This window comes from Amblyomma americanum, chromosome 2, assembly GCF_052857255.1.
Source record: "Amblyomma americanum isolate KBUSLIRL-KWMA chromosome 2, ASM5285725v1, whole genome shotgun sequence".
Lineage (NCBI taxonomy): Eukaryota > Metazoa > Arthropoda > Arachnida > Ixodida > Ixodidae > Amblyomma > Amblyomma americanum.
In genome coordinates, this window is record NC_135498.1 from 44,825,901 (window position 1) to 45,110,267 (window position 284,367).

The 284,367-nt window shown below is 46.1% G+C and overlaps 11 protein-coding genes and 1 long non-coding RNA gene across 25 annotated transcripts; 4 read left to right on the plus strand and 8 right to left on the minus strand.

The window, feature by feature from the left end:
• Positions 1 to 807: 807 nt before the first annotated feature.
• LOC144121128 (proton-coupled folate transporter-like) lies at positions 808 to 4,374 on the minus strand. Its single transcript, XM_077654099.1, has 2 exons — positions 4,266 to 4,374; positions 808 to 3,455 (listed from the first exon to the last, which is right to left on the minus strand). Exon 2 carries the CDS (start codon positions 3,386 to 3,388, stop codon positions 1,733 to 1,735), a length of 1,656 nt encoding a protein of 551 aa, XP_077510225.1. The 5' UTR covers positions 3,389 to 3,455; positions 4,266 to 4,374; the 3' UTR covers positions 808 to 1,732.
• Positions 4,375 to 4,522: 148 nt separating this feature from the next.
• Positions 4,523 to 27,432, plus strand: LOC144121129 (contactin-1a). Of its 6 annotated transcripts, XR_013312534.1 has the most exons (8): positions 4,523 to 4,669; positions 7,214 to 7,492; positions 9,359 to 9,549; positions 11,038 to 11,167; positions 15,138 to 15,275; positions 18,066 to 18,891; positions 22,588 to 22,652; positions 23,680 to 27,432. XR_013312534.1 is itself a non-coding variant. In XM_077654100.1 (6 exons), exons 1-6 carry the CDS (start codon positions 4,600 to 4,602, stop codon positions 18,248 to 18,250), a joined length of 993 nt encoding a protein of 330 aa, XP_077510226.1. In that variant the 5' UTR covers positions 4,523 to 4,599; the 3' UTR covers positions 18,251 to 27,432. The 6 variants fall into 6 exon arrangements, 2 of the variants coding, with proteins under 2 accessions (XP_077510226.1, XP_077510227.1); XR_013312533.1 differs by having other exon boundaries at positions 18,066 to 22,652; XR_013312532.1 differs by having other exon boundaries at positions 22,588 to 27,432.
• LOC144121131 (uncharacterized) lies at positions 22,946 to 31,544 on the minus strand. The gene is made up of 2 exons (XM_077654102.1): positions 31,255 to 31,544; positions 22,946 to 29,063 (listed from the first exon to the last, which is right to left on the minus strand). The coding sequence occupies exon 2, from the start codon at positions 29,037 to 29,039 to the stop codon at positions 28,530 to 28,532; it is 510 nt and encodes a 169-aa protein (XP_077510228.1). The 5' UTR covers positions 29,040 to 29,063; positions 31,255 to 31,544; the 3' UTR covers positions 22,946 to 28,529.
• A 15,209-nt stretch (positions 31,545 to 46,753) lies between these two features.
• Positions 46,754 to 70,116, minus strand: LOC144121132 (retinol dehydrogenase 13-like). 2 transcript variants are annotated; one of them, XM_077654104.1, is made up of 6 exons: positions 69,783 to 70,116; positions 54,086 to 54,328; positions 53,237 to 53,522; positions 52,219 to 52,414; positions 50,936 to 51,154; positions 46,754 to 49,276 (listed from the first exon to the last, which is right to left on the minus strand). In XM_077654104.1, the coding sequence occupies exons 1-6, from the start codon at positions 69,934 to 69,936 to the stop codon at positions 49,265 to 49,267; spliced, it is 1,110 nt and encodes a 369-aa protein (XP_077510230.1). In that variant the 5' UTR covers positions 69,937 to 70,116; the 3' UTR covers positions 46,754 to 49,264. The 2 variants fall into 2 exon arrangements, with proteins under 2 accessions (XP_077510230.1, XP_077510229.1); XM_077654103.1 differs by lacking the exon at positions 46,754 to 49,276 and having other exon boundaries at positions 50,737 to 51,154.
• Positions 70,117 to 70,719: 603 nt separating this feature from the next.
• On the minus strand, positions 70,720 to 92,204 carry Nipsnap (protein nipsnap). Its single transcript, XM_077654106.1, has 9 exons — positions 92,048 to 92,204; positions 91,240 to 91,382; positions 91,104 to 91,149; positions 86,019 to 86,110; positions 81,639 to 81,850; positions 79,183 to 79,214; positions 75,749 to 75,837; positions 75,273 to 75,356; positions 70,720 to 71,407 (listed from the first exon to the last, which is right to left on the minus strand). The coding sequence occupies exons 1-9, from the start codon at positions 92,116 to 92,118 to the stop codon at positions 71,343 to 71,345; spliced, it is 834 nt and encodes a 277-aa protein (XP_077510232.1). The 5' UTR covers positions 92,119 to 92,204; the 3' UTR covers positions 70,720 to 71,342.
• Positions 92,205 to 92,980: 776 nt separating this feature from the next.
• LOC144121135 (uncharacterized) lies at positions 92,981 to 101,150 on the plus strand. Of its 2 annotated transcripts, XR_013312536.1 has the most exons (3): positions 92,981 to 93,381; positions 98,166 to 99,366; positions 99,416 to 101,150. XR_013312536.1 is itself a non-coding variant. In XM_077654112.1 (2 exons), exons 1-2 carry the CDS (start codon positions 92,994 to 92,996, stop codon positions 98,870 to 98,872), a joined length of 1,095 nt encoding a protein of 364 aa, XP_077510238.1. In that variant the 5' UTR covers positions 92,981 to 92,993; the 3' UTR covers positions 98,873 to 101,150. The 2 variants fall into 2 exon arrangements, 1 of the variants encoding a protein (XP_077510238.1); XM_077654112.1 differs by having other exon boundaries at positions 98,166 to 101,150.
• Pisd (phosphatidylserine decarboxylase) lies at positions 99,814 to 146,296 on the minus strand. Of its 5 annotated transcripts, none has more exons than XM_077654109.1 (8): positions 146,253 to 146,296; positions 121,241 to 121,476; positions 111,017 to 111,207; positions 109,284 to 109,520; positions 108,742 to 108,879; positions 107,525 to 107,666; positions 105,533 to 105,693; positions 99,814 to 104,300 (listed from the first exon to the last, which is right to left on the minus strand). In XM_077654109.1, the coding sequence occupies exons 2-8, from the start codon at positions 121,428 to 121,430 to the stop codon at positions 104,043 to 104,045; spliced, it is 1,317 nt and encodes a 438-aa protein (XP_077510235.1). In that variant the 5' UTR covers positions 121,431 to 121,476; positions 146,253 to 146,296; the 3' UTR covers positions 99,814 to 104,042. The 5 variants fall into 5 exon arrangements, with proteins under 5 accessions (XP_077510235.1, XP_077510234.1, XP_077510236.1 ...); XM_077654108.1 differs by lacking the exon at positions 146,253 to 146,296 and adding an exon at positions 146,026 to 146,216; XM_077654110.1 differs by lacking the exon at positions 146,253 to 146,296 and adding an exon at positions 122,595 to 122,774.
• Positions 146,297 to 148,741: 2,445 nt separating this feature from the next.
• Dna2 (DNA replication helicase/nuclease 2) lies at positions 148,742 to 196,496 on the minus strand. The gene is made up of 17 exons (XM_077654113.1): positions 196,352 to 196,496; positions 195,656 to 195,703; positions 188,860 to 189,476; positions 184,698 to 184,850; positions 181,644 to 181,890; positions 178,723 to 178,805; positions 177,217 to 177,508; positions 176,253 to 176,506; positions 173,221 to 173,412; positions 163,598 to 163,888; positions 160,632 to 160,936; positions 159,994 to 160,238; positions 158,830 to 159,023; positions 156,934 to 157,020; positions 154,340 to 154,640; positions 151,712 to 151,891; positions 148,742 to 149,065 (listed from the first exon to the last, which is right to left on the minus strand). Exons 1-17 carry the CDS (start codon positions 196,367 to 196,369, stop codon positions 148,880 to 148,882), a joined length of 3,693 nt encoding a protein of 1,230 aa, XP_077510239.1. The 5' UTR covers positions 196,370 to 196,496; the 3' UTR covers positions 148,742 to 148,879.
• On the minus strand, positions 170,329 to 171,286 carry LOC144121138 (uncharacterized). Its single transcript, XR_013312537.1, has 2 exons — positions 171,058 to 171,286; positions 170,329 to 170,418 (listed from the first exon to the last, which is right to left on the minus strand). It is a non-coding gene; the product is annotated as an uncharacterized LOC144121138 (long non-coding RNA).
• A 27,329-nt stretch (positions 196,497 to 223,825) lies between the features above and the next one.
• Positions 223,826 to 227,921, plus strand: LOC144118530 (THAP domain-containing protein 10-like). The gene is made up of 6 exons (XM_077651448.1): positions 223,826 to 224,344; positions 224,537 to 224,606; positions 225,062 to 225,244; positions 226,728 to 226,872; positions 227,112 to 227,222; positions 227,679 to 227,921. Exons 1-3 carry the CDS (start codon positions 223,970 to 223,972, stop codon positions 225,235 to 225,237), a joined length of 621 nt encoding a protein of 206 aa, XP_077507574.1. The 5' UTR covers positions 223,826 to 223,969; the 3' UTR covers positions 225,238 to 225,244; positions 226,728 to 226,872; positions 227,112 to 227,222; positions 227,679 to 227,921.
• A 277-nt stretch (positions 227,922 to 228,198) lies between these two features.
• LOC144118531 (uncharacterized) lies at positions 228,199 to 230,025 on the plus strand. Of its 2 annotated transcripts, XM_077651449.1 has the most exons (4): positions 228,199 to 228,364; positions 228,449 to 228,635; positions 229,147 to 229,263; positions 229,635 to 230,025. In XM_077651449.1, exons 1-4 carry the CDS (start codon positions 228,320 to 228,322, stop codon positions 229,961 to 229,963), a joined length of 678 nt encoding a protein of 225 aa, XP_077507575.1. In that variant the 5' UTR covers positions 228,199 to 228,319; the 3' UTR covers positions 229,964 to 230,025. The 2 variants fall into 2 exon arrangements, with proteins under 2 accessions (XP_077507575.1, XP_077507576.1); XM_077651450.1 differs by lacking the exon at positions 229,635 to 230,025 and having other exon boundaries at positions 229,147 to 229,620.
• A 26,597-nt stretch (positions 230,026 to 256,622) lies between these two features.
• On the minus strand, positions 256,623 to 271,530 carry LOC144121142 (uncharacterized). 2 transcript variants are annotated; one of them, XM_077654125.1, is made up of 6 exons: positions 271,441 to 271,530; positions 271,151 to 271,285; positions 270,531 to 270,606; positions 262,965 to 263,044; positions 260,205 to 260,276; positions 256,623 to 259,682 (listed from the first exon to the last, which is right to left on the minus strand). In XM_077654125.1, exon 6 carries the CDS (start codon positions 259,581 to 259,583, stop codon positions 256,806 to 256,808), a length of 2,778 nt encoding a protein of 925 aa, XP_077510251.1. In that variant the 5' UTR covers positions 259,584 to 259,682; positions 260,205 to 260,276; positions 262,965 to 263,044; positions 270,531 to 270,606; positions 271,151 to 271,285; positions 271,441 to 271,530; the 3' UTR covers positions 256,623 to 256,805. The 2 variants fall into 2 exon arrangements, with proteins under 2 accessions (XP_077510251.1, XP_077510253.1); XM_077654127.1 differs by lacking the exon at positions 270,531 to 270,606.
• Between the last annotated feature and the right edge of the window lie 12,837 nt (positions 271,531 to 284,367).

A 284,367-nucleotide genomic window follows, 5' to 3' on the forward strand; every position in this document is an offset into this window, starting at 1 on the left:
TTGGGTACGGGGTATTCGGCTGAGCTCGAATTACAAGTAGTTCAGATTTCTGGGGGGAGCAGGATAGGGCAATGCTTTCTGCACAAGGGTGGCCACTCATTGTAGTGTGCCCTCAATTTCGCAGTCTTTTCCATGTGTTGTCCATAGCGCGATGTCATTAGCATATAGTGTGTGGGAGAGATATGTGGGATAGTGGCTAGCTTATGGGCTAGGGGGATGAATGTGATGTTGTAGTGGTAGGGTGAAAGGACCGAGCCCTACGATGTGCCTTTGTTCCCGGAGTGAAAAGGAGCAAAAAATGGCGATGTTCTCTGTTGTTTCAGACTACCTCTGTGGCACTTCTCTCTTCTTTGCCCTGAGGCTTTCCACTAACTACCCCATTATTAAAGGTACACGCATGCCCCATTAATTTTAAGTGAGAAGCTAACTGATTTCTAGAATTACTATGAAAATCATTTTATACACAAGCCATTAACATACAAACCAAAAGAATAAAGACAGGAAATAGGCATTATTTCATTTGTTTACCAAAAATCCCAGGGATCATCTCTGCATCAAGTAACTGTTACCTACATTAATCAACTGGTTTTCTGCAATTTCGAAAATGATTTCTCATTTTGTGCCAGCCGAAACATCACTGGATGTTTTGTAGCTAATCTACTACAAGAATGCCTACAACACATGGCTCATCAGTTCTTAGTTTTCTCCAAATGTTATGTTGGCTAGCATGAAAGCATATTGTTTCAAGCTAGTGCTTCACCTGAGCACTAGTTTGGTTATGGAATGAAAAATTATGAACTAAGGGAGCCAGAAAATATCTACAATTTTTATTCTCACAATCATAAATCACTAATAGGAAAAATGTTTCAATTTTGCAAGCACTAAATAGTTACAGTGTGGTGAAGTTTCTTCTTGACAGTCACAATGGGCAAGATGGTGACAATGTACAATGATAGTGGTTGTCGTTATTCTCCACAAACATAATAGCAATGTCACCAGTATGCATTATACAAATGTTTGCTTTAAAACATTGCTATCATTACTAAACATAAACTCGCTCAAAGACCTCACAGCCAAACACAATATGCAGGAAAATAGTAAAACATTGCTTGCTGACTAGAAGTCAGACCTATAAAGAATGAACAAAAAAACCACAAAATTAACAACAAAGTGCACGACCACAGCAATTAGTTAAATATTTACTGAAAAATAAATAGGCACTTCTGCTCTTGGTCACTTAGGTTATAGGATATAACATTTAGTATATTTTGTTACCTTTGGTTTACAGGTGATGCCACATCAATAAATAAAAATCTGCATGTGCAAGCTCCTATCAAACTGTTTGTTACTAAAATGTGCAGTAGCCTACAACATGAAAATATCCAAGGTTCTCTTGACAAACATACAGAAAATAACAAAAACGATGCAAAATCATTCACAAGAATCCTGAATACCAGGAAGGCAACAACCCTCTTTCTTATAACATACGCATAAATGTTAAGAATGATGTGTTCATTCTTTGCAGTTTCTTCAGGTTTCACATGAAGAATGGCTGGAGCATTTTATAAAAGCAGTTGTCTTCCACGAGACTTGTGGGTTTACAAGAAATGCTTCTCAGAAGCATTTTGCTCCTGCAAAAAGTGTTTCAACACCAATAAATCTGTGACATTTGAACAACACTAAATTGCTAGTGGAAACCCCACAGCACACACAGAGAAACCAACAAACAACACTATACTCTAGGATTTTCATTTGCAGACATGGGATCTTCTGCCATCACAGTATACTCATTCTGTCGCTTGCGCCAGAAGTATATGACTACTGCAAGAGGCAGGAGCAAAAACAGAAGCCCAACCACAAATGACAATCCTGCAAAGAAACCCTTCGAAAAACCAAACAGACGCTCAAACATAACACGCCCTAGGAGTGGCGCAAGGGCTTCACATGCTGCCATCACTGAGAACAATCTTCCATACTCGGCATCCGGAAGAAGCCTAGAAACATGAGAACGTATGCAAGCAGGTGCAATGTTGCTCAGCATTCCAAAACCATACCCTAGGAAGAAGAGGGGACTGCCAGCAGCCCCTGAAGATGCATGGAGAATGTTCTTCGCACCAACACCCATGATGCCGACAACAGCAAGACCATACTCTTGGTTGGGTAGCCAGCGCAGGAACATCACAAGTAGCGGAACAAGGACGAGCACACTGGCCAATGAGAAAGCGGACGTGATCACCATGTATTTCGAGAAAGTCCAGTTGAACTGCTTTTTGGCATAGAAGTAGCCCATGAAGGACGTCTGGCTGTTCAACACAAGGAGGAAGACTGAGAGAACCAGCAGTGGAATTCGGAAGCGATCTACGTCGTAATGACGGCCAAGGACAGTGCGGATGCTGCCGACCAGATGTCGGGTGCTGAAAAGATGCTTGACCACCTTCAACGGCCTTGCATTCGATGATATACCAGATGACTCTCCCGAGGCCTGTACCGTTCCTGGAGCTTCTGGGATGCATGGTGCTGTATCTCTAACCAAAAATACAACACACAGCCATGACAAAGCAAGAATGCCTAGTGAGGAGCCCATCAGGGGAACAAATGTACGAGAATTAACATATGCGAGTGCACAGATGAGCTGCCCAACTGGGAGTGCAAGAACAAAGGCAATCTGTAAGGTGAAGAACCGCATAGTTCTCTGCTTCCTCGAAGATGACAAGGCAGTAATAGTGTATGATGACATGAGAACAGCCGGAAGGCCACCAAAAAGGCCTTCAGGGATTGCACAGATTAGGTTGTAATAGATTGAGGCATCTTCATACACTGCTGTCATCAGCTCTCCAGATATCTTAAGCATGCTGCCAAATACAGAAATACACAGTGGAATCCTAAACCTTCCCGATTCGTCACACCAGCTAGCAACCACAAGAGTAATCAGTGCTCCAGGCAGAAATCCAACAAGAGACTGATAAACAATGTATAAAGTAGCCACATTGCGCACCTTAACATCTTCCTTTGAATTCTGAGTCAAACTTTCGCAGACTTCCTTGGTCTCATTGAGTACCTGATAGCAGGCCTTCAGTTCAAGCAGGTTGGCTGTTGTAGCATACTGCATGGTGTAAGCAAGTGTGTACAGAAAAAAGAATGCCTCAAGACGCAGTGTCACAACAAAGTCCACAAACTTCCGACAGCGACTGCGATCATCTTGATCTTCAAATTCCTCAGGAGAACTGTCCTCAGCAAGTGCACCAAGGTTTCGGAAAGTGCCTCGCAAGCCAGAGGGCATGAAGAACTCTCTGAACCGCCGCCTGTAGCGCTGAGCTCGCCTTCGCCATGTGTGCTCCAAGTAATCTTCAACAAGCTCTCCAGCAACACGGGGCAAACCTCCTTCCATACTGCCTACTGAGCCACACAAAGGTGCTAGGAACAGGCAGAGGCTAGCTTTATGAGGAGCATGTGCTCTGAAAGGAAGAGAAAGAGAAGTGTTATTGCTAGCCCTCAGTATTAACGTAACACAAGCAAACACAGGCTTTGAAAGTAATTTGAAAGTAAGTCTTCACTGGCTTCTCTTGCGTCCACTATACAGATGTTTGTAGCAATTAAGACACCAATATATATGACTTTGGCTAGCACACTTGAGGAACATGATTTTTATGTAACTGCAGTCTTTAAGCAAATAAGGCAGTAAATTCTGCACAAATGAGCCAGGCTACAAACATTAAGTGTTGTTCAGTCCTATCGAACAATCCGTCCTTTCACCGGCCAGATAAAGAAGCGAAACTTGCAGCACTATTCGTTAAAAAGAATTGCGTACAGTCGCCCAGTGATTCACATCTCAACCTGATGTTCAGTTCTGCACATAGTAAACATAGCAGAATAGACTTAACGGAAATAGTTGTGTCGGCGCGCGGCTGAATGCGGGACTACAACAACCAAACCGAAAGCCATGCTTTTTCTGCTATCGCCGGCTTCTGCAATATACTGCGATTATTCTGTGGATACAAATGTGAGCGGTCGTGCTCGCTGTCGCTTGAAACCAGTGGTCTTTCCACTGTTCGTGACAACCGGCTTACATTACGTTTTAGCGGGAACGGCGCACCGACGCCTACGAAAAAAGTTCGAACTGAGAAATCAGGAACTATTACGTAAAGCGCGCCACGGCGTAATCTCTGCCATAACGTTATCTCTGCCGGCAGAAGGCCGCCCCGACGAGCATTACGAAATGTTCTGACAGCGAAAAGTCCACTAAAACATCGACAACTCCAGCTCACCTTTGGTCACAACAGCATACGGCCCTATACCGCAGGTAGCACACACGCACATGTAGTACTCGGCTATTCGTACTACCTGCCTGAAGATTCAATGCAACCGATACCGATACAATGCGCGCTTGAAATGAGTTCTGCGTTATCGAGATCGTTTATTTGAAAAAAAAAATAGCATCTGCACAATTCTTGTGGCTGCCCTGCTATGAGGCATAAAACCTTCGGAAAAGGCAATGTTTTTTCTTCCTCTTTTTATCGGATTCTTGTACAAGTTAATGCGAGCAAATTAGGGATCAGTGCGCCGATCTTCAACATGGCCGAAATGGACTCTTAGCAACTTATGATGTTCGGAAAAATCCTTCATAATTCCTTATTGCTGATTTTATCCTTGAATGATGTGTTTTTGGAAGGTGCGTAGACACATTTTTTCTACTTCGCCTCACGTTCTTGAGCACAGAGTGATCGGTTTGCGCGCGTCTTGCCCACCGCCCTATCGCTTTCACTTAGCTGTCAAATGCCAGCGCTGAGTCCTCCGCTTTCTAACGGAACGCTCCGTCCTCTGTATTTGTGTAATTAAATTCAATCTTTGATTTTAAAACGCGATCAGTTAACACAATGTCGCAGCCAGTTGCTAGCTGCTTTTAGCCACGCAGAGAGCGGTCTTGTGAATACGCTGCGACAGCTAACTCATTTAGGAGGATGCAAAGGGTTTCTTTGGGTAAGTCTGGGCGGAATGCATTCTGTGCTCTCGAATTATGGTCAAACACTAGCAAAAACTTTGTGTCATTCTCTAGGCGACGTCACGAGCGTATACCTTGATTATTTTATCGTGAAATTTTTTTTATTGGATCTTTCGCCAGTTGTTTTAGTCGCTCATGCAGTCCGAAAGCTTTTGCTTGGTGCGCGCTTCCAGCCTTTGCTTCCAGCGATCACGTTTTCACTTACCGGTCAATGGCTTGACTAGCTCACTGTTGTGCAGAATCTCCGCAGAGCTTGTTGCATAACCCGTTGCATTTACTAAGCTAATGTTTTGGCACACCATGCTGATCGAAAGTTTTTTTTTTTTTTGCCAAAACTGTGCAGCTGTAAAACTGTGCAGCTGTGTGTCTTGAGGCTCCGCTTATTTTGTAAATCTTAATATAATTTATTTTATTGAGACTCTCCCGTATCCGGAGGCGCGAACGCGGAAGACGTAGCTTTGTTGGAGCTCCTGTGATCGTAGTTCAGAGCACGAACCGATTTTATGAAGCGCACTCATTGCGCGTGTCATTTTTTGTGCTGGCCGCTAATGATAGAAGTTTTGCCCTTTTCATGGCATTATTATTATTATTATTATTATTGATGGTGGTTTAGAAAAACAAGGTTAAACGGAAGGAAAACATGTTGCTAGCCGCGCATCTGCTGTCGAAGCTTGAAGCACCGGAGCTGCGGCTAGTACAAATAAAGGAAAGAAAGAGAGGAGCGATAGAAAGAAAGGACGGGGCTTCATGGTAGTGCCACTGTTCAAGTTTGTATTCCAAACATTGCAGAAATATAGTCCCGCTGTAAAGACATAAGTGAATATGTAACACATGTATGCATGTAAGAAGAATCCCGTTGTAAAGAGAGAAGTGAATATGTAGGATATATATGCATTGCAAGAGGAAATCTCTATTGCCAGGGGCATATAGCTTGTGCTGCTTGACTTGGCAGAGGAACATACCAGTGGTGCTGTTGAGAAGCTGCGGTTGCTCTTATGCATAATTTGGCACGTGTTGAGTTCTGCGTTCCACCTCTAATAATTTTTCTGTAATGTCATCATCAGCCTGACTAGAAGATGAAATCTGGGTTTTAAATAAAGAACGGTGGTGGTATCAAGAAATGCCTTTTAAATTTCATGAGAAGTTGGCAAAAACTCGTGTATCCCATTGTCGCACATAACCTTGTATCTCTAAAACATGTTGCTGACGTACCTTTTACATAACAGTAACGTAGATAATGCAGAACCCACTTAAATAAAGTGAAGTTTGCGAGAGTTCTCCGCTGGAGTTTATTGCCACAGCTAACAGTGCCACTAATGATGACATTTTTGCCACCAGTGCACCTCTCGTGTGACTGCTACTGTAAGCAAAGCATGCACGTCGATAAAGATTGTGTTGATGACACGTGTATGTTGGAGAAGTGGCATTTTACCTGCACTTATGTGTCTGCAAACTTGGAAGCACTAATGATAGGACCTGCCTTGAGAGGCATTTTGTTGGTGACAAAGTATTCAGCAACAAAATAGTCTCTCTTGTTGTATTGCTCTGGTGGCATATTTCACATCATACGGTAGTGAAATCGGGCTTGGAAAAAGGAATCTGTGGGCAAGCAGTCTTGTTGTCAACTTCAGTTGACATCACATGGTCATCATTGATATGGACTGAAAAGCAGCATTGCCAGTAACCCTTTCTGAGACATTTCTGAAGCTGCCGTCTTCTTGTGTATCATAAATGCTTCTGTGCTGGCCTTGCCAATGAGAACATTGCTCATACTACTTTGCTGACTAATTTTCAGCATGCCTAGGATAGTCTCCTGTCAGCACCCTCAAGGCCAAATGTGGAATCAGCATGTGCATATTTGAATGTGCTGGCAGCCCTGTGTCAACACAACACACCTGCCTTAAGTGGTATGGGCCAGGATGATTCATTTTTTAGTTCTTTTTGATAGTAAGTCCCAGCATACTAAATCAAACAAACAAAACAACACATAAAAATGCCCCCTTACCTTTTGATGTGTGCCCTTTGCTGTTAAGCACTTTGCTACATTTCTTGTCAGCAAAGAGTGAAAATACTGATAAGAGTGATAGCTGAGGATGAAGGCTTCTGGTACTGAACCATGTTCAAGCCTTGTATGGTGCTGTCATGTTCACTGCTGCATTCACTGCTGCACTTTCCTATTTTTCACTGCTGCACTTTCCTATTTTTGGCCTGCAGCCTCGTATCACCACTTTGCAGCTGGGCTGCCGAGCCTCATTGAGAGAGACCTAGGCTCACGCCTCACCCTACAGTGCAACATTAGCAGGCAGCACCAGCAGGCGCAGCGTGTCCTTTGGCTGAAAGACGGCCGTGGCTTGGGGCCTGAGCTCAGCTGGACTGTGTACGAGTATCGTGGGGACCTGGTGTCGTCAGGGCTCTTGCTGTCTGATGCGGGGAACTACTCTTGCTACTTGGACACTCCGCATCCCCGAACCAGTGCTCAGCTTGTCATTCGCAGTGAGTGCGCACTAAAAACTTGTGAAAAACGCATTGCATGTTCAGCAGATAACTTATTACAAGGCAGGAATATGTCAGGATTTAGTGTACCCATTTGCCACGAGTTCAATTAGGGGTGACCAGGTAATGTTGCATCAAAAAGAGGCACCAATAAAGGCACAGGTGTAATGGGTGCACGGTGCCACTGAGTGCAAAGTGCTCATGCTGCACATGGCTGTTGTAGGAGCACTGGTTCCTAAACGTGCCTGCTACATGCATGAAAAGTGTGTATCACAACTGCTGTAAAGCTTAGGTTTTGCCCTTGGAGATTTGGTTTCGAATCCATTAGTGCCTTCTTAAACGTGATCTTCTTAGTCGTGCAACTTTTGCTAAAGCAGGTCCTGCTTGTTTTCATCATTCTTGGTTTCAGTGAAGCAAGATGTTTTGGCCGAGGGAGTGAGAACTTTATAATGGTTAAGGAACAGGGGTTAGCCTGAGGCAAATTCCTCTAGGGTACAGTATTTGGGAGGTTAGGAAGGATAAAAAGGTCATAATGAGTGACAAACTCTGAGTATAGGTACAAGGCGACAACATAGGCCTGAGACACTTTCATTTGAGGCTGAAGGCTTGGATGCGAGGGTGAAAGAGAGTTCCTGCCTGCTTGACTGGGGCATAGTAGCTATCATTACTGGGTGAGATCAGATGTAAATGGCTCTCAACAAGCAAAGTGTGTAGGCCTGAGACACTTTCATTTGAGGCTGAAGGCTTGGATGCGAGGGTGAAAGAGAGTTCCTGCCTGCTTGACTGGGGCATAGTAGCTATCATTACTGGGTGAGATCAGATGTAAATGGCTCTCAACAAGCAAAGTGTGTGATCTTTCAAAAGTCTATTGGTGCCGCATTTGTCCCAAGGTGTTGGTTGAAGTACAGCAAAGTGAGCTGCTGGCAGTTATTGATCCAAATGTGAAAGCAATGAAAGTCAGCTTAATTACAGTTTGAGGAAATGTACAAATTGCAATTGAACTCTGAGTAGTGTGAGGTATTTCCTTGGACTGGCAAACTATTTTGAAAAAGAAGCAGAGGGAAAAAGTGATTCGATATTTTTTGTCAATGTACAAAAGTGAAGACAAAGGACAGTTTTTTTTCATACTCAGCTGTTATAGCAGAAGAAATTCTTGCCAAAAGGGAGTTCACAGTTCAGTCAGAGAACAAGTTTTCTTTAAATCTTTCTTTAATATTGACCTCTGAAACCCTTGACTTTCCTAAAAGGTACTTGAGTTTCTTTATAAAAATTTCATGCTCTCCCTGCTAGCCACTCAAGGTGTCCCAACTCTGTTGCAACACGCTTAAAAGGGTAGTTCTCTTCCCTTGTATTCTTGTGCTGTGTTAAGCACTGGGTATGTTGACCTTGTGTAAAGTACACATTTCTTTCCAGGGATCTGGTGATAGTTCCTGGACTCAATAAGCAGTGGTAGTGAGCTAATGCTTTCATGCAGGCAAGGCCCTTGATACTTGAGTGTTTCAAACTATGTATAGTTGCTACTATAAATGTGCATTAAGAATTACGACTGCTACTGACTTCTTCTTTCGTAGTTATAGTTTGCTTTAGCAAGGTATGATGTTGGTGTTTATCTAATACCATTTCTGGATGGTCATTTCATTTTGCATTTAATTTCTTTCTTTACATGAGCAGTTACTAGGCAAAGCCTTGACTAAGCCTTTGGCCTTATTGGGGGAGCAGATGTTGCTGTTTGTATACCAGAAAAAATCGCTCATATTGTAACTGCAATGAAAATTTTTGTGCTTTCACAGGAGAGCTACATAGCCGTTGTATTCTTGCACATTCCAACCACTCTCACTTCTTACATTTTGCAATGCCTTTGCCCAGCTCCTCCTGGGCGCCTGGCAAACGTAACGGTCCATCCGTCAAGTGTGGTAGCCACTGTGAGGTGGCACGTCACCAGTGACGGAGGCTACCCCATTTCCCACTTCACTTTGGCCTACCAAGCTGCAGAGGCCCCTGTCAACAGCTCAGCAGCAGCACATCACTACTTGCCCGTGCACATCAGTCCTGCCGCTGTGAGCACAGGGGAAACATGGGCTACCTCCACTGCAGCCACTTTGTCAACCATTCTAGACTCCTTGTAAACTAGCTTGCTTGTGGGTTGCTTGTATTCATATTGCCACGAACGAGCAAAGACGAAGCAGTAGAAAAGAGAACGAGATGGAAGTTGGGTCGGTTCGATGCTATCGGGGACTGGATTGCTAGAGCAGGTCCTGCTTGTTTTCATCATTCTTGGTTTCAGTCAAGCAAGATGTTTTGGCAGAGGGAGTAAGAACTTTATAATGATGTTATGGAGGGAGACAGTGCATGAACCATTCAGTGCCGTTTAACCAACTGATGTTTTCAGGACTAGTATGAAGGCAAGAAAAACCAGCTGGGTTTGAGCTACATGTTTTGAGCATAACTGAAAGTTGTATGTTGTTGCACTGCCTGCTTTGTGCCGTTTATTCATTCTTTCGGTTACTCTGCTATGCACGATGTGCGACTGTTTAGCATCACTATCATCTGCACTATGTCATATGGCTAATGAGCATCACTGTCATCTGCACTGTCATATGGCTAATGAGTCGAACATCTCTACTCAAGCATGATGTCCTTGTCAATTTTAACCTCTACTCGTTTCAGATGCAGACTAATAAATTCTTTCACTATCTAGTAACAGATGAGGTTTGAGTTGCTATCATGTTTTCCAGACAGGCTTGAATGTTTAGACGCATTTGGTGCTCCACCTTTGAATGCAACTAACATTTTGCATGGGACTGTTTAGCATCGAAATCATCTACATTATGTCATATGGGTAATGAGTCGAACATCTCTACCCAAGCATGATGTGCCGACATTTTTCACATCCGGTTTAGCACTATAGTGCCACTACACGGTAATTTTCCAAAAGCTAATTTGTAAAGTGCTTTACACAGATACGTGATTGTCACTTTTATACATGATTGTGGAAGCAGCCACTACTAGTGCGCGAGTCAGAATTTGGATAAGAAGTGTCTGCAGACTTGCTTTCTCAGGGACATGCTGCAAGCTGAGTGGCTACACCTGCATGCTCACTTGCTTTTCTAGGCACTTGGTGTTGCTGCATAGCAAGAGAATTGCTGTAATGATGCCATTAAACCTTGCTGTAAAAGATTTTCTCAGCACAGGTGTTGTATACGTTGTTGCTTGGAAAGCCAGTTTTAATTGTGGAAGTCTGCTTCCAGCTTTCTTGAACAAGGAATTGGGTTCCTGTTTGCTTTTTCTGCTTAGGAAAAGGGTGCATGTTCTGTCTCACCATCACTGCATGATTTGGGAGCAGGATTCTCTAAGGCTGGAGTTGCAAGCTGTTTCATTTGTGCGGTTGTCACTGCTCTCAGGAAAGTTGTAAGCACTGTATAGGCTTTCCTTTGATGTGTGAAAGAGGGTGATTCATGTTTCATACTTGTTAGCATGCTCAGTATTGTGAGAGCTGCAGGTTATTTCTGAAATTTATGCTGTCCTCTATGTGGTGTCCCATGCAGAGGCAGTTCTTTGTGTACCACCTGGAGCCGGGCACCCCGTACATGTTCCGCATGTGGGCCTCTAACCGCCTCGGCCCCGGGGAGGCCACCACCGTGTATGCCTCCACTTCAAAGCCGCTCGACCCTGCAGGTTTGTTAACCAGTTTTACCCATGATGGAGCTCTTACTCTAGTCATAATTACTGAAGCTACAAGCACTGTGACAGGATGAAGTCTAAAACTATGAAACAAAGACTGTGCAGAAGGTCTCATAATGACTGTGCTCTCTAATAAAGTTTTCTTCTTCTTCGTCTGCTTCTTCTATTGCAGGTGGTTCTGGCATGCACAGCTATAAATTAAGATGAATAAATTAAGAGCAAGAGCAAAAAATTACTTGTAGTATCAGTAATTAGAAGAAAGTAGTAAATTAAGAGGAGGAAGTTTAGGTTGGTTTATGGGGTTTGATGCCCGAAAGCTGCTCAGGCTATGAGGGAATGAGGGACGCTGCAGTGGAGCGCTTCGGATAATTTCGACCACCTGGGGTTCTTTAATGTGCACGGACATCGCACAGTACACAAGCCTCTAGCATTTCACCTCCATCGAAATGCAATCACCGCGGCCTGGTTCGAACACTCATCTTTTGGGTCAGCAGCTGAGCACCATTACCACTGAGCCTCTGCGGCAGCTAAATTAAAATTAAGAGGAGTAAGGAATTACTCAGGGCATCAGTAATTATGAAATATTTGGAGTCATTAGCTTAGCACCGTCTAGTTGTGTGAAAAAACAAAAAGCACTACTTTTTTTTCTTTTCATGTGATTGCTACACTCTTCAGCTTCGGCACCTGTGTTCCTTCGACTTCATGGAATGTTTTTCAAGCTCAGCTTTGAAGGCTTTGGGAGATGATAAAATTTGTCTCCGTGAGGTTCATATTTATGTGGACGTGGACACATGAGAGCGGCACAGCCGATTGCAAAACAGAACATAAACTGGCGTGACCGTGGCCAAATAAATGGAAAATTCAAAGTCGTGGTTGTTTTTAAATTGGGATTTGCCATGTTTGCAAGTTATTTGCCCTGGTAAAGCTTGGTTTATGTATCCAAGCAGATACCATGTTCACACATGTAATGAACAAACTTTTCAAAATGAAAGCTTTACTACTCCCTTCCGTAACTTGTTCGGCACGTGTTTCATATGGCCTTGAACCGAGGAATGGGAGAGGAGGCCGAGGGCAGGGCCGCCTCTGCCGCCAAACTGCATCACGTGGCTGCCATGACGTCACTACACTCCAGCTGCACTGTGCTGCCATCGTCACCACGCTCGTGTTGCAGCGCTTCAGTCATAGCCTTGCAATCGCTACAGACTCTTTGGTTAGCAAAAAAAAGGTGCATAACTGGCCCACTTGGACAGTGGACACCTCAGTCACGCTGCAAGCTACATGGTGGTAGTAACAGATGTGTGCTGCAATCATTGGATTGACAACTTGTGGCAGAAACGCCACTGAAGCTATCAGTGTTCATTGTTCAGACTCGGATGATTTTGAGGAAAAGAAGGGCACATAACTGGTTTCCTGGGTCAGTGGACGCCTCAATCGCTCTTTGAAGTGGGTGTGGTGGTGGTGATAGAGAGACAGGGTTGCATGCATTAGCACTGACAACGTTGTTGCAGACATGCAGCACTGCAGCAATGGGCCACAGCATTCATTGGGTGTGCAACATCCCGCGATCAACCATTAATTTAACTGCCACCTGCCAGAGTGCGCGCTGCCAACCCATTGTCCAGAATGCACTCAACGTTAGAAATGCCAAGTGGCATCTAGTTGCCCGATACACCACAGCTTTGGCTCTCTAACCAGGTTCAGCAGTAGTTAAACTGCAGCTATTTTTTCTGAAAATATCTGTCAAAATTTGGCAGGTGCATTCATTACGTAGGGTTAAATGTTCCGGAAAAAAATTGAAGCGGTAAAAACAGAAATGGTGGGCTAGTGGAATAAGTACTTTATCCAGTACGATCCACCTTCAAAATCAAATAAAACATTCTCTTCAGCACGGTCCCCACGAGAGCATAGTCAAAAACTTTTATCTTAAACCCACATGTGCAAGTCTCGCAGCGGTCTATAATGCTTTGTAAAGAGAATGCAACTAAAGGTCACCCTGGTGCAATCCACAGCATTGAATGTGAAGCCTGACATCAAAAAGTTGCTACAATCTAATTCAGCAGGTTGAGTAGAGAAGCCCTTTTCGACCACCTGTGGCTTGTATTTGTTCTCAGATTACTCTTGGAACATTCTTACTGGCCGTTCGTCTGTATGGAGTGAGATATAGAAGTATTGACATTCAGCGCATGGTGGTTTATATTATCACGAAGTTGCTTCGGCATTTTAAAAAAAAAGGGCACCTGTTAACATTGACTATCATAAGCTGACTGTGTGCCAAAAGAAAGGGGTGCATTCATCATGCGAGGGGGAAAAATGGCACTGTCTTTTGACTGTCAAAGTAGGGGGCGCATTCATTACACTAGAGTGTTCATTGTGCAAGTAAATACGGTAAGCGTGCTGTACCAAAAATAATACAAATATCACCCACAAGAGAGTAAAAAGATATATTTAGTATATAGAGTAGCGTTCATTTCAGTTTCCACACCCAGTCGCTGTTGCGGCACAGTGTTTTACACCTCGTTGTCGAAAGTTTTAGTAGATCGTGGTTTTTGCCCCATTCAAGAAATTCAATACATTGTGGCACCATCTAGTGACAAAAGCTAAAAACGCATGGTCGATGATGCAAGGAAGCGTTGCTTGACATCAAAGGGCACTCTGGAGAGTGCAAACTATAAATAAACTTGAACACTTCTTAAAGAAAAAAACACCACTTAAAACGAGCGATATTTTACTGAGATGTGGTCACGTGGTGGGCTACAGTGATAATGACAGGTTTCACTGCAAGGTGGATTTTTATGCAATTTTAAATGCCAAATTAAAATTGTAAATCCTGGTTTTTTTGATATTGTAGTTCTCAATTCTTACAAGTTGAGGCACAATCTTTTCATTTCCGCCATAATCTCATGACACGGTTTGGTCAGTGTTCGGTTCCTTTAAAGAACCCCAGGTTGCCGCAATTATTCTGGAGCCCTCTGCCATATTCCATATTGCTCTGGGATGTTAAACGTCCCCATATACCATGCCATCGCATACTGTGCATCATAAACCTTGTTGTGTTCTCTGTGTCTTTGGAACACAGGGCAAATTTATTTATGGTGGGGGTCACCCCCCTTAGCACGAAATTTTACACCCCACAACCAACCCCACCAGAGTGGCCCATAAATGTGCTCCTATTGGAACACTCATGACATTTATTAGGGTGGCCAATAAAAATAAGAAAAATACTACCCTGCTGTCGCTAGAACACTCATAACAGTTCGTGGAGTGTGACTGCATATCTTAATGATAGCACTGAAAGAGTGTGCCAGAAAACACGAACTGTGTAGTGATGAAATAGTCAGCCATGTTGTTTTCTTTCTCCTTGCACCCATTTCTTTCGCAGTAATCATGAAACAGTGTCAGCTCACCTGGTTTGCTGTTTTGCTGAATGCAGACAGTCAGGATTTGCACCTTTCGTCTTACATGTTCAGCATATAGAGTATTGTCAATGTTAATGATGACAATGCAGTGCAGTGCCTTGCTTTGTTATATGCGAGTGTTCCTAGCTCATGAGTCGGCAACAAACCATGCGATTATGCCGCATTGTGATTTGCCTTGTTCTGTTTGTTTTCATTGCAGGGCTGCAATTTTTTTAGTTACTGCAAGTTTTGTTTTTGTGTGCTTCCTCGTGTACTTATCAGTCTGAGCCTTCCTTTTGCTTGTGCTGTATCCTGGTGCAGGATAATTCTCACAGTAATGAAAAACACTTACCTTTTGCAGCGATTTGGTTATTGGGGGTTTATGACCGTAGCGACATAGACATGAGAGTCATATCCTAACCCCAGCACTTGCTGTTCCATTTTGCTTTTTGTGTTTCTTTTTCAGTGCACCACCTAATCACTGATGTTAGAGAAATGGGGTACACTGTACATGCATTTAGCTATGCTGCATTGTATTTTCCGCGCCGTCCCTTGGCATCTTTGTGCAGAGGTCGTGCAAAAGATGTTTGCCAGTGGTGACGACTTCAGCACGGCAGCGTGGATGGTGGCCGTATCCATGGTGATGGGCACCATCCTCATTCTCTCCTGCCTAAGCTGCCTGCTTATCTACAAGGAAGGCCGGCATGGTGCGTTCCTTCATTTCAAGGCAGTTAAGCATCCTTGCAGGCTGCAGTAACTGGCTTTATCTACACAAATTATTTGGTAACGTGTCATGTTCTGCTGAAAACCATTTGTCAGGGCTCAGGCAGGAACTGTCTGGCCCTGGTTTCAGTTGTCGTGGGAATGACATTACATTGTCTGTTGTCTTGCCATTAGCTAAAATATTTCGCACCCCATAAAAAAAAAATCTGAAAATGACATGCTTGTGATCTGGCTCCAAACTGGCTAGGCAGACACCTCTTTTAAGATACGAACATTGTCTAAACATTTGCCATCTAGTGTTCCTGTTTGTTCTTTTACAGTCAAGCCTCGGTGGTATAACGAACATGGATATTATGAATTATTGGCTATATCGAACTCTTCGTAAATAAGTTTTACAAACGCATGCAATTGCTTCTTCATATATTGAATGCGGTTGGCCATGAAATGGATATGTCGAACTCGCCAGCACCAGCTGTGCCCATTTGGATGGTAGGTGGCAGGCTTCGCTGCACTGCACAAGTGACTGGTGGTGATGCAAGCGTTCGTGCCAAGGTTTGCACTTTTATCTTGCACTCGCCAGCTGCGGCGTGTAGGGTTGCAGTCCGGCAGTCAGCACGCGTTCATGCCTCTGGCATCCATCAGCAGCGCCGTGGAAGTAGCAGAGTAGGTGGTTGTAAGCTTGCAGTAACAATCCTGCGCTCATGTCGGCTGTCACGGAGGTGGTGAAAACGGCGATAGCTTTCGTTCTGATGTACCGCTTTCCATGCGACACTGCTGTGATGCAGGGAAGACACCGTAGCCGCTGCTTAACCTGCTATTGCTGTGCTGTCCATGGAAGCCAGCCTTACTGGCGTTCGGTTTTTTGTGGCCTTCGGAATAGTCTTCGGAATAGTGGCCGTCGGAGTGCTTCCGATATGCCGCCAAAACTTGGGAGAACGTCTCTTCATTTCTCTACTAAGGATTTCCAGAATTGCTGTCCCTTCAATGACATAATTTTACCGTTTTTGCACACTCTTCTGAAGAAATTTTATATTACAGATTTCGGCTATAGCGAACTATTTTATGATTTTTTACTTATTCGCCATAACAATGTATCACTGTACTCATTTGCATTTCTGCATAAATAGCAGGCAGCTGCGCAGAAATGTGAATTAGTAAAAGGATAAACACGGACACTGGCTGGCAGCTGTATGGACAGCAGTATTTTTTTTTTCTCGCAAGAGTGGCAGATCGGGCTAGTTGGTAATTTTCCATAATGCGATACAGCACGAATAAAGACGGGGACGAAGCGAGACAAGACACCACAGCGCTGGCAGGGTTGAGGTATCCACCAACAAAGTGAGCAAGTTACTGTGCCTTTTCTCTCCTCAAAACCAGTGGAAAGTCTAGAGTGCAAATAAGACTAGACTGGGAACTAGACTGTCTAATGGCGCAGCTTGTCCAGGAGCGGTGACTTTAATTTTGGCGGCAGGTTTAAAATGTCAGTCATGTTTGACCGATGGCCTAAGGTGCGGTAGAGAAAGAGTTAATTAGACGTCACATGCACCTTGAAAACATGATTCGGACGATGCGCCAGAAATGTGGCTGCTCCGACTATTCAAAGACTTTTGTGACATGCAGTGTGGCCATGCCAGACTCCATCCAGAACCTCTGTCGCTCCGCCATTTAAGCAGCAGGCAGCAATGCCTATTAAGCATTCTCATCATAAGGCGCTCACGCCGCTGCCCGCGCTGTTACCCCGGGTCCCCCAACATTCGCAGGAACGTAATTATTCTAAACCACTATTAAGCTGTAGTAATTTTCTCCAACATTTTAGATTAACGAGGAACGTATATGCTGATCCGCACAAAAATCTTAACAGGGTGCTCAGCAAGGGGTGATTTTAAAGAAATTGCAATCAAATACTTATATAAATCCTGTCAAATTCAGCTATATCTTTCCAAATTAGTACGATCCGCATTCTGCGAAGAAGTGGCTGATTTATACCATATGGTATGTGCATGTCGGAAAAACCCAGTTATACCAAAAATCAATAACCCAACAACTGAGGACTGGGAGGCGGCGTCCAGCTCACATTCAAAGGACCAGCTTTGGCTGGTGAATTGAGTAAGAGCGGCGGAAAAAGCCAGTGGGCTCCTGGAATGAGGACCCACCCAACCAGTCTATGCATTAAACATTTTCCTCTCTCTCATCATAAAGGAAAAAAATAAAAAATAAAAAGCTGCGCCAATCTGTCATTTCGAAAGGTTCCTGACAGACGTCGTGCAAAGCGGAGTGCGCATAATTTTTGTCTTAGAATTGAGGCCTTTAATGCATTATCCCTATGTTGGATTGCGCCCACGCCAATTTATCGTAAAATGCGGGTTGTCGCATGAACGAGGGACACATAAGGGGTTCCACTTTGCCTATATTGTGCGTAAAGATAAAATTTCGCAGACTGTTTCGCTTGGTGATACGTTTGGCATTAGTATGCGCCTGCGTGCATTCGTTAAAGTTAATGAAAAGTTGTGGTTCTGGGGAAACTAGCCACACAAAGCGGTCTCAAAAACAGCAGCAGGTGTGAGCCACCAGTAAACAAGACTGATAGTGCCATCTGGTTGAATGAGGTGGAACAAATGACCCTGCCATTGTCTGTATGCTGCATGTTACTTGCTCCAGGTTCTCACAACAGATACTCAAGTTTGTGGCCCAGAACAAAGTGAAATGGAATTGTGTGTATTATTGCATGTGGGCAAGAGTGCGTGACTGAGATTGAGTAAAGTAATTTTCTGCAGAGGAGCTTCAAGATGAAGTGGAAGAGGAAGAGGAATCGTCTGTTGTGCCCCACATTGTTGCCAACCCTGGCTTTGAGGTCGATCTGGAGGAAAGCTTTCTGCTTGATCGTCCTGACTGCAACGACAACAACGAACGTGCAGTCAGAACCAACAACAACTCGGTGGTGCGTCCATCGCACGTGTGACGACCGAGTAGACAACGCCAGTTCAGCATGTCTAGCAGCACAGCCAGTGAGCGCCAGAGCAACCTGTAAAGTGCCGGAGCTTAGTGCCACGAAGTTCTCGCACCTGTGAGCAGTGCGATGTGCGGCATCAGACTTGCTTATTTCTAGGCTCACTGCTCTAGTTTTCTGCGGCATGCCTGCCGGAGCAACAGAGGATCTCCATCATCTCTGTGTCTTGGCCAGTCAACTTCCAGCATCTTTGCAGTGCCCCAGCTCTGGTTTCGACAGTAGTCTGAACAGGCTACTGAAGTGCAAAGAGTACAATGTTCCTCGGATCTTTTTCTATGCTCGTGAAACATCGTATTACTGTCACCAACCAGCTCGCTCGGATTGGATTGGAGTGCCCTTGTCTTCATTTGGCTTGCACAGGTCCACGTCTAAGGCAAGTTCTGTAGATATGGGATGCGTTTGATCACTGGATGTGCGGATTTATCAAAGCTTTCATTTTTTTTTGTAGTGTTTGTTGCTCCTGAGGGACATTTGACCAGCGTTATTTGTCGAGGCAGCACTGAAGTGTGAAGACGCAAAGGGGACAGTGCCAGTCATGGTTGAGGTTCTGTGAACCACTTGCAACTGTCGGCGGTTTGTGCCACTTGGTCCACGTAAGTCTGTGCTGGCCGGGGAGTGTGCAACCCCATTGTGCATTCCTCCGTTGTTTACCGTCGTGTGGTTTTTTTCTCGAGAGCTGTGGCCGTGTTATGCTCTGCTTTTCAGAAGTGTACCCACAATTTTCTGAATGCCTTTATTGTGAAGTGCGCCCCCGACCTTGACATTAAAGACAATTAGGAAGGCCATTGCATAGGCATTTTCTCTGTCAATGAGTGCTGAACTTTATGCTCACCACTTACTGCTGCGTAGCTGCAGTTGAAGCCAATGCTTGCTAACTAGCTCTTGCAAATTGCAATTGCTGGATAAACAAGAATAGAAGAACTGCACGAAACAGGAAAAGTCTACATATGGAAAAAACTTCGTTAAGAGTTGTAGTAGAAAGAGCTTATTATTGGCTTACAGATCAGGTCATTCTGATGAACCCTAGTTTATTGTTCTCGCTGAAATCTTGATCAGATGACTTCAGATTTATTTTTGCGCATCATATAAAAGAAGTATGATGCTTCTTTACTTGAACAGTGCCTTTTGCGTCGCCTTCTATATCGTGAAAAGCATATTCATCAACTACAAGTTAGCACGCTTTGTGGCCATAACAAACCGAAGTGCATTCTGCCACCTTTTTAGTCAGGATTTAACTGTAATGCGAAGCAGAGCAGTGGTGTGCATTGATTGCACTTCAGTGAGATTTTGTTGCTTGACTGAGCAGTGGGTCTATTCGCAAGACAGGAGTGTGGGATGCTTTTTATAGCTCTCAAGTTTCCTCCTGTGACTACTGGGCTGTTCTTACCAGATGTGCGGCTTTTCAGGCACTGTCTTAAATTATGCAAAGCGTTCCTTCCGTCTGACTGCATGGCAGAGTGCGTTTCCTGGGACAGCTGTATTGCAACTACTATTGCTTTTTAAATGATTGCACTAGTGCAGTTACGAGTTTCGTTTAGAGGAGCAGAAGCATTGAGTTCTTGTTCTCTTTGCTCAAAACAGCACAAATACCATTTTCATCTTAATTGTAGAAAATGTTGTAAATTTTCTGGATGCAATGCAGTTTATGAACTTTTCTTTCTGAGTAGTTGTTTCAGTTTAAGTTGCTTAGAGTCGGGCATTTCACATGGGTTCACGTTGCCTTGAACAGCCTGTATGGGAAGGTATTTGCAGTTGTGATGTGTGAACAGCGTGGCAGTTACAGGAAATAGTTATGTCTCATTACTTATTTCACACTGCTATCCTAGCTACAGAGCATGTGCGTTTTTGTAGCCGATTTTCTTAGCTGGTGTCGTGCGTGCAACCTAGGCTTATTGCTATAAAGCTAAGGAATGATACTGATTATGTCTCGGCCTTCAGAAGTTTTAATTGCCATTAAAATACACGGGCCACCTATGGTGTGCAGAGTTGGAATGGCCAGTTTCATTAACACAAAGTTGTATCATGCTGTTACCAGTATGCGAGTTATTTTTTGATTCCGTCTCTTATTGGTGAATAACCTGTCTGGTCACATGGTATTTCATCATTTGCATGTTTTTGCCTAAAAGCCACCATGTATAGTTTAGGAAGGCATTGTTCCTTCAGTAGTTTTTTTTTGTAATTCTCTTGGTGCAAAATAGCTTGCATGTTCTTTCAGCCGTAAAGGATTATGGATGTAAAACTTAAATAACGGGAGCAAAGTATATAATTTTTTTCCTTAGGTCATCAGAATGCCACCAAGCCAGTTTCATTAGTAGGCATTAAATAGAATTTCATATAGTAATATTTTTCGGTGTGCTGGTGAACAGTTTGAATACGTCATCCTCACGCAAGTTCACAAAAATCGTGATATCGCTGTGTCCGTTAAAAAAAAAAAAAAGACTTGAGCAGACCAAACAAACTCCTTCTCACGTCCGAGATTTCCGAGCCCACATAATCAGCGATACTGCAGTTTATTCAATGTTTCATCATGCAGGAGTTGCTCGTTGATGCTGAGCAATACCAAAACTGATGAAAAAAAGATGGCTTGTAATTATTCGCTTTAGATGTTGAGTTCTTATTTTTTTAGTCACTTCACTTGTCACCAGCACGTAAGAACTTTATCGTTTCAAGAGGATTGTTCATTGGATGACGCAGAAGTTGCAGAAAACATCTCTATCTGCCAGTACTGCAATGTCTGCATAACAGCAACTCGTTGTGCAGAGATAAGCTAAGCAAGGCTGTGCATGAAAAATTAGCAGTTTCACAGGCGAGTTGTGTAAAAATTTTTTCATGGCAGCCTGGTCTTGCAATGCCTTGTGTGCTTTTACTGCATTAGGATGAGCGTAGTAAGATTATTAAGCAAAAAGAAAACTGTGACAACAGTAAAAAAAAAATCGAACGTCTCTTGTTGCTAAGGGTATACATAATTGTAAAGTGCTTGGCTGTAGATAACTTAGTGCTACTTGTCACTAATGAAAGCGGCTTGGTCATGTTTTGTCGTATTTCATCATTATACTCCTACTGGAGCTGACCCATTTAGTTCCTATTTTGCAAGCTTTTGCTTCGATGTCCATAGAGATGAAGAAATTTTGAGTGACTCTGCTTCTCACGACCTCGCGCGTCCACCGCATGTTTACACCACGGATTCATTATTCTTACAGAGTGGCATCACAATGAGGCTCGCAGGGTGCGAGAGTGGTGATAGACTCTGTAGACACGCCTTTTAAGTCTGGTAATGCTATTGAGATGCTCTGATAGATTTCTGGCATGCAAGGTTCGCTAGGGCATAGCATCTCATCTATCACTCTTGGTGTTCAGCTTAGTAGAGCTGTGCTCAACCTCTGCTGCTGGTGCAGTCTGCATACAGACTTCATGAACCTTGTGCAGATGAACATGTGTGACCGTTGTCTTAGGGTACTCGTAGTTGCCAAAACAAGTTTTGTAGTGCACATGTGACAGTTGTACGAAGTGTCGTATACAGAGAGAGTTACAAAAAACTCGCAGCCGTGGAAAGGCTGGCAGGCACTGTTGTAGCTAGCATCAGTTCATGTTTTTGTTGCCTTTACAGTGCCTTTAATGCCAGAATTGTAACATAATTTACCTCCAGTGGGCAGCACTGCAATAGAATACTTTGTTTAGCATGTATGCTTTGCTGCCATTGGATGGGTGGGTAATGTCACCATTGCTTAATCACGTCTGAATTTTATGTCCAGATTGGAGAACCTTGATTAGCCACTTTTTTTTTTTTTGTAAACAAAAAGACGTCCTCTCTTTATATTATGGGTTAATGGGGTTTAATGTCCCAAAGCGGCTCGGGCTTTGAGGGGCACCGCAGTGGAGGGCTCTGGATAATTTAGACCACCTGGGGTTCTTTAACATGCACTGACATCACACAACACATGGGCTTCTAGCATTTTGTCTCCATCAAAATGTGACCGCTGCGGTCAGGATCGAACCCGTGTCTTTCTGGTCAGCAGCCAAGCACCATAACCACTGAGCCACCATGGTGGCTCCCTCTCATAAAATTGAAACAGTTCATACCCTTATAGTAAAACTTCTGTTTGTGCTTTTTGTTGCGGGCAGTTCATACAGTTCACATAACGTCGAAGATCTCTCACGACAGAATTTCGGTAAGTGCGAGGAAAATTGCATCAGTACTATAATAGACTCGACCTTTGGTGTGGCATATTAGCAAACAGACAGCACCGCTGATGAACCATTTAAAATTATGTAGGGCGTATTATGTGCAGGTTGTGGAACCTATCCTGGTTGTTCCCTACCCGTGGTAGCCGTATTGGAAGTGCTTTTTTAAAGGGTAGGTGTATGTGTTCTTGCTTATATACCTCTAAAGGTCCTTCTTTTCTCGCAGTCTGCAATTTGTGGACTTGCTTATGTTGTACAAAGGTTGCGAAGTGCTGTCTATGATCTCATTTAATTTCGGTTCATATTGTGTGTGCCAACTTTGTGACGGAGCTTAATGGAAAGCTCTTGTCATCATGGTTCTCAAAAGCCCTTCTTTCTTATGGGTGCCATTGTAAGCTGAAGCTGCTTTTCAGTACTGGAGTGCTTGGTGAAGGAAGAGTTGCATTTAAACACAATGCAAGTCTCTTAAAGGATGAAGAGATGGCCGTATGTAGGCCACAGTTTATTTTAAATAACTTCTGTTCTTCCATTCTATTTCCTGCTTATCAGTGGTGTTCGCAATGTGAATTTTTAGCATTTCAACGCATTTCTTGGAGGTAAAGTGTCCCAAAAGGAAGGGTTTTACGACTGTTCTACGAGCAGTTGATCTTCAGAAAAAAAAAAAAATGTAGCCATCTTTTAAGTCAATGTAACATTATCATTGTAGTTATGCTCTATTTATATTCATAGATGTTAAGTAATTGCATTCCATTTCATGAGCAAAAGTGTCCAGCACATCACTATCTTTGTTTTTTGGTGTAGGCACAGGAGCACCTGTCTCTGGAGTGGTTTTCTGTCGTTTCCCTTGCATGTATTTTGTGTCCTTCAAAGTAAAAACATTTTGCTCGCTTGAAAATGCAAGAAAAGTATAGGGATTCTAGCACAGAAGCAGTTTTCCTAGAACTGCTAAGCCAAAATTGTAGCAAAGCTGCACCAGCTTGTGCTGAGTTTTTTGTCCATAATTTGCTGGAATAATTGGGACCAGTTGACTTCTGCTAATTCATGATTAGTTAATCCATCTATTCATTTCAACTCACTCTTGTGCAAAAGTTCCAACTCTCGCTTCTTTGTTTGTGGAGAAAGATTATAATTGTTGCCAGTTGTGCTAAATGTGCTAACCAAGATGTTTTCTATTTGTTGTGTGGTGCCTGCTCTTACAGATGGAGCCTTTATGTACTACTGCATGTGCCATGCACATCAAGCGTGGCAGCCACTGAAAACCACATATGAACAGATGCAGTAGACCATTGGGTTGTGGGAGGCACACGGATGCTGACTGTTTCCAGAGAATAATGGTTGAGGGATCATTGACAAGGAAAAAGCAGCATGCACACACTCACTAAAGCAGTGCACACAATAGAAAATTAACACCTAGTGGGAGCTAATTAGTGGCCAAATTGTAACGTGTTCACATGTAAAAACAATTTTCGATTAGTCGATGCTCTTCCATTCACATGGCTGGTCCAATCATTGATTCTGTCTGGGGACGCAATAGCCATGGCTAGTTCTGACAGGAGTTTTGTGAACTGGGTACCTGATTTATTGGTTATCAGAAAATGAAATGCACGGTAACTGTCTCACTTCAAAGTGGACACCTCAACCGCACTTTGAGGGAGGGAAGGAAGGTGAGAGTGAAAGATGGTGCGAGAGAAAGATTTGCTGACACTGTCTCTAGCATCTGCGTTGCTGCATGTGGTTTCGGGTTTGCTGACGATTGATCTTTAGCATCCACACTGCTGGGTTGTTGAAGCAGCAGTGATGGTGATGGAAAGAGTAACATCTAGCATGTAGCTGACTACGGCTGTAGTCAAAGCTTTTTTTTTTTCCAACTCCTAGCACAGTTCACTACATGCAAAAGCAATGCGAATCGTGCTTTAGAGTGCATGTCGGTGTTCAAAGGTAGCTTACACATGCGAAAAAGAGTCACAAGATACTTCTAGTGAGTGAAGGATTAATTGAAAGCAAGTTTGTAGCACATCATTTGATTCGAACTGATTGTTTATGTCCCATCCAGGTTGAATTAATGGAAGGTGGCAGATAATGGCATTTAGGCACCTATATGACTGTGAGACCATCTTTGTGATGTGCTCATTACATTCAGACTCTCTCGCATTTGAACATTCCTGTACTGGCAACAGGAAACAGTGGCAAGGCTCTTTTATGAGAACTCATAAATGGACACAAAAATTTCTTATTTGGACTTGCTAAGCTTGTACAGGTGTGACATGTCTAACATTTTACTCAAAATATATTGCCACCGCTAAAATCCTGCTACTGGCTGCTGCCTAAACTTTTCTTCCTGTACTGAAATGTTCCTTTACATATGATAGCCAACGGTCTTGTAAAAGGTGTGGTGCAGCTTTTTTTTTTACCTCTGTACCTTCTTACAAGGTGCAGGAAAGTTTTTAACTTAGTGGACCAAAATGTAGGCTGGAAAAGAATTCTCCACAGGTTACTGTCTGTGCAGCTGAAATGAATCGTGTTGCATGATTTTGACAGCTCATTCAAACAGTGATTACTGGTTGACGTGTGCAGTCAGACATCTCTTGTACAGCTTCTTTCCGCTCTTTTTAACAGGTTTGTGTCTCGGTATCAGTGTCAGTTTTTGTCTCGTTTCAAGTAGTACACGTCAGGTGCTGTAGGCTCAGTGTTGTCAACACGTCTGTGTGTCAGCCTTCAGTCCAGCCCTAACAATCATTGCAGATTAAACAAAGGTGGTTTCATCAATTGTTAGACTTGCATTTTTGATTAGCACTCTTGTGCTTGACTGAGTAGTGCTTGTTGTTACTTCTATTTAAGGATGGCATGTATGGGTTGTCGTTTTGCTGTAAAATGTTATGTTTGTGCTTACTAACTTATTCTCCCGTTCAGGGACAACACCTGGTGAAATTTCTAACTGTGCCATTTCTGTGTTGCCCAGTTTTTGAGGTGCATTGTGTGAAATAGCTCACAGTGGGCTGCTCGAAGCTGCATTATGAAACACCACACCACACTTGAGCCCTTCCACTGTGCCTGGGAACATTTTTTGCAGAAGGCTGCTAATCAGTGTATAAAATAAGTCATGTATATCTGCTATACTTGCATATAAAGTGCAGCTTGCTTATGGCTTGTACCAGCTGCATAATGTGTGAGTAGTAGCATTCCGAAGTACTAGTTGTATTTTTATTGTCTGATTTAAATAAAACTACCTTGGCGTTAAGTAACATGCAGTAGCTGGAAGCACATCAATGCTTAACCCTTCAACCATTAAATGAATTCCCAAAAAACGTACCAAAATCGCCAAATTGTTTTGCCAATTTCTGGCAAAACTGACTGTTGTCAGGCTTAAAACGTACACTAAAGGTGGGAAACACGTTTTTCATGGACAACTGCCACTATCTAGTGTTGAAAATTACAACCAACGCGATTGCCGACCATAACTCATCTTTGGCTGTGGGAGCACAGCAATATCAGGCTGGATGAGTGTGACTTATCATTGGCAATATCGATACAATCTCTCATCACAAGTACAGCTTGGGGTTGGTGGTTAAAGACGTAATACTTCCAGCACTTTTTTTAGGTCACTGTAACCTAATCTATAAGGCTGCCATTTTTGCTTTGGTTCTGAGCTGACAACCCAAACATTTGCACAAGGGCATTGCAAACCTTTGTTTTGCGAGTAGCAGTCAGCATAGTCTGATGGTACTCTCACACAGCTACCGCTACTTTGGTCTCTATTGCAGGTTCAAGTTTCCTGCATTTATAGAATGCTCGGAACAAAGTGCATTTATTTCATAAACATTTGAAATGTTGCATACGTGTTTGTGAAGCTTGCTTATTTGCAAAAAGTTGCTTGTCCTCTTCATGTAATATTTAGTTCATTGAGAAGGCACCTTCCTGTGCCATTGAACTTTTGATTGGCCCAGTGAGCATAGGCACACACACAGGAAAGGCAGGTAGTGGAAGTGCCCCCCCCCCCCCCTCCTTTTATAGGCATGAAAAAAGGGGATGTAAATTTTGCCCATATTGTTCCTTGCTACCCAGAAGACGAAACACGTGCTACCACAAACTTTTACCCCTCATTATGGAAAGCTGTGCACACCTATGCCAGCCGTTACGCACATATTACTTTCTGGGAAACAAGAATCCAGTACTGAAGTAGTGTTCACTGATCTCTCACCACGAGTCTCAACCAATTTTACCATTTTGCTGACTAGCCTGTTTGACACATTCCTCACGCTACAAGTTGCCTTGTCCATCCTTGCTAAAGCTTGATTTAATGCATTCACCGAGTCTGTGTGACTTGCAGGATGGAAGTCCTGGACAGAAGCTAAATGGTAGATTGCTTTAGTAGCAGAACTCACAAGTGCTTATGGTGAGTGCACGCTAACATCCAGTTCCAAAAATGCATGTGCACTAGGTTTCTTGGTGAGGGCCGTATATAAAGCGCGGATTGATGTGCTAAGTGCAATAAACATACAAGCTAGCATTCTGTTACTGTGCTTGTAGTAATAAAGAAGTTGCAGCTCATCATTTTGCTGTTGTCTTGACGGACATCTCACATAGTGGTGGCAATTATGGTGGTGATCGTGGTGTCCAGTTATGTGCGAATGGTGCTTTCAGATTGATTGTCTCGCCATATGTAACATGTGCCACTATTTTTTTATTGCACCTGTAGCCAGCGCCTGTATGCATGGTTAATATGTGCCAGGGTAGCTTGGCTGCCATTTCTGTGCCACTTCTTGCATAACTTATCGTGTTTTTTTTTTACACCTGATGTTGGTGGTTAGAGCTGAGTCTTTCTGCATTGCTGTCAGCAGTTTTGTTGCGGTCAAGTGAAGGATGCATGTGTGTGAAGGGATGTGTGAGGCCAAGGATATGAACGATGCCATACTCAGTTCATTGTAATAAAAATACTTTGCTTTTTTTCTTTACTGTGTAGTATTTTTGAAAGCACAACACAAAAGAAAAGAATACACAGACTGTATGATAGTCTATTGAGTAAGTTTTCTTTTCATTGACTAGCACTCCTCAGTTGGCATTGTCAGCTGCCAACAACAATTAGCACTGGTTATAACATGAAGCAAAGTCTCGTGAACGTAGCATTGCCTATGCTAGAGCACATTACACACTGGACATAGCAGCAGTACCGTTATGTTACACTTAACTTTATATTTTCAGTGTCTTGGTCATCCACACTCCGGCACAGTAAATAAAAATAATTATTGGCCTTTGGCAAACTTTCATGCCACAAGCTGATATTTTAGCAGTGCTTGAAAGCTTCAGCACGTAAAATGACAGTTGTGTAAGAATTTACCTTGATGAAACTAAAAGCATTTTACTGTTCATATTTCAATTTCCCTGTTCATTTCATTTGATGTCGATACATGCAGTTTGAGAGAAGGACATAGCTTGTTTCAAAACAACCGCTTTTGCATTTGTGTGTTTTCTGTAGCAAGCAAATGCCAGTGCTCTCAGGTGTGCACCATTTACATTTTGTCAACATCAGCTGAAGCTCATAAGCACTGCATAGGTTTTTAACTACAAAACCTAAAAAAAGCCACATAACTATGTAGAGGGCACATGGAGTGTGGCCATGCTTTCAAGCTTTGCTAGTGGAGCAGAGTAGCTGGGCATGCTGCGAGGACTAACATGAATACAGTCAGTCTTGAGGCTTCAAAGACTTCCTGTGCCATATTTTTTCTTCTGCATGCCGTATTTAAAGGGGTACATGCAAGTATTTTGTGCACTGAGGATGGAAGAGCACCTGTGGGAGTTAAATGCACATGGCAGCTTGCACGCATACACGCCACATATGAAAAGCAAGAAAAATAGAAAAGGTTTTAGCAGACACACTTGCACCAGGCACCACATGCGTTGATCTCGTCAGCGGTGAAACAATTAACAGGGATCTTTTTTTTTTCGATATACCTAGTGCACACTATTGGTTGTTGCTCATTTTCTTTGTACATATATACTATGGTCAATGCCGTGTGCAAGAAACAAGCATGTTTTAAGAATATCCACAAGTTCAACTTTGACAGTAGAGGAAAGTGGGGCACTTGTGGCCCTTTAGGGAGCGCGCGAACGCCATCATGGTGATCCTATCCGTGACCAACTTGGACCAGTTGTCGCGTAGCCGGTTCTGCAACCGACAGACACTCTCCTCTGCTGATGCACTGCCTTCTCCGGGCTCGCTTCCTTTTCCGCAGTAGTTGTCACCGCCGGTTACGCTGTCTCCTTTGCACGTCGTTAAGGTCGGGTTCTCGGAACGGTTTTCGTCGCCCTTGTGCACGGTGCAGTCTGCGGGGCTCGAATGTTCTGAACTCTCTGTCAGTGACAGCGTACCGGCAGGAGAACTCTTGGGCATTTCTCTGCCATCGTTCCTGTGCTGCTGCCTTAGCCTAGTGCTGGCCGCGGTGAACTGGTTGCTGGGCTGAACGTAGCTTTTGCAGACGCGGTTGGTCTTCGTGCACTGAGGCTGCACGCAGTGGTCAGGAGGGCGAGCTGGTTGGCCAGGCTTCTTGCGTCTGATCGCCATGGTCGGACACGGGAGTCGTCAGCCCTGCAACGAAGAATGCGAAACGCGGTGTCACTGCCGTTGCTGCCGTACTGCTGTCATGTTGTGTGTAGAATTTACACTGGCGCCTTGGCCACTGGAGTAAAAGAAAAAAAAGGCCTTTAGAGATTTAGCGTTCCGGAGGCGTACTAGCAGAGATGTACTGGTTTTACGTAAGGGAGCTGCACATGCACAGTGGCGAGTGTGTGGCCGGGGCGCAGCAGGCGGACGTAAAACCTATATACGTATCTGCTAGTCCGTCGCCGGTATGGTAAATCTATTTTTGTATGCTTTTTTTTTTAAAGGTTGACGATTCGCGTACGCCACAGGTATGTGAGGCTGTGAATCTCGAAGGCACTGAACATTTGTCTCGTCTGTATCGACAGTTCGAAAACAGCGGTGGGCAACCAATACCAGAAGACTGACGAATGTTCGGTTTTGTGCGTGTGTGTATTGCTACTGTACGTCGGTCCCTCTACGGTATACAGTACAATACACGTGTTGTCTACCAGCAGCAAAAAATTATGCCGCCACCGTCTGGAAGACGAAGTAATGAGCATTAGTTGTTAGCACAATCTATCGTCCATGCGATGTATTACCACTTGATTAGGCTACTTTTGCATACCTCACGGCGAGCGTTTGCCTACCACCTTGTGAGCTGCCGAGTGCTGATGTCACGGCTGCCATGTTAAGGCTAACCATAACTAAATATTAACCTAATTAGGCAATATTGGTGTCTAACATGTGTTCTACTCATTGAGCCCATTACAAATATGCCATTAGTTAGATCATGATGTCATCGGTTAATTATAAGCAATTAAATTTAAGCCTAACCATAACTAAATATTAACATCATCAGTTAATATTGGTGTCTAACGTGTTCTACTCATCTAGAGGAATCCAAATATCTTATTCGTTTTATGATGGCCTCATTAATTACTGGGTTATAAGCGATTAAACATAGTCACGTGACTAGTTAATTATGGCGTCACAAAATCAGTGACCTCACCAATCAATCACCAATTCGATATACTAATGACGTCACCAACCAATCACCAATTCGGTTGCTATATCGATTTACTATGGGGGCCGCCATCTTGAATTCCTCGGACTTTGAAAATTTCACACCGAAAGGATGTGGTAACAGACCCCAAGAAATCGAGAAACGTGATAAGAGCTAACGCTCTTAAAACTCGCACATTCGCAGTGCTTCACTAGTGCAGCTGGACACGAACCAGAAGTGACATTCAACGTACTCGCGTTCAGCACAGTTAATCACGTTACTCGGCCCGTATAAAAGAAACATAATCGGAGCTCGTTAAAACGGATGCTTGGGCGAGTTGGTAAGTCATTTTAAACAGAACTGCGCGCACTTTGACAGGGTCCGAACAACGTCTGTGTCGTGTCTCCCTCGTCCTTGTCAAACTGCGCGCTGTTCTGTTTAAAATAATCGGAGCGTCTTGTCGACCCATCGGCGTGGATACTTTTCGTCTCGCGCTAGGCTAGGCCGGACGACTTGCTATGGCGACTGACGTCTAAGAATAGCGCAACGCAGCTTGTCCAAGCCGCTCCAGTCGTTGCACGGAAATAAAGAGCGGATATTTCCGCACCACCGATTGGGCTAGCTAGTCTACACTTGACGATCTCTGGTGCCAGTAAAGTGCGTCTTCTGTATGCTCTTGCCCAGACGCGGTACTCGGGGCTGTCCAGGTTGAACTGTTCTAAATGTCGTGGTCACCGATATGCTAGGAAAACCTTGAGGCATCTACGTTCTATAACGCGCTCTGTTGACCTCCACATGTGCCGCGCGGCATTTGATAAGTTTTGAAAGAATACCTGAACACAGTCACAGCTCGTACGTGAGCCAAGCCATACAGTGTCGACGTCTACAAAACGTATACATCTTTGTCGAAATTATTTTGTAGTGAACAGGTACGTGCGTACGACGTCATTCGGGTGGAAAGTATGTACATACACGACAAAAGACGTGCCTTCGAAAACCGTGCGTTGGGCATGCATGAGGGCTTAATGTTCAAACGACTCCGTAAACTATACCACCAGAAGGCAGCATACACACAAGCTTGTATAACGGCATGTGGCCACCAGGAGGTATATACAGTGCGCACGACTAGCAGTGGACCCTGTCCACCACCCACTTGCACAGCTACGTAATACTTGCGCCTTAGCGCGTACTCACCCGTAATAGAGGAAGGTCAACGTAGGGTCGCAGGGCAACGATCGACAATGAGTGCGCTGGGCGGCGCACTTGGGAAAGGTGACAGCATGCCCGTACCACGGACAACCGTGCTGAGATCTGCTCGGTGGTGCGCGCTGACTTCTAGGTTCGCTGCAGAAGCGGCAGCAGGAACCACGGCGTGCGGTGTGCGAGAGCGGAGTTCAGGCGCCACGCAGCGGAGAGCCCACGGCCCACTCGGAGCGGTTCCAAAAAAAGAAGCCGCACCGCGGCGGTCCCATTTGGGAAACGGGCGTCCCGGGCAAGAAGGCAGCAGCAGCGACGGCGATCTCTTTTTCTGCGGCGCCGTTTTCCAGATGGCCTGCACGCGCTCGCTGGCTCTTCTGTGCGGTGCGGACGCGCCACGTTTACGGAGCGTTCTTCTTCGCATCTCCGCGGCCTCACGTGGCCGCGACAGAAATACACCGCGCGAGCCAGTGCGGTTCATCATCGCGTGCGTGTGTGTACGCGTTTGGTGTGCGCGCGTATAGTTCGTAAGAGGGGGAGAGTTTGCTCGAAAGGGCGCTTGTGCCTTGTTCGGTCGTCATCGCATGTAGATAAGAGAAAAAATTAAGCAAAGGTTTAACACGGCTAAGCCTATATACACAAAGAGAAAGCAGAATTAAGGTTTGCGTAGTTCTACTTGGCTAAGCTCGGTCTTGCTAAGCTGTGGACCCACCGCGGTGTCTCAGTGGTTAGGGCGCTCGGCTACTGATCCGGAGTTCCCGGGCTCAAACCCGACTGCGGCGGCTGCGCTTCGATGGAGGCGAAACTCTAAGGCGCCCGTGTGCTGTGCGATGTCAGTGCACGTTAAAGATCCCCAGGTGGTCGAGATTATTCCGGAGCCCTCCACTCCAAACACAAAACCTCCTCAAAATTTCCCAGAAATATCCCATCAGGACATTTGGAATGTCCCCAAGAGGTGCCCATTTTCCCGAAGACATCCAAAAGACGTCCCCACAACTAGCCGTGTCCAAAAAGTTGTGTGTCCCATGGACGGCCCAAAAAGGTTAATGCTAGATTTCTCGGCTCTGGCTCAATAAAATTATTCTTTTTCATGCAGACTTCAGGCATCTAAGCGCACATATGTGCCAAATTTCAGGCACATGCTTACGTTACAGGTGGTGTAATACATCTTTCCACTCGCGTGAATGCTTGCTGGCTAGGCCATTCAGACTTACCTGTTTACATGAAATGCGCTTTAACAAGGTGGAAATTTGTGCTGGTTGGTGCATGATCTTCTGACGGGAGCAGCGCAGCACGAGACAAAGAGAGGCGGGACACGACGCTGAATAACAACCAGATTTTTAATGCACGTTCGTCGAATATAGCTATGACACCTGTCTTTCTTTCTTCTCTTAGTCCCTCCTTTATCCCTTCCCTTACAGCGCGGTTCAGGTGTCGGCCGATATGTGAGACAGATACTGCGCCATTTAAATGTGGTGAAAGGGCCACATACGACCACATTCTGTGGAACTGCGCATAGGATCCGCCTCCGGCGGAGTTGATGCAGCTCCCTTCTCCCGAGCGGTGGGAGGCCGTGCTGGTCAGCTCGGACCCCAAGATTCAAGTCCGGGCAATCGAGCGGGCCAAGGAGGTCGCCGCCAGCTATGGGCTAGCGACCATCTAGTATGTGTCTCCTGCAACCTGCTCTCGACGCAATAAATGTTTTACAATCCAATCCATTCCCCAGGAACCAATTCTCATTTTCAAGCTGCAGTGTAGCGGGCAACTAGACGCGGCTTGGCGTCTGTAACGTTGAGTGCGTTCCGGACACTGGATAGGCAGCGCGCCCACCTTGACACCCTAGAAAATTGGTTTTTGAGGAAAGGAAATGGCTCAGTAACTGTCTCACATATCTCGGTTGTGGAAAACCTGTCCCACCCTGCGTTTCGACGCGGCCGACCATCTCCATCGTCGTGCGTCAGGACAGCACCGACGGGGCGAGGAGGGAAGCCTCCCTAACGGGGGAAGCGACGGGAGCGCCACCTCATAGGTTACGCGGATTTCCGCGGAGCCGTTGAGTGTCTCTTTGGGATCCGGCCACCGTTACGAGCGGTTGCGAGAGAGAGAGAACAACTTTATAATTGCCACTTGAGGGTTGGGAGGGGCAGGTGGGCTGAGTGTGGCCCCCAGGTGGGGGCGACGTCTTTAGCCCACCAGACGAGTGCGAGTTGTGTCTTCTTGTCTGATCTTGCAAGAAGTTGGATTCAACCCTCCAAGGAGGGAGCTGGGAGTAATGTTTTTGGGGGCGGGTTACCCTCGCATCCCCAGAGGATGGGTGCCTGAGTGGCAAACACTCCGTGGTCGCAATTAGGACAGACTGGGTCATATTCCCCGTCAGTGATGAGGTATAGCCTCGAATGACTGAGAATCGAATTGGTCTGCAGTCTGCGAAGCATGGTGGCTTGCGCTCGGTCGTGGTGGGGGTGGGGAGGCGGGTACACGCGTCTTGTCTCCTTGTAGAAGTTGGTGATTTCCGCATAGGATACGGGGGCCTCGGCGAGAGCATCCGGGTTCGAGGGGTCGGCTGCCCGGTTGGTTAGGCCTCGGCTAAACGGTCGACCCCTTCGTTCCCAGAGTTCCCCGCGTGCGCAGGTACCCACACTAAGCTTATACAGTGCGGTCGAGAGTGCAGCCGCGGGGGATGTGTGCGGTAGGTAGACAAATTGAGTTCGTCGAGAAATTTTAAATTGCTCGTTTAGAGCTACTGAGAATCGTGCGTGTGCGGGGATCTGCGATGGCCAGCGCGATCGCGAACTCTTCGGCAGCGGTGGGGGAGTGTGTGCGCACTGTGGCAGCGTTGATGAGGGTGGTGGTTGGCGTCGCTACGCAGGCCACGTATGTGTTGGAGACGCATTTCGCCGCGTCCACGTACATGGCGTGTTCGTCAGTGGAGTACGCGTCGTCCAGAGCCTGGGCCTTGAGTTGGCAGACGCACGCTCTCGTCACCTTCCGCGGCAGGCGCACAGAGATCCGTCGTGCCTTGCCGCTGGACTTCTGGTTCCAGGCAGCGAAGTGAGCGCAGCAAACGCGCGCTCTCGTCACCTTCCCCAGCAAATGCTCGAGGATGGCTTTGCCCCAAGAATGCCGCGCGCACAGGAAAACCCGGCCGCCATTGTCGGCGCATAGAAATGTTCGATCGCCGCCGATACCTCTGAAGTCGCGCCCCTGCCCGAGCCGGTAAGTCGGGAAGTCCTTCTTACGTAGCCTTCTATTTCCGATGAATGCCTCATGTTGTTTTGTAGCTAGCTGGCCCGCTCTGTGTATTAATTTCAAGTGTAATTAATAAATAGCATATGAGTGTTCACGCATTGTCGTTCCCTCCCTTTGTCCCCGCCATATTTGCACCAATGGCAGCGCAACGTGTGGCAAGCTCGTGGGACACGGGACGACAGTCAGTTGGGTTCGTGGAATGCCCGCCCGGATTTGGAACAGCGTTAGGTCTGACGCGAATTCGGAGTTGCTAGCAAGGCTAAAATGCTTTCTTGACAGCGAGATGAACGTAATAGCAGCATGAGAGAATTGCCGTGCATGCTACGCTTTTGATGAGCCATTACAAAAAATAAAATATTTTATTAAATTGTATATTTTAAAATTAAATGTTTATAAAATGAAAATAAATATTTAAATACTTTACAACGCCCTGTGTCCTTCTTGCCAGCACTTTCTTAAGGATTTTGTAATCTACGTTGGTGAGGCTTATCGGCCGATAGGAGCCCACCAACAGTAGCTTCGTTGCATCGCCACACTCCAGAATCAAGACATGAGCCCTCCTAAACAGAGGGTGACAACTGTTCCGTTTCGTAAGCTTCCTTGAAGACTACGAAAAAAGGGGTCTGATCTCTCCTTTGAAAAATTTGAAGATGGCGCCTAGGCCATCAGGTCCAGGAGACTTTCCTGCACTTGGCTGGTCAATCGCGCATTCTTTTTCGGTAACACTGAGTGGCGCTTCCATTCCTTCTTTCACACTCTCATCTAATTTGGTCATTCGTCGCAAAAATTCACGCCCAAGTCTTTCTTTCCTTGGATGCTACTTTCTCAGTAAATCACGATATTGATCGACAAAAGCGCCTTCTTTAAGGTTTGGGTCAGTGGTTTCCTTATTTCTGCACAGTATTTTGTGGGTTTCATTTTTCCGAGCATAACTCTTCGTCACTCAGTGATCGCTTAGCGGGCGTCTCTTCCAGCCATAATTGCTCGGTACGTGCTCGCACCACTGCCCCTTTGTGCTTATCTTCATTTACAATAATAATAATAATAATAATAATAATAATAATTGGTTTTTGGGGAAAAGGAAATGGCGCAGTATCTGTCTCATATATCTTTGGACACCTGAACCGCGCCGTAAGGGAAGGGATAAAGGAAGGAGTGAAAGAAGAAAGGAAGAGAGAGGTGCCGTAGTGGAGGGCTCCGGAATAATTTCGACCACCTGGGGATCTTTAACGTGCACTGACATCGCACAGCACACGGGCGCCTTAGCGTTTTTCCTCCATAAAAACGCAGCCGCCGCGGTCGGGTTCGAACCCGGGAACTCCGGATCAGTAGTCGAGCGCCCTAACCACTGAGCCACCGCGGCGGGATTCATTTACAAGCTCAAGTTCGCTTTTCACTTCGTCTATCTGCTTCATGCAGAAACCAGGCTGCGCGCGTTATATATGTTCAACATTAACTTCAGCTGACACTGCAAATACTTTTAATAATAATAATTGGTTTTGGGGGAAAGGAAATGGCGCAGTATCTGTCTCATATCTTTGGACACCTGAACTGCGCCGTAAGGGAAGGGATAAAGGAGGGAGTGAAAGAAGAAAGGACGAAAAGGTGCCGTAGTGGAGGGCTCCGGCATAATTTCGACCACCTGGGGATCTTTAACGTGCACTGACATCGCACAGCACACGGGCGCCTTAGCGTTTTTCCTCCATAAAAACGCAGCCGCTGCGGTCGGGTTCGGACAATACTTTTTCTTTTTGCTTTTCCTTGTGTCGCAGCGCAGTTTCTCTCTGGATTGCTTTCAGTTTTACGCTGGCTTTAAAAAAAAACCTTCCCAGCTAGCTCCAAAGCTGCCATAACCATTCGCAGCCGTCTGCTGTAGTTTTTTTTTTTTTACATCGCTTATAAAGAGATCATCGTCTAAGAGTTTGGTACCTAATTTCCAAAGATCCCAGCTAAATGCGATCTCCTTACTTTGGACCCAGGCTGAACGGTACTGGTATAACGTCGTAGTTTTCACAGAAAAGTGCCAGATCCATCGATATATACATGCGATCAAACCTGGCATGGCTCACACCTTGGAAATGCGTGAAATCCACACATGAGTGCTTGTGGATAAAAGACAGCCAACATCAATGTACTCATAACCGTCAACTAGTCCATTCAAAATTTTAACACTTTGATCTCTTACTGGCCGAACATTGGCTCGGTCCTCTGGCCTACAAACACAGTTGAAATTTTAAAGAAATATAATATTCCGGTCGGATTTCAGATAGGACTCGAGATTTTAAAAAAAAAGACACTTTGCGCTCACATTCTTTGTTGGGCGCTTAAATGCACACAACGCGCCAGAAAGACACAGTAAGGGAAAAATCTAAAACGATAAATCGGCCATTTTTACACACAAAAGCTTGTTCCTCCACAATTACCGCACTCTTGCGTATAAATAGCGCGCATCCTGCAGATGTTGCTACGGCACGAGAAATGCACACGTAGTTGTTATAGTGAAAGCCTGCGCCGTGCGTTCTTTCTGCTCTTGGCTGCTCATCTTGGTTTCTTGGACGGCAGTAATGTCAAAATCATGTTCAATGAACAGGCGGCTAACCTGGCACTGCCGAAGCCTGCTTGCCAAGCCTCGTAGTAAGTTCAATGTGGCTATAAGAAGGGCTTTCTTAACGTTTGCAGCCGTGTTTACTCAGAGCAAAAGGCCCCCTTAGAGCTTACCTCGATACGCTGTGCTACAAATCATGCGTCGTTTACAGGGACAGTCGACCGTCGCATCCCCGCAGGAGACGCCCACTCTTTGCCGTGGTGCTGGGACTTGAGCTGTTGCCATGATGTAGTACTTACAACCGGCGGCAAACTGAGTCGGGGCATGCGACAGGCTTGCTCATGGAAGAAATGGGCTTGGGCAGGGCATGTAGGTACAGTCCCAAGCAGCACAAGTAATTGGCCCAGCATTGGAACTGTATTGGCAAAGCTGGCCCTACAAAAAACCAGGATGGGACCAACCTGTTGCAATATTGGGCCGATGACCTGTGCTGCTTGGGGTGGTGAGCAGCCCTGTCTAGAGCGCGCCGACGGTGCTCTGCGGACCAAGTCAGCGCCATCTAACGTTAGGCTCTGGGTTTGAGTTATGCGTCACTTGTGCATGCGCGTCCAACATACAGCAGTGCCTGCTCGTGGGTACTCGGCCTCATTTCCCCTCAGTGCTTGCGCTTCACGCCGTGAGGGCCGTGGTGAATAATATGTAACAGCGGTAGGAAAAATAACGCGTTTCGCACGAATCACAAGGCGGCTAGGCAAGCAAGTGATATCGGGTGATCGTGCGTTTCAGAAGCAAGTGCAAGTGATAGCGGCAGCGCGGCCCTGGCGGCACGAAACGAACTCGCAAGGCGGGGGCCGGGCAAGGAAGCGATGAGCAGGCATCCCTGTTTTTGCCGCGCATGCGCACGGGGCGCATAACTCAAACCCAGAGCCCAACGTAAGACGGCACTGACCTGCTCCGCAGAGCACTGTCGGCACGCTCTAGATAAGGTTGCTCACCGCTGTACTGCGAAGGCAAGATAACCGCTGGTCCTTGAGGGTGACGGAGTGGATTCCAAGAGAAGGCAAGCGTAGCAGAGGGCGGCAGAAGGTTAGGTGGGCGGATGAGATTAAGAAGTTTGGGGGGACACGGTGGCCGCAGCTGGCAAAGGACAGAGTTAATTGGAGAGACATGGGAGAGTCCTTTGCCCTGCAGTAGGTGTAGTCAGGCTGATGATGATGATGCAACAGGCGACCAGAATCAGATAAAACTGCATCGTCGCGCCGTGTGACGTTGCACTTCTGGGGTCGAGATATCGCAGTGCGCGTGCGCGTCCTTTCATGCTGGCAGCGGTATCTTTTTTGTCGCCTGCAGTAGACTAGCTGATTGCATGCAGCGTCCGGCGGTAGAGGCAGCTCTCTTCGCACCTCACGCTCGCACTTTGACGTGCGCCCGCCGAACTGCGAGCGCTACGCTCTCAATAGAGAAAGCGACCCTTACCGCCAAACGCTGCATGAAATGAGCTAGTTCAGTGCAGGCGACAAAAAAGACAGGGCTGCGATTATGAAAGGACGTGCACGTGCTCTGCGATGTCTCGACCCCAGAAGTGCAACGTCAGACGGCGCGACGATGCAGAGGAGCTACAGAGACTCCTGAAAAAGCACATAGAGGGGAGCGCAAAAGCAGCTCCACTAGAGATGAAACAAGCAGACCAGCCCAAAACAGGTACAAAGCAGACCGGACCTCTTACGCAGAAACCCCAGGCGACAGGGCAGGTAATGGAGGAGGCGGAAGAAGCAAGGAGACCCCCACTCAAACGCAAAGGGGACGAGGAGGTAGATATATGGGGAACGCTCAGGAAAGAGAGCGAAGCGAATAGGCTAGCAATCTCCACCCTACAAGCCGAGATGAGGGCATTCATGATGCAGATAACGCAGGCAATAGGACAGCTGCAGTCTGAAGTCCAGGCTCAGAGAACAGAATTACAAAGCCAGAGAGCGGAGCTGATAGCCCACGCGGAGCAACATAAACGAACGGAGGAAGCAATAGCACGAATCCAACATGGATAGAAAGGCCAAAAACAAGACCCTCATTTGGCAGTGGAACTGCCGAGGCTTCCGAAGCAAGCGAGCGGTATTGCAACAATATATCGATACATTAGAGGAAAAGCCCCTGGCCATAGCCCTGCAAGAAACTGGTAAGCGGCTAAATCTACCAGGTTATCAAGCATTCCACAGTGATAGAGGGGAGAAATCTCACGTCACCACATACGTTAAAAGGAACATAGCAACAATTGAGCATGAGCTAAACACGGCAGAGGCAGAAGTCGTCCTAGTAGAGATGATAACGGGCAAAAAGAATGAACCAAGCCTGTTCCTACTAAACGTGTACTCGAGACCGAAGCAGCAAAAAGTCAGGTTCAGGGCAATATTTCGGAAAGCAATGAAAGTGGCAAACATTAGCCCACTGATCATAGTAGGGGACTTCAACGCCCATCACGAGGAGTGGGGATACAGTACGAGGGACACGAAGGGACGACACCTATGGGAGGACATACAGGAGTTAGGCCTAACCCTGCAAACAGATCCGGGGTGCCCAACTAGGAGAGGGAATAGCGTCATGGCGGACACCACACCTGACCTCACGCTAACCAAACACGTTAGGGCAGCCACTTGGATGAACACAGGAACGGACCTAGGAAGTGACCACCTCATTATCGCCACGACGGTACGCACGGGCATCAAAGATAAAGCGGGTAGACTGCCCAAAATCACGGAATGGGACAAATTCAGGGCCCAAAGGGACCAGCAAAATTGGGGAACCATCCAAAACATAGAGGAATGGACAGAAACCCTTAAGAAGCACGTGTCGGAAGCGACCGTAACTTTGAAGGGGCAATATGTTCTAGAACTAGCAGACAACAAACTGCTGCACATGTGGGAGGCCAAAAATGGACTCGAACGCAGATGGAAGAAGCAGAGATGGAATAGGAACCTCAGGAGAAGAATAGCAAGACTAAATCGGGACATAGAAAAATATGCACGACAGTTGTGTGAGCAAAACTGGTGCAGCAGGTGCGACGAGATGGAAAGGGGTATGAGCTTAACAAAGACCTGGAACCTATTAAGGCACCTACTCGACCCTACCAACTCTAAAACGCAGGCGAGCATTAGTCTAGCCAAGACAAAGCACATCTATGAGGGGACGGACGAGGAGTTCGTTAAAGAAATTATACAAACATATATAGGGGACACGAAGAGGGTAGAACTCCCAGAGTACCAGGGTCCCCCGATGGAGCTTTTAGACGGCCCAATAACAGAAGCGGAGGTAAGGGCGGAAATAATTAAGCTAAAGTCAAAATCAGCCCCGGGCCCGGACGGCATCACCAACAAAACCCTGAGGAACCTAGATGATGGCTCGATAACAGCAATCACTGCATATATGCAGAAGGTGTGGGAAACCGGAAAGCTTCCCGCGCAATGGAAAGAGGCGAACATCATACTCATTCCAAAGCCGGGAAAAGCGCCGAAGCTCGAAAACTTAAGACCCATATCCCTTACATCTTGCGTAGGGAAGCTAATGGAACACGTAATTCAGACAAGGCTAACCAGATACATGGAAGACAACGAGCTCTGGCCAAGCGAGCTGATTGGCTTCCGCCCGGGGCTGAGTACGCAAGACGTAATGCTGAGGCTGCAGCACGACATAATCGAATCCCAATCCAAAGATGCAAAAGTAATCCTAGGTCTCGACCTCAAAAAGGCGTTCGATAACGTCAAACACGAGGCTATACTAGAGGAACTACATAGTCTAGAGGTAGGTCCGAGAACATATAACTATGTCAAGGACTTCCTAACTGGGAGAACAGCGAGGATCAAATATCAGGACATAGAATCAGGGAACATAGAACTGGGCAGCAGGGGCACCCCCCAAGGGTCGGTACTATCCCCACTCCTCTTCAACATAGCAATGAGAGGGTTACCTAAATTACTTCAAGGAATAGAGGGTCTAAAGTTCAGTATGTATGCAGACGACATCAATGTCTGGATGAACAAAGGAGACGACGGGCAAATAGAAAGGAAACTCCAGAAGGCAGCAGACACTGTGGTAGAGTATGCAGCACAAAGAGGACTGGCATGTTCACCAGAGAAATCTGAGCTTCTGGTATACAACCCAAAAAGAAACAGGCTCAAGCAGGGTGAGGACTTTAAAATCACTGTGGAAGGAAAACTGGTGCCTAAGGTAGATATGATCAGGATTCTGGGCCTATTCATACAAAGTAACGGCTACAATGATGAAACCCTAAAAAGATTGGACAAGTTTGCGACGCAAGTCACGGGCATTTTCAGAAGGATATCGCTTAGCGGTAGTGGCCTCAAAGAGAAGAGCCTAATGAAACTAGTACAGGCATATATAATAAGTAGGATCAGCTACGCGACCCCCTTCCTCAAGATAGGGGCAACAGAAAAAAGGCAGCTTGATGCCATAATCAAGAAAAGCTATAAGAAGGCGCTGGGCTTGCCAATAAGCACCTCAAACGAAAGGCTACTAAATATGGGGCTTCACAACAACTGGAGTGAGATAGCTGAAGCGGTAAGATCAGCGCAGCTAGATAGGCTCAGCAGGACGAGCACCGGCAGAGCTATACTAGAAGCGGTCGACAGGCAAACCGACAGGGGGATGCAAAAGAAACAAGACATTCCAAAATGTGCTAGGGAAAAGATCAGAGTAGACCCATTGCCCAAAAATATGCACCCAGAATTCAACAAGGAAAGAAGGGAAAAGAGGGCAGAAGCCATGGCCAGAGGACTGGACAGTCTAGATAAGAAAGCAGTGGCATACACAGATGCAGCAAGTGGGAAGCTAGGAGCAGCCGTGGCCTCAGTGGTCAACGGAAAGGGGGAACCTGAGATAGCAGCATCCATTCGAAGCCGCAACCCGGAAACGGCGGAAGAAGTCGCAATAGCGCTCGCATGCGTAGGAACGCAGGCCAAAATTATAGCTAGTGACAGCAAAACTGCAGTCTACAATTATGGCAGAGGGAGGATTGCCTTAGAAGCAGCACAAATTCTAAAAAAGAAGGAAATTGGGAGGGACGTACGCATCGTGTGGGTACCAGCTCACGCATCCATCCCTGGAAACGAGGCGGCAAACACCCTGGCTCGAGACCTCTACTTCCGAGCCAGGGGAGAGCCGCCCGACTGCAAGGACCTGGATGAGAGACTGATCAGCTATGCAGAAATAATAGAGAGCTATAGAAGTCAAAGGAGGATTTTCCCTCCGCCGGACAAAACACTAGGGAATAAAGAAGCTACAACTTGGCGTAGACTACAAGCTGGGAACTTCATAAACCCGGTGTGGGCATCACACGTATTTAGGGAAAAGGAAATAGAGGAAAAATGCAAAAAATGTGAGAATAGGGGGACCCTAGATCACATCATTTGGGAATGTACACACTCCCCAGGGATTAAAGAAGGAATAAATAGCAAGGAAGCCTGGGAAACCCTTCTGCAAAGCGCGGACCCCGCCGTGCAGAAAAAAGTCATTCACCTGGCACTGGAGGCCGCAAGAGACCAAGAACTCTATGCCTGCCTTTAGATGCGAGGCTCCCGGCCCCCACCCCTAGGCCTGCGTGCCAGAGATGGGGAGTAGGGGAGCCTCTTCTCTGGTGGAAATAAAGGTTTTTGGAATGGAATGGAATGGGATGCAGTTTTATCTTTTTCTGGCCGCCTGTCGCATGCGCCAACTTATTTTGCCACCGGTTGTACGCAAATGTAGGTTGCTTATGCTGAAGAATAGCCCCACGTTGTTACGTGGGCTCCTGGCCGACCGCTTTGAGGTCAGGGGGGATGGTCTATATGGAACTTGAAGCCCGGCCGCCGAGTCACAGCTGTTTTGGGAGGTGGTTCCACGCTGGAACTATCTGCAGCACCCATAATCTCCTCATGCACTCTTTTTGCTGGTTGTTGTTGTTGTTACCCTCATTCAATAGCACATGCGATGATCCTCCGCCCGTGGCATATGCATAGGTTGCATTTTTTCTTTCACGTCCACCACCGAAATGGCTTACAAATCACTGCCATGATCGTTTTGAACAGCATTTTTGCTGGGCAGATTTTCCCTCGCGTGAACTTGTGCACCACTGACTGTCGGAACCGGGCCATCAGACGCGGCAGCCGTCGCGACGAGACGCGCGCTGAGCAGTCAGGAGGCGTGTAATGGCGGCGTGCTCAAGTGATCAAAGATGGCAGTCCCCATGATACGGCGCTGTAAAGCGTCTCTATATGCGCTTCGCCTCAGTGTATTGTAGTCCTTATGGAGAGCGCGAAAGAGACGAAACAACGACAGAACGAAGCGAGGAAGAGACAACGCGCTCAAGTGACACCAGAAGAACGCGCCGCACGACTCGAGAAGTGTCGTAACGAAGATGCGGCTAGAAGAAGTCGTGCCACGTCCCGGAGTGACTCTTCAACTGCGGAAGAGACTGGTTTGAGTTCTCGAAAGCGTCGGAATGAGACGCTGCGTAGACGACGAGCCGAGGAAATGAAGCTTTCGCAATTCAACTAGGGTTAACCTAAGCTAAATCGCAACCAATTTTTTTTAAAGCGATAGCTTTACTGGCCGCGAACTTGCGATTTGGCCGTGACGGTGCTCCGAGGAGGCACATGACGTCACAACGCGCGCCTCGCCGCGGAGCCGAACCGGTCTGGCCGGTCCGGCGGCGGCTGGCCCACTCGGCGCGAAATAGACACATGCTCCAAGTCTCCGCCAGTGCGGTCGGAGTGCGCCGAAACTGCCGAACGCGTCGGCGGTCATGTGCAGTTGGAGTATAGAGGGTCTCGCTTTGCCCGACATGACATCGCCGTGCAGCGCGCATCACGCCGGAGTATAAACGCGCTTTAACAGAGCCTGCGCTTAACCGCTAACCAACGTATTCGGTGGCGGCATCTATGGGAGCCACTGAAACCCCACGCCCACTCACTGAATAATAAAAAGAAACCTGTGCCGAGGCTCGGAATCGAACCAGGGCCTTTGGCATCTGAGCGTTTTCCTCTTATGGAGGAAAAACGCTAAGGCGCCCGTGTGCTGTGCAATGTCAGTGCACGTTAAAGATCCCCAGGTGGTCGAAATTATTCCGGAGCCCTCCACTACGGCACCTCTTTCTTGCTTTCTTCTTTCACTCCCTCCTTTATCCCTTCCCTTACGGTGCGGTTCAGGTGTCCGCCGATATATGAGACAGATACAGCGCCATTTCCTTTCCCCCAAAGCCAATTATTATTATTATTAGCTATCAAGCCAGCTTCCGAAATGAAATCGGCTAACTTGTTTCTTAACGCGAACAATTAAGCGAAAAGCTATTCCTGCGGTAGCGTTCCCGCTACCGCTGCAGCTACGCCTGCATAACGGCCGCGGCTTTCAAGAGCCAGCCGGGACACGCTGCCTTCTTTGCACAGAAGGAATTCGAAGGGGAGCGACGAATGACAGTGGCCCCCGCTAAATTCAGTGCGTTAGGATTAAGCGACGATCAAGTCTTTTCTACACCGACGGATGACGGCCGCAGTCGCAGATCTGGCGCAGAGTTGTCCAAACTAGCTGGGCAGGGGAGGAAAGGAGGGGGAGTGCTCTGAAAAGAAGCCGTGAAAACATGCGAGAGGGGGGGGGGGGGGTGGCACGCCTGAAACGCGGATGCGGCGAAGCGCCGGCCTGGAATGCGTCTACCCCTGTCACACGGGACTTCTTCTCGGCCTTTGCCGTAAAGTTGTCTTATTGCACTAAAGGAGGAAAACCGAAAAGGAGCAGCGACGCTGCTACACGGCAAATCCAAAGGAGCTAGAACGCGGCCTCCGTGAATGCCAAAAGTCACCGCTGTGTGTGAAGCGGCGCTAGTAACATTATGAAATTAAAGCAGACGGTAGCACTTCAGCTAAGAGTGCATTCGTTTATGTTGGAAAAAGTAGCTATACACGATAATAAACGAGCGTTCTGACGGTGAGAAACGGATATTTTGAAACAAAGTATTTTTTTTTTCATCGTTCTCGGTCCGACCACGGTAGGCGCACTTTTCCGTTCGGCTCCTCGTTGTGTTCGAGAAGCGTGCTTTGTTGCTTGTGTCTTTGTGCACACAAGCAAACTCAAAACAGGCACACAACAAAGAGCAAACGAAGAAAAAACAGCAAAGTGAGATGCGCAAGCACGTGTGTGTCGATGCGGCTGCTGAAAAGCGTTCAAGTCCTTTCTTAGCAGCGTGGATGTCTTTAGTCATAGCCTCCTCTACGGTTAAGTGCACTGTAACGCAAAATTAACCATTGAATAAGATAAATTAGATATTTTTTACGGTTTCAAAACTACAAATTGCGTCAATTTTTTATTCTTTGAGCTCGCTAGATGGCGCTGCCGTCTGGGTTGCTCCTTTAAGCAACTTTAAGGCCGCTGACGGCCGCCTTTATTGCTGCGGACCTTTATCGCAAAGGTCTCGACGCTTTGCCGTTTAGATGCGCGTCACGCGCCTTTGGGGCAAAGGACCTTAATTTCTAAGGCTTTACAAGTGCCCGTGTGACAGGGGTATAATTTATGGTGAAAGCCAGTGTCGGCCGGGTGTAGGTTACTGACACTTTCGTCCCCTCTCTTTCGCTCCGAACTGCCGCCATGGGTGAGCTCCCTGGAACAGATTTTCGCTCTAAAACAGCCGTCGGCAACAGTGGGCCCCACTGTCCGCAGGGTGCTGTATCACTCCGCTGACCAATCACAACAGGAAATGAAATCAGCTTTTTGATGCTTGGATGTGTTCAAATGTTCAAAGAGGGTTCGAAATTCTCGTCCCCGTCGCAGTGGCTCAGTGGTCAGGGCGCTCGGCTACTGATCCGGAGTTCCCGGGTTCGAACCCGTCCGCGGCGGCTGCGTTTTTAAGGAGGAAAAACGCCAAGGCGCCCGTGTGTTGTGCGATGTCAGTGCACGTTAAAGATCCCCAGGTGGTCGAAATTATTCCGGAGCCCTCCACTACGGCACCTCTCTCTTCCTTTCTTCTTTCACTCACTCCTTTATCCCTTCCCTTACGGCGCGGTTCAGGTGTCCGCCGATATATATATGTGACAGATACTGCGCCATTTCCTTTCCCCAAAAAGCAATGATTAATTATTAAAATTGTAAATTAATGAATGCCTCAAAAGCCTCCTCCCACGAGCAAGCGCTTGGAATAAAAAACAGTTGCCGGCACAAGAACTCCCACTAACTACATGGAATTGCGTCTTACGCCTCCTGCACATAATTACTCTAGCGTGAGTTCGATTTTTCTGTATAATTAAATACGCAATTTTTCGGTGGTGTGCGTAGTGCATACCACTGTACTTTAATGCAGCTACCTGAGGTATAAAGCAACGCGCGTCAAACATATTGCCTTTCATGCGCTTTCATCACCGACGAAATGCCTGTGTAGCCAATGTAAACACAAACCGATCGCCGCCAGTGTATAAGCATGCATGCACAACTGCCAGCGACCTTCGCAATTGTTTTGACGGATTGCGGACAGCACATTTCCAAGCGGAGTTCAATAGTCGCAAAGGCTAAGATATATAATATAATTGGTTTTTTGGGGAAAGGAAATGCAGGCCAGTTAGCAGGGTTAAAATTCTAAAGCTGCAGTCACCGCTTAGATGCTGATCAAGTGTTCACTGTAAGTGTGGTCACCACTGTATATTGAACGACTACTCACAGACCAGAATATCCGCATTCAGGCATCAAGAGTTTGCATACTTTTATTGAGACTTGTAGGACGTGTTCCATTCAATGCGGATATTGATTATTCGACAAAAAAAAGCAAAAAGCTTAACAAGTACGATACATGTGCTGCTCTAGCCTAATCAGAACAATAATTCATAACATCAACGCCGATGCGTTATTTTTGAAGTTTATTATGGTTATCTTTGGTTCTTCTGGGCATTTATGCCCATATAGCTGGCACCACGGATGTGTGTTTTTTAATGGCAGCTTAGCCGCGAATCGCCAATAATATTTCTACACAATTGTATGGACACAAGCAGAACTTATCACTCACTGATGAGAAAAACAAACGATAAAGAACAAACAAGGAATATATACTATTGTGAAATAGTGGAAACAAACTAACAAAATATGTCGACAATTACACTCCTCTCACGGGCACACTTGGATAAAACGCTGTTTCTGGATGCGTATCTACAAACATGGCACCATTCTGCAGTGTTTGTGAAGTGTGGGGTTGGGGTTTTTACGTTAGACCTTGCGGTATATGCTGGGCTGTAGGCACAATAACAACAAACTTTCAGCACAGTCAATGGCATCGGGAAGTGTTACATCTACGGAGGGATTTTCGCAAATCTGGTAGTAGCTCCCGCTGAATCCCCGAACCAACGAAACCAGCAACAGGTGGACGATGTGGACAGGATGTCCACGTCTTCCGTCTGTTGTGCCCTGAATCCTCGCTTGTACCTCCAATGGAACACATCCCCAGCGTTTACGGCACCACTACAGGCTGATCTCGTTATTTCGAAATTTCAGACAAATTGAATGCGTTCGTATGTTTCACTACAGTTGCCCCTAGAGTACGTCAGGTGGTTACCAATCATCAAGGAGTAACGCTATATATTAGAGCAGTGAAATTTTTGTATCGGCCCGTACGTAGAGACAATGCTTGAGTGCCACAGCCAGAAAGCAAAAAAAAGTACATAAGACTGAGAAAAGGGATTCAAGAACGTATCCGGTATTTAATAGGGGTTGGAAGATTCACCATGCTTTGCAGGCAGGCGAATGTGTCTGCCGGTAGTGCGGTGGTTTCTTGAGTAGTCTTCTACGAACTGATACTTCTCAATGTGCACGCGCACATTCCCTCATGAAGCAGCTCTGTTCAACACATTCTGCTCAGAGAGCAGTCGCGACTGCTACGCCCCACTTCGCCGCGAATAAGGCTGCTGCTAGGAGCCGAACTGTGCGCGAGACTCACCGGACCACTGCTTGGCCATCCAAACGTTGTGTCGCGCCGATCATTTGCATTTGCTAACCTTGACAGGGGACCAGTTGGGCTTCCAGATCACCGTCGTGGTCCTTCTGACTAGAGTCGCGCTGGGATAAGTTAACGTAGCGTGACGAAAAGTTGACTTGCACTGACGTCACAGAGGCCTCCATGTTGGCGAACCGAGGGTATGGCGGAAGCCAAGGCGTTTTTATAATCCGCTTATCGCCACCTGCACCGGCGTACAGCATGAGGTACATACGCGTGGTTCTTCATCATGGCGCCAGCGACGTCATGTGCAAGCCATCTGTACCACTGGCAGAGCTATATAGCACTTCATAATAAGAACGCTAGAGGCCAATTTGGCGCTGCAGTCGTTCTGGTACCAAAGGAATGATGGGATGTCCATGGATCGTAACAGAGGTAGCCTGGGACGTTCTTCTGGTTTCTTGTTTGTTTCTTACTACACTGTGTTGCTACTTCCCCTGAATGGTACCGTACTGCTAACTTGAGTATGTCACTATGCTTAAGCAATATTTCAGCAGTGCGACGAAGCCTTAGGAACTGCTGCTTGGTTTTATTCATGCGCGATGTCCTCTTTCATTCTTTAGGTAACAAAGTGACGAAAATATGGAGCGCAAAGGATAAATTAGTGATTAATTTGGCGTTATATATTCAACACAGGCAAATTAGAGCAATAAAGGAGCGGAGATGTTCGAAACCATCTTTATTGAGATCTATGGACCTGTCACGTGTACTGCTCGTGGGTGAATTGCCATATTGGTGGTGCCTGCAGCGCCATACTTCCCTCTAGTGTTCTCTGTATGAAACTGTATGGCCCATGTAGCCCTAATGCTCCCCGTAACGCGTTCAACCCGTCACATGCACCCCTCGTCGTCTGTCAAGATGGACATGCATCAACCGTTGTAAAAGTTTTGGAACAGACTACCCACCACGGGCGACACGGTTTCTTATAATTCTTTAAACGGACGGTGCGTCGCCGCGGACTCTTTTTTTCCGGTGAAATATCGCGAGCCCTTAGTTTCCGCAGCAAGCGAAAGGGGGCGCAGCAATCGGCTTTACGGCACTCGCCAAAAATGATAAAGGGTGGAAAAGTACAAAGATACGGACAGCACAGACACAGAGTCACAGAGTTCTGTACACATTAGGGGAGGAAGAAAAAAAATGAGATAACAAAGAAGGACGCTTGTGCGCGTGAGTCAGCGTCTTCGTCGTGAACTCCAGCGCCCAGGTCAGGCGTCGACCTGGAAAAAACGGAAGTCGTTGCTGCTTCCAATGATGAGTCGCCACGGCGCCAAAGTTCAACTGCACTCAACTAGTTCAACTGCACTCGGCTGCTGAGCGAGTAACGCTTGCGTCACACTTAAATCGAACACTCTTGTTTGGATTTCAGTTTTTCAAGCAACAACTGTTGCAGATGTATCAAGTGAGCTCGAGTAGTTCACGTATACAGCGATGGATCATCGTTGGCGTTAAATTTGTGTTCGTGTTAAGCGTGATGCATGCTGTTGGTTCCGCGATCATGAGGAACCGCATACATATCTAAGACTATATACCCCCTCCCGTTTGCGTCAACGAGTCCCTGTTCTTCCAGGTAATGATATGTCCTGTCTTGGATGCGGACTTCACGGCCAGGCACCATCTACGCTGCTGGCTTTTTATCTTTTTTGTTGTTGTTGTTGCTGCTGATCTTACAGAAAGACTTTGCCGCTTCATAGGGGCGATATCAGATACGAACACTCTGGAAATGGTCACCTCAAACACACATTCGTTTTTAGGGTAAATTCATGCGTTGTGGTCTTCTGGCATGTATTTAGAAAGCCTATGTGCTCTTCCCGTCATTGAAAGGGCTCGCTACAGCGCGGTCATCCGCTTGCGTTCCACAGGCACCACTGCAGACAATAGCTGTGGCCTCAGGTAATTGCTGTCACTACCAGATTCCTGGAATTCAACTATATATAATGTTTTGTAACTTGCAATCTATGAATAAGCCTATTATAATGTACCACTCATGCGTTAAACTTGGAAATTTGTTATGGCAGTCAAAGCGCAGTTCTGTTGATTAGTTTTCTTGTGATTATATTCACCTCCCGAGCGTCCAAGAATACGGACATGTGAGGCCGGACGACGCGCGTATACCTCAGAGGCGCATCATCTCTAGGTGGAAGACGTGCGTCTATGGCCACACCACGTATAACCAAGCTCCCTTATTTTGGCAGGTCAAACATCTTTTGCGGGGCTGTGCATCAGCAGCCATAGATGATTCCCTACCGATGCTATACCCGAACCCGACATTGCTGCGCGTTTCCTGACACCCCGCTAATGTAAGGGAACCACAGCCGTCTGTTTCAAAGCGCCGTGCCAGTTAGTCGATGAAGTATCCCGGGTCTCGAGACCCTTGTACCTCTGTCTGCCATAGGCAGCGCGAAATGCTGGCCATGATTTAGTGCCATGTCGCAGGGCATAGCGCGGAAACATGGATAGCTGCAAGCCTGCGCCTGTGTTCGCGCCCAGTCTCTCGCCACGTGGTGCAGATTGCCGAATAGTCCGCGTATCGGTATGGCCACTGAATACGGAAGTGCACAAGCCGAGGGCGAACTTCCGCAACCGGTGCCACAGGACACGCTCTGCAGCAGTCCTGGACAGGTGGCTGTGCCGCACATGCCGGGGTCGTAGCCACGTGCCTGACGCCACGTGCCATAGTGTCATCACATTACCGCCACGTGTCTCGCCCATATCGCTTTTCACATTGTTCTGGAATAAATAAACCAATGCCGTGTGTACGCTCCGGAGAGCGCTGTAGCGAGCCCTGCCACTGCACCAAGGAAGGCCCTCGCGGTTTTCCCCTAGGCCTCTTCCTCTTCTTCCTCCTCCTCCTCTTCCTCTTCCTCCTCGTTGCGCACCTGCTGGACGCCCTGCTGCATCCGCTGGGCGAACGCCTCCAGGTTGATCTTTGCGGCCACGACGCCTCCGCCCAGGTCTTCCTCCTCAGCCTCCTCTTGCAGCGAGAAGGGGATGCCCTTGGAGCGGATCAGCTCCTCGGTGCGCTCCCAGAGGCTGCGGGTCGCCTCTTCGGTCCACTCCGAGCTGCGGGCGTCGTAGGCGCGCAGGTCCTTGATCACCTGCGGAGCGCGCGACATCGAGCTAGCGTTAGATAAAGCTTGGCCACGGTGTTGGCAGCGTGAGACAAGACACAGGCGTAACGCTGGTCGTCAACGCTCTGTATGTGTGCCTTGTCTTGCGCTGTGACGAGTAAGGACCACGTCAGACACACACCAATTAATTATCACACGAGCTGGGAACTCATGCCGAAAACTCCTAAAAGCATCGCACTACCGGACACACAAATGCGAAGCCTATAGACGTTTGGTCTTGCGCACTGTAGGAACTACTTAACTGTAGAATTGATGGAAACAAACATTGACATGCTTGGAGGCTGTACCCTGCCACCCACCATGCATTAGCGCCACGACTGCCGCCATAGAGACACACTGCAGAAGTCAGTTAGTACGTAAGAATACAGCGGACAAACAAACAGTGCACGACTGAAGTATTTTTGCGTTTCCACCTTGCCAATGCCGTGTCTGTATGCGTGCCGAATGGTCGCTGCACAGGCACCTGCGTCAGCATAACTATAAAATCTCGCGTGAGCGCTTTCAGAGTCTTCCACACTGAGCTTCCAGAACAGCATGGACCATGTGCAGATTACACGTTACCAACAGGCACAAATATACGATTCACCGCCAGTCACCGTCAGTAAAATTGTGAGCTACACTTCATCGCCCACTTACGAAGAAGACTGCTGTCATACTTCTAGCTTCGAGGTGGCCTTCAAGAGCTTTAGAACTTATGACCTTTTCACATTTCAGCATCACAATGCTAAGACATCACTGCCACACTTTTTACTTTCGACTATGCTTTCATAAACATTATAGCTCACGTATCTATTTTAACAATCACTTTGCCATGACGTCATATGACCAGTCGAACGATGACTCATGGACTTCAATACCTCAAGAAACATTGCACAAAAAGGCTGGTTCCTGAGAACTGGATGCAACTTGATTTGTTCATTTTATTCTTTTTTTTTCTCTCTCTAAAATGCCTGAATTTCTCAGCCCTCATATGAGAGAGTGCAGATGGTTGTACACAGGACAGCCAGAAACGACGCCGATCGAGCGCCTACCTTTCCTGAGTCTGACTCGATCTTGCGGGCCATGATGGCGTAGACGACCGACTGGACGGCCTCCTCGGTGGTGCGGAACATGATGCGTGCGAAGGTGTGCATGAAGCGACCCTGGAATCCGGGCAGGTTCTTGTACAGGCTGCTGGCTATCAGGCCCGGGTCTACGCAGAAGGCGGCCACATCGAAGGGACGGTACCTGCGCGCAAGAAGGACGCGCGGACGCAGGCCCTGTTGTAGAGCGATCGAATAGGGAACAGCTCGTGCACGCTGTTTATTTGGTTGCAAAATGCGGAGACATGCTCGAGGAAATAGAAGAGGAACAGACAGGGAAGTACCACCAGAAGGGGCACAACGCCTGCTTGCAACGGCGAGATGGGGTTGAAACAAAGGATACAGTCGTATGGACTAAGATCATAAAAAAGCAAGGGTGAAACAATCATGCCAGGATGACCCGATCAATTCTGATGTGACCAAAACGTGTACCGCGGACTACACGTAGGCTACATTCTCGGTGGATGTTAAGCGTGCTTATACATACATGTTAACGAGTTTGTTTCGAACAGTCGAATTTGTTTCGCACACCTCTCACACGGCATCACATAAGCGCTCAGAGTCCCTTCCAGGAAGGTGCAGGTTCCTCCTGGTTTTAACTTTGCTGGAAAAGCACACCTGCAAGTCATCACGCTACTCTTTACCGACAATTTCAGAAGTTCGAAGGACACTGGCTTTGCTATTGAGCCATCTAGTGGATGCCTGGCAGCACCGCTAGCTTTTCTAACCTTTCAGAAAAGTTAACCTCGCCTCATTAGAGTGCTAGGGACGCTATGCGAGTCTGGATCAGAAGCATACCCAAATAGTGTCCTAGGAATTCATTGAAAAGACTGTACGCACGCGTATTTTACTTGATGCTCACGGACAGTACATGCAGCGGGAGCGCTAGTCTTGGACTTATGCGCACTACACTGATGATGGCCTCCAAAGGTGCGTAATATAGCTAGCAGCAAGCAAGGGGGTATACCTCCGGGCGAGTTCCTTGTTGAAGAGGTAGAGGCCCAGCTTGGAGCTGCGGTAGACGCTGCGGTGGTCGTAATTCGTGCGCACGCGTTTGTCCTCCATGTCCTCGAGGTCGGCCATGTGGCCGTTGCGGAAGCCGCCGCATACCACGTTGATGACGCGCGCGATGCCACCGGGCGTGGAGCGGAGCTTGTCGATCAGCAGCGTGGTGAGGAAGAAGTGGCCCACGTAGTTGACGCCCATCATAAGGTCGATGCCGTCCGCCGTGTAGTCTCGGCCACTCAGGATCGCTGCGAGCGTCGATCCATTCCGTTATATAAACAATCGCTTGGGACATTAAGTGGAACTCCTTTTTTTTATTCGGGCATGCTCATAAAGCTCGAACTTCTTGGGAATAGTCTTTTTGCTGCATTTGAGCGAAAGTATACAGCTGTCGGAAAGAACAAAATCGGTTTCTTTAGGGTATCGTTTCCTCATGAAAGTTGTAAAGATAGGTAACGATATCGTTAATTAAGGTGGACAAAGCGGGATCGCGTTGTCATTTACCTAAAACGAATGAATAACACAGCGCAAGGGAGCTTCACCTGGAAGCAAGGATCCTCCATAGAATAGTATGCTCCGAAGAAAACGTCGCTTCGTCAGTTACTTAATTCTGAAACAGTTGTGAGCAATTCCTCCAGTCACGAGTTTCGTGATGCGCGCCATTGGCGGCTATCATCCTTACGGAGGGCGACGGTATTCAAGTTAGCATACACTTAGGCCACCGCGACATATCTGAAGCCACACACTCGCCTCACTGTCGGCGTGAGAAGGCGAGCCAAACAGAAGATCAAGTTAGCCCATTTGCGCTCACCGGCGTTGTTGACGATGCAGTCGAGGCGCTCTTCGGAGGCGATGAGCTCCTTGGCGAACTCGCGGATGGACTCGAGGTTGGTCAGGTCCATGTACATGACGCGCACGTTGAACGAGCCGGTCTTCTCGCGCAGGAAGAAGGCGGTCGAGTCGCGCCGCAGCCGGGTGCGACACGCGATCACCACGCGGGCGCCTCGCCGCGCCAGCTCAAGACACAGTGTGCGACCCAGGCCGTTGGAGCCACCTGTGCGCCCGAAAGACAAAAGGTTTAATGTCGGGAAGGGTGAATGAGAGGTCGGCCGGCGGTACGTAACGTGTTTCTGGCCTGCTACACCACACACTGTTCAAGACAAAAGGAGAAAGAGAGAGAGAGAGAGAGCGACCGTAGCAGCACAGGTCATCGGCCCAACATTGTGAATAAATTGCAAATGGTGGTCCTTTGTAGAACCGATCTTTTCCGATACAAATTTAACATTGGGCCGATGCTCTGTGCTGCTTGGGGAAGGTGGCAGGCGATGATGTCGTAATGCATTGAGCTAGTCCTGTTCGTCCAAGACATGCGGATAGGACAGCAGGGTGAGGTTGGCGAATAGCAAAAGTCGAGAGCGTTCTGCGCCTATTGCGAGCTCCTCTGCTGTGCAGGGAGTAAAAAATAAAAGCGTGGGGCATCCTGGTTATCGTCAAGGAGGAGAACTACGGCTGAATACCGCACTCTGAGTGCTTGATGGACTGCACATCGCCATAGTTATCTTCGTATTATTTGCCATTGCGACCGTCGCCCTGGTCCTTAACCCCTTTGGTAGTTGTCATAGCCAAGGGCTCAGTGAACCACCCCAATCAATGACTCGGTTCTACGCAGGTCCGTGGTCGGTCTAATAAAGATGCTAATCATTAGGAGTGTGCCATCTATTTTCCTGTAATACAGGTCTGTGTCATCGCTGCTGATGTCTGCTGTAACAGAAGCTCAGTGCCTGACCAATCAGAATAGGCGTTGCCGTGTTTACGCTCCGGCCATTGAGAGTACGCCATCTGCGTTGCACAGTACAAGTTTGTGACGCGTGTCGTAATGTATGTTGTGCAAGAAAGTGAATGAAGTTACAACCAATCACGCGATCAGCCTATGACCAATCAGACAGAGCAACGCCGCGCTCACACGCTGGTCAATGAAAGTGTGACTGGTGTAGTCCAAGTTTCTGCAATCTGTGGTGCCGTCTATGGTATCAAAAACTGTGGTGACACACCTTGAAAAATTATGGAAATAAAATATCCCAGCCGTATTTTGTAAAACTCAAAGGAGTGTCTACCATTCCGTCCAGACGGAACAATGTGACTGCTGCTGGAGTTCCGTTCATACCACAACCCTCATTTCTTTTTGGACCAACCGTTGGTCACAGTATTCTATGAGTATTTTATATAACAATGCTCACTGGCATCAAATGTTCCATCAGGTTTTAACGCAATAGTGTAAAAGGCCCCGCTCACCGGAAAATACGGTGTCAGCGTTGTCGGTGTCGGCTTTGTGAGCGAAAAATCATGGGCACTGCTCTGGCAGGCGGTCCCCAGAGAGCAACATAGGAGGCATGTGGGCCATCTATGTGACGTGACCTTGCGGCGCCATTACAACTTGCCCACCATGGCAGGTGGCAGTTTCATTAATGATTGGTCGCCCGGGAGCAACCTGGGCCGCACAAGGCCTACCGCTGGGAGCACCTGACATTGTAGGGCAGTATATATTTCATCGCTTAATCACTGCACCACAGCGCCAGGAGGGGTATGAGGACTCCCAGGAATCTACAAATGTAAAATAAAGAATGACCTTCGGCATATATGGGAACTAACCTCACAGCATGTACGTTAGTATATTGCCGCGTGGTTTGATTTGATACCCTTTGCATCTATAGCAGTTAGGTTCGGTTCGCTGTCACAGAACTCGTGGCATTTGCTGTTTTTTCTGCACATAACTCCAAAAACAGTTGTTGTTTTTTTCAGGATGCCTAGCGTTCTAGCTTGACAGAACAATATATCTGCTCTTAAAATTCCGTCCGGACGTAGGTGCCCAGAAAAAATTTCTTGAACAACAAAAAAAAACATGAAAAATCTATTCCCTCGCTGGCGAGGTCGTTCGGGGCAATGCAAACCGCAGCCGTCATTCCGCGGCTGCATGCTCAGACTGCCAAGCAAGTGAGCTGTTTTTGTCATTTCCATGTTCCGAAAGCTTTTGTGGGCACCTGTACCAGTGCATACCACCACAAAACAAAAATATTTGCTGCTTAGCAGTTTTTTTTGTCATTTCCGGCTCTGTTATTAAGGAACTTAAGTGTGGTCATTGTTCTGTGTACACGCAACTGAGAGCTATTTTTGTTCTGGTCCATGACGTGGATCAGAACTCAAGCAGCACTTGTTGTTCCGTCTGGATGGAACTTTAGCCATAGCCCAAACTCAATGACAATATCCGCGATCACATGGTCAGCCTGTGACCAGAGTGGAGTCGCACCATGTTTAATGTGTTGGCCAATAAGGACGTGGTACATGTGGTCACGTGATCGGTGGCCACGTTTTCACCGGAAGTGACGACACTTCCGGTAAAAACATCAACAGCTTCTAATGCTATCGCACTGCCGACACATGTGTGGATTTGGTTTTGTTTTTGGCATCTTACATGTGTGTATATATTGAGGCCTCCCTGTGAATAAAAACGATAGTTGTGAGTAACTATCTGTCCTGTTGCCTTCCGTGTGTCCGCACCCGTTTAGCCCTTTGGTTTCTCGAAGTGATTGATCGCTGCACTGTTCGCCTCCCTCGTCGCTCCAACTGAACCGCCCAGTCCGGGGCATCAGAGAGCCTGAGACACTTGACACAATACCACAGATAGCAGGTTCTCATTGGAACGCATTCTATTTGGAAACTCCACACACTCCTGAATCACATTCATTGGTTAGGGAACGCCACTAAGCCTTATTTTAGGACATAGCCACATATAGTCATAATTCGCCAGAAGCTCCAGGCAACCTCCCCAATACGGCTCTCTCTGTATATGCTTTTATGTTTCTGAAATCATCATCATCAGCTTAACAACGACCACTGCAGGAAAAGGCCCCCTCCGCTGACCTTAAATTAACCCTGCCCTGCACTAGCTGCGGCCACCTTATTCCTATGAAATTTTGGCAGTCTGTTCTTGTGTCCGCAGCATAACTCGACGTCGGTCATTGATTCGGGAGAGAGTAGTCTAATCGGCGGGACCGCCTTAACTAGTGCGGCGTGAACCGCGAGCTATACTTGTGGTGACAAACTACGAAGGAAAGCATTGTCTTTCATGGGCGCAAGAACGAGGCACAACAGATTCCGTGCTGCCGTGACTCAACCACGTCGCCCAAATGATCCCTGCCTCTGGGCTGCAGTATACACCGCGCCGAGAGGTCAGGTATCCTGCTTGTCGGACTAAAAAAGCACCCACCCGGCCTGGCTCGCCGCAAGACAGCAAGAACCGTGGGCCGCGACCAAGTGGTGATGAATCGCCAGCTTTGCGCAAGGCACGCCGCTTTTCTTCGCGAGCACCGCGGCTGAGTGGCCTTGTGTTTTCGCCCTCCCCGACTTCCATCTCCCCCCACGAGGGAATCCTTTCTTCTTGGTTTCCTCTTGCATTCCCACGGCTTGGCACCTGCATTGGGGCGCGCGCACTGCGCCCGACGGCGCTCTAATTGCCCTAACCGCCCCCCGCCGTTGGCTGTGCACCGTGGTATGGAGGCATAGAAGACGTCTTTGCCGCTTCCTCCTCGAAGGACTGGCAGCCGCTCGGTATTTCCGTCTACCTGTTTGGTGCCTTTGTCACCAGCACTACCCGGCGAGGCCGGCACCGCAAAAGGTTGGGAACTGCAAACTGCCGCACCTCAGCCGTTAGACAAGCGGCTGTCTGTATACGCGAAGATACCTGACCCTTGCGCGAGTCTCACATGGAAATTTTGATGCCATTGCAAAAGAAGGGATAGAGGGAAAGGTGTACAAAGGAGAGGGTTAAGGAGTCGGCTTCAGGGAAAAGGTTTACTTCAATACGCTGAGCTGCGCTTTCATTAGGGGATGGCGTCCGCTATACATGCTGCTGGCGATGGCGATGAGAGAAATGAAGGTGATTTAGCATCGCAACAAAATGATTCGAAGTAGCGTTTTAAACAACGTTTTCGTCATATACTTGAAATATGCTGATGGCTTTCGGGCTCGTCTAAAGGATCTGTGCGGTATTTACATAACCCTCCTCCAGCCCTCACATCTCTCATTCCCATAAGCGCCATCGCTGCATATCGACGCCAGAGGAGAGGTCAACCCTGTGTATACTTATGTGTCGCCTACACCGCACGCATTGCTTTCATATAGGTATAGCTACAACCACGTTACAGCTTAGTTCTATAGGCAGGCACACTGAGAAGGGCTCTGATGCGACTCTGTTTTGGTCTTTAAAACGCCGCAGACGGCTGCGTCTGTCACTGACAGCGCCGCTCAATCTTTTCAACAGGACCAAGCAACAGCAGGGTCACTCTTCAACTTCCCAAAAAATCCTTCCAGGAATTCCCGCTGCTCCAGCAACAAGAAAAAGGAAGCGTTTAATAACAGAGGACAGAGGCATAGGCGAACCATCCCCCAGCGCCCAGATTATACATGCAGTCCGGAAGGGCGCCAAGAGATATGCTCTTCTTCTTCCACGACGCGCCCGCGTCTCCAGCGCGTGGCACGTGGCCAAGGGGGAGAAAGGACTCGGCGCGTGGCTCTGCATGCACACGCTACGAGGCGGTGGCGAAAAAGGCGGTGCGCGAACCTCAAGGCTGCCGTTCCTCTTTAGCGGGTGCGACTGCCTGAGTGCGTGCGTCTGTGTGTATGCACGGATGCACACGCGGATGACGCTGGCTGCGGAAGGAGCAGGACTCAAAACAAGCGACCAAGAGTGGCGACAGCGCGTGAAGAACTGCGCGCGCGCGTCCAAAACACGGCCGGAGTTGTACAATCCGCGCTGCCACTGCTCCGGGAAGACCCGTTAGCGAGCGTTTTGACGCGGCTAAGGTCGTCGCCGTGCTGCCTCGTGGTGTATGCGTGGTTTGTATGCACGCTTGCTTTGCGGTGGGCGTCATCCCGTCGGCGGTGTCCCTGGATGCAAGCGCCCTCTTGGATGCTGGCGGAGCGCTACGCGCCCGTCATCTGGCGGCTATTATTGGCCTCTGACGGGGTGAGGGAAGAGGTAAACAACTTTGTCGAGGGGCCTTCGACCGGCTGGTGTATCCGGCCGCCCCTGAATAACCCGTCGCGACTCCTGTCTCTATCTCTCTCCGTGTTTCCTTTTTTAGAAAAAAGTCGTGCTTGTCGTCGATGTCACGCAGTTGTCAGCGCACCTTCCAAGTCATCGCTACTTGCTAACCTTGCATTTTGTTTCTTTACATTCTTCCTTCCATCTGTTTCCCTTTAAGACACACACTTATATGGTCTCAAGGTTGGTTTGATGGCAGCGACGGGCACGTCGGGTGGTCAATGTCTCCCACAAGCGGTTGAGAGTACAACCCAGGTAGACAGACCTTAGACAGAAAATGTTATACTATAAGTAGAGCTTGTTTTAATCCCATATATGTGTATAGTAACACCGTTCTTGTCACTGCCGGAAAATATGCGCCTTCTTCTAGCGTTGATGACCTTTATTAAGGTACATTATATTACACTAGACGGTGATGAAAATATTTATTGTAGTACAGGTAGGGGTGGGGAAGAGGAGGGTGGTGTCCTTAGTCCGGGACTCCATTAGCGTAAGTTGCTAACCATGCTCGTTCGATAAGCTGACGTTGATGTCCTCCTTCCGAACTAGACAGTGCCACCTCCCACTCCTCCCGCGTTGGCCGAGTTATAATAATAATGACTTAGCTTTTTTTTTTTTGGCATGCCCATACCATATGGTACAGGTCTGCCTTCTTCCCGCAAAATCTGCATTTTGATTCTATGGTATCAGGGTTTATGCCGTGTAGTACAAAAGGACTGAGGAATGTCAGTCTGTAGTCTACGGAGGTCAATCTCCTCGTGTTTGCTAAGGTTTTTGACAGGTGGAGGTATGTATGCCGCTCTAATCTGAGGTGTTGTAGTATCTAGTTGTATGTTGTGAGTAGATCGAACTGGTCCGATTCTGAAGTACATCTGTCGGGGGCTGAGTTGTGTGTCAACTCGTTCCCTCTATACCCTGGTGGCCAGGCATCCTCATCAACTGTTTGACGTCAGCGTGGGCTTGTCTGGTTTGGAGGATTAAGGGCGCAAGCGGGGCAATCCTACCCTAATGAAGTTTCAGTGTGCTATTTTTGAGCCTGTGAGTATGTATTGCGAGGCGGCTGTGGCCGCGAGAGCTATAGCCACCTCTTCCGCGTTTGTGTCGTGGCTGACTGCTGTAAGTCCATCGACCGGCATGCCCTTTGTGGACAACCGCCACTGTGGCTAGTACACGTGCCTTCGGGACCCGCGGCATCGACATTGAATATGCCTTCATGCATGCCCGTACTGTTTCTAGATTCCCTTTGCCTTTGCTTGTCTTCGTGCCTGGTGGTATGTCGGGTGCATGTTTCTTGGAAGGAGAGTAGCCTTGAAGCACTCTTTCCAGGCGCTTGGGATGGCTTGTTTAGTAAGAAGGCTGAGGGGGCACTCAATATTGAGGTTACTGAAGGGTCTTCTCTCTGTCTGTGTGGTTTCCACTCGGCCAACATGGTTCGTGAAGTGTGCCTCGATGAATTCTTCGGTGGTGTTGCGGGCCCTTAAGTAAAGCAGTCGATCTGTTGATGTTGATAGCTCTTTTACAGGCCATTCTGAATGTGATGTCGAGATGCTTTACATCAGGCTTTTTGATGCAAAGGTATGATGCTACATATACGATACAGCTGATAATAAATGCCTGTATGAGGCCAAGGGTGTCATTTTCCTTCGTTTCGCGTTTCTTGACTGGGATTCGGGCAATCACTAGCAAAGTTGTGAGCAAGTACTAATAGTACGCCAGACAATTTCAAGGACTCGAACGCCGCGGCGATTACTTGAGCGTGCATTAGAATTAGCAATTCAGCGAAGCGTTGCCGGATTGGAACTAAATGCGAGGGTCGTTGTTGTTGCTGTTAGCCTATCAAAAGATGGCACATACCCACACTGGGGGGTCGGCCAAGAATCGGGTGACTATTCACCTGTATTCAGGTAATTAAAATGAAAATCACGCGGGAAAGCAAGGGTCAATTCCTTCTTCGAAATTACGTACTCCTCTTTTTCTTCGGAGCTGTACGCTCAAGAAACAAATGCTGCCGTTAACTCACTGTCTTATCGTTACAAAATATACTGCTTCGCACACTGTAACTATTTTCTTTCTCTTTCTTGCTGTCATTAAGTGCTGTGACTTGGACAACTACGAAAACGAAAGAAAACTCCGTATATTCCTTATTGTCTAGCACTATGCATCCAGCACTATACAGAAGCGGCTCCAACGTAATGATCATCATTACGAAAAGTATCTATCAGGGGCTGGAAAGTTCGTAGCCATGCTCTGCGCCCGTTGCCTCGCATCTCTTCCTTCATTATCCGCTGAGAGACTGCCTGCTTGCAAGCCCTAGCCATCGTCTTGTTTATTTTTTTTCTATTACCCGTCCTCATCCGCCTTCCTGACGTGCCGCTGCTTGCCTGCTCTGGGTGACAGGATGTATCGTTCCTTTTTTTTTTTTGGAAACGTTATCGCGTTAGCCTTTGATTACCAGTATATATGAACGCAGCAGTCACTACTATTATACGAAACGACGGTTTGAGCGCTGGACATAAGCGGGTGATACCACACGCGTTTCGTTTCGACCATGGACATCCTTTGGAGTGAGCTCGGGTGAAATCTTAGCAGACAAAATGATTGGCACTAAATGGAGTCTTCAAATTTCATCGAGAGAAATTGCTCGTCTTCACCACTACATGAGCTGTAGACTTTGAAAAGAGTGTTCTCTCCATTATGGAAAATATAAAAAAAGCCAAGTATTTGATGGGAGAACTCTCTTCTAGACTATCGTATAGTTAAGAGGCGCTGCAGTTCCTCTGCAGGGATAGCACCACACCGGAACGACAAGTCCTCTTTTTACTGCAAAGCGTTGGGCAAAATTTTGGGGCGGAGTCACTGTGTCTAATTTAGGCGAATTACCTTCGTCGATAGTGTTACTCCACCCAAGGGCAAAAGGCGGGGACGCGGCAAAGAAAAGGCTGAGTGCTGCTTGTTTGCCCGACAGTCCTCGAATTTAATTCACGCATTTTTCAGCTTTTTTTTTTCATTTTCCCTCACCTGTATACGTAATGTTTATTCCTTTTCTATGTGTTTATGCAGGTTGCACTTTAATGCGTCTCGCTCAAGTGTGACTCGCGGCTACTTTGTATGAGTGATCACTTGGCATGTTTCCAAAATTAAATGTTGCGCATCTCTTTTTTTTTTCTTTCCTCTTTCTGACTTTAGCCGCGTAGACATGCATTTCGCGGGTTGAATATTGGTTTTAGTTTTTGTCCGTTTTCTAGTTTTTGTTATGTTTTGTTATGACTTTGTACTTTCGTCTGCTTCGTGCACAGTAGAAGGGTGGAGAGTTGGGCTTGTTGGTTTACTATCACGTTAGCAACAGCGCTATCACAAGACGGAGCAAGAGCACAACACAGCGCCTGTGTTGTGTTCTCGCTCCGTCCTGTTGTTAGCGCTGTTCCCAACACGATAGTGCACTGTAACAGTGAGCATGTTTGTCAGGCTTCTCCTGGAGCTTTCATTCGCAGGTCTGGGTCCTGATTATTTCGTCTGTTGTCCTCAGTTTTATACGTGTGTGTCTACCGTGGACTATATTTACCAACTGGCCTAATTTATGCCCATGTTAGACAACTTCAATTCACTCCAAATTTACAGCAACAACGCGTGGTCGGCTGGGCGTGCACTGCCGGGGATGCTTAACGGTGTCTGGAAGAGTGATTTATGCTCTCTCTCGAGACGCCGCCGAAGGCCTCACAAGCGGGAGTGCGAAGAAGTGAAGTGCGCATCCGGAAGTGGCTGCGTATGCAAGGTCGATACTGCACGAGGTCGACTGTGCATGTTTCGCAATGCGTATGCTATAGCTGGACGCGGCACACTTTCTCTACGGTATACCACGCTCGACAGCTGACATGGTTTAACGTTATTGTTTTTAAATGCGGAGGAATTTCGAGAACAGCCGCGTCTAATGGAAAGAAGGGTGACGTCCGGAAGCTCCGTTGAGGGCCATGGAAGAAGCAGAACTTTAGCGGGGATGGCCCAATGTATTGCGAAAAGTTTGGCGAGGGTGACGTGGTTCTTAGTTCTTTTTTGACCCCGCTTCATCCTAGTGAGCTACGATAACGGTATTGCTGTTGTTAACAGAGACAACAGTTACCACAACGGTGTCTTCGCTGACTTCCGGAGAGGTGAAGGAGGTGCAAATAGAAGAAAACCGAGCTAAATTCATCACCGAATATATTTCTGTATCAGCGAAGAACCGAGAAAAGACTATATTTAGCTGGTCCTATCACACTACAGGAATTTCGCCTGTTGTGAACAGGGCTGTCGCAGCGACAGACTCTGTCTGTCGTCATTACAGAACTGGCTCTGTCGCGACGACAGGCTATGCCGCACTTCAAAGCGTTGATGTCGATCGTGATAGAACTCGTGGCGTTACGACATATTGTTTACCAAAATACGGCAGAATGTTGCCTTCATTTTTTCGGAAATCAAGGAAAGGGGTTTGTAAGAAGGCGCTATAGCGGGACCAAGATGGCGGCCAGTCCGGTTTCGGCACCCTGCCTTCTCCGTTCTCCCGTGACGTCATCTTTTTCATCCACTCCGAGCTATGGCCACTAATCGGAGCTTCTGGTCACCGGTAGAAGGTAGTAAAAAGTTGACCTCACACGATGCGTGCCTCAAGACAATCGTGCAGTCCTGTGCAGCCACGTTCATTAACATTCGCTGCCCTCACGCCGTTGGCTGCGATCACCGATCGCCGTCTTGGTACATACGAATCAGATGGCAAGGCCAGTCATCGTTCTAGGAGCTATGCATAATTTGTGCCCCCCCCCCCCCTTCCCCCCGGCCCAGCCGGGCACGCCCATAAACACAGCACGTGCGTCCGTGCCACCCGAAGACGCGTGACTACTCTGTAAGTATTTAACACAATTTGCTCGCACAAACCACCGACTTACTACTGTTGACTCCTTTCACTAAGATCGAGAATCGTTCGTTCTCAAAATAAGAAAGTGTTTAAATGCTGCCTAAGGCCGGGCGAGGCCAAACGCCATTCAGGTTCGCATGCAGTCGCTGCGCCGTGACGTTATTCAAGGCCGCCTACTGTAAACTCGACGACAGGGGTTCGGAACCCAAAGCAGTACCGACGTGTTGCCGTGTACAGAATGCAAGGGCGCCCTTGCAATATAAAGAACATCCCCACGTGGGCGAAATAGTCTCAAGCCGTACAGTACGATGCCGTTCATGTCTATAGTGTTGCTTCGAGGCATAAGGCCTCACTGGGTTTTAATCTGCAGTAATTATTTTGCTAGGTTCTCTGCGCGAAGCTGCGCAGCCTAACAGGAGGCTAGAGTTGCGAAGCGAAGTCCGCGCGTCCTTGTGTATCAGGGACAGGGCGATCGGCTCAGGAAGAAATAATTTATTCGTGATTGGCTAATGATTACAGGACACCCTGTATATACCGTCTTGTTTTGGCTGCGCATAGCATGCACTGAGTGGGCGCCCCAACCCGTACAAACGCGTGGGCACTGAACACACACTCGAGCTTCGGCCACACACCTCCTCGCCGCGTAGTACCAACAAACGTGCCTTTCCCACGGGCCTGTCACTGCTGGTTTCGCTCTAGCCAGTCTCTTGAACCAACGAAGGAGTGAAACCGCGATTAGGTCACCTTCCGTGCTCGGGCCACTCCCGTCCGTGAGTAAAGAGTGAAACCGTGACTAGGTCACCTTCCGTGCTCGGGCCACTCCCGTCCGCGAGTAAACCCACGCGTGCCCACGAAATGAGTGCGCCCCGATGGGCGGTGGCCGTACGCACACACTCACAGTCGAGCTGCTGCGCGTGGGATGACGGAGGCTGAGCGGACGCAGCAAGGGCAGCGGAGAGAGGGAAAGGGGGACCGCTTTCATTTACGCACGCATTCCGGACAGGCCAGACGGGCCGACAGCCGAGAGCAGCGCTGGGATCGTGTTTATGCGGACCGACTGGCAACGCTCGCGCGCGAACGCTGCTTTTTTTAAAGGACCCCTGTCTGAAGCCTGGCGCGAGCGCGTATGCGTTTAAAATAGCGATTACGGCGCATGCAGAGGCGTAATGCTTGACTCCGGAATTGTCGATAGGGTTAAGGTGCTTAGCTGGGGAGAAATTAAGGGAGTAACTGTAAGAAACTCTAGTTCGTTTTTCTTTCTTTTTGCCATTGTTTGAAATCTTTGTTGTTGAATGAAAATGCGTACACGCCCGAGCTCCATGGTGAGTGTTAAAGACGGGTGTTGGTCCCAAAATGTGATGAGCTAATTCCCAGAGGAGCTGCGGACGTCTTGAACCAGATTTGAGAGTGTATAAAGAGTGCACTTCGTAGAGCGTAAGTAGCAGGAACAAAATGTTGAGGCACTCGTACAGTTACCGGTGCACCACAGCACGTGAACGCGCGCCTCCAGTAATAGTATACCAGCAGTTCATCTAAGCAGTGCGGCAACCACAAACAGCGTACACTGAGGACCGCGTGTTCACGTCAAGCTGCCTCTACTGGCTGTCGGGGGCGAAAAGAAGACAGCGAAGCACGGACGCCTCGGCACGCGCTCCAGCTGAACATAGCGCTATAGGCTTGCACTCGCACTTGCCGGCGCTGCACACGCGAGAGTTCAGAATTCCAGGGAGCACTATGAGTCGACGAAGCAATTTTGGGAAGTTTTTCCCTGTACCGGAATTTCTGGAGTGCATATGCCTCTATTCACTCATATCCCTTTCGCAAGTACCATATGCACCCTTCCAAGGCCTTTGAAGCACCCTCAGAACGCCGATCTAAGGGAGTAACTTTTTCTGCACGCCACGTGTGGACAGGCGCGCATCAACCCTTTTTGTGAGTGCGCATCAGTACACGCACGAAATAAAGCCACGTTTAAGGGAAGGTGACTGGTGATTGTTTCGCTGAACACTTGAGCAATAAGGCTCGAACAATAGCAACAAAAGACTACTGTGCGAGTGCCTTCCTTTTTTATTTTTTGAGAACTACCTTCATATAACTGTGATTGACCATTCACTGTTTAAAGTAGACTGCGTCTTTTATTATATTTTGCTAATCGTCTTTATCATTACTGAAGTTTTGTGTTGTGAATTGTATTGTATATTGCGTGCTGCAGCTGTGCTGCGTATTACATATTATCGGTTCTTGTGGAGTTCTTCCTCACTGCAAAAAGGAGTGGGGGTGTTTTCTGGCGGGCTACAGTTGGTGCGATCTTCAAAAACCGCGCGAAAAAAAAAAACGAGGACAAGAAGGCTTGGCATGATATTGCGCAATGAATTGTGATCCTTCTCTGCTGATAAATATAAGCTTGTTTTGTTAAGTGGAGGTTGTCGAACATGTAAAAAAAGACTGCCTCTACCCTTCCGAACAAAAGTTGGAAGTCTGCGCTGTGTGTGTGTCCTCTTTCTTGTCCTCGTTTCTTTTTTTTTCGCGCAGTTTTTGAAGGTGAACGAAAACGGGTCCCTTATATGTTCACCCGAATAATAAAAAAAATTCGTTTTCACTGTAAACATTTCTCAGCGCGTCGCGAATAGCCCTGCATTTCAAACATGCTTCAAGACCCGCCGAAACTCACGAAACCAAATTCCCGGAACCAAAACGCGACCCCGGACTCTCCTCGACGCTGCGCCGTAACCCTGTCCCCGGACATAATAAATGACTGACCGATTTTCCTACTCCAGCAGCGCCATATAAACGCGGTGGCCGTGCTTATAGCTCCTGCGCGATCTGTATAACTAGCGCTCTTTCCCCTGGCTCCCCATATCTGCAAGCTCGTACCGTAGGCAGAGCCGTGGACGCTGCTTTGGAGACCTCGAGCGCGGACCCGAAATAGAAACCCCTCCGCAGCCCACCGCAAGGAAGCTGAAACTCAAACCGGCTAGGCGCTGCTGCTAAATGTGTCCGTCAGGACCCCCACCCCGCCACCTTACATGCGACCGCGTACTCGAGAGCTGCCCTGCGCTATCCAGGACTGCGGCCCCCTTGCGGACGACGGCGTCAGCTCCGCGAAGAGCACACCCACGGCTTTGCATGAGACGGAACAGAAGCGCCCAAAAAACAAAACAAAAAGCAGCCGCAGCAGGTCACGGCCGCTTACCCTCAGCCCAAGTGGACACCATAACACACGCCGCGCAGCGCCAGACGTTTCACGGATGCCGGGACAGTCACGTTCAACGCTGTGATTAACACTCTCATCATCACCATCGCTTTAGATGTGTCGACAACGGGCATGTGCGTACTGCGAGAGGGCTCGGAATTAAATGGAACGCGTTACGGTCGTAACAAAAATATCCAGAGCAGATGAACACGGCTGGATAGATGCCACCCTATCGGCTACGAAGTGACGCTACGGAAGCACCGACATGTGCGGTCAGGCCGGAATGAAACGCGAACTGCGCCTGTGTACAAGACAAAATCTACCTGCACGCTCAGCAGTAGTATAATAATAATTGGTTTTTGGGGAAAGGAAACAGAGCAGTATCTCTCTCATATATCGTTGGGCACCTGAACCGTGCCGTAAGGCAAGGGATAAAGGAGGGAGTGAAAGGAAGAAAGAGGTGCCGTAGTGGAGGGCTCCATAATAATTTCGACCACCTGGGGACCTTTAACGTGCACTGACATCGCACAGCACACGGGGGACTTTTGCAGTAGTATACGCGACTAGCCTGATTCATGTTTCTCTGCAAAGGGTGTACGGAAGTGCATATTCATAAATCGATTATAAAGGAATATCTCGCTGCAAAGTAGAAAAGTACCGCGTATGCGTGTTCGCGTTTCATTCAGACTTGACTGTACATGTGTGCAGTGTGAAGCAGCTTTGCACGACACCGCACAAGTTGCTGGAATCGACAGTGGTATTGTGCCGACTCAGGGAGTACAAGGATCTGTAAAAAGTCTGTGTTAGGACGCGAAAGCAGTGTAGGAGTCTGCGTGGCATGGCAGTCGATTTCAAAGGCCGGGATGGTGTCGATTTGCGTTTTCCAGGATGTACCCAACCTAGCAGCAGCGTCAGGGGGTTCGGGACGAATAAAATTTTGGGCAGACTGTTTCTGCTGCTTTAGTGTGGCCTACCAATTTCATTGCGACCCTGAATTTTTTTTATGTGGCGGATGCCACCCCTCACCACGCCTCCCCTTGGCGCCGAATCTGAGCTCATGCGTCGTGTTCTTTCTGTAGCGTAGGGCGCGTGGTTACTTCATTACCATTTTCCAACTGGTCTGCTTTCTGTTGTTCGAAGTGGATTTTTTTGCTATCGATCACGTACGTCACATAAAGTCCTACTTGTTGCCAAATCTGAAGTAGAACTGGAGAGTTAACAATGCAATCGTTATCGAAACACTTTCGTCGCCAAAGACTAAGGCGCCGCTATAACGAAATAACGGCTACAACGAAATTATCTTCACTTCTCCCAAGAAAGTTGTGAGACTGCAAATTCAGCTGGTGGTTAGTCAAGAACCGGTTAATTACAGCGAAAAAAAAAAAGAATTGCACGGCTGTAGATATCAGCGCGTGCAATTAACAAAAGATAGACTGACTTTAACCAAAAACTGCTGACTTTGCGCTCAGACCGGTAATGACCGGGGAAACTAAATATGCCGTCAGATAGTACCGAAGGCTTTCTTCGTTAACGAAGGAACAATACTGTCATTTCACTATGAAAATCGGACTTTGGCGAGCTTGAATGGCAAGCAACAAAATAAGTATGCAGATTTTTTTTTTCCTATGTTAAGGTCCTCCACCCGTGTAATTAGAATTGCATGGAGATATGTCCAGGCTAATGCCACCGTTCTCATTCATCCGTTTGCACCATGTAATACGACTTTACATTGTCAGAAGTATGCGAACAAATCTGCGAGTGCTATCGTCGTTTTTGGATCGTTTAGCGAAGACATCTGAAACGATCGTTGTTCGTCACTGGCAGTACTTTGCAATTCAAACTGCCAATTCTCAGACTGAGTAGCTGGTATATCACTATTAAGTCGATATAAAAGCTGAATGTATTTTTGTAATAAATTATATATAGTCCGTGAATGGGGGACAGTTTTATCTCGTTCCGACTACATTTGCTTGCGATGTGCGACCAAAATAATACGAAGCACGCCTTGGGGTTCGAACTTTTCTCACACGCTCCGTAAAGTATTAAAGTTCATTTAGTTTATACGCGAGCGCACCAGCGGCATTTGCTAGCACGTGTATTAAATACGCCCCAATGTTGTGCTAGGTAAGGCGCGATAGGAGTTTGATCGCCGAAGCGTGCTGTCTTACAGCCGCGACTGTACACGTCAGCAGGCTAGGTCGGACCTTCAGACCTATTTCCAGCAGATCAAAAAATGAAAAACCCGCATTTAAAAATTAACTATGGCTGATCGGGCATAATTAAATGAAAAAAAAAATCGCAGGTTGAGGAGCTTCAGCGTAACCTACCTGTAACAACAATGGTCTTTCCTTCCAGGGAATCATCGTTGTGAAAAAACTCAGTCCTCCGGATGATGTGCTTGGCCAAACAGAGCAGTCCCACGAGTAGGGAACACGGAAAGAGCAGGTAGAAGGCATACTCGGAAAGCGTTCCTTCCATCATCTTGAGGCCGTTCCAAGCGCGAGTTTAGCCGCGCAAACTCGCCACGAACAGTATGCTTTCGTTCAAATAAAAAAAATAAAGCGAAGCACTCTTTGACCGCGCACGAATAAACGCAGATACCACGGGCACACGCGACGCTCGGCCGCGTCGTCTGCTGCAGAAAAGCAGACCGAGTCGTCTGCTCCGGATGAAGGACGTCGAGAAGGAAGCTGCGGAGGAAAACCTCGACGGCGCCTTTGCCGTTACTGACCGCTAGGCGGCGCCTCCTTCAAGAAGCGGAACTCTGGAGTGATTGGCGGCCCCGCGCACGTAATTCGGGGCCGCCCACTCCCAAAAGCGGGCGTAGGGAGGACCTACTTTCCCTTCTTTCCGTCTTGCCTGTGCGTATATATAGAGACGGAAAGACGTATACGCAAAAAACTTCAGCGAGCGCACACGTAGACGCGCGTTCCACACACTCGAATCGCGCCGCGCCGACGCCATGTTTCGGTCGCGTTTTTAAGCTCACTTTTAGCGAGTTTCATGGCCCCGCGTCTGCCAAGCTCAAATCGCTTTAAGCGCCGCTAGCCGAAGAACGTGGCAATGCTTACGACAAGCTTACATCGCGCTTTGAATAACTGACACGACGCATGCGGGGGACCAAAATTACAAATTCCGTCCCCGAGCCGACCGTTCCCAACAACAAACATTAGCAAAGTTGGTGTGTGTCAAATTAGAACCGATGCCCAAGCACTCATCGACGCTCAAAACGCGAAAAAAAACCAACACATACATAAACAACAGTGAAGGTGCATCAGTCGTCTGCAGGGCAGTTTATTTATAAACTAACACTGTATATCTCTACAGAATATTTACAAAAACACTTTCCCAGCAACCCCATCCCTCTCTGAGTTAACAAACATTAGTCAGCGCTAGGCCTTCATTGCAGAGCAGAACTTAAGCTGGCATGCAAAACGCAGCCACGCAAGGCCGCTCAAATTTGAAACATAATAAAAATATCTGCGCCTCCTTTCTGCACCAGCACATTTCATGAAATGCTAGCTCACATTGCCAGTCTCAATGAACATGTCAAACAGCATCGCTCTCAGCACTAAGTCTCGCAAAACATGTGAACAGGCTGCTTTCTTTCCGTGAAAGATGTAAATAACCATCAAATGAGCTAAAAAAACAAGCTAGTTAAAAAAGCGCAGCAACAAAAGACTTTGCTACTTAGTGTATAAATCTGTCAAAATTTTCGCACATGTGTTGTCATTTAACGACAGCGCAATGCTCCCCAAACATTAACAACTATTAGGAAGGATAAAGATCAGAAAAAAATGCATTAAAAATCATCCGACGACGAAGTCCTATTCAATTCCTAGTCCTGCAGCCTTCTTCCTTGCATCAGCCTGGCCTGAGCTTGCATTCTACTTCATGGGTGAAAATTCCGTGGGTCGCATCCACCTTGACCGCATTTCACGAATCAAAGGAACTGAAAAAAGCAACAAAGAGAGAACAGAAGAAGAGCAGTCAGATGAGTGTGCAAGTGAGAAATGAAGCTACATGTGTGCCAAATGCCCCTGTGTTCAAATGCAGCCTGGTTGCCCGACGAACTGTACCACAAATAAGAATATTGGCCACCTCCATTCTGATGAACTGCTTAGCCAGCGAGTAACACTACCGTCACCAATTATGACGTCTTGTTACCACTGCTTAGGTGAGAATGTCCTGTTCCACCAGGCACACAGCATTCATAACGGGCACACCGACTGTGGCCACCTAGATTTCACAAACTTCAATTTAAGCAGTCAAAGAAACTTTCATACAAAAACTACATAAGTGTCAGGAGCATCGTACTATTCGAAGTCTGATTTGATCCTTAATTTTTAAATTAAAGTTTATGTTAATCACTGGTCATTCAAATGATCAATAATTACCCTTCTTAATGAAAAAGGCTTATTAAAAATAAAAATACTCCTGCCTCTGCTAGGTGACCACAAAAATCATTGCTTCAGTTTCATTTTTACAGCATGCACAGGTCTTTCATTAAACCCTTTACTCACGTTGAATGAGCTGCCCTATTGTATATTTTTCATTTACCATTTTAATGCTAGTCACACTTTTAGCACCCAACCTGTATGTAATTTAACTCTCTGGGCCAACTTGTTTCAAATGATGTCACGCCAAACAGCAGCAGCTGTACACTGAGTCATGTCAAATAGCACACCAAAAATATGGTAACGTTACATTTCACAACAAGAACAGAACAAGCCTGCTTTGTAGTTTACTTATGAGTCCATTTGAAGGCTTGTATTAAAACAAGACTTGGCTCAGGTCCATGGCTACAATGCATGTGTGTGTCAAAGGCACATGTACTTTTAATGCCCTGGAGGAGTTTCAAAAGTAGGACTCGTTATTTTCAGATTTTATTTTTCCAGAATGGGGGGGGGGGGGGGGGCGGCAAATATTGGGCGATAATTTTTCAGTTCAAATTTGGGCACAAATCAGGTCATTCAGCGAAAATTTCAATAATTACGATTTTTTTGGAGTTGTTTCTTAGCATCCAAAGACAGTTTACTATAGGTGCTTAAAAAGTGCCCAATCTTTTTGCTCAGTATTTCTCTAACATGAAAATTACAGGCTGCGCAGAAAAATTGTTTAAATTAGATATTTTCTCATCTATAACAATCATTTTGTTGCATAAACTCTCAAACTACTACACAGCACTTTGCATGCATGCATGACCTGCCTGCCTCGTACACTGCGAAAACAGTCGTTAATCATCACAGTGACTATTTTAAATGGGCAGGAGCCTTGCAGCAGTACATCGGCAGCATGGATATCGCTTGATGCAATGATGTCAGTACAAAGCTTGGTCAGTACCCGTGCTTTGGCCTCTTGCTTCTAAAAATTACTTCTCAAATCTATGCTCAAATTAACCGTGTCATGAATAATTGTGTTCAAAGAGGTTTAAGGTCGCCAATCGAATGAACACTCTTCGAGAATAAGCACAGCATATCCACTAATTTTCGTGCGGAGCCTTCAGCTTTGTTCAAGAAAACATATGTTCTCTGCCTTTTCATATACCGAGTGTCCCAGCTAAATGTAACCAAACTTTTAAAAGAGATGAAGTGTCCTAGCCCCAGTGAAACCCAACTGAGAGTTGTTCAGGGTCGCGTGTCCTAGTCTGTAGTATTTTTTGTTCTTCAAAGTTAATTAATTAGTTAAGTCTAGTTAGCTAACTTTCTAATTACTGACTTGAGGAACAAAGTATCAATGTAAAAGTTGTAGATCGTCTCAAAAAACCACTAGCAGCGCTGTTTACATCAAGGTACGATTTAAAGGGACTATGCAGAGAATAAAAAGTCGCTTGTAAATGTTTTAAATGCTTAGAAATGATGCTAAGAAGCATTCACACCAAGTATGAGTCGTCGGAACTGAGCCGGCAATTTATTATGAATTTTTAAAAACCGTGTTTCTTAAAATTCGCGGGCCGATTGGTGTGATCATAGTGACCAATTTTGAAACTAAAATCGTGAAAAAAGACGTCACTGTACCCATGACGTCGCCAGGCCACCACACGCTGTCATTCGCTGGAGCCACGGCAGTCACGGGCACACTTCCGGTAGCCGTGAAAATCGTCTGCTCGTTGCCGCCGCGCGACCTTCTCGGGCAAGCGTGAGCCAGGGCATTGCCTTCGCGCATATGGTTTCAATTTTCCTCTGCCGCCTCCTTCTGTCGGGAGTTCCGGAGCCACTCGCAGTGGCTCGCCGAGTCGCTACTGTCGTCGCTAACGTTCAGCTGGTACGGTGTGAACGCATAGGGCTCGATGCCCATCGCGGCCGTAAGAGCGAGCAGTCGCACCTCGGGGTCCGGGTCCATTACTGCTAACTACAACAGACAACAAGCAAAGAAACCCAACGCGCGCCGCAATCACGCCGCCGACGTTGCTGCTGGGGTGCTAGGAGCGACAACCAGAAGTTGCAAAAGGAATGTTAGTGGATGACGTATTAATGGGCGGGGCCCAGTCCCAGAGCTGTTTTCTTTATTTTTGTCTGGTGCCCCGCATGTACGAGTTGAGGGGGAGAGGAAGAGCGTACTTTTTAATCGTCTATATATTCAGTGTTATTGATGCTAGCTTAAAAATTCTTGCGTTGGGGTGACGAGTGATGAAATGCCTATCTCTCGTCTGCTTTACGTAATCACAATTAATTTATTGCATAGTCCCTTTAAGTATCTTTATTTATTGGAAAGCTATCACGTGACCAGCTGCTGGGTCACATCTATGCCCTTATGTCCACGCAAAGGCTCATCAGAGAGAGCACTTGAGTAAAAATGGATTTTGTTCTCCAAGATGCGTCTTGGGACGTTTAAATGGCACCACTGTCATGTAGACGCATTTTTTTATTGCGCGAGCTGGGGTTTAAGGCAAAAAAAACAAACTACTTCACGTTACCGGTATCTTGGTGCAAGCGTTGCAGTCAACTGTTTTTGAAAGTGATCTACAATTTTTCCATTGACACTTCGTTCCCCAGGGTAATAGTTAGAAAGTTGACTAAATATGCTTAACTAATTAGTTAACTTTGAAGAAAAAAAAAATACTACAGACGGTCACGGGACTCTAAACAACCCTCAGTTGGTCTCACGCGGCTAGGACATTCCGTGTTTCTAAAAGCTTGGTTACATTTAGCTCGGGCACCTAGTATATAGTGCGTATATTATAACCAAGCCCTCATGCCCTTGCGCTTGAGTGTCCTCTAGAAGGAGCGTTGTTGCAGAGAAATTGAGTTTAACCCGGTTTTTAAGAAATCTATTCCACGTGCAAGAACACACACAATTTTCATTTCAGACTTTTTTTTCTTTCCGCCCATATACACTTTTCGTTCCCTGAGATCGCGAATATAGCAGGCATACAGGTTTTTTTTTTTACTTCTGCACCAAATCTTCAAAGAAAGGGCGCTCAGCATCGGTTCCAGAATCGACAGATAGGATAAAATGCTGGCCATAATCCTTAGAATGACCGGGAAATATTCACGTGTCATGTCAAAGTACAGAGCTTGGCCCCTCTGCAAAGCGAAGTGCCGAAGGAACGTGTATGACAATCCTTTTTCGCCAGAATGCAAAGCGCAGGCTCGCGTTTCCCCTGCGGTCTTCAAAGGTGGCGGAAGCACGAAACGGCGCAGCGCACGAATCCCCCCAGTTCTAACTATGCCACTGCATATGGGTTTCTACGGCAGCTAGAGCGGGACTGGCTCACGAAAACGCTGCATCTGCGAATTTAACAGCAGGGTTCTACTATACAAGAAAGAAAGAGGCACACTGTATTTCTCAGTGATACAGTGAACACTGTGCTTTACCTGTATAGGCGACACATTCATCCCAGCCAGGTTTCCTCCAGTTATCTTCACGAATATCTTTCCGAGCCTGGAGGTCTTTGTATGCTGCAAGAACATGCAAGGAAGTGCTTTGAAATATATGAGAAACATCACAGGGTTACAAACAGGACATAGCTGTAGGTAATGTGGAAAAGCCCATGTAAGTCCTTCGTAACACTGTACGCATCTGGGCCTCGACAGCACGGAAAACTGGTAACAGAGGACTCAAAGCTGCCTTTCAATTCGGTAATGTAATGAGGTGGACACTTGTGAAGCAGGAAACAGAAGAGAGGGAGCGAAACTTCGATTCCACAATACGAAGAAATGAAATGAAAGTTTCCTCGAAATGCAACACAAAGCAAACAAGGGTCCAAGGCCACATTGCGCACGATTTTCTGTTACTTAAAAGTAGCACTGAAAAAAAAGCACCCCCTTTTAAGATAGCAGAATCCACTCACTCCAGATGTGATGGACCATGTAAAGCTGGCCAATCTGAGAAAAGAAGCCGGCCACAGCATTGGCTCTCCTAAATGTGATGCCTCGGGCCCTGCAGGACAAGAACCATCACAGTGCTGAAAATCAGAGCAGTCTTGCACAAAATAAACAAAGCGCTCCCTTTTGTTCAATGTGAGAGCTATATTTCTTTGTTGTTATTACACTTTTATGTAAAGCGTACAGACAACCTGAAAAATTGGAGGGAACACTTAAACTCCGCCGTAAGGATATGACAAAATAGCGCGAATTAGTTAATGCCCATACGCGCGAAACTGCTCATTTCCAACTTTACATTCATGTCTCCGGGAGTCGTCATACCACTCCTTGCACAATGGTACAGCGGTTAAGGGATGCGCCGCTGCCCTGCGACGGAAGGTGCTGCCACCAGTGGACCTTGTGTGACCTTAGTTGCTCTTGCCGAGCAACCTCTACCAGATAAAACTACCACCTGCCACCACCTGGATTTAACTACCACCTGCCAGGGCAGTTAGTTTGCTCACAATCCTACGGGCAGGGTGTGATGTCGCCACAGGGTCACGTGACCTAGGAGCCCACCCAGCTTGCTTCTCCAGGAGTGGCTGCCTGGGCCATCCTACACCGCCCTATTTATCGCTCACAACACCAACGCCAGATTTTCTGCGCAATGGAACCTTTAACGCTATCAAGTTAAAAGGTGGGGCGGGATGCAAGCAGGTCAGTCTTCAGGAGGTGAGGCCAGTACCGGCGCCCTTGGCAACAAACAAAATTCAAGGGAGCTCAACCCTTCTTTTGCCCTCCCCCAATTCTGGATTCGCAAAGTAGAGAGGGCACTGCTAGCTCTAACTCTGTTTTAACAAAAAATTGAAGTGAACTAGGGTATTCATATCCCGTGTAACCATACAGATTGCACTCTGTGCTATAAGGCCGGTAACAATAACCAAAATGGCCTGTAGTCAGTAGAACGTCGAAGCTATGAACCCGGTCGATACGAATTTCGGCACGATATGCATTCATAAATTTCCTGGCCAGAGTGCATTATGCATAATGTACACAAATTCAACGCGACAGCAGTGGCGTGCGGCTGTAAATGAACACCATGAACCGAAAACAGATCTGTGTAAATGCATTTCCTGTGCGCATGCATCCAGATTTTGTCCACTTTCGATGACATGAATTTCAGATGATACAAACATTTTTTGTGGCCCAGTGAGATTCATACACGCCTCGTGCACTGCAGCTAGTCTTACATGTGGCGCCATCTGGGAGGCGCAGTGGAAAATAGTGGCTGTCATGATCAGACGCCGCTGGGACCACCGACGCTGTGCTGTGATCCTCTGACCTTGTCATGGCTCTTCGCAAGAACAAGCAGCAAATGCCTAGTAAAACATGCACCTCTGTTTACTGTTGTGTTTATGGCCATCTGACACCTTAATTTGTGAACAGCTTTATTGCAAAACCCAGTGCCGCTGGGGGCCAGCGTCCCAGCGTCATGTCTGATTATGGGCCCAGTATGGCGCTGTGTACTGGGACACAGCACTGGTTTTCGGGGCCAAGGAAATGAGCCTGGATTTAAAAAAAAACAACAAAAAATCTGCGAAATAGGTGGCATAAAGTAAAGAAAATACCAGAAAAAAATTATCACAGGCAGCAAGATTCGAACTAGGCACTTACGACTACCTGCCGGACGCGCTAACCGCTACGTCACATCGACGACATGCAAACTACTTGTCTTTTTTTTTACTTTTCAATTTCAACTCTGAATAAAATGGCTCAGCGCTGTTGGTTGAAGTGAAGCTGCGGCCGCGGCTAAAGGATTACCACTCCAGGAACGTTGAAGATGCTTGCCGGCTCTCGAGGTTTCCCAATGATGTTCTGAATCTCTACGCGCACAGTAGTTTGCATGAAATGATTTTAAAATCGCAATTTTCCTGTTTGGCTGTGCTCTTGTGCCGCGCATGGAACTGTCGCTACACAAGGAGCTCCAGCGCAAAACGTGCTGGCATATTGCGCGACGTATCTTCACAACTGGCCTACAGAGCAGCGAAGGCCAAATTTTGCATCAAACTAAGCCTCGTTTGACATCAGGAAGTGTTGGGCAATCAACGGCTCAGCATTGGTACTCAGGACAAGAAAGAGTACAACACTGAAGAAACATTCAGGAAATAGCCCACACGCGCTGCGTGCTTTTTGTTTCTTTTTACACATTGCTTCATTATTCGGCACTATTTTTTTATTGTTTTAGTCTTTTTGCACCTCTGATCCCACTTGGCCGGAGCGGGGAAGAGAGCGAGCGTAAGGTCGCTACTTCGTAGGCTTCGTTAGTAGCCTGTGATGAAGCTGTAGCTGTGCATATTTTGGCAGTAGCCACTGTTTTTCAGTGTCTTCAAGCACACGTTTTAAGTTTGTGACGGTAGCCCACATTTTTCCTTCCGGTCTTCTCTTGAAGTTTGTTCGCCAATGCCTGATCTGAGGGTATGTGCTACGTCGATTCCGCTAGCTTAAGAACAATCAACTCACCCATCTAAACACCTGGAATAACAAGAAATTGCTTTCATTTCCTATTTAGTTTCAAACTGAGACTCCGAAAAACAGCGCTCGCTGCCACAACATGGTTCATTTGCCCGATGTCTCAGCTCCCAGTTTCAGGACTGACGGCTATTTCTAAACTGTCACTGGGACCAGCGTGGTCCCAACGCGTGAAGCACTTGTTCCAGTGCCATGAGTGATATACCAGTGGAAAACCAGCGTGGTAAAGCAGATTCCAGTGTTTAAGTCCATCCTACCAGCAAAAACAGTGTCTTCTCATCCCAGCTCCAGAGAAATTCGCCGACAGCCAATGTTCCCACCCAAAACCAGCGCAATAACGATACCGGTTTCGTGCTGGAGGACGCTGGTTTTTGCAATAGGGAGTGCTTTTCATTTGGGCTGCGCATTTGCCATGTTTTTTTCCGGAACTGCGCAGTCACAGCACAATCAACCGTTTGAATCGAGTGCAGGGTGCAAAAAGAACCACGGAGCTGGTGGCCCCAGATGGAGTTTTTAGAGTCAGTGCTATGCACGCATGCCTGACTCCATGCCTCTGGGCAAGTCTTAGACAAGACCCGTGTTGATGAGTGAATGCGACATCTGCCTGGCCTGCAGAAACGGCTTCCTACGACGGTTTCTTGCTCTGTTCCAACGCACTAATGCTGTCGGAAAGTACGGATTTCACGGCTCCTTCCACTGCCTCACACGACAGCGGACAGCCGCCTTTCATGCGCACCGCGCTCACGTGAGGTGGCGCCACTTGTTCTGAAGCAGCAGCGCCCCCATACCAGCACACGAGGCCCGTAATCACAATTCTACCGTCATACTTTCCAGAGTGTAGGTGTTTGAGAATTTTACCCGATTTCAAAACAAAACAGTACTGTGCACTTACCAGTTGTTGCCCCACTCGATCATGGTGCCTGGCTGAAATAAAGAATGAGCAGTTATACTACCTCTACTTGCGAAACGTTCAGTTGTACAGTACAACAGAGACCATCTGTATGACATACAGTTTCTTAACGGCATGCACTATCAAATATTAATTGGCACACTCATGGTTGACACATACAAACAATCACTAAGCCTCTATAGCACCAGAATGATATGAAGGGAATGGCTTCTGTTCGTCAGGTGCATCTGAACTGACTCTCGTGGTTCCACTTCACATAGCACGTTGCTCACCAAGTCACGAACACAAATTATTCGCTGTATCGACAAGAACACTTAGGGCCCCTATTTCTGCGGTGAAAAATTTTAAATTGCACAAATTATGAACAAATAATCATAACACACATAAAATAAATATACGAGCTGAGCATTGAAACATGCCTTGGACACTTCAAATGTACTTTCATTAAACCGAAGTTGGCTGTTTTAGCATCACGTAGTGCTCTTTACTTGAAAAATTCATGTTTGTCACAATGACCTCATAGCAAATGAATGGTCTTCCCAGTGCACAGCGCCTGCTGTGGTGACCGTGACGACAACAGCAAGCAGGACATAGCCTTAAAATATTGCCACTCGCCTGTCACTGACTTTCGTCCCTGAATGCCCTGATACTACAATAAAGGCAGTATCAGGCTGCTCAGTTGGTAAGTAGCAATTATAATTACAAAGAGGGCATCACACCTATGAAGGCTTCACTGAGCTGGGATTCATTAAGCACAAAGCGGTTTGAAATTAAATCAGAAATGTTGTTTCGTGTCTACCATCATGGTAATGGGATCCAGAAAATTGAAATCTTTACTTATTGGCTCCCCCAGTTTGTAAACACACAGGGAAAATTTGCGAAATCATGCGCTGCACTAATGTGTTCAAAAGTGCTTTCTTTCCTAGCACCAGTACTGCTCGCAGTAAATACCGAGAAGAATTGAACACAGCTGCTATTATGAAGTCCTCCCCTCCTAAAGAAAGACCAGTGCACGCCTACGGTGCTTTGGTCATCGGTGGGCGATAACGATCGCAGCATGTTGGGGCTTAATTCTTGCACACTGGCGATGCAGAAATGACAAATGAAGACCTCACCGACGAGGCGATCATCTCACTGCTGCAAACAAAAACAACAAACAGGAGCTTATGCAAGTTGTGTTATATCAGGAGGCCTTACGAACAATCGAGTCCCCCCCGGGACTTCATTTTTTCTAAAGAGATTTCCCCACCCGGCTACATACACCGATTACATGGCCTGCAGAGATGTGTGAACAAAACTGCTATCAAGCAGTCAAAGCTGAGTGTTTATGGATTTCTTCCTGCAAAGCAGTGAACTGTGTAAGCCACTTTCTTGTTTCTTGTCATTAAATGCACTGCAGTTTGTAAAGGTTTTTTTTGCATAATGCAGTTACAACAATTATTGGTTATAACAACGATATTTCCTTGGCACTTCAATATTGTTATAAGGTGGGCTTATTGTATTTGTACTGGATTTCGCACTTAAGTGATCGTCGTCGGGTGTACTGTCTTCGGAGAGTCTTTCCTCACAGAAATATTTCCACACAATTCTGTCACCGGTACCCTCGAACATGTCCGATGTCCCACATTTCTTGAAATTGCAGCCAACAAGCTCGTCAGGAATTCTGGCCCAAGTGTCCGCAACCCAACTGCCCAGCATGACTGGAGAGGCATTTTTCAACTCTCCAGTGGCAGTAACAGTAGGCTCTTGCTACCTCATCCACTACATGTAGCAGTGCATGATGCAATGTCGATGCTTTCGGCAGCTATTATTACTTTCCTTTCTAAAGGAGCTGAATACTGCATTTGCAGTCCTGTCATCGCATGAAGTACGGTTGTCCTGCTTCTGATACAGTGGGCGTGGCAAGGTCAGTGCAACCCCGAAATTGAAGCAGCCAACCAAAGCCACTAGATCCTTCTCTTGCTGGAAGTCTGATGGCAACTGTGATGACTAATAACGAAACAAGAATTGTACATCTGGGCTAAAAATTGTTTGCATCCTCGCCTATAATATGGGTTGACATGCAAAACCAGAAAAAAAAAAAAAACTGGCATTATACGCAGGTTTATATGGCATATATTGTTTACCAGTACACGACCACATGAACTTTGCATAAATATTATGCATGTGAAAATCACAAAGCCAACAAATAATCAATGTAAACCACAAAAGATTAATTATTAGTACCTACACAATCAAGAGGGCTTAAAAATATGAGACCTAAAACGTGTGTTGCATCTTCCTTCATGTGTCAGCCGCAGAGAAGAGGAAAGGTAGACTGAGGAATTATGGTGTCACACAATAGAAAACTGTGAAGACACTAACATACTTCAAAATGGGTTCCTTAAAAAAATACAGAAACAACAACATGCTAAGAACAGATTCCGGCAAGTCCTGACCTTGAGCACGTAGGAGCGAATCTCGTACATGCCCCCGTGGTGCTTGGGCTCAGGGTTACCCCAGAAGCTGAAGGGCAACATGTACTGGTTCTGGCGTGCCCTGAGGTGCTTGGACTCATCCGTCTGAAGCTTGACCAGATCGTCATCTGTGTTGCACAAGTTGATCGAGCTGTGCGCTGACTTCCATCCCTGCTTGAAACGCCAGATGTGAACTGTGAGGGAGACAGCAGCAGAGTGTGATTGGTGAGTAAGTGTCGAATGGCTTCTCACGAGTGACAATTGAACGTCCAGCAAGAGCTAAGACATAGGACAACAAGAAACAGGCACCTAGAAAACCCAGAATAAGTGTCATGAAGAAAAAACGCACTGCCAAACGCTGTGCTGTGTAAAGCAAGAGCCCAGTGATAGCTGCTACACTGTGACAGATGTGTGATGAAAACAATGTCCATAAAAAAGGCAGCATTGACGTGTAGTGGAACAGCTATCCTGCCCCTGCCCCACTCTCCCTCTTTTAACTCTTGCTCTGTGGATGCTACGCCACTGTCCTGGATCTGGGGATTGGTGGCTCAATTAACAGCTATCGCTGTAAGGCAAGACAGCATTACCAGGTCTCTAAAAAGACACTAGAGGACTTGTTCACTTTTAGAGCGATAGCTCTACTCAATGTACCAACCCCACTCAACATCATGTGGCCTGTCCGCTGTCTGAAGTTGACCTGCAGCTTAGACAAGGTCGAAATGTGCCTAAATTGAAAAAGAGGCAGAAAAAGCAATCAATCTATGGCTGAGAGTCGAACCCGCAGCAGCGCGAACAGATCAGCTTCACAGGACTCTGTGCGAGATCACTAGGCTATCGCCACAGCCGAACACGCCTCGTGTTAAACGGCACGACGCGTTGTGCACCGCAGAGCGTTGTCTTCATCAATTTCCATCTGCTCTGTCCAGCGGCACTGCCCACTCATCGTCGTCTTCTGCTAAGCACAAATCCGTGCTTTCGCACTGATCCCCCGCCCAAAATTAGACCCACCCCCGAAATTTGACCTTGCCCGATTTGGATCAAAAACAATGTCCAAACATTATTGAGCATGCCAGACATGATGGCGACCTTCAAATTTGGCCCGTGCCATTGCCAAAATGCTATCGCTCGGCCTTTGGGTATAACCGTGGTTAAACACTGCCAAACTTTTTTAATCCGGGACTCTCAACTGATCAGCCATATTTTAGATGACAAAATCACTAAACTGTACTTTTTGGATTTTTTTTCTGTAACACAGAGATAATCAAAGATAATCAAACATGTTTCCCACTGGCTTTTAAAATCTGACAACTGCATTTACTTCTGCTGGTAAGCCTTGATCAACAATATATCTTCTAACAGTGTCCGGGTTATGTGTGGTGTCCCCCAGGGATACGTTTTCGAACAACTCTTATTTCTATTGTTTATTAATGACATTGTGGCAGATCTTTCAGTCCACGTGAAGCTGTACGCGGATGGCTGTTTTTTGTATCAAGTGGTGTCTGCAGTTGATGACCAGGTACGTCTAAATAATGACCTAGCGAAGGTGGTTGCGTGGTGCAAAATGGGAGATGAGCATTAATTTTGAAAAAAACCGTTTTTATGAAAATTACACGCAAGAAAATACCTCTTCATTTTGTGTACGGTACTAACAACATATTGTTAGAGGTGACAGAGTATAAATATTTGTGCCTATGGATTACTAACAACCTGTCGTGGTCAAAACACACAGACGCTGTCGTAGCAAATTCAATGCGGAAACCCTTTTTCTTGAGGCGCTCACTAAAGTCATCCCCACCTAGTGTTCGTCTATTGGCGTACAATTCCCTCATTCGTCCGTTACTAGAATATGCTGAAATCATCTGGGGCCCTTTCACATTAACAAACATTCAGAAATTAGAGCGAATACAGCATAAAGTAGTGAGATTTATTTTTAACTCATATGGCCGTGCATCTGTAAGTATTGTACTGTATTGCATTGGGTTTTATGGCGCATAAGCAACTTAGGCTATCATGCGCCAAACACATGGTATAATTTATTTCAAAAATTGGGTGTCCTCAGCGAAAGTCCTTGTCCGGAGAAGGACTCTGAGGAGCCCATCAAATCGAATGCAGACCTCAGCCTTCTTCTCAGGACTGAAAAAATGGATGAGGTGCGTCATAAAATGCGCGAAAGCACGGGGTTCATCTGTAAGTGAGCTCGTGAGGCGGAGTGGGTTACCCCCAGTCGTTGAGTGCAATCGTGTTTGTCGATTGAAGTTTTTCTTCCAGCTTATAAAAAGTTATTATAAAGTTAATACTTCGACTTATTTTGCTTACTCCTCAGGTTATAATGTGAGACAAAGGCATGCACTAGCAATAACCCCTTTGAACATGCAAAATAACTGCTTTAAATATTCTTTTCTTCCGAGGACAATTACTGAATGGAACAAACTTAATAGCGAGACTGTTAATCATAATTCTTTACTGATGTTTGAAAAGTGCCTGTAAATTTTATGAATTTGAGTGTGTTTATATGCTTGTATGTTGTTTTGTTTTTTCCCACCCTGCTGTGATCTGCACTAGATCGCAGTATCTATAAATAAATTTAAAAAAAAACATTTTAGCATGCTACGAGTCAGGGGAAACTACAGAGGAAGCCCACTTCAATACGTAGAATTCTCCACACAATGCAACAGCAAATGTGAACTGTAACACAGTGAAGCAGCACAGCAGAAGACAGTTCCAAAAGGCCCAGAGAAACCACTTTTAACATGACACTACAGGAGTCTTTTAGAGGCCCTACTACAGCAAGGAGTACGTCCACCCTGCAGAACATCACCATCCATGTAACCCTACAGTCTACACCTGCTTTTGAAATGTATAACTGTACAGTCCCAGCCATAATATTATGGAGCACGTTTCGGTGCTTCGAACTCTCGCCACACCTTACCTAACGAAAATTAAGAGGTACTTCTTACACAGCTTAGCACATGTCGCTTGCGCATTCGCGTATGAACAGAAGACACACTTATATCTCCTCTACAGAACACGCAAGAAAATTTTCAAAGGCCGAAGCATGCTCCGTAATATTTTGGCCACACCTGTACATAAGTGAATCCTCAACAAATACTTTCAACACATGCTTCAAGAGCCCCTCTACATGGCTCAGGGGCAAACCCCTTGAGAACTTTAATTTCGAGAAGGGCTGTACACCTAAAGATACAAGATTTAAAAGCAGCTTCAACTACAAAGGCTCCAACGGCAGTAAGCATGCCCAGAAATTTTGGACAAGTGCATTTTTTTCAAGGGGAAGTTGTTTACGAAAGCAGTTGTTTTTTCATATCATCAGGTTGCACAATAATCAATAAACTGCCAAAGGCCCCAAAACATGTGAAACTGGTAGCATATAAGGCTTTGGTGCGGCCTCGTCTGGAATATGCCTGTTGTTTATGGGACCCAATTACAGCCAAGAATATTTCCAAATTAGAAAGAGTGCAAAGGACCGTAGCCCATTTCATTTGCAACAGATACAAACGAACAGATAGTGTAACAGCTATGATCAATTCTATTGGCCTAGAATCTCTTCAGACAAGGTGCACTGAGGCAAGGTAGAAATTTTTGTACCTAATATATAATACTCAGATTAAAATAAACACTCATGATTATATTACTCCTGTTTTGCGAGCAAGTGCGCGTTATAACCATGGAAAAATGCTACAAGCATTTAGTGCATACTCTAATACAGTTAAACACTCATTTTTTGTCAAATTGATTACAGAGTGGGATGAATTGCCCGAATGTAGTGAATAGCCCGAATATAGAAACGTTTGTTGTTAATTTGAGAGCCTTTTGTATGTGAAACACTTGTTTCTTTGCTTCTTTTTTTGCATCGTCTGTTTGCTTTTGCATGACGCACATGTATACCTTGTTTATTTTTTACTTGTATCTGTGCTCACCCCTGCTTGGAGTCAAACGACTCCGCAGTACTAAATAAGTAAAATAAAATAAATATACCTGCAGATCCCCCCTCAAGGTGCTTTTAGTTTTCTGTTATTTATTGTCAAAAACGCACCCCACTAGTTTTTATGGCAGTCTTAGCTACTATGTGCATGCACAGGACGAACTTTAAAGCAAGTTTCTTTCTATACATTTAAGGTTAGACCATTATTAATATGTTCATAACAGTATCTTCAATATTCCATATTTTCCTCACAACTAAAGCTGGGCTTGGATTTATTGCCTTTGAGCTATGATTGCATGTGCTTAAATCAAATGAACTGCATAAGACGCATGCAACCTACTGCAGCATTCTTCAGCACTGAGCAATGCGGCAGCAAAAAGACCCAAGTGATAAGATAGATCATTAAGGAATAGAGTACTTACGATACTGGTCCTGGTCCCCAATGACCACTTGCCAGCTGCCAATCAGCTCACAGTCAGGCGCTTTGCTCTGCAGCAGTTGGCAGTAGTTTGCGCTGGAAGAAAAATGGTAAGAAAAAAAACTTAAATTCATTGCAGTCACTTTAAGCAAACACCGTCCTTGAAAAGCTGCTGTGGTTGCATGGAGCAGCAACCACTTATCTAATTCTGCACGAGATTTAGAAAAACCTCACATTATGCTAAAGTCATTCTTTAAAGGGACAGTGAGGAGAACTCTATCAATTTCGTTTTGTTAGCAAAATCTGATAGTTCAGCAATTCATGGCTTTGTTGCCGCTCGTCCGGGAGTGAAAGATGCATTTATTTCAAAGAAATTTGGATTCGAAGTTGAAAAAGTTTTCCCGTCCTCCGATTCAAACTCGGCACACTCTTATGACGTCACGGCAACTCTTATGACGTCACAGACCGGAGTGACGTGAAACGTGACGTAAACGCAGACTCCGTGATTTCTGGCGGCTAGCGGTCCGGTCCAGTAGCAGCCGAACTGAAAGCTGCCGCTGCCGCACATTGAAGGCATCTATCGGGGTCGCTTTGTTTACGCTTGCACCGGCGTCTTGCCAGCGTTACGATGGATCCCATTTCCGAACCCGCCAACGAAGTCCTCACAAAAACTCCTGCCTGCATTTCAGCGACATCAGCCCCACAGAGCGTGCGATGCTTTTGAGAGAGCACCGTTAGGTTAGGCGCGGGCGGGTCGTTTCCCCTTCCTCAGTGAGCTGCCATTGCTAATTAAATATCTTAACCTCAGTGCGGGGAGTCACGAGGGGTGAGGACAAGATCGGCATGTCGCGCTCATCGGAGGCTGGCCGAGGCTTTGGGGCCAATGGATTGTGATCCCTTGAAAGGCACTGTTGCACGATGCAGCAGGTGGCATCAAAGAGGTCTCTCACGGTTGCAAGGGCCAGGTTACTTATTTTTTTTTTTTGCCACAAAAAACAGGTGGGTGCTCAAGGGCGCTCGCGTTTAAATTAAAACCGACGCGCGATGCTTTAACGGGTTCCACGTGTTTCCGGAGGTACGGGGTCCACTGGATAGGGTTTTCTCACCCACTTGCATGTACCTTCAGATGTGTGCTGTGAATGGATTAAATTAGCCGAGAGCTCGAATAGAACAGCTCCGCCCAACTGCCGAAGCTATTGAATGGAGCCGCAAACAAACGAGTTGCAGGAGAGCGGAGTCACGCTCTCTGCAGGTTCCAAATCTCTTTATAAAGCGAGAGCGTTTCTGGCCGCGAACTTGCAATTTCGCCGTGGTGGTGCTCAGGAGGCACATGAGGTCACAACGCGCGGCAGTTGGCGCACTCGGCGCGAAATAGAGACGTGCTCCAAGCCTCCGCCAGTGCTGTCACAGTGCGCCGAAGCCTCCGAACGCGACAGCAGTCAAGAGCAGTTCGAGTATACAGGGTCTCGCTTTGGCCGACAAGACATCGCCGTGCAGCGCGCGTGCGCGTTACGGCGGAGTACAAACGCGCCTTAACAAAGCATGCGCTTAACCGCTAACCAACATAATCGGTGGCGGCATCTATGGGAGCCACTGAAACACCCCGCACACTCACTGAATAAAAAACAAACCTGTGGCCATGCTCGGAATTGAACCAGGGCCTTTGGCGTTTGAGGCGGAGACGCTACCACTCCGCATCTACGGCTCAAGGTTTATGCATGAATAAAAGCGCATCTAGTGACGCATTCTTTCGATGCAGAAGTCGCTGCGCTTTCGCTACGGATATCCTGGCCTAGCAGAGCTAGGCCATCAGCATTTTTTTTGTTAAATGGCTTGTATCTTGTCTCCCGTCCCTAATAAACGATTTCCGTTAAGTAGTTCGAAGTTGACTGGCACAGCCGGGAACATTTTGCCAGGCAAGCGTACGAAAACACAAGTGCTCTTTAAACTGCTAACTGCCTTGTACGATCACCGACCATCGTGCCATCATAGTTTTTCATCGACCGTGGCGATCATCTGACCAGCCTTAATAGGCTCCTTCAAAGGTTAACAGCACTTGATGCAGCACTTGGAGTTCCTCTGCTGTTCGGCACTTGTAAATCGAGGCGCGTCAAAAACAAAACCACAGGGCACACAAAGCTCATAGACGCGAAGCGCCATAACAAACCAAAACTCTCCTGGCCGCCTGTGGCACCATCAAGCATCGGTTTTCTTTGCTTCCAACATTCAGGTTGTCTTTGGTCTGTCTTCCTTGTGTGATAAATGTGCACTACCGGTTTCTTACTTCAGTACTGAACCGCGAAACCTTCCCTTTGTCAGCCTCAGAGATTCATGGCTCCATGGAGTAAGGACAATTCCTCCAAGGTGGCATCTCTTGTCCTATGACGTCTTCACGCTTGTACTTGCGAGATTGGCCTGTTTCAGCGATACCTGTATTTTGGTTTGGTTCTTGCTATTTTCTACCTTACAAAAGCTTAGTTTTTAGTAAGAGTGGCATTTTTGCGATCAGGAGCTGGTATTCAGCAGGCCTCTCCTTCTTTCTTCTCATTAAAATTCCTTAATCTCTCTATTTTACTCAACAAGTATTCAGTTGGACTTACACACTTCAGTGTTGACATACTTTTATTCAATTTCATTTTATTAGGTGGAATAGCTCCGTCATGTGTATTACATAAAGGGAGAGGGTAATATAGCGTTAGGAAGAAGATTATTTTTACATAAGATTAGAGGTGTCACTTTTCCAGAATGCTGACTAAAAGGTGATTGCTGCAATGGGGTGGGAAAAGTCATTCCAATAGAATGCTGCTGTAGTAAACAACAATTAGAACTTGGCGATACGAACATACAGGCCTAAATTTGAAGAGGGCGTCTGGTGGTCTGTTGTGATGTGCATGAAGTATGTGCAAAACTAGATCCTTATGCATCCATGAATTCAATCAACTTGATCATTGTGCTTTGGCATTCAAGCTTTCTCTTCAGGTTTATAACATGAGATCACGTAGTATCATGGATAATGGAAAATTACACTCAACAATTAGCCTCTCGAAAGAAAAGCGAAAGGGTTAAAATTTCAATCAGGCATGAATGCAGACAAATATTTCTATGTGGAAAAACGCAAATATTAGGTACTGGATTGGTTTGGTTTATGGGGTTTAACGTCCCAAAGCGACTCAGGCTATGAGGGATGCCGCAGTAAAGGTCCCAGGAAATTTCGACTACCTGGGGTTCTTTAACGTGCACTGACATCACACAGTACACGAGCCTCTAGAATTTCGCCTCCATCGAAATTCAACCGCCGCGGCCAGGATCGAACCCGCGTCTTTCGGGTCAGCAGCTGAGCGCCATAACCACTGAGCCACCGCAGCGGCCAAATATTAGGTACTAAATAACCTTCAATTCAATATGGAGTCAAGCCATAGGCACCACTTTCTTTACTCATTTCATAGGCGAAGTTGTCTGTGTACTTTTCTTTCAATCTCCGCTGTCAACAAACAAGAAGCACACTATAAGATAGACGTTGCTTCTTGTAACAAGTAGTAGGAAAGTTTGAACACCAACATATCCATCCACATGTGACTTTTAACGTGTGTTTGTCCAAGCCACATGACAGTATTCTTTTAAGTTAAGGGTCAAAACCTGCATCATAGCAACCAGCCAACATAGGTCTGTGCTGTGGTCTATTTACAAAGAGCAGACTGTGGTGTTAAAATAGCAGAACATCTGTGAGTGTAGTGACCAAAAATAGTACCTCTTATTTAGATTTCTCAATGCCAAACAAATAGAAAAATGTGTGTATCTTGAACAAAGTGAGCCAATGAGCAAGTATAAATAACAAGAAATACTAACGAGCTAAGCAATCAACAGCTTTCACACAAGCTACAAGATGTCCTGTATTTCATGGTACAAAGGAAGGCCAGACAGTTGCCCATAAGTCTTTCAAAGAAGTTTGTCTCAATTTTCGTAAGCACAAGCTCAGCTCCATAGCATCGCATTTCTTTAAGGCATTTGCCATTGTACTTACTGAACAAAACCATCTTTTTAACTATGGAGCTCGCCATTGAATGAAGGAATTTGAAGGTATATTGCATCACAGCAGTACTAATTCGAGCACCATGAACAGGCTGGCCAGGTGTGACCTCCTTTTGCACTGTTCTTACGTCTTTTATGCCTTACATCCCTATTATGCATGGATTGACTACACCCTGCCTGTTCTCATACATGCACTGCATCCATCCATGATGTGCCATCAATTGAGATGGGTATTACAATGCAAGAACCAAAGTAGGGCAATAGTGGCAAACAGGTTTTCTTTTCGTGGGGCCGTTGCAGAAGCATGCACCAATGCTACTTGCACTCGTCTTTCATTGCATCTAAATAAGAATATCATATTGTTGAGCAGTAACAAGCATCCGTTCATTACAATGCTTGTTTTAACTACTTACGTGGAGCATATTCACTGGAGCATATTTAGAAAATAAGCTTCCAGTAACACCCTGCACCTTTTTAAAATAGCGCTCATTATAAAGCTTCACACAGTCTTGGTGGCTTTCTAAAACTAAGACTTACTCCAGCACCAACTGAGGTGTTCTACCTTCACACACTTACCAATAGCGCCAAAAAGCATTTACGATAACACGGTTCAGGTGTCCAACGATATATGAGACAGATACTGCGCCATTTCCTTTCCCCCAAAACCAATTATTATTATTATTAACACGTTAAAGCGACTTAAGCTCTGAATACTTGCTCACAAATGAGCTTAGAAAGACTGCACATGTAGGTGATCACATAACAATACATAAAGCAGGCATAAACCTTTTAAATTCTACACTTACCTTTCCTAAGGTCAGCACACTTGGCTAATTTTTCTACTTCAATGCATTCCACTAGTATATTAGTGCTTACTACAATATTACGGCACCTTGTGACACAGTTCATCATATCAGCACAAACAGTAGCACTGCTTCAGTTTACAAAGTACGCCTTCAATCACCCATAGTAAATAAAAGTTTTGAAAGAATATCATGAAACCATTTTTTTTTCTTCTTATGCTTTAAAGAAAATGGTGAAGACGCAAAGAGGTACTTACTATCCTTTCAGATACGGTTGTACCCCATCAGGTTTGACGTCGTGAACTGCATGTAAACAAATCAATGGAGGCGAATAAACAAACGGCGGCTAACAAGGTAAACGAGGCAGCAGCAAATGAGGACATTAGTGCTTACTCTGCAGTTCGTAGACAATTTCGGTGTCGGACAGGAGCCGCGAGTGGGAATCCTTGCCTGGTTCGATCTTCCGCACGTGCAGCAGTTTGCTCAGCCATCCTTCGGAGCTGTTCACTTGCCGGCACGCAGTCGTGCCTAGCGCCCTGACAACAAGAAACGCGGAGATGTGGGAGTTGGCCAAGATCGCAGTGAGCGACTACATGCTTGCAGGGCAATTCGTATCGGAATAACTGCAAGTCAGGGCAAGGAAAAAAAAAAAAAACGGACAAATCTACTCGCCCGTATCGCCACCTCAGCGGTGCACGGATCAAACGGATCGTGTTTCCTCAAAGCTTCGGGCGACTACCAGTGAGGAAAAAAAAATGCGCATACAGTCCCAGTGAGAACTTTTCCCAAACATAACGCCGCGCCAGCCTTAGCCGTCAAGAAGCCGTTTTTCTCTGCACCCCGGCTTCTCTCCACCGGATGGTTACGTTAGACTGGTGTTAATGAACTCTAGACATTACCAAGGCCAGAACTTTCTTATATCGCTGACGGTCTCTAGGCAGACGTTTTGGGGAAAAAAAGCTGCTGTTTTTCATCGTCACAAGGGCAGTTCTGAGAAGGAACATTCTAACAGCGGCGCTGGCACAGTGAACATCGGCGGTAGGTCACCTCTGCAGCAGCGGCAGCACACATCGCACCCAGCCGAGGCCGCAAGAAAAAACACCGCCGCCATACTTCGTTGTGGTGACAACCGCAAGCCTACTTCTAGCGCTGTTGGCGAGGTCGCGGCAGTGCCGTCTAAAGTTCGCCCGTTGCTTCCTACCTTGCAATATGGGATCCTAGCGACAGCGACGAAGGCGCTAGAAAACACTTGATTCTGCACAGACTCGCCATCTTCCCATCTCACGTTCTCGGCCACCCAAAGTTCTCGCGAAGTCTCGCCGCAAAAGACAGGCGAGAGGGAGAACGCGACGCCAGTTGCTCGGCAACGTGGTTACGTCACCACGTCCTGTAGCGGTCCCGTTATGTAGCAGGCTCTCCGGCTTCCGTCTCTCCGTACGCTGTTCCGGATCCGGAGAGCCGAACGTCTGGAACGGATTTTCAGAACGAATAATTCTACAGATACTTAAGAAAAACTTCATGTCAAGAAAAAAAAATCTAATCAGATCGTTCAGCCATGCTGGCATAAGCAACGCGGACGATAAAAGATTGTGGTCTGTGTGACAGAAACCGTATTCCAATACCGCTGCAGAACAAAGGCACTAAAAATAACCTTTCATTTCTACAATCAACTGAAAGCTCTCAGAAGTATTCGTGTCACTGCCGTGCCAAAGCGAAGACAAAACGTTTTGGAATGAACAGCCAGTGCGTGGAAAAACGCACGACCCAACCAGTAACAAAGATGAGCGCTTTGCCTAGAATACGAAAAACTTTTCGTGTGGCGCTGCAGTAACCAAGCATGTCGTGCGGGTCAATGACCTACGGGCAATTGCTTAGCCAGATCACGCGCCTCGGTTAACAGGTTGAGTTATTGATTACTAGACCAGCTTTTCCCACTTCCGTCTCTCACTCCAGCTGAAGCAAAAATCACACAAGCGCGCGCGTAGCTTCGTCGCGCTCCAATTCCGTTGGGAGCGGGAAAGCAGACGACGCCTGCGGAAGCGCGCGTCGTCTGCTACGGTTTAGTCGCGCCACAGAAGCTCTTGCCGGCGTTGCGGCTACACCTTTTCGGAGCACTAGCTGCGACACGACATGTTTCTAAAGTGAACATGCCGCTGTGGAGGACTAGGCTCGCCCTATGGATTCGTGAGAACCCTTATTTCGCGCCGCTCTTCCTTCGTCTGACGCTAAGTTTAGTTCTGGTTCTTTACCTGAGCTTAGGAGCGTCCATGTTTATCGTCCTAGCTAGCGAAGACGAAGACGGAAAGATCTCTACTGTTTCCGAGCTGAGAAACAGAACTTCTGAGCGCCTGACTGCTAGGCTGCAGAAGCTCTCGTCTAAACCCGAGGCGTGGAGCCGGACAGTACTCCACCACCTCGCCGCGTATGATGACAGGATGTCCGGTGTCGACCTCAGGGGATGCACGGAGACCGGAAATGGGCCCTGGTCGTTTTCTGAAGCCATGCTCTTCAGCCTTGCGCTGCTGACGACATCAGGTAGGCTTTCTTTTTTTCGTGTGCTCAAGCGCCAAATGTCACACAATTTAAGCAGATTGTAAACTCAACTCCTCCACACCTCATTCCTTTCATTTTAGTGAAATCAAGCTATCGGATCCCTGACAAATCCAGCCTATTTTAATTGTTCGTTTAGCACGAGTAGTTCCATGGTCTTTTTCTTTTCTAATACCATGCAATCGAGCGACTCGTGAATGAGTTAGCCGATATGTATAGTTCGCCGTACAGCGTGACGTAAAGCGTGGCGATTCATGGACGCAGCTCGTGGTTGGGCTGGCCGCGTGCAGCGATATACTACCAAGGCATGCCTGTCGTCGTTTTCGTACTTAGAATATATGCTTTCCGCTTTACCATAAGTACACTCAGAACCATTCTAAGTAGTTTCCATTGTTTGGTCTGACTATATGTTACTTGAAACTTTAAAATTTGTTTTGAGGAATATATAGATAGGATAGGATAGGACACAGGATATAGGATAGGAACTTTTACTGTCCAACAGAAAGAGGGTAGCTAGAGGGCTACCCACCTTGACGACGGCCGATAGGTCTTGACTCTCGGCGGCGGCTTCGGCCAATCGGACGAGTTGTAGCTGAGTCGCCGGGTCAGAGCTCAGTAGTAAGGCCTCCCATTGGTCTTTCGTCTTTGTACCTCGTCCCTCCCGGGAGGCATGAGGACATTCCCATAGTATGCGGTCCAAGGCATTCCCTAAGTTCGCAGTTTGCGCGTTTTTCTGAAAATTGCCCTGGCCACATAAGACTCCAGAGGGCGAAGGAAATGAGCTGTAACTGTCTCACTTGTCTGTGGACAACTTAACCGCGCCGTGAAGGAAGGGATGAAGGGAGCAAAAGAAAAAAAGAGAGAGAAAGGTGCCGTAGTGGAGGGCTCCAGAATAATGTGAAAACTTCATTGCGGGATTTTATTTCCACCGGAAATAGATACCAATCATATGTTGAGAAACGTATATAGGCATCCCCACGAATTTTTTTTTGGCACCAATATATATAAATATTTATTTTTTCCTCGAAGAATAATAAGATTGACCAAATATTCGACACCCGCCGCGGTGGCTCAGTGGTTAGGGCGCTCGACTACTGATCCGGAATTCCCGGGTTCGAACCCGACCGCGGCGGCTGCGTTTTTATGGAGGAAAAACGCTAAGGCGCCCGTGTGCTGTGCGATGTCAGTGCACGTTAAAGATCCCCAGGTGGTCGAAATTATCCCGGAGCCCTCCACTACGGCACCTCTTTCTTCTTTCACTCCCTCCTTTCCCCTTCCCTTATGGCGCGGTTAAGGTGTCCAATGATATGAGACAGATACTGCGCCATTTCCTTTCGCCCAAAAAAAACAATTATTAAATATTCGACTGGCACATACGCATACTGACGGAGTACTCCACCGAGTAAAAGTTATATGTATACGTATAAGCTATGTACAGTGTGTACCACAAATACCGTGATATCGTCTTCACAAATATTTTCATTGTGAATGAACGGCGTTCAACGCATATTCTTCGATAAAACTTACTTTACTGATCCTAAAACATGATGCCGATGTTTTTTTGTTCAGTTTTTCCTCCGAGATTCGCGGTGTGGTTGCACTTCAGCTCATAGAAACTTTCACCTCCTTTCATCGGACCAATCTTTCACTTGTGCGCCGCTTTACGGATGACTTTCTACTAAAAAAATACCGATCTTTATTATATTGAAATGCATGTGCAGGAAAGCACAGGCATTTGTAATTCGGAAACGCATTAAAATGTTTCACGCTTTGTCAAAGCCAGACTGTCGCGCCTTAATGAGCATGCATGCACCTGAACCGCACCGCGAGGACAGGGTGGAGTGAAAGAAGGCAGAGGGGAACAGGTACCCGTACTGGAGGGCTATAAAATGGAACATCTGCGGTTCTTCTGACATCGTACAGCAAAGGCGTTTTTGCATATCGCTTCCTACCCGCCGCGGTGGCTCAGTGGTTAGGGCGCTCGGCTACTGATCCGGAGTTCCCGGGTTCGAACCCGACCGCGGCGGCTGCGTTTTTATGGAGCCTCGGGAAAAACGCTAAGGGGCCCGTGTGCTGTGCGATGTCAGTGCACGTTAAAGAACCCCAGGTGGTCGAAATTATCCCGGAGCCCTCCACTACGGCACCTCTTCTTCCTTTCTTTTTTCACTCCCTCCCTTATCCCGTCCCTTACTGGCTTCCCTGCCTCTCCTCCGTGTTTTTTTCTATTGTCAACACATTTTCATCACGGGGAACTGATGCCTTATTGATTTTAACAGTGGCAATCAGCATAGCTTGAGGCGCGCGGCTGGATCGAAATTGCTGCGAATAATGGTCCGACTAATCTGATCGGTAGGCTCAAATATCAGTGCGAGTAGAAAACAGTTTTGTGCACTGAAGCTAAGTTTCTTAAGAGATTTTCTCGCCAAGAAAGAGCCCTGTCAGAAGCTGACCTACTGTGGCTCACGCCACCTTTTCGTGCGCGTGCCTCTGTTCGTTGCTGCTGTTGTTGCGACTGAAGGAAGAATGAAAAGGAAAGTGCACGCGGGCCCGCCCACTGGCTCAAGGTGAGCCACAATCGCTGCCACGTGCAGACAGTAGGGGAGTTAAAAGAGATGTGCGAGGAAAGATTGAAAGACAAGACGCGCGTCGCAACAACCGCGTCATACGAAAAAGCAACAGATTCCCCCCTCCCCTGTGACAAGGAGCACTTGCCACATTGGCGAGAGCTCCCAGATCCAAGCTCCGTAGGGCCAGGAAGCCACCATCCCCTCTCGCCGCCTGTTCCGACACCACCACGTAACTCGACAAATCGCCGTGTCTAGAAGGTATTGGTTATGATGTGTCGGGTCATATATCTCTTCTGTCAAACCTGTTTGATGGAACGTTCACACTTGGGCATTGGGCGTCAAGAGCGAGTGAAATTCGCAGCTGGCGAAATGCAAAAGACCCGCCACGGTGGCTCAGTGGTTAGCGCGCCCGCGGCTACTGATCCGGGGTACCCGGGTTCGAACCCGACCGCGGCGGCTGCGTTTTTATGGAGGAAAAACGCTAAGGCGCCCGTGTGCTGTGCGATGTCAGTGCACGTTAAAGATCATCAGGCGGTCGAAATTATTCCGGAGCGCTCCATTACTGCGCCACTTTCTTCCTTTCTTCTTTTACCCTCTCCTTCATCCCTTCCCTTACGCGGTTCAGGTGTCCGCCGATATATGAGACAGATACTGCGCCATTTCCTTTCCCCCAAAACCAAATATTATCATATTATTAGTTCCAGGAACCTGAGAGAGCGTGAAACCATGAAAAGAGTTCCCGAGAGCCCCGCGGTCCTCTTATTGTAAACCGAACCCCGCTTCCGACGCGGATATCTGACATGTACAGATATCTGCGCTCCGCTCGCGCCTGCTCGTGTGACGCGCCTCGCGCATGCGCAGACAGGCTCCAGCGTACGCCCGTGCGCGTAGGCGCTCCGCCCGTACGCCTAGGATGTGTCCATCGAGTTGTGGCTTAAGGCGCCTGTGTGCTGTGCGATGTCAGTGCACGTTAAAGATCCCCAGGTGGTCAAAAATATTCCGGAGCCGTCCACTATGGCACCTCTTTCTTCCTTCTCTGACTCTCCTTTATCCCTTCCCTTGCTGAGCGGTTCAGGTGTCGGCCGATATAAGAGACAGATACTGCGCCATTTCATTTCCCCAACAGCCAATTCAATTCACCCAGTTCATCGCGTCCGTCAATGTTTTTCCCCTCCCGGCGATAAGCGGCAGCAAAAGTTTATGACATCCCGCCCTTCCTCCCCTCCTTGCACATGCCCAATCATGAGCCATCCCGCACCGCTTGGATCAGGACCACACGTTGGTGCGGTCACAAGATTCAGAGAATGCTCACTCTCGGCTCACCTGGATAACGTTCATGAGAATGCTTGCCATATTAGAGAGTTTTAAAATGGAAGAAACGTCCAAGCGCGGATGTGTACAGGACCAAACTGGGTGTTTGCATGTAGCATGTGCAAAGCAGTTGCATGTCCCCACCTGCCCTCTGCGCATGCACAGCAGGTGTCTCCATATGATAAAGCTCCAACTTTTCCAGCTTGCGTGGTCTGACCGTAACTGCACATGTGTGCTGCTCCGCCTAACAGCTGCAAAGGTGTGCAAGGGTGGGAAGGGTGAAGAGAGGAAGCCTAACGTGCCAGAATAGTGTCTGGTCAACGAGCACAGCATTTCCATGCGAACCATCTGCACCTGGCCCGGGAGCTTGTTTCCTTGGAACGCGAGGAGTCAGTCGCACATATTTCAGCATGCACAATATGCCGTGTACTATAGTATGGAGGCACAAATATGTGTGGGGGCTCGAGATGCCAGTGAGGTCACACACATGCAGCGGGAGTGTGGTGAAGTCTAGCTACCACATGATCACCTTCTGCGTGATGGGCAAATGTGGCTGGCTATTTTCATTCTTTCACTTCCGCCGAAACGCGGCCGCTGCGGCTGGGGCCAAACAAGTAAAATCGTGCTCGGCAGCCCAAAGACCACAGCCAGCCGAGGTCCCCTTCGTGGAGCTTACTGTGGCAGTTCTTATTGTGCGGTCAAGGGGTTTTCACCAGCAGCCTTTTAGCCACAATGCGAAAACTGTATAGGCCGCTGTGAAAATGAACTGTTTTACAGAAAAAAAGATCCATTCGCATGATGGCTGCATGCTTGAGGCTATTTTCCATGGATTTAGACTCGCCACACGCCGTTTCTCATTTCAATCATTACGTTTACTCTTTCCTTCTCCAGGAGGTTACGACTACGCCAAGACGTCATCAGCAGTGAAGGCGACCGTCATGGCATACATATTCTTCGGCCTCCCGCTCGTCGCCTGCTGGCTCCTGCTGCATTGCAAGACGGTTGCGCAGACATGGCTCCTAGCTTGCGTCAACATCTACCGCCTTGCCACGGGTCTCAGGAAACGCTTCCGCACAGTCAGTCCCGCCGGCGCAGAAGACAAAGACGGTGATGGCATTCCCGCCGCTCCACCCAGGCAGACGATGACGCTCTTCCGTCCAGAACTTTCCATCGTGGCCGGCCACCTGAGCTATGCGCAACTCGCCTTGAGGGAAGGAGACCGCAGGATCCGCGTTGTCAGTGTTGGGACACCGCAGGGCACGACCGTGGTGGTCAACCGGCAAGCCGTGACCGCAGCCTCGGCAGCGCTCTGCTGTTGCTTCCTCATCTACATGCTCTTTGGCGCTGGCACCATGGCTGCCGGCTCGGAGAAGACTATGCTTGACGGCCTGTTCTGGATCTTTCTCCAGTTCACGACGACCAGTTCCAATTCGCAAGCTGCCTTCAGTTTGAGCCCGGGTGCCCGGGGAGGATGGACGCTTTACTATGCTGTGGGAGCTCTTCAGCTGACTGCTCTAGCGTACATGGTCTTCATGTTGGCCACGTGGAAGTGCGCGTTCTGCGAGGACACTTGGATGGCTCAGTCCACACAGGCTTAGGAACGCTTTCTTCGGACTTGCGCGCATTCTTCTTTCATTGTTTTTTACACTGAGTATTTGAGTGTCACTGATCAGCGCTCAAGAATTCTATGCAGATAGCTGCCACTGCCTCCAAGGGAGCACAAATAGTGGTCGCTTTGTACAGAGGACAAAATACTTGTCTAGAATGCCTGAGCTGTGTGCTCTGGACGTGGTCCGGACCGCACACGCGACATCTAGCCATAATACTTTGTTCGAAATGGGCTGGATGTCAGCATGCAGAGTAGCATGCTCATGGGACTGCATCATGTTATCTTGGCTTGCTGGTTGCCGCAGCTTTGACAGCTGCTTTCAGAGTCTGGAGCATGTAGCTCGGGTGTTCTAGACATGCATTTTGTCCCTTGTACCCAGAATTCATTCTGAACACATAGCATGGCTTTGTACAACTGTCGTTTATGACTGTAGATAACTTTCGTTTATGACTGCAGATTGTCACATAGGACTCAAAGAAGCAGGTAGCTATTATTGAATGCTTGTCTTGGAATATGAGTAGGCATACCTCAGGTTAGTGTATGACCGTCAAGGTGGGTTCTATCAAAGCAATGTGAAAGAATGCGGAGCCCCAGAATAGCAGAGTACCTGCAATTCGAAACAATACATATCCCATATTCACTGCTAGCAGATAAGAACGTAATAGAAAATATTAAGTTAAGATGAGGGGGTAAGTTGCAGTCTAACAAAATCAAGCCAAGAATTATATTCCCCACAGCTGGCACTGCAGAAAAAAACAACCACAAATTGCATAGCAGCTTTTGCAATGGAAGTCTCTTGAAATATTTCTTGACACGTGTGTATGTACGAGCTCTTCAATTCGTCATGTAAATTTTATAAGCTGTCACAGAAGCAATGTTTGTGATGCTTTACAGCATGCTTTCTTATCATTGGCAAGGACAGACACCATGTATATGTACGAAAAAAAAAATCACGAGTTTATTAAAATGCTACTAAAACACCGCATAGAAACAGGCCTGCACAAGGCAGACATACGACCCACTGGGCACCACAGCCGCAGCATAGGAAAGACGTTTGCGGTCACATGACGCAGAAGCAAATACTGTGTACAATACCAGAGATATTCTCTGAGCATAACACCTTCACAAACAACACCTCGAGCTTGACAAAGGTAAACACCAGCCATACGTTATATAAAACAAAGAGGCACTTTGTAGCATTTAAATCCTGCTTCCCCAAAAAGTAGGGGGCGCGTCCTTTGCCCACAGGAACTCTGGCGATCACTGACTACAAATCACTGAGATTTTGCATGACACAAAATGTGACGAGACATAGCGTTCAGAAAGGACCAGTGTACATACACAAAATTCACCTGCTTAATGCCGACATTGTACCTCTACACGCGGTATGCCCACGAATAAATTTCATGCACAATATATGTTGACTTTCCTGGCTCCAACAATGGGCAACTCCTGTTACATTATCCACCCACTCAAGTTGGCAACCATCTGATACAAAAGCGATGCAAATGCATTACAAGATCTTTGCGAAAAAAAAAGACTGTCTTCTGTGGCAATGAGTCTTACTTTGTACAGCCCTAGCATTAGCCACAGTGGCACTTCTTTTCTTGTTAGAAGCTTCGCAGCGACGTCTTCATACACCAGGCATGCCCACTGCTAAGGACAACAGCAAACGGTTTTGTACCACACACCTAGTGAGCATAGCTACAGTGACTTCACTCAGTTCTTGCAAAAACAACACCACCAACAAGAAAGAATGCCGCTTCCTTAACCAAGACTTGGCATCTATTGTGCGCAACACAAAAATGCCCTTTAAAAACAGTCAGGCAAGAGCTGTACACCTCGACTTTGAAAAACACTGGGCAACTTGAGACTCTTCTGTGGTCACCTTGGCACAAGGAAAAACAAACAAACCCAGACATGCCGGTGTAGCAAATCTACATAAAAACGTGTGGCATTAATAACATTTTAACAAATGCAAAGCCACAGCAGACAGACTTAATGCTAACAATCACAACGTTAACATTCCAACATAAAAGTGACTGATGTTTACTGCTAACATTTATATGAATAACACCAACAGCACAATGACAAAAAAAAGATGCACTTTGGCCTTAACTGGTACTGAACCAAACCACAAATGAATTCTGCCCAGCTCTACTAGAAGTTGGCAGTTTTTAGAGCTTGGTTAGCTGTTGCAAGTGGATGGAGCTGTGCTGGTGCCCACAAAATTTTTCGGAACACTGAAATCACGAAAAACCTCAATTTCTCCACAGCCGAGAGACGCAGGAGGACATTGAGGGGTACACTGGACAGGTCGAGCAGGGAAGTGCAAGCCATGCCCTTCAGTTCATGGCTGCATGCTTAGACTGCCCAGCAGTTGTGCTTTCTTTTGAATTTCGTGTTCCAAAAACTTTTGTGGGCACCTGTATCCCAAATTTTATAACACTGAATGAGGCATTAAAGCTTTTTCTTTGATTGCAGCGATACTTTCGGGATCGCTTTTGTAGGAGATGTAGTTTTATAATAAATACATGGTCAGCAGATTGACAAATAAACAATGCACAATAGTAGCAGCCATGAGAAGTTAAAATGCCTGATGTGTCAGTGTTGCACAAACAGACCATACTCCCAATTCTGAGATAACCCTATGAAGAAAGCAAGTAAAACGAAAAACAGATTCAGAATAAAACGTAAGCTAAACAAAAAAATTGATTAAATGAAATAAATACAAAACTGCGTTTCACAGAAAAGGAAGGTGAGCGTGCATGTCCGCAGGGATAAAATTAAGGAAGTTCAAAGAAAACCGTGCTACCTCTCAATACCAAGCGGAAAAGACGGCTGCAACTTCAGCCTTGAAAACTTCTCTGCTTGCATTGTACATTTTTGAAAACTGCCAGCAATGAAATACAACAGCACTAAAAACAACTGGGCACCATAAGCCTTGAAGAAATAGCCCACAAGCTAGACAGACAGACATAAGCTACTCTGCCTGATACCCTACTATAGTTGCTGTTCGTGAAGCCTTTATTTCGTTCACCATGAATAGAGCACTGCTAAGCAGATTGCCACTCTGGACTGGAAACGTTGCAAGGCAGTGCCCAGTTGCTGCGGTGAAGACATGCTCAACATTAGCGACTCCCGCCACACCCAGCATAATGAGCAAAAAGTAAAACAGAGAGAGGGAGACCATGAATTCCTAAAAAAAAAAATCGTTATCTTATCCAATAAAATCCTAACACACTGCATAATCCAAAGAGCACAACCACAATGAAGGAAGAATGTAGCCAACAACTTCCAAGCTATATGGGCACCTCTCAGGCTCACTGTGCAATGTCTATGTGGAAACAGAAACCAGCTAATGAACTGCAGCCTAACAATTTAGGCTACAGCAAATAACTCTACACAAAGTCGCAATCTGAGAAGCTTCAAGATCTGAGCATACCCTGCATATGATAAGTGAGTGACGTCATCAAAGAAACGCAGCGTACGAAAAAGATAAAAAAAAGAACTCGGTGCTCACGGAGTAAAGAAGACTGCCACGACTATCTGCAGCTAGGTATTTCTGAACACTGTATGCAGACATCAACGCCGTATATCACAGGCAGCTGAGAGATTGTCCCTTTTCCTGTCACTGTTTTGATAAGCTCAGTGCACTCCCCCACCCAGAAAAGAAAAGAATAAAGAAATAAAACAGGTCCATACACATTTGTAGTAGCCTACATCTCCACTGCAAAGTCCGAGTTGGATGCCTTGCAAAAAAAAAAAAAAAATCAGCAAATAAGACATGGCATGGGTCAGTGGAAACTGCAATGCTGTGCAGTGCTTCTAAATCAGCTAAAAAAAATTATCTGATACATGGTGGCACCAGTGACAAGCATTTAGAACAGTGACAAAGCTAGGAAGAAACTTGCCAGGAACTTGTCAGTTCTCATAAAACAAATGCTACCTTAACACAATGAACCCTGCAGCGAACAGTTCACTACGGAACGAGTAGTGGGAACCAAGGGAGGGAACAGTGATTTCATTCTCAATCCTTCAGTCATGATCAGCAAGCCCACAATAAGAAATTAAAATTTTCAAAAGCCTATGCCATGGATTATATAATTTATGACAGAGAGATAATTCTCTTCTTTTACAGCAAGGCATACTCAGCATATATTCAAAGTTCCTCCATTAATTAGCCAAGCTGCTCGTGAACAGCTCATTCAGTTTTACTGGAAGACAACAAAGAGGAATTAGTTCATGAGCGATGCTTCTGCTTGTTGACTGCATATAAAGAAAAAGAAATACACATTAAACAGTAACCATAAATCAATTTCAGTGAAATTCCAAATGTGCAATACACAAAGAAAAAAAAAAGTAAACAAGGTAGGTGGATTTGGTACAATAATAGTTGCTAACATCTTTGCCATGGTTCACCTTGGTGCGTACACAAACGCACGGCAAGGCACGCAGGCCCAGGTGGCGAAGGCCAACACTAAGCAAAGAGAGGTTACAGTTTTTCAATTCCCACAGCACTTATAAAAGCTGCCTCAAATTAGCACAGCATGTGCCTTGATGGCAGCGCTATAACCTAGTCGCACTCAAAGCTATTGACGTGAGGCATTTTTCACTAACTGAAATATGATCTCACAATATCACTGTACCGCTGTCAACACCCCACACATACACGAACCAGGGGTGAAATGATGGCAGGGTTGCAAAGCAACCTACTTCGAAAAATGCGCGATGCATTGCACATATGCGCTCGTGCACAAACCAAATATAAAGCAGTTCACTCCCATGCCTCATATATTTTTAGGACTTATATAATCGCGCTCGTTACAGTCTCTGTATAACATCAAATGCTATAGCAACTTGCAATCAATATACTGACCCTGCCCCACTGTGAAGCCAGCACATGCTGCACACACGGGAAAGACATCCTCTAAGAGAGTTCGCCTTTTTGCATCTCTCCCTGTCAGCTGGCACAACCTCAAGGCAACACTCGCCCCGCGCCGGTGAAGATACAAAAAATAAATCCAATCTCTGTGGACCTTCAGGTAGCAGTCTGGATGATTGCAACGTGCCCGCCACAATCTATCACTGGGAGAAGGAATTCAATGGCGACAGTTGCCGGGACGCAAAGCCAATGGCAGCAGCAAGGTGCTGGGACCTCATGTCTGTGACTCCTGCCTGTTGCTGCCAGGGCAGAGCCGACAGATGAGCTCACCGTACTTGATGCGCTGGCCCTCCTTAAGCTCGAGCGAGAAGTTCTGTGGCGCTTCGAAGATCAGCACGATGGTGGACCCCAAGTTGAACTCACCGAAAGGGGCACCCTTCTCAATTTGGATACCTTCTGAGTTATGGTTCGACTGGAAGCACTGGTCATTGAAGTTGTGCTTCTTGTACTTGCGCCGGTTGGTCACCAGGTTCTGTTGTGGCCAGCAGGAAAAAAAAGGTGGTGATGAGAGCAAAGAAAAAGTAATTCAATCTTAAATGGTATACCGCAGCGTACAATGTACATTTATCAAATCCCAGTTTCAATCAAAAGTAGCCTGTTCAAGTTGCCCATTTGATATATCAAAGGTTCTAAATTACTGCGGTGTTTACGCCCCTTAAACACATATGACGACGATGGCACATAAAAGGCTGATTCAGATTACTAGCCAATTAATCTGAAAATAAAGCTCGGTTAATCTGGATTTCACTGCATCATGCAGAAATTGTGTTCATTTTCAAGCTCCTGAGTGCACGCCTGGATTATATTATATTATATGTAATGTTATGTTATATCTGTCCCCGCCTGCTCGCATGCCAGCGCGCACACACACACGTACACACATCTTTTTATCAACAAAAGCACGTGGTCGCGCGTCCCGACGTAACTCGTGTTCACGTGCGGCAGGTGTTTATCAGTGTTCGGTTCAAAAGGCGTTTGCTCTAACAATTTTGCGACAGTCGGCAGCGGCGGCTATTCGCAGCGAGACACAGCGAACATGCTGAACATCAGCACTGATGGTCAGGAGGTGCCTGTACTTTAGGCGAATTTAAAATGGTGAATTCCCATCGACAAAAGTGGGAGGAGGAGGAGGGGGGTTCATGATGCCAATAAATATGGTATTGACCCTATTATCAAACCTCCAATTTCTTTGCAAATTTCATTAAATTGAATAAAGAAATAAAATATGCTGCCAAATCATCAGCAGAACAAAAATAAATAAAATTACTGGCTAAACTAGGCTACGGCTTAGTTAAAACATCCAGTGAGAGCGGACACATTTCTTTTTCTACAACAGCATCCCCCCATTTTTTCCCCGTTCTTGTCTTATTTCTCTGGTCTTCTCTTCTTTCTCTGTCTCTTGGCTTGGCTTGCCTTGGCTTAGCACTCGAGTAGACTGGCAACAAGCCAAGCCAAGGTTACAACTACAAAAGGCTTCGGTTACACGGCGACCTGGGGTGTGTTCCCATTAACAGCTATGGGCGTCAGAAAGTGATATGTCTTGGTTATTTTTATATACTGTGCTGGCCAGAACACACAAGGCCAGAATTAATTATGCACTGAGGCAGAAGAGCTGCAAGTAACAGGTCTGAGGACATTGAGATGTGCAAAACAGGAGATGTGGAGCGAAAAAGGATCTGAACTTTTAAGATGAGTGAAACTCACATAGTCAAAGTAAACCTTGATGGAGCCAACATTGGTGGCACCTACGGCAGTCATGCTGAAGAATCCATGCAGCCAGCGGCCCATGTAGACTACTCGCTCGTTCATGTTGAACAAGCCAGCTATCCAATTGACAACGCCTGGTCGCACACTTAGAAGTGTTCCTGTAATATCCAAAAATCAGACACACCCTCATGTTTATCTGTTAAAAAGAACAGACAACATGGAACACAGAACACAACGCAAAATCACACACTGGCCTTAATTCCCACAGTAAAACCACAGGACTTGAGTCATTCACACGGTGGCACTCATCTAATATTGCCCAAACATAAAAACACCCTTCCTCCTTGACAAGAGCACTCGGTAAGTGAAACCCAATGAGGCACAATCACATGTCCTTGCATGGGTGTACACTGAATTAAAACTTGAAAATCTACCCTATGAAGTGCTGCCACTCGGTGCCCATCGAGACACTCTGAATCATGGTGCATAGTTGTCTTGGTACTCTACTGTGGTGGCTCACAGTTATTCATGGTCGGGGAAAAACATGACCGTATAAACGTGTGTAAGGGCCGCACTTTTTTTTCAAGATTCGAGGGCCAATTTTCGGGGTGCGGCCCATACATGCGATGTGCGAAATATATTTTTTTTAAAAGTAGAAACACACCAATCAGAAAATGAGAGGCATTTATTCCTTGTTCAAACATCATTCGCGGAGTCTTCCGACTTTGAGCTGGTGCTGTGCTCTGCATGGTGCACGCTCATCTCACAAGAAGTCGCGCAGCATGTCCGCTGTCAGCAACCGCTGTCAACGTCCGCTGTCAACGTGTAATCATTGTTCCGCATTTCCATCACATAACAGAGCAGCTCTTCTTCCAGTTCAGGAAACTTGCACAGCTTGCTTTGGAAAGCATGCTTTTTGCAGCTTGTGTTCCTCAATGCATCCTTTTGGTTGCACCATCATCAAATGCACTTTCAGTTCTCGGCCACGTCGAATTTCTTACCCGCTGCACGCTTGCAGTGTTTGAGAGAAAATTCCTAGCTGTGTAGCTATTAAAGTGCTTGCCCATCGTGCTAAAATTGCAACGCTTGGCAACAGCACACGAAGGCCACAACTGCGGTGAACTAGCATTCTTCCACAACTCCCGTGCCTTTGACAGACACAGAAAGCTAGAAATGGTGACACTGATGCTGATATGGATAGCGGGAGCTCGCGGCGGAGGAAAAAGTTGACGACAATGATGATGAGCCACAGCCTCAGGTGCCATCCGTGGGCGGCACCTGAAAACTCCTGTGCATGTGCGTGGCCTCCGCCGCGATCAAGCGCAATGTTGCTCGCAGTTAGAGCTGATCGCGGAGGCCAGGAAGCGTGCATTTCGAAGGCTATTCCCGCGTGGCTTGCGGAAAGTTCGGGTGCCACCCTCACACGGAAATATATATATATTTCGTAATGTTTCCTCAAGGAAAACAGGGTGCGGTCCATACACTGGTGTGGCCCTTACACATGTTTATACGTATTGTCCCCAAAATGGACACACAGGAGTCTTAAAATGCATCAAAACATCTTTTTAGAATTTTTAGACAGTCTTCTTAAAGAGGACACCATATTAAATGCCCACTGATGTAATCAAGGTACAAGTGCATGTTTCAGAATATTTGTTCCCTTGCAGAAAATGCCAGTCAGGCTCTGGCATTTATTTATCTGTGCTGTTAAACAAGCTCAACTAAAACATAAGTATTTCTAAACAAGGACAAAGTTAACTCATTACATATAACACAATGTGACAGACATCAAAAGTGTATGGAACCCACTACTACTCCACTGTTATCATCTGCTGCGCAGGACGGCCGATCCCAGTCGTAATAACGCGGCAGCATGTAAGCCAATGACACAGAGTGAAGAAGATCCAACTGTACCAGAACTAAACTTGAACTACTGTGAGTCGCAAGCGCAGTAGTAGGCACCCATTTGTGGTAAAAACAGTAATATACCTGGAAAGTGCCTCCGATGCTGCACCTCCCAGTGCACGGGTGAGTGGAAACGGTGGTAGTCACCAGGGGCCAGATACACAACACAGTGATACAACTCCGTGCCTTTCTGTTGCAGAAGCTTCTTGTGATACTCTTCCTCACCCTGCAGGGTTGAGTAAAGCAAAAGGCCCTCAGTGAAGATACGTTGTCGAGGAAAGAGAAAGCAAATGGTGCCACCTGCCAAAAAGCCAGAGCTGAGAACCAACTGATTTTAATCAGCTTGCTGTGCATACACATTGTTTCTGCTTTGTTGCAACTTCTACTAGTGTTCCTTTTTTTTTTTATTTATATCTGCGATGGTTTGATGGGCCCAGGACTGTTGCGTGCCCGGAGGTCAGGTGAGGCCTAGTGACATTCGCCTGTGGTTGCACGTTGCTAGAGCTGGTAGAGCTACTGAGATGGAAGCTGCATCGTCGGTGCAGTGAGGAATGAAGGCCCACTGTTGTGCAGGTCTCAGCAGCTAGTCCCCGGGACTGACTCCGTGTGGTCGAGCCCCGAGCAAAAGCTAAATAGCCACGGGGAGCAGTGTCACGATGTGGACAGCAGTGCGGCGGGCGAGAAGTGCGGGCGAGTAGTAGAAAGAGGAGTTGAAGTTTAGATGAAAGAACAAAGTGTGTCCAAGGTGCCGGGGCTTGTATTTTGCTCGGCTTCGCCCACATTGCGTCAGCCCGAGAACTAGCTGCCCGGTCCCACACCACAGCGAACCTTCCTTCTTCACTGCCATGATGCTGCAGCTTCCATCTGAGCGACTTTACCAGCTTCGGCGACATGCAATCACAGGCAAGTGTTGCTAGCCCTCGCCTAACCTCCGAGCACGCAACAGTCCTGGGCCCATCAACACCATTACAATATCACAGGTGTACCTGCTGTTAGTGCTGTGGCAATTGTTTCCCTTCTCAAGAGCAAAGTTTAGAAAAAAGCCGAGGTGGCTGGAAAGGAATACATCTTTCTATAAAACTAAGCACTTTCAACCAGACCTGTGGCATAGCGTACAACTTGTAAGCTATAACTACTGGCAGCCTCTGGGAAAGTGGTAGGCACAATGAGACCCTTCGTCAAGAGAGCTTTTCAGTAGAATCGAACAATCATTTGAAGCAAGATCATTCCCAACTTCTGCATATATTAGGAGGAGCACTAAGGCTAATAAAGCAAAAAAAAAAACGAGCAGGCAGACTTACAGAGGTGTGTAAACAGTGAGGGTCCCAGGGGTGAGGTCCAAGAAACCTTGGCAGTGAATATGTGATGCCCTTCACCTGTTCAGCAAACCCCTTCTCTATGCGGCCAAAATGTAGCACTGTGCCATCTGCTGGACTCACCTGCAAACAACCAGGGAAACACTTTGACGAGAACTTAGGTGACCACACGACATTTGTTGCTAAGTCACAGCTCGTTGCATAGTGAAACAGGTTGCAACGCATTCACCAGTTACATTCTTAATGTTTATTCTAGCTCAGTCATGTGTCTGTACATGCAGGCATATGAATCAGGGAAACTCAAACAGTGCACCTACATCTGGCACTAGACTTCGCAAGGCATGTGCAACTTCAGAGATGCCAGCTTATTCCCCTTGCTGACGATCAGGGCTTTCTCAATGCCATAGGCATTAAACAACAGTGACACCTGGTTTCAATGGCCATACAATGAGAGTGAGTTGGCTTGTTCAGCTCAGACTTTTAAAAATATATTTCAAAAAATGGGCTGCATGCTTGTTCAGACATACCACACAGTCTCCTGGACAGAGGGGTCTGAGACCCGGCTTCAGCGAGCGCCGAAAGAACTCCCCCAGGTTGCGGTACTGCCGCAGGTCTTCGACCTCGGCCTCGTGTACGTCGCAGCCAAAGGCCCAGGCAAACAGGCCCAGCACTGGAGTACGCAGCCACACAGGAAGCTCTATGTCGTTTGCCCAGCCCCACCAGCGAGAAGCCATACGTAGCGGCAGCATCCGGTAGAAAGACACCTGTGGAAAAACAATCAACAAATGCAAAAAGATGGTTGGATGATATATGGGGTTTAACGCCATAAAGCGGCTAAGGCTAGGAGGAAGACCGTAGTGGAGGGGTCCGGATAATTTCGACCAGCTGGGGTTCTTCAATGTGCACTGACATTGCACGGCACATGGGGCTCTATATCTTGCCTCCATTGAAATGCGACCGCCACGGCTGGGGTTGGACCCGCGTCTTTCGGGTCAGCAGCCAAGCATCATAACCATTGAGCCACTGTGGCAGCTGAATGTAAGAAGAGAAAAGCAACAACAGTCCTGCAAGATAAATAGCTGACCCTCACAAATTCTGCTACTTAAGACCTCTTCACTGAACCTTCGCCATATCACAGAGAGTTCAGTGAAAAGTATAATAACAGCGTTAAATGAAATGCAAACAGGACAAGCAAAACACAATGAGCAAAATGAGAAGATCTTAGTTGGGGGAGACTGAATACCAGCGCGGATGATTTTATGTCGAAGCCTCGAGGGCTGCTTTTTGAAACCTTTATTAAACTCTGCCTGTGTTTCCTCCCCAGCAGCTAATACTTCTGTCTTTTTGTGCACATGTTTCAGTTGTCCTGTTCATGCTTCGTTGCAACAGAATGAAACAGAATGATGCTCAAGATGACAAACGCAGCCCATTTTGAGATGAAGAGAAGATGAAAACATTAAAATCATCTGCAGCAACGTGCTATCTAATGCTGCTCAGAGAAGCTGATTATGTAACACGTGATGTCAATGGCATACTCTCTTTTAAAAAATTCTCCACCCACACTCTTTGCATCCAAGGCATCAAGCTGTTACTTCAGAGCCCACTCATGAACTCTTTTACTGTCTGTTCAATGGCTGATTGCATAACACAGATATAAGCCCAATACTAATGAAGAATGATGTCTGAATGACCATCACCTCTAGCCAATGCTGACCTGCTGTCATTGCAAGGTGGTCCACCACCTGCGCACCTGCTTGCGCAGCATGCCAGATGGCTAGCAGGTTCAGAGCGACTGACAACTTCATGACAGTAGATAGACACCACTGTTTAGGGGGCCTCCTTCGAGGGTGGCCATTTGCAGCTTCATTCTCGAGTTGTATCCAACCAAAATGTCGGTGTGAAGTTCACCTCAATTCTGAGAAATTCGGCTATAAATTCTGCAGAACACTGCCCCTCAACATTTAAATTAAAAATAAAAAAGTAGTCAAGGTGAAGTCTTGGAATGCAATGTTCAATTTTTCTCCCTCGGTTCCATTATGCAACACATAAAGCATGTATAATTTTTTTTTATGGTACCAAAAGCATGACAGTCATTCTCACGGTAAACAGCATTGCGGTAGCTGCAGGCACTGTATGTCACAGCAAGAAAAAACAAAACAAAAAAGCCTGTGTTCACCTGAATTCAAAGGACAATGTTGCCAGGGAAGCAAACTGATGAAGGAATTGCACTTCACTACACGAGGAAGCTGCGGTCACTCACTTGGAGGCCAGAGGCGACGGGCTGTGGGCTGCTCTCATCATCTCGCTGGCGGCTGTGCAGGCTCCTCAGGTAGGCCAAACAGGCAAAGCCAAGACCCAGTGGTATGGGCATCCACCGGAGGTAGCGGCTTGCACCCAAGAAAGAACTGCTCCGCTCCCAGGCCGGCCGTGGTGACGTAGGCTCACCCCCATCTGGTCACAAAGGACAGCACCCCAATCCTCGATGACTCCACCAAGTAGTGCATATACAGCACTTTCGCTACCCAATATTTACCAGATTATTTTGCAAGTAACGCAACATAACACAAGACATAAGGGAACGCCTGATCCTCAAGTAGTATACAACTTAAAAAAAAGCAGCAGTCGTTAACATTGAGCCCCGGTCCGCGGGGCCCTGTATCACTCCGCTAGCAAACCACAACAACGAAAAAATTTGCTTTTTAATATACGACATTATTAAACAAGCCAGGTATCAAAATTCTAGAGCTTAATTTTTTTCTCTTGATTAGCTTCCTGTTTAAGGGGGAAGCTGGTCTTAGAAAAAAAATTTTTATTAATGAAGTCACAATAAAGAAATCTTCAAGAAACGCGTATTTTTACGTGCAGATTCTAAGTATGTGATTCAATATTATGTAAAACAAGTCCTTGAGCCCTTACATAATAATGTTGTGCAACTTTTTGCCGAGAGCGTTCAATAAATTTTGCTGCAGGAAACCTGCTAGAACACATGCCATTGGCTTGTCTTGACATAAAGCTATGCAATAAAGGCAAAATTATTATCCTGCCTATCATAGAAGCAGAGTTCCAGGGTTTTGAAGTTGCCACTTCACAAACGGGAGGAAAAACTTGTATTTGTGATGATTTTAAAATTTATAATTTGCCTTCTCCAGTAGGCAGAATGATAATTTTACCATTATTGCATAGCTTGATGTCAAGCGAAACCAATGGCATGCAATCTAGCAAGTTCCCTGCAGCAGAATTTCTTCCAAACTCCCAGCAAAATGTTACATAACATATTGCATAAGTGCACAAGGACTTGTTGGACATAAAATTAAATTACATATTTGGAATCAGCATGCTATAATACATGTCCTCTGAAGATTTCATAATTGTGACTTCTTTAACAAAAAATTCATTTCTAGGACCCTCTTTCCCTCTTAAGTTACAAGAAAAGTTGTAACAACAGACTACTTATTTGTCAAGGAAAGATTCAGTGCGGTAGTCCTGAATATGAGCGGAGCTTCACTGCAGACTTGAGTTGTATCTGAGTATAGACTGCATGGCTATCAGCGCAGTGCCTGAATTGCTTGTAATGCCACAAAAAGATGCATGGTGAAAGCTGTTTCAGTGAGTTCTTGCATTTAAAATTACACACAGCCTCAATGACCACAAAATTTTTTACAGAGTTAAAAGAAAAAAAAAAAAGACGGAGACAAGAAGCACTAGTTAAGACCAAAATTACATTCAAAATTAAATAGCATATTGCAAGTCATTACCAGAGAACTATTTATACATAATACTATTCCCACTTCATTCAGCCTTTTGCTAGGCTGCGGTCCAGAAACAAGGCAATGCCCATATCCTGCAACAACAAAAGGTAGGTGTGATGAAACTGGAGCACAATCACACCCTTGTGCATGCATGTCAGATAAAAATATAGCAGTGGCTTTGAAAGGCATCCTGTTCAGAAGAGATATGCCACTTAGACCTCTGCGAACGTGAATGTACTTGAACATTAATGCAATGGCTGTGTGACACCTAATCAGCTGTTTTGACACCCATTCAGTAGAGACGCATACAATGAGGTACTGCTCCTACTCATAGCTGCATACCATCACACTTCAAAAGCGGAATGTGCTTGCAACGTCATGTCCAACTCTTCCAAAGTAATACAAGCAAAATTTAGATATGCAGTGAATAAGTAAGACCTGCTGCGGTGGCTCAGTGGTTAGGGCGCTCGGCTACTGATCCGGAGTACCCGGGTTCGAACCCCACCGTGGCAGCAGCGTTTCGATGAAGGCGAAATGCAAAGGAAACCTGTGCTGTGCAATGTCAGTCACATTAAAGATCCCCAGTCCCCAGGTGGTCGAAATTATTCTGGAACCCTCCACTATGGCACATCTTTCTTCCTTTCTTCTTTCACTCCCTCCTTTGTCCCTTCCCTTCAGGTGTCTGCCGATATGTGAGACAGATACTGTGCCATTTCCTTTCCCCAAAAACCAATTTTCAGTGGATAAGTGGAGCTTTTCTCTCATACAAACCAGACAAGGGAGGCTCATTATGACATGAAGGAAGCCAACAGCTGAAACAAGGGCGCATAAGGGAATGTTTTGATCTTTTTTTTTTATAACCTGTAGCACTGATTGATGGGAAAGTGACTGGGTAATTATTTTATTGCTCAAAGATAACTATTACAAGGTACAAGAAATGACAGCCACACGCTGCCGGTGGGATCCGAACCCACGACCTCCGAATTTCGCGTCCGGTGCTCCACCAACTAAGCTACGGTGACGGCTGTCCAATCTTCTGGTTTCGCGGGTATTTATATGTAGTGTAACTGAACTTTTAGAGTGTTCACCAGCACCACCCTTGACCACAGCGGCAGACATAGTACGTCCTGTATTACCGCGAGTGCCACGTAGGAACGCGGTCAAACGGTGAGGGAGGAAGCTGTGCAAGAACACTTATGCTACCTATGGCATCAAGACTACGAAAACCGAGGCTTTCGTTAAGCTATTAAGCAGACAACGTAACAGAAATTAGCGGCTTGCTATGACATACATATGAAGAAAGCCAACAATCACTGAAACCAAGCAGCACAGGGGAATCTTTCTAGTTCTTTTTTTTTTAATTTGCAGTGTTGATAAATGGGAAATTAATAGTGTAATTATTATATCACTGAAAGATAGCTATCACGAAGCAGAAGAGAAAACAACCACAATCCACCAGTGGGATTGCTACCCACAGAGAGGCAATGGAGCCTGCTTGAAAGCAAAGCCAACCACGGAAAAAAAAAATCACATATAACTCTTTCAAAAACAACTAGCAAGCAACCACTGCACTCTCCTAGACGAGAACAGCAAAATTTTAATTAAGTGGTTGAAAATAGTATCAAAGAAAATTGGGCAGTAGTAGAGACGTTAGCCCAGGTGTATCTGCTATGAAATAGGCCGGTTGAAAGTTACACTAATTGGCCAATAAATCTCACTATAGGGAGGCAACTGTAAAGCCTTCACTGAAGAACAGAATTCTTATGGACAACATGAATAAACAAGAAATCAAGCATTTTTGGTCTACATGTGGAAACTGAAAACAGATCAGAACATGCAACGAGACCATGATGAAAATGTACTCAGCTTATCTTATACTCCCAGAATTGAGCATTGTCATTTTAATGCTGATTAAACAAGGATTTGCAGATTTATTTTTAAAATAAGCTGAACTGATGTTCTGTGATACAACTTGGTATTACATGTGCAGCCACCACGTGAACATGTCTCAATAAAATACAATTTGTATGTTGTCAAGCACATGATGCTTTTATATTCCAAAAGTGTTGATTATATTTTACTATTTTTCGAGCTCAAAATGAGCCTTTGGATGTAAAGAAGAAAGCATTGGTTGAAAAACATGCTTCCTGTGCATTTTCAATAAAAAGATTTGATTTATTGGTACTAGACGGCACCTGTGTTTAGCATTTCTTTGCTGAAGTGGTAGCTACAATTCACCAAAACTGTCATCGACGAGAGATTCGACAGTGCATGACAAAAGCCTTGCATGTGGAAACACAAGTGGATGCTACACTATACTAGACCTGTTCAACTGCTGTCTGACATGTGGGGCCGTATTAATTCTTAGTTCCTCACTTTCACTGGTGTGCAATTACTGTCATGCCCACTGATCATGAATTAATGCACAAAAACCAGCACATCCACTGATCGAAAAGTTCTTGTTAACATTGCAGGATCAGACACGTTGGACACTAAGCTCTCCAGTAAGTGCAAAATATTTGAGTCCTTAAAATTCAGTTGTCCCGTCTTTTTAAACATTAAAAGCAAACTGTCACATAACATTTGCGAATTGAAGTGAGCAGCATTCACAACGCAATCCAAGAGAAGCTTGTCAGAAGCTTGAAGCTTGTTTTCTTTTTTAAATTACAAAGACGTTCCATTATTACAGCAGTGAAGAGGAGCAGTATGATAGACACCAGTCCGTGTTTCCTGATAATAAAGTGTACATGTTAAGTCAGTGTGTAGTAAAAGCAAGCTTTCTCTTGTTAACTAATTAATCTAATGCATTTTTTGTTCTCAGCCTGCACGGTCTGAATATTTACAAAAACAATGCAATAAGCACACTTTGAAGTCAACATGAACATGAATGAGCACTGACAGCGTGCTCTTTTTCCAACCCCCCCCAGCTGTCATTCCATTTTAAACAACGTAGAACAAACAAGGAAGGAAGAGTGAGAAGAGTCTGAAACTTAAATGCAATACCTTGACTCAGCAGAAGCAGCAGCAGCCAGAGAAACGCGGTGCTGCACAGAAAAGGCCGCTTTGCGGGCAGCCTGTCAACCATCTTGAACGACCGCTTTGATATCTTGAATGACTGCTTTGATATGAGCAGCCCCGTCACCACCACGATACGAAACAACTCAACCAGGGCTTGGCCCAGCAACATGGCTCTTCAGCACAACAGTGCACGTATGCACAGAGCACACAAGCCAAAGGCAGCAGAAGAAACACGGCGCTGTCGAAAGCTCACAACGCGGTGACGACAGTGGCAGCACCGCTCATTCAAACGTACCGCACTCAGACAGAGCGCAGGGGCAAAAGACTCGCGCCACGCGAGTGCTCGGCTGATAAAGCAAACGGCTGGAGGTAGTTCTGAAACGTGATGCCGGCGTCGCTGCTGCGCCCGTGGCAGGCTATGAAAATACTCGGCACAAGCGGCGCGTGTGCACTGCCAAGAGAGCGTGGGGTGACAGCTTGTCTGAGGTATGGTCAGCACCACGGCATTGGAAGGGAAAGGTGGAAGAGGGCAGGATGGAGGAGGAGTTGACAATGTTGTCGCGAGTGGGTCGGCAGTGACGTAGCGCAGGGCAGCTGCCAATCACTCTGCTCTTATCTACCCCCCTAGGAACAGCCGTGTGATAAGATGCCTGTTTCACGTCATTGACGGGGGTAGTGTTACACGGATATGAAAAAGGACCCCCCCCCCCAACCAGTGTACAGACAGCAGTAAACATTAAGGTGAAGTGTATATATAGACAACAAATGCACCAAAATGCCGGAGTGACTCAAATTACTGGTTATCTACCAAACGGGAAAGGCAGGAAGACATGTTCAGCGTGACATAGCATCACGAGTATTTTTGAGCAAGGAAAATGTTGCCTAAAAACCTTTAATCAAGAGCTCAGATTTTAATGAAATTACCCTAGTAGAACCATTTGAGCACAGAGCTGTGGACCCACAGGCGAAACAAAGTCACTGCCAACATCACCATCACCAGACAAGTGATCCCGATGATTAAACAAAATGGACATGTAAAAAAAAAGCAGCTTGGATAACTATCAACTGCAGCATTTGCCATAATTTTAGACATGTTTATGAAAGAAACTATATTGTCATAACATAACGTCTCCCAAATGCACCCTTTAAGCAAACTACACTAACCCCACAGAAGCTTGGGCATTCAATTTCATTTGTGCGAAAGAGGAAATGCTTCCACGACCAATTTTCTTAAGTAAGCTATTTTCGAGAATCAGATAAATTATGGTACAGCAAAAAATTAATCATTCACAGTAGTAAATGGCGTAAGGCAATGGCACATCAACATCATTCTGTGAAGACTTATAAGTGGATTAGCCCATTAATGAGCCAGGCCATTTATGAGGACAATAACCCCATGCATATCTTGTTCTCGTAAGATAAATAACAAATGTCAAGAAAGAGTTGGAATTAAACTCTGCCTCCTGGCAAAAGCTAGCTGCCTGGTTCTAAGTTTGCATGACCAGGAACATGAGTAAAAAAACAAGCATAAAATAACGATAAAGCAAAGACAAAAACAGGAAGTCCTGAGGAGTTATAACAAACATACCAAGCCAGAAAATAACAGAGAAAGGGAAAAAGCCATTAGCATCAAATAACATTTAGGGAAAGTATTAAGAATAAAATGCAGACACATTGCATGGAAGCCAGTTACAAGGACATCGTGACATAAATGAGAAGCAATGGAAAACTAATGGAAAGCTTCCGCTACATAACAACCGCTATGCTCTAGCAGTCCAGCTGAAGTGGTTGGCTAGAAGCGTGCGATAGTGTAAGGCACATTTCTGCTTGGCTTTGCAAGGGACAGAAACGCAACCCAATGCTTCCTTATCTTATCTCCTGTGGAGATTTTTTTTTTTCCCTCACACAATTCTGCCCCTTTAGAGATGAGTGGTGGTTGTCAGTCCAACAGAAAGAAATGGTAGTGCGCATGCATTACTCATGACGTCCTTGTATTCCTGCCAACCTAGGATATCCAATCCAGACTTGCCAAGTGAGAGCTGATCAGCAATGCGCATGTGAGTACGCAAGTTCCCCACCACAAAACTCAAGAGGCCTTAGATGTGACTAACAATTGCTTCCTTGCACCTTCTTTTCTCGGTGGATAATCATTTAAAATTGTACGCAGTTCTTCCTTGCATCGCACTGTTCAAAGGCAACCTTGAAAACAATACTAGGCAGTTTACTCAAGTCTGCGAGAAAGATTACATGGAAACCATCCAACACCATATGTCCTTCAGAAACAAGTTCCGGCGTTGACTTCCTCCCCACACATAACCGGTTAGCAATGCAGCATTCCTTATCTCGTGTGCACAGGAGGATTCTAGATATCTTGCACAACAAACAATCACAAAAGGAACTGTGGACACCAGGACATGAAAGGAACTCTATTGCAACAAGACGCTATCAAACAGTGCGTACAAATAGTGCAGGATGTGGTTCCAAATTTACAAACAAACCAGCTTCTGATGAAAAGTGGGCACCACACAATGCTGCACACTACCCAGTATGAGAGAGGCTAGAAGTACTAATGCACTATTCGAGGTCAGCTTGAAATTTGACGCTTCACTCTTGAGCAGAAACTTAGGACATACACACACTATCAAATGTACACACAAAATTTTTGTTCACAAGAGATCACACGCAGCATTCCGAAAGACAGTGCAGTAGAGTGCATTGTTGAGATTATTACAAAAAAAGAAAAGAATGTCAAGGCAGCTTCTCTGTACTGCACCTTTCTGTCATAATTCCCATTAAAGGAATTATGACAGGAAAGGAATTATTCCCTTCAGGGCCCCTGCAGTTTTCTATCTCCATAGCACAGAAAACCAAGTGCACACCTTGAGAATGCCCTCCATACAATGGGAAACACCTGGCAGTTCAGTTTAGTAAAGTTTAATGCAGTTCAGTTCAGGGGGGTTCTGAGCGGCAGTATGACTCTATGCTGCTCAAAATGCACCTCATTCCCCCCCCCCCTTTTTCTGGTGCTGCTTCAACAGCTCCTGGAGACGGTTGTGCTCAGATTCCAAAGGAAGTTCCCGTGTGTCCCGTGAATAACATTTTGAAACCAGCTTGGCATCTATAGCCAATGCGCAATGAGTAATGATGATTATCAGTGTTTGCTAACAAACAACACATCTATACTTCGTCTCACAAGATGTTTGCAGCACTACGGAAGGTAGAGCTCTCTCGTCCAATCAGGGCTGCAGAAACGCAGAAAATAGTCCCTCGAATATTTGAGGAGTGTATGACTATTAATCAAAACAATACGCATTGCAACTAAAAACATGATTTGGACAGGTATATTTAAATGGTAGGGAGTGTTTCAATCACTGGTGAAATTACCAGACAAAGCCCGTACGGACACAGCTCTGCGGAGGCCTGCTGCGAGGTAGTGATGCGTCGCCACTTTCCAACATGGCGTCGGACGAGTCTGTTGTGTCTCCTGTGTGCTCTACACCGACAGTGCGCTGTTTCCCCAAGCAGGCAAAGCAGGTGGCTTTAAATGTTCTTGAAGCGCTTCGCGTCGAGTGCGGGGGCAGTTGGAGTACAAATGCGCTCATCAAGAGGACGGCAAAACTCACGCAGGTGAGCGAGCGAACGCTTTACAAGTGGACAACGGAGACGTTGAACGCGGGCCGAGTGTTGTCACCGAAGAAGCGTGCTGGCGGAAGAGGCCGCGAGCGGACGAAGAAGCTGGACGATTTTGACCTGAGCGTGTTGCGAAGGGTGGTACACACCTTTTTCCAGAGAGGGGAAATTCCAACTATCGCGAAGGTGGTTGCGCATTTCGAAGAGGACGAAACGCTACCGACCGTGTCCGCAGCGACAATGCAGAGGATGTTGAAGAAACTTGGCTTCCGATATAAGAAGCGCTCTCGGAATGCGATGTTAATCGAAGCGACGCACATTGTGCAGTGTCGCCGCCGGTACCTGCGCCAGATAGCGGAGCTGCGACGCCAGGGTAGGCCTATTTTCTTCACCGACGAAACGTGGGTTAACGCCGGCCACACGCGAAGTCGAGTGTGGACTGACTGCACCATCCAATCTGCACACCAAGCGCATCGATCCGGACTGTCGACTGGTCTACAACACCCCAGTGGCAAAGGTGGCAGGCTTATTGTGACGCATTGCGGTAGTGAGCAAGGTTTTGTCGAAGGCGCAGCGGAAGTTTTCCGAGCGAAGAAAAACTCGGGCGATTACCACGAGGAAATGAACGGGGAACACTACGAAAACTGGTTCTCCAGGAGACTTCTCCCACTACTACCACCCGGCAGCGTTATAGTGATGGACAACGCGCCATATCATTCTGTGAAGCAGGATAAAGTGCCGCGGATGAGTAGCCTCAAAAAGGACATACAGGCTTGGCTGTCCGGAAAAGGTGTCGCGTGGAGCAGCGGCATGGTGAAGGCCGAGCTCATGCAGCTTGTCAGCAATGTGAACACAGGTGGGGAGCAATACCGTGTCGACTGCATTGCTAAAGCTGCTGGCCATCTCGTTGTGCGCCTGCCACCGTACCACTGCCAACTGAACCCGATAGAGCTTGTCTGGAGCGACGTCAAGGGTTTCGTGGCCAGCCAAAACAAGACGTTTAAGCTCCAAGACGTTGAGCCTCTGGTTTGGCAAGGCATCACGCAAGTGACTGTTGAGAAATGGAAGAATTACGTGCAGCATATTATCAGTGAGGAAGATGTGATGAGAAAACTGGACCACATCATCGACGATGTTGTTGACCAGGGACCGGCCATTGTTGTCAACCTGGAGGACGACACAACCAGCAGCGCTGAATTCAGTTGTTATGAGGACGATGAGATGATCGAACCCGTTTAACGTGCGTTGCCTCTCGCGCAGCACATGGGCTTGTTTTGCATTTCGCCACCATCGACACTCGGCTGCCTCGGCACGCTGGAGTAAATAAATTTATATGCACATGACACGATTACTGAAATTTACTGCGACGCGACAACAGAGGAACTGATGAGAACAGTACCCTGGTTGTCTCACATATATCGGTGGACACCCGAACCGCGCAAAAAAGGAAGGGATAAAGGAGGGAGGGAAAGAAGAAAGACAATATACACCCGAACCTCGTAAAGGAAGAGATAAAGGAGGGAAAGAAGCAAGAGAAAACTGAAAATTGAAAGTTGGATTTTGAGGAAAGGCAGGGCGCTGCGCGGTGGAACACCTGTGGGGTGGAACACCTGTGGCTGGGTGCTACTATAAATAGAGGTAGAAAGAAGCCACCTGGACATCAGGTGGATCGAGCCAAGGCGCATAGGAACACACTAATGTAGTGCGCGCCATCCTGATTGGACCAGAGAGCTGTACCTTTCGTAGTGCTGCAAACATCTTGTGAGACGGAGTATAGACACCAAGTAAACAAGATACTTTTTTTCCTTTTTCAGCGAAATGACTCCTTTTCATTAAAATTCAAATGCACAAAATAAAAATTTCTTTCTAGAGCGGTAATAATGATAGCTCTATGGACTGATGCCCATACAATTCTCCATTCGTCCTGGCTAGCTTGGAACATTGGCCCGCCCAACAGTTCTTGTGGAATAGAGGTCATTTTGTAAACATCAATAACATGGAAGTGTTTGACATACTTCATGCTTACTAAATGCCACACTGGTGCAGGTGCATCAGCACTGAGGGAGAAGTAGGGCCCAACCACTTACGGCTTGCCATGTGCCTGGTGCGACCAGAGCAGTTGGGCAGGCTGGCGGATGGCAGCGCGCAGAGCCAGGGTGGTGCCAACAGTGGGGAGGCAGGAGCACGGCAGGCGTCCTTGTGGCGGCCTAGCCAGGGGCCGCCACCGCGCTGGGTTGTCAGCAGCAGCAGCGGCAGGCCCTGGTGTGGGAGCCACATGCTGTCCGAATGGCACTCTTCTGACTACAGATAGAGACAGGTGCCACTGCAGGAAGGAAACAAACAGAAAAGAGATGCATCCCCTTCAACATTCTGTCTTCCGAGCACTGACAGGCTAAACATACTTGTCAAGAGACCTGGATCTGAAAAAGGGGGCAAAGGCAATGGAAACTAAAATTAGAGGCTTGTATTCAATCACACCGTGGTAGACTACCAACCAGTAATGCTACTATCTTTGGCCACCTGCTCTATAAAAAGACCCTTACTTTCAAGCATCACAGCAGCCATAAAATCCACTAACATATGCTCTATTTGCCCTAATATGCAGTTTGCCCATGACTGCAGTGCAAGGGTGGCTTTTGCTGGTGTGAAACAGAAATAAAATGGTTCACTTACTAAATACCAACTCATTTATATTGCAAGGGGTGACTTCTCACTTCTATGATCAGTTAAATTTGATCACAGTTAAATCTGAGTGAATGCAACAGGAACCAAGATTTTCAGGTGGTCAAAATTTAATCCAATGTCTTCCACAGCGCCGTATTTCACAGCTCACAAAGTCCCTCTCAACAGCCTACAGGCATTTTCCCACTCCATTGCAAGTGCAGATTCACCTGTTTACCAAGGCCCAATGTCAATACATATAATAGAAAATAAGAATGTTAGGCAAATAAAGCTTTGTGTCTTGTCCGTATAGCCGTCGCTTTCTTTCCTTGAATAGGATTTTCTCTAAGAATGGCTCAAAGAAAGGGCTCTTCTATAGATGTTAACTTATGCAGCATTGGGCACCTGCACAGGACCCTCTATAGCACGCTGTATGCATCACTTATGCAAAGCTGCAGTCACTACTGTCAATCCCCACATTCCCTGCTAAGCTGTGCATGAACTCTACAAGTAAAATCGTGCCAAAATTTTGGTTAACTAAATCTGGAACCCTGCAGAAGGCTTTCTGCTTAATACACTCGTCTGTACTGAAAATTCCTCCGCATGCCTACCACCTGCACATACAACCTCCACATGATCCAGTTCAAAGCAAAAATGAAAAATCACATCTTTCAAGTGTAAGAAACATGGAATGCTTGAAAGCTAAAAGCCAAATGCAAAAAAACGCGCATTTATCTGTAAAGTTAAAAAGATCAGTTTCTGAACTGATTGAATCCTTACTTTGTTTGAACTGAACCAAGAACCCTAGCATGTTTGCCTCCTATCTGCAAAAGAGTTGTTGGCACTCTGAAGATGCAGAATTTAGACAACAGGATCAAGACTGCTTGGGAGAACGAATATTACTGCACTCGCGAACTAAGCAGAATAAAATAATATACGCTCCCACTCAGCCAAGTAGTTGGAGACAACAGTTTGCGCACAATCCCCCATAAACACTACCGCATAAGCTGGGGCCTCGCTTTGTGCTAAATTTACGTCCTTACATAACCGCTCGCAAGGTTTGTTTCAATGCGTGCCACGAGCGCGGAGAGCTCAGCTTGACTGCGTCTGGCCGCTCTTTTTGCGCACCCCCCCCCCCCCCTCTCCCTCTCTCTCTCATCCCGATCGCGTTTCCTCGAACGCTCAAGCGCACGCTATTTTCGAACCCCAGCGGATCGGCAGACGCGTTCGGGGAGGGGAGAGGGGGGGGGGGGGGTAGGAGTTGCGGTGAGGGGTTGGCGCGGCGGGCTATGTTGCTTTGCTGGTCGCGTAGCGCGGATGATTTACATCGTGGTACACCGGCGGTCAGTTCCTCGCTTGGATCGATGCGCGCGGGTTCACTGTACAGCCGAAAATCACGCGGGGTTCGCCTGGCCGTGTCCGGTGCGAGTTGCGGCGGTCGTACCGGGAGGTTCGTTGGGAGGGTTACGGACAGTGGTCTTCATTTGGAACGATAAGCAAAAAAAAAAAAAAGCAGCGAACATCGATTACCACTGAATTCAATTGCGTCCGGTAAATAACTTATACAGTTAAATTTGTTAATGTAGTTTCGGTTTCGACAGACCAACGGTGGCTATTGCGCTAAAGCTGGGGTCGAGCGATTTGAGACTACGTAATACACAAAGTGCGATCTAACGGCTGCTTCGTCACTTTTATCCGCTCCGACTTTCACACGCCAACCTGCCCCGGAGACGGAATAACACCGAGTGATCAAACAGCGATTATGTAGATTTTATGTCTAACGTGACCTCAACCCGCCTACCTGAAACGCCACACCCGCCGTTCGGCTGCTGAAACCGAAACTACATCGGTGAAGAAATTCAACTGAGGCGTAGGTGGACTACTTACTAGTGCAGATCAATGTTTACGCCGTCTTACGCACCCTTCCGAATAAAAATCAAAAGGACGGAAGAGAATCGGTTGATGTCCTCCTGCATCGGCAATGTTGGCTCAGGTACGGCCGCGCCAGCCGGAACCGGTCTGCGCATGCGCGCGGCGCGAGAGACGAGCAGCGCGAACTCGGATTGCGCCGTGGGAAGTGGGGGGCCGGTTCATAACAATCGGAGGACCGCCGGTCTCTCGGTGACTCTTCAAGGCTTGATGCGCTTTCAGGTTCCCCCCAAATTTTCTTGGAATCCTTTCAGCCGTCCAGATTCTTTTGTTCACGGCTTGACATTATTTCAGTCGGCTCGAGAGAGGGAACGAGCCAGCACCAAGAGCATGGAGATCGCGGCGGTCGGTGCTCCGCACGTACGAGTGGCGCCGCTGTAGAATCGACATCGACCAGACTGCGGCCGGACGTCTGCAACGCCTTGGAGGACACCGCACACATCTCGCTTTCAGGGCACAGGCCACGAGCGTGATTAAAGTGGGGTGAGACTTTGAAAAGGAGTTTCAAAATTTCGCTGCACAGCAGTTGTTCATCAAAGCTATCGCTATAAAATTTGCAAGGAATCTTTAGACGCAGTTTGCATTACAGCTCAAAACTAGTTTATGTATCTTTATTTCTTAAAATCTATAACACGCAGCGTTGAAATTTTGTACGAAAGTAGCAACCAACACTTTACACAAGTGGAACTAAATTTATGGACTTCCAACAAAAACTAGATCTGTTATGTTTTTTTTTTACCTTTGCCGATGCAATAAAATTGCCACATATGAATGGTTTTCTCTTAGTCAGAAAAATACAAATGCACCTAGGCTACCGATTCCAGTTCCATGCAGTTACTGAAATGCAATTATACCCCTGTCACAAGGGACTTCTTCTCGGCCTTTGCCGTAAAGCTGTCTTATTGCACTAAAGGAGGAAAACCGAAAAGGAGCAGCGACGCTGATACACGGCAAATCCAAAGGAGCAAGAACGCGGCCTCCGTGAATGCCAAAAGTCACCGCTGTGTGTGAAGCGGCGCTAGTAACATTATGAAATTAAAGCAGACGGTAGCACTTCAGCTAAGAGTGCATTCGTTTATGTTGGAAAAAGTAGCTATCACGATAATAAACAAGCGTTCTGACGGTGAGAAACGGATATTTTGAAACAAAGTTTTTTTTTTTTCATCGTTCTCGGTCTGACCACGGTAGGCGCACTTTTCCGTTCGGCTCCTCGTTGTGTTCGAGAAGCGTGCTTTGTTGCTTGTGTCTTTGTGCACACAAGCAAGCTCAAAACACGCACACAACAAAGAGCAAACGAAGAAAAAACAGCAAAGCGAGATGCGCAAGCACGTGTGGGTCGATGCGGCTGCTGAAAAGCGTTCAAATCCTTTTTTAGCAGTGTGGATGTCTTTAGTCATAGCCTCCTCTACGGTTGAGTGTACTGTAACGCAAAATTAACCATTAAATAAGATAAATTAGATATTTTTTACGGTTTCAAAACTAAAAATTGCGTCAATTTTTTATTCTTTGAGCTCGCTAGCTGGCGCTGCCGTCTGGGTTGCTCTTTTAAGCAACTTTAAGGCCGCTGACGGCCGCCTTTATTGCTACGGACCTTTATCGCAAAGGTCTCGACGCTTTGCCGTGTAGATGCGTGTCACGCGCCTTTGGGGCAAATGACCTTAATTTCTAAGGCCTTACAAGTGCCCGTGTGACAGGGGTATTAATTAACATCTGGAAATTGGAAATTCTGTTTGCTTAAATGCTTCATATAGTTCCGGAGAAACAGGTACACAGACCTCCAAAAATGTTCTTTCGAGAAAAACGCCAATAAAGTCTCAGAAAACCATTTTAATCATCAAAACTCCCCTTGACAGAAGAGCTACACCGAGAAGCCCTAGCGGCTGAAAAATGTACTACGAACAAGGCCAAGCTCGAAACCGAAAGCAAAAACAGTTTCTGATCAAAAACACTTCTGGGCACTGCATTTTTGCAAGTATCCGTAACGAAGAGACCACGTCGAGCTGTACCCACTTTCCCAGTCGACGTGACGAAGAAAAAGGACAAAAAATTATCTTTGAAATTGCTAATACGCAAGTGTAATACATTTTTTGAAAGATAAATTCTCTCTGTCAGATGATCGCAAAATCTCAAAATCGAATTTTTTTTACAAAACAGTCTGACCCCATATTAAATACTGCGTAAACCCGACGGAGTAGCATACCACACCACAAACATTTCTACCACATATGATACAACACGAGGACAACTTCGATCCACAAACGCATTCCGGAGGCAACGACTGTCGCGCACGGCTAAATTTACTAGCCCCGGCGACGATTCCTCTTTTATCAGACGCGGAAATTACCATAACGGCGACTCGACGGCTAACTTAACCGCGAACAAAATCGGAGTGAAACACGCGAGACCGCGCTTCCGCAGTGGCAGCGACAGGTTGCGTCAGCTTCGGCCACCTCTTCTTGGCTCTCTGCCACGCCGAGCTTCACGCCACAGCACCTCCCCGCAATCGGCGATCACGCGATATCGATCAAGGCCAGTCTCCTACGCCTGCACATCGCCAGCTCGCTATCGTTTCTCGGACCCATATCGACTAATTTTGCATGCGCGGCCCGATACATCGGCGATACGGAGGGGCCGGCAAACAGGCGCCCGACACACCGACGAAATCGAGCAAGGCCACACACCTCTACGCTGCTAGAGCCTCACTTTTCCCGAACCTGCACTGAGATGCACAATTTGCGAAGTTTCTCGTTTTGCTACCCTCTCAAATTTAAATTAACTTTATCGCCGATGTTAACTTTGCCAGCTAAGGAAGTTCCTGGGAGAGTACTTAAAATGCGTTCAAGGCCTGCAGCGCGCACATGGAAACGGACCACGGTACACTTGGATTTGTCTAGCGACTGCCGCCGGACCATCTTCGGTGTGCTGGCGGCAGCATCGAACGAGGAGCGCGCCGTGTGCACGCCGGAGCGATAGCACTCCTCCCGCCGAGGAGGCCGGGCCCGTCCCCAACCTTCTCACAGTGCTGCGGCGTGTTCTATCGCCAAGCGCGCGACTCTGCCTGCTGTAGCTACGGGGGCCCGCACTCGAATATATATATACACACAAATACATTAACATCACGCTCGCTACCCGTGCCACCCTCGCAACCGAATGTCAAACGCGAGCGTACTCCGAATGAAATCGCCGAGTTTAACTTTAAGCTCTGCTGCGATAAACTAGCTAAGCTCGGTGAAAGCTGGCGCCATATGCTGCCGCCTTCGGCTAATGTCGAACACCCACGCTCAAGTCTTCGACCTACAGGCTTTGTGGTGACCTGGGCTTCCCCAACGATCTCAATGGAAGCACGTGGCCGGCGCTTAGAAGGGCAAAAAAAAAAGTTATCTTTGAAACACCTTTCAAGGCTTGGTGAAGCATGAAGTCGTTAATTTTGAGTCCCTTTCCGCGCGGTAGCATGGCAGCGCCGAAAGAGGTACAAGGTCAGCCTCCGGCCTCTATGCACTTCAACGCCCTGGTCAACTGCTTCCGCGTATAACTGACTGCCGAATTTAGAAACGGTACGGGGACACGTACAGTGACCCATTCATTTCACCTTCTCTCAACACGAGCGCATGCGGCCATTTCTGTCACGGCGTTTAGTTCTAAAGTGATCCGCTTCCGTGTGGGCAGTCTGGCCCAACACGAACGGAAACAAACACTCAAAAGAACCACCACCATGGGACACTGTCCACCGCGTCACCATTCGCAAACTATGTTAAAAAAGATGTAAATTGTAGGGTTTAACGTCCCGAACCGACACATGAGCTATGGAGGGCTCCGGATTGATTACACTCTCTGGGGTTGTTTTAACGTGTGCCGACATCGCTCAGTAAACAGACATTTTTGCACTTCGCCGCCACCGAAATACGGCCGCTGGGGGGTCCGGATCGAACCCATGACCTTGAGATAGCCGGACGAACGTCAAAGCCACTGAGCCACCGCTGCGTAAGCGTGGCGCTTCATACATCAAACATGATTTGCGTCATAAACGGCAGCCAATCCCAAATCTTCGCGTATTTCTCGAATGTACCGCCGAACACTAACGGGAACGAACAGCCCGTGCTACCACACGCGAAAACCAATCACCGAGCAACGCCAAGTTCTACCCACGTACTGCAACCACCGGGACGAACGTGCCGCCAACCGAAAGCACAGTAGACAGCACTTCAAAGACCTCCGCCTGAGGCGCCGCATCCTCCCAACGCTGACCTCACACGCCAGGAAGGAACATACGTAGTACATTAGCCGAGCACGAACACTTTCGCCCCGACGCGGCCTACAATAAGTCATCATACAATTAACCGACCTTCAATTTCCCACTTTCTAGTATGTGGCGGTTATGCTGACAACAACAACAACAAAAAAACACGTGCTGGAGTTTCCTTTGGGCACAACGTCACAGTGCTTACTATATAGCCATGTACCTGTCATATGGAAGAACCGGCCGTTCCACGCCGGCAGACATTCGCTGCACCGTTGTCTGGCAGTGGTTGTGCCACGACACATCGATCACGTGCTAAACCCTACACAGCTGCCGTGGGTCGTCCTAATTAAAATATTTTCACTCAACGACTCAGCCGCCACTCAAAGACGAGACACCCGCTTCGTCGCGCTTGAAAAACGACATTTGTCTTCAACGTTTGAACGGCCGAAATGCCTGAAAGTGACGCCCTCCACTCGAACTTGGGAGTTCACCGTTGGCTGCATACTGGACGGGACAGCAGCAGACCGGTGGCGCCAAGCCCACGCCTATACGCATGAGCACAGCTGCTCCCTTGTAAATATAGCTGCGAATGCGCAGATCTGCCTTCCAGTCCGGCTCACATGCAAGCGATTCGGCGAATAGAGCGAACAGCGACGCGGCGCTGCGAAGCGCTTCGCGAGCTTTCGTTTCACATGCATCGCCGCTGCGCGTTTCCCACCGCTGCGAAAACCAATGTTGCTGGCAAAAGATATGCGCTTGCAACCGGTTTAGGTGGCCTGCAAACACACAAAAAAAGCGTACTATATAAGCATAGTTTTGTCATTTGTTTTCACTGTTTATTTAAATAAATATAAATCTTGAGTTTTAAGCACTAAACAGCACTTTATGCAATTTCATTTTTTAAACAAAATTTCGTACTCGCGGCGTACAAACACTGGTCTATGCGCTGCTTACTTGCACGAGGCCTCTGCTGGTCACGTGGCAACGCCGGGCCGTCATTGGTTGAGATGCGGTGCTGCCGCGTCGCCGCCGCGAAAATTTCCAACTTGCCCGGTTGGTAAGAGAAAAATTACTGCACGCGTCGCGTGGCCCCAACTTCCTATTTTTTCCTTCCTTCAATAACATCTCTCTCCCCCCCACCGGTTGGTAAGCTCGCGAGCTAGATCGTCGGCCCTCTGATTCCCAGTCACCCCGGTGTGCCCCGGCACCCAGAAAATTTTGTGCTGAAGTGACCGTGAGCCCACCACAACGGTGGAACCATCGTACGCGGAAATCCTAAACCACTACAGAGGACAGAGGATAGCGTATCCACCACACCAGCTATTAACGCAATATGAGGCAGTCGGTTGGCGTAGACTGCAAACAGGAAGCTTTCATAACTTACACATACTTCACAAAATGTTTCCGAACCAGTACGCGGACACATGCAAGTGGTGTGGAGCCACCCCCACTTTATACCATATTACATGGGAGTGCAAAAACAATTATTCATTCCATAAACTAAAAGAGCCCAATGCGGAACAGTCTGCTCACCAGCAGCGTGCTGGCGGTCCAAAAAGGACTGGTCCAGCATGCGTATGAGGCAGCAAGACTCAGTGGGGCCCTGGAATAAGGGCACCACCCCTGGAAGACTCGGAACATGAAGACACCCGGGTCCCGCTGAATCGACCAATTTTTGGCGCCATTAAATTTTTTTTCTCTCTCTCCAACTTGCCCGAACCTCGCCGCTCCAGCCGTTGGAGCTTCCTCCGCCGCTTGAGAGAGGGTGTATTCGCCGCGGCGGCGGGATTCGCGAGCGGTTCGCTTGCATGTGAAACAGGCTTTACGCGCACGCTTCACTGGTTTCCGATAGGCGGTTGTGACACGTACAGCCTTCGTCGAAAGCAAGCAGGCCACATGATCAGTCGGCGTACGTTAGCTGCTGTGAAGGCAGGACGACCCACCGCATGCTTACTGCATGCTTACTCCCGACACGACAGCGCACCTGCACATATCGCAGCTGTCGCCTCAATGTAAAGCTCGATGTAATTAATGCATGCAGTTGTTATAAGAAAAGGGTGTCTATGTTTAATACTGGTGTAATAGATGACCTAGCTAGCTGCACTATATACCGATTTTCGTTTCTTTTTTTGGGGGGTGGGGGGGTTAATTTCTTTTCTTGGACAGCGTCAGTCATTTCCCCTCACACCGAAGGACATGGGTCGTGCGAAAAAAAAAAATGCGGTGTAGTGAAGAACTTGGGCCGAACGGCCAGAGGCAGACGAACACGAGAAGTGTGGCTGCCTGGCAGACCACGAGCTGCCAAGCCACTGCTCCGTTTTTGACGGCTACCAGTGTCTTCTTAAAGGGGCCGTGAAGGGGGCTCTAACAAAGTTGCGGCATGCCTGGGATATTGAAGCACGCCGCTTCACGAATAGTGCCCAGCAAGGATTTCTTAAATGCGCTTTGTAGAAGCTGAATTATCTGTAGTTAAAACTTGAATTTCAGCGTCTTCGCGCCCTTCCCTCTCCTCTTTTTGCACGTTGGAAGGTAGGCGCTCCTTCGCCGACCCCCCTCTGGGAGCGGAGCTTCCCGACCCGCCGGAGCTAAGCGGCTTATTGGCCGCGGCCACGGTAGCTGCCTGACGTCTGAAAGAATCTAACCAATGGCCACCTCTCACCACGTCTACGCAGATGCGGGGGACGGAGGAGGGTGCGAGCATGAAAGAGTCGCCGGGAAGGGCTCGCCAACTTTGACGCGTGATTGTGGGTCGTCTGCTGCGTGTAGAAGAGTATTATTTGGCTCTGGTTTTCATGGCGACACAGTGCAGTGATTAAGTGAGTTAATGTGCTCTCCTCGGAAGACGTTTCAGAGCCCCTTTAAGTCCCGCCGCACAGCAGGTACACCCGCGGAACACTGGGTGTAAATGCTGCAAAAACGCCACCATTTACACCCAGTGCTCAGCGGGTGTGCCCGCTGCAAAAACGCCACCCCACCGATTCAGGCCGGACCTAATGAACGATGAGAGCGCCTTTCCCTCGCTCTTGTTTTCACAAGAAGGAGCAGGAGACGGAAAGGGAGGGAGTTCAATAGGGGCCTCCCCAATTCTTGGCCGATCCCCTAGCGTGAGAATGTGCCACTTGTTAGGGTAACAACAACAGGAAACCGCTTTGCTACCCTGCATTAGCTGGGGAAGCAGATGTGGCGATATTCAGCCTATTTTCTTCCCAGCTCACCACGGCCGCGTATAAAATGCAAGCCTATAAAGATACGGTTTCTCTTCATCGCTATTCAGGCGAGCTTTACAGTAATCCAATGCAGTTGAGGAAGCAGCAGTGTTGCCGTGAAAATCAGGCCTCCAATAATAATAATAATAACAATTGGTTTTTGGGGAAAGGAAATGGCGCAGTATCTCTCATATATCGTTGGACACCTGAACCGCGCCGTAAGGGAAGGGATAAAGGAGGGAGTGAAAGAAGGAAGGAAGGAAGAGGTTCCGTAGTGGAGGGTTCCGGAATAATTTCGACCACCTGGGGATCTTTAACGTGCACTGACACAGCACACGGGCGCCTTAGCGTTCTGCCTCCATAAAAACGCAGCCGCCGCGGTCGGGTTCGAACCCGGGAACTCCGGATCAGTAGTCGAGCGCCCTAACCACTGAGCCACCACGGCGGGTTGGCCTCCAAGTCCCAAAATGGATTTCCACATTTATAGACGTTTTCCTTTTCTCTCATAATTGTTCTTGCACTCGGACTCCTGAAATGACTTGAAGACGACCCTAAACCCTGAAAAGAACTTGGAATTTTGTCCCAACAGCGGTGTATTGTCGCGCTATACCGCCCGCTCTAAAGTGACCAGACATCAGCTCAAATTCAGCGCAGCTACGCTTGCAAGGGCAAGCGGGAAATGCAACACGTTACCAGAGGCACAAGAGACACCCCCGACAGCGCAACCGAGTTCTTGCACACCCACGGCCGCGCGCACCTGTGCCAGCTTGTGCTGCTTGCACAACCCACCACACCGCTTCCCACCCATTCATGCTTCGAGGAAGGAGAGACACCCAACGCGGCGGCTTCACAGAGCTCGCTTCGCCGGCTAACTTTAGAGCCACCCCGAGAGATATGCTTACGTCACCCGTGACGTCACCGCCGAGCCGGTGCCCCGATTTCCATACCACCATCGTTCCTCACGGCAACCGCCGGCTGACGCGGTTATTCGTCACTCGCGTTGGAACGCGCCATGACGCGAGACACTTCCCTTTTCGTGTCCAGCCCAGACTGTGGGTCCGCCACTCCAGCTATTCGATACAGCTGCGCAAAGACAAACATTCGCGTGCGGCCGCATCAGCACATGGCAGAAAGAAAACAACATCCATCAGAAGACCACGCTGCCCAGCAGTGAAATTCATGATAGCTCCAAGGTTCCAGAGAAGACTGATAAAATAATAATAAAAAGACAACGCCCCCCCCCCCCCTTTTCTTTCGAAAGGACGAGGAAGCGAGAAACAGCTGTGCAGTGATCACCTCCCCTCAAAAAAAAAAAGAAAGAAAACAACGTACGTGAGTGGGCCAGGGCCACCTGCCGAATCATGGCAACAACTGTGACCATCCGTCTCTCTTCCTTCCTTGAATGTGCTCGCGCTGCTGAAATTATGATGACTCAAGAACATACATCCTCCGACCCCATGAATCACATTTTTAGCGGCCGCAGCCAATCAACGTGAGTTTTCGGTCCCGACACATTACAATTTGTACACCGTCTGACAACACGAAGTGTTAGTGTACGACACCCATGACGTCAGCAAAAGCGCCGGAGAAAGCCCCCCTCACCACAAAACTACCGCTGCGAAAGGGACTATTCCCTCGCGCATAGCTAAAGTTAGAGCACACACGGGCTGCAGCAGCAGCAGCACAGGCTTTTTAAAAGATAGACGTCTGCTGCATGCTCACGCGGTTCCCTGCAGAGCAGACGCTCCGGGATGCCAAGCGACGTCTCCAATTAAAACTCGCGGAAACGCCACAGCGCGGCCCCAGTGATAAGCAACACGCGATCGCCCAGAAACGACGTCGTCTAACCGCAGCTCGCGCTCGAAAAAAAGAAGGAAGCCTCCCCCCCCCCCCCCCCCCCCCATATCTCTCACACAACGGGCAGTCAGTTACGCAACGGATGCTCCTTCTTCTTGGCGGCCGACACCGCCGCGCGCGCGCCATTCCAAGAAACGGAGCTAGTTGTGCGGCCGCCAAAGCGAGACAATGGTAGGTTGGGAAACGCGCGGGCTGCTGCTGCTGTCACAGCTTCATCGGGGAGGAAGAGGAGGGGGGGGGGGGGGGTATACAGAGCACATACTAATCAGGACTGCACGCTTAGCAGCGACGAGGTCGGAACTGGACTTATCGCCATTTATATAATCCGCGGCGTGTGGTCCCACACGCACAATGCAATGCTTATCTTCGATGAAAAATATGAAAAAAATAATAAAATTACGGCGAGGTCAAGGCAGTTTTAAGTGCGAAGTATTTGTAGCACCAACCCACCTTAGCCCTCTCCTGTGTTCGACAGAAAACGCTAACCATGGTGTGCCCGCAATAGGAAGGCGACGATGATGAGTTCGATATACAATGGACGGGCTTCTGTGGGAGAGCTCCTCGCTCCAATTAATACGCGCACGCGTCAAGGGACGGATTTATGGGCAATTTAGAAGGGGCGGAGCGCGGGTCCAATTTTTTTCGCCCTTTTCGTGTAAAAAAAAAAAACGGCTGCCCCTACAGTTTTCAAGAAAAAGAGAAAATTCTCGTTCGAATGCAGGGGTTTGGCCCCACCCCAACACACGCATTAAAATCAAACCACTGGCATAAAATACACCCTTACAAGTGCTTAGGATAATTCCGTTTTGTAATATGCCTTTGGGAAGTACTGAAAGACACAGCAGGCTTTTCCCACTGAAAATTGGTGCTTCGGAAGGGGATCTCAAAAACCGCACTCCTGAAGGTTCGGCAAACGGCCCCGCGTCCGTAATCAATCCGTACCATCATATATGCATAAGAGAAATTGAGGGACTTCTTGAGTGCCTGCTTACAGTCCAGCGAACCCACTGGCTTTGGCGAACGCATAACTGCAGCCCCGAATCGGACTCGCGAGTGTGAGACTAGATACAAGCACACTTAAAACGCCACTATATCGGAATTTGTACGGCTACGATTTTTTGTTTTTTCAATGAACGGCTGAGGAGCTACAGGGTGATTACAAAAACACGCATAAGGCGGCTCCCCAAACACGCGCAAGCCACGTCAGAGAATCTCGCACGTGATGTCGTGGGCGCCACGACGGGCACCCAGGTCGCCCGGATAGGTGGTGCACCACCTTCCAGGGCAGATGGCGTCCTTTTTGAGGCCAGATCGGTTTGTCTTAGAACGAGGCAATAATATAGAAGTAGGCATGAGAACTGAGAGGACATTTGCGTAGACTGCGGGAACAGCGTAGAAAATTTTACACATGTTCCGATACACTCTAAAGCTACACACCCTAGCCACCCCGAATCAGTAGGTATTAGGGATAGTGAAAGCAAAATTAACACCAGCACACTCCAAACACGAATTAACCGATAAGGAAAGTAAAACCGGAGTAAGCTGTCCCCGATCGCAGTCCTTTTTAGGGACGCGGTATTCTGTCCAACACCCTGCCGTGGGCTTCCATCGCTAAAAATATGGAATACCTACGGTTGGCAACAAATTACCTCTAAAAAACATGCCAAGTTCTAGCAGTCACGGAGGTTATAACCCCAAAACCATCGGGTGTCGCGTTCAAAAGCCTCCTCCCATTGCTAACTGCATCAAGTTGCTATGCTTTGAGGTGGGAATATACCTCCGTTGCCAAGAGTAAGCATTCTGTATTTTAGTGATTGAAATCCATCCCGGTACTTGAGCAGCCTTCCCTGCCTCTAAAAGGGTGTGCCATATAGAACAGCTTACTCCACTTTTGGTTCGTGTTTAGAGCGAAGAGATCAGCAACAGAGGATTATGAGTACTGGTGACGTAAAAGCAGAGCGAAAAAAAAAAAGAAAACCCACAGGGCAGTTACGACTACGTAACGCGAGATTCGGCGTTACGCGTTTACTTTTGGGAATATTTTGAGGTATAAACGACACAGTGACCTCCATATCGCACTGGTGTAGTGGTCACGTGATGCAACCCTGCACTGGCAGGTGGCTGTTCCAAACAGAGCCACCCGTAGGCTCACGCGACCCAGGCTGACCGTGATATAATGTGAGTGCGTTAATGACCGGCGCATGCGTTAATGACATTCACCCGGTGAGTGGATTTCATTAACGCACTCGCCGGTTACGCCGACGGCGGACGACTACGACGCGCAAGCCAGGGACGGGCGCCTAACAGCTGTCGCTGTAAAAATTGGACGAGCCGTCACATACATCAAAATGGTGTACCTTAAAACACAGGGAGAAAATAGCTTTGAATCTCAAAGAACCGGACTAAGGATAAATGTTAAAAAAGTAATGCATTAACAAATAGAGCTATTTTCATTCACCAGGCAAGGTCTGCCCCGATTCTAGGATGATGCCAATAAAACACATCCATCCACCTGCTCCTGATCCACCAACAGTGTGCCCAGTGCGGCGTCGGTGCAAGCCGTGTAGAGGCGCCAGAGGAAAGTGTTTGCAGAGAGTGCACGCTCGTTCTTTAGAATTCGCTTAATTCGAACTCTCGGTTTATCGGATCAGTAGCCGAGCGCCCTAACCACTGAGCCACCGCGGCGGGTCATATCCGGAGTTCCCGGGTTCGACCCCGGCCGCGGCGGCTGCGTTTTTATGGAGGAAAAACGCTAAGGCGCCCGTGTGCTGTGCGATGTCAGTGCACGTTAAAGATCCCCAGGTGGTCGAAATTATTCCGGAGCCCTCCAATACGGCACCTCTTTCTTCCTGTCTTCTCTCAGTCCCTCCTTTGTCCCTTCCCTTACGGCGCGGTTCAGGTGTCCAAAGATATATGAGACAGATATTGCGCCATTTCCTTTCCCCCAAAACCAATTATTATTATTATTATTATTATTATTATTATTATTATTATTATTATTACTATTATTATCATTATTATTATTATTCGGTTTATCCGAATTGGCAGCTTTGCTCCCTTCGACACAAGTTCGTTTCAACGGCTCCCCTCCATCCGAACAGAGCATAATTGGAGAAAACACAAATTTCGGACCCCTTCGGGCCTGATATTAAGAGTCGATGGTGCATGTATAGAACACACCGACACGGAAGCGAATCGACATAAACCACGCCACAGTTGGACGACACAAAAGAAAGGCACTCCGAGGACGGGGATATCGAAACCCCTTTTTTTTTTTTTCGTTACAAGACGGTAGAATAAACATAAAAAGGGGGGGGGGGGGGGCGCAGAAAGGCATGACGGGCACGCAAGCGACACGTGCGTTGTCGCCGAGGGCATGAAAGCACTCGTATACGGCGAAGAGACGAGCGCGATGAAAAGGGCCGTCCGCGGCGTCCATATAATAGGCGGATCGATAACACATGCGGCGAACAACAATGCGCAGCTGGACGGCGAGCCTCGGCTTCGAGGAAAGCAGACGACGCAAGCAGAATGCGTTCCGACAGAATGCGCAGATAGCAGCCACTGACGACACCGCGGCCAGATGGAGATCCCCTTCAGACACGAGCAAAAGTTGGGCCTGTCAGCGTTAATAAAAATATGTACTACTCTCTCTAGTCTGAGAGTTCCCATAAACGCGCGCGCACATACACAGACAAAAAAAAATTGCAGACGTAGTTCCAACTGTTCTTTACCTGTGACGCTTACTCCGCGCTCCGTGGTGTACGGGTCTCCACGCCTTCGGAAACATGCAACAGCGTATTGTGACGCGTAAGTTGTGATGCATAAGTTGTGACGCATAAGCGGCAGAATATACTGTTACGACTGTAACGCCGGTTCAACAGGGCCAGACACACCACGACGAGCGGAAGCAACATAGCTATAGGTGCCGTCAGAGAGGGTCTAACGGCCCCAACACTTCCACTTCCTTGTCCTTCGTGGGACTTCAGCAAATCCGTAACAATATACTTGAATCAAAATAACTCGATATCGCGGTGAAGCGCGACAAACTTGGCAGTTTTTTGACCGCTGGGGTCAGTAAGAAGTACAGTGTACCACCAGATTATAGTAAGAAGGCTGCTCAGAGCGCCCCCTATTGGTACACAATTCTTGAAAAAATGACTGTGTGGAAGCATAGAGTACTCCCCGACTTCCAATGGAAATCGGACTGCTAAACTGACGCGTAAAAAAAACACAAAAAACTCGACGGACTCGCCCTCTGTGCCTGCTCAGGGCAATGCCAACTGCGCCATTTTGGTGCCCCGACACAGTTTCACGCCAGCAAGACTTTGGTTTGATCAATTTGGCGCCCGTCCTGTCAACTGTGTGCTCTCGTCCTTGTTTCCTTGCGCACTTGTATTCAATGAACTAAGCTTCGCGCCATTGTGGCTGCACTTTATGGGCTATGCGAGCCAAGACGCTGTATATTACAACACTGCTTCCAGGCGCGCAAGTCTCGTGCTTAGACAAAAGTCAAGTAACTTCGCGTACGCACTACAGCTTTACGCAGACTGTAGCGGCCGAAGCGCGGTTACCCAATCGAACTGACGTCATCTCTGCGATGCCGCACGGAGGCGGATACAGCGGCCGCCCGTAATATCTATCGGGCGCGGAAGCGCCAATACGATAACGAAACATGCGCATAAAAAAGGAACATTCCACGGCCGGGATTCCCCCCCCCCCCCCCTTCCTTTGCGAGCTGAGGAAAGGCCGGGCGAGGCGTGAACCTCGCGGCTAGAGCGTATGGCCGAATATCAATTGTGAGAATAGCCGCGACCGCGCCCATTGCAAATGAGACACGCGTCACGTTATCGGCGAATAATTACCCAAGCATCCTATACTTGCATTATGAATTCCAGATCAAGCGTAATCAGGTTCATTTGCGCGATACCGCGCGGGGGACCAAACGATCTCACGGCAACAAAAAAGAAGGAAATTCAGTCTCTCTCCACGCACACACTGAAGAGGCGCAAACGCGACACAATTTGTAATTTCGTCGAAATATTTCCGAGGCTATACAAAACTGGGATATATTTTGCCAATCGGCGCGAGATCATCGGACACTGTGAGATATATGCACAGCTGGCATTTCCATTTGCCGTCAGTGCCTCGTGGTAAGGACGCACGGCCTTCGCATATGCACGCACCTTATGCTTACTGAAAGTGCGATTGTCTTAACTAAATACGTGACGAAGTCCTCGCACCCGAAACGCGCAAACAAACAGCCTATTGTAGTTCCACATCGTGCGACCGGTCGACACGTATACGCGTTATTTGTAAGCCGTGGGCCAGACGATTCTTGCACGCACTGCAAAAAGCAGCTGTTTGGGAGATCTTTAATGATGACGTTGAAATCGCCGCAGACGATGATGAACGGCATTCGGCGTGACGGCCGTTCAGCTGAGAGGGACACCCAGGAAAATCCGATCGGGTTTTTGTTTTCAGTGCAATCAAAAAAGCCCGGCTTTTCGTGACTTCTGCCGTCTGCAGTAGAGAAGAGTGCGTTCATAGCCGAGAAATCCGCAGCAAAACAGTCGAACCTCGTTATAACGAATCAATGGATATAACGAAGGAAAGACGATTCCCAGGCTATTCGTGACTGCTGCCGTCTGCAGTAGAGAAGAGTGCGTTCATAGCCGAGAAATCCGCAGCAAAACAGTCGAACCTCGTTATAACGAATCAATGGATATAACGAAGGAAAGACGATTCCCCGGCTATTCGTGACTGCTGCCGTCTGCAGTACAGAAGAGTGCGTTCATAGCCGAGAAATCCGCAGCAAAACAGTCGAACCTCGTTATAACGAATCAATGGATATAACGAAGGAACGACGATTCCCCTTGGAAGCTCGGTCACCACAGGCTATAACGAAGCTACGGCTTTAACGAAGTGAGCGCCGGGTCCTTTCAACTTTCTTATAACGAGGTTAAACTATATCATTTCCCGCCCCTGTTATTGGTACGTCTGCTTGGCGCGATAAAAGTAAAAATGCACAATAGCGATAGTGATACGAAAGCTACCTGAACCCTGTATACTGCGCAAGCTGTACGCATGTCTCACATGCATATAAATTGTAAAATTGCACTCAGAGTGACCCTAGAAATTGAATGACATTACTTTCAAGCCGTTTCAACGACCAATTTTGTAAAGAAAAGGGCTACACATCTGCACGAATTATTTCTTAAAAAGACCTGAAATGTGGTACATATCCGCAACTCGGACTTTACGACGCCTAAGAAAACTCACATCAGAATTGAAAATTGCTTCAATAAGTAGTTGACTGAAGTTTTTGAAAAAGCTGTAAAGCGCGACAATTTTTCAAAATTTATTTTTCCCGCCAAACTGGGCCGCGTCGAACTGTGCACCCGCACGTGCAAGAACGAACATCAAGGAGGCCTACAAGCGAAATATAAGCACACGCTGATAGTTCGGTATAGAATTCAGCGCGCAAAAATTCGGCAATCGGGAGCACCGTTACCCGTTTCGTTTCGTCGGCACCTGAAGCGAGTGGGATCCCGCGTGTGCAGATTTCAAAGAGGGTTAGAGGACTATAGTCACAAAATTTTCGCCTTGCGTGTCTTCTCCTTTCAGTCGGTGCGTTAGGCCCGTTTCACACGCCGCGAATTCCATCGGCCTGCGGCTGGAGAGGGCCGTTCGAAACGGCCGACGGTGGCGATGCCAGCATTTCTTTTTCCGTTTGTTTTTTTCCAGCTTGAAAGAGCTCCGATTTTGCTGGAAGTAGCTTCTCTGTGACTATAGAAAGTGGTGGTCCCCCACTCTAGGCTTGAGCAGCAGTCTCCCTCGTCGCGCAGTCACTTCCGCTGGTCGTTTTCGCGCGACGTCACCCTGTACAATCGTCTTTTTCGCAGCGCCATATCGGCAACAGCAACGGAGAATATATATATATATATATATATATATATATATATATATATATATATATATATATATATATATATATATATATATATCTGTTACCCTTCACTTCGTATTTAAGAGCGTTAGCTGTTACTCATCACGTTTCACGATTTCCTGGGGTCTGCTGCCACCTCCCTTCGGCGTGATATTTTCCTAAGTCGGAGGAATTCAATATTCCCCGCCTCGGTGGCTCAGTGGTTAGGGCGCTCGACTACTGATCCGGAGTTCCCGGGTTCGAACCCCACCGCGGCGGCTGCGTTTTTATGGAGGAAAAACGCTAAGGCGCCCGTGTGCTGTGCGATGTCAGTGCACGTTAAAGATCCCCAGGTGGTCGAAATTATTCCAGAGCCCTCCACTACGGAACCTCTCTTTCTTTCTTCTTTCACTCCCTCCTTTACCCTTCCCTTACGGCGCGGTTCAGGTGTCCAACGATATATGAGACAGATACTGCGCCATTTCCTTTCCCTCCAAAAACCAATTATTATTATTATTATTAATTCAATATAGTGGCCCCCACAATAAATCGATATAACAACCCAATTGGTGATGATTAGTGACGTCACTAATAAATCCAAGATGTCGACCAATAATAATTAATTGATGGCATTAATTAATCCACGATGGCGGCAGCTAACGCTCGTTACTTCATCTTTTTTTGGTCCACGTGACTGGCCCGAGCCACCCCCCTCCCCTGACGCTGGGCTTGAACCAATGACGAAAACGGATCTCGAGAGAGTGGCCTCTCTTTAGCCAATCAATGACGGCAAAAAAAAAGAACGGCATATAAAAAAATAATGGAATCGTTATCTCATGCCGACCCTAGTCAAGTTCCTCAACCTGATTCGCCGGCAAGTGTCATTTATACGCTATGAAAGAGCAGCCGCAAACAAATGCCATTCATTCGAATAAAATGACACCGGCGTCGCCCGTGACGCGAAGCAAGTCACCGCGCCTCTGAGTAACGCCTTTGCCGTCTCGCGGGGCGGGGGTTTCCTGTTCTCGCAGACAGCGTCTTATCGGTTTCCACAAAAATGCGCTCGCGTTCAATGATCTGCGGAAACTCGTACGTACACGAGTGACTTGAACACCGTAGTGCCACAGCACACTGGCAGATCGAGACCGCGCGCTCTTCAATGCACGGATGCTGAGCGGTAAATAAAAATCCACAAAAACGCAAGTTGTTTCACTTGCGCCTCGTGCTAGCACGCAGAGACCATGTGCTCGGCCTGCTGCTACAACTCTTCGACCAAGCAGTTTCATACCACGGACAGGAAGAGAAGTGCGTATTGCGTAATTTGATATGCTAGCACGTGGCTTTTTTTTTTTTTTTTGAAAACATATACAGATCAGTCCTGAACTAAACGTTGACCTCCAAGAAGTGCTCTGTAAATTTTTGAACATGTATACGTCCAACAAGGAAATGAAAACGCGATTTAAATTATTTAATCTATGCTCAAATGAGTGTGCAGCCCCCCCCCCCCCCCCTTCCTATCCACATCCTGATCGGAATTATATCTAAGAATGTGAAAAGCGGCAGCAGTTATTCCTCCACTGCCCAATCCATGTTCCCGGCCAAGCAAAATAAAAAGTGACACTACTAAGACTTCCTGTATCCATGCCAATCTCTTCTACCTAGCTGGCTTTTTCTTGTGCCGCATTCTTCTGACAACCTAGCCACAACTGCGCTGTGCATGTATGCTTCACTGCATCCTTATCACCTTAATGTGGAGCAGCCTGCCAGGCCGATTGATTACCTGCAGCTAACCTCCGATAGTGAATTTTCTCCCCTTCAGGTTCTTCTTGTTTATTCGAAGGGGGAGCAGCTTGCACCGGAGGTGCGCCCCGTCCGAAACCATGATGAAGGACGACGAATTACGGATAGCGACGCTTTATCAGGAAACAAAGAGGTTAGCCGAAGTTCATATAAAGCACTTACAATACTTATAGCAAGGTAGGACAAAAATGATACATGGACTGGCTAGCCAGGCATAGCCGAAGATAGCCTCAAGCCATGGCTGAGCACAACAGACTGGACTCGCGATGTCCAGCCCACATTCGAAACGCATCAAGCGTCAACATGACTGGTCTCTTGCTGCATGCAACTAATATCTCCGAAGACACATACATGCAAGCAAAAAAGAGCGTCAAATTAGCTACAACCTAGAAGCGGCACAGTGACCCCAGCAACCACGATCGGCGCGCCAATTCCTGGGTCCTGTCCAGCCCCACAACCCACCTTGAAAGCGGACGCGAAGCCCTCGCTTAGGAAGAAAGGGAAACAAAGACCGGAGCACCAAATTTCCCCGTCGCTGCCTACGCTCCGCCATCGCACCCGGCCTTCTCAACGCTCCCATGCGTCCTTCCTGAGGTCCCTTTGTCTACCGCGATAAGCCGTCGCCGTACCGGCCCTTCCGTTTTCCCGAAAACCCGCCATGTCGGTGACCTCTGCCTCAGCGACGCGGCTTAGAAGGGGGCCCGAAGCTTCCCACTTTTGTTGACGAACCGACCCATACACAAAACCCCATCCCCGCGAGTGCATCTCCTTCGTCGTACCCGGGCCTGGCCGGCCCCTACGCGCCCAATGACACCGCTAATCTGCAGGCGAAATTCCCGCTAAAAGCTAATCGCCGCCGGTTCCCGCGACGCGTCGCCACCCTCAGCAGAAGTCGTTCCGCAGGCCTGCACAAAGGTCGCCGGTCAATCCGCTATGCTTGTCATTTCAACGACCGCGCGAGTGCTTCCCTGCCGACGGGCCCCTTGGTACGAAAGGGAGCTACTGCCTGAAAGGGCGCCTGGACAGGCTGTCCCACAAGATGCCGCGTGCGTACGCCGACCTTTACACCAGTGACCCCAAGAGTATGTCTCCTCACGGCCGGTCTCGAGGGGAGTTCCTTCGCATCCGCTAGGACTGTCATGGCGACCAGAACACAGAAAAGGCTTTGCATGTTCGTGCATGCGTTCAGAAAGCAGGTTCAGCAGGCTGAAGCAGACGGCAGTGCTAAAATGTTACACATGTTCAGTCAAACTAGACAGGCCGCGACCATCGCGAGCACAAAATTTTCGGGAAGCGCAGTGAAGAGCAGCAAATCAAAAGGAGAATCTATGCACCGCTGATCACAGGTAGTGCCACCACCTGCCAGGTCTTTGCTGACTTTATGGCACAATAACCTGGCTATGTTGTGTAACAGCCCAACAGTCTTCTATTGTGTAATGACTATGTGACCAAGGCTAGGTGCAAACATAGGTCAGTCATTCCTACACTGACTAGCCACCTACAGAGAGCAATAAAATAGAACAGCCAGGCAGAGATTAAACTGTACGAAATGCAGTGAACATACTAAACAACGCTTTGAGAAGAACAAAGCAATGTGACAGGTAGCTCCTGGGGGTGCGATACATGCCTCAGTGTGTAAAGCGTATGATGCCCCAAGCAATGGGTGAATAAACATTTTCCTCAGCTGAACTGCCATCAAATGCCTCACGATATACACAGCCACACCAACAAGACCGTGCGTAAAGTCAAGCCTGATTTGGTTAACACTGTCTACAACAAACAGCTGTTGCCTGCCATGAAAAAGAAGCCAAACAAATTTGATATTGACTTTCTCCGCCCCCTTTCCACCCAGCATCCAGTTCCAAAAAACAATAATACATAATCACATGAGTATGGAAAGAACGAACTAACGATTATCCTCATGGCGCCAACAACAAATTCTTTTCAATCGAGGATGTCCAGCTAAAAATTTTGAACACACCTCTATGATTGTGACATTTCTAACGGCCAATCTCTTCGTGGTCCTACAACCAAGTTCTTGTATCATATTTCTAACTACACATTTTCGTAACAACAGGTGCAGGTTATTTACTGGTAACCTGGCAGTCAGATGCAACTTTGAAGTCTTAACCCACTTTTTAAAAAAACATTTGTTTTGAGGATAAGAGCAACAGACACCTGAGCAATTTTCTAAAATGGTGCAGTGGAAGATACCAGTCAAAGGTAAACTCCGCAAGTTTTATGAGGTTACCAAATTGCAATGAAACTTATACTTCTGGTTTTTCTCTTATTCCTAATTATTTTCACCAAGTTTAGTAGATGTTTCATTCTGGCACAAACCGACTTAAGTTCTCCATTTCTGTGGCCTCAGTTCAGAGAATTTATATGGGCAACACTGCCCTTTTGACACATGAACAATATTTTGAGGCTTGTATTAGGTTGTCTTAGGCATTTTACGAAAGGACTCATTGATTCCAGTCGCTACTTCAGCCATTCAACACACGTACGAGTGTTTTTCTAGTAATGTTTGTGGTGCCAGCATTGCATCACGTGAAGCATCGTCACTGGCCAAGGACCGAGTTTCGGTTTAGTGCTGTTTTGGCGGTTATGCGACTATCAGCTCTAAATGCTCAAGAAATCACCGGAGTTGTCCTATAAGATACATGCACCCACAATTTTGCACCACTATGTGATCTTATTGGCTGCGTACTGCATGTGTAGTAATGAAACAGCGTACTGAAATCACAATTTCCATAAGTGAAACCCATTCAACATGCAATTATTACTGCCACACTATGTGTAGTGAAGATAGTTATCAAAGAATTATTACCAAACAGTAGGCTAAGGCCAGCAGCTTGAACACTCGTGGTACTCTTGTGCTATGAGCGAAGCACCCTTGTGCTGGCTAGAGTACAAAAACCTGTGGTCTGACCTGTACTCCTAAGGTTTGGGTTCCGAAAAACATGACCCCCGTATACCTGTTGATCAGCTGGTCACAACGTGCAAGACCCAAAACGTCTCTCCATGGTGTACCCTCCATGACTTGTTACAGCTTTGCACAACTTGAAGCAGCTTAATCATTAGTACAGCAAGTAATTAAGTCCTATTATTCCCAAAATTGAGTCAAAACCTCATGGTGGTGCAGTCAACTGAAAGTGCAGTGGAAAAACAACACAGGTCTTCCTGATAAGTGCATCTTGTCTTCATGTTGTGGAAGAAACGAGAATAACAACATTCTTTAACTGATGATTTGCAGTATGGTATTATACAGAACAACTAAATTACAGTAACAAAAAAGAAGCCAGTGAAGAAAATAGATAAACGGAAATCGTACCCATTAATGAGCACCCAATGTTTAGTTCCTGCGACGAAAGAAAAACGATCTGGGAAAAATACCGACATAACCGATCAGGGAAGACAATGAGAGAGAAATAAACACACCAAAATGCAGCGAGTCAAAAACGCGGAGGAAAGCGGAGGAAAGCGAAGGCACATACCCCTGACCGTATTGTGAAGCGAGGCGAGTGCCGCCCAAAACGGTCACGGCGGCGAACTCTAATGGAAGGACAGTACACCGTTCGCTCCCGGTTATCATTAGAGGAGACGGGGGAGGGGCGGTAGTACACGGCACACAGGAAAGGTCACGGCAGTGGTACACCTCTCGTTGCGCAAGACGCAGAAACTGAGAGTGCCCGCGGGCGACGATTAACGTACCAAGGAGACGGCTTCGAACCCGGTTATTACGGCCAGAGCTGACAAACAACGAATTCCATTCGCACGGCGTGTTTTCAAGCAAGGTGCGCCGGATCAGAGCAGACTTGACAGCGTACACCTGAACAGGTAATTGACTCGATACGTTTCCCTTTCGGAGTACGCACACTGCTGCTAAGTATACTATTCGTGCAGCCAGGCTCGAAGGCGTTTCTTCACAACATAACCGAAAAATGTGTGCCACCAGAGTAGTCCCATTAGCGAAACTCAAATTTATGCGACCAAATGGACTTCAATTTTGCGAGAGAACCTGCCCGATTAAAAGGCAAATAGCAAGCAAAGAAGAAAAAAAAAAACAGGCAGGTGTTGGGTGTCTGCTAAGTTTACTCAGCACAGCCGTGGCTTGATGCGCAAGCAGGTTGAGCGCGATTGAACACACTGTAGAAAAGGAAAAACGACACGACTCCGCAAGCTGCTGTGAGCAAAAGCAAGCCAATCGTGCTTAAAAACAACAACAAACACTTCACCGAAAACACTCACGGGGAAAAAACGTCAGGCGGCGTGGTATCGTTTACGGGAGCGGCGAAGCATTTCCTAGAGCAGCGTAGTATCTGTCACGTCCTGACGCACACTTGTCAGGTCACATGCGTACAATTGCTGTAACAACACTCAGCAACGCGCGGTTTAGTTGCGTTCCTTGACTAGAAAAAGACGTACTGCAAAACGATAGGAAAAAGCTTACTGAAACGGTGTAAAACTGCGCTTACCTGCTAACATCAGGCCGCCATTATGCCGGTGTCGATGCGACCACGCCAACTAATAAAGATCGAGTTCCGCGACATGACCAATGACAACACAGTTATACGAAACGACCATAAAAAATTTTTAAATATATACATTTCTTCACAATATTTTTATGGGAATCATTATCATAGGCTGCAAAACTAACCGACGCCCCGACTTATTTCGGAAGCTCAGTTTCAATTGTAGTTTCGTTTTCAATTGCTCTCGTCCAGTTTCGCTTTTGATTACAGAGCAAGTGGCGCGCGCCCGAATTAACTTTCATAACTGTGAAGCTTTGTAGTACGTGCATCGAAGAACCTGTGGAGGAAAGAAGCTGCAATTCTAGTTCACCGCAGCGAAATGCTAAGAGAAATTTGAGCCAAGTGAATTCTCCACCAGGCCATATTACTCGACTTCCACCTGCAAGGAATGTTTATGGTTCGCTGAACATCTTTTAGCCTTACTAAAAAATGCAGCGTTATATAGCTCAAAAATGCAGAATTCAAAATGCTGCAACGCACGTTCGAACCCACCCAAGCAAACGCTCCGTGACTTATGCGGATGTGCTTTTCACAGCCTGTCCTTGATTTCCACGTATAACTCACTCCAGGCTGGTTCAAAAACATGCTCTGCGCCAGGAGGCGACACCTGATAAGTTGCGGCCATTGCAGATATTGCTTTACTCAAGACAACTTGCTGGGAGAGTTGGTTTCCACATTCCTTAACTATATAGTTAAATATATGGTTATAGTACAGTTAACTAGGTGTCAGGAGTACTAAATGTACACTACCTGTTTGCACACATCAGTCTGCTCCAAAAATTCATATTTCAAGCTTATGGTGTTACATGCAGTGGTGGTTTTGATGAGAGGCAAACAACATAGTATGCTGCTCTCCAGCAATTGACAATGTTCTTTGCATTTCATTCCTCTATACTCTGAAACAGTCCAAAACAGACAAAGGTCTGCAGTTGGAAATGGTATGAAATCAGGGAAGTTTTGAAACTAAAAACAAGAAGTAGCAGCCAAGTTTTTTTTTTCTGGATTTTCGTATGTCAGATTTCTGCTTTCTATTTTATACGCAGATAAAAGCAATTTCCAGCCCAACTCCGCAGTTCCGGCGTCATTATTCAGAGCTATCACTACCAAGCTTCCAGCAAGAGGACGCACTATTTAGCAATGGCATCAGTCGGTTGCTTTGATTTTGACTATTATTCACCAGGCTCACCTTGTGAAGTCCGCTCTATTGGAAGCAGGATGATCACACCTTGCATGGTGTCGCGACCACGAAAACAGTAGTTGGCTGCTTTTAAGAGGAAATTAATCGTAGCTGCAGAAAGCATCTGCAGCATTTTAAGTGCTGCTACATGGACTGGATGAGGTAGGGAGAGCCTGCAGTTACTGCTGCCCAATGGCTGAAATGGGACTCTCCAGCCACACTCTGCAGTTGGATCACCAACATTTGGGTCAGCATTCTCGAGGAGCTTGTGGGCTGCACTTTCAAGAAATGCGGGATGCTGAATGTGCTTGACAGTACCAAATTGAAAATTCGGTTTTGGGGAAAGGAAATGCGCAGTATCTGTCTCCCATCTTGGTGGACACCTGAACTGCACAATAAGGGAAGGGATAAAGGAGGGACTGAAAGAAGAAAGGAAGAAAGAGGTGCAGTAGCGGAGGTAGTAGTGCCCTAACCACTGAGCCACTGCTGCGATTAACAGTACCAAAGATGAGTTTCTATGGAAAGGACTCCAACAAGGGGCTCTTGGAAGAGATACACCTGACATTGATTGCTAAAGTGCGAAATGTAGTGCAAGTAAATGCTTTCAGCAAGCTTTCGTCATCTGCAATACACAAGGACAAACACTTTTTTTCCCCGTTTTTGCCTTTCACAAATTACACCCCATATCATAGGTAGGTTTCTACAGTATAATTTCCAGTCACTTGGTGCAACGCTGCTTTTATAAAAACCCTGAATGCAAGAAAACTGATAATCCACTAGGGGATAAAACAAGGCGATTTGACTTTTTTTGAGAACCATCTACATGTAAAAATCTATTCATTTGTCCAGTTTACATAACGCAGGTAATTTAAATAGAGCAAAGTAAAGGTGGGAATACCTAATTATATTCAGAGAATCACACAAAAGCATCTTTACCGAAACATATCATCATCATCATTTATTGATCCCTTAAGGACCCTTCACAGGATATTACATGAGGGGGAGGGGGGGGGGGGGGGGCGACATACGTAGGACAATACAAGAACAAAGCCAAAGAGGTTGAAAAAAAAAAGAACAAATCTAGTAAAACGTATATATATATATAAACATACAATGAGGGCAATTAGGAAAATGAATACAATAGGAAACATCAAATGAGAACACAATTAAAACAGTTAAAAAATCAATCGAGTAGAGAAGGGGATTTACAAACGTGTTGCTCAAGCACATCAAACTAAGGACGAGAAAAGAAATATAGACAAATTTAATATGCACTTTATGTACACTTGAAGACACATTGTCATGAGGCATGCAAAAGTATATTAAAATGCACACTGTGATTACATGCATGTAAATGTCAACCACTTTGTTTCGTTCACAATTTTTGAACAGCTTATTCATAACATGACTCATCTCCGCTTTGAAGTTTCACAAACTGGTCTTCCCGTAGAAAACTCAACAGCTTTTCAAATGGCTTGTACTTCCTGACTGTTGAGCTGCTGCCGATGATAACTAATTTGTGCCTGGCTCGACTCACAGCAACAGTCAGTCGCCTCTGGTCGTTCAGTATTTCCGTGTCCTGCAAATTCGTGGAAGACAAGCCAACTGAATATCCAATGTGAGAAAACAACCTCAATTTCATAAATATGCCCTTGTTTTTGTGCTTTTTCTATATCTCATGTTACAACGGTTGCCACATCTCTTTTGTAAAAGTTTGCCCTGGCTTCTCATGTTACAACGGTTGCCGCATATCTTTTCTAAAAGTTTGCCCTGGCTTGTGTGTCACCATTGTACCTTTTAAATATAATACTTAGCAGCTGCATAAATACACAGTATCAGGCAAAGGACACAAGAGGAGATAGTGCACCTTGCAGGCAACCTGTAACCGAATTGTAATTTTCCTTGAAGGGACACTGAGGACGAACAGAGGTTGGTTTGTGTCGACACAATATTGCACTCCAGTCACAAAAAGACCCCTATTACCAAAAATGGAGCTGTTATAAGGTACAAAAAGCTTAAGAATGATATACGGATGCCACCACCACAGGCCGATTTTGACAGTAAAATGCGAGCATCAACACAGTTTTTTCAGCATGGTTCCCAGAGGCCACACTACACTGCCATTCACTTCACAATGGAGGCAACCCATCTCTCTCATCACAAGTTTGAATCGACTGTCAGGAAGATTTATAAATCCAATTTTCTAGCCGATAAATGCGTTTTTTTGTGGCCAAAAATGTCAACATAGCCAGAAAGAGCCACATAATCAGTTTTCACAGAGAGCAATAATTGGATGGGGTGTCCCTCAGTATCCCTTTAAGAACTCACTTGTGTCCAATCAGCGTCTGTAGTGCAGCAACACAATATGAAGGCTGCTTTCAAACACAACCTTACCCAGGAGAATCATAAGAGATTTTAGACCGGTTACAATTTTAACATTTCATTTTTCTTTCTGCTCTTTTGTGCGCAGTGATGTACAAATGTGAAAATATAAAGTCACGAGGCAACCATCAAAGATGCCAGCTGCTCACTGAACTGCACCACACTATAATTTTACTGACGAATGAGATGGTTAGGAGCCAGAACTTGGTCTACTATAGTGGGATGCTGTTGTGATGCAACATCAGGGGATCATGTGAGCTGTGTGGGGGGGGGGGGGGGGGGGGGGGAGGCACAAAGGTCTGCCTGACCTTGTTCTACATTTGTGCGGATGCGGGACGCAGTAAATTTCATAGTTTTTCAAGATTACCTAGAGGGAAAGCTGATGGCGCTGCACTTCATCCACCACAGAGGGGTGCAGGAATGCTGGGGGGAAGATGAAGGTTTGCATTTGGGAGACTGCCCTCTCCACTGATGTCATAGTGATGGGGGACGCGTGGTGGTGAGGTCTCGCCCTAATCGGTTGAAAACTACTGACTACTGCGAGCAGCAATTTTTAAAAATTATTCCTGAATGATAGGGTTCACGCAGTTTTCAAATTTGACTCGAATACCCAAAAAGACCACCTCTACAGACCTGCTGCACTAGATATGCCCATCTAAACCATTTCATGGTCCCTTTAAAGAGACTATGCAATAAATTGAGATTACGTAAAGCAGACAAGAGATAGGCATTTCATCACTCATCACCGCAACACAAGAATTTTTAAGCTAGCATCAATAACAACGAAGATATAGACGATTAAAGATTACACTCCTCCTCTCCCCCTCAACTCGTACACGCGGAGCACTAGACAAAAATAAAGAAAACAGGTCTGGGACTGGGCCCCGCCTATGAACACGCCATCCGCTGACGTTCCTTTTGCAACTTCCGGTTGTCGCTCCTAGCTCCCCAGCAGCAGCATTGGTGGCGTGATTGCGGCGCGCGTCGGGTTTCTTTTCTTGTCGTCTGTTGTAGTTAGCAGTAATTAACCCAGACCTCGAGGTGCGACTGCTCGCTCTTACGGCTGCGATAAGCATCGAGCCCTATGCGTTCACGCCGTACCAGCTGAACGCCAGCGACGATAGTAGCGACTCGGCGAACCACTGCGAGTGGCTCCAGAACTCCTGACAGAAGGAGGCGGCAGAGAAAAATTGAAACCATATGCGCGAAGGCCATGCCCTGGCTCGCGCTTGCCCGAGAGGGTTGCGCGGCGGCACGAGCAGACGATTTTCACGGCTACCGGAAGTGCGCCCGTGACGTCGTGGCTGCCGTGGCTCCAGCGAATGACAGCGTGTGGTGGCCTGGTGACGTCATGGGTATAGTGACGTCTTTTTTCACGATTTTAGTTTCAAAATCGGTCACTACGAGCACACCAATCGGCCCGCGAATTTTGAAAAACACGGTTTTTAAAAATTCATAATAAACTGCCGGATCAGTTCCGAAGACTCATACTTGGTGTGAATGCTTCTTAGCATCATTTCTAAGCATTAAAAACATTTACAAGCGACTTTTTATTCATTGCATAATCCCTTTAAATACTGATCAGTTTTACATGCCAAAGCAACGGTGTGGGCTATTAAGATGAGGGAGGGAGGCTCAGAGTTAATTTCAGCCACTTCAGGCTGTTTACAGCCCGCTAAGATTACAGTACATGGGCATTTTTGCACTTCAACTTCAGTGGAATGCAGCCACCTTGGCTGGGATCAAGCCTGTAAGCACAAGCTTAGGAGTTGAACAGCATAGCTCTTTGAGCAGTCATTGGTTTTACAGGAGAGCAATGCATCACAAAGCACTCATGACGCACCTTGCTATCTCCTGCATACTTCTTCACACAGGAAAAAAACACTGTGCTTTTCTCCTTGCCCTGAAACTGGTCCACTGTGCTGATGTCCACCTGCGCTGTGCCGTGTATTGCCTGCTTCAGCAGTTGCACCTGGCTTCTGAATGGAGTGATGACACCAATTTCTTCCGCTGACAGACCACCCTATCGTGAAGTGAAGAAAGCAGAGGCAAAACAAATGCACAGGTGATCCTATGATGTGATGCAATCTGTGTTAGCAGTACTGGCTGCACAGTTCACTTTTACGTTGATCACCTTCCCACTGAGTTTTTGAATTTGCTTTTGCTGCGAGCTTCTGGTAAATGGGGTTTCTGGAGGATGGAGGCTCACAGGTGGGAAATGAATTTTTAATGATGGGTGGCCTGAAGAATGCCCGGAAAGTAGAGGCTTCACACAGTAAAAAATCACAATCGTATAAATTCTAGAAGTCGCGCAGCAGAGACACGCAGGAAGACAATATTGCTTCCGTGCGCAACAAAAGTATTAGTAATGCTTCAAGAAACTATGAGCTAGACAGAACATGGCTAGCAGCCAATGGCCATGGAGATGAACGTCACAATGCACTTGCTGCAACATTTATGGAGTGAATTTTTAATCACGAGGCGTTCAGTTATTGTTTTCCATCCCACATCAGGTGCTTTGAATGTGCCAGCTCAAGTGAAGCGCTCAGTAAGAAAACTAAACTCTACGCCTTTCGCCATGTGGCATGAAATTGCTGCTGCAGTGGTCTTAAACCAAAATCTTTTCTTCCAATCGGCGCTTTTTCTTTTTGTAAGATACAGTAAAAGCTCGTTAATTTAATCTTCAAGGGATAGACAAAAATGTTAAAATAATCTGAAAGTTCGAATTGTTGAACTGAATGGCACCGAAAAAACTGTCAAGAACTGCTAGCATCATACTAAATTTATTTAGTTGCTTGATTCTGCGATGAGAACAGTGTAGCATTGACAATTTTTCACGTTTCCATCAATGCTTTATTGCATGCATACTCATTGTAATTTAAAGGTGCCAAAAACCACACACACACGAGAGAAGAGAACGGGACAGAGCACTCTGGCGCTCTGTTTCGTTCTCTTCTCTCATGTGTGTGTGTGTGGTTTTTGGCACCTTTAAATTACAATGATCAATTATCAACTAGCCCAACAAGAAGCTCTCTTATGCATGCACATTGTTGGGAGCATCGAAGCAGAACTGCTCCAAAATCATAAGAGCCTCCCACATCCTTCATGGTGCGACTCAGTGGAGCTCCATTGCTACCACGTCACACCCATCATAAGCGGCACCATCGCATGTGTGGACACTTCACCGCACAAACAGTGAATAGCATGTGACGAGCATGCCGACGGGAGGATTGTTGGGCCAGTTTTGTTCATGGTTCAAGACTGAAAGCGGCGCGAAAAACGGGACAAGATAGAGAGAAGCAACACACACAGCACCGTTCTTCGCACTGTTTTCAGTCTTGGAGCATGCAGTTTCGGTGCACTGGAAGAATGGAACCATGACGACAGAAGTGACGGAAACAGCTCAGCGACGAGAAAGACAAAATGGGGAAAGAATTCAAAACACCAGTGACTTGCCAATCTGCACCTGAAATGGTGGTCAGCTGGGCTAGATTGACTGGTAGATGATGGCTGGTTCAGAGTGCGCCGCTGCGGGTTGGCGTGAAGCTATGAAAAGCGAAACTGAACCTAAGCAAACTGATTGTTCTCGAAGACAGGGCCTTTCGTTCGTCGTCACACCTGCCGTAGTGCACACACCAGGGGTGCACGGGAGAGATTGCAGCACGGAACTCAGGTTTTGAGTAGGGCTATTTCGACGATTTCTTGCAACGCCAGTGATACCTGGACGCAGCACCCTTTGGGAGCCCATTCAAATTAACCGGCGTGAGACCCGTAACGTCCGAATTAGCGAGCGTCCGACGCCATAAATTTACATGGGCGTTGGCCCGGACCTAGCCAGCAGTTCAAATTATCCGGACTTCAAAATTAACAGGGGCCAAATAACAAGCTTTTACTGTATTTGGTTACCCACTTAACGCAGTTCGTTATGTTCTTGCTCTATGCTAGAAGTGAACACATGTATTGTCATCCACACACCTGTCTACAGCACTTTAACGATGCACTGCGGAGTACACTTGCATCATTTAGAGTGGCCTGGGGCTTGAAACAAGACGTTAATGTTGCATGCACATTCTCATGAATCTCGTCTAACTGCTCATGTCTTCAAAACCTATGTCGTACTTGGCAGGCAGCAGCAATTGTCATAAATGCACAATAAAGATAGCCGTTTGAGTGGTCTAGACAAGTGTATGGATGACCATACAACGTCCCTTGAGAAATGCAGGCAAATGGCCCCTTAAGCAAGTGGCACTAGATTAATGACATAGCAACTGGTGCCATTCGGCTTGAACTGTCCATAAGAGGTTGAAAAAGCCCTACAAGTGGCCGGACCACCTGGCAGTTACTTCTGTTCTGTTAGAGACGAGGCCTCCTAATGGGCTCTGTGTGCCAGTCACAGCCTACATGTCGACACTAATATGAAAAAAAAAAAAACGAAGCTCGAAAGAAGCCCTCCTTTTAATGGCACACTTACCTTGAGCAAAACTTGAACCAGCTGTGCGACAATTTTCACTTCAACCCTACTGGTGGTGCCTTTGCTACTTTTGCTGCCACTGCTGTCTTCTTCAGACCGTGGCAACTCATCGGTGCAGACAAACACGACCGCTCTGCTGAGTTCGGTGTCAATGACTTTTGAAATCCAGCAGTCCACAGGTATTGTTTGTCCCAGTGCAACAGAAAGGTTCGGGAGTGACAGACTTGCGTTGGCCACATCCTCGGAACCACACTCAAGTTGACCGGCATAGGTCAGGTTGTTACACACTGCAGTGATTTCCCTGAAACACAAATAAGATACCATGTGTATATCCCATTATGTACACACATATATAAACCCTGCCCACTGAAAATCCTAACAATTAATGCAAATCCGCTGGTTGACTAACCTTATTATCTCATTCAGGCTTAAAAAAAAAAAAAAAACAGGCAACAGGCCTTAAAGGCCTAAAGATGGCAAAGGTTATTTGTGAGATTTGTTTCAATCAAAGCTGTGAAGATCCTAACTCAAATGTGACTAAGGACATAAGTTTTGGGGGCTAAAAGCCATACCTGCTGAAACCTCAGTTTATGAATTTATACATTTCTCGATTTTATGAACAAATTTATGAATTTCTCGATTTTATGAACAAATATCGACACACCAAAAGTAAGCCACTGAGTTTGCTTTTACAAACTGGATTTTTATCGCATAAACTTACACTGATCACAGCATGACAGATGCACAAGTGATTCTCTGCAAGGTAAGTACAAACTGCTCAAAAATGTTGGCTTCATCCCCTAACACTCTTCATCACTGTTTCATAATGAGCACAAGGTACGATCAATTTGTGTGTGCTAACATGAAGGTTAAGCCAAGTAGAGTTCACAGCATCATGTTCTACTACACCGTGTTTACATGATTGTACGTCGACCTATTTTTCAAAATTTGAAAATCCAAAGTGGGGGGGTGGGGTGTCGACTTAAAATCGAAACCACAGCATTGCACCATAAATAAGAGACAAACGAGATGCCAGGCATGATACAGCGTGGCTCCGTCGCATCGCTCTTGGTGCTAACCTTTAGCAGCTGTTGTGTCAACGTGCAGAACTGGCATCCCCACCCCACATCCTGCGGCCAATGGTGGCTGTCGATAAGCAGCAAACCGGCACCAGCCCACTCCCCGCATGTGGCCGCAGATTGCTGATAAGTGGCGGTGGCCCGATAACGCATTCGCGTTCTACTCTTAATAAGCATTGTCCAAGTTTTTTTCTTCTTTACTTTCAACCATGCATTCGGCGCTCAAGAGAGCGTCGATACCTGGCGGAAGGGCCGCTGTTCCAATCTGGCAGAACTGCCACTCGGAACGGCAGCGGTACTGGGGGAGTGCCTGTAGCCAACGGAAGAGCCAACGCCGCTCAGGCGTAGTTTCTCTTTGGTTCTGACGCATTCGACTACTGCCGGCCGCATTTCGCAAGTTTTTAATGTAGTGCTTCATCATTCGTCATTTGTGCTCTGGGTCCGGTAAGCGACCGGCGCTCGTTCACAGCTACATTCAAGATGGCTGTCATTCTTTACGCCGAAGAAACGAACAACTGCGCGCTGGGCTGCAAGTTCGATGTTCACAACGGGTGATAGAGGTGTGGCAGCTACAACGAGGCAAAATTTTCAGCTGCTCCACACGATGCCGTGATGTGGCTGTGTACGAAGCGTGGGATTTCGCTGCACGGCGATGTTAGAACGACGAGCTGTGGGACCACAGCAGCGATGACGACGGCAGCGCTAGTGGGGACGATGGCGCAAGTGTGGACGAGTAGTCAAGTGACTAAAACATATTCGTTTTGGAATGTGCTCACGGGCGCACCCGTGCGCGGCAGCCAATAGTGGCTGGCGATAAGTGGAGGCAGCAGGATAGTGCTATCGCATTGTACTATTAAAGGTCAAGAGTAAACAACCTCCAAGTTCTTTCTGTTTCTTTTTTTTTCAGAAATGTGATGTGGGGGGGTCGACTTACATTCGAGTCGACTTATACAATCGTGTAAATACAGTACTCATTCTAACTTGTTTTCCAGAAAACATGCATGCTTTTCACTTTTACATTTTTCCAGCTGCCTGATTCTAAGATCAGCAAAGCATAAGTCATTGTTTTCTGTGTTTTGTTTTTTTTAGCAAATGGGGACAAAGACCTAACTGCTGTGCAACATGTCACACAGGAAGACTGCGCACAAACAGAATGCAGCTACTGCAGGCCTCTTACAGTCCAGCTTGAAAAGCTTTCAGTGGAAAAAGGAGAAGGAGGGGTGGAAAGAAAAGCCCTACTTAAAGCAGTTAAAACCAGCATAGTGCCACAGTCTTGAGAATGCTGGCTTTGGCAAAAGTAAACTTCTGAAGCCATGCGATTGCAACTATTTGGAGTTCAAACTAACGATGAATCTAAATATATAAAACATTTAAAAGTTGAACCAAATCACTCAGTTGGTTATTATTTGGTTCCAAGTTGAAACTGAGACATACGCACACCTCCCAAAAAATGGTCAATTTCCCCAGCACAAGAGGAAGCCCATAAATGTTTTTCAATAAGAGAATGCACTGTACCTGTTCATCCGGTACTGAATGGGAAGCACAACGGTGTTCTCTGGTCGTTCCAGCCTTGCAAACAAGCTGACATCCATGCCCTTCTTCCTGAAGTAGGTGTAAGGTACAAACCAGGCAGCATGGATACAAGTGCTCAACACCACTCAGGGTGCAAGCTCTTGAAAAACCTTGTGTTTGGTGCACTACGGCCACATATGGCCGAGCACCATTGAAAAGAAAATATTTCTAAAGCCAACTGTTCAAAATTTGCTCACATTTAGCAGAGTTAGAACTGAGGACAGCCTTTTTATTTCAATCGATGTTGGCATGGTCAAGGCATCAGTTTGAACACGTCAAATAATCAAATTAAGCGACATGACAAATGACACTAAGCAACCCGGAAGGATTAACCATGGTGCAGAGCAAGAGAACGACCTTTGCTGCCTGTTAAAGTTTGCCTACACACAAAAGGTTAAGCAACTGCTGATCCGCAACCCCTGCAGTCCTGCAATCTTTTTTTTTTTAATCTTTCCCTGTGCTACAGTACTTATAAAGAAGCCCTAACTGAGGATCACTGCCAATAACTCTCTGCTTGAGCAGAGGCAAAATCAGAACTCTTCTGCTTCTCACGAGAGTTTACAAGTTAAAATATGAAGTTAATACCGACAGTCCAGCCAACTTGCATGTGCTGGGCAACCACTCAAGATAAAGCCAATACGGTTAGAATCTTGTAGTGCAGGTAAGGTACCAAGTGAGTCATTTTAATGTGATCGCTCAAACTCCAAAACAGTGTCCATCTCATGGCTGGTGTCCATATGTGTATTTAGCTTGGCCTATACTATCACACCTAATGTGACACTAGCTAACTGAACAGAACTGCTACGAAATCGCTAGTACAGATCCTCTTTTCAGATTCCTGTAAGCTTGAACAGCTTACAGATTTTCAGATCCTCCTTCCTGTCAGTAAGGTATATAGGGAATACATAAAGATGCGGGAAATTGGGTGATAAAGTCTGCAACTTTTTTCTGCACATAGCAGTGCTTTATCAAGAGATAGAGCTGTGCTTTATTTCCATAAGAGGCCTAGAAAGAGAAACGCTCAAGAGGTAGTCAGCAAGAAGCACCACTACCACAACCCAGTTTAAGTCCACTGTTTCTACCACGAACTTCCAGTTACCTCTGTCTAGTACCACCCAGGGACAACCTACCTGTGTATAATTATTACGTCGCTGTTCTTTCGCTAGCTAAGCAAATGCAAAATCACTCTCAACGGAGTTACAAAGAATATGCCATTAATAATGCCTTCGTTAAGTGCACTACCCTTTCTTTTTTGTCAGTCTGGTTGAAGTTGCATGCAACACCATGTATATCCTTGTCACTCCTCACATACATTATAATGCACATTTCTGTTTTACGGAATTCTTAAGAAACGCACCACTCCCACAGCCTAAGTGCCTTTGAAATTCTGAGAGGTACTCACTGGGCTCCCATGTAGTAAATGTTTCAACAAGTGTGAAATGATGAGGAGCTCTGAGCAGCCTCCCAAGTTTGTAGATTTATCTAAACCAGATTTATGCTCCCAGCGGCCAAACAGCTTCGAATTGTCTCGTGCTTTTCCATGAGATATCTTGTAATTTTGATTTAAATACGCATTCACTCATCAATGTATTTAACTAAATGTACGCCATAAACCGTTATTACATGTTTATGTAGGCTCAGAGGCCTGTAACAGAGAGCATGGAGAAAACTCATAAGGGAAGAACTGTTGGACCTACGGCTGTCAGATTTGGTATATACACTCACGGGGCCACTGAGGCTTAAAATATGTATTTAGGTTAATGCTGACAGTTTGAACTTTTGCTTGGGTCTGATGAGGATATAAACAGTACACATGGTGAGTGTCTGAGGGGGATGTACCTTGCATCATCGCTCTGCACGACGGGCGGCAGCTGCTGTGTGTCTCCAACAAGGACGAAGGAGCGGGCTAGAAAGAGGGGACCCAAGCAGGCAGGCTGCAAGGCCTGCGAAGCCTCGTCAACAATGCAGGCATCGAACCGCAGCCTCTGAAGTGGGCCCTGAGCCGATCCTAGGCAGGTGCAGGCCACGACAGGCTGCATGAAAAGGGGTAGTGACAAGTGGGTGAACCACTGCTCCAGTGAGGTGAGTGTCAACAATGTGGAAGGCCATGAGGCTGTGTTGTTTCAGAACTAATGCGTTAGCATATCTGACCCAGCATCTCAGGTGAGCTGGATGATGCTTCAGCTGTATAGATGTCAGCAGGCTTGTCTAGAGCACTGTAGTGGTGTAATGGACAACAGTCAAAGCAAAATCCCAGCAGAACTGCTCTAATCGGGGTAGATGCTTACACTTTTATTGATCGTACATGCCAGCTTTAAAATTTTGCTTCCTTTGCATCACTTGAGCATTCTGGATAAGCGAGCTCACTTCACATCAACTAATAACGATGTGCTGGTGGTGCACAATGACTAGTGTGAAAGAGGAAACGTATGAACTTGACTGCATACAGAGTTTTCATATCAGCAGTGCTGACGAGATGAGTGGTAACATGCAAGCGTCTTCCTAAATGCGCTGAGGCACCTCCTTTAGTGAGATTCGTGATGCAGAACCTCCACCATATGCAACCAAGTGCTTTTTGTTTAAACTAGAGCATCAGAGCATGAAGTGAAAGTTCTTGGAAACAGTCAAAACTGTCGTAAGCTAGTACAAGTAATGCCTGTGTTCTGCACCATAAAAGAAGCAGACAAGAAAGATGAAACTACAAGCACAAACAATTACAAGTGTTTGTTCAATTGAATGAAACATTTAGTTATTGCGGTTGTTTCTTTTTGCTCTCTAATAATGGTAATTGCTTCGTTTAGTTCCATTCTTCCTGCACTAGAATTTTTCACTTGAGCATCAGACACTGGTAACTACTGCATGTTACTTCCACTTTGCATCGAATGAACAGCTGATATTAATTCTCTCCTGGGTTGTTTGTTTTGTGCACTGTGTTCTATAGTGCAGATTAAAGAACTCAACCAAGTGGCTATACAACGAGAGTAACCAGTGCGCAAGGCTTACTTGATTCTCATAAAACTGCTGCAGTTCCTGGGTAGTAGTGATGGACGCTGTCAGGTTGCTAGCACTGTACTCTTTGAGGCTCGGGTGGGCTTTGTTAGTTGCACCTAGTCGCACAAAAGGCACACCACGGGACTTCAGCTTTAGTAGAACACTGTCCACCCCACTGTGCGTGTAGCTTGACAACAGGACCCGCTTCTTGAGTAAAACCAACGCTTGAACCAGGGCTGCAATGGTGGTTGTCTTGCCTGAAAGGCAATCCACATGGTAATATTTAATGTTAGCTGTTCAGGTCACGGACATCTACAGCCATGCCAAGTGCTCCTGCAAACTGCATTGCTTATTATTTCAATTTGTCAAGACCATGTCTGTCTTACAAGAGAGTGCAAAAGATGGGGCTATGAAAGAACTCAAAGGCAGTGCCAACAACAAGCTGTTCATTTTGTAAGCTGCAGTACAGTAAACGAAAAAACTATAAAAGAAAACAAATTACAAGGCTGCAAAAAAAAAGGGGGAAGTAGGTGGACACAATAAAGCACCTTTTCCTTTGTATCTCTTTGTTCCTACTTCTCTCCTTAAACATCCTGTTCCATGCACAATTCACTGCCATGATGGAAGTACACCAAATGAGTCAACGTCACCTGTTCCTGGCATGCCCTTGAAAAGGACATAGTCATCGCTCATCAAGAACTTGAGAATGGCCCGCCGCTGAAAGTTGTTAAGGGGCTTGAGCACAGCATGACATTCCACAGCAATCTCCTTGGCCAATGTTTTCCGGTATGAGGGCATGGCTCGGTCAATGACCAGCGACCTCAGCCTGTCAGAGACAGGATCAGCACTCATCAACCTTGACAGGTTGGAATAGCTTATGGTGAATGAAGCCGATGAGAACATCTTGTCGATGCGGAATGTCTTTGCCTTCCACTCCTCATGAGAATGCATGTTCCTAAAAACAAAAAATGGCTCTAGCACAACAAGCACAACGGACTTATCTATTTTCTAATAAGGGAGTAATTAATATTAGCATCGACCCAAGTGCCGCCATACATTTACAAAGGAAAGCTAAACAGAAACTTCATAGCTGAAGAAAAATTCATCCTGGTCTGGGGTTTGAACCCGGGACCACTGCCTCCCCAGAGCAGCCACTGTGCCAAATCAGCTAGCCAGGACGGCCGGGATGGTAGGGCAAGAGCCAATTGATCAACAACTTGAAGTGGTAATGGTGCTGGCCCAATGTTAAGGGGAATCCTCCACAGAGAAGTATATTTGTAATAAAGGCACAATTACTCATTAGTTTGGTTTATGTGGGTTTAACGTCCCAAAGCGACTCAGGCTATGAGGGACGCCGTAGTGAAGGCCTCCGGAAATTTCGACCACCTGGGGTTCTTTAACGTGCACTGACATCGCACAGTACATGGGCCTCTAGAATTTCGCTTCGACCGCCGCGGCCGGGATCGAACCCGCGTCTTTCGGGTCAGCAGCCGAGCACCATAACCACTGAGCCACCGCGGCGGCTTAATTACTCATTAGCATCCATCCAAGTACAGCCATACCACTGCAAAGGCTACAATTTTGTTTAACACTGTCTCAGCTTGCAGTATAGATTTTCAGCAAATGCTGTCAGGGCCCACTGTGCACTGTGAAAATTGACTGCACAATGAGTGCACCGACTATATATATAAAAAAAGCAATGCATTGATGAATAGACAAGTGACAAACATGGTCTGCTGTGAAATGCAGCTGTTCTCTTAGTATACAGAATGAATAAACCAAAAGATCCTGCTCCATTTAATTTTCCTAGTGGACAGCCCATCACACTCGCACACTAAATATTCAAACTACTGTTCTTGGAACATATGCAAGGCACAAATCAAAGCGTATGTTAGGCTTGACTGGACCCATGCACGATTTCAAGCAACCTGGCCACTGAGATGCAAGATCACTCCGCACAGCTAACTTACACCTGAAAGTGACTGGCCTATGGTGACATGATGTGCTGCAACAAGCAGCAAGAAAAGATGACGACCAAGCAATGACTTTTCTGGCAGACCACACTGCTCTCTACCGGACTTGGCCAAGACTCAGGAATTGTCTATCTAATATCTTTAGACAGATGCGATAACTGTTGGCGTTCAAAACTTCCTGATTAGAGTCCGCAAAACGAAAGTGAGGACAGTTATACTTAGCATTCCTAACATTTAGAAGCACTCTCAGATTGCACTTCACATTCTGCAGGCAACACACAGGCATACGATCATGAGCCTTTCTTGATATATTACCGTCTTCTTCTGCATGTAGAACCCAAAGAGAAGATAAACCTTTCTATCAATATACTGAAGCAGCTCTTTTTTATCCTGATTCCCCTTACAAAGGCTTAACACAGAATAAATTGCAAGCAGTGATCATTTGTTTATAATTTCCTTAAAAATGACGCAGACATTTCACAGTACTTTGCGAACACAAACGACAGTTACTAATTTTACATTGGTTATATTATCTTCATCAGCTCAGACACCGAGGATAGCAGTGAGCACACTTTACTAAGGTGTATGTCAGGCCAGTTGACAACTTCCTGATTGACACAAAGAACCTGATGCAGTTGGTAAAAAAAATAATAAATGACGGTCAATTTGCATAGTTAGGTCAAATCCAAATTAGGTGCACTGGCGCAGCTCGGCCATTGTTTCGCATTTTTTATCTTCCACCTGCCACCTAGGTCATGTGACCTTGTGATGTCATCACAGCCTGCACCTGGGCAGGTTGCCCACAACCCGGTAGGCAGCCTGCCACAAAGCAGGCTTCAGACAAACAAAGGCTAAATGCAGGGGAATGGCCACAAAAAGTGCTAGTGCACTAAAACATAGTTGGTAAACGACACAGTTGGCAAATAAAATAAAGTTGTTAAGTAATGTAGGCCAATTAAATGGGAACAAGAAAAAGATAGTAGTGGTTACCACACGCGGCAGCTAAAACATTACTCAACTTCGATTTTTCTTCATTATCTTAAAACCTTGACACAGATTAGTTGGGCAACTGTGCACAATGCACTACTTCCTAAAACAAAGCTCAAATTAACCAAGGGTAGCAAATTATCAGACATTTCAGCCATCATGTAGGACTAGTGTCTACTGACGAAGCTGCTTCATGGTGGTCAGCTGGAAAGTCTGCCATCGTGCCCACACAAACTGCACCGTCCAATTAGTCCCAATTCCAAATGCCTCCTTGCCTCCAATCAACAGTAGTGATAGTAAATAAATTTATAAAAGAAAAGTGTGTGTATACGTGTGACATTGCTTTTGGCTTCAAATCTCTACTCAATCTCAAACATTAAGCGTCAAATCTCCACTACAGGGATTGTGTGGAAGATGTTTCTCAACTTTGCCCACTGCCATCCAGCAGGACTCCCTCGGATGCAATATAATGTCGTCAGTATTGTGGCCTCTCTCAAGACTGCCACCAACCCAAACGCATTAAGTGGCGAATCTGGCTCCAAGCTTAACTATGACCAGGCTTACTTCTTCCACCTGCGGGCCAAAGTCCAGAAAGGTGAGCCATCAACAGCCGTTACAGTTAAATGCAAAAATCAAGAATGCCATGGGACACTTACCTGTCCAGGTCCAGCATCACTTCATTGTCACTCACAGCTGTCACAGTGCCCACAGCCATTGCTACACAAGTCAGACTTTCCTGTTCACTGACAACAATACGATCACCTACACCAAGACCAAAGCAGTTTGTGAAGCTGTTCACTGGTGAGGGTGTATCAGTGCACTCTCTGCCATACTGCGCCTTTCTTTGTAATGTGTGCCGAAAGGCAGTCTGTCCATCCACATTGACAGGAAAGTTCTCCTGAGTCGGCACAAGCTCCATGTTGCTGAAGCAGAGGCCCTTATTTTCCCTGGAATGAACCAAGCAGAGCAAGAAAGAGTAAGATGGCAAGAACTCGCAACTTAATTATGGTCAACTCAAATTAGTTCAAATTCTTTGATGCCAGACTTACTTTAGTTAACAGAAATTTGAATCACTGCATTTATTCGCGTAATAAATCCAAATTTTTTCCGGAAAAGCTGACATCAATTTGAGGGGAGGGTTCATTATGTGGGGAAAAAAACTTTCAACAGTTTTTTTCGTGGGAGTCGGAACATCATACACATCTGGCTGCCTGCCGACTCGTCTCAATAAATGTCCATCTGTCCATCCACCTGTCACCAATCTGCCTTTTACAGGACTCGACTGCGGATGTGCACAGCCCTAGCGGTGAATTCCAGAAGCTAACTGGCTGTCACCTCCGTCGTCGTCTGTCTCTTCGTGTGTTCGTGTGCTGCCCTCCGTAGTAGTGGGAATCAGTTGTGCCGTTTAACGATCTTTGTTTTTGTTTACATTATAGTAGCATGTTGAGCCTTCAGCGTCGCTGCGCCGCCACGTGGTTGGTCACGTGGTGCGGAGCAGCTGCCAGCGGCGCGGCTGATCCCGTGGTTGGTCATGTGACCAATTTCCACTCGACCAGCTGCAGCTATCGCGTCACTCCAGGTTTACCCAAGGCTAAACCACCACCAATTTTTCGAGAAGTCTGCATGATACCCGCAACATGCCGGCATCATGCGACATGTATGGGTGTATGTATGTATCGGGCTAAGCTCAGAAGCAAACAGAGTTTTTTTCGGTTTCCCTCAGCAAAATGTGACAGGCAGCGTTGAGACGCATGGGTCAGAGCTCTCCAATTGCAATGCAAGGACGGGCGACCATGGGAGCCGAGCGCATCATCTCGCTTCTGCGGAAAACTCTTCGTCAGTGGTAAGTAGTGCTGAATCCTTACATGCGGACGACACGAGCTACCAGTTTGCATGCTTGAACAAAGCAGCAGATGCCGAGTTTACTACACGCTGCTTTTTAGGTCTGGTTCAAACAAGCTTACTAGTTACGACATCGTAGTGTGTAGTGTACTGAGGGCGTGAAAATTTTCATAAATATTCTGTCACTGTGTATAAACAGTCGCATTTCCTGACAGAGAAAAAAAATAGGTGCAAGCAAATTGTGCTCACTTAAACTTGATCAGTGCAGTTCGGCTTGGCTTTATCACCTTTCACGAGAAAAGTAGCGATGCGTTATTCACAAATTTTCGTGTTCACTCTTTAAGCGGCACCTCAGCTTTAACAGAATGAGGCTCATGACTGTATTCGCGAAACTGTGGATGAATTTTTTTATGAGCAAGGTATGCGTCTATACTGGTCTTCCGCACTCGTCTCCCGTCAGCGCGAAACTTGATACGCTTGCTATTTTTTCCAGGGGCGCCGTTCTTAACTGAGGCATGCAGATTTTGTCCCCACCCTCTTCGTGTGCACGAAAGAACAGCAGAAGCAAGGCACTTTGGAATGTTAAAATTGTACTGCTCGGCATACCCGGAAGAAATGCGACGCTCAGACCAGGTGCACAAGGTGTAGCCTGCACACAATTCTGCATTTAAAATACAGGACACCAATGCAATGCCGGAAGCGAATAGCCTAGATACATGTGCATTTATTTTCTGAGGATAGTATGGAGGCTTTCTGGAGCATTGCTAAGGCGCGCTGTTCGTTGCTTACGTTTCTACACTTGCATTTAACATAATCAATGGTTCGACGAAAGTTCGTCTGGTCAGGCATTGTATTAAAGAAAAAAGAAGAATGCGGTCACTGACCACATTCTCGCGACAATTTCTTGTCCCGCTCAGTGATCAAGGAACCCGTACGAGGTTCCGAAACGTCTTTGAATTTCATGACATGATCATTGACCGCATTCTTCTTTTTTCTTTATTACTTGCATTTAAACTAGCAAGCCTGTACCAAGTTTCAACATTTACTAATGTCGTGTTCCACAGACATAAGAATGAGTGGCAGTTCGTGGGGTAGTGGGAAAAGAGAGCACTCTTTGTGGCCAACAGCAATGTACATGAAATGCTGAGTGCACGCAACAAATCTACATCATCTTGCTTGGTGCGCCATGAAATGACCACACTAGTTATACAATAAAGGTGATGTATTATATTATGAGGTGTAGTACGAGCAAAACTACGATGCTGGTTGCATGCAGTCTGTAAAATACCCAATTTTTTTTACTTTACCAAAAGCATGTTGCCACATAGCCTAGGACTTAGTTCCAAAGCACAACACTGCACTAAATATTGCAGCACCTCTACAGTCATCACTTTGTTCAGCCTATGCTTTGTGGGATACAACAGTGTTTGGTTCGGACTTCCTTTTGGTTGTTTTAGAGAAGGGTAATAAGTCTCGATTTCATTGTGCCTTTCCGTTGCCAGTCATCCAGGTTGTGCAGGGAAAAGAATAAGCCGGCAAGCATAAATGACAGCACCAGTTGTAAACAATACAGTTGTTTATTTCCACGTGCCTCAGGCAATGACAAACAAGGGAAATCCACAGGTCCCTCCAACATTTCTGCCTCTAGTTAGTGTTACATAGTTCTCAGTACCGCAGATTCATGAGCAATTTGCTGTGTGTGGCGCTAATGTGAAATAGTTTTGCAGATGCAGTGACTTCACCCTGGAATGCAAGAAGCTGCTTGTGCATTGACTGTGCTACCTGTCCAAGCTGCCCAAAGAGACACTGTTTGATGATGATAATGGATTTTTTATGGCATAAGGGCATTATGGCCAAAGAGCACCATGGCACAAGGTATTTTGGATTACTCAAGGTAGGGTCAAAGACCCATTTTCCAAGCATTTCACCCCTCATAAGCCGAGCACCAGGCAGGGGAAAGCTTGTACTCACTGTATCACTGATGGGTACCCGGCGGCACTGGGGATCCCACTTTGCTTGAGGAGGCCACACCATATGAGCAAGCTGTGCATGCAGGTGCTGCCCATACAGCAAAAGAACAAGAAATGGCTGCTGCTTTGTTAGAACTGAGCGAAGTTACGCAAAACAAGCGCCACATTCTTGAAGGTTCATAACTGAAGTGGTGACTAAAGAAACGCATTTAAAAGCTCAAGGGGAGGTGCAAACTTCTGAAGTCATGCATTACCTCAATAAAAACTGTCCACCCGCCTCATTTAAATCCTACACCGGGCTCAGAAATGGAGCACAGTTTGATACTTTTGTGTGACCATCTTGAGCAGAACAGTGCTCGCATGGTTTGCTGGAACTGCAGCAAGAGCGACCAAGTGGCACAGCCAAAAGACAGAACCCTTTCAAAAAGGGAAGAATTGTTTTTGGCACTGCACAAATTACGCAAAGGTGTCTGTACAAAAAACAGCAAGAACATTTGGAATGTCTGAAGCAAACTTGAGCAGAATTTTTTGCACATGGGTAAATTTCGTGGACAAGGAGCTATCTGCCCTGCCCAGGTATATGCCAGAGGCATTTAAGGATGACACAAATATTGCACTGGACTGTACAGAAGTGAGAGTTCGGATGCTGGTATGGCTGAGAGCACATGACAAACATTTCAATACATTGAAAGCACTTGTAGGTGTCACTCCTGACGGTTGTGTGCGCTTTGTGCCAGACCTGTGGGGCAGTCAAGTTAGCGACATAAAGCTGGTTGGAAAAAGTGGCTTCGTGGATTTGTTGCAACCAGGGAGGGCAGTGATGGTGGACAAAGGGTTTCGTTCATCCTACCCCCAGCAGTGCAAGTTCAAATCCCACCATTTAAGAGGGGAACCCAGCTCTCTCCTGCAGATGTCATCAAAACCAGGAAGACCGCTCGTGCCAGAATACACGTGGAGTGGGCTGGTGATCAGGAGAATCAAAAAGTTCCATATCTTTGACAAACCAATTCCCATAAATATGCTGGGTACCGCTGATAGTATCTATAGTATCTTTAGAATTTGTGTCCTGTTATGTAATATTCAAGGGCCTATGATCTCGGATTGTCAGTAGAACACTCAGTATGCTGAAATGATGGCATGTGACATGACCCATCGATTTGCGATGCCTTGACTGTTAGAAATATATATGACTCAGACACTTTGCTTTTGTTTGAGAACAAACTCCTTTAGAGGTACGTTCTTAAAACAATTTATCGATTCAGTTAGCTGTATGGTTTGGTGTACTTTATGAGGCTTAAAACGTGCCAAAGCGACTCAGGCTAAGAGGGGCACCATAGTGGAGGGCTCCGAGTAATTTCCACCACCTGGGGTTCTTTAACATCCACTGATATCGCGCAGCACATGGGCATCGATCTAACCAACTTCTTTCAGGTGTAGCAGCCGAGCGCCCTAACCACTGAGCCACCACGGTGGGGCAGTTAGTAAAAAATTCTAGCATAACATTTATCTACTTCCTGTCCCTCAAATTTTTTCCTCGGCAAGGCGTAACTTACAAATAAACCAGACGAGTACCTCAGCTACAATAGTCCTCCATAAAGCCAACAATAAAATTCCAATAAGGATGGGCGCCAGACAAGGAGACACGATCTCGCCAATGCTATTCACCGCCTGCTTACAGGAGGTATTCCGAGGCTTGAATTGGGAACAGTTAGGGATAAGAGTTAATGGAGAATACCTAAATAATCTGTGATTCGCTGATGAAATTGCCTTGCTCAGTCATTCAGGAGATGAATTGCAAAGCATGATCAATGATTTAGACAAAACAGAACAGTGGGTCTAAATATTAACATGCAGAAAACCAAAGTAATGTTCAACAACCTAGCAAAAAAACAGCAGTTCACAATTAGAAGCGAGGTGCTGGAAGTGTTAAAGGAATACGTCTACTTAGACAGGTAGTGAGAGCTGATCCAGATCATGAGAGGGAAATAACTAGAAGGATAAGAATGGGGTGGAGCGCATATGGCAGGTTCTCTCAGATCATGAATAGCAGTTTAGCAATATCCCTCAGGAGAAATGCGTACAACAGCTGTATCTTGCTGGTACTCACCTACGGGGCAGAAACGTGGAAGCTAACGAAAAGGGTTCAGCTTTAGGATAACGCAAGCGAGCCATGGAATGAAAAATGATAGGTGTAACGTTAAGAGACCGGGAGCGGGCAGAGTGGGTGAGGGATTAAACGCGGGTTAATGATATCCTAGTCAAAATCAAGAGAAAGAAACGGGCTTGGGCAGGGCATGTAATGCGAAGGCAAGATAACCGCTGGTCCTAAAAGGTAACGGAGTGGATTACAAGAGAAGGCAAGCGTAGCAGTGGGCGACAGAAGGTTAGGTGGGCAGATGAGATTAGGAAGTTTGCAGGCATAGGGTGTAGTCAGGCTGGTGATGATGATTGATAACAATGAAATGTTATAAGTGCAGAGCACATGTATGTATGCATTGCATGCCAGAAGTAAAAGCAGAGTGATATTTTGGAACTCAACTCATAACTGTTTCGGTTTTGTCTCATGTACACTAGCCTTTGCCCTGCAGTGGGTGTAGTCAGGCTGATGATGATGATTTTATGTGATGCGCACCTTTCGATTTTTGCTCATGAACACATAAACAAACTTAATACTGGCTATGACTTAACAGTACTTGTGACAGGACTGCTATGTTTTACGTTGCAATGATATAAGCTGTCTTTATGCATGGAGCACTAAAAACTGTGGCACGCACTGAATAAATATTGCCCAGTGAATTTATGCACACTGCTTGTTCTTGCCTTATACCTTAGTGCAAAATAATATTTCGTTTTCCCTAGCTCCAATCCCTTAGAGATAATAACACAGTCCTTACAGAGTTTTCTCGGTCCAAGTATTGCAGCATGAGGCAGCTTGCTGAGACCTTTTTTACAGATTTGCTATCAGACCCTTGGAATCGAGTGGCCTGCATCCTGGAGTAGGAAAATATTTCCTCTTTATTTTTTGGCTACTGTCTGGAATCAATTTTGGACAATGGCAAGGCACGATCTGCCTTGGATGAAACTGTAAAGCCACACAATCAGCATTCATATATATTCTCTATCATGGCATGCAATGTCCCCTGGGCTTCTCCAGGGGAAAACATGAGTACAAACTTGCTCTAAACACCACTGCAAGTATATGACAGCTGCAACAATAAAGACAGCTTTAAGACAAGTTCACTTTTGCGGGACATGTATAACTGAAAGGGTAGAGCAAAGCGCAGTTTGAAATGATCAGATTACGATCAGATTACTATAATCACTTCACATATTACTATACCATGCATGCTAAGCACCATTCCAGCTATGAACAAAAAATGCTGTGAGGGCATTCAATCAAACAAATTTGACACCCAAAAATAATGACATATGCCTTTTTGCTTGGATACAGCATAACACACAGACTGTGACAGTGTACTGCAAATATGAAAACATAACACACAAGCACACTGACAGCATGCATAATGGTGCATAAAAAAATCTTCCTACCCCCAGGGGGTATAATCCAGGCACAAGGTACATTAGTGCAAGTTGGTACTGATCGTTTTGCCATCTGATTAGATTTCAGCAGGAGGGCAACGACGTGCTGGCAGGTACCGCTGGGACTGAAAAGTTGAATAGGTAATTATAACGAGTCACATTATCAGTCTCATGTGAAACAAACAGCTAATTCATGCTTGCACCCGCCACTTTGGCCCAGCAGTTAAGGCGCTGGGTACCGAGCCGGAGCACCAGGTTTGCTCCCGGCCGTGGCGGCCATGTTTCAATGGTGCGCCCAAGTGCTGCGTGATGTCTGTACAGGTTAAAGAACCCCAGGTAGTCTAAATTAATCCGCAGCCCTCCCATGTGGCGGCCCCCATAGTATATGTGTCTGTTTGGGACGTTAAACCCCACAAATGAAATGACAAATGAAATCATTCACGCTTGCAACCAGCGAGCGGCTTGACAGTAAGGTATCAAATACACAGAACAACCAGCTGGTCACTGCAGGACTGGCATATCAAAAAGAAATGATACAGCATACATCCATTTCACCGCTGCAGTGTTGTCCGAACACTTTCGTGAGTAAGCAACTGACTACCATTATCTCGAAAGGCTATTGGTACTCCGAGCACATTACTACGAGCTGTAGAAAAACACACAACACCGGCAGTGAGTGACCAATGGGCCACCATGCAATATACTCGATTGAAATGAGTGAAAAAGTTGGTTTTTACACGAACTGACGAAAAAGGAACACTTACCCGGCCAGGCAAAAGCAGTGGCCCCTCCAGTGCAGTACCCGTCCCCCTCTCGACGACGGCGTGCACGAGGTAGCAACTGCTCTTCATAGAAGGCAGGCAAATGCCTCGTAGCAGCCCGAAAGCAGAGTCGGAGGTCAGTTCGTTGTGCATTATGTTGCGGAGATACCGCTCTTCTGTGAACCTTTTCCCCTTGAATACTTGGCGGTCGAAGTGGGCTCTGCTATTCCTCATGTAGGCCTGCACATGCGGCTCTGTCGGGAGGTCACTGGACCATCGTTCAGCCACCCAGCCATTTGTCACAGTTAGAAAGCCCCCAGGAATGAACTCCTGTCCCGGTGGTTGCATGGCAACGATCAAAGAGTGCCCTAGGCAGTCAAGATACACACCAAGCAGTTTGCTGCCCCTGCTAGCTCACAGCCACTCATGGGTGATGGTTTCTAACAGCTTTTGAAGCATGCCAGCTAGTGAGGTTCTGGCTGCTTCCGCGAGCTGGCGCCACAGTCATGATAAAGGCGGATTACGACCGTGCAGTCAAGAAGTGGCATCCCCGCGTCACCCGCATTCATGTTGCCACTGTTTAGCATCGTTCACTTCAAAAGGTGTTTGCTGTATCTGTATCGTGGCATGATTCAACTATTTTGTGATTGTGATGGTGCTGGCCAATTGCGGAAAGATAAATCAGACATGCGGAACATCATCCCTGAAGGTCAAGTGTGCGTTTTTTACACGAGGTTAAAAAACTTGCAGGATAGTTACGAGTGTGTAATGTGAATGTCTCAGCGTTAGCTGAGGTGTTAGAGGGGTTAGGCATTTTTGCTCCCGGTCTCGGGCTCACCAAATCGATGGGGACCTGAAGGCTCTGCTTCACCCATGGAATTTCAGTCTAGAGGGTGTTTTATAGTGTTCTAGTTTAAACTGCTATGCTACTTTCTGCTGCTCTAGCTCTTGGCGGCTTTCTAGGTATACAATGACGCAGCCGGGTGCATAGCAGCGCGCTGAGCAAGTCACCGCCACTGGCACTCCTGTCAAGGGTGCACAGTGTCTTGCTGCTTTGCCATGCTTACCCCACCCCCCCTCCTCCTCCTCAACAGTCCCCCAAAAGATAAACACGCTTGGCACACTGCCAAGGTCTGCACTGTGGACAATGTGAAACTGAGGAACGCAATAAGAAAAGCTAACACTTAAAAAAAAAAGTAAATTTTCGATGAAAAAAAGTGGGGGGAGGATCATTACGGAGTGGGTTCATTGCACGAGTAAATGCGGCACCTTAAATAGCAAGCAACAGTGATCAAAGATGAGACTGTCACTTATGCTAGCAGTATGCAGCACATGATCAGGCACTCACAACAATGGTTTTAGCCCTCACAATCACCGAAAATGCACATTAAGTATTGTCGCTCCATAACTCCATTTTATTCAAAGAAAAATGATTTAACTAATGTTCTAGATGTTGCAACGAGAAAATAAACATTAATATGACACGGAAACACAGTGAGAACTGCTGCTCTTTCCTGCACGACTGAGCCTTTTGATGTCAGTACTCTGTTAATTCAATGTTAAGGGGTTAAGAGGACGTCTCCCTCTTGCCACTTTCGGTGCGAAAATTGTGAATCATTCTGGATTATACCAAGAATTTAGATCAGTCTGCATGTGGATTATAACACACTGAGAGTATATATTAATGCACAGCAGCATCCAGTAATAAAACCTGGTGCCAGACAACAAAATGCAAGCATTTATAAACAATGAAAAAAAATACACGCACATACCCCATAAAAAAAAAAATAGAGGTGAGCTTGTCAGCCAGCTGCCTTCAAGTTTTCTGAATGCCCACAAAGAAAGAAGTTCGAACATCATTTCGATGAGCTGGCCAGTCAACCTAAATAACTGCAATAATTGCATAGCATGTGTGTCAGAAATGTAGGGCTAGTCTTATATGTTTCACAAGTAGAAATGTTCAAAACAAGAAATAGCTCATTAAAAAAAAATTTAATGCTATCTCTAATAAGATTCTGATTGCTACATACATTAATCTGACTTTTGAAAACAGTTTGCACACTCCAGCAGAGATAACATACTGTAGAGAGTAAAATACAATGATGGCAGACACACATAAAAGGGAATCAAAGAGACTTGACAATAAAACAAAGCTGTGTTTCCCACCTTTTCACTGCGTCCTCCACCCAAAAGCGGTCCTGGAGATCAAGCTTTGTGTGTTGCATCTCCACATCCAGCATAGAACACCACTCCAGGAAGTAGCGTGTATGCTCAGCTGTCAGGTGCTTTACACTCTGCTCGACAAATTCTGGCTCCGATTGCTTCCCTGCTTGTGAATCTCTTTCTTCAGTTGAGTTTCTGAACAGTGTCAAAAAACAAAACAGCGTGCTCAGAATAAAAGGCAACCTCATGAATGGTTTTTATTTGCCTCTCATAGATTACAAGCATGAACAGCATGGCATGAAACATGCTAATAGAAAATTGGAAATTTGATTGTTGGGGAAAGGAAATGGCGCAGTATCTGTATCACATCTCAGTGGACACCTGCACTGCAAGGGAAGGGATAAAGGAGGGACTGAGATAGCACCAGTTTACTACACTGAACAGCCTTCTACACTCAGCCTAGCTCAAGTGCATGAAAAGACACTGAAGATCTCATGCATGCTTTCGTTTAGAGCTACGTTTGAAATGCAGCCACTTTTTTCATGTTGATATTGTATTTCAGCACTCAGTAGCGGGGCTTACGGCATAATGCAACTCTATCTTTAACTAGGCTTAACAACTTAACATGTTCATTTTGCAAACTCTTCGCAAATCCATATGGGTCTTGGCCCGCCAAAGAGGCACTGCTATTTTTCTCAGTTGTGCCCGATAATCCAGTGACTCAAGACCTAAAGCTACTTTTCAAAGCCACTGAGATATGCCCTTAACACCTGCCCTTTGTGCCTTGCACAGGCCGTTTGTAACTTGAGCACCGCCAGCGTCTGATCGGTAATCCACGGATGACCAAATTCGCATCACTAACCAGACAAATGTCGACAAAGGCCTTCACACTAACAACTTCATATTTTAGAGCTATTTTATTTCCTGAACATAAAAAAAAAGGTGTTGGTGCAGTAAATGCCCAAACATTACCACAAGTGTGTTTCATATGACACACAGAGTCCCAGTGCTTCACTGAAAAAAGAAAGTTTGCAAAATTCCAAGAATCCTTTTACAACAAGATTTCACAATCACCATCCATTGTATGAATGATTGTTGAATCTTCATTTGCAGGAGCGTTTCAGTCTACTTGGAAGTGACTGGTGCAGGTGAAGTTGATTCCTTATGCAAACAAATTGCGAAAGCACACTATGTACCAAAGGAGGGCTTGTATTCATGCCTAGCATTGAAACATAGTATGCAAACGAATATCGTATTTACACGATTGCAAGTCGACCTATTTTTTTAAATTTTTAAATCTGAAGAGGGGGGGGTCGACTTAAAATCGAAACCAAAGCATCGCACCACAAATAAAGGCAAGACAAATGAGATATCAGGCATGCTACAGCGTGGTTGCATTTTAGCTGCGCGGCTCTGTCGCATCACTCTTGGTGCTGGCCTTGAGCAGCTGCTATGTCAACGCGCAGAACCAGCATCCCCACTCCACGCGCTGTGGCAGATGGTGGCTGTCGATAAGCAGCCAACTGGCATTAGCCCACTTCTCACATATGGCCGCAGATTGCGTCAGCTGATAAGCGGTGGCGGCGCAACAACGCATTCGCTTTCTGCTCTTTCTTTTTACTTTCAACTGCGCACTCGGTGCTCAAGGGAGTGCCGATAGCTGATGAAAGGGCCGCTGTTCCAATCGCGGTGGCACCCCCACTCAGAACCGCAGCCGCCGGGGAATGTCGGTAGCTGACGGAAGAGCCGACGCCACTCACGCGTAGTTTCTCTTTGGCTCTGACACATTTGAGTATTGCCGGCAGCGTTTCACAAGTTTTTAATGTAGTAGTGCCTCATCATTTGTGCTCCGGGTCCAGTAAGCGACCGGCGCTCGTTCACAGCTACATTCAAGACGGCTGTCATTCTTTACACCGAGGAAACGAACTGCGCGCCGGGCCGCAAGTTCGACGTTTGAAACGAGTGACACAGCTGCCGCGAGGCAAAATTTTCAGCTGTTCCACGGGATGTCGTGATGTGGCTGTTTGCGAAGTGCGGGGTTTCCCTGCACAACGATGTTAGAACGAGCTGTGGGACTGCAGCAGCGATCACGACGGCAGCACTAGTGAGGACGATGGCACAAGTGTGGATGCGAGTAGTCCAGTGACTAATACATTTTTGTTTTCGAATGTGCCCACGGGCGCTCCCACGCGCGGCAGCCAGTAGCAGCTGGCAATAAGCGGAGACAGCAGGATAGTGCTATCGCGTTCTATTATTAAAGGCCAAGCGTAAACAACTGCCAAGTTTTTTTTTTTCTTTTTTCAGAAATGTGATGTGGGGGGATCGATTTACATTCGAGTCGACTTACAATCGTGGAAATACGGCAGTTTCCCCACACAGTCAACGCAAAGTGTGGCATTCTTCTTTTCCATCACTCTCCTTTTTTGGAATGCTAGCTGCCCTGAACGGGACAGAACAATTCACGCATTAGCTTTAAATTTTCCAAATGAGTCCAACAGCCTTTTCCAGCAAGCCAGTATGCCTTTCTCACATAAGCCAAATTCTAAATTGTGGAGTTTAATGTCCCAAGCTGACACATAGGCTACAAGAGAAACCTTGGTGAAGGGCTCCGGATGCCTTCTACAAGGATACGCGGTCCCGACAGAGCAGTCGCGTGATATTTCTTCAGACACACGCTGCCCCAGGAGATGGCAGAATGAGCACGCCACCTTTTATAAAACAAAGTCATGCTTAGAACATACTAAATACTTAGCTTATCCTTAGGAAACACCAGTGCTACATAAACACGAATACAAAGAAGATAACAGGACGAAGGGCTTTTTCATGCTGCCTTCTCTGCGTCAGTGCTAATGCAGCACTGCTGTTTCCTGAAGATGAACACATCACAATTTGCTAAACTTTCAGCCTTGTTTTAAAAAATTAGCTTCATGGTATAGGAGACAACTGCTGGTTTAATTTTGAAAAGCTTTAACCACATACGGCCAACATTCTCATTCGTACTGCGCTTTACTGAGAGAGAAAAACTTGTCAGGAACCTTCTGTAGATGGAGCAAGTCGTGGCATAGGGGCACTTGGGGCAGAAGCGCTGGCTGTTAATGGGAGAAGGCAGGGCACCAGTGACGTCTGCCAGGTGGGTGGCCAGCTCGTTGCGTCTCTGGAGCAGGTCCCTGCGCTCTGCATGCCTGGACGGCACCTGCTGCATGTCCACCCCATCACGGATGTACAGCAGGAGGCCCTCTTCCACATCCGCAGCTAGCCGCTCTGCCATCATCATGGTATAGAGGATCACCTGGTGGAGAAAGGTTCTGCACTTGCATGTTGCTATCGTCGTCAGCTGAGCCATATCCAGTGCAGGACACATACAGCGGTGAAACAAAAAAGGAGCCTGCGTGCTGTGCAAAGTCAGTGCATGTTAAAGAACCCCGGGGGGGGGGGGGGGAGGGGGGGGGGGGGTCTAAATTAATCCAGAGCCTTCCACTACAGTGTCCCCCATAGCCCATGTGTCGCTTCGGGACGTTAAACCCCACAATTTATTCCAATTACTTCCATATCGCATCGTCAGCTGCACCCACTTGCACCCTAAACTCATTGAAAAAGTAGATTCTCCCCCACTCCCACACACACAACTGCATTACTGTATTTCTCCTCCTGTGGCATCAACCATGCCCTTAAATAGATCAACAATTTTGTATTTGTCCTTCACATCATATCTCCTGTACAGTCCTTCCTGTCAAACTGCAGTTAAATCATCATCATCCTGTTTCACATAATAATTTCCTTTTCACCAAATTGTGCTATCCCAAAACTTATTTATTAGCCTCCATTTATTGGATATCAGTTAACTACTGTTCATCGCTAGTGGGTGTTCCATTTGGAAGTTCACTCTCAAGTCAATTATGGAGTAAAACTCTAGACAATGTGAGACATTTAAAAAAATGGACGATCATTCTACTCTTAACCAAAACTTTTTACAACATTAAAAGTCAAATGGTAGCCTACCTGCCCCTTGTGCTCCGAGGAAAAGGTATGCCTGCCGGTCTTCAGTTCCAGTGGCAGCAACCTACGACGGTCTTGGATCCTGACCTCCACGGTGGCATCTACTTTACCCTTCACACCAAGGCGCGGGCACCAGTAGTTGTCCTCAATGTCCCGCACCTCAGTCACACACAAGCTCTTCTTTTCACTCGTAGAGGGCTTTGTGGTCATGTACGACTCTACCCAGCGTGATATGTTGGGCAAAAGCTTCAGCAGTTGCTCCCTCACCTCAACTTCAGTGGCCTTGAGACTATACCTAGAAGTAAGGAAAAGGAGGCGCTTGTATCTAGAATGCTCCCACAGGTTTGGGAAATGGTCCCAATGAACTTTATCAAGAGTTGCCACCTCTGTCCCCCAAGGCTTCTTTCTTTTCTTTCAGCATTCACAGCAAACCAAAAAATATACGAATATAGAATCGGTGCGACATATAAAACACTACTCATGCTCAGCCCACCACAGATAGCACTGTAAGTCTACTCAAAGGACACAATATTTATTCTAACTGCATTGAAAGAAAAAAAAAAAACGCACCGTGAGCTGACTCCTACACTGCAGGCAATGTTAAGCATGTGAACTCATTTCAAAGGAGTATGGACACCAAATTTTTGGCAGTACAATTTTTTCTTTGGAGTGATGCACTGGACAAAGGTATACATGAGACATGACATGGAATTCCCCTATGGCAGCTGAATAATTTAACTTTTTTTACTTGTGTCATTTCGGTTTCGGTTTCAAAAACCGGACGGCAGGCGTGACTTACAAGACACTTTCAGGTCACGTGAAATGTGCAATAACTGCAATATAATCACCGCTCAATCATTATTTGTCATTTCAACTTTTGAGCAGGCTTGTTAAGGGTTGATGTGAATGAAAACAAAGAAAGCAGTGACTGTACAGCTCCTTTTGTATTCCCCATGTGACCTGAATGCATCTTGTGTGTCACAGCCGTCACCAAAATCGAAACAGCATGAAAAAAAAAAAATTCAATTATAAATTATTTACCGCTTGTTGAAGCAATCCACTTGACTGCCTATGTTTTCTGATGTGCTGCACATCATTTTAAAGAGAGAAAACACAAATAAAATTTGGTGTCTCTACTCCTGTAATAAAACACACATGACCCTATGCCCCACCCAAAGCAGCACAAATGAGGAGGCAACATTCCAATTTGATCTACTGTACTGAGTCGTGAGCCTATATAACTGCTACAATACTAAGAATGTGCGCGAATAAAACGTGCAGCATTTCACTACTTAGAATTTTATTGTTAGCCACTGGCGACATTTTTGCTTGCTTTTCATCGAGTTTAAGGCTTTTAATTTAATTAACAAGCCACCCACAAAATGAGTTCCTCAGTGAGACAAAGAAACAAGAAAGTCGAGAAGAGCAAGTTTTGCTGTATAATTAAACTGCACGCCCTAGAAGTGAATTTGTAGTCAATGACAAAACGTATAACAAAGTGACATTTACATATCATGCAAGTAGTCATTCCGCTGGAGGAGCTTGTTCAGGATCTCCAACATGGCATCTTTGCTTCCTCTCCTCGCCACTACCTGTAGAAAGCAGAAGAGTCACAGAAATCCAGTTTTCTTTTTTCTGCTTCTAAGCAATGCTAGAGATTGGCACAGATTCCGAGTTATATATGTGCAGCTGGTCATACTTCAATTGGCTAACCTCATAAGGACAACTGAATATTACCGTAGATTAGCAAGAATATGACTGTGAGCAAGTACAAATATCGTGTAATGTATAATCACTCGGAGAAAAATATTAGTGTTTCGGTAATGCCCGCTAAATAGGGCACTTTGAAATTGGACTTTCTAGAAACACATCATTTCCCTCAAATGTGACAGATTTTCTAGCGATGAGAGAATACAATTTGCTATACTAAAAAATTACACCTGGTTATATACTGATCAACAAAAATTCTCAAAGGTGGCAAAGAACCGTTGTACTTGGAACCTTTGAGCCCTCTTTGAATATTTATTGCCTTAAATACAAGCCCTCTTTTGATTTCAACATACTCTTGGCAGAAATTGGGAACCCAGCAAAAGATTTAACTGAAAGGGAAGCTGAAGCACTTTTCGAAAAAAATGAGTTCTCTACGTCATTTTGTAGCTTTTAGTCCGCAGAAACAGAATATCTCATTCAAAAAGAGCGGAAATAAACGCAAAAAGCTGTTTTTAGAAGAAAACGCGCCCCATCGCCTCAGGGCGCCGAGCGAACGCCGCTCTTGCCCGCGATTGGTCGGGACCGTCGTGACGTCATCCACGGGGATCTCCGGCCGGCACTGACGGCTTTGCTGCGTAGCGCGTTGCTTCAGCGGGCTTTTAAGGACTACGTTTTAGAAATTATGGATAATTCAAGCAGTGTTGAACAGTTTGGACTTTCACCATGCATGTTCGAGCCATCAGCAGCTTCAGAAAACGGCGGAACCAACGATCGACGCCGCGGAGTGCGCCGGCAGCGAAAGTCAATTCGCAGCATTTTCACATGTTGGAAATCTCGACTGGGTGGATGGGTGGATGACAGCTTTCATTTCTAAAAGAAATGGAGACCCCTTACTACTCACCGCCCCCGGCACGCAGGCCTGGAGGGCGGGTGCCGGAGCCTCCGTGACTAAAGGCTAACAAATAGATTTTGTCTCTTTGCGGCGTCAGCCGCCAGGCGGATTGGCTCGTTTCTGCCGAGCGGGTTCTTCGCTGCGCAGCAGGGCTTCCCAGCTTTCTCTGCTATCAATATCTTCGTCGACTCCGGTGTAGACAGCGCATTCCCATAATCTTTGTTTCCGGGTAACTGTGGAACCGCCGGACTGTCGGAATTTGGACGAGCGCGCGCAAACCTATTCCGAAATTGTTGAGAACTACAGACTAAGCAGAAAACTGGTGCCACTGCCTGATGAGAAGCTAAGCAAGCCGGAAATTTCGGAGCTCGCAGTGCTGCTCATCAAAACTAGTATGCTGCGAGATATAGTTTGCTGCTGCTGTGTATCGAGATACCCAGCAGAATTACTTGTGGCAGATATATGCATACCGCTGCTCGACCACTTTGCTGTTCTGACTCAAGGACAAATTTGTATGAATTCTGACGCCATTGTCGATCGTCAGCCGTGACTAAGCGCTCATGAATGAAAATCTTTGCTTTGCTAAGGTACACTAAGCTCATATAATCGGTTTTTTGTTCAGTTAGGTGCAGCTGCATGTGCTGCGTGCTGATGAAAGATTAAGAGAATTGCTTATACTGCCATGAGGTGCAAGCAATCAGGAAAAAGCAAAAAGGCACACAGTGCGTAACGACCTCAAAGAAGTTCAAGACTGTGTGCCTTAAAGACAGTGCTGGAAGTGGCCTTAGCTCAGCGTGGATGTGAACCAGCTGGAAAAGGCAAAGAGTTTACAAACAGGTAAGAAAGTAATATAACGAAAAGAGAAATATTGCAGCACATATTTTGTGCAGGCAGTTTCGGCATGCTGCGTACCATCAGATTGTTTGGTTAACGTGGAAGAGGCTGGGGGAGAACAACCGACGGATTCTACCAAGCTGTGTGCTGAGCGCTGTTCGAAAGGAGTACCATACCAAAACTGGTTTATATGCAGGCTTCTTACACGGAACGCTGGAACGAGAGAAAGCAAACGGCACTGGCAGAAGGTTGCGTTGATCTGTCGTTCGCCAAAGCGCGGGCCGCAGCGGAGCAAGCGCAGCCGGACGGCCGGCTGACTCTCCGTGAATGGCGTCACTTCCACCAGTTCTCCGTCTCTGCCGTCCCCCCACCCGGCGCTTCCGGAAGCGACGAGGGCGTGCCGGCGGCGGGTTTTTAAGAAGCGATTGCAGCTCTGTTTGCGGATAGAATCGGGAAAAAAATTACACACATGATTTTCAAGGTCCTTTCTTCCCAACCACAGCGTTTCATGCGATTTGAAAACCGTTTCAGCTTCCCTTTAACAGCAACAGGTGGCACCTTGTTAACTTGCAACACCATGTACTTTCACGCTGGCACTGATATGAATAACAGATCACAAAATTTTTGCGACTGTACATTGCACAAAACTGAACCTACTACCGCGTCATCTACCGACACTCATCCACCCAGGGCTTCTAAACTGATAGCACACAGGATTAAGTTAGGCAACCATGCAATTAGTAAAGTGGTGAGAATCAGCTGTAACAGATGAAAAGCCTTCACATTACCACATAATAGCCATAGACGCTAGCATTTTACACACAGTGAATGTCTATGCTTGCTTCATTAATGCTTCAGTACACGTGCAAGCATAGATTAAATGCTTTTTAATAATGACAGTTTTAGTGAACTCTAGGCATACTATAACACCCTCTAATAAAACGTTTCATTGCTTCTCTGTTTCATAGGAACAAGGACAGACTGTACTTCTGACCTTTTGAAACAGCTCGTGAGCGATGCTGCCAACAAGCATGGTCATGTTCGAGCTGTCGACGTCGCGAAACTTGGTTGCGAGTATGCTTTTGCGAGTGCAGAATAATGACGAAACAATTGTGGTGCTGTTCACAAGAATGTCAGGATGTGGCACAATAAGACCATTGTCGCTGTCCACGGTTGCCGTGTTCCCACTGAACTTCGCATGAATAGAGATGACATTGCCCAAAGCAAGTTTCTCGTTTCGCCTGACATGAAAAGAAGTGCAAATAAAGAACTCAGTGACAAATGCACTTTTCACAATACAGTCACACGTAGTATAGTCAACTCCTACGAAACTCAATGAGAGAAAATGACAAAACATACTAATATTCCTTCTAGCATCATACCTTTACAGAAAAATGGAATGGTAGCTGAGAATTCAATGAAAAAAAAAAATCCAAACATGAATCTATACATGCACCAGCATGAGTCAACATAGCACAAAACAGTATGCATATGAGTGGCATATGTCCACAGATGGGCAAATTAAGTATTCTTGCGCTCTGCATCAGTCACCTTTTGCCTAATAAGGAAATCGAGCCTTCACCTTAACCTACACCAAATGTCAGAAAACTTTCAACAATTGAATGATCCGCCCCTGCCAACAGCACACAAGTGTGGCAGGTAACTCTTACTTATGCCTGGGACTATTCATTTCATGGTAAAGTCGAATTTTTTTTGTTGCTATTTTTGAACTCTGGGTAGGCTATACCATAAAATTCAGGTTAAATCAAACTTCTATCCAAAAAAGCTGCCTTCACAAAGATGCAGTCTGCCAGCGATAACTACTAAAGGCCCATACACACTTATGCATCGCAGAGGCTGTGCCACACTTTTGGTCGAAAAGCGACACTCGCAAGCCAGTTGCATGCTACTTGACTTTCTAGCTTCCCAACTTCAATTCACAAGCCACTCGACAATCAGTGGCGCCAAGGAAGTAAATGGAAGCTTGTTCTACAACCGGCTTCTCGTTGCCGGTAGCACCGCTAGTAGTCAAGACCAACAACTCTTGTTCCAAAAGAGACCACAGGAATGCGACTCATGGGTCGCCCTTGCAAATGTGAATATCAGTACAGTTGATCTACTCCCTTGTCGCAAGCAGCAACTGGTTGCACGCCCTTTAGGACCCACAAGTGCGAGTTGGCCTTAAGCTATGCAAACTACCCATTATGTTGGGTCGATCTTAGTTTGGTTGCTACAGTTAGCTGTTGCTGATAATAAACCTCTTAACCATAACGATCTACAACATCCTTTCATTTAGAGAAGACTCCACACAAAATCTCTAAGAATCAATCTCCAAGAAAACAGGCATCAACGTCTTGGTGGCATGGTTGTGTGAAGTATTATCCTGCAGTACTTGCCCAACTCTAATTGCCAATTCCAAACAGCAGATGTGATGCAGTGAGGAATGTTTTAGCAGCAAAATGATAGGAGGACAAGTCTATCATGGATGCAAAAATGCTGTGATGCATGTGGCAATGGATTTATTCTTTCAATATGTAAAAATAGCTCCAACAAAAGTACCAAAGTACTAAAATCATGAAACAGTGTTAAAACCCCAATTTGTATCTTATTTTCAATTAAAAAAATTTCATCCTATTTTTAACCCCCCTCCCCAAATTTTGATGAAAATAAAACAAAAAAAAAAACTCCTACTAACACCTTATAAAATGGCCTTGCCACATACCTTGCTAGAATGACAACACATCATCATATGCAAGGTTTAGTACACTATTGGCCAATAGCTCCTAGCATCAGTCTCTAATTAGCCTTATATTGAGCCAGCCGCAGCTTCCCTACCGCAGGAAATTCGAGCACCATCCCCGACAAAGCTCTACCCTTCCCCTTTTGACTTATTTCCCTTCTACTGGCATGCAATTTACTACCACAACAGAAAAGCAGTTACTTGGTATGCATAACTCATTTTGAGCCCAAGTTCATATGCCCCCTTTTGAAAAGCAGACCATACTGACCTACTTTGTGCTGAAAGTTGCAGGCATTACTTGGGTTTTATTATATTTTTTTGGTGCTTCATCTAACAGACCCGTTCAAACGCACCAAAATATGGAATCAGAGGCAGTATTGCAAAGGCGAGCTCACTGATCAAGTGACATCACCAAGTGCACTGTAAAAAATGTCAGTCCTTTAAAAGTTTGCACTTGCAGATAAGGACATTTACGAAGGCATAAAATCATTCACCTACATCTTCCTTTGTCTTTATCCCATAGCTACCAGCTTCTGTAAACCTACTCTTGTAAAAAACTCATGTAAGGCTGCACTTTTTTTCTTTAAATTCGGGTGTAAATTTTCAAGGTGTGAGCCATACACGAACAAAAGAAAACGTATAACCACATTTTTTTCTCAATTCTCTAGCCCGGAACAAGGGATGGAGCCCTTACAAGAGTTTATACTGTATACACAAAAATCCTGGCGTCGCCACAAAGGTAAGAGCTGCCCTTGCGAGGGCACCTCTGCAAAAGCAAGTATGTTGAAAGCAAGCAGCACAAAAGTAATAGTGATTCTTCTGTGAATACAGGTTGATATAAGCCAAGAAAAACAAAATGTTAGTACATATGCTATCATAGAAAGCAGACAGAGGTAAGAAATGCATTGCAGTGAACAACTCACAAAATGTGTGAAAAACTTGGTCACATTGTACTTCACGTCAGTCGGAATAGTAACTACTGTTAATAGAGCTTTAAAGGCTAAAGAATCCAATCTATTAAGCCTTCATTTCCTGCTTCAAGTGATTAAACTCCACCACTTGGAACATTCTTTAGCACAACTAATGGTAACAACAGACAGAATTTATTTCCCTCAGTACACTTCAGTTTCCTTTAATTTAATTTTTTTGAAAACTCCTCTCTATGCATTTTATACTGAATATAATTAGAGGTGAAGATTGCAGTAGAATCTTCTACTACATATAGAAGCTCTACAAGTGGCAAGAGGTCGCTGTGAAGTTTTTATACCAACAACAAGACTAGTTTGCAGAAGAAAAATGGAAGCTTACCAGGAGCCCTTCAGGACACATTTAAACATTTCTTTTGAAGTGATTTCTTCCACACTGAGGTTAACACAGCCAGGAATCATAAGGTCCACTTCTTTCACTACTGCCTTCACAGTTCGGAATACAGGCACATTCACGTTGGCACTAATGTTGACGCTGTAATCAAAGTTTCCAAAAGATAAGGAAGGAAAATGCAGGGCGTCAGCTTTCCGCAGGGATAATGTCAACAACTTTTGCTTTTCTGCATGCTTGTCATTCCACAATTTGATCTAAGACATAGTTTTAGAAAAATCAAGAAGGTTTGAATTCTGTGACAGAGAAAAATGAAAGTACACTGTCTTCTGATAAACATTATCAGCACGAGTGGCCAAGCAGAATGTATTGCAAACCGTAGGTCATTCATAAAAATCATCAAACCTTGTCCCTTGAAGTAAGCATTAAGCATAAAATATATATTCACTACTACTACTTCAATAATGATTGGAAACAGAAATCATGCTGGTTTGCAAACAGTTTTCCTCGCATGTGAAAATGACATCAAGAATAGAACCCATACATGCAAAAATTAAAGTGATTCAAGCTGCTGTTGGTTTAAAAAGCAAACCAAGGGTAGCTACAAAGCTAACTTACGTAAGTGACCTTCACTGGAAAATTGAAAGAGGAACTAACTGCACAAAAGCAAGCGCTGAAATGCTGCATAAAGAGCCAGAGCACAAATCACCTCAAATTTCATTAAATATTCCCAACGCTGTTGCCAATGTCGCTTGCAATTTGCAAATACAATATGAATGTCAAAGATCGCATAAGGTACATTCAAAACTCTATTTTAAAAAGTGAAGAGCAGCCACAAATTATTTTGTTAAATCAGGAAATTTGTAAAATCAAGGAAAGAATTTTTCTGCAATTCAAAACCCAATACTGTAACGTAGCAACACATAATAAAAGCTACCACAGTAATGTGTCTACCAACTACCCATGCCTGTGGGTATGAAAAGTGCTTGAAAGCGGCCTGAATCACTTGCGTGTGGAAGCACCATCTGATAAATAAAACAGATTCAAAGTCAATTAAGGTGGGTAGTACTGCCGACTGTAGAGTCCTTTGTTCTGTACAGCATGACCCCCTCAAAACAAAACTAGGGCTGTGACTTGTGCGCCTAGATATTACTACTGGCTCGCCGTCAACAAGCTGTGAGACACTGTGGGCAAAATACGTGACAAATCACCTTTTGTTTAGTCTTTAATTCCCAAAAAGCATTGTTAAATCAGGTTTAGTGGTCATTTGCTCCATTTTTTGGGTTATTGAGAATATTGAACCCTAAGAGCACTTGCCGGGGAATCAAAATTTATTTGTTAGATGAAGAACTTCGTAAAATCTGGTTTCGTTAGATTGCGTTTTAACTGTAGCAAGTCCTTTGCAACTATTTTAGAAACAGAATTAACAAAAGAAAAACCTATGAATGCACTTTATGTATCTACCATTTCCATGGTAAATAAACTACCACTACACATACCTTCCAATCCTCATCCTTCTCTTCGCCCCTGGTTATTTTAGAAAAATGCCTGTAGCTCATTACCACTTAGTTAGAAATGTAGTAATGTGATCTTCTTGCGATCTTTAATTGGTTTTGTTAACTCATATATATGCCAAAACTTCATAAATTTGAAAAAATTACAATATTTTTCGATATAAAACATTTATTTCACTTCAGAATTCAGAATAATCTTTTTGTTGGTGGAAATATTTTTCTTAAAACCGATTTTTGAGCTGTCCTATAAAGTAGGATACTAGACAAATTTGCTACCATTAAAGTGTGGCTAGCAAAAAGGGTTCAGCTTATTTTAAGTTAAGGACAACGCAGCGAGCCACAGAAAGAAAAATGATAGGTGTAACATTAAGAGACCAGAAGCGCGCAGAGTGGGTGAGGGAACAAACGCAGGTTAATGACATCCTAGTCGAAATCAAGAGGAAGAAATGGGCTTGGGCAGGGCATGTAATGCGAAGGCAAGATAACCGCTGGTCATTAAAGGTAATGGAGTGGATTCCAAGAGAAGGGAAGCACAGCAGGAGGCGGCAGAAAGTTAGGTAGGCGTAGGAGATTAAGAAGTTTGCAGGCATAGGGTGGGTGCAGCTGGCAATGGACAAGGTTACTTGGAGAGACATGGGAGAGGCCTTTGCCCTGTAGTGGGTGTAGTCAGGCTCATGATGATGATGATGAAGTGTGGTAAAGCTTCAAATATTTGGCATTAATTTTAAGCTCATATTTCTCACTATTCACAATGGTTTTCTTTAAAAATGCGCAAAAATAATTTGCTTTTCTTGCACAATCACAGTGTAGTTAATGGGGCTAAATCTGAAAAATGATGTCGAAAGAGTGGCGGATCTTTCTTTACGCACAAAATGCGCAAAACTGAATGCACACAAAACAACCCTCACAGAGGAAAAGTTTAGAGCCTCTTAAACCTACGCTATAAGGGGCAAGCTTTCACGCAATATAATTTTAGAGTTATTGCACAGAAAAGTGGCGTCCTGCATGTAGACGCTGGGCATACACGAGTTAAAAGCATTACCTCTCAAAAGAGAGGCATCTGGTGAAGTTAGTGCTTCCTTATAAAAGAAAAAGAAAAAAAATCTAGTCACGTCTTCGAATCATAGATGAAACTATTGAAGAATGCATACACCATACCATTCCTCCTAACCTCCTCCTCCTTGCAATGATAAGAGTAACCAAGTGAGGAGAGGGCTTTGCAAAACAGCCGCTGTGCATTTTCTCTTGGCTCATTTTCTTATGGAAGCTCCTGTAGAAGCCTGTGCATTCTGCTGAGGCTACCATCTTTGCCTAATGCTTCTTTGTCCTCTTCTACCAATCCCCACTTGGATAACCCATCCTCCTACCAATGTGACCATGTAAGCAATGTACAGGGTCACTCAACATGAATGGAAACACATGAGCACACGACCACTGTGCTTCACGAAGTGCTAGAACCGAAAGCCGATAAGAACCGACAGCAAAGGCACATGCGCAGCAAGCTTTGCTAGGTGCTCTTTTTGCACAAGGACCTGGTGCTGCCCAGTCTCTTCGACCCTGAGTAGAAGAGTTTCACGAAGTGCAGCGGCCATGCATTTGCGTGTTCTCTTTCATGTTGAGCTACCCTGTGCACTTACAAGTCACACTACATGGAATTCATTCTGGGTGCTCGTTTTTTGTGGGCCAACCTGGGTCTGCAAAAACTGCTTTGGATAGAGAACAGCAGCAGATGCGTTGGACAACGAGAACCAGAAATGTAGATGCTAAATTCATTCCAGCATTAAAGAAATGCTAGCTGTAAAATGGAAGCTGTGAGCACACTTTTATTCATTATGTTTCTGCACCATGACCTTTCAGGCATTTTATTCGGTATTACTGATACAAACACAACTTTTCTGTAACTAACAACATGTTCTGCGTGGTAGTTGTTTACAAAGCACAGACCAACATGCACCATGACTCAACATGCACTCAACACGACTCAAAGGGCATGCTACGATCCACTGGCAAGGTATTGCTTACACTTGCTTTTTGGAGAAACATGGCCAAAGCACATCGCATCAGATGCACAGAGCCCATGTGGCCCAATTAGCACAGGATGAGTTCTGTGCAGCTTCCAATGCAATGAGTCACCAGTAGGTAAGAATAATTCAACCTAGCCTCTCTGAGAGCAGCCATACCTCACAGAATAAGACAAACATACAACCCTTTGCAATCAGTGGGTATTACTGCTGCACAACGTAAAGCTCTGAAAATCCACTGCAGCTCAGTGGAAGAATGTGGCATGACTTACCAGAGCTTAATGCTGCAGTGAACATGTTGAAACAACGGTATGGATGATGCCATTCACTATCCATTTGTTTGCAGAAACTGGAGTACAATAGATTGCACTTACTGCTTTTTATGACTTCTCAGATGCATTCACTTCAAGTTCTTATTGTTTATAGCACCTTTAATGTAACTGTTACTCTTTCTGGCACCCTAATACCACTTGTGATGTCACTCATGATGGTGTGAAACATTGGAGGTATTTTGTGTGAAAGAAGCTGATTAGTTGGCTCAGTTTGGCTTGGTACACAGTATAGAGAGCTAGTCAAGGTGGTCCACTCAAGGCAATGAGACCAAAATGACATGCTAACCTTTCATTCTGGAGGCCGAAGTCATCTGCTCCCCAATCATCCAAAGCATCAAGGCCTCCCAAGCAGCCCAGGTCACTCCATAACTTTTCGTCTTCAACACAAGTTTCTTTGATAATCCGCTTCTCTTCATTGTCTCCCGAACGTTGCTCTGCAGCAGCTATTTTCAATGGGATATTTTCTCTTCTCGCAAGCACTTTCAATGGGCTTGAAGCGTTCCCAATGGCAATAGGTGTTAAGCTCTGAACAGAAGCCGGACGCTTGAGATCAATGCTTTTACAGCTGTCAACTTTGTCCTCAAGTTTTCTTTTTGCTGGTAGCAACGCTGTCCGAGTTTGAGGCAATGCTTCACTGGTCCAATGCTTCGCTGGTGAACTTCTAAGCCTCAGTAACTTTGGCGCCACACTTTTTGCAACAGTCCCTATACCCAGCTGTTTCACTGAACTTTCTGCAGGCAGAATGCCCGTGGTAGCACATTTTAATGGCACAGATTTGTAGCCTTGCTGGCACGGTGTCGCTGGCACAAAGTCATCATCACTTAGATCAATGACATCCTGCGTCAGTGAAGGTACATGTTTCTTCTCAACACTTGCTTCAATCTGGCTAGGCTGCTTCAAGTTCTGGAGGAATATAAGAGAAACAAGAGACCACATAAAATGCCAGCTGAAGGCTCAAAAGGGACCTATAAAGACCTGTGTTATGTTGTGTTGAGTTTAGTGGCACTTAAGCATCTGAGGCTATCATGCACCAAGCTCAAGGTATGTGAAAAATTGTTTTCTGCGGTGTAGAGGGCCTAAAATGTTTGTTGGCACTACTTAATGATGACAAAGGAAGAAATTTTATAAATGGCTAGTAGCACAATCTTCAAAGAAGGTCGTGTAACTTCAGCGGCCATCCTTGGCTGGGCACGGATCTCGAGGCTCCCAAACAATTAAATAGAAACCTCAACCCTCTCAGGAATGAGAAAGTGGCTGAGGTGTACCAAAAAACTATCGGAGCAGCGGGTTAGAATATAGAGTTTGTCAAGAAAACCCGCTTTTCTTAAAAAAGCTAAAAACACAAGACGTCAACAATTGCATTATCACCTAAGAGCAGCAGTGGATGATATGAAATGCATTCATTATAAATTGAGTAAAATGCTTCTTCTTTATCTTCCCGAGTTTTGAGCATGAGAATAAAATATGATTCAGTGTGAGTTCATCTCCACATCTTTGGCATACAGGTTTATCTTGTTTCCTCAGTAGGAGGAAGTCATGTGTCAGGTGTGTGTGGCCTATGCAAAAAAAACATAAGATTACTTCAATGAACTGTTCCTGGTGTCTGCACGACTTCCATTCTCGCAAGGTGGTCTTTACAAAGTGTAGTTTGTTGTTCAGTCCATTACCCCACTCATTCTGCCATTTGTTCTTGAGTTGACTATGTATCAACTTCATACAGTCTTTATGGAGCATGTTCCCCTTTTTGATTTCACCACTCCAAGCTCCAGCAGCACATGAGTCTGCTCTCTCATTTCCATCTATGCCAATGTGGCTTGGGACCCAGCAGAATCTTATCATATGTCCTTGTGTTATGACTTTTTCTATGGCTGTATAATGCTTCCTACTAAAGGTTCACCTGCATTTCTTGACTGTAGCACTGTGAGTAGGCTCAGGAATCAGTATAGATTATGCTGTTTTCAGTGTTCTCAATTACTATTTTATTCAAAGCCATACACACTGCATAACGTTCGGCACTAAAGATTGATACAAAACTTGGCAGTCGCTATTTCTTCCCATTTCTGCTGTACTACTGCAATTCCGACGTGCATTGCTGTTTTTGAGCCATCTGTGTAAAATCCCATGTAATTTGCGTATTTTATTTTGAAAGCCAGGTATTCTTGTAGGATATGATCAGGTGGAGTTTGTTTTTTACAAAAGTGTGTTAGCGTGAAGTCACAAGCAGTGGGAAGGCTGTACCATGGTGGCAATGGACCAAGTTTTGTGGCAATTTCACGCACACCACCTAGTACTCCTAGTTCATGACATGTACTTCACAGTGTTCCCCCCTTCCTTTCCCTCTCCCTGTCCTTTTATTCCTGCTAGCCGCAGCTCAGGTGCTCCAGGTTTCAATGGCAGATGCTGCGGCTAGCAACATCTTTTACTTCCATTGTTATTTTACTAATAAATAGCCACTAACAACAAGGCATAATAACAAAGGTCTGACTGATTGTCATTCATTACTGAACAATGTTCTGTACGTACACTTGGTAACAACAGAATAACAAAGGCGTTTTGGTAGGGACCTTATCTTCAGTATGTTTGCGCATGTATGTATTGCTCTTCTGTTTGCAAGGGGTGGTTAATTTTTTCCTGCATAAAGACTATTTGCGGGGGGTGTTCTGTATGTGCCACTTGAGGGACGCATACAGTTTTTTTTTTAAGGTATGATGGTCCCGCAGACCCATACACAAAGCATCCATACTCTAAACAAGACTACCCAGATCGATAGCTTGTTTAATGTGAGTTATATCTGTCTCCTACATGTTAATAGCTGGAGGATTTGCATGCAGTTTGAAGGTCATCGACATAGACTGAATACATCATGGCCTGTGGAATTGTTTTAGATGTGGAATTCATTTTTACAATAAAGAGTGTGGTACTTAGAATACAGCCCTGTGGTACCCCATCTTCCTGAATTAATTTTGTTGAAAGGGTGGAACCTAGGTGTACATCCAATTAACAGCCAGACAGAAAATCTCTCAAACAGTTTAGCATCCTGTCGTGAATATCTAGGGCTGCTAGACAGCATAGGATTCCGAACCTCCATGTTGTGTTATAGGCTTTTCCAGATCAAAGAAGACCACAAGGCAATGTAGTTTGTGTATGAACGCTTCTCTGACTGTATTTTCAAGGAAGACAAGATGGTCAGTTGTTGAATAAGCTTTTTTAAATCCACACTGCTGGATGTCAAGAAGCTCACGAGATTCAAGAACAAACATGAGCCTAATGTTCACAATGTTTTCAAAAGATTTAGCGAGACAACTTGTAAGGGCTATGGGCCTGTAACTGCTAGGGGAGGTTGGCAGTTTTCCAGGTTCCAAGAATGGCACAATAAACAAGTTTTTCCAGGCCTCGGGTATTTTTTCCTGACATCCATATTTTGTTAAAAATGTTTAAAAGTGCTTCAACCAGAAGTACTTGCTGTTCGTTTGTGTTCGTTACCTTGTGCGATTCAACTTTATTAAGAACTTTATGCTTCAACCAGGGGCTGAGAAAGATGTGCCAGTATTTTGTAATGAATTTCATCAGGGCCAGGTGCAGTCTGTTTGCAGGCAAATAGAACTATTTATTCCATGAATTGTGATTAAACTATTGTACGCTCCATTTGCGAAGCCACTTGTTGGAAGTCTTTGTTTCTCCACTGCGTTTTTGTATTTTAAAAATTGTTCTCTGTAGTGTGAAGAAATAGAACTGGGAATGCTTCAATTGCTAAAGGGGAGGAGCTGCTATTTAGTTCATGAACTTGCTCCCCCATTTTTTTGGGTGTGATAGAACTATTTATGGATGATACACAGCTTTGCCATGAAGTTTTCTTCGCATTGCGACAAATATGCCGCGCTTTTCCTCTTGCCTTTTTGAATTTTATAAGGTTCTCGGCCGCTGGATACTCGCGAAAAATTCCCTAGGCTTTATTTTGTTTTTTTTCCACTTCTCTGCAGTCTTTGTTGCACCTAACCTTGTGATTTTGTCGTACCACTCCCGAAGAATGTGGAATAACTAGGCATGCAGCAGTAATAATACAGGTTGTGAAAAGTTCACCGAGTTTGTCAATGATAAGATCATCCGAAAATATTTACTCCAGACTGGCCTTTTCTCGAAACAGTGGCCAGTCCGCTAAGTGCAGCTTCCAGCGGCGTGGTTTACTTGGAATGACTGATGGTGGTGATGACAAGTTAATTACTACAGGAAGGTGGTCATTTCCATAAGGAAATTGTCAAGAACATTCCACTTAGAATTAGTAAAAATGGAAGGCAAACTAAAAGACAAGTCTATACAGCTCATTTTTCCTGAGGTAGTGTAACAATATGTGGGTATGCCTATATTGAGCAGGCAAATGCTGTTGCAAAAATAAGATCTTTTAAAACACTTCTAGTGTAAGTCTGTTCGCTTCCCCAAAAGCGTGAGTGGGCATTAAAATCCCAAACTTCTATTGGTAGCATTTCTAAAAGTGCTTCCAAGTCATTAAGTGTAGCTGTTAGGCGTGGCTCAGGATATATAGAACATATTGTGATTGTTTTAAAATGAAGGGAGTTGACTGCAACAGCTTCGTAGCAAGTTCTAAATTTGATTTCGCGAGTTGCAACACAACCCTGAATGACAATAGCAACACTTCTAGAGGCCTGCTAGTTTGCCCTGTCACAGCGAAAGACTTTGTATTTCCTTACAAAAGTTCTTGAGTTTAAGACCTAGGTTCGTTTCCTCTAGGTGCAAAGCCACAGGGGAAAGAGTGTCTAAAAGATCTTTATGTCACTGCAGTTATTGAAAAGTTCACGGCAATTCCACTGTATACGGAAAAACATTTTCTGTGGCTTTTTTTTTAAGATAGGAGAAGCGGGAACCTGGGCTTCTGGGTTGGGGGGACCTGTTATTCGATTACTTCCTTTGTTTTGATACTCAAGTGAGCTGTGCCACCTGTGCAGGATGGGCATGTTGGGTGATACACCCATCACCTCACTGGAGGCAGTGGAGGCCCACAGCGATGCCATGTGCGTACAAACTTCAGACCTCCTCAGAGAGAGAGGAGACTGATCGTCCGTCAACTCAGGAGACGGGTAGACCTTTTTGGTGGGTGGCAAGGCAGCGTTTGCTGGCCTTGCCCAATACTTTGCCTGGGCAGAGGCCGGAACATGGTGTGGTGCAGCGCTCTCTCCCCCCCCCGCACCACATCGGCGAAGTTTGTTCTTGCTATGAAGTTGAAAGTTTTTTGCATGAAAGGGTCGTGCTTCCTTAAAAGTGATAATCTGCTTTGTCTTCATTGTTATTATTTCCTTCTTATTCTTCCATGAGGGACATGAGCTTGAATAGGGAGGGTGATCACCTTCACAATTTGTGCAGCGCAGCCCTGCTGCTTGTTTTCAGAAACGCGCTCTTGTGAGGTGCATTTCACACGTTTTTTGACCACGGCAACTCTGCAAGCCATGATCGCATTGCTGGCAGTTGAAACACCTTTGCGGGTTCGGGATGTAGTGTCGGACATTTATCTTCAGGTAACCAACTTCTATTGATTCGGGGAGTGTACTTGAGCTGAACGAGGACAAGGTGTTTTGTTGCTATTTCTTTATTTTCTTTCCCGACTTTGAAGTGGTCGACATTGACGAAATTTTGGTCTTTGAGACCCTCCAGCATTTCTGCTTCTGTGAGTTCTGAAAATCTGTTTCAGAGATCACACCCCGGACAGTGTTTAAGGAACTGTGTACAGTGATTGAGGTAGGGGTACCACCAATGGACACTAGGTTGGGAAATTTGGAGTACTCGACAATATCTTTGAGCTCTAGTAGCAAGTCACCACTAAGCATTTTTTTATAGTTTGTAGCCTGGGCACAATGCATCAGTTAGACATTTGGAGACTAAGAAATGGGACATAGTTCTTGTAGCTTTTCCTGTTTGTTCATCATGAAGAACATGTGCTTTGGGAATGTTTTTTTTGCTTTCTGGAAAAATTCAGCTGAGGCTTCGGTCCATACTCTCTTCAGAGCGGAACGATTCTGTGTGGGAGGTGGAGCCATAGCATATATTTTATGTTCAATCATAGTGCCAGCCACCCACCAAAGAGCCCGAGGGGACAGGACAGGAACTCACAAGCAAGTCCTGCCCCGTCAGTTATAAACCCCAACTACAACCTAATATGATGAAACGCAGGTAGTTCGCCACACAAGGTTAACCCTAGCCACCAGGAAAAAGTAAAAAACAAAGAAGGACGGAGGAGACAGGAAAGTTGTGAGATAGACAATAGGAAAGTGAAAGAAGATGGGGAGCACAGGAAAAGGCGACTGCTGATTTCCCCCGGTCGGGTCAGGCCGGAGGTGCCGTCAGCGGGAAGCAGGGGCCAAAGTGGTGTGTTGCCTCCACCGAGGGGCCTTAAAGGTCCAAACGCTCGGCATTGGCTCTACCACCAGGATCCCCTTTTCCCCGGACACGGCGCTGCCATGCACGGCTAAGTGTGGGTGCTGGGTCTGTGGTGGCGCACTGCTTGCCATCATCCCCCTGAGGAGATGTTCCTGCAGATGCTTGGGAACCCGTGGTGTTGCAACTCACCACGATCTGCATGCTGCAGATGCCCTTGTGGGGTGGGCATAAAAGAGTGCAGAACATTAAGCTCAAGTAATTAACATGCTACACTGCTGTCTCCCTATTTGGTGAGGTCAGACAGGCCTATAAAATGCAAGGAACCAAGCTTAACATGTTTAAGACTTCGAATTTTGTTTAACAGCCACTTGTAGCAAAGGTGTCACAAAACACTGCTTAAGCATACACAAACAAGATGCCAAAAAGATGATGAACATGCAGTGTACAAACATGGAAGATTGAACAAATAAACAGCAGACTGTTCAAGTGGTCCCTTAAATAAACTTCAGAAAAGCCCTGACAAAACAGATCTGACAACAGTCGTTGACAGGAGGGATTATATAATCTACGCCCCTTGTATATTTTAAACAAAACTTTAGCGAAAGACCTGGCTCAAGCCCACACAGGGTCACATTTCCACACAGTGCTAAAATTACGGCAAATATATTATTTGCCTTCACGAAGAAAACACTTACCTTGTTCAGGTAGCTAAATAATGATTTCTGGCCCCTGCCCAACGATGTCTGGAAAAATATAATATTAGCAGATTCAAATTAAGTAAACAAAACGCTACCGTCAAACTAAACCAATAAGAAGAGTAAAGTCGCACATACACATGGGCCAGCTTTTTTTGCGCAGAAATGTAGCGCACTTGATATTTTATGACCTCACTCTTGAGCTTTGCAGAAAGAAAACATCTTAGAGGAAGCCGAACCTTAATAAGCCTAAGAAGCTTAAGGCACCTGTAGCCAGCATTTATTCAACACAAGAAAAATATGGGAAAAGCTGCGTCGAATTCCGGGTTTACCAGTCACTAGCATTACAGCACACGAAACACGGGGGCGCTTCGCATATCGCTTCCATCGAAACGCAGCCGCTTCGACCGGAGTTCATTCCTGCGTTGCATTTCGCATATGTCGGAAGAAAGCTGGGAAAGACATTCAAAGCAATACTACAACTGCGAGTCACTAAAGCCAGAGTTAGCAAACGTAATTGCATTACATGCTCTGTATTTAATATGTGATGCGCAAGTGCGGCCTGAAATGAAAAGTGGCGGTCTCGAGACGCTGACTCCAAACCAAACAATGGCATATGCTGCCGGACAAGTTGCATGGCGAGACGGTTAGTGCAAAAATTTCCAGCTATCGCCCAAAGAAAAGGCTCAGGCATACCTGCTTCTTTCCTTTCATCGGGCCTCTAGGTGCTCTAGCCTTCGCATATATCTACAGCGCATTTACAAATTTTAGCAAGTCCTTACTATCTTTGGCGCCATTCAGAAAAAACCGCGCGAGCTCGCCAAGCAGCCAAGCAGCTGACTCGATGGCACGCCTTGGCGCTACGATCGCCAACGTAGCAACGGCAGTAAGTTTTGGTTTCGCTTTCAGTTCTCATGTGCTCTACGCTCACCTCACTCCACGACCAACACTGGCAGGTGTGCTTGGCAATCGTCGACCAGCTGGTCATAATCCTTCTCGTGGAGTACTGCCCATTGGTCTCGGTTTAACTTAAAATAATGTATTTTTCTCTTCCCACTTTCTTTCTCTTTCCTTGCTTTCAGCAGCGTTTGGCTGCTGAGGGCTGCTGAGCACAAGGACGTGAGATCAAATTGCAGCCGCGCCAGCCTCGTTTCGATGGAGGTGAAATTATGCGCCATATCAGTGCAGGTTAAAGAACCCCAGACTGTTCCTTTCTTCCTTCTTTCGCAACCTATTTTATCACAGTTTTCTCACGTTATAGCTCCTTTCTGTCTGCACAAGCTGTTGCGGCGCATTGTGGTAATATTGGTAATAACTCGGATTATTCTATAGCACTTCTACAAAAAGCAAATGAAAATCTCGCCTTTAGAACACTAAAATTAGTGAAAACTGGCTTTTTTAATATCTCGTCTTTAGAACACTAAAATCAGTGGAAACTGACCTTTATTTCAAAATTTTATGCTCCAAAATTGTCGGTGTTAATATAATTAATTGCAATAAATATAAAATATAGTTGTACTCAGTCACAACGGTCACTACAACGAGCGCTACAGAGAATTATTCTTCAAGAACGTGCATTACGCAAGCACCGCGCACCGTACGTACAAGGATGAATGAAAACAGAAAAAAAAGATTGTTTTTTTGTGGGGGCGCAGTAACTGTCTAACATTTCGGCGGACACCTGAACCGCGCCGTAAGGGATGCGATTAACAGCAGATACGGATTTTGGACCGACGAGATCCAAGCCGGCAAATTCGTGATCTACCACGGTGGGCCGTTAGCCGAACTTGAGGGGCGCTCGTTTTAATTTCTGTGCACCCTGATTTATGAGGTTAGCTAAGGTACGTTTCCTGTCTGCGTCATTGTGTGGTGACGTTCACAAGTACGGGTATGAGCTGTTTATGGGCTGCAAAGCAACATGCAACGTGCTGATCTCGCGTTCGCTTTCGAGGCCTGCCGGAATGGTATTGGTGGCGAGCGCATGTTTTGCCCCCGCTGGCCACTGGAGTTGTGCTTCCCGGTGGCCAGAGTATAGGAACCTTTTGAGGAAAAATGCAGCAGTAAGAAAACAAATTGCACGATTTTACTTATTGTGGTTCATTGCTCAGCTAGATACATAATAAGGATACGTACTAAGTTTGAATGAAAAATTTTATACATGGATAAAGTTACGGATGCTTGCGTAAGAAGGAACGGCAAAAAAGCAAATTTCGAAAAAAACGAAAAAGAAGGTTAGGAATAGTTACAAATGCCAAAAACCAAACTTCCAGTACATGTAAAGTCTACCATATTTTTAGCTCAGCTCATCCTTGGTCTTGCTTTAACTTTATTTTGCTCACGTGGCTGCTCATATGTTCTTTTAACTTGTGTTTTTTTGCGGCATCAGTAGACCGGAAGGAGGATTTCCAGATAGGCTCTTAGTGACCATGCTGTCACAAGAGCTTTCTGTATGGGCGGACAAGGTTTGATCCCAATGTGCTTCAATATGCCTATCATACCTCTGTTACCATGCTTGAAATGATACATGTCATCAGACAAACCAAGCGTCGGTATCCTGACATAACCCTGACATGTGTTCCGAACATCTTGTGTGGCTTTTATGGGAACTTTAGGTATTAAACGCAAACAAAAATAGACATGAATGATAAGAGAGTCTAAACAACAAGATAAAATAACTAATGATTCATTTGGCTCCAAAACATTGAGATGCGCGTGAGGCTATAACTTGGACTATATCATTGTAATGGTGTTAATTAGAAACATAGTTTATGCTGCAGTTCATTCAGGAATTTATCGGCATTTTTATGGACTAAAATTTGAAATTTTGAATTTTATTAAAAATATTGCGTTTTAAAACTGGCCTCATAATTTAAAGCCATCCGCGTGCTGCTGACATCAACGGCCCTCAAAATCCTGAACCACGTGAATAATTTATAAGCAGCAAATCTCAATGAAGCATTGCCATGAACCAGCCCCAAGAAATAGTCGTTTCACTGGAAAAAAGTTCGGCAGGGTTTAACCATCCATGGTTATACCAAAGATCGAGAGATAGCATTTTGGCAATGGCCCGGGTCGAATTTGGAGGTAAACATCATGTCGGGCAAGGTCAATTATGGTTGGGCATCGGTTTTGGTCCAAATCGGCCGAAGTCAGTCTGTCAAAGTCAATCTGTTGCTATATGCTACGCTTCCTAAGGTTAAACCAAGGTCAAATCAGGCACGGAATAGTGAGTGACCATTGCATTTAGTAGAGCTACCGCTCTTTAAAAAAAGGTTGCATGTAAACACAAAGACGATTTACGAGTATGCGCTGAAATCCTGCCCATGGGGCTCGGCTTGGCCGCTTAGCTTTACATTTATGACGTCACGAACAGTTACCTCCTCATTTCAAGAAATAACGACCTCGTGACCGCTGCACACCAACTACCTGCCAGCGATCTGCCCCTTGCGCTGGAGGACGTGCGTGCGGCCATCCACGACCATCTCCGAAAGCAGCACCCCGACCCACGCATCGCGGGAGGTGAGCGCATCGACAGTGTCACCGGCTGTCGCGCACTTACACGGTCTCAACGTGCAATGATCCTCCGCGCGCCCATTGGCTGCGTGTGGCCCGGGGAACGACAGGTGCGTCACGGAATCGCGACGAGTGATGTGTGTGACGGATGCGGTGCAGTGGAAACACTAGAACACCTGCTCCTTCACTGTGCCGCGTTCGCCGATGCTCGTCGCGATATGCTCGCGGCCTATAGGCTATAGGGCGCAGGACATACTACCGGACTCCATCACGACGCTATTGTGGCCGCAGGGCAGTGCGCGCACTCGTGAGCGAGCTTCGGTGAGCCTCTGTGCATTCCTCGAACACACGGGCTTGACGTCCCGTCTGTTCTCCGTCAGGTAGTTACACGCAGTGACCGAACGCTCCGCGAGTTCTACCTTGAACGATTAATAACTGGACGCCCCACTCCAGTTGTAACCAACACAGTGCTGTGCGTGTGTGTGATTTAATTCCTCTAAAATGAACTAATCACGCGCACAACCTGGACACATTTCTTATTGTGTAAATAGTTTGTACATATTACTTCTCCCCCCGTCCTCTATTCCTGTCCCCTCATCTCTTTCATTTCATTTCTCCATTCTGCCTGCTGTCCTTTATTTCCGCTGCCCCAGCTCAGGTGCTTCAGTATCGATGGCAGATGCCGGGGCTAGCAAAAATCTTTTCCTTCCTTTTTACTATTATTTTTAATAAAACCACTACCACCACCACTGACATCATTACATTAAGAGACTATTTTAATATCTCCGACATACATGTGGAGGCCACCTAACTGCGCTACAGCTGCACTTTTACTTCGGAGAGTTCAAGCCAGCCAAGAACTCGAGCTGCACTAGGCTGGCACTTTTGCAAAACGAACACAGAGGTGCAGTGGACATGCGCTGCTCTGTAAAAACGAATGTGAAAGTGCTGCACTACTTGGACTGGTCTGGTTTGGTTTATGGGGTTTAACGTCCCCAAAGCACAGCTGGACACACTGACAGAACTAATTGAAGAGCGAGTGGCAACGAGAAATCTGAAGCAAAAGTACGTTATGCCCCTAGCATCCTTGTACAATGCGGTGACAATGCAAACACTTACAATGGCTGACTCCCTTCCATGAGAATTTACGACTATTGCGACGAACAAAAAGAGAAGCCGAGAACACTACATCTGGTTGATGTATGCCCGGGAACATGCATCGCATATATGAACGCGTCGACTATATAAAAGTGCGGTAGAACAGCAGCCACTATCCCGACACACAGAGAGTTAAACATACATAATAAATACGTATCAGGCCACCCGGACCCGCTTGTGATGAAACTTTAGGCAATCCGCGATGCTATGGAGACCATAAATATAACAGAAGCCCATATGTATACACCGCATCAAGATACACTGTACACAAGACGATGCTGAGTACGCTGAGCTGAGAAAAGTAAACCTTACACACCAAATTTCAAAAACTCCCTTCATTGATGCCCGCTCCGCTCTCCCCCATCTTAGCATCCTCCTTGAGGAAACGTGCACATGCCCTCATTCCTCGTGCACTTCCTCCTCCCTAATAACGTAACGAGATTGGAGGAGGTATCCCTTGGAAGCTAGGACAAGGGCTGGGGCGTCCCTTACCCCGTCGGTCACGTGCCGATGGGGCTTTCATGAAGACGCAGGGCCCACCACCTAGCCGATGTGTTCCACACCGACTGCAAAGGTTGATATGCGCCACCTGCTGTGGACTTGTGCACGGACAAGAGTTTCAAGAACACAGATATTACAAGTGAGACTAACGGCGACAAGGGAGGAGGCTTTTTCCAAGTAGCTGACGGACAACAAAAAGAGCAGGAACCTTCTCCGGTTCCTGCACGAAAATACAGAGTGCCAAAAGAAAAACCTTAGAGGACCTTACTTTTCGACTAACGGTTTTAGTCTAGGTGCTCTGAAATTACGTGCTAAGCACGGAGCCTCTACCTAGGCTGCTGTTCGATGCTTTTTAAACTCTTGGAAAACAAAGAAGTTTGGGCGGTCTTTCCCTGAGACCCAACCCGGGCTTCAGTAAACCAACGAAATTCTCATACAGCCCGTGAAGGTTCGGCACAGCCCCGCAACCAGGACCCTCGTGATGAGAACAAACATAACAATAATATATTTGAAACCCCTCTTCACACGGGGGTAGGGTGTCTAACGGGGGTTTCGCCCTTTCTATTTTGCTGCTGCCTCCCTTTGTCTCTGACATGCAGTCACTGCTCCTTCACCGCTCACGCGCTGGAGATTGACGGTGTACATTTCCGTTCACTGAGTCTGCCACGGTTGTCCGCGTATTTGCACACGTGAGACGAGAACCAGACACGCTGGATAATCAGTTACGGGCCGAAGCGTGGTAGTGGAAATCTCCGTGAAGCTGTGGAGTCGCGATGCGTCAGACAGGGGTAGGGTCAGCATCCTCTAGAGAATAGGGAATTGGACGCGGCTGTAGTAAGATGCATTTAAAGGAACGAGCGTATTTTCTCCGTCAAAGGACCCCCTTCCAAGCAATGGCATCGACCAATTCGCATGAACTTGCTAGCGTGACTATATATGTAGGGAGTGGAAGATGAGAGGGGATAGTCCCTTCCCTTTATTTTCGGGGGGCAGCCCCCTCTCTACATTATCACGCCACTTCCTGCATAGTCATGCTGCCCACGCTAGCAGCTTCATAAGAATCGGCCGACGCCATTGGCTGTAGGTGGGTGCCTTTGACCGAGGAAAGCCGCTTTTTCTTGTCTTTTATCCGACTATCAAGCGATCGTGACCCCTTCCGTTGCCGAAGTTTCCCGAAATCCGACGGAAAGCCGATCGAGCGTCTGAGCTTTGTGTACCACCGCGATGCTGTCAACCGGACCCGCATCATCAACGACGGAAACGCCGTGCTCGTTGGAATAGCATTGATGCCTTTTCTGGGCTCGTGCTTTACTCTGGGCTTGCTGGTAGGTGGGATGCATGTTTTGGGGGAAAGGAAGTCAGTGAAGCATGCCTTTCCATTCTCGGGGAATATCTTGTCTGACTGCCGTGTTGTGGGAACAGTTCAGACGGAGGTCGACGAGGGCCTTTCGTCCTGTTTTCGTGCAGATGAGCCGAATCGTTTTGACCTTGAGGCGGGAGGCGATCAGCCCGTCAGCCATGTTATGGACTCAAAGTGCCTTCTTGCCTTCTTGTAGGCTGTGCGGATGATGATGTCGAAAATGACCGAGGTCAGTTTTCCGCATTCTGAGGTATGGGGCGACATACACTGTGCGGCTAAGGATCAAGGCCGGGATTAGGCGCAGTGTGGATGGCACCATCGGAGCCGCAGCCACCCTCTAAGCCAATAACCCTACGGAGGCTGAGGGCGCGGCCATCGCCTTGGCCTTCATGCACGCTACACAAGATCCCAACGTCTCAAATCTGCACCGAATCCCAAACTGCGTACCGTCACTATCAGCAAAGCATTATCACACCAACCGCCCGACGCATTCTCACATCAGGACACACGCTTTCCCAAGAGATAACCCTCACGTTCCTGGGCATGCCTCGATCCCCGGTAATCAGCGCGTTCATGCGCTGGCTCGAGAACTTTCCCCCTCCGGGCCCTGGAAGATCGGACACCCAAACACACGCAGTAAACCTCGCGTACCAGCAAATCACCACTCATTACAAAAACAGTCGCTTCACCCTCCCACCACCTCGCCACACACTAGATTCAAAATACACTACGGTCTGGCGGCAACTGAAGACCAGCTGCTACATCTCACCGTATATGTCCTTCATCGCTACCACCCTACCTTGACCCTCCCACTCTGCTCAACATGTGGGACGGCCAAACCCTCATGCACTACCTGTGGGAATGCCCCCAACCCATGGCAGTTCCCTCCACAGCCAACCGATCCCCCTTCTCATGGGAGGCCGCTCTGCGAGCTGATCAGCAAGCTGGCCAAACATGCTTGGCTAGTCGACAGAGCTCTCCGTGGAGCCCAGTCCAGTGGACTCTTGGGCACGTAGCAGCCCACCCTTGAGGACCTTTTACTACTAGAACACATCCGGTACTCACATATCGCTAACTTTCTGGAAACTAACTCGTTCTTCAACAACGCCCAGCACGGTTTCCGAAAATCTTTCATTTGAAACACAATTGGCATCATTCACTCAAAATCTTCATATTATCATCGATAAAGGCTCAATAGCTGACTGCATATTTCTTGATTTCAAGAAAGTTTTTGAAAAAAGTTTGTCACTCCTCTTCAAACTAGCCAAACTAAACCTTGAATCTAACCTTCTACTTTGGCTTGAACAATTTCTTTTAAACCTTTCCTGCAGTTTGTATCAGCTAACAATCCGCAACTCCTCATTATGTTCCGTTGGCTCTGGTGTGCCTCAGGGATCTGTGTTAGGTCCTTTATTGTTCCTAATATACATTAATGACCTACCTCACTGCGTATCTTCTAACATCCATTTATTCGCTGATGATTGTGTTGTCTTTTGTGAAATTAACAGTTCGTATGATACTAATGCCTTGACACATGATATGGATGCTATTACTAATTGGTGTGATTTGTGGAAAATGAACGTTAATAGATCGAAATGTAAAGCCTTACGTGTCTGTACAAATTCGTCCGGTCCTAGCCTCTATTACCTAAATAACTGTCACTTCCTATCGTTATCTCGGCATCGAAATCTCTTCTGATCTTAGTCGGTCCCTTCACATTAACACCATAACTAACAATGCTAATCGCATGCTTGGCTATCTTCGCCTTAATTTTTCTTCTGCCCCCAGCTCACTTAAGGTCCTCCCGTACAAGACACTCATCCGTAGCAAATTAGAATATGCTGCATATCCATTTGGGACCCCAGTTGTGCTAACCTAACCTATGCCCTGGAGCTTGTCCAGAATAACTCCGTCGATAAGCTCCCATCTACAGCCGACGCCGAGGGAATTGCAAACCCATTTTCAATGCCCGAGTGGCTTGCAGCAATAGATGAGGCCAGTCGGAAGACTGCATCGCCCGGTCCGGACTCCATTCCGTACGAGGTTTACAAGAACTTAAGTTCCGCTGTACTGTCTCAACTCCTCGCCACCATTAACAAGGTATGGATAGAAGGCGTCGTACCAGAAACCTGGAAATCGGCTATTGAGATCCCCATACCAAAGCCGGGGAAGCCGCCGACAGACCTCGGAATTTCCTACCTATATCGCTTACGCCAACATTATGCAAGCTTACCGAAAAAATGCTTGCCCCACGACTGTCGTGGTGGCTTGGGCACCATGGTTTCTACCATCCGGCCAAAACTGGCTTTCGTACGTCCATAAGATGGACTGGCTGTCTTGGCGTCAGCAGTTCTGGCCTCAACTTGCAGCCACAATGTACGTACTGTACTGGCCATGGACACTGAAAAGGCGTACGATAATATCAGTCATGCTGCCATCCTGGAATCGCTTGACATGCTGCATTTCCCCGTTAGAGTGCGCAATTTTGTTAAATCCTTCTTTGAAGGCCGACAATTTGCCATACCCCCCAGTGGTGAGGCCGTCGGATCATTTGTGCCTCTTCGCGGCGTTCCCCAGGTATCGGTGTTATCGCCAACATTATTTAATATTGCTTTTATCCCCCTTGCTTGGCGCTTACATGATGTCTCTGAGATAAAGTTCTTATTGTATGCTGATGACATAACGGTGTGGAGCACTCACAACGACCTGATGGCTCAAGCAGCAGGCCTACAATCAGCCATAGATATTACGTCGACTTTTGCTTCTTCAATTGGTCTGCAGCTTTCAGTGAGCAAGTTCGTGTCAGTCTCCAACCGCTGGGGTCGCCGTAAACTCGCTGCAACACCAATTCGTCTCCCTCTATCCGGAATTCCAATTCAAGAAAGTTCGACCGTAAAAATCTTGGGCTTGACAATACATGAGTCAGGAACGGGTACTGCTTGGCTTTCTCGGGCTAAAAAGCAAGCAATTCAGGCGTTGGGTCTGATTAGACGCATTGCTCCTAAAACAGGTGGAGCCCGCTCTCATGTTGCACGACAGTTGGTGCGGGTGGTTGTGCAACCGCGCCTCGTTTACCAAGCCCAATTCCAGCATTTGACGAGGGCTCAATAGGATAGTCTAGAAGCTGTTAATCGAGAGGCAATGAGGGTCATCACTTTCCTTCCCCGCATTACCCCGATCGTGGCGCTCCAAGAACATGCGCAGCTGAATACACTAGATGAGCTGGTGCAGCAACGACGCGATGCTCGCCGCCTAAAGTCAAACCTTACACACGCAACGTGTGCACTCAGGGCATATGCTTCATCGCACTCCATTCTACAGCCGCCCGCGCCAGTTCTTCCTCCTTGGCGTTTTGTGCAGCTAAGCGACAACAAACCAACTGATCTACGTCGGCCACCATCTACCCGCGCGGCATCGTCGTTTCGCGGCCGAATTACAGAGCAAGACGCCAATCTGCCGCATGGCTCCATCGTTGTGTACGTTGACGCAAGCATCCAGGCCTGCGAAACAACAACGGCAGTTTACTGTCCTTGCAAGCCTGCCCTGAACAAAACGTCAAGGTTTCGCCTCTCAGAACCTCCTTCCTCCTTCTGTGCGAAAATGCTTGCGGTTCCAGAAGCACTTTGCTATGCGGCCGCCGTTCCCATGCTACCCACGGCCCATATTGTCATTCGCACCGACGCCCTTCACGTCACACGCTTACTGTGACGAGTCAGTCACACCCCAGAAATCTGCCAAGACATCCATCGTCTAGCGGCACGCACCCGCAGCAAATCCGTATTGAGTGGATCCCGCGTGACCTCCTGAGCGCACAAAGCCGCGCAGATTCTGCGACCCGCCTTTTGACCCCAACCTCGTCTTTGCCTCGAGTCCTCACTCTGGATGACACCACCCTCCTTTTAACAAGAAAGGAACACCTCCGGCGCCGCACACGTGCTCTAATTCCTCCGTGTGCGGTAACCCTCCCCCGTTGTCTTACCCGTGCAGAGGAGGTTGCGCTTCGGAGGATACGGGTCGGGGTTGCCCTAACTCCAGCTGTGACATGCAAGTGGCCGCATTTCAAAGATTTATATCCCCGCCCCGGGTGTCCAGACTGCAAGATCAGAGACTGTGAGGCGGATATCCACCACTTTTTGTGAGTTTGCCCGGCGCTGAAGCCGACGAGAATTCGGCACCTGGCGGCAGTGGGACTCTCACCGGACAATCGGGATTCCTATACTGCCTGGACACAGGGTCCATATCATCGTTCACTACTTGATTTCATTAGATCAGCCCACCGTTTTTTCATTTATTTAAGCATCTTACTCATCTCTCATTTAATAACCTTTATGCCCTGAGGCAATAAACATCGCTTGAAAAAAAAAAAACTCCGTTCGTTTCATTTTGCATAAATGCCATCGTACTGCCAGCATATCACCAATGAAACACATGTTAAAACTACTTTCATTAGCTCCTCATCGGAAATTTCCTCGCATCTGCTTATTCCATAAAAATTTTCATATTTGTCCCAAGATTCGTAGCGCACTCATCCCTTCGCCCTCGTACATATCATCTCGTATGGACCACACACGAGATTGGAAATTCTTCACCCAGGACAAAAACATGCAGCGACTCCTTCGTTCCTCGAACACCCAAGGACTGGAACCACCTACCCGGATCGATTGCCACCATTGAAGACATTCCTCATGTTAGAACCGCATTAGCCAGCATTGTATATGTAGATCATTGACTTGTCTGCTTCGCGTTTTTTGTATTGCGTTATTTTCAGTCATCCCCTCCCCACTGTAATGCTCCAGTCATTGAGAGTAAAATAAAAAAAAATGCTTTAGGTTGTGCAAAGCTTTTCACAATACTTCAGTTCGCAGATGATCTCAAGCTATCCTGTTCACTGGATGCCGTTCTGCACTGCGAAAAGCTACAGGAGGCTATTGGAGCTGTGAGAGAATGGTGTACATGCTGTGCCCTTGCAGACGCTTGTCGACTGGCTCGCGCTGGCGCCGCAACCACCGTCGACATATCGGCCTGCCGGAGCTATCGGGTCGTCGCGCCATGCCAGCATCTGATTTCGTTCACTCAAGCCAGGATTGAGAGCAGCACAATCGTGGCGCGCGAATGCGCTAGTCACGTGATTTTTTTGTGTATTTCGCGGGATTTCTTTGGAGCTTGGAAGAAAGGTACACGTGAGGCTCTCTTTATCGCAAATAAATAGAATGGGGATTTCTGAAGGTGCTCTCCAACTTTGCTGTTCACATTTGCTGTCTAAATTCAATATTTACGCATTTAGAAAAATTATCTTAATTGCTAATTAATTAATTTCAAAAAAATGCCTATGATGTGCCTATGATGTAAGTGGTTTCCCTAGCTTACTTCAAATATCTTCTTTTTTAACCCTTGGCTAAAGTTAGCCTGGACGAACACCCTGTATACAGAAATGATATTGACTGGTAATAAATTCTAGCGCGGCAAATTCAAATTCAAATCAGTGCAATGAGTCGCAAACGGCTTTCGCCTTCCCGCACTTGAGATAGTATATCTAAGTGCCTCCAACGAATTTTTTTATTTATCATTCGGAAGAAGTGACGCCGGAATGCGGGAACCCTTTACAGCTTAACAAAAAACACTTTCTTAGGTAGTGTTGGTCAAATATTTTAGGGGAATCCCCCAAGGTGGAGTAAATTTCCTTAGTAGCCGTATGGCTGCGCTCGTGTGGATGTCAATGAGTCCCTCTTTACACTTTCTTAGGTACTTCGAAAACAAGATATATTAGCGAGTGTTCCTTAAGAGTGCAGCTTAATTACTTCCATGCCGTCTTGAGCTTGACTCTTCGTGGGAAGCTCTGATGCGGCAACATATATACCCGCTCAGGCCGTACGTCACGCAGAGCGCGAACCGGTTGCTATTCTCACGGCTCCCTTCGTGTGTTAAGGTTCTCGCATTCCAAGAGATGTGTCATGCACGATAGACGCATTTACTGCACGGTTACAAGCTGTTCTCCTTATGAAATAATAGACTACGCGCTGCCAATTCGTTCCTTTCAGGGGTTTCACATGCTTCTGACTTCAATGGTTTCAGTTAGAGCAAACGAAGACTGCACCAGAGGCGGGCGCATGCGGCTATAGGGAAGTAATGAGTAATATAACTAACGCAGAGGTATTGGCGGGAAATATGCTCCAGTGACATGAGTCCCAAGAGCGGCACGGTGACAAGGTGCACCATGGCAGCACTGGGTTTGGGCAGAGAGTTGATGGCCAAAAGAAGCAGCGGCAGCAGCACGCTGTACAAGCAGCCGCCGTATACTGCGGCACGCGTTGTAGAAACATTGATCGACTCTGTTAGTGCACAGGCGAGTAGGGTATGGTATGCGAGGTTTAAACTGCCACTTATCTTGGCCAGGGGGAGGGGGTTAAGACACGAGAGGCCGCGTATATACAGAAGAGCTCCGGGCTAATTTCAGCCACCTGAGAATCTTCAATATGCCCTGACGACGCACAGCACACGGGGGTTCTTGCATATGGTCCGCATCAAAATCCGGACACTGTGGCCCGGGTTAGATCCCATGGCTTTGGTCTAGGTACCTAGGTACGTAGAGCTCTTACGGGTGACCAGTGGCAGTGCGCATGCGCAGAACGCAAAGGGTATGCGAGAGTCTCACGTACGTACGTGAGATTCGGATTTTTACGTTGCGGTCTTTGCGTTGCTTGCGTACGTATAGCGTTGACAAACATGGCGGCGCCCTGCCCGCCGCTTCATAGCGATAACAGGTTCGTCGCTAATCCCTCGAGGCGATATTGTGTTCTAAACTGTTGTATTCGCCTTCGATTTGTCCATTCTTACCCTCGCATAAGGTTTCAAGCGACAAATAGCTTTTGTTTTTCAGACAGAAGGGCGATTTTTCACCTGTCAAGCCTGACGAAGTAGCGTACGTTGGTCGTCGTCATAGCAATGGTCTCCCTATGAATGGCTTGGCATAAAGACTTGTGGGCGTATCCTGAGACTATTTATCTGTGCGGTTTTCTTGAGTAATAAACAGTTGGAAGTTGGCGCCTGTCCGTTGTCTCCTTGTCTTTCCTTTGTGTGTGTGGTTTTACTTGCGCCAAGGTGGATTCTTTCCAAGTTTCAAAGATGCTTAACCAACTTGCCCAGCAACATGCCTTACTGAGCTATATTTCTTGTACTGCGGGCCCTTATTTCTGTGTGTCTACTCCCAGTGATACGCGACACTTTTTGGTGTGCTCCATTGTGAATGCTACGTGCCAAGCAAGACGCTACGCCTTTTGCCTTCGGAAAGGAACCATTCCTCACGATGTAAGTGTGCTTCTCGGTGCAGTCAAGCCCTCTTGGGGACACGTTAAGCGGATCTGCAAGATACTTAGATCTGAGCTGTGGCGTCAGGTTCGGTTTTTTCACGACTGGCTGCATGTCGTCTGCCACCGAGTGTTTCCAGAGTGGCTTGCAGAGAAGAACTTTGTTTTCTTCAAGCGGCAGGCCGCCCAGCTAGAGGCCAAGTGGAGGGAGGTTCTAAAAGGTCTACTCTGCGATGCTAACAAGAAAAAGGATAATAGGACGAGCCGTGTGGTGGTGTTAGAGAACGCAAAGGTCCCTGATAGGTTGTTAGAAGTGCTTGAGAGAGGACCAAAGTACGGCATTCAACCAGTTGTGCCTGCCCATGAGCTGCTCGCCACAAACAGGAACATTGCTGCGAAAGTAAAGGGTGAAAACCAAGAACGGTGTTTGTTGGAAGAGGTGGACGGCCTAAAAAAGTGTGTTACGACTGCTGTGACCAGTAGACTGGAACGTGATGTTAGTCATGTTACGTCCTTTTTTAAAAGGAATGAGTTGTGTCTCCTTCAGTCGGACAAATATGGCAGGTTTGTGGTCATGGAAAAGGGCCTTTTCAATGAAAAAGCATTGCAAGCGATTGACAAGAATTTTATTGCCATTAAAAAGGGGGCTGTGAGAGTTAAAACTAAATTCATTAACTTTTGTAGGGACCTGCAACTGCCGAAGCTGGCCAATGACATAGTGAAAAGTAAAAGGAACTCTCAGTTTTCTTTACTGCAAAAACCCACAAACCTGACATACCGTTCCGTACTATAGTGAGCGAGAATGGTTCCTGGCAGCATGTTAGCCGTTTCTTGCAAAGGAAGCTTAACCTTCTTAAACTGGACGACCCTTTTCGGGTTAAGAACTCGCTGGAGGTTGTTAATTATTTTAAAACACATCCAGAAATTAGGTCCGCCTTTTCAGTAGACATAGAGGATTTGTTTTATTCCGTCCCACACGCTGAGCTGCTGGCGTCTGTTATGTCGTGTGTTGAACGGACAGGTGAATTGGCCTTCCGGGATGCTGCAGGTATGTCTGTGGAAAATTGTTTGAATTTATTGGAGCAATATCTTAAGGTCACTTTTATTGTTTTTAATCAGCAGCCCTACTTGCAGAGAAAAGGTATATGTATTGGTTCCTGTGTAGCCCCTATTTTATGTGAAAATTTTTTACCTGTTTTGGACCAGGATCTTGCACAGTTGTTTTTAGGAGGACCTGTTTTTAAAACTTTTAGATATGTTGACGATTTTCTTATCCTTTTAGCCACCGGTTTTGACAATTCTTTTGAAGCTATTGTGTCCAGGATTTTAAGTGTTTTTAACTTCAAAGGTCGCGGTCTAGTTTTTACGCATGAAGTCCCAAGTGAGAAAAAACTGCAATTTTTATATCTAAGCTTAGCGTTCCGGGAGGACCATTTATGCTGGGGTTACTATCCCCGTACTAGCAAGGAACTCCTGCCCAAGCTTCAATACGGCGCATTCAAAAATTGTGAAGCGCGCCATCGCCTCTCTCTGCATGGAGTCCTCGCTTTCAAAGTCATGTCCGAACCAAATGCACGATAGCTTAAAAAATCAGATTGGCCGCCTGTTGGCTGCTGGCTTCCCCTCGGTGGTGTTGACTGCCGTCGCTGATCCAAAAAACAATACGCTGTACCAGGCCAAAGAATCCGGAAGAAAGGAGCCCTGCGGTAAAACCTGAAGTTATGCCTTATGTGGACAAAGTGTCACATAATCTGAAGAAGGTGGCGAACAGACACGAAGTACCGCTAGTATTTTCAGCACAAAACAAGCTGAACAAACTTATACCCCGGATTTGTGGCACTGAGCGCCCTGGATGCAATATAAAACATCAGCGTGTCTTCACCCGTTGTATGGAAGGAGTGGTGTACGAGATACCCCTGACCTGTGGAAAGTCCTATATAGGGCAAACGGGGAGGTGCATCAACAAACGCCTTGGGAAACATTGCAAAAAGGTTGAAAACAATAAAGATAAATATGCCAACTTGGTCAACCATGTTAATATGTGCAAGTGCGAACCTCGACTGGAAAAGGCGAGGATTCTTGGCAGGAGCAAGATTAAACAGGCGAGGCTTTTATTGGAAGCGTTTCACATAAAGAAAAAGGTGGCTTTGTGTGTGAGTGACACGTCAGTGAATTTGTATGTGGCGGAGTACAATTTTCTGTGCAAAAACTGATAATGCAGGGTGATAGGTTATGGCTGTGATAGGCACATGGAGTGAAAAAAAGTGGGCGTATCCTGAGACTATTTATCTGTGTGGTTTTCTTCAGTAATAAACAGTTGGAAGTTGGCGCCTGTCCGTTGTCTCCTTGTCTTTCCTTTGTGTGTGTGGTTTTACTTGCGCCAAGGTGGATTCTTTCCAAGTTTCAAAGAAACATTCTATTTTCATGCGTTACGAAATTACGAAGGTGTGAGTGATGCCAATCGCAGAAAATGTGAAAGGTCAGAAAACGAACCTTATAACTAACGTTTATTTCCTCGTTTTTGGCCTCTTCGCTTGCGCTTTGGTCAAATAAATGCGGCCCTGAACTCAAAGAAAGCCTCAAAGGAATTACCTCACAATTTTCGACGACCCCACATCTCGAAAGCGTACTTTATAAATTTCTACTGAATATTTTGCTATAATTTTTCGGCTCGAAACAGAACACTCCAGGGCTAAGAAGAAAATAATTCCAGAAATAAAAAATTTTTCACCAAATCGACCAGTTTAATAAACAAGGGGAGAAGTCGGCCTGGCTGGTGCGTGATCCTGCGGATAAAAACAGCGATTAAGCGGGACAGAGGAGAGCGGGGACACGACGCTGTCCCCACTTTTCGCACAGCACGACACCTACGAATGTCAGCAGACGGTGAGCGCACATCTGCTCCGCCGAAAGACCGCCAGCCCATCCTCTCACTACTCTCCGGAAGTAAAATCATTCTGGCTAGAGCAGAGTGCCAAAAACTTCCTATTTTATTCAATGCCTAGCGTAGAAAGCAACGGCAGAAACGGTTTCTGTTTACTACTAACCATATATACAATACACAGTGGCGAACTATTTCTCTGAATACGCCGCACGTGGCCAACGCGAGCCCGTGTACTTCAAGAAATTACTAAGCTGTAAACATCAACCATTGCTGTGATTCGCAGAAACTGAAAACGCGCCTAGAAGCCTTGAAAACCCGCGCTCAACACCTCTCCGCGACGACACTCCCTGGCATTTTGCCTACCACGAGCTCGCTAGCGACTGCAGCGCCACCTCGTTTGTTTACAAACATGCAGGAGGTCTATAGTAGCCGAAACTACACAGGGTGGGGGGGGGGGGGGGGACGAGCAGGCCGCACAGTCGGATTCCCCCCCCCCCCCCAAAAAAAAAAAACGAATGCAGTGCGAAATCGCATACCATCAGCAGCGGTGTACAACGAATGACTGCGTCATTTCGATACGAAAGTCGGGAAAAACTGCCGCCACATGCACGTCCGCCAGTGGTGCATTCCCACTCCTCACATGTTTGGCGCCCATCTACGCGTTACGAACGGGCTATAGTAAGGCGAGTGAAGTTTCTTGCATTGATTATGGTTTTTCGAAGCCACATAAGCGCTACGGTTCTTATTGTTCTAACTGAACTGGAGTCATATTTTTGCAAAGCGCACTGCAGTGTTGCAGCGAGGGGGAAGTGCCTGCGTCTTACCCGGCATTTAGATTAGGAGTTGCTGTTATTGCTATCTAGACATAAACGTTGCTGGTGGTAGTTCCTTAACTGCCTTCGAAGGTATTAAATGAAATTAAAGTGCAGTCGCTATTAATACCTTCAGAGGTAGTAAATGCTACTAAACGTAGTTCCAGTTACTACCTTCAGAGGTAGTAAATGTTACTAAAGGTAGTCCCTGTTGTAACTACCATCGAATGTAGTTACTGACATTAAATGTAGTTGCTGCTACTACGTTCTGAGGTAGTAAATGCTATTAAGGGCAGTTTCTGTCGCTACCTGTCAGAGGTAGAGACTGTTACTACCTACAGTTACGACTTAGGTAGCAACATATGTGACTAGCAGTTACTACCGTGAAAATGAGTAACTACAACTACCTTTCTTTTTTTAGAGTTAACGGCCCCAACTGCGTCACGAGCGCGTCGGTGACCTCGTGTTCCACGATTAGCGGTAGCCGAATGGATAGAATGACATTTCAAGACGCAACCAGGCCGATGGGCACCGCATATACGCGCCATATGGGCCATGCGGGTGTCTATGCCCAGCACGCCGTGACGTTCGCCGTAAATTACAACGGGGAGCACAGCAAATTGTGAATTTTTGATAGGTGACTATATTTTGCAGTAAGCCTTGAAGGGGTGAACGTTCATGTACCATCTGTCGTAAAAGCTTGCAGAACGCATTCATGGCAAGCAGCGGGATCATACGCCTTACAGAAACTTATGCGTTAGCTTTATCGCTCGAGATGGAAAGCGATGTTCGAATGCTTCCTTAATAAACCAGCGAGTTTTGGTGATCAGTGAACGCCCTTTCCTAACGAAAAACATAAACAGAAAATTTTCTGTTGTGACAACAAATTTTCCTGTTCTATTTTGGGACCCCACAACAGAAATTCTTGTAGCAACAAGATTTCCTGTAGTATTGAGCAGTCTTCTGTCATAACCACAGAACCAGTTCTGTCGCAACAACTTAGCAATACTGCAGAAAAATTTATTGATAACGACAGGACCGCAAAAACCTCTGCTGCATTTTGTATTTTTTTACTGGGTTGGTCTTGAAACCACCTCAGTTCCAGGCTCTTTGGCTTAGAGTATTTACGTGAAGTGGTACAACTGGCGCGGAAACTGTTATCTTAGGCGCGCATACAAAATACAGAACAATTAAGTCGCTTTCCAAGCACCCTCATAGCGAGCAACATGCCAGAGTGAGAGCGAGTGGCATGGCTACCAGATTTTCGTTGACCGCACCAGTGACGTAGTTGTTTGTTGTAAACTTGGAAGCGCAAAAAACCGGACGACGGACGACGGACAACCAGTTTTTTCTGCAGCATAAAGGTATCTGTATAGGCTCGTGTGTAGCTCCGATTTTATGTGACATATTTTTATCTTCAATTGACCGCCTTCTTGCACAGACTTTTCAAGGGGGGCCAGTTTTTAAAGTTTTTAGATATGTTGATGACTTTTTAATTATTTTAAGACCGGGGAACTCTACATCCCTTGACCATATTGTTTCATTGGTTTTAAATATTTTTAATCGACTTGGGAAAGGTTTAGTTTTTACCCATGAACTACCTGAAAGTCAGGCGTTGCGTTTTTTAGACCTCAAGCTTATGTTCTGCCGAGACCATATTTGCTGGATGTACTCCCCCCGAGCCAACAAAGAGCTCCTCAGCTACGACTCGGCTCATTCCAAGGTGGTTAAACGAGGTATTGCGTCGCTTTGCCTGGAGTCTGCGCTTCAAAAATCTTGCCCTCATAAAATTCAACAGAGTGTCAATGATCAGGTTGAGCGACTTCTATCTGCAGGCTTCCCTGGCCCGGTCATTTCAGCTGTTGCTGAAACCCTCCTGCAGAAGCACAAAGGCGCCCAAAAAAGGTCTGAGCCCCCTTCTTCGACGCCGGTGGTGGTCCCTTACGTACACCAACTCACGCACAACCTAAAAAAAGTGGCGGGCAGGCACCGTGTGCCTTTGGTGTTCTCAGCACCCAATAAGCTATCTAAGCTATGCCCCCGCATCATGGGTTGTGCCGGCAGGGGCTGCAACAAAAAACATGGGATCGCCTACACCAAATGTGCAATAGGAGTGGTGTACTGCATTCCCCTCTCATGTGGGGCTTCATACGTTGGCCAAACTGGCCGCTGTATTAATGACCGGCTACGGGAGCATGCCAAAAACATAGAAAACAAAGACACTAGTGCTAATATCGTGCTACACATTGCTTCGTGCACGTGTAGGGCAAGGTTGGAGAAAACCACGGTTCTAGGCAAGAGCGGCAATGATAAGGCTAGGCTCGTTCCAGAGGCTTATTATATCCGAAAGCTGTCCGATCGTTGTGTCAGTGACACGTCTGTACACGTTTATTCATCGTAATGTGCCTTTTTAGATTCTTTTTTTGATTAACTTGTGCGCATGTCTGATGTGCGGTTTGTGTGATTGTGCGGTTTGTGTGCCTTTTCCACGCGCATGCTCGACAATTCTGTTCCTATATAACTTCTGTACCTCAGCATGAATAAACAGTTGGTAGCAGCGCTCGTGAACCTGTTTTTTGTGTTCCCTTACTCTGTCCGTCGTCCGGTTTTTTGCGCTTCCAAGTTTACAACATGCATCACCAACTAGCCCGGCAGCTTGCTCTCCTGAACGTAGTTGTTTGGTGCCGCAGTCTCGTATGACGCTACATTCACAAACCAGAAACGCAATTCGATCTCGCCTAGTGGGTGAACACCTTGCAGAATGGATAAAGGAAGCCTACAGTCGCCGAAACCAAGGAGCACATTGTATTTTTTTTTAATTTGGGGTGTTCATCAATGGCAAATTAATGGGTAATTATTCAAAGATAATTGATTAGAAACCAGAAGAAAAACAACGACATACCGGTGGTGGGATCCGAACCCACGACCTCCGAATTTAATACAAGCCTTTAGCTACGATTCGCAAGGATCGTCGCAATTCATTGACCGCACGACTCCCGATACACAACCTCAAATTGAAAGGCATGTGCGCCGCGGCCACGTACATGACCGCTCTAAGCGGTTCGTCTTCCCGTGTGTCTGTGTATAGTTTGCGAAAGGTTGATCTGATCTGACAGTTACGTGCACATTGACGAAGCAGAGTCAAGGAGCTTCCTCGAATGCACTGAACTCGTACACGAACTGTATTTGCGCAGAGGTTTGAAGGGACATCTTTTTCTAGCGACAGAATGAACCAGGGCAGACGAAAAAGATATTCACAGGGACACCAATTCCATTACATGCTGGCAATGCGACAGCATTAGCAGCTGTTAATGTCTTTACCGGAAGAGACGCCACATCTTTCCAGCCAATGGAAATGCTCGCGTCTGGCGACGCCACTTATCTCCAGCCAATAGGAATGCTCCGGTGTGATGACGTCACTTTCCTCCAGCCATGGGAATCCTCCGGTCCCTTGACGTCACTATTCTTCCGCCAATGGACGAATTTTCTGACCGACGGCGCATTTTAGCCCCATGGGGCTTCCAATAATATGGCATTTTTTTTAAATTGGAGGGGACACTTAAGCTCCGCCATAAGGGTATGACGCCATAGCGTGATGGGTTAATTCCCATATATGCAGGCGGTCATTCTCTACTTTTCATTCATAGGTCCCTAGGAGTCCTCACACCCGTCCTGGCGCAGTGGTGCAGCGTTTAACCGGTGCGCCACTGCCCTGCGATGGCAGGTGCTCCCAACGGTGGGCCTTGTGCGGCGCAGGTTGCTCTTCCAAAGCGACCAATCAATAATTTAACTGCCACCTGCCAGTTTGCTCTTAATGGAGACGCTGCTAGCTGCCGAGGAGTGCGGACGTGTGAATTCTGCGGGAAGTATGCTGACCCATATACCACATGGTGTGGGCCTGCCAGTACAATACACTTATAGCCTTTATAATTCAGCCAACTAGGGAGGGCTGGGAGGCGGCCCTGCCCAGCTCGGACCTGGAGGCCCAGCGAGCCTGGGTCCACAGAGCACGGGCAGCGGCGGCGGGCATCCCGGAATAGGGACTGACACCCAGCGCAACAACCATCCCCACCTCCTATTCCCAATTTAGTACACTGCAGCAATGTTTTTCCTCCCCCTTGCTTACAATCCGGTGGGCAGGTTGCGATGACGCCGCAAGGTTACGCGACCTAGCTGGCCCACTTACCTCCTAGGTTGCTCTCTGGGCACCGCCTGCGATAGTCATGCTTGTGATTTTTCACTCACAACGGCGACACCGCCCAAGCCGGAATTGCTGGGTAACGGGGCCTTTAACGCTATAGCGTTAATAAAATTAATCAAACAAATAAATGTCGACAAAATGTAAAACCGCTGCACGCAACTGCCATATTCACAGTTTTGCCGAACATGCCATTCTATTCAGCACGAAAAGGTAACAAGTCGTTGACTAGGCGATACGTCAAGCCTTTGCGTCTCAGACCTTGGGAGGTGTTCGCCGAGCGAGATATGGGCCGAGCATGAAAAGAAATTAATTCACATGGCAGAAGTGTCGTTGCGACTCAAGGAAGAATGATAAATGCACGGCCCGTCCACTGGCTGGAGCTAAGCCACAATCGCTGTCATGTGCCTACAGCAAGACAGTTAAAAGAGATGCGACAAGAATGACTGAAAAAATTGAGACGCGCGTCGCAACAACAGCGTCCGACGAAGCGACGACGACGGCTTTAGCAACAGATACCCCCGGTAAAGAGAAGCCCGCGCCACATTGGCGAGAGCCCCTAGAGCGGCGTTTACATGCCACGGTTGAGTTGAGTTGAGTTTAAAACCGGTTACAGGGTTCATACACACCGCATAGTCGGGTCCGGGAGTCGAGGGAGCGAGTCCAGGCAACTCCGCTGCAGGGGGCGAGTTGTCTCGCTCGACCCCAACGGCAGATAGCATGTAAACCGGATCGAGTCGAAGAGTCGGGTTAGTGGGAGGGGACATGATGAATGCGAACCTGTTCTTCGCTTGCGCCGTCACGCCTCCGAGAAAGCGGTTCCGTGCCGCAATCTTAGAGGCTGCCACTGCCTTCTTCCGCTGCGCTGCTAGACGCTTGGTGTCGCTGCAGTTGAACCGGTCTCGACTCGCTGAAATCGAGTTGATGTAAACGCGCAGCGGTTGAGCTGAGCTGACCTTGCTCAGCTCGATCCCCTGACTCGATCCCCGATTTCGGGTTCACGTAAACGAGACCCACAGGGCTAGGAGAAGCCACCCCGCCCTTCCCCCATCAAGAAGTGAAAATTGGAGACAGAACACGCGTTTTTGTACGTTGCACGTCGCCTGGGGAAGTGCACTGTTCCCTAGAAAATGGAGATGTGTGTTGCATATAAGTTCTCGGTGTCTTCAGCAGGGCTCGGTTGGCGTACGCCTGTAAAGCAAGTCGAAAACTGGCTCGGATTAGCCTCGGCAGCATAGCCAAATGTCCCGCACTTACCAGTTCCGCCCGTTTTTCGTGTAGTTCCTCCCGCTGGCCTGTCTTCAGGCCATTATCTGCGGTACGCTGCGCGCTGCCACGGAGAATCCAGCGCAGCCATTCTGCCAGGCACAACTACACTATATCGTGGTCCCTCCAGATGCAGTAAACAGACTTCCAACCAGCGCACGTAAGCCATCGACTACATCATCACGTCAGTTCCTCATAGCGCCACATCCCAACCCACAGTATCTATGGATGCGACTGTGTCACTATCGGTATGTTGAAGTCTCTTGTGCAAGACTTTACCTCTGATGTATTGCATATTGTTAACGTGTTCCTTGAGAGAGCTTGACTTTCCCCTGAATGAAAAATTGTGCAAATAATCTTATTTCTTAAAAATCCCAAGATGGGCTTTGTAATCGATAACATTCGGCCGATTTCCCTCTTGTCTAATTTAGCAAGGATTGTTGAGCGCACTGTTTACAGCCGTCATACAGATCATTGCATTACAAGCCTTCAGTGCTTCTCATATAGGGTTTCGTCGTGGGTGCTCGATCTGGACTGCTCATTTAGATCCGGTAAGCAGAATTAGGGTTGCAATAAAGAAGAAAGAGGTCGCTGCTTCAATCACTTTGAATATCGCCAAAGCATATGACAGCATAGAGCATTCAGTACTCTTGAACAAGCTTGAAGTTTTCGGCCTCTTTTTTTACATTCTTGCATGGGTACAGGAATTCCTAAAATATAGACGTTTCTTCTGTTCCGACGGTTCTTTTACTTCCGAAACCTTTTTTAAGACTAGAGGTGTTCCTCAGGGATCGGTCCTGTCACCATTACTTTTTAACATACTCATGCGGGACGCATCTATTGAAGGTGACATCAAAGTGTATGTGCATGCGAATGACAACCTTTTTCGATTCTGCTAGAGACATTCATTCACTATATACCAGCTACTGCAAGCCTACTTCAAAGCCCTGGAAGTATGGCTGCGTAAGTTACACTTAATTCTCAACGTGAACAAATCTTCCGTTCTCGTTTTTCCTCCAGATATAAAGAGGGGGTCTTTATATCTGTTTACTGTTTCGAGGCGCCCAAATCACGCAAGTTGAGTCCTTAAACTACCTAGGTGCAGTATACAACCCTGATGTAGATTGGCGACCTCACATCAAAAGTATAGTCCTCAAAAGTGAGCGAGCTCTCGATTGCCTGACGCGAATCCGCATTAAGAAATTTGATATGCGCAGAGACACTCTCTTATTTCTCTATAAGACTTACGTAAAACCAATTTTAGAGCTCGGTTGTGCTCTGTTCTCCGGTTGTCCTAGATACAAAATTCAACCTCAGGTGCTTTTGGAGAGACCCGCTCTACGGCTTTGATTGGGCTTATCAACATCAGTGGCAAATTGTGTTCATCTTTAAGCTGCGCGAAACACAGGACGCAGAGGAATAAACAATAGACGACACGAGCTCTATCTAGCGCTATCTAGAATACACTGAGCAGAGTCTGCAGTGCAGTAAGGAAGAAGCTCGAGGGCCGGGATGACCGAGGGAGGAACAGATGCACAGTTTCACATAAAAAACCGCTTCGTCAACTGCGACACTGGAGTGGTTTATTCTATCCCGCTTTCCTGCGGCAAGACGTACATCGGCCAGACAGGCCGCTGTATAAACGAGCTGCTGTTTGAACATCGAAGCAGTTTCGTCGAGCCTTGCTGTGCACTGCCGGAAATGTAAAGATTGCTTCCCCTATTTGGACAGGACAAATATCTTGTTTAGTCGCCCAGATCGGACGTGCAGGGAGTTAGTTGAGGCGTTTCTGATAAGGCAGGAGTCTGAAACATGTGTCGCTTCGCCTTCTATTAATCTCGTGAAAAAAGACATTCACGCTCTCAGGGAATGTGTGGCGACAGGTTGATAGCAGGTGCATGTCATGTATTAAGATTGCTGGTGTGCTTTGTTAAAATGAGGCGATTAACCTCCCGCCGCATGCACGTACGGTTTTACGGATTATCGCGATTTTATGATATGGGTTTTTGTGTGTTTTTTCGGTTATTGCTTTTGGTGCATATATAACTAACCCTTCTAGAAATAAAAGTTCAGTTGTTAGATAGTGCTCGTGTCGTCTCGTGTTTCTTCCTCTACGTCCTGTGTTTCGCGCTGCTTAAAGATGAATCCATTCCAACTCGCCCAGTTTTCTGTTCTCGTTAACCGCAAATTGTGTCCTCTTTCTGGAAGCCAGCGTACGGGACTTAACTCGCGCTTCCAGCTCCTCACAGTGCGCACATTCTCACGGTGACTTGAGCCTATACCTGCAGTGGCTTCCCCAATTTTTTCACAAATCCAGCTTTGTTTCTAGATAAACATTGACAGCTCTACAAACTGTCTCAATTTGTGTTTACAGAGCACGTGTTGTCTAGAGTTGCAGTATCGCTTAATTAGGTCCGTGCAATGCGACAGAAATGTCCAGAGTGCACAAGTTGTTTCCTTCGACCGTACGCTGCCGCTATATGCAAAGAACTTGTTTGCCAAAGTGCTAACTGGTCTCCTGGAAAAATATCTGTTCCAGTATCCAAGCCACGTAGTTATTTTTACTGATGCATCTCAACAAGGCGAAAAAGCAGCAGTAGCTAGGTGTTAATTCCCACGCACTAGATTAGTTTTATTCTATCTGGGTCCCTTATTATACACCATTTTTTGCTGCTGAATTTCTCGCTATTGGTTTGGCCCTTGAAAAAGTTCCACGCAATATTTAATTCTCATGTAATCATTCTCTAGGACTGTCTCCCAGTCTTGGCAGCGCTTGAAAGCTCGAGGACAAGTCTCTTGTACCGATCCCAAGAAGTGCGTTTTCAGCGGATTCCAAGGCACTGTGGCATTACTTCAAATTCGGTGGCTGATTTGTTAGAAAAATGAGCCATCCACAATCACGTCCCCTTTTCGCTTTAAGTCTGTAACCAAGACTTCATCTCCTTCCATGTCGTTCCCTACCTTACCCTGATGACCACGACCCGTTATGAACATTTCCAACTACACCGGAACCTGAGCCGTGAGCCCATCCTTGCTACAGCGGACTTTGAACACTTAAAATTCCCATGGAACATAAACTCATTCGCTTGAAGGCACTGTGAGGTTTCCACGACGTTGTTGCTCGCCAGGATTCCTCGTCTCAATCTTTACTTACGCCGTTCTGGGTTCACGCCGTCGCATCTATGTGCGTCATGCGGGGACGTTGAAACGGTAGATCATTTCATCCTCTCCTTCCGGCGGTTCGCACGGCAGGTAATTAAGTTTTTGCAAAATCCTCTCGTTCAGTTAGGGCAGCCGTTTACTCTTCCCGTCCTCCTCTCCTTCAGTGCAACCGTCAAAGGGCATCACCTTAAGCAGGTGTGTGAGCTTCTTCACAGGCATGTTATCGAAACCGGGAAATTTTTGTGTTAACTTCTCGATGCCTTTTACTTTCCTCTCAAAATTATTTTCTTTCTGATTAATTCTTTAATATTTGGTTATTCAACCCACACAGTTTTGTTTCCTCAATTTTCATTCCGATTTGCTCAAGATCTTTCAAAATTCGTTGTCTGTTTTCACATGTTCCTCTATTTATATTTATGAGCAGCTTGAGATAAACCTGGATGAATTTTCGCCTGTTTCGATCTGCACCATACCCTGGCCAATGCCCCACCGTCGGTATGTGCCATCGCTTTTGAGGCAGCAGCAGCAGCAGCAACAACAACAACAAAGGCAACTGCAACGTTATTAACGAAGAACTTGCTAATTTATGTGACACGTTTCTACTTAGTTTTTCACAACGGGATGTTGAAACAAACTGGATTCTGTTTAAAAACAAGATGCAGAGTCTAATACAAACTTATATTTTAAGCGTCACTGTTACTGAGCGATTCTTGACCATGGCCCAACGTAACGTTAAAGCGTCTCACCAACAAGAAAAAGCCACAGTTCCGGACTGCTCCCGGCAGGGGCGTCTGCTACATGCACATGTTGGTGAGTTGCGACGAGAGGTGGGCATCCTCACGAGGGCGAGCCCTCAATGAAGGCGTCCTCACTCTCACCTCATGAGGATTTCACTCGGTGAGGTGAGGGATAGGGAGGATGGGCGCATGAAAATTCGTGCGGAAGAGGGTGAGGGAGGAAAGACATGGTGAGGTGAGGGCGAGGGGATGCAATAAGCACTGTCTGAGGGCGATGGTGGTGGCCCGAACCGTACTCCGTGCTAACGTTTTTTGTCTCTGCAGCCCGTTATGAATTCCGGTTTTAAAGCGCTAATTCTTAGGGTGAAGGTTCCCGGGGTAAAACGTAGTTTCTGCAGCCTGGAGGTACACGAGGCGGACACGAAAGGCGGGGAGCTGCACGCCTTCTCCGTTCTCAGCAAAGTACAACACCGCTGACAATTTGCTATGCCGAAAAAACGCCCTTCTAACTCAAAAAGCCTAGTTTTAAAAATTTTGTAAAATAGTAGGTGAAACACCCTGTATAGTACGCTAACAATGGGGCACTGGCCGGGCCTTACGGGTGGCCGCCGGTCCAACGGGAACCGTGGTACCACCCTCAACATTTTCATCATCAGCCCAGAGCCTGTCAGATGATCAGAGTGTGGAGTAAAACATGTAGAAATTATACCCAGTAAGGCCGTTGAATTCCCAAGTCCTAAACCTTGTTTCCCGGAACGAAGTCCGATTTCATCTCAGTGAGGTTTCAAAGAACTGGCTGCTGCACAAAAAATGCTTCTACGAAATTCTACTCTCTAATCAAAGCTTGCTGGCGGCGTTGGTGTTGAATTCTTTTATTCACAGTGTGAGTAGTTCAGTATAGTCGTATCTTCTTTCTATTTTCGCTGGCATTACGGTATAGGAAAGCGGCGCCGCAGTGTGGTAGGCAAAGCCAACCAGTCTTATACTATGGAAATGAAGCGGCAGCTTAATGGGGCTAAGGCACTAAATTTTAAGGCTATGAAGAGCATGCTGCAGGCTTCTCCTGTATTCAAGGGCACCCATGACGAAGTACTGGATATTACAAACATTTGCAAGTAATTTTAATTCGGCTCCAAAAAGTTCTAAAATGCTCTTTCTCATGATTTGGAGCCATCGCTAGCGCGGCAGTTAATGACGTTACCAATGACGTTACCTCAAAAGAACGAATGCACTACGTCATAGCGCAATAATAATGTGACGTAGATTAGCGTGCCACTGACTGGAGTGCTTCGACCTTTGACTGACTGCGTCGTTGCTCGGTGCCGTCCCTCGCTTGCGAGACTTTTATGTGCGTGTTGTACTAGAAAATATAGCCGGCAGTTTGCACGCTCACGAACCTGTTACGGCGACGTTCAACGTATGAGCGTGTTTGTTCGTGGCAGCCAGCCTTGGAACGCTGCGACCACCATGCCTTTGACCTCCTGCGTGATGGGCTTCTGCCCAAGCAAAGCCGGAGACGGCGCGGTGTTGCATAAGTTCCCTCGGGACAAAGAGCAAAGGGACGCGTGGATAAAGTTTGTTCGTGCCGCCGGGCGGCACTATTGGACACCGGCCAAGAGCAGCGTGCTTTGTTCACTTCACTTTTCGATGGACTCGTACTACAGCACGTATGCGGCCGAGCTTGGGATTCCAACGCAGCGGCGCCTAAGACCCGGTGCTGTGCCGACGGTGTATCCCGCTGCTGCTCGTCGTCTCCTTGCACAAGAAACGGGAGCAACTTCACCGAAGCGTCAGGTGTGTATTATGTTGTTGTTGTTGACCTCACACAATGGCACATACCCACAAGGGGGATTGGCCATAACCAGGCGGTGACTATTTAAATGACCACTTGCATGTGGCAAGCATGGGATTATGTCCGATGGTAATGGCTGTAGCGACGTTTGTTGCCGGTGACTGTAACTCTGGTGTGTTTGATATTTTGCGCAGTGTATCGCTGGCGTTGGCGGCGATCGTGACGGTTCCTGCGACATGCCGGCCATGGACGAAGTATCTTCACGTAAGTTTCGATCGTACCCTAATATGCAAAGTGCCGTAAACACAAAATCCGAACAAATAGATTCGGTCTTTGAAATTCACGATGTTAAGAATCACTACGGCGGAGCAATTGCCAGCAGAATAATCGCGAGGCTAATTTACCAGTAGCTTACAATAACCCCAGCTCAACTTGGCGCACAATTTTATTGATAAATCTATAAATGAACCACTAACAATATAATTTAAGGCGCCGAATTTCCTATCATGTTCTATATGGCTGTTGTGCCATTTTAGGGAGGATGTGGCCACAATTATCTGTTTATACTCGTAGAACTGGCTGACCTGTCTGTGTAGCACAGAAATGAACGAACCACTAGCATGATTGTGGCACACATGTTGCATATGCTGTATGCTCTGTGCGCACAAATTATCAGTTAAACATGCCTCCTAGACTTCTGTGATCATCTTTTCTTCCAGCACTTGGGCATCGCTCCTGCGCGCCATCACCACCTTGTGGAGCCACAGCAGGATTTGCACACAGTTCATTTGACTCCCAGACGCAGTGCTCTGTGCAGGTGTCAGTAAAGGCGACACAGGCCAATTCATATAAAAAAATGAGGAGCATCGGTGTGCAGACAAAAGGTGTGAACTGAACTGTGGGTGCGTATGAAAACAGCTAGCATGTCTGACCTTTATTGAATTTATGTGAAAATCATGTGTGCGCACATGTTTTCATGCTTGCCACTACTGAGCATTGACGAGTTTGGATATGCCAAGGAGTGTGTTTGTGGCGCAGCTTTGCAGTAAGCAGTGTATTATTGCATGAGTAGCAGCGCATGGTTGTTTGCCTGCCATAGGGAATTCTGTAAACTGTTTGTCACCTGACGGCCTGCCTCATTGCTCGAGATGCAAGTGTAAACAAAGACACAAGTAACAGCAACTTTTATGTCTAGGTGAATTGGGAAAGTGGGAAGGCATGCTGTGTGGAGTTATAGAGGCCGTGACTAATGGCGTATTTCAGCTGGTGGTCATGTGCAGAGCTCTGAATCTCATCATCATCAGCCTGACTACGCCCACTGCAGGGCAAAGGCCTCTCCCATGTCTCTCCAATTAACCCTGTCCTAATTGCCAGTTGCATCCGCCCTATGCCTGCAGACTTCTTAATTTCATCCGTCCAACTAACTTTCTGTCGCCCCCTGCTACTCTTGCTTTCTCTTAGAATCCACTCCGTGACCCTTAAGGACCTGCGGTTATCTTGCCTTCGCATTACATGCCCTGCCCAAGCCCATTTTTTCCTCTTGATTTTCGACTAGGATGTCATTAACCTGTGTGCGTTCCCTCACCCACTCTGCCTGCTTCTGGTCTCTTAACGTTACATTTATAATTTTTCTTTCCATGGCTCGCTGTGTTGTCCGTTACTTAAGCTGAACCCTTTTCGTTAGCCTCCACGTTTCTGCCCCCTAGGTGAATACCAGTAAGATGCGGCTGTTACACACAGTGAATCTGTGAAGGAGGAAATAATCTGTCCTGGCCTATAACAACTCGGGATTTGAATCCAATACACCTATTGAAGCACACTTTTCAGTTCATGGAGGATGTAAACATGCTCCAAATCTCTTTTTGGAAAACTCCATAACATACGATACAAGGACTTGAAGTCAGTCCTTTGATAAGTGGCCGTGTTATAGTGTGAGCATACATGGTGTTCAGTGCGGAAAGAGCATGCATGCGCTATCTCATCTTCACATTGTGTTGCCTTTGCATAATGCATTCAAGTGCAGTATCAGGTGATGTGGACAGTTCATTTGCTAGTTGCCTTGGGATGGAGCATATGATTCAGTTGCTAGTGTTGCTTATTTGTGCTCTGATGACTCCTGTGGTAGGTTTTTGTGCTGTAATCTCACTGGAGAGTGCAGTGCTCTTAAGCAACACACTTAGTGCTGATACATTTTTTTTTTTTGGTGGACCCTCTAACAAAACTTAGTGCTTTTCTTCTAGGCGAGTGTTAGACATGCACTACCAGAGCACACTTGTTGCATTATGCATACTTTTTTCTAAGCTGCTGTGTTTCTTTGTTCTTTACTCTTCACACTTCAGCCTTAGTGTGTGTACATTTACAATAGCCTCTAATCTTGCCTTGCAGAATGTCAAACTGACTGCGATTTTCAGACATCGTGCTGCCAGAGGATTGGCAACCTAGGTGCTCCACACCACAGTCACCAGAAATGTGTCACTTTTCATGACTCCAAATATGATACATATGAGCCATCTTTGGAGCACTTGGAAGCGTAAGTGCATCTAATGGCTAAAATTTGATTTTCCCTTCCTGTGCATGGGGTACTGATGTGTTGGTATGTTGGTCAATACACGCTCTTGCGCCACAAAGTTTTGTCAACATATTTGCTCTAAATAGTTGACATTTTTTTAGTAATACATCTGAGAAGCTTTGCCTTGTGCGTGGAAAAATGTGAAGCATGCAACACAAAAAGATAAGTTGTTTTAAAGGCAATATAAATTTCCATTGCAGCTCTGCCACTCAACCGACAACTCCTCGTAAATTCATTGTATATGAGGAAAACCTCCTGCACCTCATGAAATTTTGCAGGCAGTGCCATTTCCAGCAGAGTCATCAGTACAGGTATAGGAACCATTGCTCTCATGCTAAGCTGTTGCAGCACAGTTTTTCTGGAATTTCATTGCTATCATTTTGTCAGTCTGATAACTTCTGTCATTTCTCGTATTTCTAAAATGTCTGCCTAAAAAGACGGCACAGACATATTTCTTGCATGCTATACGTTTCAGTACAAAAGAAACATTTTCATTCGCGTTCAAGCGTCTACAAAAATAGGAGGTTACACTTTGGCCACATAGGTGCTTCACTGATATTTGAATGCAACGTTCATTACAAATGCCAAGGTACAAGTGATCACCCAGTCTGTTTCAGGGTTGTTGAAAACCATATGTGATGGGGGCTTTGTCCTTATGCTACTTGATTTTTTGTCTAACGCTATGTAGAAGTCACACAGTAGGAGCTTTAATCCTGCATTCTAGCATATTTAAAGAACTGTGTGGATGTGTATTATTGTGTGTGCAGGTTATTGGCTCTCTTGCCATTGTGACATCAACGTGCCAGGATGGACACATTTTGAGCTGGCACAGTCAGCCCAAGAAGAAGCGATTTGCCATGGGCAATATTGTTCTGGCTGCCTCAATTCTGTTCACCGGCTCAAGCCCAATACAAGTTCTTAGGTTTTTGCAGAGTGCGGGTATTGCCTGCTTCACAAAGTGGACCTATTACCGCATACAGAAGGTCATTTTGGTCCTGGCTATACACAAGGTGAGCATAATTTGTCTAGCACTGTCTTTGTCTCCACTAGAAAAATAGCTTTCACATAAGCAAGGTCATACAGCTAATGTCACGGATAAATTTTTTAGGCATGTTTTTGGGTGCCTAGTCATGAGAAAAGTGACATTATTTCTTACGTAGCATTATGCTGCCCATTACTATGGGTGTATTGTTATAAGCATTGCATTACAGTTATGGCCTTTTTCCTTTTTTTTTCTCTGGGCCTTTAGCGTTGCTTATGTACTAATATGTCTATTTTTTGCTGCAGCTTCGGGAATGCCAAAAAGGTTCTCTCTTAAACAACTTAAGCACAACTGGTGCCCAGCTGGCAGGTGACAGTCGTGCAGATTCACCAGGCTATTTGCGCGAATTACGGAACATACTCGCTGATGGACACGTCACTAAAACGCATAATTGACGTGCAGCTTGTGCAGGTAAAAGACTTTCCAGTTTTCTCATGTGGAGTGCATCCACTTTGGTCACTTTTAACTATTCTTTCACTTGATCTCCTGTTGCAGTCAAATGAGGTCTTGTGCAGTTCTGCCATGGAGCTGGAGGGATTAAAGAGGGTCCTGAAGGTGCTTGACAGCCAAAAAGTTCGTGTCATTAAACTTGTCACAGACAGGCACACCCAGGTGCGCAGCCACTTGCTGAAAGAGCGACCTGATGTCCCCCACTGCATTGATGCTTGGCATGTAGCCAAAGGTTAGCACCTCACTCTTTCCAGTTCGTCATTGATCTGCTGTCTGCCGGGAGACTGCACTCTGAATGAGCAGTAGTACATGAAGTGCAGCAGGCCAAATAGGGGATGACAGAGGTTGCCGTGTCAGCACTGTAGGAAGCTTTAACTGGTGTAAATACTCTCATCCTGGTGTTCAATCCTGGAAGTTAACTTTCCTTGCAAGCTGTTAATATTGCAAAATTATTGCTACGAAAGAGTACTTCCGCTTTTTTTTTATCATTAAAACATAGGTGTGCTGTTCACCATGCATAGCATTCAAGCTGTGCATACCTGTTGTGTGTTCATATGTGGGTTCTGTCATGCAGATTGATATTTACTTATGAACACCGCCTAACTTTTCAGAGAATTAACAGTGTCCACATGATCATGGAAGACAAACTTTCAGTTGGCTGAGAGCTTTATTGGTGATGCGGGTGTTCTAATTACTGTTTAAACGGCAGCTAAGAATACTTGCTTGGTTTTTTTTTTGTGCAGGGCTAAAAAAGAAGCTGCAGGCTGTATCAAGATCACGAGGCTGCGATCTCATTGGAAAGTGGGTGACGTCAATCATCAACCACTTGTACTTTTCAGTGAAGACTGGTGCAGGCAGAGGTGAGCTTGCGGTGGCCGTTTGGCGATCATTTCTAAACCACGTGCAGAACAAGCACTGTAAGCACAGTGATGAATATCCCAACTGTGACCACGGGGACCTCTTGCCCAGAAAGTGGATCTTGCCAGGTAATTCTGTCGTGTCAAGTAACTTGGCATTTATATTGTAGAGATCTCCTTTTGCTGTTTCAATGCTGGCGGTCCAAATGATTACCCTTGATTGTCATGATCATGATAAAGTGTCTGGTTGATGCGTTGCAAACAAGAGGAATGTAGACCTGCTCATTGGTGCATTCTTCATGATTTACTCTGACAGCCCTTCAAAAGTTTTCCGCTTCTATATAATGCTGTATCCTTCTATTTCATGTGACCAGGCACCGATGCATTTATAAAGCTGAGGGTTATAGTTGAAAACAGCCGCCTGCTTATCGACATCAAGCAGGTGTCAGCGTCATGCCAGACATCGAGCGTGGAGTCATTCCATTCATTGGTCAATAGGCTCGCACTGAAGAGCTTCACATTTTCCTTCTATGGAATGCTGGCAAGGTATGAAAGTATTGATTTCTTTACATACGCATCAGCAATACACTTATATAATTCTGTGCTAGATGTTATAAAGGGCGGCAGTAATGTGTCTAAAATACCTACCTTGGTGTGTTTACAAATTCTTTGTTGTCCATGCAAAAAATATCAATATATCTAACTGTTTGCCATGTTAGGAGCTGAAGAACTACATGAGATGTCTCACTAAAACTACAGCCATGCAGCCTGGTTTAGTTTTATTTAAAACTAATGGAACACCACATGACCGCAGTTTACGAAATGGGACGCGATGTTTTGTACTATACACTTCCTTGTGTTTGCTACTGCGCCAGCTACAATATTTCTGCACGGTGGCGTACAAAACAATACAAAGCCCTAAAGCAGGCATTCTCAGACGGGTCCATGAAACAGCAGGGTTCCTTGAAGCACGTTTTGGGTTTCTCGGAGCATCCGAACATGTTTCTGTCTCAACTTCCTTCTTTCCTTTACCCACTGTTGTGCAAATACTTTTGTGTGAATATCTGCATTGACAGTCATGTCTGCGGCAAGCACGTCAAGGATGTTGGTTCACAGTGGTAACAAGGTAGAGGAGCAAGTAGTGAGTGATCATCTGCACTTACTGAGGCTTTACTCAACATGCTCAGAGCTGCAGAGTCGGCCTGCAGTGACACTGCAGAGAAAACAAAAATTGGCCTTCAATTCAGGTGGCAAATGCACTGTGCTGAGGCACATTGTGTGACAACATTCCACCCATTTATTTGTGATGGGAATGCCATGCTCACAGTGCAGCACGCATGTACCTACAGTCGAGCAGACTTGTAACGGCCAAAGGTACAAAGAAATCTTTCTTAATGCGAAATGAGGGTGGTGTTATGGTCAAAATATGTGTTATGAATATGGCACTGCGTCTTGGATAAAACAGCTGTGGCCACACTGCTCAGTTTTGACAAACGAGGAGGTGCAGCAAACTTGCCCCTGAAGTTATAAAATACCGAGGTGAATGCAAGAAGGCATGTCTCCCGCCAGCATGCTGACGAAAGCTGGTCTCCCAGCTCTTGTAATCTCCCCCAAAGATTGTGCGAGCCCCTAATAAAAAAGTCGGTGTTGAAATTGCTGCTAAGTGACAGCCAAGCATGCCCAGACAGGCTACAAGGTCAGTTGCTGTACACATGTGCAGCAAACTATACCGCACACTGCCAGTGATCAACCACTGGTAGCGGTATAAGAAGTTTGAATGCTGGTCTCGAGATATGTCTGCTGGTCAATCCGATCATGTGGCTTGCACTGCCTACACAATCGGATCTCCACCTTGTGCACTGCTGCCGGTGCAGGCAGTGCACAGACCGCAGCGAGTCTGTGTCACCCTTGTGTAGATCGAAGCAGTGCACGCTGATGAGTGAAAACTGAAATCAGACTTTAGGCGACAGTTTTCGGGTAAAGAATAGGTTCCCACCTGTTTTGAAGGTCTGTGCGGCTGTACCTACTTCCGTGCAAAGGTTGCTTCAAGAACCTAACAACTGCAGCAAGGTGTCGCTTTATTTAAAGTCCAGTACACTGCACAAGTGCTTTACACAAGTATGGCACATACTGTATGTTCTGCATACACATGCACTGTGATCACTTCGTTGATGCCTTTTTCCAACTTTGTTTAGGATTGAAGCTAAGGATGCCTACCTACTAGCAGTTTCCATTAATGCTGCAGTCACTATTGGTATTTTTGCATACCTAAAGCGGCTCGTCTGCAGCAGCGGTCTGAGCCAGGAGCATACGGCCGCACTGGAGAACTTAGAAAATGACTTGATAGGCCCTGCTTTGAAGGAACAGAGGTGCACAACAGACATTTTAGAGAAATGAACACCGCTTTTGTCTGACTTATATTTTGGCTGTAATAAGGCAAGTCGACTTACTATCTTGGGATGGTGTTGCGCACAGGACAAGACGTACACAGGAAAGAACAGAAGTGACAGTTCTGTCATCTTCTGCTCTTTCCTGTGTACATCTTTCGTGTGCTTAATGCCAGCCCAAGAGAGCTATGCACCAACTGGCCCCGCAAGTTCTTCTACATTAATGCACTTACTATGAACTTCGGATGCAACGGACAAAATCCGTGTGAATATCAGGTTCATTTACATGGGCACGACTGTTTAAGTTCTTTTCACATGAAAGCATTCTATGAGGTCAGCTGTGTGTTCATTTTAGCCAATGTTTAGGTAGAGATGTGCACTTCTGACTTTGTGCATGTTCCTGCACAGGACACAACTGGCTGCATTGCATTATAATGAGAACGCAGACAGGTTGCAAGGAAGAACTTCCTTGGGCGAGCAGCGATGGGCAGTCAAATACCCGAAGGGAAGGAAAAGCAAGCCAGTGACATGCCCAGTCAAAGAACCTGCAACCAATGGTGCGTAAAGAGCTCCAGAGGGAAGGAAAAACTTTAATGCCTACGGTTCAGGCACCATAGTTTTCACAGTTTTTTTTCCTTAGGATCGATGCACGATTCAGAACTAATAGGTAAAAAATAATGTCTGATAGTGCTGCAATGCATAAAGAGCTTCAAAATGCACTGTGCCGGTTAACATTGGCACTGTTTGCTGCAAGTGCATGGTTCAGAACTAATAGGTAAGAAAAGATAATGCATGAGAAATGATAATGCAAAAAAAATTACATGCGTGCAGCCAAACAAAAGACTGAAAAAAAAACGATGATCTCACTGAGACTTCTCACCCTGCTGTAGAACAGCCTCAAGGCTGTTTGTTTTCAACTACTTGCAGTAATTTATTTCTGTGACTTCAAACTAAATACTACTTACACCACTGCAGCAGGTACCCCACTTATGATTTTTTTTTTCGCTTGTCTTGTGCAGACTACATTGGGAATCTCCTTGAAATCGTTGAAGAGCTTTTGGACAGCAGCAGCCTTGGCGCTGCACACCTCTGTGCCCTACCTCCACTGCCGCCACCCCTTACAAGCTATTTTGACCCTGTGGACAAGGCCGCACTAGTGCGGGACCACCTCAAGTTTTGCGCCACGAAAAGACAACCCTAGTGTTATTACAGGCACAGATGATGAGAATGTGTGATGTGGTCGCACACACATCTTTTGTGGAGGTGGCAGTTGTCACATATTTCGCACAAGCACGTCTTAACGTCCCAGAGTGCCAGATGGGCTGTGAGAGATGCTGTAGTGAAAGGCTCTGGATTAATTACGTGCAGAGTGTAGAGGTGTTCAGTAAGAAGAGATGCAGTGACGAGAGTATACTGAGGTCTAGAATTAGCCTCGTTTTGAGGAGAAACGCCAAGAGGTCCAACAAGCGAGTCTGAAAAGGGCCGTATTGCATTCAGATTTAGCTGTGGATAACCACCAAGATCGGCAACGCTTTAATTTTCAACAAAGTGAAGCGTTCTTGTTTATGCTGGAAGTAGGTACTGCTCCTCTGCTCTCCAAAGCCTGTTCTTGGACCAGTACCAGTATTGCTTTTACACCTGAACTGTTTTCCTTCAAGCACGAGATAGAGGAACACCTGTGTCTCCTCTTTGGTCACTGGCACCCACTTCATGTGAGAGGCCTTGCTAAGTATGCCGACATTGAGCTTCGCAGCTATTTTTTTGGCAGGCTTCATCAAATATTGATACCAGGTCACCATTTAGAGAAAGTTGTGTATTCTAGCAGTTCAGCCTATAAAGTGGCAGCAAAATATCTTCTTGGAATGTGCCTGAAAACAAAACCAAAGAGAGGCTCCAGGTGAATAATGTTCCTGTTTGTTCACTGACACACACTCAGTGTCATCTGTGCCTTTATATTCATTTTATGTCAGGATCTGATCACGAACTCGTCTCTGTGTGCTTCGCTAGAAAAGGACACTGTATGCCTTTGTCTCAATTGTTGTTAACAGAATAACTGAATAACAAAGAAATGCATTGTTTTTCCAGTAATAGGCCAGCAGTACTTGTGTAGACGCTAAAAAAAACCATGCTGCCGTGCCAAAAAGAACTTGCAAGTGGTCGACAAAAAGTAATTGTCTACACTGCCTTTTGTTATAAAACTAACGATGTAGGCTGTAGATGACCCTCTTGTCACAACTGTTCCAGGAGCAAACCAGCACAAACAAGATCGACTCATCACAAACTTTTTAGAGCCAAGTTAACTTGGGTGGTGCCGGCTTGTCCGAACCACTCAGTGAGATTCTTCGGCTTATGTTGGATGTGTTCCGGATGGTTACTGGAGCAGATTTCAAGGCAAGGATAAGGTATTCAGGGGCAGCTAAAAGTCAGATGGGGAGGTGAAGCTAAGAAATTTGCTGGGATACAGTGGCCATGTGTAGAGCCAAACAGGAATAATTGAAGATTGTTGGGAAAGGGCTGGGTCACGCAACAGACAATCCAGCCCATCGGAAGCTACTGGAATATGTAGGAGTGGTTGCATGTTATGCCTACAGTCTTATACTCCATCTCGCAAGATGTTTGCAGCACTACGGAAGGCAGAGCTCTCTTGTGCAAGCATAGTCCCTCAAATATTTGAGGACTGTTAACCAAACAACAAGCACAGCAATTCAAAACATATTTTGGACTGATAGATTTAAATAGTAGAGAGTGTTTCAATCACTGCTGAAATTAACAAAGCTCGTGCAGACACAGCTCTGCAGACACCTGCTGCGAGCTAGTGATGCGTCGCCATTTGTCTACATGGTGTCGGCTTTGTCGCTTGTGTGTACTACACCGACAGTGCGCTGTTTTCCTAAGCAGGCGAAGCAGTTGGCTTCTTTAAGCGCTTCACGTAGTATGCGGGGGTAGTTCAACTACGAATGCGCTCATCAAGAGGGCGACAAAACTCACCCAGGGGAGCAAGCGAATGCTTCACCAGTGGACAATGGGCCGAGCGTTGTCACATAAAAAGCCGGCAATGTTATAGTGATGGACTATGAGCCATACGATTCTGTGCAACAGGATAAAGTGCCACGGATGGGCCTCAAAAAGGGTATACAGGCTTGGCTGTCCGGAAAAGGTGTCGCATGGAGCAGCAAAATGATGAAGGCCGTGCTCGTGAAACTTGTCAACAGCGTGAACACAGGTGCGGACCGATACCGTGTGGACTCCATCGCTGCAGCTGCTGGCCATCCGCTGCCAACCGAACCCGATTTAGCTTGTTTAGAGCGACGGCAAGGGTTTCATGGCCAGTCAAAACAAGACGTTTTTGCTCCAAGACGTGGAGCCTCTTGTTTGGCAAGACATCATGCAAGTGATTGCTGAGAAATGGAAGAATTATGTGCAGCATGTTATCAATGAGAAAGATATGATGACAAAACTGGACCACATCATCGACATTGTTGTTGACCAAGGACTGGCGATTGTTGTCAACCTGGGAGACGACACAACCAGCAGTGCTGAATGGAGTTGTGATGAGGATGATGAGATGAGCCCCTTTAATGTGCTAACGTGGTTCCTTATATCAGCGTGCTCAAGTCGGAGCCATTCAGTACTGTTGCAGTGAGAGTAACGAAAATGAGAACATCGTCTCTGATGAGATATGGCAGATGCCGTAGTGGAGGGCTCGGGATGTATTTTGACTTCTTGTGCGTCGGCTTTTTCACAGCACATGGGCTTGTTTTTGCGTTTCACCAGCATCGGCATTCAGCTGCCCCTGCCTGCATTCGATCCAGCTTACTAGTGCAGTGACCACACTGGAATAAATAAAATAATAGGTCCGTTCGATTCGCCTGCACTACGTGAACAAGTTCTCGCGGTGCTGCACTTCGCCATTCGTTCCAGCGGTGCAAGATGGTGTCGTCTGCACGATGCCAGTCGTTTAAAAAAAGTGCAGACGTTGTGCAAGTCTAGTTCAGGAAAGTTCAGGAAAACTGTGCACCTCCTCAGTGGTCGGTGTTGAAATGGTGCAGCTGCAGCCGCCATGGAAGCAGATGATGGCTTGTGTTTTCCGATAAACGGCGGTGATTCTCAAATTATTCCACTCGTCGATGAGAACGCTGCCTCAAACAGGCCCACCAACTCTTATGGAACGTAATTGGCCACCCGAGAATGTGGCGACGGAGGTGGGGAAGGTGGCCCTGGCCGGCACTTTGCATCTCTTGACCATCGTGCCCGCGACGGGCCCATCAGCAGCGTCTTTCCTTTGTACTAATAAAGTTATATTAGTACTCGAAGCCAGTTATGTTAACTAAAAAGTAAACGCGTGCAGCGTATGATGCACGTTGTTGCAACAACTGCTTAACATGCAAGTCTGCGCACACACTTCAGTCGTGTTCAGTAGAACACACGTGCGTTTCGCTTAGCTGCCGCGAATTTGCATCGAGGCTGATTCATGGAAACACTTCGCTGCGATGTGGTATTTGAAAATTCTTCACACGGTTTGAGATGCTAGTGGCCATTGATTTGGGCACTACGCTGCTGGCTGCAATTTGGTGGCGACACCCAGGCTAGCAGACGAACAAATCTGCACTCCACCATTCGTTTTGGAAGCAGCCAGTGCAGAGCAGCACTTCAACTGCTGGAACTGGCGCTGCACGCTCGCGGAACTTAACAGAACTGGTGCAGAGATTGCAGGCAAATCGAATGGACTTTATATGCACATGACAGGAACATTGAAAATAAGTGTGACGTGGCAACAGAGAAACTCATATGAATAGATGCTGACAAAAAAGTGGGGCCAGTTCCTTTGGAATGGGCGTTCGCCTGTCCAAAAACAAACAAGAAAATAAAAGACATCAAGCGCAACCTGTTGGAAATAGAAGCTAACTTCTAGTATGCCTTCATTCAGATGGATTGAGCTGCCCATCAGTAATTGGTGGGGCGACAGGCACGTAGGGACACAGTAATGTAGTGCATGCTGTTCTGATTGGACGTGAGAACTCTACCTTTTGTAGTGCTGCAAACATCTTGTGAAACTGAGTATAGGCAGTATTTTGAAGTGCTCGTGTCTCAGTTTTTGCTTCATATTGTGCTCTACACGTTGGTACCGTAGCATTGGACCAGCTGCCAAAGGGTCCATTATTTTTGAAAGTGCATTTTTATGTCATGGCACAGATCACCATGTCTGTGAATTGTCTGATTGTTGTGCCGTATGCAGCTTGCTCAGCTTCCGTTTCATCCTTTTATTATTATTGAAATAGCATTGCATGATGTTATGTCATGTGCATGGTACCTCTTTTTTATGCCTTTTCTGCTTTGTGTATTGTTGCCATGGCAGAGTACCAGATCCCATGATTACAGGATGTGGTGCAAAAAGACGAAAACGAACAAAAATGCAGACAGGACTGGTGCTGAACTATCACCATCAGTTTATTCAGAGCGAATGGCTGCTCATAAACACGACCTCAATCCACCTCACAGCAAGGAAACACGAGTAAAAAAACAAGCATAGGCAAAACGAAACATGCCGTGTACTGTGCGATGTCAGTGCACGTTAAAGAACCCAAAGTGGTCGAAATTTCCGGAGCCCTTCACTACGGCATCCCTCGTAGCCTAAGTCGCTTTGGGACGTTAAACCCCCATAAACCGTAAAGCAAAACGAAACATCAGATCAGTACAGATCCATCGAAAACGTAAAAGACGTTTTGTCATGAGTATAGCAAGAAATCGGAACCGAGTGTGGCCAATAGAAACCCGAGCCAATGACCATATGATGACAAGTAAAGCTGGAGGGAAGAGCAAGGCTTTAAAACTGCGGTGTCAAGTACATCGAAGAAAAAGCAGAGTAACATGTATAAACAGTTTCGATTATGGTAGGCAGGCAACAGCAAAAGCTAAGTCAAAACTGCAACCGCTAGAACAAAGAACACAGGCCCCCTTCAGCCAACACAAAAGAAATGCAGACAAGAATAATTGCAAAGGCGGTGTCAGTGCATCACAGCAAAGGCAGGGCCAACTTGGAACCACTCTAAAAAACTAAATTCGTTGTCAGTTGGTAAGATGATGGAGTGCTTACGCATAGTTCTCCAGCTTTGGCATTCAGCATATTCTTAGCGATTAGTCTTTTCAATTTCCGTCCCAAGCACTGGGTATATTTCTCATACTTTTATACAGTGGCTCGCACCCTTATCATGTCTTACAGCAGTTATCCAGATGACCACTGGCTTTTTTGAGTACAAGCTGATAATGTTCAGTAATCTCTCATTGAGGCATCTGCAGGTTGGGCTGATGTGCACACTTCCACACATTAAAGGCATCTCATAGATAGCACTCATGACAAAGACCATGAATAGATCGACGCATTTTATTGAGCAAGGCTTTTTCCTTGGTTTTGCCAGCAAAGTGCACACTGCGACTGGAAACACACTATCAACATTGTTGCACTTCACTGTCATCTTTAAGTTGTGAGACAGTTTATGAAAGTACGTGATTGCAGCCAAAGGCCATATTTCTGTTTGTTCTTGCTTTTTTCCCTCCTTGCCATTTGCTTTGAGCTTCTGAAGTAGGCTCTCAGAAATGGTGTGCAAAAGTTCGGATGTGTAGGCAGCGCTGTACAACTACTGTTGGTAAGTCTAGCCCACTTATAACAGTTGCAGATGTGACGAACGCTCGGTTATTACGAACAACAGCAGTGCCACTGTCAAAATATGCGTAAAGGCAGTGGCTGGAATCAATTCTCAGATACAACAAATACCTGTGGCTGCAAAACTCGATTACAGTGGCCGAGGAGTCACTGTAAACTTTGCCTCGCAATCAAAAATCACCACTTCTTGCTGGAGTGGAGCGCAGTGCGTGCTTCCTAGCCTTCTTGTCACCCGCTTCTCACTTTTTCTAGCCTCCTCGTTACCCGCTTCTCACTTTTTACGGAAATAACGCAGTGACCCAGGAAAGTAAGCACAATAAAAACAAATGAAGAGTACAGACTGTATTGATTGCAACGAAATCTTTTTGCTTGATGTGGCCGTCAAAAATGCATGCCTTGAGAGGCGATGCCTAGCGCTGGTAAGCTGGAGGCGCACCAGCACCAAATTCTAGAGGCCCGTGTGCTGTACGATGTCAGTGCACGTTAAAGATCCCCAGGTGGTCTAAATTTCCGGAGCCTTTCACTACGGCGTCTCTCATAGCCTGAGTCGCTTTGGGACGTTAAACCCCATAAACCAAACGTGATTGCGATGATTGTATAAATGTGACGCAATGTTCTAATAAACTAGTTGAAGTTCCGCGCTCTGTCCTGTTGGTTTCTTCCTCGTCGCTTGTCTTTTTTGCGCGGTTTCAAGATGCACTCTACCAAACCTGAACAGTATGTCACACGTACACATTAGTTCTCATCATAGCCACTATGACTCTCCAGAAATTTGTTTTAGTGTTCTTAGAACATTTCGTGAAGTTGTCTATTGCAGTATGTATAACATACCAAATTTTGAAAGTGCAGGTAAAGATATAACTGGATGGTACAAGTTCTACTCGCAACTAGGTTTATTCAGAAACTTTTTGAGAACAGCCCGCCTGTGCAGTTGCAGTCAACATTGACTTGCATTGTGTAATTCCCAGTTGTCGCATCCCATGTCTTTACCCGCACTTTAAAAATTTGGTATGCTGTACGAAGGCTTTGATGCTGGCATTGAAGGAACTTGCCTCAAGTACCTGACTCCATGTCATGATGACAAAGATTTGTACCATTTCAGAAATGCCTATCACCCATATGCGTTTGAAACGAAAACATCTTCAACGGAAGTCCGTCTGGTTGGGCTCTTGAGATAGTTGAGAGAAAACTGACGCCAACCAATATTTTACCTTTGCCCAACGTTTCGGGACCAACTGGGTCCCTTCGGTCGGTCCCTGCAAGTTGCGAAAGGAGAAAGACAAGGCAAGTAGACCGCCTGGTGACGTCTCTAGCTTTGTCACCAACCTATCATCGAGATCGCTGTCTGCAAACGAGACTTCTGCCTTGGCGAAAGGCCACGGGTTCAACACCACGTCAGCTGGGCACCGAGAAGAGAAAAGTCAATATGCTCCTCCGAAGTGGAGAAAAAAGAAGCCACCGTTTTCGCCGACATACAGAAGAATGGCTGCACACGTGGCTTTATTCAACGCGTTGGTCGCCGTCAGGCTCGGAGCACAGGGGGTCAACCAACAGTGAAACAACGAAAAGCGCGCTCGTGCTTCCATACGTGAGGGGAACCAGCGAGGCACTTGCTCGCATTCTGGGAAAACATGGAATCCATGTGGCTCACAAACCTGTTTCGACAATAAGCCGCTTCCACGACCAAAGGATCGCGTCCCCAGAGAAAAAGAACTGGGTGTCGTTTACAAAATCCCATGCTCCAGGTGCTTGGCTTCATACATCGGCGAAACGAAAAACCTTCACCAAAGAATAAGGCAACGCAAAAATGACATCCGGCTCATGAATTCAGGAGCCAACCCCCTCGCCGAACACTGCGATCGCGCCGACCACCGAATAGCCTTCGAAATGGTGAGCTTCTTGGCCGTCGAGCCAAACCTGTTCAAAAGGCGACATGCCTAGGCATGGCACATCCAGCTCGCAAAGGCGGTGATGAATAGGACTCCAGGAATGCTCCCTGCCGTGTACGTGAGTGGATTGCGCCACATGCTAACAAAGGGCGAGCGAAGGCAGCACCCCGCTGCTGCTGGCACACTTTACTCACCCATGAAGAAGGGACCGAGTTGGTCCCGAAATGTTGGGCAAACTTAAAAAAAAATATTGGTTGGCGTCTGTTTTCTCTCAGCTAACGCATATGCGTCTTCTGTGGTCTGAATAGATGAAAATGGTTCAGTGCTACTTCAGAAATGTAGAGGGGATGTAGCCACAGCATGCTGTTGGCTGAATGTGGCAAGGCATTGTGCACAAAATGCCTTAGACAATACTGTTTGACCGAGTGAGACTACAAACTCTGCTTTGCAGGGAAGATCAAAACACCTTCAGTGAAGAGTTAGACCAAAGACTGAAAAGCACGGTCTAGCTTTTTTTGTGGCTGAATCCTGAGCGCACTCCTTTACTATATAGCGTTTTCCTTCTCGGCTCTGACAGGCACCTTTGTGACGAGGGAGAGAACTGGCTTTTACAGTATGTTAAAGCATTTTTCTGTGAGCACAGCCACCTTACAATTGATATTGTGGAGGTGTGACGTATCTATCAGATACACTGTCCATTAACTGTGTGATAAAGGTGGGGCTCTCTGCTGCAGCTTTGGCATGCAATTTGAACAGGCGAACTGTAACATGTTAGAGAGCTTTTGTTACTGCTTAATCCCTCACATACCTTTCATCCATGTTTTACTATTTGCTCTATCATTTTCTGCTTTGTGCATTGTCACAATGATGTATTCAGCTGACAATAGGTAGTTATTGTTACAGATGTCTTCTTGCTTCATGGAACAAACTGTTACTCTGCATGTTCTTTACATGTTAATCTGCTTATAATGTGTCTAGCTCTGTGACGGTTGAAGAAGCAATTTTGTAGTTTTGTATTGGTTGCATTGCAAGGTACAGACTTCTTACGTACACCACAAAAGAACTTGTCACCAAATTTGTTCTTACAGTTAGGGTGAAATGATTGGGAAATGGGACTTTGACCCCACCTTGAGAAGTCGAAAATACCTTCTGCCATGGCGCTCTTTGGCCTTAGCTGCCCTTGCACCATAAAAATCCATAATCATCATCATTTGTTCTTACTGGCACTTGTTAAATCACTGGGCTAGCTTACTGTTACATGTATGTAGCAATGACAATATCGTGATCCAAAAAACGCTAATTAAATTGGCATAAGAAAAAGGAGCAGACAGGCAACATTTCATTGCAATTTGTCACTTATGAAAACCAGCCTCTGTGCTTAGTCCTGCTCTTTACCCAAGTGTTAGAGATGCCCATTGTTGTTAGCTTGCATAGGAAAAGACTGGTTGCACTTCACATGGCCTCTCTTTTGTTGTATGAAGTAACGAGAGGTTCTTGCTGTCTCATAGCGGAACTAAACACGAATGTGGGGATAACTTCTTCACATGCCCTAAAAGAAGTTAGGGTGTGTCATAACATTCACCATGACGAATACATGTGCTGTGCACCCTCATAGCAGTCATAGCTAGAGCAATGTGATGAAAAGAAATAGAGCACTTGGTATGGTGCGATGTATTGGTGTGAGGCACAAGGTCCTGCGGGAACAACCTGCCAATGTTCAGTACACTTGAGAGCATCATACAGTACCCACTTTTTATCACTGTTGAGCACTGCATCAAATGTGGATGCATTGCAGAGCCGCAAGAGCAATCACAAACAGGCTGGCATCACCCATAGTTGCTACTTGGCTTTCAAAAGTTTGGGGTGCCGTCTGTCTGAACGCCTACTCAATGTATAATTGTTTCGTCAGAAACCTGGAACTGTGCAAGAAGCTCACCACCTGTTTGACTTCGGTCCTCTTCTACTGCAGCTTTTTGAATCTAGCCCATGTGCTGAGGCACAGTGCATGGGGTGTGCAATAAAGGAGATTTCTCAAACCGAACTTCTGGAAGCAATGCTTGGTAGTGCATTCACTCAGAGCAGTAATTCTAAAGGCGTAACACATTCGTGAATTGTTTAAGCTGCTGACAAGTACATGTCGGATTCAAACAGCAGAGCAGAAGCAGAGCCGATTCTGTCTTCACCACTGCTCGAGCTATGACTGCTGTGAGAATACAACATGCATCTATTACCAGTGGCAAATGTTTCCACCATCATTCAGACAGCTTTTTTTGGTTACGTTACTGCTGTCATATTTTAATGCATATTGAGGTGGAGATGAGTTGTGACCATCATGAATGCAAACATGAAATAAAGCAATACTGCAGTTCTGGAGTGTATTCTTGCAAGTGAAACAAGTTTATTCTTACTCTGGATATTTGAATCCCGCATAGCGGGCTGTTAGAAACGCAGTCCTTATTTTATTGACCGTGCAGCTTTGCAGTGCCCTGCGATTTCTGCAACACAGGTAAACACATATCCAAATTGCCGGTAGGCGGTGTACATATACCTCCTAAAGAGACAAAAAAAGTACATATTAGTAGGCATCTGCGACTAGGCTGGCAAGGCATTACCACAGACATCACTAAGTGTTGACAGCTTGCTATATCGGCATGACAGGCCTTGTATAGAGGATTTGTTATGAACAGTAGGCAGCAGAAAATAGCATGCATGCATGGTGTTTTCCTTGCCTATGCTCAGTATATATGTAAAAATTCAGATTTACTAACGAAACCCGGATGAGTGACTCGTATGCTTGCAGTCAATGTATTTAGTGAATTACGCTTGTATCATGAAGCTATAGCGCTGTAGAGAACACAAATAAAATCCAAGTGGCATCTATGACATTCTGCACTGCGTAAAAATAAAATATAAATATAATTTACATTACAAAATCAAGCTGCTGTATCGTTGGGGCGCATGTAAAACTCGCGATACGTCCGTGAGAGGTCCTGCAGCATAAGCGCATGCGCTCATACGTACGTGTGGATATCAGGTGCGTCGACAAGCGAAGGCCTGTCCTCTCTTGGCGTATAATACGCGAGCTCTACAGCATGCACGTTGAGGCACGCGTTTACAAAAGTGGGGTGGTCGGTCACACACTCGGCCCTTTCCGGCACTCGGGCTGCCACCTTTGGAATTTCGCGGCAACACAGCGATTCTTGATTGTTTCCATGGGCTTGGTTCGTTTCCATTGGTTCTCTCATAGCCTGAGTCGCTTTGGGACGTTAAACACCCCATAAGCCAAAAATAAAAAACCATGGCTGACACCGACCACAGGTGCACCTGCTATAAATACGAATTTTATCGTATCTCGGACTCTACCACATATCACGCGGACAGAAAACTTAAGAATTTAGGCGCCATCCTCTTACTTGTGTACATACGTACTCGCGAGTAAATATGACCGCAAAGCGACAGATATTACATCTTTTTTACCGCTCGCGGCAACTGCAACGACAAACTATAGTGCGGGCAGAAATATGGGAAGGAAACCCCTCTAGTCGAAACGTTGGCTAAGCGTCCCAAGCTCCCCACTTCATTGTTCAGTTTGCTTTGGTTATTCATTGCGGAAACTCAGCATACATTCTCGTTATAAGTTTCAACAACCTACCTACCAGCTGTGCGATAGCGCGCTACAGAAATTGCCCTCACACCAGCCGTCACTCGGAAGTGGCCTCACTATACCGAGATTTGTTTCCTCGGCCAGGGTGTCCGATATGTAAACACGAGGACATTGAAGCCGACATTCATCACTTACTGTGGGACTGCACAGCTCTCAAGCCTGCAAGGATCCGGCACCTGATGGTAGCGGGCCTTTCGCCAAGCAACCCTGCTTCATACATTGCCTGGGCGCAGGGACCGCACCATCGTTCTTTACTACCCTTTTTCCATTCATTTAATCTCTACGACATCATTCATCACACCTTCACCCATCATTGGTGCCCTGGGGCAATAAATTTCTCTTAAAAAAATATTCACAAGAGCACTTGCCGATCATGATCTTCTTGAGCACAAAGACATTCACAGCACGACGAGACAAAGGGCCTAATGGTAATATAGCATACGCCGCTTACATTGGAAAACAGCACAGTGTACAAAAATGTCAACGATAGTGCCTTACCAGTCAACGCTGACCCGCCGCTCAACTTGTTGTTGTTGTTGTCCTCACACAATGGCACATACCCACAAGGGGGATTGGCCATAACCAGGCGGTGACTATTTAAATGACCAGTTGCGTGTGGCAAGCATGGGATGACCTACCAAAATTTGGATCGCACAGTTTCCGTAGCCGAGGTGGTTGCAGAAAGGAGGTCAGGGGGGTCATACAAACTAAAATTTAGGCAAAGAAGGGGTAGGGATTACTATAAGTGGTTGTAAAAACAGAAATACAGAAGCTGATAATGGGATGGGCAGGACGAAAGCTCATGATGGTAGACGTTTTGATTCTAGGAGATAATTTTGAACGGCAGAGCAAACATTACCATTGGTATGGCCAAGCATAGAAGCGCCAAGAGACAGAACAACCGCAGAAGACAGGCGCAAACTGAGATTCTGTATCTTCATCGCTGGAAGCGGGTCGAATCTGAAGTGGTTTGTGGGATCGTGAACAGAGACATCTTCCCGGTCGTCCTCGCTGCTTCCGTCAAAAAAAAAGAAAGAAAAAAAGTCGATGTACTCGTCGAAATCCGAAGACGACGCGTCTTCGTCGAAATCTCGCTCACTGCGACATGGCGATGTGACTGTCAGTGGTCGCTTGTCTGCTTATGCTGGCGCAGCACGTGCGTGCGAGAGCAGACGATGCAGCACGGTGTACGTTTGAGTCCCACGTGACCAAGGCGGCCTGCGCAATTCCTTGATCATGACGTCACAGCACAAACTGCCACCCAGAAACCGAAACCACCGAGTTTAATAATGGGATAAAAATTATTTACCGGCCATATATAATTCCTACAGGGCGTATCATGCTTCCTGAAGCAGTAAGCAACGGTTGAAACAAAGAACGCACAAACGAAAAATGTGGCGTCTCCACCCCTTTAACCATCTTAATTTGAATCATTTCTCGCTCCGCCTTGCATTGTACGACGTGCTAAAAAGAAAAAAACTGTACTGCTTTCCAAATAACAAGAACATCCCTTGGTTTATTTCTATCCCCGCGGGTGAGACGTGTGACCACGTAATCGCGCACCTGATTTTGTGAACTAAATTTTTTTGCAGGCATGGTATATAGGGAATTGACGCTCAGCGTTTAATTGGGTAAAGCGTACACGTGCAAGCAAAAAAAAATCATGGGCGGTTTAGCTTGGGGTGAACCACGAATTATCGCTATCGCGCGCAAGCACCACGAGCCCTGTTCTTGCATGGTTTTATCTTTACTTTCTATGCTTTTGGTTGACCTGAACTAGCTTACTTTGGTTTATATATCTAATGATGTAAGTTCGCGAGATATTGCATCATTTTAGACGTACTGCAGTGGAATTGGTTATTCTCTAGATTCACAGATCCCAGGGTAACCTGATTCCGCTCCTGGCGCAGAGGTACAGCGGTTAAGCTGTGCCACTGCCCTGCGATGGCAGGTGCTGTCATCGGTGGGGCTTGTGAGATCCATGTTGTTCCTGAGGAATCTCTAGCGACTAATCATTGATTGAACTGCCACGGTGGGCAGTTTGCTCGCAATCCGGTGGACAGCTTGTGATGACGTTACAGCGTCACGTGGCCAAGGCGGCCCACGTACGTGCTAGAAGCAGGCTTCGGAAAGACAGACAACCGCTTTTCGGCAGAGTGAAAACGTTAGGGCATTAAAATGGCAACCACAGGAATCGTTCACTCCAGACTCTAGGAGTTGGTGATTACGATTAGTCAGAAAATGCTGCATTTTAGCGAACCGTTTTATTTTCAAGTGGCCTGAATAATGTTTTATTTCAAGCGGCAGCATAAGATCCCCACTGCAGCGGAAGGCCGGCATCGCACTGGGGAAAGACAGTAATTAATGAAATAAAAAAAAGTCATAACTGGGGGAGCGGGATGCGAACCCGTTGCGGCGCTAAAAACTCAGTTCCGCTGGCCGCTGCTTCAGACCACTACGCCATCGCCACAGCAATTTTAAAGAATGGTATTCATTACGTCAAAATATATTTTATTTACATTAAATTATTAACAAAGCTTTCAGGAAACCCCACGAAACACATCGCAAAAAGACAGAGCAACAGAGCAGCAGACGCGAGGTAAGGCTGAGCACATAACCAAGGGAGAGTGCTACTCCGGTTTAAAGTTGGTCGGTTCACACACTCCCCTCAGATGAAGCAGTTAGGAGAAATCTTAATTAACAACCTCCCTGTATACGAACTGCCAAGCTCTCGCTGTGCTTGTAATGTCGATCGTCGTCACGTACCCGCGTTTACGCGTGTTAAACTCCCAATCTCCCACGCTGTAGTTCGAAAGCGTGGTCTTCATCATCTTTCACCCGTGCGCGTGCAATCATATGGAACGAGCATGCTGCAAGCCGCACGAAATGGCGGGAGATTAGAAGCAGTGAAATTCAGAAGTCCCAGTGCTATCGCAATGTCATCGGGTAATGGTAATTTAGCGACCTACAAACTTTCCTTGTTCTGAGTCTATTCTGTGCTTAGCATTTATTGTAATTGTCGTGGTAAACGCTACTGCATTGTTTTCTAAATAATCTTTCTCTACACAGACACAACAACGCGCTGACTCAATTTAGCAGTTCATATCGATAACAATGAAAGGAAGGAGCTAGTGAAGCGAGGCAGTCCATTAACGAGCTAGCGGTAAGAGGGAAAATAGAGGAATTCAGTATATCGCTGCAGAACAGATATTCAGCTTTTAATAAGGAATACGACCTTAATGTTCATACAATGAACGATAATCTGACAGCTATCATTACGGAGTGCGCAGTAGAAGTATAGCGGTAGGACGGTTCGACAGGATACCAGCAAGATACCTCAGGGAGGCGAAAAATTTAAGAAACGTCAAAGCATCACAGCGTCTAACACTACAGACAGAATAGAACTAGTAGAGCTATGGAAGTTAATAAATAAGCGCAAGGATAGCCGACATCAGGAAGTTTAATATCGAGAGAATCGAGCATGCTCTAAAGAACGGAGGTAGCCTAAAATCGGTGAATAGGAAATTAGGCATAGGTAAAAACCAGACACAGCAGAGGAGAGCACACCTAGAAATTCTTACTAAACACTTACTACAAAGTACTAAACACTTACTACAAAGAGAGGCCCAACAGGGCCTCACTTTGTCGGTTCCCCTCTTCCTCTCTTTCAGCGCGAGCGCCAGTGGTTTTGCATTGCATCAAGTTTGCGAGTACGTCCACAATTATATAACAGCTACCAGCAGATTCCCTTGCTAAATGTTTCAAAAATTTCCGAATTTAAAAGACCGTTTGGGTATTTTCATACCCCGCCGCGGTGGCTCAGTGGTTAGGGCGCTCGACTACTGATCCGGAGTTCCCGGGTTCGAACCCGACCGCGGCGGCTGCGTTTTTATGGAGGAAAAACGCTAAGGCGCCCGTGTGCTGTGCGATGTCAGTGCACGTTAAAGATCCCCAGGTGGTCGAAATTATTCCGGAGACCTCCACTACGGCACCTCTTCTTCCTTTCTTATTTCACTCCCTCCTTTATCCCTTCCCTTACGGCGCGGTTCAGGTGTCCAACGATATATGAGAAAGATACTGCGCCATTTCCTTTCCCCTAAAACCAATTATTTTTATTTATTATTTTTTCATATATTTAATTCACAGATATTCTCTCCCGATATTTTGATTTTTTCCTTTTCTTTTTAATTACTCTGAAATTTCACCCAAGGCACAACCATTATTAGCTTGGCACAAGTCTACTCGGCCTATTCTAAGAGGTCTCCCCACTGAACCCTGGCCAATCCCCCCGTCGTGGGCATGTGCCACGTTACGACGGCAACAACAACAAAAACTAGACGTATGCGTTAAGAGATAAAGAGGGCAATGTAATTAGCAATATAGATAAGGTAGTTATAAGATAGATATAGATAAGATACTAGCGCACAGCAATGCGTCATCCCGACAGTAACGAAAGAGGAAGTAAAGGCACACTTAGGAGCAATGGAAAGGAGAAGAGCAGCTGGTGAGTATCAGGTAACAGCACATCTGCTGAAGGACGGAGGGGACTAGAAAAACTAGCCACCCTGTATACGCAATGCCTTATGACCTCGATCTTACCAGAAGCTTGGAAGAACGTTAGCGTTATCTTAATCCATAAGAAAGGAGACGCCAAGGATTTGAAAACTTCCAGACCGATCAGCTTACTGTCCATTGTCTACAAGGTATTTACTAAGGTAATCGCTAATAGAGTCAGGGCAACCTTAGACTTTAATCAATCAAATGATCAGGATGCCTTTCGTAAAGGATATTCCATCATAGCTCATATTCACACTATCAATCAGGTGATAGAGAAATGCGTAGAATATAACTAGCCCCTATATATAGCCTTCATTGATTACGAGAAAGCATTTGACACAGTGGAAACCTCGGCAGTCATACAGGCATTGCGGAACCAGGGTGTAGATGAGCCTTATGTCACAATACTGGAAGATATATATAGGAACTGCACAGCTACAATAGTCCTCCATAAAGCCAACAATAAAATTCCAATAAGGATGGGCGCCAGACAAGGAGACACGATCTCGCCAATGCTATTCACCGCCTGCTTACAGGAGGTATTCCGAGGCCTGAAATGGGAACACTTAGGGATAAGAGTTAATGGAGAATACCTAAATAATCTGCGATTCGCTGATGACATTGTCTTGCTGAGTCATTTAGGAGATGAACTGCAAATCACGATCAATGAGTTAGACAGACAGGACAGATGACATTGTATTGCTGAGTCATTTAGGAGATGAACTGCAAATCACGATCAATGAGTTAGACAGACAGGACAGAACAGTGAGCCTAAAAATTAACATGCAGAAAACCAAACTAATGTTCAACAATCTAGCAAGGGAACAGCCGTTCACAATTGGCAGCGAGGTGCTGGAAGTGGTAAAGGAATACGCCTACTTGGGCAGGTAGTGACAGCTGATCCGGATCATGAGAGGGAAATAACTAGAAGGACAGGAATGGGGTGGAGCACATATGACAGGTTCTCTCAGATCATCAATAAGAAAGTTACCAGTATGCCTCAAGAGAGAAGTGTACAAAAGCTATATCTTACCGGTACTGACCTACGGGGCAGAAACGTGGAGGCTAACGAAAAGGGTTCAGCTTAAGCTAAGGACAACACAACGAGCCATGGAAAGAAAAATGATAGGTGTAACGTTAAGAGACTGGAAGCGGGTAGAGAGGGTGAGGGAACAAACGCGTGTTAATGACATCTTAGTCGCAATCAAGAGGAAGAAATGGGCTTGGGCAGGGCACGTGATGCGAATGCAAGATAACTGCTGGTCCTTAAGGGTAACAGATTGGATTTCAAGAGAAGGCAAGGGTAGCAGGGGGCGACAGAAAGTTAGGTGGGTGGACGAGATTAGGAAGTTTGCAGGCATAGGGTGGGCGCAGCTGGCAAAGGACAGGGTTAATTGGAGACATGGAAGAGTTCTTTGTCCTGCAGTGGGTGTAGTCAGGTTGATGATTATGATTGATAACAGTGAAATGTTATAAGCGCAGAGCACATGTATGTATGCAGTGCATGCCAGAAGTAAAGGCTGAGTGATATTTTGGGACTCGTAACTGTTTCGGTTTCGTCTCATGTATGCTAACGCACGCACGCGCACGCACACACACACACACTCTCTCTCTCTCTCTTCTCTTATACGTTTATTACTCAGTAATATCGCCAGAAGTTGCCGACCACAAAAATACCTCGAGTTTTAAAACGGCCGTTAGTATTCCGGAGCCCTCCACTACGGCACCTCTCCCTTTCTTCTTTCACTCCCTCCTTTATCCCTTCCCTTACAGCGCGGTTCAGGTGTCCAACGATATGTGAGACAGATACTGGGCCATTTCCTTCCCCAAAAACCAATTATTGTTATTATTGTTATTACTCTCCCACCTTCACCCTCACTTCAAAAAATTTGCTGGCCCTCCCTCGTCCTCACATCATCGGCTCACCCTGACTAACGGCCGTTTTAAAACACGAGTTATTTTGGTGAGGGAGGGCCGGATAACTTTTCCGAATGAGGGCGAGGGTGAGGGAGGGCCATAGATTCAAACGTGAGGGTGGAAAAGTAAAAATGAGGGTATTTGCCCACTTCTGGTCATTAGGAATGCCCACCGTTCATGCAAAATCCCCTTCAGAGGAGAATTTGTGGTATTGAAAGTGAACTGTACAGAATATGATCGGCAGCAGCAGTACCCCGCCTATCTACTACGAATAAAGCCCGTTCCAGGGGTGTCTATGGCGCTCCCTCCTACTGTGGTGTCGCCGGGTGCCTACCGATGAAATAGGTAGGAGAGCGCACCCGGCCTGGTGCTCAGCCATCGTGGGGTTTCAACCCTCGAAAAGATGACCCAGCTCGTTCTGAGAAATTGCCCCGTTCGCAACGGCGGCCGTCTTTAACCGAAGCGAAGGCCTTGTGGCAGAGCATCCGCATCGCATTCGGGAGGTGCTGGGTTCGATCCCCAGTGCCGCCAGGTACCCATCGGTTGTAATGGACACAGAGTTTACCCCAGCCTGGTGCTCGGCTTTTGCGAGATGAAATGCATGGGAAAGGGTCTGAGACCAAACCGTTGCATGACGGGCCAGTGATTCCTTCCATTGTCGAACAACCTTAAATCCGCCTCGTGCGGTAAAACCCCACTGGTGCCCCCCCCCCCCCCCTTTTTTTTCCTCAGAAAGTCAGACAGCCGGAAAAACCGGACTTGCCCAAAACCGCAGTGATACTCCGAAGTTTCTTCTTCGAAACGTCGAAGGATCGCTTACAGTAGTGACATTTGAACCTATACGTCCATTGAGACACGCAGGTTCCAAGGTAGCACAATCTGAGATATAAGCCGTCCTCAAAGCAACTATCCGAAATGAAAAAAAAAACAGCTAGAAAACATGCATGGAAAATCCGTTTTCAGCTCGTTAACCTCTTAAATCAGTCATATAGGTCGTCTAATGTCTGGGTAAAAAGACGTTTCAGAATCCTTCTTCTAGGGATAGTCGAGAAACTTCTATAAGTGGTTTATCGAATACCTTTTCTAAACGCGATAAAAACATCTAGAGATGAGCAACAGGAAGACCTTTTTTATACGAATACAGGTAGATGTTTACAATACGATTTGTGGCCCCCATTTTGTTCCTGCGAACTTTGTTCAGCAAAAGAGGAGCTAGAGAACTATATGGGCCTACATCAAGCTTGCACTGTGCACAGCACAAGCCTGCTGCACGCAGCAAGCGTGATGCTGGCGTCAACGGTGGTTATTACACTTAATTGAAGAGAAAAATATCCGAACAACGCTCTTTATTGCGAGGAATAAAAGGTCTTATAAAAAACAAACGGCACAAGCAGCGTCTGAGCAGGTTGAACAAAATGGGGTAGCGGAGAAAAAAGAGCAAACCTGGAATAAGTCGTATCACCGGTATCTGATGCAGACGAATGGTGCGTCAGAAAAAAAAAACAGCATTACGACACAAGCAGGTGAGATACAATTCAAAATCACCTGAGACGTGACATGCACATGACCGCGCTGGTCATGTCGCGAAACATTCGTTAGATGGTGGGAAGACAAAAAAAAATTAAAATGGGCCTGACCACATCGCCCATGTCGAAGCGATCTATATCAAGTTAAAATAATGAGGCCCAAGCTGATCGTGAACTTTCCCGCCTCCTTGCGCAGACTGTGTGGCACATCAACTATTCTCTAATCCCGCAATAGCTTCTGTAAACTACAAAGTTATTGACCAATACGCTGCAACTCAAAAACAGACCATTTAAGCGAAACGCGCACCAGGAAATGAGTCGATATTGTTTTTACTCTTCTGTTGAATGCGCCCTCTGCTTGGCGTGCACATGGCTGCTTGAAAATTGGTTTTTGAGGAAAGGAAATGGCGCAGTAATTGTCTCACGTATATCGGTGGAGACCGGAACCATGCCGCAAGGGAACGAAGGAAGGTGAAAGTGAAAGAGAGAAAGAGGTGCCGTAGTGGAGGGCTCTGGAATAATTTCGACCGTCTGGGGATCTTTAACGTGCACTGACATCGTACAGCACACGGGCGCCATTTGCGATGCGCCTGCATCGAAACGCGGCCGCCGCGCTCGGGTTCGAACCCGGGTACTCCGGCTCAGTAGACGAGAGCCTTAAACAGTGAGCCACCGCGGCTTCGACTCTGAGAAAAAAAAGTAATGGTGCTTTTAGTACAGCTCCAGTCCAGTGTAAATAATATGTGCGCGCATTCTTCGCCTGTCCGGATAGTGATTCACCGTGCTTATGCAGTCTCCACGCCTTCGAATTCACCGTGCTTGTATAGTCTCCTCGCCTTCGAAGGCGAGGAGACTGAATAAGCACGCTGAATAAATTATTCTGGCAAGAGCGAAAGCAGATTCTGTATACTAACTTGATAAAAGAGGCGAATCAAGCGATACCCATGCATGAGAACAAGATAGGGGTACTGTGACAATATTGTGGCGTAAAGACTTTCAGTTCTGCTGTCTTTTAAAACGAGCACTGCTCGGAATTCGGGACTGGAGAACGGGATTGTGTGGGCATTGGGTACGTATAAAGACAGAGAGGCCGAGGGGGATGCGGAGCGAGTAGCATGGAATGCGATTAATAATAATAATAATTGGTTTTGGGGGAAAGGAAATGGCGCAGTATCTGTCTCATATATCGTTGAACACCTGAACCGCGCCGTAAGGGAAGGGATAAAGGAGGGAGTGAAAGACGAAAGGAAGAGTGATTCCCGAGTTCTAATCCAGGACACATGGTAGAAATGGGTCGAATGACACCATTAGCGCCGCGCACCCCAGCTGGTACATGCAATGACAACGGGCGGAGGGACGTGCGGTGGCAGGCAAGTCCATACAACACCCACAATAACAAGGGGGCCTCGAGGTGTACACCCGGAGGTGTCTGCTGCAGTTGGCTGGCGACCTCATCTGCTGCAACGACAGCAGCCCTCGGGCACATTACACTAGAGTAGCTGCGGCCAATCCAGGAAGCACGCTCCACCACTCACCGCCACCAACTTCAACCAGGTAGCAGCAGAGCACGGAGATAACCTAAGTCCAGTGAGACGCTGCAGCTGCAACAGCTCCAGAGAATGAGATGTGAACGATAAAGCGAATGTAGAAGTGGCCACAATTACCTCGGACGGACGCAAATGGTATATGGTGCGCGGACGCAACACGGTGGAAATGCTTCGTGCGCGAGCGGGGATCACCGAGGAACCATTGCACAACGATGGTGCGAAGAGGTGTGCGCGCTCGATGGTCGCTGCATGGCGGGGAGGTGGAACAGCGACAAAGTCCGTTGGGTGCCACAGCGCAGCGATGGCGCGAAAGGAAGAACGCGCGATATCCACCGTGCAAACGGACCACCGGAGAGCCTTGCTATAATATATAGGGAGTGATGCTGATAGTGCTGCAGGCACGCAAAGACCGCGACAGGACGAGTACCGGGCGACGATGGGAGGCCCACGGGTGCTCACGCATAGCGCTGGCGCGAAGAGAGGGGCGAGCGCAGGAAGGCACAAGCAACGGCCACCGTGCAGAGAAGCCGGAAGAGCGTCGAGGGATCCGCTGCTGAAACTCGGTACAGTTGCGTGAGGTGCCCCCAAAGTTAGCACCACGATGAGGAACCTTTACATCTTATTAAAAGGCTTGGTGCAGTAATTCTCCTCCCCTATCCTCTCTTCCTGTCTCCTCACCTCTTTCATTTCATTTCTCCATTCTGCCTGCTATCCTTTATTTCCGCTGACTCAGCTCAGGTGCTTTAGTATCGATGGCAGATGCCGGGGCTAGCAAAACTCTTCCTTCCTTTTCACTATTACTTTTAATAAAACCACTACCACCACCTGAAGAGAGCGCGCGCCGTTTCGGGCGTGCACCGTGGAGGCCGCAAAGAGCGGGAACGCCGCTTCCTGTCAGTGTCGAGACAAGCAACTACCCACCGAGAAAATCACCAAGCCGAAACAGCCCGCCATAATTAGATGTGCTATTCTGCAGGGCAGTAATAGAACCAATCTTCAACCCCATGCACCACAAGCTCGAAAAGCCCGCCAAAATTGGGTGCTTTGCCACCAAAACGTCTGTCGGCTATGAGATGTCTTAAATAGGGCTAACATAGAACCAGCCACCTGCCCCGTGTCCATACTGAGGCCAAAAAACCCGCCAAAATAAGATGCCTTTACTACCAAAACTTCGTTTATAAGACCTCTTTGAGAGGGAAGATCAGTCTTCTAAAGTCCTTTTAAGCGTATCGTTAGCACAGATCGAATCCCGATGGTAAAAGATCTCTTCAAAGCATTCATTTTGTTCGAAAATCCCTTTCATCCGCTCTACCTCTACGCTGCGATGGCGTAGAGGTAGAGCGTCCGCCTCGCGTGCAAGAGGACCGAGGTTCAAATCCTGATGCCGCGCAATTCTCCACAGTGTTTAAAAAAATTTCGCGGGTCGATGGAATTGCATAACCAGGCTTGGGGTGCGGCCTGATCTCGGTGACCAGAACGGACAATGCACTCTCACCAGAACAGGATTTGGCCACCCTGGTGTAGTACTCGGCCACAACCTTCTATGAGAAACCTCTTAATCCTCGGCCCTCAGTCTCCAGCTGCCGCGGAGCAACTGACCAAGGCGGCGGTCAGACCTGTGATGCAGCGGAGGATGCTAAGAATTTCTGGCTCCGGACAGACCGCCATTGGAATCTGAAACTGGCAATGTTTAACGCCAGAACTTTATCTAGTGAGGCTAGCCTAGCAGTGTTGTTCGAGGAACTAGCGGGAATTAAATGGGATGTTATAGGGCTCACTGAAGTTATGACAAGTGAGGCGTATACAGTACTAAAGAACAGACACGTACTGTGCTATCACAAATTAGTGGATAGATGAGAACAAGGAGTGGAATTCCTCATTAATTAGGACATAGCTGGCAACATAGAGGAGTTCTTTAGTATTAACGAGGGCAGCAGCTATTGTAATTAGGCTCAATAGGAGGCACAAGCTGAACGTGGTGCAGGCCTATGCGCCTACATCCACCCATGATGACTTGACCGTTGAAAGCTTTTATGAAGCCGTGAATTCGGCAATGAATACAGTAAAATCACACTACACTGTACTGACGGGCGACTTCAATGCGAAGGTGGGCAAGAAGCAGGCTGGCGACCAAGTTTTAGGTGACTACGAGATAGGTTCTAGAAATAGCAGGGGAGAGTTATTAGTCCAACTCGCGGACAGAAATAATTTACAGATCATGAATACCTTCTTCCGTAAACGAGAGAACAGGAAGTGGACCTGGAAGAGCCCCTATGGTGAGATGAAAAATGAAATCGACTTCATACTATGTGCTCAGCCTGGCATCGTTCAGGATGTGACCGTCCTCGGAAAGGTGCACTGTAGCGACCACAGAATGGTAAGGTCTCAAATTAGCTTAGACTTGAAGAGGGAACGGAAGAAGCTAGTGAAGAGGAGGTCCATTAACAAGTCAGCGGTAAGAGGGATAGTGCAGTAAGAGGGATAGCAAGAAGCACTAGAGTGCCTACCTGCAAGCCCTTCTAATACCCCTGGCACTCTGCCACATTAACTTCTCAGCGAAATTAGGGCAGCTATGTTTTCAGTCTGATATGCTTCTATTTACAAGATCATGAACCTGCACTTTGATGACAAACATGGAATACTTGGTAACACTGACCACCTAGTTTTACTGAATTACACAGCATAGAATTGATAAGCTGAAACCAAATAATTATCAGCAAAAATAAAAAGCCTTAATGGTGCCAGATTTCTTTGTTTCCACCAGAAGAGGTGCCATCCAGACCTTTGTACATGATACAACTGCCAATTCTGTCGAAGAAAGTCTAGGGGCACTAGCACTTCTGGGAAAGTACAATGGGGTAGGGGGAAATCAAAGATCTTATGGCCACGATTCAGGGGCCAATCACTGCTTTTTTTTGGTTCCATCAAGCCACCCCTCCTATTCCCTAAGCATGCAAACACTATGTGTAGCTATTTAAACACTTGTGTCGGGAATAATGGCTAACTGTAGACATCCAGAACCATATTGGTGGTCCAGAAGCGCAAACATACATAGACCAAGAAAGAGACAAGACACATTCTATGACTTGCTTGGTCTGTTATGTCTGTGCTGTTGGACCACCATTATGAATCAACACCAACTGGCCCAATCTGCAGTTGTTATCCAGAACAAGCTAACCCAGCAGTTCTGCAATGCTGCACAGAAATCAAGAGCTCGAGAACTACAGCAAAATTTATTTGCACTAACACGAAAACACGAGCAAGAAAAGAACGACACAGAAAAATTGAAAATAACTTCAGCACACTGGAATACACAAGAAAAATTTAAAAAATAGTGCACTCCTGACTTGGGTATAAAAACTGAAAAAAAAAAGATAAAAGTCACGAAATTTGCAGTTCATTCCTTAGGTTCCTTCTTAATCTTTGGAAGCCGAACTAGTTTAACAACAGGATCCAAATTCTTCACACGTGAAAACTGACTGTATGGCACCTTCACACTTCTGTTGTGTAGACAGACAAAGAGTTCATTATTATCAACCTCTCTTTTCTGAACTTCAGACTGTACTCGTTTCAATTGAAGCTGTGCAGTATCTCTTGACTGCTTGATGCCATGTTGAAACGTTAATCCTTGAAGGTCCGAGCTGTCTGCAATAGATAGCACAGCGCTGGCAAGGTCAAAGCCATTAATAATGTCCAAGCTGTGGAGCTTAACAATGTGCTTAGCAAGTTCTTCATAGGTAGAAAATGTGAGGACGCATTCAGAACACACATGGAGCCCTTCATCAACTCTACAGCACAAAGAGCCAGAGACTTTCTTCACAGGTGGTCTGCTCATGGGCAACTGCGAGTTCAGCCTGCGTAGCTTTCGTAAAACTCCACTGTCAACTACAATATTACCATTCACCTTTTTGATAGAAGAAGCATCAATGTAAACTGATTGAAGTATCTTCCACTTAACATTTCTAGCAATGGTGAATTGAGACGTTGAGCATGATGCATTATTTTGCAAATGAGGGGGAGATGTATCAACAAGATTTATATCCAAGTTCTTGAACAGATGAGGTACCACTGTAAGCTGGTTCTCAGAACTGTTGCTGCTGCCATTGCAGACAACCCCTACCGGTGCAGGGTCATACAACAGCTGGCTTGGAACTGACCGACCACTCGAAACTGTAGCGTCTGAACGGACAGTGTCAACAGTACGCTCGTACTGCAGAGATGTCCCTTCAGCTCCATGTACTAGCTTCAGAGATGCACTATGTGACACAGCATTGCTCTGCAAGAGCTCTGTTTGAGAAGAAACATTTTCAAGACAGGCAGAACTGATGTAAGTAACTGCCCTCTTGAGATTCTTTAACATGGTCTTGCCTTTTGCTCGCATCTTTCCAGGCTGCACCATCCTCAGATACTCCTGAGCTTCCTCTATCCATAATGGTGCAACATTAAGACCAATGTCAGTCTCCTTTCCATCTTTAAGACAAAGAACAGAGAATGGCTGCCCTAAATGTAGGCACCCAGCATGCATGAGTAGACATCTTGACCTCTTGTATGGCTTGAAGCAGTGGCCACAGATGAATGGTACCGAGTGTGCAGAAGCCGTATGGTGGAGGTAGCAAGTCAGTGTGCTGTAGTTTGCGGAACACAAGCCACAGATGTACAGCCGGTTAGTGAGATCATCCTTAGCATCTTCCAAGTTCACTTCGCAACATAACTTGTCATCCCCAATTTCTCTATTGGATATTTCCATTTCTGATGTGAAATCAACACTCCCTGTACTTGTGTCGTTTCTGGAGGATGAATTACTAGTAGTACAGAGCCCTTGTTCATTTGCTACATGAGCACCATTCCTGTTCTCTTCTCTATAGATCTGATGTGCCTGAATTATATGAGTATCAAGGCCACATTGATCAGGACTTCCAAATGAACAGTCCTGATAAGGACAAAACAAAAAACCACTATGCTTTTCAACAAGATGCATAGAAAGATCAGTAGATGAGACAGTGAGATCACACTTCGGACAGGGGAATGACGACTGCAATGGATGGCACTCGGCAAGATGATTCAAATAGTCAAAAATGTCTCCAAATTCTACGGAACAGTTTTCTGCACTACAGGCAAGGTGCCAACTGTCATTAAGACTTGAACTTGTCTCTGTTTCCAGTAACGGCTGGGCCTTACCAGGTTCCAATTCCAAGTTCTGCTCAACATGGCAAGATGGGTGCAGACTTTTTGTCCCCTGAAGTTGTGTTGACAAGCGTTGTGTGCAATCGCTTGATGAAGAGTGCGGACTTTCTCCTGTGCTTAGTGGAGATGTTCTACCAGCACTTTGGTGGGTTACACAGACAGCAAAGGTAGCAGCATGATTTTCTACTAATTTTTCCTCCACTTCTGAGTCCATGTTCGACACTCCTTTGCAGGAATCATCCAAGCTCAGTTTGGCTTCAAGAGAAGAGTGCCCCAAATTCACCAGGTCAGCTCTCGGCATGGCTGCATTACTTGAAGTCACATTTACCTGTGTAAGTGCCTCCAGTGACAATTGTGCACAAGGCAGAGATGGGCCAACTCCAGACATAGGTTCATTACTTGAAGTCACATTTTCCTGTGTCAGTGCTTCCACTGATAATTGTGTGCAAGGCTGGGATGGCATCACAGGGTCCTCTGTTAGATATTCTTGGATCAATAGTCGCAGCTCTCGAGACACTGCAGGGGTATCTCCATTTCGAAGCAAAATTCTGAAAGGCCTTCTTGAGTGCTGTTCCATAACATGGCGCATGACAATCCAGTCATCATTGCTACCAAAGTCACAGTATAGGCACTGCACAGCAAAAAATCCATGGTCCGTTTGATAGTGGTGAAACAGAAGACCACAAGTATCAGTGGACCCAAAGCACAGGTGACATTTGTACGCACTGAAGTCCTTATGAGACACCAAGTGTCGACGAAAGATGTCATTGGTCAGACAGCTGAAGTGACAAGTAGTTGTTAAAGTACAAAAGTAGCGTTTTCTATGGACCAAGTTCTTGAACTCATCAAGAGGCAAAGCATGCTCAGCATCAGAATTGTTCTTATACCATGGAACCGGCTTAGCATCATGTGTAAAGTATGCATGAACACCTAGGTGAGCCTTTGAAGTAGACGAGTACGTACACAAGCCACAGTAAAACATTTCCAACATTTTCGAAAGGTGCCTCGCTGTTCAGTCCACTGCCTTTGGTTGGCGATCTGCACACCACAGATCCTGAAGGGTGTACATCACAGCCGGCTGTTGACTAACCTGAAAACGAGCCATATACCAGAAACAAAAATGAATTTTCAAGTTTGCCAGAACAAACAAAAACCTGTAGTTTACTGATCACCTTAGAAGATGACAGAAAAAGTTCTGTTAGCACCTTATAAAGTGGAATACGCCCCAGTGCCAACAGCAAGCTCCATGTGCCATTAACATTTTATTTTGCTCTCCCACAACTGCAAGGCAGATAGTCCATAGTCCTAACCAATACTGGCAGCCAGTTTAACAAATTTTTATTCAAGATGTGTTCATATGTATGTGGTTCTGCCTATCAGAATTTTGTTAGCTGCTTACAAGTAATTGCGACTACCACCAAGTGGTAGTGATGTCTGCTTGGAGACAATATTTTTAACAGCGCTGTTTTGACCTAGCAGTTCTGACTGGTTCTTCGGCCCAGTTCATATAGACGTTTGTTACAAAGCATACAAATGTAAATTCATGCCATTACAATTGCTGTACGCAGACCACTTTTCTGCAAAATCATATGCAAATGTTAATATGCCTTACCCATGAGCTTGGAACGTCAAGTTTTAAACTGCTCTCATTTCAAGCTTCAACTGTCTCTGATGCCACAGAACACTGCAAGAAAAAGTTCATTAAGAGACATTTCACTGCAACGGCTTGTTTTACCCAGCACCATGCACACGGCAGAAAAGGCACGCCAATACCATTGTTGCACAATGGGCAGTTTCTCAAAGAACGTGTGAACAGCCAAGATGATGTACACAAACCAATATTTCAGCAATGCCAACATTTAAAAACGATCACTGTTAGTTAAAAATTGTCTTTTGCCATATAAGATTGTAAATAAGCACAAGTGTTGTGAATTCGGCCTGTTGGTTACCAATCATATTTGAAACAAAGAAATGCAAGGACGGGACACAGTAAAGAAACACCACGAGTGCTGGCTATCAACTGGTTTTATGCCAAGAAATCAGGAATATATGTAGGTCTGAAAAGCTAAGAGCAACACAATAATCCAGAAAGGTGCACAACGCGGCATGACAGAGGTAACGGCATGTGACCAACTCAGCTGCTAAGAGGATCTCAAAGGGGAAGCCACAAAGAGCAACAAAAGTGCGAACAAGCAACGACAAAAACTCCTAATAGTGAATAACAGAGCTAAAATCTACTGACGGGGCGGGAATCGGAAACCTGATGATTTGAAGGGAAAGCACAAAAAGAAGCAATACAAGCTAACAAAAAATTCACAGCGATGTACAAGACACCTAAAATCTAGCTGGAGGGCACGCCAGAAATCTGATCTAAAAAATGAGATTTCCTTAGGAAACAAGGTGGCAGACGGTGTGCTCCCATAATGTTGTTCTCAATCATGAATGCTTCCCATATCACACATGTGCGCTGATCACTATACTTCTTGATGAACGTTTGGGTTAACAAGGGATCGCAACCGTCACTTTAGCAACAATTGCAAGGTTATAACCTGTTGTCTTGCCTAATGAATTGGTGTGCTCTCACAACCTGGCATTAATGCACCTCCCGATTTGTCCGATATATAGCCTGCCACATGAAAGTAGAATTTCTTGGACATTAGCTTTGCAAGGAATAAATCGGCACTGGCACTTCCTGCTACGCACTGTGCTTTGAGACAAATCAGTGCTTACCTGCTTACATAGGGTGGCTAGCTTTTTCGGTGCAGCAATATATACTTGTACACCGAACTTTTGAGTCTGTGAGAGAGGCCGTGCACATAGAGTATGATAGTGGTACATGCTGGGTTAAACTATGGGCACTGTTTGATGCAGCCCCCATGACGGTTTAGCAACCCTCAAATTGGCTGCCAGTGTGAGGGTTGTTATCCCCTGTTAACCCACATGCGCATCAAGTATCGTGATCAGCCTATGCACGACACATGGGAAGCATTCATGATTAAGAACATTGTGTGAGCTGTGTACACAGCCTGTCAGTTTCCCGAAAAAATCGCATTTCTAGATCATCACATTTGATTCTAGATGTAATATACTAATAAATTTTTTGTTGTACTCGTTTTGTTTTTAGTGGTTTCTCCCCACATTAGGTTTGAAACTTGCCCTGTCACTAGATTTTAGCTGTGTTACTGGCCTGTTAAGAATTTTTGTAGTTGCTTGTTCTGTTGCTCTTTGTGGCTTCCCCTCAGAGATCCTCTCAGCAGCTAGGCTGGTCATGTGCATTTCCATGATGCTGCACTGTGCACCTTTTGGAACTTTGCTGTTCTTAGCTTGCCATATGTATATGTTTTTGTGCTTCTTGGAATAAATCCAGTTGATACAGCACTCAGGTTCTATTTACGGTGTCCTGAAGTTAAGCCGTTTCAAATGATTGGAAATAAGGTTGATGAAAACCTGACTTCAGTGCAAACGTTCTCCTCAGCCTCATACAGCATTTCGCTACCTACCACAAACAGCATACCTGTGTATGCATTTGTCATACATACAATAGTGCTTTGCAAAACTGTATGCAGAGCTAAGATGCATCCCCATAAAGCAGCATGTCGGCCATGTTTTAAACAATTGCTGTCACTTGATTCAATTGCCATCATAAACCACTTCAAAGTTTAAGAAGAGATTTAAGTGCAACACCTTGTTTTTCCCCACACCATGCAGATTTCAGTCAAACTTCACACAACAACTAAGTCTGCCATTAAGACTGCTCTAGACAGAGCAGCTCAATAGAACCATTTTTATTTATTCGTACAATATTAATATTTGTTCAAATGGCCATCATAGTAGACTGGCATTTTGCAGGATTTAAAACTTTCACTGAGAAAACAGTGGTCATGAAACATAAAGCAAAACAGCAAAGTCCCTGGATCGTTTCCAGTGCCTCGATATTATGTTTTGTGTAAGGGTCCCAGACGGCATGCGTACTCAAGTTTCGGTCTGATGATGGATGTGTAGGCGAAAAGCTTTACCCTTTGCTGAACAATAAAACACTAACAAAAGTGCATGGAATATTGGTATAAAGAACACGACTTTCACCACGAGGGAAAATATACATCATACACATATTAGCGCTCAGTATGTGGGTACCCAAAATAAATGCAATCTAAACCACAGGCAAAGGTAACAAAGAATGCACGAACAAGAGCAGGTTATCTATTCCAAGTACATTTTTAGCACCGCCTTGTCAGATGTGGCCAATGCTAAGCTGCTTGGGAGGCGATTCCATGATCCAATTGAGCACAGAATGAATTTGCAAAGACGCAAGTGCGTGCCACAATTTCTTTTATTTCATATAGGTGATGCCTGAACAGCTAAGATGCCTTACCTTATTATAAATCAGGATGTAAGCCGCAACGATGGTAACAAGAGCTGTCGCAACTTCTTTTTCTTCCTTGTCATACAACACTGAAAAAAAAAATTGAGCCAATTTTTATTGAATTTGTTTTATCCCTACTAAGGCACACTTCTGTTAAGACGCACAGAGCAGAACAAGCCAACAATTACAACTGCTGCTGCACAGTAGATCCAGGGGTAAGTTGGAGGAGAGTACAGAAGTCAAATTCTTTTGTGCATGACCAGCTTTAATCAACTCAAAACCGGCTTGGTATGTGGCTATAACAGCAGCCGTTTATAGTAACCAATGTGCCAAGCATGGGAAACATTTCTGATGCGGAAACTGCAATTTCAAAGCTCAAAATTAAATATCAGATTCATTACTTGATGCTCGTATGAAAACCCCTCGACCCTTTAAAGTAAGCAGTGTACTAGGATCTGAATCTCATTAATGAGGTGTGTTAACCCATTTGTACTGCATGTGGAGCTGCTGATGCATTGTCAGGAAATACTTTTCTTCCACAACACACTCTATATGGTATGGAATGGCTCGGATGGGAAGCGATGCCGTCCCAGTCCTGTTATCTTTAATCTGGTTCCAAAGAGATGAAAAGCTCAGGTAGACCATAGTAACCTCACGATACCTGATATCTTCATCTAGGTTAAAAGTGCAGTTGTCATGTTGGAGTCTCATCGTGCACAAAAGTTGACATGAAAGCAGCGAACACAAAGGCAACAAAGACAAAAAAATGAACAGCACAGTAATTTCCACTGCTTGTTTCTAGCTGTTTCGTCTATACAACATTTTTCCAATATACCAGGCATTGCTATCAGAGCTTGCTGCTCCATTTTCCCCTAGTAGGCATATTGCAATAACTAAGGGGTTGTGTGCCTATGAGACTAAAGCTTTTCTTAGTTTTGCAAAAAAAATCGCCTGAATTGTTTTAAACAGGGAAGTAAAGCTATGAGCGTCTTTTTCCTCAAAGGTGTCAAGAATTTGAAAAATGCTGAGAAAGATCAGATTTTTCATACAGCCTGGTGCTGAAAGTTGCAGTTAGTTTTCTATAAAAACTAAAGTTCTTGAAAAGTATTCTCCTAATGGAATATATCAGAAAGCACAAGTCAAGCAGTCCCAAAAAATCCGTCCCATTAAGTCCAAAGCTTGTTTATAGACTAGTTTTTATACCTGATGAAGTTGAGAGCAGGAAAACAGGAAAAATGAGTTACATGCATGCAAGTTCATTCTTTTTCAGTACTGGAGGTATTCACTGAGGCTGCGCTGCGAGACAGCATGAGGGTCATCGTGGCAAGCACGCCAGCTCGCGCAGTGTGGCGGTATGCCATGAGGTACTCGGAACTAATTGTTAGTGATCTGTAACATTTTTGCACAATGTTAAATGCATCAATGTCCAATTTTCTTTGTGAAACGCATATTGTGCATGAAGCTTGCAGCAAAACTGGCCGGCTGCACTGCACGCAAGAATGTGCAAAATTTGCAAATTTAATACCAGTTGACAACTGTCAAACACTTATACAGGACGCATCGTGGATGGACAGCACATGATTAATTACCCAAATTCCAAAACTGGCGCTGCAGAAACTCATATTTCATGTGGCTGAAGTTCGCGAACTGCTGAAACTTCACAGACGGCATTTCAGCAGAGAAAGCAAAGCCTCGTAGCTGCCTTATTTACACGACCGAGCGGCCTAGCAAATACTGTCATGAGCTTGAAGCATGAATGGCAGAGCTAGCGTGAATGCTTCACAGTTTTGATTGTAGCAGCGTAGCGCTGCTTCGAGTGCACAAGACCAGGAATCTAGGCCGGTTCGCCGGAACGCAATGTGCAGCGATTGCGCTAGATGCTGTAGAAACGTGCCACATTCAGCAGATAGAGATGACAAGTTAAGCTAGCTAAACGAACAGACATATTTGTTTATTCACCTCTCCAAAAACGGCACTTCGACTGTCGGCACCCTCACCACAGCTCTTGGGCTTGCCTGCTTGTACAGCAATTGCACCCTCTCTAGATTTGAATGCTTTAATTTCTTGGCCTGTCTGTAAACTTAAGCCGTGAACAAGGCGGGCCTCGATATCGGTGAATTCAACGCGCGGCACCAGTCCTATACGTCGCACACCACGCCGGCGCCTTCGCACTCATATACGGGTAGACGATTTTACAAAGTGGAACCTTTTCAGCATACTCGCTCTTTTTTGTCTTGAACAGTTCACGATGTATCCAATCAGGCACATGGTGTTACAGGTCGGACAGAAATTATCTGCGGCGAGATGCGAAGTACACACACATTTCACACATCACCACAGTTAAACGCTGCAACTGGCTGCGAGGACCACATGCGCGACCACCAACATGGCGAACACTGCGCCGGCTACTAGCGCCCCTTACAGATGACGTCATGTCAATACCTCCTATACAACTGCTCTGAGTTTGTCACAAACCAGCAAAGCAAGTTGCTTTGGAAAACACTACAATATTTTAACACGACAGCGTAAGAGCAACCATTCGGAACGAAATGTGCGCATTGTTACTCCAATTCAGAATTAGTCAAGAGGGTGGAGTCACACGTTGACTGTAGAATGAAAATTAAATATTGAAGGAGATACTTAAAGGAACCCTAATATTGCATTTAAGGACCCAATTTCTTTTCAGCACAATGGAAAGCTTGCTGCCTAAGGTTCTGGATTCTGCAAGTTTTGTTGGAAACTGTGTAGAAAATTTTTACCAAGAACTTTTAAATGAGTGCATTTGCCCAGTTTTCTGTATCCCCATGCTTTAAAAATGATCAGTGGGTGCGATGCTGACTGCACATTGGCAAAAGTGCTACATCAAAAACTAATATAGATCTCACAGTAATAAGATATTTTTAGTTTTGGTTTATGGCAGTTTAATGTCCCAAAGCGACTCAGGCTATGAGGGATGCCGTAGTGAAGCGCTCCAGAAATCTCGACCGCCTGGGGTTCTTTAACGTGCGCTGACATAGCACAGTACATGAGCATCTAGCATTTCGCCTCCAACAAAATGCAACCGCTACAGTCGGGATCGAACCTGCATCTTTTGGGTCATCAGCTGACCGCCATAACTACTGAGCAACCGCGGCAGCTCTACATTTATAATGGCAGGTTTCACAGCAAGATGGCTTTTTATGCTACTTTCAATGCCAAATTAAAATATTAAATCCTAATTTCTTTGATACTGCAATGTTCAATTCTTACAGTACGGGGCAAAATCTTTTCATTTCTACCATAATCACGACACATTTTGGTCAGCGGCCGATCCCTTTAAGCTCTGCTTCAAGGGTATGATGCGATGGCGTCAATAGGCTAATGCCAATATATGCAAAATTGGTCACTCTCTACTACACATTCATAGATCCCTGGGAGTAGACATGCCATGATGCACTAGTGCAGCAGTTAGTAAGCGATGTACCACTGTTCTGCAATGGCTGGTGCTGCCATCAGTGGAGCTTGAAAGAGCTAGGTTGCTCTTCCCAAGCAACCTCTCGTGACCACCTGCCATGGTGGGAAGTTTGCTCATAATCCAGTGAACAGGCTGTGATGACATCACACGGTCACGTGACGTGATGAAATCACACAGTCATGTGACCTAGAAGGACGTGACAATGTTATCTGACCAGCCTGTTTACCGACCATGGCAAGATGCACGAGCCAAACTAGAATCTTGATTCCCAAGCCACCATCCTCCGCCCTTTTTTCTGCTAACAATGCCGCTGGGACCCTATTTTCTGCAGAAAGGGAAGCCTCAATACTACCGTGTTAAAACTCAAGTTAAAATGCGGTCGCTGAAAAGAAAATCGGGGTAATTGGTTGAGAATTGCACCCATGACTCTTGGGTTGCGAGTCAAACATGTTGCCCCTAGGCCACTGAGGCATGCTCGTTCGACTTGGCTTAAGGGAGAACTTGCGTGTCTTGAGGTGTATCACGGGGTCTATTATGGCTACTGATGTATTTAAGGCAGAGCTTAAGTGTCCCCCTGATTTTTTTCAAGAAGCACAGTGTCACTTTTTTTACAGTCAATTGTTCTGCTTCAAAGGACTCTTTATACATTACAAGGATCACAGCAAAAAGAATAATAAAAAATTCTCTGCCAACAGTGCCTCAGTATTTGACTTAAGAGCGTTAGATACGGGAGATTCAAGTGTTTACATAGGTATGCTCTGCAAACATGGAGAAGACCAAATCCAAACATCAGCGGATGTTTCCTTTCCGGAAACTAACTGATTTTGCGCTATTGAGAGTTACAGCCACCTTCGTTATATCCGGTAAATTTCCTGATATCAGGTAATACATTTTATCAGTGTGCATCACAACACGACAAATCTTACACCATTCAGAACCCCCTGCTACAAACGGTTCAGCTGTAATGGCCGCCTGAAGGTTCTCGGAATGCATGGTTTGGGGTGGAAAGGTTGTCGGTCTGAGTCCCACACATATTTTGGGCTTAATCTCAGTAATTTTATCCTCAGGAACATGCCAAGTCATTTCACACCACTTCAAATGTTCTCCGTCAAACGGATGGGCCCCCAATTTTATGCAAATGGTGGTCTCGGGAGGTGTCCCACTTCGATGGCCGCTTTACTGACACATATATAACGGATAGAAAGTAAAGGCATCAATTGAGACTCTGCGTGCCCATTGTTGCTATGTGATATGGTGTGGTCATGTGGTAATTGTTTTGGTCAATTTGACCTTCACTGCACACAGACAAATCCTTGACGAAGTTAAGTAGTCAACGCTCTTAAAAAAATGGAGTGTGAAAACGAATGTTATCCCCTCACAACATTCTAAATAAAAAGATCAAGTTGCATTTCACTTAATCACTGCCAAGAATGGGAACTATCTAAGCTATACCTCGCACACACTCAATGAGAGCTTGCATGCAATTGCTGCTTTGCTAGGGCAGCCTGGAACTGCACATTCCAACATCATTCCATGACACTGATAGGGCAGGTGCGACTGAAGCGTGGAACTACAACAGTGCCATCTCATGTCGTGTTGCAGATCTCTGTGTTGGGAAGCTACCACCTGTTGCAGCCCCCTCCCATTTCCCCCCATAGCCAGTTCTTGTTCCTCTAAAATTTTTGTCCGGTGTGTGTCCACCATACACCAACAGTACAATGCAGCGTAAGGCTCCTAGTCTGCAGTAAGCATGGCACTGGCGTTGCGAGCAAAAAAATCCAGAGTAGTCCGAAAGTTGGTTACATCACACATGCAGCAGTGTATTTGAAAAGTGATTGAAACAATAGAAAACTGGTGATTAGGAGGTTGCACCATGACTCAAATGTCACTAGGGCATGCAAAGTAAATAAACTGCACTGAAAAGAAAATTGAGGTAATTAGTCTAGAATCAAAACCAAACCCCCCTTTGGATTGTGAGTCAGACATGCTACTAGTAGGCCAAGGAGGCATGTTCGTACAGAACTGGTTAAAGCGGGGCTTTATATGTACGTCGTGTGGTCTTTCACATAAAGACTGTGATTGTGAAAGAGGGAACAGTGTCCCTGTATGTGTAGGCAAGAGTACGGACCCATTAATGCTGTTGAGTCATACCCATTAAAGGCGGAGCTTAAGTGTCCCTCATTTTTCTTTTTTGCTGTCTTCTCAGTATCGGAAGTTTGAAAAGCAGATCGCCTACGACAATTTGAAGCGAAATAGAAAATGTTGCCCCTAGTGTTATTCCTGCTACTTCTGGTTCACTTGTGCCCATTTACAGTTGCTTTCCCATACTGAGAGATAATGTTTGAGTTTATGAGAATTAATCCTTCAACAATATTTAGCAAGAAATTAAGGAATCAAACTGGATACCTAACCAACCAATCGGAAGAGCCTGCCGTCTTACTCAATGCCGAAAACTGCCACTACGTATATCGATACTATCGGCCCCCCAAAATATTTCTGGAGCAGATTAAAGTACTAAAATTTTGGTGATAGCCATGGTCACAAAGAATAAAAAACATTCGATTTCCGGTGCAGGGTCCCTTTAACATTGAGTCCTCTACAGAAAACTACTTTATCTCGTAATTCCTGACGATCAGAACCAGCACCAAGCAAACAGAAAGGGACTGATATGACACGGAGAGTGAAGCATGTAATTAAAGCTGCTAATGGAAGAGACATCACATGAAGACTCAGTGTCACTAAAAGCAGAATGCCGACGCCACGACGAACAGGAAAATGGCGTACTCGTGCACCAGCTGGTTTTCCTCTTACAAGTGAGCACAAAGGAAGGAAAAAAGAAAGGAATGAAGTACTGACTCTCCAAAGAAGCTGATGACTGAACAAAAACATCTGAAGCAATCATATGCCTGAACTTCACGGAAGGGACTACTGCAGGAACTCCCAAAAAACATCTGAGTGATGAAGACAGACCCTCCAAGTTGTGTTGAACTACTGCCATCCATCAAAGTCACATTGCAAGTGACAGGTCATTGATTGACAAGAATATTTTCAATTAAATTTAACTGCACATAGACAAGATTGAATTAGCTACTAGAAACTGTTCTTGTGGCTGAATTAGCTACTAAAAACTCTGTTCTTGTGGTGTGTGCCAGCAGGTGTTTTAAATGCTCCGGTCACAGTAAAAGGTCTTGATTCTGAATATATGATGCAAGCCATCAGAAGGAAAATTAGGAAAGCTACAACTTCAATTGTTTGTTACAGGAAGACATCAGTACTGTGCAAGAAAAGGAGATTGCACTAGTTTTCACAAACAGAAAAGTGGACAAACAAAAACTATAGTCATGCTTCACCTTTTTCAGAGGCTTTAGCTTCACCTTTTTCAGAGGCTTTAGTATGCATTAACAAAGTATTTCTTTGCTTTTTCAGCAGTGTCCCATCCCTCACATTTTATGTCCCATTCCTCCCAGCATGGAAGATGGAATTGGACGAATGTTTGAAGAAAATATATTTCTCGAGGCATTTCTTTTGCAGTTGGGCCTCTGGTTTTCTTGTATGCTGTGGAAATTTCCCACACTCACATTTACAAGAGCACGGCCGACTCAAGACACAGGCATGGCTGGTGATGTGGCAAACATAACTGATGGTACCCAGTGTAACAGTGGTGTTCAAAAGGCAGACAGAGCAGGAGGCGGTGAGAATAAGGTGGGTAGATGAGATTAGGAAATTTGCGGAAATAGGGCGCACACAATTGGTGCAGGACAGGGTAAGTTGGAGGTCAGTCGAAGAGACCTTTGTCTTGCAGTGGTCTAGCTAAGCTCATGATGATGATAATCTTGTTTGTGTGACAAGTTTGGTATAAAAATTTTTTATTAAAGCGGCCCACTCCTACGTTCTGCAGTCTTTCGCAACGCTATATGTGAACAGCTGAGATGCCTTACTGATACAGCAGTATGTCAACCTTGCCAATGGTTTTAAATGACTCCCGTCTGCAAAAGGAAGTTTATGAAGAGCCAATTCTCATCTAGAATTTGTAATGCAGCACAACAAAATCATGCAGTTGAGTGTGTCACAAGTTGTGCAGTCTCTTGCAAAAGTATATGTGAACAGTTGACATTCCTCACCCTTTACTCAGGACATCAGCCACCACTGATGGTTTTAAACTTCTGCTTCTTAGATGCCTTCAATCTTACTGGGAGGCTGAAAATAAAGTTTATGAAAAGCTTATTTCAGTGTAACAAATGGCACCTGACATATGCGCATTGTTGCGCTCGTCGCTTTCCCCTAGTAAACAGCACTTCCTACAAACTTGAATTGTTAAGTCTAGCCACAACTTAGCGAATGGCCGTATCTCTGTGCAAAACAATAGCGATTACGAATATTCGTTTTTCGCACATTTTAGTATAGAACTCCCGAGTACCTCGTGGCGCCACTGCACTGTCACACCGAGAGAAATCACAACAGAGATGCTGAACTTCAGGTGTCCAACAATATATGTGGCAGATACTGCGCCATTTCCTTTCCTCAAAAAACCAATTACTGAAGTACAAAACTGCCTACTTGATGTAATAACATCACCTTGTGCTACATTTTTCTCGGGGAAATTAGTTAATTGAAACACTTCAACAGACATGCATTTGTGCCCTGTTCCGGGAGGAAGGGCTGTTCAATTGAATCGGAACAAATAAGAATAGGCACTGCACAGAAAATAAAAGGGCAAAGAATACCGAAACGAATTGCTTACCGCGGTTCCGACGGAACCGTTGCCAGTGTGAACAGCGGTTCGCTAAGAAATTGGCAAACGGTATAAAAGAAGAGCAACCACTGGAGACCTCGTGACGCCGTCTGTCAGGACCAAACGGTTTGAAATGGCGGCAATCTGCGCGGGCAACGAAATAAGTTATAACATCACCAACGACAACGCCAGCCCGAAATAAAGCGCATAGAATCGGGCAGAACATTCGACAGCCATTTTGCAAGCTTTAAAGCGAGCTCGTTTAAGCTTTGAGCGCTAGAAATCCGGCCACACAGTACCTTTGAGTCACACAATCCCGACTGTCTGAAACAAAGCAACAGCATCTACAATTTTGGCGCGAAACAGCCAAAGGCAAGCCAAGATTTGCGACTGTTGCGACGCTGTGTGTGGTGGAGAAATGCATAACAATTCAGAACAACATTGAAGCGTTATAATGGCTACAGCCATCTCGTGGCGACGAATGTAAGCACACTCTATGGGATACATTTATTCTTCGAACTGTAATAATATATTTGAGAAATTCTGTATGGTATATCCCCAACAGTTCCAAATATCAACTTCATTTTTTAACAGTTGTTTTGTTGCGTTTTTTTTAAAATACCATGTTATTGTGCTTCAATATCACATGATTGCCGTTATGGAGGAAGGATGCCATTGCGGTCAGTCCCCTTCGTGGAGGAAAAAAAAATTTCTTCCTCCATGGTCCCCTTTGTAACGGGCATGCTAGCAGAGGGTACGGGTACTGTACAGAGGGTATCAGTACAGTCCAAGGGCGTTATATATTAAATAACCACCGTGGTACATCCATAACCTCCTCCGTAGTGGTGTCACATGTGTGGCAATGTAGTGTTAACCTTAGTGGTGTCTAGAGTCACTAAATGTCTAGTCACTCTAGTGGTGTCTAGAAGGATGTTTATGTTCCTGTATGGTTCAACGGTTAACCTGTTTCGCGGCCGGTCTGTGTTAGCGGTGTTTGGGTGTCGGTGCCTCCGTAGTAGCGTCACTGGGGTGTCAGTATGGTTCACGAAGGAAGGAAAACTCAGGAGGGGCCCTTCCCATACAAACAACATGGGAGAAATGTGTGGAGGACGTGACGTGTGGTTTTTCTCGATTGGGAGGCCATCTTGTTTGGGCAACTTGTTTACAAACCGGGCGGCAGCAGCGGTCTGCGGCGTGCCATTTGAGGTGCGGCGTAGTAGTAACTGCTCGAGTTTGTCTTTGGTGGGACTCACAGGCTGACGTTGACGGCGTTCGCCCATATCTCAAGGTGGAATTCAGCGCAAAAATCTTTTTGCGTGCCCAGATTTGAACGCAATTGGCGACAACGATAGCACAGGCATTTCGTCTACTGCGGCACTGCACGCAGCAGCCGGGAGACCGCTGCTGTTAACTGAGGAGCATTCGCGCCGTTCGTTCACCATTGGTTCAATACGGCGTGCGCTGCAAAGTGTTCGTCGGCGTGCAGTGCGAACGTTTTGTGTTCTGTGCGTGCAGTGTGCGTGTGTGATTTGCGCTCCCGTTTCCATCGGCAGCGAGACCTCGTTGCTCCAGCGGTGCACTGGTGTTGATTATAATACAACTGCCAATTTTGTTTTTCGGAAATCGCGCTTGTGTTATCGGCGGGAGCCATAACATAGCAGCTGCGCTCGCTTTGTTAATATACAAAAACTTTGTTGCATGCCCGTTTGAAGCGTCGGGGAGCTATTTGCCTCTGTGGTGTGCCGGGCTCAAATGTATTCGTTGATATTGAGGTCAAGTCTGTATTTTTGATCGCGTGCTATTTTTAGACCAGTTTCCTGTAGCAGGTATTGCGAGTGCTTTTCTGGATGAGACCATCATCAAGAAGTGCGAAAACGGCGAAACACGTAACTGAATTTGGAGGCATTTTCTCACACGTGTTTATTGTGCCCATGTTTTGTGGTAGTGTTAATTCTTGTGAAAAGCACTTAGTGAAATGAGGATCCACATGTGCATTGAATTTCAATGATGCCTGTGGTTATGTTGAAGGAAAATAATTCTATGAGTTCATTACCTACAATAAACTCACTTTCATTTCCTGTATTGTTGATCACAAGTAAAGTGTGCTACTATGCAGTAACATTACAAGCTAGTATTTCATCAAGTAGCGAAAATTGGTGCGTACAGCTGCAGCTCTGCACGTTAAACATGAAATACAGCACTGAAATAATGCACAGCACTGTGAAACATACTGCAGCCACTGGGTACTTCTAAACTTCTAGAAGCAGTCTGAAAAGCTGCGGTCATATATACTATGCACCAAACTAGATCTGTGGATGTGAAACATGCTGTGTTGCAGTGCTACAATGGGTGGATTTATGGGTAATTCTTAAAGTTGTCCAGTCCTATTTGAAACATGTATTTCTTGGACTGTTTTCATTAGGAAAAAGGAGTTCACCATGGTTTTCCTAAGTAAAATTTCTGGCTTTGGGAGGGTGGCGGCACCCCCACCGCCATATATCCTCCCCTGCCGTGCTACTATAGGCACTTTGGCCCTCTCTGGTTCTGTCACCTCTATGAGTGGCTCTTGGAGTTGTGAATCAAAAGTCATTGTTGCCACAGCTACCTTTATGAACATTTGCCCATCCTCACTGCTGTATAAGAAAGCACTCCTGGCATGGCCAGCTGCACAAAAACATGTTATGAAGATAAATACAGTATTCAAGATCAAAAACAAAATACTGCAGGATTTTTCTCGTCCTCACTACTGTAGCAGAAGGCCCTGTTGACACAGCTGCCCAAATATACGCAATGGAGACAGGTTGCAACATTCAAAAACAAGAGCAGCATTAAAAGGCAGGCTGAACAATAAGATGGGGTGTGACCATGCACAGCAGCATTGTTCACGACTCAGCCATAAGCAGACACGTGCACACTCATTCAGCATAAAACTAAGAGGGTTATGCTATCTATTACAGAGCCAGATTAAAGTGTGGCCAGTATGTGGGCAACTGTTGTGCGAGCACAGCATGCAAACAACCCGACATCAAAAACCTTGCTCAGGGATGTCGTGCACGAAGCTCTAAATTCATTCTAGCAAAGAAAGATTTTTTTTTACAACCTCATGAGCATATTCGACAGCTGTCCATTCAAAAATCATTATGCTCTCAAATACAAAGTGTTGAAGTAAGCCATTTAAATATAAGCCTCGTGCCAGCAAGCTGGACACAGAAAGCTTCTAGGGCGAGCCAGGTACTGAAAATTTTCAAGGAGCTTTAGTTTAAAGGCAGTACTTTACACTGCCATTACCTGGCATTGATCGAAGACGAGATCCACTCCCTCCATGGTATCATTTTCCTACAATCTTTGATTTCACTCTTACACAGTTCCGTAAAAAACAAACTCCGCAGCAACATATAACACAAGGATTTCTTGCACTTGAGGAAAAAAACAGTACATTCACACCTTTTTATATAGATGGCTCAAAAACAAACATTTACTTTGGAAGCGCAATGATAAAAGGGAATTGGAATGAAATAGGCTTCCTCAGTGCGCATCAATTTTCACTGCCGAATATTGCGCCATATGTGTAGCCATAGAACATAGTATACGAGAACCTCATGAACAGTATTATTTACATAGACTCCTTAAGTTTACTTACTGCTCTCCACTCCTATCATTAGTGACATCAGACACAACATTGTAACAGCCACAGCTCTAGGACAAAACATAAAAGCTGTGCTGGGTCCTAAGTCATAAAGGAATAAAAGGCAACAAGAGAGCAGATTTGTGCGCTGCTCATTCTCATAGCAAGGAAATAAAAGTAAATATGTCCTTTAAGGATTGCATTAAATTATTACAAAGGAAATTAAGGAAAAAATGGCAGACAGCTTGGAACAATGAAGTAAACAACAAGCTGCACTTGGTAAAGCCAGTTCTAGGTGAGTGGAAGTCATGTTTGCACCAGGAGCATTTCATTAAAGTTGTTTTATGTCGTCTGCATATAGGGCGCATGCATATCACACAGTTTACTATTGACAAGTGAAGACAAACCCATTTGTGAAAAATGTGGAGATGACCTAACAGTTAATCATATTTCATACTCATGCACAAAACTTGAAAAACTTAGGAAAAAATATTTTACTTGGTTTTGTAATGAACGCATTCCTTCACACCCAATGTTTCTTTTGAGTGAAGATGCAATTGTTGACATGACATCTGTTTTTAGCTTTTTAAGTGAACCAGGTTTTCTCAGCAAACTGAATTTTTAACCACTGATTCGCTTCATTTTTTTTATACACCTCAGCCACCTCATTTCTGAGAAGGCTGCGGTTTTGTTTTACTGGTTGGGAGGCCCAACATCCTTGCCCAGCCAAGGATGCCTGCTAAGACTACCCGCGACCTTCTTCAAAGCTCTTAATATTAGCCATTTATAAAATTTCTTCCTTCATCACTAGGTAATACAAAACAATGTTTTACGCCCTCAACACCACCGATAAATATTTCTAAAAAGTCTGCAGAAAGCAGTTTTCCTTACTTTGAGTTTGGCGCATAATGCCTGAGTTGCCTATGTACCATAAAACACAACACCGTTCTTTCCATTGCATTAAGGTGGAGTAATTGGTTCAGAAGCGTTATGAAATACACAGTGCGATCCAAGAGACACTGCATCAAAAAGGAATGAAAGATGATACACGGCACAAAGTAACAAGTTCTATTTCTGTGGCATCATGGGTAACAGTATATATCAGAAAAAAAGAGAGAACACAAACGAGCATGCTCTTCAAAGTGTATTCTAGATTTGGTTTTCTTCTGCTATATTTAGGCAGCAGCTACATATTTACACACAATTTCAATGAACTAAAATTTTGTGCCCTTCACCCCATGTAGTGAAATTAACCTTCTATCCCTGCGATTAACACGAGACTAGGATGAACCGGATATAAGTATACCAGAATATATCGCCAAGTGCAGCCTGCAAGCAACCCAGGCACACATGCTTCCACCGTCGCAAAACAACGCAGCCAAAAGCAGCGAAAGTTACTGCATGCCATGGTGGGCCACCGTAGTAAGCGAAAGTTTCCCGCGCTTACCGCTGTTGCGATAAGTGCCTTCACCAAATGCTACTTGATTATGACCATGCAAGGCCGGACTGTTTCGTTCAAACGAGAGAGCGGGGGTGGCGCGGATACGACGCGGCAAAGCAATAACCGGAAGGAGCCGAGTGTCTCGCCCGAACACTTCCGACATCTCCCGTACATGAACAACGGCCAGAAACCAAGCGCCACTCGCACTGGAGTCTCTTTAGGCTGGCCCTTTCGCGTGGTTTGAAACGCACGCACGGAGAAACGTAAACAAGAGCGTGCTCGGACAATACAGCGCAGAGCTCGTTTCCGGCTTTAAAAAAATGTCACATGACGGACTCTCCTCTAATTTTTCTTTCCTCCATGGTATGGTGTCTAGAAGGATGTTTATCCTCCTAAGGTTTTAATGCTGCGTGTGGTGTGATTCAGCGGTTCACCGGTTTCGTGGTCGATCTGTGTTAGTGCCCCTGTTCTCTGCCTCTGTTGAGATGCTGTCCATATATCGTTCAACGTGACCAAAGTGCTGCGCTTCTGCATTGTTATTGTCATCCGCAGTGCATTTTTACCGTGTGTTTCAATATGCCACCGTGGTCACGGGGTGGCATTGCCAGTAGTAGACTTACTTTTGTGGACGCGATACTGAGCTTAAAATCGGATGTGGTACAAAGACTAGAGATGAGCTAAAGAACGGTGGGCAGATTGTCGTTAGGGGCCCATTGAAAGAAACTAGCGAAGCTGTACAGGGGATGTGGGCTCGTCGTCATTTGAGGCAAGGGACGCACAGAGCAAATATTGTTAATGGAACGACTGTGAAAAATGGAGAAGAGGCAGGGATCCAAATTCTTCAGGTATTTATACAGTAAAAGCAGGAACACGTGATGGAGGAAAAGGACTAGAAAGCGTACGACAGGCTACCCAGGCTACCCTGCACACTCAGCTTCAGTGGCTACAACGCCCTGTGCCTTGCAAGCGCTGTGCGGCGCATCAACCTGGTGCGCGCAGACTTCTGTGTATAGTTTACGTGGGAGGCAACGACCTCTCAAGGCCCAACACAAGTCCGCAGGAGATTTGCGACAACATCAAGGTATGTACGCCGTGGTACAACGCATCGAACTTCTGCTGATTTCAGTAATGAGTTCTGAATTATCATTTCGCATCCTAGGCCCTCGTCCTGCAGCTGCTACGCGACGTGGCCCCTGTGGTTCTTGTGGTGAAGGGGTCGTGCCATGCTGGTTCATCACGGCGGACGCCAAGGTGAGCCGTCGCTGGTTGAACCGCCGTCACCAGCTACTCAACCGCAAGCTGACAGCTACGGTTAAGCGGATGCCGTCTGTGTTCATTCTGAACCCGGACGTGAGTACCGACATGCTTGTCTTGTCGTACACCTTTGGAGTGAACAGTACACAAAAAGGCAAGTAGAAGACCAGGTGAACATGGTGCTGGCTTGCAACAACATTTATTTGGCGTACAGGCAATCTCCGTTTGTTCGTAGTGAAACAAACAGTCTAGGAAAAGTTGTTTAACGCATGTGGCTGTAACTTCCGGCCTCTTCTGGTGAAAGAGAAACTGAGCATATGCATTGACATAGTCTTTACCCCCTGCTGCTGTCATCTCAGCTTCCATATTTTACTCTATCAATTGCACTTTATATTTTTTTAGAGCAAAACATTTGCGAATTGAGGCATGCACCCACAGGTACTACAAAGCAGTCATCTTCCATCATAAGCAGTTTCCACCTTGTTGGCGTACTTTCTCAACTACTTGCAAGCATACTAACTGCTTCCTGCATGAGAAATGATTGCATGCAGTATACCACACGTTGTGTGCTCACTTCACGAATTCTTAGTAACAACTCATGGTAACACATGGTGTCACGACTACTTTCACTATCCAGTTGCGCACATTGCAAAGTCATGAAAAGAAAATTGATTATGTATTTGTGTATATAATGTATATAGTATATTTATTTTGCATTTATAGTGTTCACTTTTAATGTTTTTATGCAGTGTATATTTATTTTATGTAGTGTACTATTTACCTCCCCCCATGTCTTTCTTCTGTCCCCTCACCTCTTTTATTTCATTTCTCCCACCTGCCTGCTATCCTTTCTTTCCGCTGCCCCAGCTCAGGTGCCGCCGCACGTGATGGCAGATGCCAGGGCTAGCAAAAATCTTTTACCTTCCTTTTATGTTATTTTAAATAAACCACTACTACTACTACTTGTTTAGATTTCTCTGAAGAGGTCTTGCCGTGACGAAATGGACGAAAGTTTTCAGCAGCTATGTATGCGGGTGACATATGCCAGTTGCCCAACTTATATTCTCATTTGCTTGAAGAAAATGTGCTGCAGCCATCACGTGTTGTAAACGCAGTTTGTTCACAGCTTTAAAAAAAAAAAAAGCAGAGCACACTGTTGCTGTCATTCTTTACCTTCACACTCTGCCACACAATTTCAAGAAGTTGGCCGATGTTGAGGTTGGTTTTTCAGCACCTAAAATGCTGGGTAACATACGTAAAATCACGATATCTGTTAACTGAGTGAGTGTTCAGAGGAGTGCAGGGTCTTGTCTCTCACTCACGGCAAGTAGTACTTTCGATAGAGTGGCTTGTATCATAAAACTCTCAGTAGGCCTGCCTGCAAGGTTAAAACTGCAGGGCCATGAAGGATGCATGGCAGCACATTGCAGTACCAGTTTTATAAATTTGTGGTGCAGCTACGTCTTCGCTGCTTCGGAATAACGGCACCCCACAACCATTTAGTGCTCCACGTTGCCACTAGTCTAATACTTTTCATGGAGCCAAAGCACTTGCAGAACTTTGCAGTGCCCCTTCACCAATGTCGTCACCTGCAGTACCTGGTTCCATATTTGCCACAAATACAAGCGACCATGTATCATACAGCTTGCCACTGTTCACAAACTGTCACAAGCAAACTTCAGCTCTGAATCGAAGACATTTAATGTATGCTGCAGTTTTCTTTGTGGTTCGCATTGCCGACAGTAAACTTCGAGGAACAGCCTACAACCGGTATCAGACGAGGTAGCAGGCACCTGGCTTGGGACCCATGGAGCTGTGCAATCGTGAATGCATCCATCAACAACCAACACAATGGCAATACCAGCTGATTACAAGGTACAACCCAATTGTCTGCTGGTCTGCAGTTATGCTTACGCCAAGCTGCAAATTATTGACAGATGTCCAGCACACCTGTTGGACACTACGAGTATAGCCACACAGTGGTGATCATCAGTCATCACCTTTCTTGCAGTCTGCACAGACCGTAACCTGGCTCCACATTATGTACAGACTCGGCCATACCAGGCCTTGTGCCTGAGTGAACTGTTGCAGTCACAGCCATGTGAGTACCCTTGCTAGCTCCCTTGTTCAGGCTGATCAAGCGTGAAGCTGTTTGTTCAACTGAGTGAAATAGCAGACATAAACTGCAGCCTCCGCTGCAGCTCTCTAGCCTGCCACATCATCTTTGAAAGTGGGGTCTGCCTCCTGCAGCAAAATAAGCCTGGTACTGCACCCTTTTGCAATGCTGTGGTGCACACGTCTTTCATCCAGGCCTGTCATTGACTGACACTGTTTGAATCAAGTGCCATGGAGAGCACTGGTTAGTATCTAGATGCCTAATGAAAAAGCATCAATGCCTCCGGCAGCCAGGTGCAACAGCACCACTTCCTCTTTGGCTCCTTGCACTGCATAGCAGTCTTTCAGAAGATTTTCATGGCTCGCAGCTGTTTTGTGCAATTTTCTCTTTCAACGTTTCAAGCTACAGAACAGTCAGTACTGGACCTGCCTCCATGAACATGTCTAAACTTATCTTGGTACCCCGGTTGTCTTGAGATTCTTGGGAATCTATATTTACAAAACCAGCACCACGTTTCATTTGGCGCGCCCAGGATACAAGAATTTCTCAAGGTTAAAATGAATCAGGTTCACAAGCATTGTCCCCGTGTCCATTCTGCTGTGGCGCCTTGCATGTCACTGCCTGGGTAGGAAAGGAGGCTGGTCTTGCACTTCTGTTTTTCAGAACGGGAAGGAGGGGTCACTTAAATCATTGTGACATGTTGCAATGTGACGTGTACTGAGTGAACATAGTGAATGACTGCACGTTCACAGCTGTTGTGTCTGTATTACATATGGAATGTCAATATGGGTAGCATTGGTTGAACGATCCTACCTGTTCTGTGTACGTGGCAATGTCTGTTCATCGAGAAATATGACACTAAGTGTTTACATGTTGAGTGTATTTCTGCCACCACAGTTTCTGAGCTGCTCTGACTTCTTGGAAAGTGGTATCGAAAACTGGGGCTCACGAAAGATTTTCTCACATCCAACCATACTTAACGTATTGGTCAGCCCTGTAACATTCCCACTGGTCCTTCTCATGCGTTTTTGAGTGCAATCTGCATTGGAATGTTATGCAGCCATTTGCTGTGCATTAGAGTTTACTCTGACCATGTAGCTCAAAGAGGTGTTCCTATGAGCCTTGCACCCTGTCACACAAAAATGTGCTTACGGTGTGGAATGGTAAGCGCTCTGTGTGTGTGGAAGTGTATAAAGCAGAGACAAGGCTTCGAAGGGGAAACTCAAGACGCACTCTCTACATGAGTGAACAACAAACAAAACAGCGCACTACACATTGTTTTTCAATGATGTACGGGAGAACAATACTGTTTAAAACAACGAACGAGGATTTATTTGCAACTACACAAAGAGAAAAGAAACACTGGCCAAAGAGCGTCGAAACGAGAGCCTCGCTTCTCCGGGGTCGCTGTGTCTGGCTTTGCTGACCTTGGCACGTGATCGTCTCCTCCGCGCAACCGGCCCTCACACATGACACCGCTCTCCCTCTGAGGGACTAATGGGCGCTTCCCAACTGTTCGGGGAAGCAGCCGAGGCGTCCTTCCCTCAGACACAGTGGGCTGCTCGCAATGTTGTGCCCTGAAGACACCTTGGGGGGCGCCACTCTCTCAGAATATTTAACGCACGTACACCAAGGTAATGCTACAGAAAATACCGCAGTCCTATCACACTAATGGTCCTCATGCGTAAACCACAAAGTTGCACTCATACAGTCTTGCTACCAAACGCAGGTGGTTCGTACGCTATCTCGGACGCAGAGTACGGATAAAAACCCAGGTGGTACCTTGTTTCAAGAGACGCTGCTCTTCCACGAGAAGAATGTTGAGGAGTATCAGGTGAAGGGAGACGGTGCTGCCACGTCGCCTTAGCTGGTTGTCGGCATTGGAGCATCTTCGTAGTGGTGGCGAGTTCTGGGAGGTAGCAACAGCCGCTGGCGTAGTCGTCGATCCGGAGGCATTGACACAGGGCCCACGTTCCGAAGACAGGGTCAGCGTCGTGATCCACAGGACCGGGGCATCAGCCGGTGGGGACTACGCCTGGTCAGTAGGCCTCGCGATCGAACACCTCCTGCAGCACCTGATGGGCATGCGCCAACGTCCGCTCCTAGAACGTTTCTCCTGTCCACGTTGCCATCCCTCCTTTTATACACCCACTTCATTTTCTTCTACTTCCGCCTTGTTTTCAGTTTCGTCGTCGTCTTCATCTCTTCCAAGAGTATCACTGCACTCTCTTTTCTTCCTTCTTCTCTTTCTCTCAAGTGCCATGTGCCAATTAACGTGCCTTTCCTTAGTTCCAGTGTTTTACTCATCCCTCTTTTTCGCTCATGACACACCCTTACATCTGTGGATTTCAATACTTTATTAGCAATTCAAACAGTCCAGTAATGTTTTTTGCTGTCGAATTTTGTTGGGCTACCTTTTATCCTTTTTAAGCTAACTTGTGAGAAATATGACTAGTTAGCATGAAGCACAACAGATGAGAGCATGGTGTAGTCTCCTTGTCATTCTCATAATTTAATATATTTGCATATTAGTAGAGACTCATTTCAGCTGTGAAATGAATTCCCTTTTAAGTGCCTGACGTTTCCAGTGTCCTTGCAGTCATGCTCCAATTATCGTTGTAATGATGCTATGGCAATGACTGTGCTTGTCTTCACCTGCCCACATTGTGAAATGTTCTCAATGTAGTCATTTCCAAATCACTTGGTGCCTGTTGATGCAAGCGCAGAACGGTCTTGGGCACTGCCCAGGCTTTCTACTGGTACTGTTTGCAAGACTCCTAGGGCCGTATTACGGAACTGTCAAATAGCAAAGTTGTCATAAACTTCTAAAAAACGGGTCAGTTAGCCTCACTCCTATTGGTCGGTCGTGGCCGGCGGCCATATTGCTTTTTTGCGTCATGGGTGGCTGCAGGTTACGTCGCGGATGTGGCAGAAGAGATGGCATTGCACACCTAATTATGCAGGTGCAAATTGACAGTTTTTTGTGATCATCTCGAGGCGGTCAATTTGACCGTTGCGTTTGTGACAGAAAATGGCGGTGGTATACGCGGCGATACGACTGAGGCGGCTGCCCCGGCGCGAGCAGTGGTGAAGGAGGGTGCATGAAGACGCGTCTGACTTGCCAAACAAGCTGTTCCGACACCTTTTTCGATTGTAAAAGCAGACAGTGGAGTGGCTGTACGACGAAGTCGCCGATGAACTGGGAGGTGCGCGTGCGAGCGCGCTGTCGGTGCGACGGCAGGTGATATCTGCACTGCGGTTATTTGCCACGGGTGGCTTTCAAGCTGCCGTTGGTAACGAGGCGCACGTCGGCATCGCACAACCGATGGTAAGCAAATGCGTGCGGCAGGTGTTGGAGGCAATCTTCTAATTTTGTGCGCAGAAGGGGTGGGTTCCCGCGGTCACCTCTGTGCAACAGCTAAATATAAGCAAAACGCGCTTATGCTGGCAAAGCACTTTATTTTTCCCAGCAAATCGCACTTCGTGGTCGTCTTCTATTTTCTAAGGAAAGAAACAGGCAACCACACATCACATACTGCAACACTTGGCCGTTTGTCGTTTTGTCATCGATCGTAAGCGCCGAACAAGACAGAAGAGGTTGTATTCATCATTTTCTTACCAAGTGCTTTTTGCAAGTTTGCTTGAAGGCATGTAGCCTTCATTGCCTTCGTTCAAATTTTTCTGCGCACTTAGGTCAACCGCACAGCAGCTTGATTTCAGACGTCATGTAAAAAACAATAACATGGAGTGGAATCGGCTGCTTTCATGCCATGGAGGAAGGACTCCCTGTTTCGTGCAACCAAAACAAAAAATTAAGAGGTTCCTTTATATTGGTTAATTACTCGTCGTTTCGTTGTGTTCTGTTATGTACGTAATGTCCGCCTTGCTGTATAATCATGCATATAATGAACCACAGCTTTTCAAATAAAAATCTGCATTGAATAATTTGAAACACCAAGTTTGGGTGTATGCATATATAAGCGCATGTGTGTAGAAAGTTTCTAGAAAAATGCCTGGTGCAGACATTTTATCTGTTTGCATGATGAGGTCTTCCTGTTTCTTCTGTCACCATTTAGACCTCAAAATCAAAATAAGGTGGCCACTAGGTCACTGTGACAACATGGCAGAGTTTCTCTTCTGTATGTTGCAACAAAGAGTTCAAATAAAGATCAAAGAATAACTGCAGCACTTGTTGCTGGTCAGCAGAATGGCAGCACAATAGTATCACTGCAATAAAAACACCTAGGCATATGTACTCTTTTCACACCTGTAAAGCAGACTTGCAGTGTGCAGAAGTATTTTTGTGAAGTGATCGTGTGGTTGTGAAGCATGATATCTCACCCAGTGGTAATGGGAGCAACTTTACAAATGAAAACTTTGAAGTTGTTAGCTTACTGCATCGCGACATTGCTTTACTTTTAGTATACCGCCCCCTCATGGTAATCTTGATGCATTCCTTGGCTTCTCTGATAGTTTCCTTAATTTAGCAAATCAAAGCAGATGGTGTGTCATTATATTTGGTGATATGAACGTTGATTTGCTTAAAAAAAACCCGATGCAGACTAACCTACTTGAATTGATACAGGGAACTCCTGTGGAACATATTAAAAGGTGAAAGTGTCGGTCATGAGGTAATTAATTTGCTACAGGAAGTTCTTACATGGTTGCCAAAATGTTATCGACCTACCTACCAGAATAAGCCAGCAAACAGAAATTCACTGATCACTGTTTTACAAATATTTCCCCACATACAGTTACCGCAGGTGTCTTTTCATCAGCCATAAGCGATC

What these genes read in the sequence shown, in the direction of transcription:
- Nipsnap (XM_077654106.1), bottom strand. Translation starts at nt 92,118, where the DNA reads ATGGCGAGTCTGTGCAGAATCAAGTGTTTTCTAGCGCCTTCGTCGCTG. An exon ending in CTAGGATCCCATATTGCAAG is followed by an intron (nt 91,383 to 92,047) that starts GTAGGAAGCAAC and finishes TCTTGTTGTCAG; the next exon opens with GGCGCTAGGCACGACTGCGT. An exon ending in TTCGCTCCTACGTGCTCAAG is followed by an intron (nt 79,215 to 81,638) that starts GTCAGGACTTGC and finishes TCTTTATTTCAG; the next exon opens with CCAGGCACCATGATCGAGTG.
- LOC144121129 (XM_077654100.1), top strand. Translation starts at nt 4,600, where the DNA reads ATGATGTTCGGAAAAATCCTTCATAATTCCTTATTGCTGATTTTATCC. An exon ending in TGCTCAGCTTGTCATTCGCA is followed by an intron (nt 7,493 to 9,358) that starts GTGAGTGCGCAC and finishes GCCTTTGCCCAG; the next exon opens with CTCCTCCTGGGCGCCTGGCA. An exon ending in AAAGCCGCTCGACCCTGCAG is followed by an intron (nt 11,168 to 15,137) that starts GTTTGTTAACCA and finishes ATCTTTGTGCAG; the next exon opens with AGGTCGTGCAAAAGATGTTT.
- LOC144121132 (XM_077654103.1), bottom strand. Translation starts at nt 69,936, where the DNA reads ATGATGGAAGGAACGCTTTCCGAGTATGCCTTCTACCTGCTCTTTCCG. An exon ending in AAAGACCATTGTTGTTACAG is followed by an intron (nt 54,329 to 69,782) that starts GTAGGTTACGCT and finishes TCGGGCGCACAG; the next exon opens with GTGGCTCCAACGGCCTGGGT. An exon ending in AACAAGGAACTCGCCCGGAG is followed by an intron (nt 52,415 to 53,236) that starts GTATACCCCCTT and finishes TCTTGCGCGCAG; the next exon opens with GTACCGTCCCTTCGATGTGG.
- LOC144121135 (XM_077654112.1), top strand. Translation starts at nt 92,994, where the DNA reads ATGCCGCTGTGGAGGACTAGGCTCGCCCTATGGATTCGTGAGAACCCT. An exon ending in TGCGCTGCTGACGACATCAG is followed by an intron (nt 93,382 to 98,165) that starts GTAGGCTTTCTT and finishes TTCCTTCTCCAG; the next exon opens with GAGGTTACGACTACGCCAAG.
- Dna2 (XM_077654113.1), bottom strand. An exon ending in CCTCGGAGCACAAGGGGCAG is followed by an intron (nt 176,507 to 177,216) that starts GTAGGCTACCAT and finishes TTTCTCCACCAG; the next exon opens with GTGATCCTCTATACCATGAT. An exon ending in ATTCAGTACCGGATGAACAG is followed by an intron (nt 154,641 to 156,933) that starts GTACAGTGCATT and finishes TTTGTGTTTCAG; the next exon opens with GGAAATCACTGCAGTGTGTA.
- LOC144121131 (XM_077654102.1), bottom strand. Translation starts at nt 29,039, where the DNA reads ATGGCGATCAGACGCAAGAAGCCTGGCCAACCAGCTCGCCCTCCTGAC.
- LOC144121142 (XM_077654127.1), bottom strand. Translation starts at nt 259,583, where the DNA reads ATGTTGGAAATGTTTTACTGTGGCTTGTGTACGTACTCGTCTACTTCA.
- LOC144118531 (XM_077651449.1), top strand. Translation starts at nt 228,320, where the DNA reads ATGGACACGTCACTAAAACGCATAATTGACGTGCAGCTTGTGCAG. An exon ending in TTGACGTGCAGCTTGTGCAG is followed by an intron (nt 228,365 to 228,448) that starts GTAAAAGACTTT and finishes CTCCTGTTGCAG; the next exon opens with TCAAATGAGGTCTTGTGCAG. An exon ending in GAAGACTGGTGCAGGCAGAG is followed by an intron (nt 229,264 to 229,634) that starts GTGAGCTTGCGG and finishes TCATGTGACCAG; the next exon opens with GCACCGATGCATTTATAAAG.
- LOC144121128 (XM_077654099.1), bottom strand. Translation starts at nt 3,388, where the DNA reads ATGGAAGGAGGTTTGCCCCGTGTTGCTGGAGAGCTTGTTGAAGATTAC.
- Pisd (XM_077654109.1), bottom strand. Translation starts at nt 121,430, where the DNA reads ATGTGGCTCCCACACCAGGGCCTGCCGCTGCTGCTGCTGACAACCCAG. An exon ending in CACCAGGCACATGGCAAGCC is followed by an intron (nt 111,208 to 121,240) that starts GTAAGTGGTTGG and finishes CTTTGTGACCAG; the next exon opens with ATGGGGGTGAGCCTACGTCA. An exon ending in CCGTCGCCTCTGGCCTCCAA is followed by an intron (nt 109,521 to 111,016) that starts GTGAGTGACCGC and finishes GTTTTTCCACAG; the next exon opens with GTGTCTTTCTACCGGATGCT.
- LOC144118530 (XM_077651448.1), top strand. Translation starts at nt 223,970, where the DNA reads ATGAGCGTGTTTGTTCGTGGCAGCCAGCCTTGGAACGCTGCGACCACC. An exon ending in CAACTTCACCGAAGCGTCAG is followed by an intron (nt 224,345 to 224,536) that starts GTGTGTATTATG and finishes TATTTTGCGCAG; the next exon opens with TGTATCGCTGGCGTTGGCGG. An exon ending in CATGGACGAAGTATCTTCAC is followed by an intron (nt 224,607 to 225,061) that starts GTAAGTTTCGAT and finishes CTTTTCTTCCAG; the next exon opens with CACTTGGGCATCGCTCCTGC.